The 288,358-nt window shown below is 46.1% G+C and overlaps 3 protein-coding genes across 7 annotated transcripts; 2 read left to right on the top strand and 1 right to left on the bottom strand.

Moving 5' to 3' along the window:
• Positions 1-10,665: 10,665 nt before the first annotated feature.
• On the top strand, positions 10,666-39,115 carry Mmaa (metabolism of cobalamin associated A). 5 transcript variants are annotated; one of them, XM_038312296.1, is made up of 9 exons: positions 10,888-11,110; positions 12,124-12,420; positions 25,811-26,301; positions 28,449-28,571; positions 32,658-32,828; positions 34,631-34,687; positions 36,015-36,100; positions 37,773-37,922; positions 38,807-39,115. In XM_038312296.1, the coding sequence occupies exons 3-9, from the start codon at positions 25,860-25,862 to the stop codon at positions 39,092-39,094; spliced, it is 1,317 nt and encodes a 438-aa protein (XP_038168224.1). In that variant the 5' UTR covers positions 10,888-11,110; positions 12,124-12,420; positions 25,811-25,859; the 3' UTR covers positions 39,095-39,115. The 5 variants fall into 5 exon arrangements, with proteins under 5 accessions (XP_038168223.1, XP_038168226.1, XP_038168224.1 ...); XM_038312295.1 differs by lacking the exons at positions 10,888-11,110; positions 12,124-12,420 and adding an exon at positions 10,666-10,737; XM_038312298.1 differs by lacking the exons at positions 10,888-11,110; positions 12,124-12,420 and adding an exon at positions 10,762-10,781.
• A 17,372-nt stretch (positions 39,116-56,487) lies between these two features.
• Positions 56,488-79,517, top strand: C15H4orf51 (chromosome 15 C4orf51 homolog). Its single transcript, XM_038312322.1, has 7 exons — positions 56,488-56,720; positions 61,597-61,673; positions 71,084-71,145; positions 74,656-74,722; positions 75,685-75,758; positions 78,678-78,759; positions 79,237-79,517. The coding sequence occupies exons 1-7, from the start codon at positions 56,488-56,490 to the stop codon at positions 79,515-79,517; spliced, it is 876 nt and encodes a 291-aa protein (XP_038168250.1).
• An 18,816-nt stretch (positions 79,518-98,333) lies between these two features.
• Znf827 (zinc finger protein 827) lies at positions 98,334-268,118 on the bottom strand. Its single transcript, XM_038313142.1, has 15 exons — positions 268,024-268,118; positions 232,915-233,943; positions 224,681-224,853; positions 218,556-219,036; positions 204,141-204,374; positions 177,737-177,976; positions 175,618-175,675; positions 157,366-157,466; positions 112,466-112,603; positions 109,236-109,407; positions 108,077-108,243; positions 102,470-102,661; positions 101,945-102,122; positions 100,098-100,130; positions 98,334-98,671 (listed from the first exon to the last, which is right to left on the bottom strand). Exons 1-14 carry the CDS (start codon positions 268,064-268,066, stop codon positions 100,115-100,117), a joined length of 3,222 nt encoding a protein of 1,073 aa, XP_038169070.1. The 5' UTR covers positions 268,067-268,118; the 3' UTR covers positions 98,334-98,671; positions 100,098-100,114.
• Between the last annotated feature and the right edge of the window lie 20,240 nt (positions 268,119-288,358).

The raw sequence follows: 288,358 nt of genomic DNA, 5'->3' as shown, positions 1-288,358 counted from the left end.
GCTGCACAAACACAATACCTTAACCAAGAGCAGATATATGTGTGTGTGTGTGTGTGTGTGTGTATAACAAAATTGATCTTAAATTTGTATCAATAGATCAAGATTTATACCAATGCAAAGTATTCATCTCTATATCATATCCCCCTTTAAACAAACATTTATAAACAATATTTAGGAATTTGGGCATAGTTATCTCCTAACTGCCTCCAGCTTTTGTTGGGTGAAGTAATTTTGGGGGATGTTTATGGTGACCTTTCCAGGGTTCTTGGTCCATCAAACCACATTAGTCTGAAAGGAACCCACAGGTTCTCATCTTCTGTAGAAACAAAAGAAGAACCTCTTTTCCAAAGCAACAAATTTTTGGACACAAATTTTAGAGCCAAGATAATATATATATATATATATATATATATATATATATATATATATATATATATATATGTGTGTGTGTGTGTGTGTGTGTGTGTGTGTGTGTGTGTGTGTGTATGTATATGTACACATACATATATGTATGTATGTATGTATGTATGTATATATATATCTGCTGGTTTAGCTTAGCAGCCCATTGAATGAATTTTCTCTGTGTACTTAGCTTATTCAGTCAAAAAATTTAAAGAATACACAATAGTATACATAATCCAGACTCTCTGTTATATTCCATCTTTACATGGTTATTTTTCTTACTCTATTACTTTTTCTACAAGTTTAATATTCATTTATCATCTTTATTCCTCTAATCTACCATCTGTGCTCTTTTATATTAAAACTGTCTGTACTCTTTTTCCTTTCTTGTTCAAGCTTATGTATATTTACCTAACACTGTGACCCATTCAGAGGTCTTTTTCATCTGAATCTGTCTGTATTGCACAGCTGTAATCCTTTTCTGAGCAGGACCACTTTTTAAAATGCTAAGTAGCTAGGCTAGGACTATGGCTGCCTTGTCTTTTGGCTCTACCCAGTTCAACATGGTGGAGGTCTGTTCAGTGCCAGTTCTGTGAGCCATGCCCACAGCCCCATTTTCAGGCACACAGCGGGACTATGTTGCCATTAAGCAAGTTGTAGCACTCTGCTCACAAACCCCATTTAAATGTTCTGTTGCCGTACCACCTGAAAGAGTCGGAGCCCTTCACTGGCAAATCAGGAATCTGCTGTTTTTACTTCTAAAGCTGAGTCAGGAAACCTCTTAAAAGAGCCATGTCTCTGCTTTCCACCAGCAAACAGAGCAAGAAGAGGCATTAAACTCTGTGTGTATGTGTGTGTGTGTGTGTGTGTGTGTGTGTGTCTAGTGTTTCTTTTCAAGTTCTCTTCAGTTTTAAGTGGATTTAGTTGGCAACATTGGCGCCAATTTGTTAGGGGAGGCTACTTGTTCATTTCCCAGATGCCCAGGCTCCCAAAATAATCGCACAGAAATTTGTATTAATTGCAATACTGTTTAGCCAATAGCTTAAGAATATTTCTGGCTAACTCTTATATCTTAAATTAATGCATTTCTATTAATCTATTAATTCAATTAATAATTGCCACATGACTGTGGTTTATCTGCAAGGTTCTGGTGCATCCATCTCCTGTGGGTAGCTACATGGTTTCTCATTGACTTTGCCTACTCTCTTCTCCCCTATCTGCTTAGAACTCCCCACCTGGCCCTATTCTGCTAAGCCACTGGCCAAAACAGCTTTATTCATTAACCAATAAAAGCAACACAAGGCAGAAGTACTTCCCACACCACATTTGCATTTGACAAACTCAGAGAAAATACTCCATTATCTATCCTATCTTAGTGAGCCCAAAGTCTTGTACCTAGTTTACTTTCTATCATAACTTGCTTTCTGCATCTGATGAACAGGAAATACTATGGCTATCTAGTCTTCAACTTCCTCAGAGACCCAAGATGGAAATAATATGGAAATAATATTAACTGAGTAAGCAGGAAATGCAAGCAAGCAATGTCCAAAAAATGTGAGTAATGAGAGAAACAGCTGAGTGTTTGTACAGTCACCTAGGGTTCCTCAGAAATGTTGGATCATCCATCTTTAGCCTATGGGCTTAGCATATCCAATAGACTTTTCAGTGATGCAGAATATTCTGGAGTTAGATGTGTTACCATTGTGCCACAAGGTCTTGATGCAGGATATTTTTGAAGGACCATCCTACCTGTCTTAACAATGTTTGACAGTCACTGTCTTTTGTGTCCTGGTGTAGGAGGTCCTTCTGTCTATGTGTTGCTTTCATTGGTTTAATAAAGAAACTGTCTTGGCCTTTTGATAGGGCAGAACTTAGATAGGTGGAATAGATCGAACTGAATGCTGGGAAGAAGGGCAGTGTAGCAGACACAATGAATCTCCTGCCTGAGACAAACAGGTTAGAATCTTGCCGGTAGGCCACAATCACGTGGTGATACACAGATTTAATAGAAATGGGTTAATCAAGATGTGAGAGTTAGCCAATAAGAGGCTAGAGCTAATGGGCCAGGCAGTGATTTAACTAATACAGTTTCTGTGTGATTATTTTGGGTGTAAGCTGGTGGGCAGTCAAGACAGAACAAAAGAACCCACTCCTCCTGTTACAGTGTCCTGCTTATCCAATTAAGACAGCATATTGTCAGCAGTTGAGACAAGGGCATTTTCTTACCCAGTGGCTAACTTTTGCCACAAAGAAGGTAAAATCCATTGTGGAATTTCTTCAATGCCCATTATCTTCTCTGCAGTAGATGGGTGCTGCCGGGAATAGACATGTCTTATTGTCATAAAAAAAGAAACTTTGTTATTAAAACATCTTAAATGCCATATTCTGACAATCTCTGAAGTGGTTGAAGAAGGTCATCACCTGTCTATCGAAAATATATCTTTGGTTGACCTTAAAAATATACCTAATGTGGCTACAAGTTCAATTATAATAGGTGATTAACTATTAGCCTGCATTTCCTTATTATGTTAAAAAGTTGGTAATAATAATTTTCAAGGACTAGAAATTTGTGTTACATTGTTAAATGAATTTTTAAGGGACAATACCTTGAAAAAGAGTAGAATTGTATGTACAGTATGTCTTAACAAAATCTCAAATTTTTATCAATATGCAAAATTTGTACACATTATACAAAAGTCCAATCTAATGTAAAAAATTTAAAACTAGTAATTGCTTTTTAAAAGTAGATTCAAAAATTTATCTCTTTATCTTATCATATCTATATCATCCCTTATTTCCAGAGTAGATTCAATAATCTACCCTTTTATTCTATAATATCTATATTGCCTTAATTTTTTCAAAACAAGAACTCTGAATCTAATCTCCTTTGTTCAACTTTCCTTCTGGCCATAACAAACAACAACTGGTAAGTGTTTTATTTTCTTAGAGACATATGCTGGAGCATTGTCTGTTTTTATTTGTACAAGTATACCAATGATGGCCATAAATTCTAGCAAGTGTGTAATTACTGAATCAGCCTTTTCCAAATTTAAAGCAGTTGCCCATTGAAAATCTAAATAGGTATCAATGGTATGGTGTACATATTTTAGTTTCCCAAATTCTAAAAAAAAAAAAAAAATGAAACACATCCATCTGCCAGATTTCATTCCTTTGAATATCCTTTGGATTAATTCCTGCAGGTAATGGTGTTTGGTTGTATAAAGAACAAGTAGGACATTTCCTTATGGTTTCCTTGTCTTGTTTCCATGTGATGTAAATGTCTTTTCTTAAACCTTTGCTATTGCTGTGGTGTTTTTAAATAAAATTCTGAAGCCTTCAGCACATTTCTAATCAGTAATTTCTGCATTACCTTGTGCTAGAGGATCTGGCAGACCAATATGGGACTGCATGTGTGTTATATATATGGGATGATTCCTATTCTTAATTGTATCCTGTAACCGAGTAAATAACGTCACTTTTATATCAAATGGTATAAATGTAGCAGTTTCAATATGCAAAACAACTCTTTATGAATATTGCAAATCAGTAAATATGTTGAGAGGTTCTTTAAAATCTCTTAGAGCCGGGCGGTGGTGGCGCACGCCTTTAATCCCAGCACTCGGGAGGCAGAGGCAGGCGGATCTCTGAGTTCGAGGCCAGCCTGGTCTACAAGAGCTAGTTCCAGGTCAGGCTCTAGAAACTACAGGGAAACCCTGTCTCGAAAAACCAAAAAAAAAAAAAATCCCTTAGAACTATGAGAATAGCATATAATTCTGACTTTTGGACAGAATCATAAGGTCTTTGATGCATTTTACTGAAATTTTGTAACCTGCCTTTCCTGATTTATTTATATCAGTATAGAATGCAGGGGCCTCAATTATTGGTGTGTCCTGTACAATGTGAGGAAGAATCCAATTAGTTCTATTTGTAAGTTGAATTCTCTTGCTTTTGGGATAGTTGTTGTTAATCTATCCCAAAGAATTACTACAAACTCTTTGCCAGGGTTCACTTTCTTCTTATAATTTGTCAACTGCATCATTATTAAAAGGTACTATAATTCTACTGGATCTATTACCGCTAATTGATAAAGTCTCATTTTCCTTTTAGAGTTAGCTTGGAGACTTTTTCCACGTAAGTTTTAAATTTTTTACTCAGTTTATATGGTTAAAAGATCCATTCTAAAACAATATCTTCCCTCTGCATTAAAATTCATGTAGAAGAATGTTTGAAGGATAATATGACCAGAATGCAGTTAAGATTCAGATTTCAATTTTTCTTCAAATCTCTGGAAATCAGCTCTCCTATCCAAGTATCATCATGGTCATGAGATTCAATATTAATTGTATCTTGAATCCATTCATCTAAAGATGCTGACCTTGCCTTTAATGGCCTAAGTATCCTTTTGCATTGAGAATTAGCATTTTCAAAATCCAGAGATTTAATTATTTGTCTAGTTTCTGAATTCGGAATTATTCTATTTACTGCTGATGCCAATCTTTGTAAGAAATCCATGAAGGTTTCTTTTGGGCCCTGTATGACTTTAGTAAATGGTTCAATCTTCTTTCTTACCTCTTCAATTCTGTTCCAAGCATTCAATGCTACTGCATGGTATAAAGCCAGGATGTGGCCATCAAATAAGGATTGCCTTTCTATAAAATAGTAGCATAATTTCCTTCTATGAGAGTTTGATCTTGGGAGATTTCCCTACCTCTAGCTTTACTCCATCGTTCAGTAGTCCTTAGCCTCTTCTCTGAACCAGGTCCTCCACTGTAATTGTGGACCAGGCTCTTAAGCACCTTTAACCAAGTCTATCCAGTCTTTAGGGGAAATTCTATTACAAACTGACCATGAGTTTAACATTTGCTTCACAAAATGTGAATGCATGCCCCCATGAGACTATTGCTTCCCTGGATCTCCTTAAATCTAACATTGGCACAGGAGTGCATTATGATCTTATTCTATCTTTTGGCAACTCCCTTAAGGTTACTGGAGACACTAAGCTTGGTTGTTTGAAAACCTTAGACTGTTCCTCTTTATTCTTACAATGAAGTGCTGAACCTGGCTCTCTATTAAATTCCTCTGTCTGGATTTGAATATCTCTATGATGTTTTATTAAGTTTTTCCAAGGCCTGCATCTTAGATTAACCAGCTTTTTAATAGTGATAAGACAAAGATGATAATGCTGATAATGTTTATAACTGACATTACATAAATCTCACCTAAATTAATTATCCTCTCATTTAATCACTTCATTTTCAAACTGTTCAGCATATTAACATACAGAGACACAAATCCCTCCAGATGTAATGGTGTTTCCCATATTTTAAATGTCAGAAAAACTTTCTCCTTTAAATAATTCCTCCCTTTAAAAATTTCTAATTGTCTTACCAAATCTGCTGCTGATGTTGATGAAGATGTGAGGCTTATTGTTACTGCGTAGAACAGTAAAAAACTTGGTTGGGTTTCAAGGCAGCTACCTAGTTTAGCAGCAGCTAGAGGAAGAGGTTCAGTGAGCGCCCTCCAGGAGAGAAAAAGGAAAACCTAGCAAGTAAGGCAGTGACTCTGGCTGCGTGTAGCTCCAGCTTATCCTGGAGGCGGAAAAGCCACAGGCAAATGGCTTTTTGGTGAATTCGTATCCCAAAAGTTGGGTGCCAAATGTAACATGAGTAATAACAACTTAGGGACAGATATTGGGGTTCAACCTGAAGATCAGAAAAGTAAAGCAGCCAGCCACTGTCTCTCACCTCTACAAAGGCTTAGACAGACAAAGATCCTGCAATGCTCTCCACCAACCTCAGACTCCCCACTCCACTGAGCTTCTGTTTCTTCCCCTTTATAATCCTCTCTCTGCCTAGCCATATTGTTCCTGTCTCCAACTCCCTAGGGTTGGGATTAAAGGTGTGTGATTCCAAGGGCTGGGATCGCCTTTATGCGAGCTCTGTTTCTCTTTTAGACAGATTCAATCTTGGGTATCCCAGGGTAGCCTTGATCTATCTGCCTCTGTTCCTGAGTCTTGGGATTTAAGGTGTCACCACTCCCCAGCCTGTATGGCTGACTAGTATGGCTACTTTGCTCTCTGATCTTCAGGTAAGCTTTATTTATTAAAACACAAATAACATTCCACTGTAGTTTTTAATGAATTTATTCATCATCTGGTTTTATTGATCTAAATTACTTTGTAATATTCTTCTCTTACAGTTGTAACTAGGACTTTTCAAGCATCGGAGGTCAGCAAAGTTGAGGGAGACAGCTGAGTGCACAGCAGGATGCTTAGCTGCTGCCCTGGCTTCACCCAGTCCTTTAATAACAGTGCCCTGACTGTGACGACCAAATATGGCCCCAGGCATTGCCAGCATGCTCTGGCACTGAGTTAGCTGAAGGGTCTTGTCTCATGTCTGTAGACAAGTGTTCAGTTCCTCAAGATATGGCTAATTTGTCTCTTTATCCTTAATCTTCTGTTAGTTTCACTAGAATTTTGCAGTGTATAGAAACAGGATGTACACTATCATGTCCCATGCCCCACAGTTATCCGGCCATGTCTTGGATACTTTTCTTTTTTTCTCCATGCTTTAAAAAAAAAAAAAACAATATATCTGTCTAAAAGAATACTTCGGCTAAACTGCATAAATTCTGAGAAAAAGATGGATACTAGTTATGGACAATGTGTTTATCCTTGGCCATAGAATGGGAACATGAGTGTTCTTCCAGCAGGGTGGCCTGCATAGGATAACCCATGTCAATCTCATATGAGCTTAGACAAGAAACATAATGACAATATTAGTCTCACCCATAAATACAGATGCAAAAGTCCCACACAAAATGCCATAATAAAGTTGAAAGAAAAAGAATAAATTGGGAAAGAATACTAACATAACTGCGCAATAAAATTCCGTTGTATAATTTAAATACATCCCCCTCCCCCAAGCAGTTAGTGAGCAGATACAGATTCCCAGGTGGGCAGCATAAGTATTCTTTTTGCTCTTCTTACTAAGAATGGTCAGCCTGCCACAGCCAAGATCTTAACCAGGACAGAAAAACCAGGGAGAAGTTCCTACACCTCCCTGAGTACTCATCTGCTGCCACCTGCTGGGAGGCAGAAATGAGCTCCGGGCCTCCTTAAGAGGTCACAAGGATGACCTTGGATATAAAGTTTTGTCTACTCCATAAACCTGAACATAAAAATATGCCTTTGGGCCTGAAAGAAATGAATAATTTTAGGATAAATTAATTACATATAAGACGAGACGTGAATATAAAATGAAGACTACATTCTTTTCCACACACAGAAACTAGATGGCATATTTGCACTTCTCATAAGTGGTTATAATGCAGTTCCTTAAAATGCTGAACTTCAAAAGTATTGATCGAGTGCTTACTGAACGATAAGCACTGGTATCTCACCATTTGACTTGGGTAGGGGAGAAATGAACAACAGATAAGTACAGCCAAACCAGTTCATCTAAAGATGTAGTAATGATTGTCATAGTCAGAAGAGAAACCATTCTCTGTGGCTTACAGAACAGACTAAGTTTCCCTGTCGTGTTCTTTAAACATGCCAAAGGTGGAAGTAGGCTATATACAAACACAATGCCAGCCCAAAAAACGGCATGAGCATGTTTGCGTTTTGCTATCCCAAGTTCCATTTTGTACCTTGTACAGTATCTGAAACATGGCAGCTACTCAAATAAAAATATGTTGGAATGAGTATTTAAAAAGCCATACTGACCAATTATAAAAATTTACAAGTCTTGCTGGGTGGTGGTGGTGGACACCTCTAATCCCAGCACTCAGGAGGCAGAGGCAGGCGGATCTCTTAAGAGTTGGAAGCCAGCCTGGTCTACAGAGCTAGTCCCAGGACAGCCAGGGCTGTTACACAGAGAAACTGTCTTGCAAAAACCAAACCAAATCAAACAAAAAGAACAGGTCTTATTATACTTATTATAGCACTGACCATGCCCATCAGACAATGTACATTACTTTGAATTCCCATGCCTTCGTATATGGAGTTAAATATGATACCTGTAATAACGAGGTCATTTCTAAGCTTTTCCCACAGCTCTTAGACCTGGCACAGCATTTCTTAAGGTCAGATGATAAGAAAACTACTATATTATACATTTTGTTTCTTATATGTGAATATTTAATTAAATAATGGTTAGATAGGATGTTTCCCCGACTTTTAACTTTCCAAAATATTTATTTTTATGTTGTCTGTAAGCATGTATGGGCTATACATATGTGGCTGATGTCCAGAGGTCAGACGGGGGCACTGATATTTTGGGACTGGAGTTACAGACAGTTGTGAAGTGTCTGTGGGTGCTGGGAATCCATTCAGCTTCTCTGCAAAAGCAGCAAATATATTCTTAATCACTGAGCCGCTGCTCCAGCCCCAACACTTTATTTTTAAACACTTCAAACTTATGGCGAAAGAGTGAACATGTACAGCTGCCACTTAAGTGACCTGTTTTTAACACAATGCCCTACTTTTTCTGTCTTCGCACACTCATTCTCGATTAACTTGTAGATCTCATGACCTCAGACCTACTTGATTGCACATGGATAAAAGACAAAATGATTCTTTTAAAAAAGATAATTTCTGAGAAATCCAAGTCAATAATGTGTCTTGGTGTTTAAAATTTTAAAATCCTTTCTGCTACCCAAGATTGCTCAGTTGCCTTAGATATAATCATTTTTTTTCAGTTGTTACTTTTTACGATACTGACATTTTTGAAGTCCAAATAAAATCAGTTTTGAATTTTTCTGTCTGGCTTTTAACAACGGGATCCAAGCTAAACCATTTCAGAAGAGTGCTGTATGTAGGTGGAAATCTCACAGTCTCAAAGGCAGGTTCCAGTTTCCCTGCGCACTGGTCACACCAGCACTTCTGCTTCCTGAACCAGCTATTCATATTTTCCAAAGGAGTAATATTCCTGAACAGCTGGGGAATACTCGATCTTTAAAAAGCAACATGCACACAAGTATTTTAGAGTATGCAAAATAAAAAAACAGGTAAAGGCTAAGGATCAGTTTTTAAGTTAGCAATCTTCCTCACAAACTTGTCCTTCATCAAAACAGAAAAAAAATATTATGTAGATCACCTTGATTACAGTATGAGAGAAACTTTCCCCTAAAAATCCTGGACTAGTATACAACTGCTTCACCATCTGTTACATAGTGTTGTATGTTTTAATTTTTTTTTTAATTAGTTACAACAGGGAGCCATAGGGCACACCTTTTATCCCAGCATTTGGGAGGCAGAGGCAAGTGGATCTCTGTGAGTTCGAGGCCAGCCTGGTCTACAGACAGAGCAAGTTTTAAGGACAGTCAGAGGCCCTGTCTTAAAAACAAAATTACCATTCCGCCCCACGCAAGGTAGAAATAGGTGAGGTCCTTTCCAGGGAGAGCCTGCCCGACCCAGGGGAATTCCTGGGGCATTGCTGAGGCAGTGAGTGCAGGCCCCTCCATGAGAGGCCTGTTAAGAAATATTACTACGAATGAATCAGTTTAAAAAGGAAAACTGTGGGTCCTTCAGCCACGTAACCCCCGCCATTGTTCAGACTTGCACTTCGGCTGGGTGCGGAGCGGTTATTCCAACAGGTGGTAACACGCTCCGGAAACTGTCTGCATCGTCCTCGGTGGCCCATCCTAAGCTTCCCGGGACGGGAGGAGGGGGCTTGGGCGGCTGGCAGGTCCCCGGGCAGCCGACGCCAGGTCGCGCTCGAGAAGGGAAGAGTCGAGCGGGCAGCCGCACCAGCGCCGCCGTCCCCGCCCGCGCCCCGCCCGCGCCCCGCCCGCGCCCCGCCGTCCCCGCCCGCGCCCGCCGTCCCCGCCCGCGCCCCGCCGTCCCCGCCCGCGCCCCGCCGTCCCCCGCCCGCCGCCCCCGCCGTCCCGCCCGCGCCCCGCCGTCCCCGCCCGCGCCCCGCCGTCCCCGCCCGCGCCCCGCCGTCCCCGCCCGCGCCCCGCCGTCCCCGCCCGCCGCCCCGCCGTCCCCGCCCGCGCCCCGCCGTCCCCGCCCGCGCCCCGCCGTCCCCGCCCGCGCCCCGCCCGCGCCCCGCCCGCGCCCCGCCCGCCGCCCGCCCGCGCCCCGCCCCGCGCCCGCCGCGCCCCGCCCGCGCCCCGCCCGCGCCCCGCCCGCGCCCCGCCCGCGCCCCGCCCAGGCGGACCACCCATCCCGCGCATGCCTCCACCGCCACGAGACAGAACGCCCACCCGCGTGTCTGCGCCTGCGCGGGGGTCACGTTGCGCCTGCGTGCGGCGTGCGGCGGAAGGGGCGGGCAGAACGGGAGCAGGGGGCGGAAGGGGCGGTGCGGCACAGCGCGGTGAGGCCTCGGGAGGGTGAGTGTGGGACCCCGTGCGCGCTGAGGCCGGGAGTGGGGCCGGTGCGTCCTGCGCCCGGGGTCAGCCCCGCTGTCGGGGGCGCCCCCTGGAGGCTCGCGGGGGGCAGCAGAGGAGGATGTGGCTGAATCGGGGCGGGGTGTGTGCGGAGGAAGGGCTCGAGGCAAGGCGCACTTCTCCTTACATAAGAAAGGCGTCGCAGCGCTGCGGGCCGCTTCTGCCGTGCGGGTTTCTGCACTCGGCTCGGGCCGCGCGGAGGGAGACGGGGCCGGCGGCTGCTCCGTGTCCACCAGCCCCGCCTGTGGAAGGGAGTAGCAGACACTCGGGAGTGGCGTGAACACTCATTTTGAGGAGATTCACATCAGGATATGAAGTAGGGTTCAGAGTACGAGTCACGAAGCAGTGTGTGGACAGCGCCTGTAGCTCTCTTTCTCAGAGGACCCGCCAAATGCACATACGCGTTTCGTATTTGAACCGTGAAATACAGCCTAGGCCATAATAACGTGAATAGAATTTCTTACTGCCTGCTGCCCTTCTTAAGAGTTGGGGCCCATGCATATATTTTAGAGAACAAAGAAACAATAAAGGTGTCTAGGCTGGTAGAAAATCAATTTCCAGGAGAAACGAAACATTTGGGGGTCATCTATAAAGTCCAGAATGTTCTTTGACAAAGTAAATATATTCTGGGAAACAATACGTTTAAAAGATGGTTTTTTTTTTTTAAAGGGTTTGTTACCTATTAGGAGAAAATATGAACGAGAAGTTACATAATCATGAATAGCATAAATCGGTATTTAACAAATTTTGAAGGTGTCACAAGAATCTATTTGGAATGGATAGACCTAGGAAATGATTGAAAATTGTCCCAGGTGATTGGTGTCATGTAGTAAAAACAAAACACTTGATCTTCCTGTATGTAAGAAAGGTGTAAACATTGCTTTAAAATCTTCCTTGGCGTGGGTCGTTTACAGAGATCTGGTTTTCTCAACACAGAACCTATCACTGTATTTTTATGTGATTTCCCCCTTAATTTTAATGTAATTGCCGTTTAACTGAGCTAACATGTCCCGTGTGTCAGGTACACCTTACTTGTGATCTGTGCAGGTTGTCACCTAAGTTAGTGTGCAGAATAGTTGGAATTAGAGAACGGAAAAAAAAAAATCCCCCAAAGCCGGGATCATCAGAAGAGAATTTAAGAAAACAGCAATTTAAGCAGAGGAGGAGAAATGTCATAGAAGAGGAAAAACAAGACCTGCGGGTCAAATCTGGGAGTTGGGAAAGCAGGTGGCGGGTTTGGAAAACAGTCTCCTTGGAGGACGTTTGAAAGGAGATTGTCAGGAAAGGGTGCAGCAGAATTGTGATGCCAGACACGGTTGTTGCCCGCAGCAGACGTCAGGACACATGCTGTTGGTCCCTGCTCTCACAGTTTCTGATTCACAAAGTCTGGAGTTGGGGCCCGAGAATTTCCCTTCTCATCAGGTGCTCCTGGCCTGGGTTCTAAGGCAAACCTGTGGATACAGCCACCCATACTTGCTGTTCCTCTTGCTTGCTGGCCTATTTAGGTCTTGCACTGGAGGAACCCAAGACTGTCAGAGAGTGTGCAGTGATTAGAGCTAGTCTCCAAGCTCTTCACACTGCAGATTTGAACCAGGGCTGGAGCAGAATGAATGAAGACATTTAAAGGTAAGAGACTCCCACCACAAACTGACCTCAGAGTAGAAATTTGGACGTGTCAGTCTTTCTGGAAACAGGAAAGGGTGAAGTGTATAAGAGAACTTCAGAGAGACCCTCCATGTGTTCAGTGAGTTCTGTGTTACTTTCACATATCAGTGACCTGCTTAAACCTTGCTTAATAGTTGCTTATGTAAGAGAGTTGGTCCACTCTGCAAAAACACCCTAAAATCATTGAAAAAGAGGTGAAGCTTTGCCAAGGGGTAGAGATGATGATTCATGGCATCTCACAGCTTAGCTCCCAGTTCAAGGCACTTGTGGAGTAACTGCATGGCCTATGTGTATCGTGCCACGTAATAGACACTGACGTAATGTATTGAGTTTGTAATACCTTTTCTTGCCTTGGTAGTTAGTGAAATTAAGAGTATTCACTTGATCAGTTCCAAGGCAAATGTCTTGTCATACCCTGCTGCTGAGAAAACTCCTAATGAAAAGGGGGGAAAAAAGCAAACCAGGCTTTAAACACAAGTATTCTGTTTTCAGAATATAAGTTAGCAGTCAGTGTAATAGAGTCATGGACTCATGCAAAATTATTGCGTGTATTCTTTGATTCTGTGAACAGTAAGCTATGGGTACAAAGAAAACCATGGTCTACAGAAGACTGTAGTGGCTGTTTGAATAGGAATGGCCCTCTGAGGCTCACTGAATGCTTGGCCTATAGGGAGTGGCATTATAGGAGGTGTGGCTTTGTTAGGTATGACCTTGTTGGAGGAAATGTGTTACTGTGGGTGTGGGCTTTGAGGTCTCAGAGCTCAAGCTATTCCTAGCGTGGCACAGTCTTCTGCTGCTGCCTGTGGATCAAGACACAGAACTCTTAGCTCCTTATCCAGCACCGTGTCTGCCTGCAAACCACCATGCTTCCCACCATGATGATACTGGGCTAAACCTCTGAACTGTAAGCCAGCCCCAGTTAAATGTTTTCCTTTATCAGAGTTGCTGTGGTCATGGTGTCTCTTCATAGCACTAAAAACCCCAAGACAACTGCCATCTTAAAAGTGACCACAGCCGGGCGGTGGTGGCGCACGCCTTTAATCCCAGCACTCGGGAGGCAGAGGCAGGCGGATCTCTGTGAGTTCGAGGCCAGCCTGGTCTACAAGAGCTAGTTCCAGGACAGGCTCTAAAAAAGCTGCAGAGAAACCCTGTCTCGAAAAACCAAAAAAAAAAAAAAAGAAAAAAAAAGTGACCACAGTGCATTGTGATGAGGGCTGTCAGGAGTGCGGTCAGTGTGCGATGGCGAGAGGCAGGAGGGGCAAGCTAAAAGTGTCAAGAAATCAATCTGTTGGAGCTCTTTAGAGGACACACTTAATCTGATTCTTGGAAGCTGAAAGAATATGTGAGATTTTGAAGAAGAGAAAGATGTGGATGACAGCCACTCTGTATAAAAGAGTGTAACCTTCTCTGGGAGTTTTGTGCAGATCAGAATGGTTATAGCAGGGGAGTAAAAGTTGAGGCGAGGAACGGAGGAAGTTGGGAGAATGATAAAGGAGTTCCCAAAGGAGTATAAAGATGCTTATGTAATGACTGTAAACTCTGGCGTCAGGAGTCGTGCCTGACCATATGTCAGCACGTCCCAAGATCCAGCACAGTGTCCCATAGCTTCACCATAAGTATTTATTGAATGAATGGCATATTGATAGAAAAAAGCCAATTTGTTTCTGTTTCTTCAGGTCAGGCAAGGGGAGCCTTTGGATGTTGTAGGGAGAGAAATGTGAACATGAGCTGCATAGCAGTGTGGAGGGTGAATAGATCACGGTAAGGTGGCTGTAGCAGACCGCGCTCTTCAGCTTCACCTCTCACCTGTGTTCAGAGGACAGTACTAGAGTGTATCACATGGGAAAGGGCTAAGTGTTACTGGGCAACATTTGTGTTCTGTGCATGTGTGTGTGAGAGCCTGTGTGTTTTAAATATACCTTCTTATGACATACATTCCTTATTGTATTAGAGAGATATGAAGGATGGAGAAGAAATAATAAATCGTATTTTTGAGGCAAGTAGATGTGAACTCATTGTTACTATCCATATGAACCTCTCTGAGGGCATGTGTGTTCAATTGTTTACTTTGGTTCAGTTTTGTCCCTGTTGGCCCTGTGCTGGCACAGTGTATTATGGTGGAAGCCTGTGGCAGAAGAGCTGAGTGCCTGGTGGAGCCAGGAATGGAAGAGAGAGAGGGCTGGGATTCACTATCCCTTTGAAGTTACCCCCACAGCACAGCTTCCCTGAGGCCCCACTTTCTCAAGGCTTTGGTGCCCCTAAAAGCACCGAGAGCTTAGAACCAAGCCTCTCAGACATAGACCTTTAGTATATTTTAGATCCAAGCCATAGAAGGAAGTGATGATTTAACCTATTTCAATATGTGCCTACTTAGTATTTTTCAGTGTATATTAAAACACTGGCATCCTGACTTACTAGGTATGACAGTACTTCGAAATGTCGTAAATGGTACAGAATTCTGTGTTTTGGTAGTGCTTAGCCTACAAATTACAGAGTAAAGCCTTACTGTCAGAAATCCTGACAATTAATTGAACAGTTTGATATGATTATTGTCCACATTCTTTGACCTTTTTTCTTCAGAAAGCAGGCCAAACTGTTTAGTTACATGAACAAGTGGGAAGCCCCTCTTTGTTTACATCATTTTGCCAGTATAGTGGACAGAGTCTGCTAGAACGTCAACAAAGTTACAGGCTTCTCAGTATGCCTGTGACATGTATATTAGAGATAGAAACTTGTTGATTAGGCCAAGTTATATTTGCTTTTAAGAAATATTCAATTAGGAAATTGGGCCTTTTAAAATCAGTTTAATTAAATAATGGGTTATATAAATTACGGATTTACTGGGTGTGACTTTTCTGTGAAATAAAAGAATGTTTTAAAATGTTTAAAATTTAGTCTGTTTTATACCTAACACATTATTGGGAAGTCATACTGCCTTTCTAATTTTGACAAAATTGATTTTAAAAAAGCCAATAAACAGCCAGATGTAACCATTCCACATCCAGATGTAAAGGCTCTTTTACTTCTCTTGAGGGCCTACCATCCAGATCTGTGTTATGAAATCCCAGCACTTGTGAGGCCTTGTCAACCCACCTCATGGCGCTGAGCCTCCTCACCTGTGCGACAGGATCTCCTTTGTTGTAGGATTATTGCATGGATTAGTTAGGAAAGGACACACAAAACCTCAGATATACTACCATGACGTGGGGCAGAGGTGTTGGGGTCTGCTATCCACATAGAGGCGGGGTGCAAAGAAAAGCACCCTTGGAAATAGTCCAGTGTTAGTTTATTGGTGGTGTGTAAAAATGATACCATTCTTTTCTTAGTTCTTGTGTTTCACTTAAAGGACTTTTAAGATCTGTGTGGGTCTCAAAGAATTGCCTGCAGAACAAACCATAAGCTTATCAGATAGTCAGGTAGGCTTTCTGAGAATGCCACGAAATTGTCAGAAGACATTGCATGCATGATATACTCAGTTAATAAAACATTATCTTAAAATTGTTTCAGGAAACTACGTTTTTATGTTAAAGGAAGCTATACTCTTTTATTAGACAGTTTTTATTAATCTTTTTAGAGAATGTGCTTGTGCTATTATAAATGGACATATTTCCATCTGGTCAAATCCTTGTAGTGGGTTTGGTTCCTTCCAATTTAATTTCTTCTTTGGAGATTTGGTTAGATACCAAGGCTGTCTTAAATGAAAGCAGGGCACTTGGAAGAGCAAAGTGTGTTTTGTATGGGTTCTCTGATCACAGTTTTATTGTTGGTCAGACTCTTGCCCAGCCTGAGGAGTAAAGACTAGATGCTCTCCTTTCTGTGGGGGGATCTTGAGCTGTCATGAGTGATGAGAATCGGTTAATAGATTTCAAGACAAGGCAACAAGTACTGTATCGCAGATGTAAACTAAAGGTCGTGGAGCACTGACTAGCATGACTAACTGTCTGGGAAGGGTGGGGGGAATATGTCTTCAGGGGGTGCTATTTCAACTCGAGACATTTGTCAGTCAAAAAAATTTTTATGGCAGAATAGACATAGAAAGTGGCCTATGGATAGAATGTTTCAGAGTGGTTGCACTTCTAATCTCTGTATGATTCTGATGAAAATCTGTGTGTAGAAGCATAGCTAAAACACTAACTGCCCTTTCCACCTTGCATGTAATTCTTTTAGTTTCTTTTTTAGAAGATATGCTAATTTCATGTCTAATTTGGAAGTTGACATGCACATGTATTGAATGTAACACTGAAGGTTACAATAAATAGTAAAAGGCTCATCAAGTTGATTCCTGGGTTAGGAAGAGACCTAAATGAGGAATGGAGAGGTCACAGGTTATGGCAAAGATAATTAAATCATGAGTGGTTATTAGACATTTCTCATTTAGAAATCTAAATTCTAATCTTTGAAAAAGATTTTGTGGTTGCTATAGCAACTGTATTAGTTTTCTGTTGGTGTTGTTACTGTGGCAATCATCACACACTTAGTGCTTTAAGACAATATAGATTTATTTTCTTAATAATTAATTTGTGAGGGAGGGTGCACATGCCTAGTTCAGCATGTGGAGGTCAGAGAGCTACTTAGTTTAGTTGGTTCTCTCCATCTACCTTTACTTCAGTTCTGAGGCTCAAACTCAGGTGGTCAGGCTTGCATGGCAAACACCTTTACCTGCTGAACTCTTGCTGGTCCAACAAATTCGTTGTCTTAGAGTTTGGTTGGTCACGCCTGGCATGGGTCAAAGTAGGCTGAGATTAAGGTGCCATTGATACTTTATTCCATCCTCATCTCAGTGGAATCTGCCTCTTTGATTTTTCCAGTCAGCATTTTTTGGTTGGTCCTTTTACTCCAGCCTCAAAGTCAGCAAGTGTAGATTGAATCCTCATGCCATCAGGCTGTTCTTTTTTCCTGCCTCCTTCCTCATCTTAAAGGGCCCTGGTGATTCCACCAACTTGGATTAAGTAGACTAATCCTTTTTATCTTTAATTTAGCTGACTAGCACCCTGAATTCTATTAGCATATTTCAATTCCCTTTGTAAAGTAAAATAATATAGTCACAGAGTTGACAAAATTAGAGACAGGGACACTGTCAGAGATGCCATTACTGTACACTATAATAACATGCTGCTTTTTAAAAATCATAAAAATATAGTCTGCTAGACAACATAGAAGCACCATTATAATCATAATGTATATGAAGTTTTATTTTTAAAATCGCTATCTATCTCCTTTCTCTCTAATCAGTTTTAAAATAAGTTTATATCAGATGGATTTTAACAACATCTAAACATTGGTGATACCCAAACTGAGCCTCAGCTCTGATTTCTGTACTGAACCTGAGACTGAAAGGCAACTGTCTGCTCACTTGATATCCAAATGGGTTTTCTTAAACATTAAATCTGGGACCGGGCAGTGATAGTGCACACTTTTCATCCCAGCACCAGGGAGGCAGAGGCAGGTGGATCTCTATGAATTTGAGGCCAGCCTGGTCTGCAAAGGGAATTCCAAAGACGGCCAGAGTGACACAGAGAAACCCTGTCTTAGGAAAAAAAAATTAATGTGGGACTGGGGAGATGGGTTAATGGATAAAGCACTTGTCGTGCGAGTGTGAGGACTGATTAGGTCCTCAGCCTCCACTAAATGCCTGTAATCTCAGCACTCAGCATGCAGACAGAGGCCGCAAAGCAAGCTAACTAACCAGCCTAGCCAAATCAGTGAACAGTTCAAGTGAGAGACTCCACCTCAGTATACAAGGTGGAGAGCAATTAAGAAAAACATCTGGCAGCATTCCTAGCCTCCATACACTTGTGACAATGCCTGACCATACCTATACACACAAGCGTGTGTCCCCAACACACAAAAATAATAAAAATTTAGTTTATTTTTGTTGGATACATCTCCTCTCAACTCCTGGTTAGACCTCAGACCTCCTCTCCTAGTCTTCAGCTTTCTGTGGCTCAGGAAGACCTTTTACCTAGGTCTTAACTGCTCCATTTCCCATCCTGCATCTTGTATAAAACAAATGCTTCAGAATTCATATGGAATTTGACTCAGCCTCGTCTTCACTTGGTCCAAGCCTTCATCTCCCATCAGTACAATTACAATAATTTCCCGACTTGTTTTCTCATCTCTGTTCTTGTATCTCACTCCCCACTATCTACTTTGGAATTTTACATGAAATGGCCAGAGATCCTTTTAAAAATTGTGCGATGAGTTCTTTGTGCTGGCGTCACGCCTCACTCAAAGTCAGTTAGTCATCTGTCTGTAAAGCCTTGTGTTTAACTTGTCTTTGACTGACTGCTTTCCCTGGCTTATTCAGACCTAGCCGTAGTGACTGACTGACAGACAGACCATAAATGGACTTCCCCCTGAGAACATAAGCAGCAGCCTTTTCTTGTGGCCACAATCCCAATGCTCAGATTAGTGCATGGCATATAGTAAATGCTCACCTGACTAGAAACTGTGTGATCTGCTTGGCTTGGGGTTGCTCGGGGCTTGTTTGGTAACAAGAAGTAGACATGGTAAGGCCTGTTAATAAAAAGGGATATATTTTAAATAGTTCTAATTTGTGTTTAGACTGAATGTGACAACATCTTTTATAGGATGGTAGGACTAGATTTGATAGTACAAATGTTCCATGGCATGAGGGTGTTTTCTTCTGTTCTCCAGCCTCTCTTCATTGGAACTAAAATTCATCTTACTCAGTTTCAAAGACAGGCAGTTATGAATATCTGTTTCCTTTTCCCCATAGGACATCTCTTTTGTACTAACATACTTCATTAAGAAAAAAGTGTAAGAAAGAGCCCAAAGTCCTGGATTTCAGTCCTAGGCCTATGAGTACAGACATCTTCCAGGGCATCTGTCTCCTTAGGTGGCTACATGGCATCTCCCTAAGTCTGTCTTCTTTTCTCCTCTATCCCTGCATGGAATTCCCGCCTTGCTCTATTCCATGCTGCCTGCTTCTTTATTAGCCAGTGGTAATAAAACATATTTACAGCATAGAGAGGGGAATCCCACATCAGCAGGATCTTTGTGGTAGTTTTGTTTTTAAGTAATTGCAGCATGCCAGATGTGTCAGCTTTGAGGATTCTAACAGGGACAGGAAACTCTCTAATCTGGCTTCTGTTTTCTATCCCTTAATGCCCCACCCAGGTCTGTGTCCTCCTCTTCCTTTGTTTCCTTGCTAGGGAGCCTTGCTCAGTTTCTTACGCTGGGCTCTGTTACCAGAGTCTCGTCACTCTTGAACTCTCACACTGCTTCAAGATGTATATACCACCAGTACCACTATTACCACCACCACCACTACTATCACCACCACCACCATACCACCACCACTATTACCACCACCACCACTATTACCACCACCACCACCACCACCATACCACCACCACTATTACCATACCACCACTACCACCACTACTACCACCACCACTACCACTACCACTATTACCACCACCACCACACCACCACCACCACTACTACCACCACCACTACCACCACCACCACTACTACCACCACCACTACCACTACTACTACCACTACCACCACCTCCACTACCACCACACCACCACCACCACTACTACTACCACCACCACCACCACCACTGCCACCACCACCACCGCCACCACCACCACTACCACCACCACTGCCACTGTCACCACCACCACCACTATCACCACCACTGCCGCCACCACCACCACCACCACTACTACCACCACCACTACCATACAACCACTGCCACCACCACCACCACTGCCACCACTGCCACCACCACCGCCACCACCACCACCACTGCCACCACCACCGCCACCACCACCACCACTACTACTACCACCACCACCACCACTAATAATAATAATAAGGTTGATTGTGTTGCCTCTGTAAAAACCTTTTATTTTTCCATGACAACAGACAAACGGTAGTTCTTTCGCTTCAGTTTTTGTTCTGGTTCAAACCTCATCTCCCAACACTAGTTCTGTATACCCAGGCCTTCTGCTTTCATTGACTTTCCTCATCTTCTCTAATATAGCAAGGACTAGACCAAGTACCTACTCTGAATTTACACATTTAAGGCTTCAGCCTGGAAAAACTGCCTCATTCTTTAGCTTTTTCATTCTTTTAGACTTAGTTGTGGCATTGACTGCTTGAAGACTTGAACTCCTCAGAGACAGCTAGCTCCTGTAATATTGATTACTCACTTTCTGGATCAGCTTGTTTGTTGTTTTGTTTTCTTTGGGTGTGATGTGTCTTATTCTGCAAGCTCTTGAAGTGCTAGGGCAACATCATTGAAGATAATGAAGCATCCTTCCTATGAAGGAGCAATAGGTTGAATAGAAACCTCCATAAGGTATGTCCACATCCTAATTTCCAAACCTGGAAATGTGACCCTACTTAGAAAAACAATCTTTTTATTGGACTTTTGCAGTTAATTTTATTATAGTAATTTTTTTTTTAGGACTGCTGTGAGGAACTACATAGAAGGTTAAAGCTGATAGCTGTGTATCAGCTACTGTTCTCACCACTGACTAAATGTAGCTGAAGGAAGTGATGTGAAGGAGAGGAAAGCCCTACTTTGGCTCTTGGTCTCAGGATTTCAGGCCATTATGGTGAGGAAGACATGGTAGCTAGAACAGATGGCTGGGCTCCTCATGTCACCCAGACATACAGAAAGCCAAGAGCTTGGGACAGATGCAAATAGAACTGTCATAGGGATTACCCCATAGGGAATCACTTGTGTCAGCCAGGTCCTGCCTCTTTAAGGTTCTACAACTTCCTTAAACTGGGGGACCAGGTCAGATTAAGGCTGGAACACCTAACACCATTTCTGTAACCATCCATGCTTCATTATTATTCTGATCACCTCTCCTGGGCTTGGGGAGTATTCTGTGCTCAGAAAGGAATGGCTGAATAAAAACGCAGTTCTTGCCCATGAATTCCCAGTCTAGTGGTGCTGATAGCAGTGCTCATAAGAATTGTGCTTAAAGGTATGCTGATAAAGGCCTCCCAGGATAGAGTCCCTCTTAATTTTTTAAAAAAGATTATTTATTAAAAAATACTTTATTAGTGTGGGTGTATTACTAGCCTGTATGTCTGTGCTGTGTGTTGCCATGGGATAATGCTCCTGTACACTGTAAAGACTTGTTGCTAGTATTGGTTTAATAAAGTGCTGATTGGCAGGAAGTATAGGCAGGGTGACTAGATTAGGAGAACTCTGAGAAGAGGAAAGGCAGAGATGCAGTTGCAAGTCAGATGCAGAGGAAACAAGATACGAATGTTTTACTGAGAAAAAGTACCAAGCCACATGGCTAAACATAGATAAGAATTATAGATTAATTTAATACACTTAAATTAAAGCTCTAGTTAGTAATAAGCCTGAGCAATAAGCCAAACCATTTATAATTAACATAAGCCTCTGTGTGTTTATTTGGAACTGAATGGCTGTGGGACCAGGCAGAACGGAAACTTCGTCAATCACTTGCTTGCAGTGCTCTCAGAGACCAGAAGAGTATGTTAAGTCCCTGAAACAGGAGTTGCAGCCCTTGTGAGCTGCCATGTGGGTGCTGGGAATTGAACCCAAATCCTCAGGACATGCAGCTAGTTCTCTTAATTGCTGAGCCATCGCTCCAGCCCCCAAAAATTTACTTAATTTTTAAGCTGGTTTTCTTTTTTTAAAATTTTTATTTTATGTGCATTGATGTTTTGCCTGAATGTATTTCTGTGTGAGGGAGTTGGGTCCTCTGGAACTGGAGTTACAGACAGTTGTGAGCTGCCATGTGGGTGCTGGGGATTGAACCTGGATCCTCTGGAAGAGTAGACAGTGCTCTTAACCACTAAGCCATCTCTCCAGACCCCAAATAATTATTTTTAATTGCACGTTGTATGGGTATGTGCAAGTGAGTGCAGGTGCCCATGGAGGCCAGAAGAGGGTGTCAGATTCCCTATAGTGAGCTACCTGATAGGGGTGTTAGGAACTAACCCTTGAGTCCTTTGTGTGAGCAGTATGTGTTCTTAATCACTGAGTCATCTTTCTAACTCCTACAGTTTTTGTTATTTTAGGTGTGTGAAGGGTAGTGATGGATATTTAATATTTTTTACAAATTTAATATTTATCATGCCAGGCTGTGATGGTGCACACCTTTAATCCTTGTACTCAGGAGGCAGAGGCAGGTGAATCTCTGTGATTTCGAGGCCAGCCTGGTCTACAGAGTAAGTTCCAGGACCTTTATGGCTGTTACACAGAGAAATCCTGTCTTGAAAAAACAATTTAAAAAGAAAGAAATTAATTGTCAGGGTATTTTGCTATAAGACTGTGTCTCCTAGAAGAGTCAGGAGTTACACACCTGAAGTCTCACCAGCTTGACTGCCTAAACACAAGGTGAACAAGGACAACAGTAGACATGCTGAAATGGACAGGGGAAAGTCCACAAGGCAAGGCCTTAGCTCATACAAAGAACTACAGGCCACTAAGGAATGCTGAGAGTGGGCGAAATAGGCTTCTCCAGGGAAGAGCCCACCAAATGGCCAGCCCTGAAAACATACATATAAGTAACTATATAGACTGAGCAGGTTATGTGTAGGAATGTGTGTGTGTGTGTGTGTGTGTGTGTGTGTTTAGGCACACATGCATATGTATGTGTATCTGTACATGTCTGTGCATGTGCCATGGATTTGAAAAGCAAGGAGTGGAATATGGGAGGGTTTGGTGTGAGGAAAGGGAGGAAGGGGAAAATAATGTAATTATAATCTCAAAAATAAATTGTCCTTTTAGAATAAGACTAATTTTATTTAAAGAGAAGCTATAATACCTTTGTATTTGTCATGATTCTGTAGAGTAATAGAACTTCATAGAATAATATATAAAATATATAAATATAATCTATAAATATATAGATGATACCATATATACATACATGCTTATCTATACACACACATATGCACGTGTGTGTGTGTGTGTGTGTGATTTATTAAAATGTCTTACAAACTAGCCCAGCTAGTTCAACAATGTTTGCCTATGAACAGAAGGTCCAAGAATCTAGATGTCTCAGCTGGTCTTCAGGGTTCACTGGAATCCTGAAGAAGTAGGCTGTAATGCCAGTGAAGGAATGGACTTGCTAGGGAGGTGAGAACAAGCCAGCAAAGAGAGAGAGCTTCCATCTTCCATATCTTTTATACAGGCTTCCAGCAGAATGTGTGGCTAAGATTAGAGGTGGGCCTTACCACTTCAAAAGATCTGGATTAGATGTTCATCTTCCCACTTCAAAGATCTGGATTAGAAATTGGTCTTTCCACTTCAAAGAATTTTAGAAAAAATCCCTCCCAGGTGTGCTTAGTCCTTTGGATTTTAGTTAATTCCAGATGTAGTCAAGTTGACACCCAAGAATAGCTATCACAGGCTTCCTCAAAGTAGAGAACAATGTTGCTGCCTTGGAAAGTCAGAGCAGCTCTAATTCTGCCAATTAAGAACCTTAACCCAGTTCTTCTTTGTGCCTAGTAGAGTGTTGATTATTAACCGAAATAAATTTCAGGTTTATGGGCCTTGAAGTACCGTTTAGAGAGAGTACCTTGGAGCAATAAAGTAACTTAATGTGCCACAAGGTGTATAGGGCAACCAACATTTGCAAACAACCATAAACTTCAAATTGGGCAGGTTATGGCTATCTACAAATTCTAGCTTATCCCAGAAGGTGGGTATGTGACCTGGTATTACAGTGTTTACAAATTGATATAATGACAACAAAGGCTGATGCTGAATGCCTCAGGCTTCCCACAGGAATTGAGTCATTTAATCCTTCCGACTACCCTGCTCCTACCTATTTTCACACCAGAGGGAACTGAAGTACAGAATGGTTGTGACTTGCCCAGAGTCAGGACTGCAAAAGTGAGTGTCCCTGGCTCATATCTTACCCCATTCTGACTCACACTCGTCAGCTTTCTTTAATGTAGTGGGTAGTTGTGTTGAGCGTTTCAGTAAAGCTGGAAATGTTCTTTGCCTGGTTCTGTGCTTGTTCAGGCCTTAGCCTGCTCAACCTTCAGAGGCTGCTGTGAGGCTGGGAAGAGGCATTCTGAAGAGGCACCAGGTGCTTCTGACCATCTCGAGATGCACTGGTCTGGTCACTCACTACACGGCCTCCGCGGTTTACTTCACATTAAGGCTTATTGTTGTTGATTGTGCGCTTATACCAGATTATTCAGGAGTCTCCTTGAGTATGTACGTGTGTCTAAACTTGTGCCTCAAGTGCTTCACTCCTAATCACATTCCTTATGTAGAGAATGAATAGGAGGCCAGCAGCAGAGGGAATCATTTGAATGAATCTTTTGTGTACACCTCAGAGTCGGGTATGTTGACCTGAAGAAATCATTAAGATGAATGCAAGGGAAAAAATGGCAGAAAATATCTAGTCTAATAAGATTTTGTAATTTTTTTACATTTATTATTATTATTATTATTACTATTATTATGTGTGTGCACACACTTGTGTGCATGCCATAGCACGTATTTAGAAGTTGGGACTTTTGGAAGTCAGTTCTTTCTATTGTGGGTCCTGGGAATGGATCACAGGATGCTAGGCTTATGTAGTATATTTACAGGGCCTTGTGTTGGTTTGTTTACAGAGTAATTTTAATGTAAATACAATAAAGTAGTTTCATGTCTTGGGTTATTCTGAATTATTCTGGGTTATTCTAACTATGACAAAGGAAGGAGGCCGCCTAAATTTTAATTTCCCAGCTAGGTTTCTGCTACTGTGATGAAATACTATGACCAAAAGCAACTTGGGGAGGAAAAGGTTTATTTGGCTCACAGGTTAGAGTCCATCATGAAGGAAAGTCAGGTAGAACTCCAGCCAATAGCCTGCAGTGGAGGAGTACGCTTTCTGCCCTTCTCGGTTCTCCAGCCTGAATGGCTCACTGTCCCAGTCTGGAGCTGCAGTCCTGCAGAATTCCCGGAGAACTGCTCTTCAGTCTGCGTAAACCCTGAAGAAGCTGGCGCTAATCCTGGCAGAAGCATTAATTAATACTGCTCAGCAGCAGGGCGGTGAGAGTGAGGGCAAGCAGGCAAAAAGCAAGGTTTTCTTTTCCACGTCTGTGTGGGCTGCCACCAGGAAGTGTGGCCCAAATTCAGGGTGGGTCTTCCTGCTTCATTCCTGATTTCCTGATTAAGAAAATCTCTCACAGGTACTCCCAGTAGCCTGGATTTTAGCTGATTCCAGATGTAGTCAAGCTGACACCCAAAATTAGTTATCACATATATTATCAAGAATCCTGATCATTCATATCTTAGAATGTAGGAAAAACAGTCTCAGTTTTACTACTTCAGTGTTTTAATTGTCTGTTGGGCTCAAAAATATCTTTTTCTTCCTTCTAGGGAGTTCATAAATCATACTTAAGTCAGAAAGTATCCAGTTACAAGCAAAATGAGCATCCCCACACTGCTACTGCATCCTTACCAGCATTTACTAAACAGCCTTAGGGTGCCTTCCCCACGTCTCCACTGCATCCTTCACTCAGGTAGGAATCCTGCATCTGGAGCCCCAAGTGCTGTGCTGCTGAAGCCCTCAGGACACCATTGTACCCAGTGGACACTGCTGTCTGGTGGCCCAAGGAGAGCGTTATGTGCCCAGGCAACCTTGAAGGACCACACAGAAGGACTTTCTGATAAAGAACAAAGATTTGTGGATAAACTTTATACGGGTTTAGTTGGCAGGCAAAGAGCTTGCTTAGCGGAGGCTATAACTCTTGTGGAATCGACTCATGCGAGGAAGAAGGAGCTGGCTCAGGCGCTTCTTCAGAGAGTCCTCACCCACCACCGAGAGCAGGAGCGGCTCAACCAGGGAAAGCCCCTCACGTTTCGAGTAGGTCGGTTTTCTTTTTCTATTGTCAGCAAATGGCTTTCTGAATTCATCCACATAGTGCAAGGTTGGATGAAGACTTCTTTCCTTGAACATTTGAAATAAATTAAATGATATTTTTTACAAGTAGTAATCTTCATAATTTGTAGAATTCCCGTGGCCATTTGAAACAAGCCTGTGTCCTCAGTAATCATTCTGTTGTAAGACTCTGGCAGTGGATTCCAGAGCAGAGGTATACACAAGAGTTGTTAGCACAGTGCTGCTCCTTCTGGCAGTCCTCAGATGGCTGGTCCAGACTGAGTTCTCTTTTCCTGCCTGATCCAGGTTAGCCTAGTCACATTTTTGAAATTCTGTTTCTTTGGTGTTTTGTTTTCTTCTTATACACAAGTCTCACTTTTTCTTCTTATTTATTTATTTATTTATTTATTTATTTATTTATTTGTTTGTTTGTTTGTTTATTGTCTTGCTAACACAGGCTGACTTCGAATTATCCTCCTGCCTCAAGTTCTTGAATGCTGGGATTCCAGGCATGTCCTATGTATGACTCTAGCCTCTCCCTTCACCCAGATACTTTCATAGAGCTTCTAGGGGTGGCTCTAACCCCAGCCATCTCCATGCTGTGGTTACCATCTGAATTTAAATGTTCATTTGAGCTTTCTGGATTATTTGGCTTTGTCCTAGACTGTGAGTAAGCTGTTATATTTCTGGATAATTTAGGTATATTTTGAGTAGCAGGAGTTAAGCCAGGCAGTTTGGTGGACGGAGGGCATCCCATGGCAGTGAAGCAGGTACTCTGAGGCAGCTTGTTCTCTAAAGACAGCCTGAGATGTGATGATAGTGCTGGGACTTTTCGGGTGATGAGTGGATACAGAGAAACACTGACGTCATCCTAGACTCACATCCTTGTGTATTGGTTACACAGGAATCAAATGTCCTCTTGTTCCAGGTGTGGAGATGAATGCTTCAAAGCCGCGTTCACACACAGGTCTCTCACCAACCTTTGTACCCATCCCTACATTTCACATTCCTTCCCCTACCCTCAAGGAGGGACTCTCATTTTGAGGAACTACACTGGGTCTGGATAGATACTGGATTGTAGACAGACTAGCACACCCCCAAGAAGAAACCCCAGCATGACTTATAGTAGGCCTTAGAGAGCCCTTGAAGAGAGAGAAGTCCCAGTGTTTGCTTAGCAAGTCACACACACCTTCTCTGGGCCTTCTGGGTAGTCTACTCTGATCTTAGTTCTAATAAACTCAAGTCTTCAGTCATTTTATCATCATCATCAATAAAAGCAGCATGAGTTTATTCAGCACCTGTTAAGGTGCTTAAGATGGAAATATACCATGAGCTATAGTAAGGACCTAAGCCTGCCATACACTGTATGCACTCTTGAAGATTATTGGATGCCCGTGTCTAATGTTCTGCAGGCCATGCAGTATATGTGACACCATATTAAACACTATCTCATTTAACCCTTAAACCACCTGCAAAGGCCCCGACTGTTGCAGCAGCTACTGTCCTGAGGAGGGTTCTGAGGCAGAACCATACAGACTACAGAGCTGGTCAGAAGCAGCACTAGGGTGAGCCCCACAAACAGTTCAAGGCTTGACCCTTACCTGTCATGCTTGACTGGCTCTCCATGTAGGGGCCTTCCTGCCTTTCTGAACATCAGGATTTTTTTTTTTGTTTGTTTTAAGATTTTCTTTTACTGGATTTTCTTTCTTGAAGTTATGAGTAAGACAAAGGAAAAATCTTTGTAGAGAAAATTACTTTCTCAATTCCTAGCAGTTTCTGGAGTAATGGATTATTTTTCCAGTGGGCAGCAGGACAGTTGCCCACTGTGAGGAGAGGAGGGCAGGTGCACAAGTTCTGCACATTGAAATATAAGCAGTGCAGCGTGTCTCAGACCTGCAGTACAGGAGAAGGGCGGGGTTTGCAAAAGTGAACTTTATAAACATGGATCTTAGAATTGTGCCTGTGTGTCTCACTGTTACTCGGGAATTAGATAAAGAGATGGATTTTCCACTGACTGCTTTAAGGCGTGTTGAAATATGTCAATGATGATTTTCATAAATTAGAGGAAGCAGAAGGTAAGCTAATGTTTTATTCATCAAAACTAGTCATGGTGCTGATTTCATTATCTCACTCCAGGATTATCTGGGCCCCCTGGTGCAGGAAAATCAACCTTCATAGAATATTTTGGGAAGATGCTGACTGAGAGAGGGCACAGGCTGTCTGTGCTAGCCGTGGACCCATCTTCCTGCACCAGTGGTGGTGAGTACGGCTGCCATTACAGGTCAGCGGGGTCGGCAGTTAGGGGACCCCTGCCAGCTGAGTTTGACCTTATGAGAGGAACCATTCCTGTTCTGCAGAGTGAGGTGGTGTTCACTATTTATGCCAACTCAGGGATGTCTTTCTCTGTAAAAGAGAAAAACGGCCCCACCTCTGGAGACCTCCCGATTGCTAGGCTCCACCCCTAGACTGCTCTGGTAGTCTAGCCAGGCCTGACCCCTCCCCAGCCTCAGGAACTTCAGTGGCTAGGTCCCAGTGGCCAGGCCCTGCCCTACAGAAAAATAAAATCCCACCAATCCTTGATCTTACCTCAAGATCAGGCCATAATCCCTGCAGTCCCAGGCCACCCTGGAAAACTCCCCCGCCCTTGAAACCCTATATAAACCCTGTCCTCTGCTCAATTCTCTGCTGCTTCTTGCTGGAGCAGGGACAGCCACCCTCCTGGGTTTTTCACTCCTCATAAAGCTCGAGTGTGAGGTTTGTTGTGCAGTGTGACTTTGTGGTGTTTCTTGGCTCTCGACTGCCAGGATGTCTTTCCCATCTCAGCTATAACACAGGTGGAAACTCTGGGAGTTAGTTAGGAAGTACTGAATTCTACACAGGAGGTCAGTTTGTGGGTATCTCAGTGGATACTCAAGTAGGGTTAGAGGGACACACATCCCAGCCCTTTGATCATGCTTAGGGCCAGCCCCTTCTCATAGTCTGTTTCTCTAGTGGGCCTAACTTCTCAGTTTTATCTTCAAGGTGGTGTAGCATCTCTTCAGTAAAGATTAGTGGGGGCGGGGGGGGAAGGGGAGACGACATACAATTGTTTATAGCTTGTCACCCGTCTGTTAGTGTCCAGTGAAACAGAAGGCGCTTGAAGGACCATGTAATGTGCGCTGATTCCCTGCAGCACTCTGCAGGGCACACTGCGCTGCACCGTGCTCAGAGTTACATGCTAATGTGAGGTCATGCAATCACTCAACATTTAATTTGCAGCTCATCAGAGATAAAATGAATATAAACTTAAATCCCCAAGGACCATTTAAAGAAAACATATAAAGTCTTTCCCGTAAATACTTAGGAAACATTTTCCCCTTTCTCCCTTTGTGAGTTAAGCTGCTCAGATGGCAGTTGTTCACTTAATGGGTATGGGTACCCTCTGTAGGTGAGACACCAGCAGTGCAGGGACATGCTTCAGGGTGTTTATGTCTTAGGGGGAGACAGGCAGCACAAGCAGTCACTCTGTAATGTGTGCTCTGAGGGATAAATCCTAGGTACTCAGTGAAAGTGCTTGGTTTGTATGCTGTAGTATTCTGCAGGAAGTAATTTTTGAAAGACCTTAGGTTAGAGAAGTTGATAACAATTTTTGTTATTTTTTTTATTGAGAAATGTGACTCAACATTCAAAAGATTTGGTTCACTGTAATAGAACATTTAACTGTAAATGAAATTATATTCAAGTTCCTAGATTAAATAAATCCATGTCAATTTGTTGTCTAGTTTATTTACTGTTTAAGAACTTTGCACTGTGAAAATCTATGAACTGTGCTAGTGAAGGACTTTCATAAATAATCCTAACATCATTCAGCTAAGAAGGCCATTTCCGCTCTACCTTCATGGTCTAGAGTATTTGTTCCAGAAAGAAAACAATAGCTTGAAGTAGTAATTAATAGCAGAACTGATGTTATAGCCTGTGATTAAAGCACATAGCTATGTGGCTGCTAACCTTCATTTTCTATGTATATGTGTGTGCAGGTATGTGTGGGAGGACAGCCTTGGGTGTTGCCTGTCTTGTTTCCTTAGACAGAATGGCTCACCCTCTTGGAGCCTTCCAAGTAGGCTCTGTTGACTGGTCAATAAGCTCCGGTAATCTACCGTGTCTGCTTCTCGGTGCTGGGATAATAAGCATGTGCCACCAGGCCTGATTTTCTTACAGAGTTCTAAGGGTCAGACTCATTTCCTCATACAAGACAAGCACTTTACCGACTAAGCTGTGGCTCTTAACCTTTCTCAAACTGAAAGTGAAGAGTCCTGTTGTTAGGGTTTTAAAACTGTGCTATTCAAAAAAATACATGCAGGTAAATAGAATATTATAAATATGGATTCCTGGTCTTATAAATATAATTGGAAATAACACTAAATTAGAGTTTAAGCAGCATTAGTTCCTTTGTCTGCCCTTGTGCTTAGATTTATAAACCTTCCTGTGATAGCCTTGAGATCACCCCCAGGTTCTACAGCAAACAGTTTGGATGGTTCAAACTTCATAATGTTGCGTTCAATGTGATGGGGTCTATAGGGTAATATGATGTAGCTATGATAGATTGTATGCTTCCACATGGATGATTTCAGGCAGAAAAGTACTTTAGGAAAAGTTTATGTGGGGTAAATAAGGTAGTTGAGGTGTATGGGAAGCAAGTGCTGTAGAGTCAGTACCCATGAGAAGCCCTGACATGGGGCAGTGAAGGGAAGGGGCGCACCGTTAAGGAGCTTCTCAGTCTTTACTAGCTTGTAAATATAATTTACTATATAATTATATGGCAAAAAGAAATTTGTAGGCTGGAGAGATGACTCAGTGGTTAAGAGCACTGACTGCTCTTGCAGAGGACCCGAGTTCGTTCCCAGCACCCACCTTGGGTAGCTCCCAACCACATGTAACTCTAGTTCTGGGGGATATGAGGCCGGCACCTACACTCATGCACACATACTCACACATAGATATGCATACACACACACACATAATTTAAAATGATAAAAATAAATATATTTTTAATAAAAAGGTAGAAAGAGGTAATAGTGGTTCCAGGGTCTTAATTCTTTCAGAATTTTCAAATATTGATGTTTGCTCAAATACCTCAATTAGTTCAAAAATATAATCAATCCCTTCTCTGGGTATTGAGTACCTACTCTAACCATTTTGCTTAACATTCAGTGTACAGCATCCTTAGGATGAGGTTCATAGGCAGGGGACTTTTTGCAACCTTGGCACTGGTAACATTTGGTGACTTTGGTGGCAATTGTTTGTTGTTGGTGGCAGTTCATTGTAAGTAGTGGCTGAGCCATAAATTGAGGTTTGCTTAGCAAAATCCCATCCTTTATCCAGGTGGTGCCAGTAGTATCCCGCCCCCATTTGTGACAAGTGAATGTCTCTAGATCTGGCAGATTTCCTGTAGCTGTGAGACCCCAAGGTGGGTTGTAGGGATCTTTTCTATCTCTTCACTGTGCTTTCCACTCACTGTCCAGCGGCAGGTAAGGGTAGACTGGGGTTAAAGGTAGTGTCCATACACGTTTGTACAGTATTTGCATAAGGCTGAGAAAATGTCATTTGTGCACATAAGAGGATGGGGAGTGGAGGCTGCTCTTGGTAATAAAAGAAAAGAGAGGGTCACCGAAGTTTTCTTATGTCTTCCAGGGTGCTAGCAGATTACAGAGCGGTTACTATGTACTATTGAGATTTACACCAAAGGGCACATCATGAAAATGTTCTAGAAAGACTTGAAGGAAACAGGTCATCAGTGAGTGTGAGATGGACAGTCTGTTTTTGTTAACGGGTTCTGAAACACGCTTTCCATTCCTGCCTAATCTCTTTTGATCCTTACCATGACTTAATTGTCCCATTTATGAGGAGACAAAGGATTCAGGAAGATAAAAATAACACCCCAAAATGAAGTGGCCAGGGACAGTAGAGCCAGGTCCCTGATTTGACCACTTGTAAATTAGTGAAAGAGGACATACTAGATGCCCTTGTAGGACAGCAGCAAAGAGGCAGACACGCCAATGTGGAGATGGCTCTTTAGAGACTACACTACTCGGCCAGAGGGGGAGCTTGGTCCTGGGAGACTGGCATTGGTCAAAGAAGGTAAGGAAGGATTGGTGCCTGGGGAGCTTGAGGGCTTATGTGTGAACCTCTAGTCAGTTTGGGACGGCCTTGTTGGTTTTCAGGAATGATTGACTAGTTCCTCCACTGTGAGGATAGACAGTGAGGGGAGGAGAACATTGGGAAGAACTGTTGTAACTAAGGTCCCCTTGCAGTTTGCTGATTGGTGTAATTAGTCCTTCATGATTGTAAAATGTAGCTGTGTTTTAGGATCCCTCTTAGGTGATAAAACCCGGATGATAGAGCTATCAAGAGATATGAATGCATACATCAGGCCATCTCCCACCAGTGGAACTCTAGGAGGTGTGACAAGGACCACAAATGAAGCTATTCTGTTATGTGAAGGAGGGGGATATGACATCATTCTTATTGAAACTGTAGGTGAGTGTGATATTCTATTTCATAAAAATGATGTACCATTATAATGAATACTATTTGAAGATGAGTAACAACTGATTTCACTTAGTTCATTCAACAGATATGAAGTGGAATTAAATACAAGCTATTGTCCCACAGGCAATATGAGTATATGGGCTGTGCTCCTCACCCACAAGAGCCTTCCATATAAAAGGCAACAGTGGCCCACATGTCCGCATAGCTGATATGTAAATGAGCATGTTCTGTGTGCAGGGGCTAGGAAATACTACATAGGCACACCTGATGTCCACAGTATTCAGCTGGGAACTTGGGGTTCTGAGGCCGTTTCATCCTTAGCACATAATTACATGCAGTGAAGACACTGAAAGGAAAGCTCCAGCTGTTCACATTCTTGGGGAGAAGTGATCTTTTGGGTTGCTTTGTGGTGAATTTGTTTGACACAACCCAAACCAGTGTTTGGAGGAATCAATGAAGACTTCTTAGAGGAGGGAAAGTGGGTGTTAATAGTGGGGGTAAAAGGCACGGACAGACACAGAGAAAGCATGGCTCATCCCGAGAAGTGCAGCTTGCTTAGGCCACTTATAACACTGAGGGCAAAGAGAGGAGCTCAAACAGTGACCAAGGCCAAGTTTTATTTGTGTGCCCTGCCAAAGTGTTTTCTCTAAAGAGAATGGGAAGCCTGAACAAGGGCCGTCCCACATGTGTTTGGAGGGAACCCTACAGCAGAATGGGGAATGGTTAAAAGGTTTAGGATGGATGTGGGAAATGGAGCATGGTGCCAATCAAAGAAAGGAAATGCAGATTCTACTTCAGGTAAGCAGGGCTAGAGAAGAGGAGACAGATCAAAAGTATTGGCAGTCAGTTGGCAAGACTTTTCTGTTGAATGTAAGAGTGAAGAAGGAAGGAGAACTGGAGCAATAGAGAACACCATGCAGAGGACGATTGGCAGGCAGAATAACATGAATTATCAGTACATTACTGGGACGTGCTTACTAGGTGTCCAAGTGATTCTGTTTTAGGAAGACTGGGCAGTAAGTACAGATCTAACAGTAATTAATATGGCTTGTAGTTTTGTACTGTTATAAATTAGGTTTAGGTTAGATGAAGGAAATAGGGATAAAATGGAGACCAGCTGCCACATTGATTTGCTAGGATTCAGATCTACCTAGGTTCCAGATGGAAAGAAGGAGAAGGAATAGGAAACAGAAAGATGAACATGAAGAGGAACTACCAGCTGACCAACCTTCAGAGATCTCATCTGGAGGCCCCTTTGTTTCCAGGTGACCTTTACCTGCCTGAAAGGGGACCTTGAGATATGGGCCGTGACCTGGTCCACTGCCGCTCTGGGGGAGGAAAGGAGATGACTAGTAGAGATACAGAGAGAGAGTTTGCAGTGTTCAAGCTGCGGTGTAGGTCAGAACGTGGACAGTGAGCACCAGTTAGGTCGCTCAGAAATGGGCCTGTGAAGAGAAAGCGGGAAGTACGGTGATGGTTGAGGAAGCTGTGGGATGTTTGTTCCTGGTTTTGGTTTCATGGAGGAGTGAGGGTTCACGAAGGCGGTTGGGATTGAGGCCTCTCCAGCAGTGCTGTCCACACCAGAACTGCAGCGTGGGTGGCCCGGCTGAGACTGCTGGGAGGAGCTGGGAAGTGCTTCCCTTGTTTCCTCTGTGGTGTAGGACACAGTGAACACAAAAGAAGGAAACTGGCTGAATAGATTTAGGAGATGACTTTCCGTTTTTAATGTGTGTAATAAGTTTTGCCTGCATGTATGTCTGTGCCACCACATGTGTTCCTGGTGCCCACAGAGGCCAGAAGAGGGTGTTGGATCCTTTGGAACTGCAGTTGTGAACCATTAGATGGTGGTAAGAACCAAGTCAGGTCCTCTGGAAAATATCAAGTGCTTTTGATGTAGGAGGGCTTCTATCTATGTATTGCTTTCATTGGTCAAATAAACTGCCTAGGCCTTTTGATAGGGCAAAACTTAGATAGGTGGGGAGGGCAGGACTGGATGCTGGGAGGAAGAAGGCAGTGTGGCAGACGCCATGGCTCTCTTCTCCGAGGCGGATGCTAGTTAGACTCATGCTGGTAAGCCACAGTCAAGTGGCAATACACATTAATAGAAATGGGTTAATTAAGATGTGAGAGTTAGCCAATATGAGGCTAGAAATAATGGGCCAGGTAGTGATTAAATGAATATAATTTGTCTGTTGTTATTTCGGGGTATAAGCTAGCCAGGGAGAATGCAGCCCACTCCTCCTACTACTACACCTTTAACCACTGAGCTCTCTCTCCAGCCCCGCAATGGGGTATGGCTTTTATGAGACCCCTCAGTGGTATGTGGCTGCAATTGAGAGGACTCTTCAAGCATATTTAAAGAGGAGAGAATTGGGGGTTTGCAGAATGGGAGTAAGGACAAAAAGGCAAAAAGAGATGAAAATATTGGCAGACATGGTTTAAGGTTAGAGTCACAGTGTTTAAGCCACTTACTGATGAAACAGAAGCCAAAAGAAAGCTGAAGAGTAGGAGAGAAGGGAAGTCTTAAGGCGGGGTTCTCAGTCTTCCTAATGCTGTGACCTTGGAGTACAGTTACTCATTGTGGTGACCCCCCCAACATAAAATAATTTAGTTGCAATTTTATAACTAATTTTGGAATGTAAATATCTTTGTTTTCCAAATGGTCTTAGGAGGCTCTTTGTGAAAGGGTCATTTGGTCGCTAAAGGGGTCATGACCCACAGGTTGAGAACATCTTCTAGAAGGCTGTCATCTAAAACATTGGTCTAGTGAGAAAAGAAAGGGTGTGTTGGCAGATTAACCCAAATTTATGGTAATAGCATTTGGAGGTGGGACCTTTGGGAAGTAGTTAAGGTGGCAAGCATGAAGCCCTGTGATGGCATCTGTGACTTCACAAGAAGGGCAGAGACACCTGCATCAGCATGCTTGCTGTCTTCCCATGTGACGCTCTCTGAGTAGATGCCTACTCTATGCCGGCCTACATAACTCTGAGCAAATAAACTTCTCTCTTTATCAAGTCTTGGGTGTTTAGTTATAGCAACAGGACTTTAAAGGGTTTATGTATGGCCCATGAAGATGAGGAATTAAATGAAATAGAATAGAAATGATTCAGTAAATTTGACGACAGAAATGTTACGGCTGAATATTTTAAATAAAACTGTGATTTGAAATTCCAGGTGTGGGGCAGTCGGAGTTTGCTGTTGCTGATATGGTTGATATGTTTGTTTTATTGCTGCCACCAGCAGGAGGGGATGAACTGCAGGTAATGATTTTGGTGCCCCAGCCCTCCTGGGTACGTCTCTGAAAGTACAAATGTAAGCATAGTATTGTTGTAAATTAAATTGAAGGTAGTGTAGGCAAAGACATTGTTCCAGTTGGCTGAGGTACATGAGCCACAGGCAGATTCTCTGTATGTGTGTATGTGTATTTTTGTTTCTCAACTAATGTTAAACGGTGTGAGTTTGAGCTACTCACACAACTTAAACTTTTCCCTGTACAGCATGGAAGTGACTGGAAAGTGGAGGGCTTCAGCCCAAAGAGACCACAGCATCACGGTTATTGTAGACCTCTTGGCTCTAAAGTAATTTATGTGATATCACTGTGTAGCTTGCATGCTGTCCAACAGTACAGCACTCTCCTTTGTCATCCGTCATTAGCCAGCTAGACTTGTTGTGGATTTCAGACATGGTCTTCCATAGTGTCCCTTCACTTCAGACATCAGCTGTACCAGGTCACCTGTACCACTGAGCAACTGGCCACAAAGCTGAAGGCTCCACTTTATCCCAGGTTTGATAATTCATTAGAATAATTCCCAAAACTCAGGAGAGTTTTATAATTGTAGCTCTATGCCAAAGGCTGTCCTAGTGAAGAAGGGTCATACAGATGGTCTCTCTCTCTCTCTCTCTCTCTCTCTCTCTCTCTCTCTCTCTCTCTCTCTCTCTCTCTCTCTCTCTGTGTGTGTGTGTGTGTGTGTGGTGGGAGGTACTGGGATACACCCACACATAGGTCTCTGTGTGCAAGGGGTGGGACTTCATGTGGGTGGGAGGAGGCAGACTCACCCATGGTCATGTGGAAGATTTTTTCTGGTGGGCTTAAGCAGGGGACTAAGGTATTAGGTGATCAGCAGTCACCAGAATGACCCCAACCCGGTGACTGTGGGGTTAATTGTCTCATGTTGACGAAGAGTAAGGATCTGAAGAAAGATAAACAAGTCAAGTTGATTTTATCAAGGAAAAAGTAAAACCTCCGAAGTGGGTGGGGTGGTCCCAACAGGGAGCACTTTGCTGTTGACTGGTCTGTGGGACTTGCATTGGGAATGGGTAGAGCCTGAAGCACTCCTTTCTGAGATTCATCAAGATCCAAACCAGTGAGAGGCCCCATGCTCTGGTGTGTCTGCTGCTCGACTGGGGACAGTCATGCTTCTCTCACCCTGTCTAGGCAGTGGCCACACGTCATGGTCACCCTTGGTTACTCTCTCCACTTGCCTTATGTATTGTGTATGATACTAGTCAAATAACTTCCCTTCCTTGTACTCGGGCTGCATGATTAGCTTATAATTTACTATAGGTTCTCACCGTTACTTCCTGCAGTGAGCTGGGGGGGGCTGACCTTGTCTCAGTGAGATGACGTGAGCTACATCCTGCCACTCCATGAAGTTTTGTCTTGATCGTCTATTTACTCGAAGTCTGTATATATTTTACCAAGTTCGTCTCTAAGTTTGGAAGGGATATTAGAGATGACTTCAGTAATTCCAGGAGCTGGTGCGTTTAGGTAGTTTTTGTGTTAACCTGGCACGTGGATCTTAGGAAGATACAGAGAGAATGACAGTAGAGTACGTGACTCTGAAATCACGGCATCTACTGATTGTCCTTTTTCATTCTAGTTGAGAGGAACTGGAAGGTTTCTGACTAATGTGGTTCTTCTCTTCTCTTTAGGGCATCAAAAGGGGTATAATTGAGATGGCAGATCTGGTAGTTATAACTAAATCTGATGGAGACTTGGTTGTGCCAGCCCGCAGAATCCAAGCAGAGTACGTGAGCGCATTGAAGCTGCTCCGCAGGCGCTCAGAAGTCTGGAGACCAAAGGTTTGCTGTGTTCCTCTCCGTCTCTCACTTAGTAGACTGTGCACCTTAGGGCAGAGGATATAGGTCTCAGACTGGACGTATAATCAGTCTTTGCTGGAATGTAAAAACTGCACTTTGAAAACTATGACAGAGCCAGATCTTAAATGTAATCTTTCAACCACAGGATGTCAAAAACTAGAGTGAGGTAATAGACGAGACTGCTCGTTACTTGATGTAAACCATTGGGAATGATAGCTGCCCTTAAGATTATAGAGCACTCCATGGTTAGGTTAGCTGTGCTGGAATTTGGGTGGCAGAGCAAAGGCTTGTGATTTGATGCTTCCATTCCCGTTATTGTCTACACGTTGAGAAAATGAAGAGCAATACTGCAGGAAGCAGAGCAGTCGCGTCAGCTGCAGCTCATCTGCAGGAGGACGTCCTGTTAGTAAAGGGTAAACCGCAATCATCGTGAAAGCATCAGGCTGTTCTTACTGCTGGCTTCTCTGGGCACCTCTGTTTGGGGCGGTGCCATCTTGTCCATAGAGGTGCTGGGTACCCAGTCTTGCACTGACTGACATGGGAATATAGCTCTTCCTCAGCTTGGCTTCATGTCTGGCACTCAGACCTCTGGAAGCCCTTCCTACCGTTATCTCTGCTCACCCTGTGATGCTCACAGGTCCTCTGGGATTCCCCTGACCATCTATCTATCTGAGCCATCCTAAGGTAAAATACATTTCTGGGCTAAAGAATTGGGCCTTAAGTCGACATCTTATTTCTGCTGTGCTGTTATTAATCTGAGGCGCGTGCCGCAGTGTATGCTAGCGTGTTTCCGTAAACTGTAAGGATTCATTGACAGCTCTCAGACTTCCCATGAACTAACAGTTCTGCTCCCGCCTTCTCAATAGGTAATTCGCATTTCTGCCAGAAGTGGAGAGGGCATCAGTGAGATGTGGGACACAATGAGAGAATTTCAGCACGTAATGCTGGCCAGCGGGGAGCTCACCACCAAGAGACAGAAGCAGCAGAAAGTCTGGATGTGGAATCTCATTCAGGAAAACATCTTAGAACATTTCAAGACCCATCCGAGCATCCGGGAACAGATTCCTCTGATGGAGAGAAAGGTTCTCAGCGGGGCCCTCTCCCCAGGACTAGCAGCAGACTTATTGTTGAAAGCTTTTAAAAGCAAACCCTAATAAACTTACCCTATACAATCATTTTGTAGCGTTTCCTTGAGTACTTCATATCCAAATGTCACCTGTGTCTTTATACTGTGATCCGTCTGTCACCCAGCTGACTTGTGTGAACTGTGGGAGGTGCGGTTAGACATGGCAGTAACTGTGAGCCTGCTGTGTGGACTGGTCCCACTCCCCATTTCTTATGCCCTGGCATGCTGGCCAGCACAGTATGTGGTAGTATGGTGTTATGCTCTTTGGACTCTTTGGGGGAGGGGTCCACTACCCAGCTCCCAAATAAATCACACATGGAACCTTATTCTTAATTATAAATGTCTGGCCTTAGCTTGGCTTGTTTCTTGTCTGCTTTTCTTAACTTATATTATCCCCTCTACCTTTTGGCCTTGTGTTTCTTCCGTTCTCTTCTTTAAATCTTACTCTTACTCCAATCTACATGCTCCAGCTGTGTAGCTGGGTGGCTGACCCCTAATGCCCTCCTCTCGGGCTACTTCTATGAACCCTTTCTTCCAGTTTTTCCTTCTGTACATTCTCTTTGCCTGCCAGCCCTGCCTGTTCTTGCTCCTGCTTCACTATTAGACCATCAGGTGTTCGAGGCAGCGAGGTATCACAGCTTCACAGAGTTGACAGAATGCAACATAAACAAAAGTAACACACCTTAACATAATATTCCCCGCAAGAGTAGCTTTTTCTTAAGAGTCAAAAGTGGAGGAAGCTGCGGAGAAGCAAAGAGCACACATTTTGAAACGTTATCACTTCTCTGTTCTCTGACTGACCGGAGGAAACATAAGCCAATGACCACATTTCTGAACACTTGAGGCCAGAACAACTCTCACCAGACTTCTGAGAATCAAAAGGCATGATTGGCAGTTAGTGTACCAGAGTAGTCTAAAGATTTCTAATGTGGTCATGTATACTTTAATAAAACAGCGGGAATGATGTTGGGGACTCCCAACATTTAAAGTCCACATGGCTGGCCTTGGAAGGCTTCTTCTCCATGACAGGCAGAAAGGAAAAGCAGCTACAGGTGTGGCCCACAGTTCCCAAGAGACTCAGGTAGAGTTAGGAGAGTTCAGGATTACTCATTTTGAAGATTACAAAATGTTTCTACTAGTTTTTCCTTGGTCAGTTTATTTCATTGGCCTACTGTGTGTGTGTGTGTGTGTGTGTGTGTGTGTGTGTGTGTGTGTGAAAGAGAGAGCGAGAACACCCTTTATATCTTGCATGTGGTGGCAACAGGTTGTCTTTGAGTATGTTTGAATGTGTTCTATTGCTGTACACTTTTTTTGTTTTTGAGACAGGGTCTTACTGTGTAGCCCTGGTAGTTCTGGAACTCATTATGTAGTCCAAGCTGGCCTTGAACAGAGATCCACCTGCCTCTGGCTCCCAAGTGCTGAGATTAAAGATGTATACCACCATGCCTGGTTTATCTACTTTTTGTTTTCTTGAGAAAATGCCTCTGATTCAGCAATTCAGTTAGGTTGGCCAGCAAGCCCTAGGCGTCTCCTCATCTGAAGTTTTCCACCCATGGGATTATGGGAACATGACACGGTGTCTAGCCTCTGTGTGGGTCCTGAGGGTCACTCTTGGGTCTTTATTCCTCCACAGCAAGCACTTGGCCGTCTAAACCATCTTCCTAGCTGCTTGATGTATGTTTTTCTTGATGCTGAAGGACACAACAGGTTCAAGGGAGAAAATACACCACAGGAACCAAGAACTTAGACTCTAGAGTTAGACTGTGTGTTTAACCTTGAACCAGACCAGCCTCTAAGCCTGCACACCAACTGACTTACAGGCTTCGGTTTCCTTTCTGGAAAAGTGGGGCTGGCGTATAACTGTACAGAATTGGTGAGGACTACATTTTTCAGGAAAATCATTTCAGCATCATGATGGCATATAGGAAATATTGCTTGCTGTTTTTACTATGCTAAAGTGTGGGTCCCTAAAGCTACATAAACCTTATTTATAATTTGAATTTCTCCACGGTCTTATTACTACCATCATGCTCATATGATTATTTATGATTGTCTTTAAACCCCGGCGCTGCTTAATTCTTTGAATGTCTTAAACTATTTGATAGTAGTTACAGCTATATACATTTGGGCACAATTACTTTTAGTTATGAAATTTCTCCCAAATAAAACACCCTTCTCCACACTGCATTCCGGACTATGGAATGTTTTACACAGTGTGTCAACTTTACTCTTTCCTACGATACTGGTTCCCAACTGAAATCAAATTTCTTGAGTGTTATTTTAACAAATACTCCTTGATGTTTGTGTATGATCTGTGGGATTGACATCCTCTGTAGGTTATGAGAAGCTGGAAGAGGTCAGCCAGAAGAATTTCTTGATGAGAAAGGACCACCATCAAAGGATGTTTAGAAACAGGCCATCTCATGATTCCCCTTAATAAGCTGTTGCAGGACTAACAGGCCTGGCACTTGTGGCACAGTGTCTGTAACAATGGGTGCCTGCTGCTCTTAAAGGAGGTCAAAGGGGGAGGGGGCTGAGCAATGTGTTTGTTCTCCATTTGAACTCCTTTTAAATGGCATATATGTAGTTATAAAAATATGAGAAAAGCCCCATCCTCCTCCTAAGGCTATTGTGCCGTGGGATATGATAGAGAAACTGATTTTCTAAAATATCTTTTACCTTTATTACTTTGGTTTGCTATACTACAGAGTAATATTTGCAGGGTTTTTTTTCCTTCAAAACTGTGCTCCATTTTCCTATGCTCAATAATCCTTTCACCTTGCCCCCAACAGTGGTTCTACAATGCTGAACCTCTGGCCTGGTCAAAATCAGAGATTTTTTTTTATTTTATTTTTCTTTCTTTCTTTTTTTATTAAAAATTTCCGCCTCTTCCCCGCCTCCCATTTGCTCCCCTCCCCTCTCCTCTCCCCCTCCCTCTCCTATCCAGAGAGCAGTAAGGATTCCCTGCCCTGTGGGAAGTCCAAGTTCCTCCCCCCTCCATCCAGGTCCAGGAAGGTGAGCATCCACCGGACTGAGCGCTCAAAAGCAGAGGTTTTGACTTAGCTATGTGTTGATATAACCGTCAGCTCTCATTATGAACTGAACATATGAGTTAGAAAAGTTGTTTTTCCATGTTTACCAGCTCCCTTGTCTGTAAAGGTACAGTGATGGTAGCTACCCTACAATATAGGAGAGAACTGAGAAACCGCAGTGGCTGGCTCCCAGTGGCAGGCAGTGATCTACATATCACATTGGTCATAGTTATTTTCCCTGCTGACCATTATTGCCTTTCAGATGGACCAGACTACTTGATCTCTTTGCTCCTCAGTTTTCCCACTGGTAAATGGAAACGCAATAGTGTGATGCTTATATTCATTGTAAATTTGATGACTTTTTAATCACCTAGGAGACACATCTCCAGGCATGCTTTTAGAACATTTCCAGAGAATTTTCACAGAAGAGCACACTAAATGTGAATGGTACTGTCTCATTGGCTGGATCTGAAACTGAATGAAGAAGAAGGTGGCCAGCTGTTTGACCAGTCACTTGTGCTCTGGCCACAGCCACTCCAGCAACTCTCACTGATGTGAGTCACAGTAAGCCCCTTTCCCTTGAGTTACTTCTTGTCTGTCATTTTCATCATAGCAACGAGACAGTAACTGACACAGTGCTATCAGCCCAGAGCTGTGTACGCAGTACCTGGACTTAGTAAATGCTAAATATTGGAGAATGAATGGTAGTTGTTCTTAGGATAGTTTAAGGGTTGGATGAGTATAGATTCCCTCTATCTTAAAATAATAGTTATCTTCTGGAAAAAATATTATGGGTTAAGTTGCAGTAGTTGAAAATATAGCTATCTGGGCTGCAGAGATGGCTCAGTGGTTAAGAATACTTGTTGCTCTTCCAGAGGACCCAAGTTCAGCTCCCAGTACCCACATGGTGGTTTACAGACATCCATCGGTTGGGATCTGATGTTTTCTTCTGACCTACTTGGGCAACAGGCTTGTACATAGTGTATATATATTTGCAAGAAAAACACACATGTACATTTTTAAAACAAGCAAAAGGGGAAAATCTGGTCAGTGTGCCTCTCACTTTCAATTGTAGGACCTGGGAAGCAGAAGCAGGGGACGATAAAGCAGACTAGAACATTCAAGAACCTTGTGAAAATGTCAAGCTATGCCACATAAAAGTTATGGATTCCAAGGGGTGGGGGAGGAGAAGAGGCAATCCATTTCTAAAATCTGTATTTAAATTAAATTATTTCATTTTAGGACACAAGGTCTCTGTAGCCTGGCCTGGACTCAAGCCTGCAAAATTCTTGTCCTAGCTTGTGGAATGCTGCCACCATACCTGACTTTCAAGTTGCCTTCTTGTACCTCACTGACTATCTTCAGGTGCCACAGAGTCAATTGGCCATGGACAGTCCTCAGCAACCATGCGCTAAAGTAAGTCTTCCCTTCATTTAAGTTAATTTCTCAGACATACTGCTTATTTCATTTCCTATTACCCATAAATATGTTTAGATTTCAGCCCCTAATCATAAAAATCCTGAAAAGCAAGAGGAAATCAGTACGAGCAGACACAGTCTGAACAGACAAAGCAACCATCAGAACCAGATTCAGACATGGCAAGAATCAGAATGATCAAATGGAATTTCAAATAGTTGTGACTATTATGCTAAAGGAGCTAGTGGAGAAAAAGAAATCAGATATAAGCAAAGAAATAGAACTCCATGAAGCACTCAAGAGGAAATTATAGAGGTATATTTGTATTTGCCTGAAGATCAGAGGGCAAAGCAGCCATACTAGTCAGCCATATAGGCCAGGGAGTGGTGGCACACACCTTTAATCCCAGGACTCAGAAGACAGAGACAGACAGATCTCTGTGAGTTCAAGGCAAACCTGGGCTACACAAGATTGAATCTGTCTAAAAGAGAAACAGAGCACACACAAAAGTGATCCTAGCACTTGGGATCACACACCTTTAATGCCAGCACTAGGGAGGTGGAGACAGGAGCGATATGGCTGGGCAGAGAGAGGACTATAAAGGGGAAGAGATAGGAACTCAGTGGAGTTTGAGGATTTGTGGAGACAGGATGTCACCTTTTGGTAGAGGTCAAAGGTGGCTGACTGCTTTGCTTTTCTGATCTTCAGGTTGAACCCCAATATTTGTCTCTGGCTTTTATTATTCATGCTACAGAAAATGCTACAAATAGGACAGTAGCAAAAAGTGAAGAGTGCCGTATATGGGTCCATCCACAGACTCTGGGGTCCAGGAGTTTCGAAGACCAGCTTCGACACAACTTGTACGTTCCAGGGTAGGAGCATGAGGATTAGAATTATTAAGCAAAAGGAACACAGATATAAGAGACAGAAACACAGAACAGCATTCGGAGGGACATCCAGTGAATACTGAATCCGCCTCGTTTATTTTCCACACGCTTCTATACTTCACGCATAGAAAAGGGGAGGGAGAGGCAACAGACTTCATTACCATGATATAAGGAATAGACTTGAATTCTCTGACCTTTGGTCCAGATGGAGCAGATTCACCTCTACACCCAAAATACTAATTAGCCACACTCTAGGTCAGAATCTCTCATTTGTAGCCACACCTGTTGTCAACAACTTTGCGAGAACAAAAATAAACTCAAACTCTCTGACCTCCAGTCAGGGTGGAACTGGCTCACATCTGTGGGCCCCCACACAGGAGTTTGAAAGTCAGTCAGTTGGCTACTTTGTAAGTTAAAATGAAACCTAAAAAAGATTATAAGGCAGAATAGAATAGTCAAGGAACATGGGAAAATAACAAAATATGCTACAGCAAGTTGTGGGCTCCTAGAAGAAAGAAAAGAATAAAAAATATTGAAATAATAATGCTTTGGAATGAGCCAAGATTAATGACACAAAACCACAGATCCGGGAGCAGCATAGAACATAAACAAGATACAAACCAAACTGCACATGCAGCCATACCACATCCAAACTGCAGACACCCACACCTGAAAGAATGGAGTCCATGTTCCCATGAGAACCATCCCTGCCTCTGTCATAGTTCCTCTCCCTCTTCTTTTTTTCTGTACAATTTTAGACTTGGCTCAGTCATAATTTTCATATGGACCACTATAAAGACCCAGCTAACTGCAATTTAATACTTTAGATTTCTGGGTCCAGATGTTATTAAATACTCAATAAAAATCTGACCAGCTTGCTCAAATTTGGGAGGCAATAGAGGCCACTGAGGAAGAGACTAAACAGAAGTTGTTCAGAATCACGAGCCCACCTTGGTCTGTGAGGTGTGGAGGAGGTGTGAAGGACGTATGAACGTGGCTCCCACTTACTCAGCAGCAACAGTCTGCAAGGCTTTCTCCTGAGGTCAGCCAATAGACCAGGCAGTGATGTTTGCTCCCACCCTGAATCACCTGGAAGATGAAGGAGAGATTTGTTTAAGTAACATTCTTCTACTTTCTTTCAGTGACCTTTCCTTTGGATAGTGTTGTTTGAATGTGAAAGTGTCCCCCATGGACTCATGTGTGTGAATACTTGGTCCCCAGCTAATGGCATTGTCTGGAAAGGTTGTGGAACCTTTAGGAGCTGGAGTCTTGGTAGAGGAAGTCCTTTACTGGGGTCAGGCTTTGAGGTTTATAGCTGGTTCCACTGGCTAAGCTCTCTCTGCTCTTTGCGTGGGGATGCAATGTGACAGGCTAGCTTCCTGCACCTGCCTGTTTCCATGTCTTCACCAGGATGTGTTGCTGGCCTGGTGACCTGAGTTCCATCCCCAGGACCTACATAAAGGAGGAAGAAGAGAAGTGACTTCACAAAGTTGCTTTTAAATGTCCATACACACTCTTGTGGGGTGTACATCCTACACAGATACATAAACACATGCACAAAATAATTTAAATAAAATTTTGAAAATTGAACAAATCCTTTGTTTTTGTAATCAGACTGCAGTGAGCTGTAATTTTCTATCACAGTATGTTAAACATAACCAAAAATAATCAAGATCCCTGGAACTTGAGCATGAGTTATTGTTAAAGGGTGAAAACACCTTCTATAGTGCCCATGCCACGTTAGCCAGCAAAGGGGCGTGCTAAGTTCTGATGAGGGAGCCTTGGAAGGTGGGCTTTTACCAAGATCCTCTGAACAGACTGGACAGTTTAAAAATGTGTGAATAGGCATCAGTCTATAAGGGTCCACAGTAAAGAAAGTTTAAAACAAATTGGGTGAATTAATGTTCTTAGCTGTAGAATTTTCTAGAACTTTTGATACTTCAGTGTACATTGTGCATCTTTGAAATATGTTGACGGAAGTTATTAGTTCATTCCCAGCTGCTCAGAACCAAAATAATCACACAGAAACTATATTATTTGCAATACTGTTTGGCCAATAGCTTAAGCATATTTCTAGCTAGCTCTTACATCTTAAATTAACCCATCTCCATTAATCTGTGCATCACCACATTAATCTGTGGCTTACTAGCAGAGTTCCAGCTGGTGACTAGCGTCTTTCTTCTCTGATGGCTACATGGCATCTCCTTGACTCCACCTACTCTCTTTCCCAGCATTCAGTTTAGTTTTCCTGCCTAGCTCTTTACTGCTAAGCCACTGGCCAAAACAGCTTACCAATAAAAGCAACACATATATAGAAGGACTTCCCATACCATTTCCCCTTCTCTGTCTAAATGAAAAGGAAGGTTTTAACTTTAACATAGCAAAATTACATATAACAAAACAGGTATTAAGCATGAATTACAGTTACAATGTTTATATCTACTTTATCTTTTATCATAATTAAGGAAAATTGTAACTATCTATTCTTCAACTCTAACAAAGACTCCAGAAGGATATAATATTACCTAAGTTAACAGGAAGTGCATTGTAAGCAACTTCCAAAACTTGAGAAATGACAGAGACATCTTGCTGCCTGGATAGTCACCCAAAATTTTTCTGTCAGGTTGGGGTATCCATCTTCAGCCTGCAGGCCCATAGTATCCAGTAGACTTTTCTATGAAGTGGGAAATTTCAAAGACAGTTCCACCTAGATTGGCAATTTGTCAGTCACTTTCTTCTGTGTCCTGCAGAATGTCTGTCAGACTCTCATGAAGCAGAAATCCTGAAGGAGGCTTTCACCTTTAGGCAAGTTCAGCAGTCATTTTTCTGTGGGTCCTGCATGTCCAGGTTATACAGCATAACATCAAGCAGTTCAGGCAAGAACAGTTTCTTGTCCAAAGGGCTAGCCAATTTTATAAGGAGGCTCTTTGATGCCCATCATCCTCTTGAAGTAGATTGGTGCCGCCAGGAACAGATGTGTCTCATTGTTATGAAAAGTCTCAGGTTCTTAAAACATTTTAAATGCCATATTCCATAGATATTTGAAAGGTTTGAAGATTATCTATCTAACTGAAATATATCTCTGTATATCTAGAAAACCTAATTAACATGACTACAAGCTTGACTTTTATAGATGGCTATTTATTAACCTGTATTTCTTAATTATACATTATGCTTTTAAATGAGCTGCACAATACTTTAATCAAGAGCAGTAATACATATATATGGTGTAACAAATTGATCTTAAATTTGTATCAATAGACCAAGATCTAGATCAGTACAAAGTATTCATCTCTATAGCATATCCTCCTTTAAATGTAAACAAACATTTATAAATGATCATTTAGAGAATTTGGGTATTGTTGTCTAGACTACTTCCTGCTGATTTGGGGGCACTGTTAATCAGGTCTGTCATAGGGTATCCTGTGTAGTAGGTCCATCTCAACCAGCAGTCCTGACGCTGTGATAAATGTTGGATAATCTAGGCCATTGTTTCAGGGGATCTTGTTTGATCAAACCACATTAATCTGGAAGGAATTCATAGGTTCTCATCCTCTGTGGAAAGAAAAATAGAACCTCTTATCCAAAGCAACATATCCTTAGACCCAAATTTTGAAGTCAACATACCTTTCAAGTATATATACTGGTTCAGCTTACCAGCTTATACAATGAAATGTTTCTCTGTTCTTAGCTCATTCACAGTCAGAAAATTCAAAGAAAACATACATAATCTAGACTTTCTGTGTCTATTCTATCTTCTCTTTTTCTTCTCTCTTTCAAGCCCATGTGCATTTATCCAAGACTGTGACCCATTTAGGGGTCTTTCCCATCTGAATATGCCTTTCTTGCATATCTGTAATTATTTTTGGACCAGGAGCCCTCTTTTATTAATGCTAAGCGGGCATGGCTAGGACCAACTCTATGACCCTGCCTATTGGCTCCACTCAGCCCAACATGGAGAAGGCATGTTCATTGCCCTATTTCCAGACACACAGTGAGTCTATCTTGCCATTAAACAAGATTTAGCACTCTGCTCACAAGCCCCATTTAAATGCTCCATTTCTGGACCTCTCAAAAGAGTCAGAGCCATTTGTGCTAGCAAACCAGGAAGCTGCCATTTTTAAAACCATGCAGTTTTTACTACACCTCTCTTAAAGGTGCCACGGGCACCCCTGCTTGCCACAAACATCCAGAAAAAAATGTGGCTAAATTTTTCTTTTTTGTGTTTATAATTCCTTTCCAAGCTCTCTCAGGTTTTGTGTGGATTTATTTGGTACAATTTCATGCGCCAATCTGTAGTCAGAGGCTTTTTGTTCATTCCCACCTGCTCAGATCTGAAAAAGTCACACAGAAACTATATTATTTGTAACACTGTTTGGCCAATACCTTAAGTGTATTCTAGCTAGCTCTTACATCTTAAATTAACCCATCTCCATAATCTGTGCATTACCACAAGGTCACAGCCTACTGGCAACTGGCATCTTTCTCTTCTGGCAGCTACACGGCATCTCCTTGACTCTGCCTACTCTCTCTCCCAGCATTCAGTTTAGTTTTCCCACCTAGCTCTTTTCTGCTAAATCACTGGCTGAATTAGCTTTATTCATTAACAAATAAAAACAACACATATACAGAAGGACTTTTCACACCAGAAATAGAACTAGATTATGTAGTCTTTCATAAGCTGACTTGATTGTAAGCATCCTTTCCTGGAAAGACATTCCCTGGACCAACTGTGTCTGGAATAGTTAGGAACTGAAAAGACTTGAGGAGACAATGAATAACTTCAGAGAGCAGAACACTACCCCAAACCTGGCATGAGGATGGGGCAAGGAGCAGAATAATAATAATAATAATAATAATAATAATAATAATAATAATAATGGAAAAATATATTAAGCAGTAAAGCACCCATATATACTTACCCACCTATGGGTCTGTGCCCAAACCCAGTATTCTGGAAGGCCCTTTCCCCAAAACAAGGCATGCACTGCTCACTATATTACCAGATGATCACTAGTTGGATCTATCACCAGACTGGCTATGTCCAGCTGTGTTCTCTGAAGGCAGAAACTCACTGATGTTGGAAGATGAGATCAGGACAAGCACACAGGCAAGGAAGACCAGGATGATTAAATTCCCCTGTGGGTGGGGGAATCTTACATGAAGATAGGGCTTCCATGTTAGCCCCAACCTGTCTCTTCCCCATGAAGAGCCTGGATCTTATGTATGTCTGAGTGTGTCTCATATCTGAATCAGCACACACATTGTCATAGTAACTGAGTCTTTCAGTCATAATAATGTGACTCTTAAATTTTAGACTAATGTTTTTGTGCCTACCAACTGTGTGCCTTGGAGGTAGCTGGTCGTGGGAGACACAGAGCCATGAGCTACAGAGTAGATGGAAATAAAGGAGGGTGAACTACAAAGGAACAGAAAAAGAAAGAAAAAAAAGCAAACTGAGAAAGTTGGTAAGAAACAGGGAGACCCTTTCTTTCTTTTTTGATTTGCTTTACTGAACCTTATTTTTAGTTATGTTTATTGCTTGAAAACCAAAACTGATTATACATAGCACATAAACTATGGTTCCATTGTTAAAGTAAAAAGTGTATGTTTAGGAGGAAAAGGAAGAAGGCTAGATATAAGGTCAATACTTATTCATTGTTGAGTGAGGACACATGATTTTTATATTTTGTTCTTTTCTTTAAGGGTCGAGAGCCAAGAACTGGTTTTGTTGATAGAGTGGTTGTAGTTTAGATCCCAGGAGCCACATCAAAAGTTGTATGTGGCAGTCCATGCCTGCAACCCCAGCATGGGATTGAGACAGGAAAATCCGGAGGCTTGCTGGCCAGCAGTCCAGCCAAACTGAGCACCCCAGGTTCAGGCAGAGATAGTTTCAGAGGTGGAGAACAATTGAAGAAGATACCTGATGTCAGTATCTGGCCTCCAGGTGGGTGCCACCATGTGTGTGTTTGTGTGTGTTCATGTGTGTGTGTGTGTGTGTGTGTGTGTGATGTGTGCATGCATGTGGAGGCCTATGGAGCCAGGAAAGGTATTAGGACCTCCTGAAGCTGGAATGATAGGAGGTTACAAGCCTCTCAAATTGGGTGTGGGTGCTGAATGCAGGTCCTCTGCAAGAGCAGCAGGTATTTTTAGCCACATCTCTCCAGCCCCAATAAATCTTTCTTTAAAAAGGATAGTGTGATTTCTCAGATTCTTGCTGCAAAATAAAGATGTCATATGTTTGGCATATCTCTAGCCACAGTGTCATTTCTAGAGTGAAAGAGACTGACAACTTTATGAAGAAGACCATCAACAATATGCAAGTTCCTGTGCTAACCGTCTATCAATAGGGCTAGTGTCTGGGGTAAAGAAAGAGCATGCATCACCCTATGGTTAGGGTTTGAATGGACACATCTCAAAAGATACTTAGATGGCAGTTAGCATGTGAGAATATGCTTACTTACTAATTATCAGGAAAATGTCAATCAAAACTGTAGTGAGTCTGGTGTGGTAGCTCAGGGTCTTTAAACTTAGCACTTGAGAGGCTGAGGCAGGTTGATCTCTGTGAGTTCAAGGGCAGCCTTGTCTCTACAGTGAATTCTAGGACAGCCTGGGCTATGTAGAGCCTGGGCTATGTCTGAAAAAAACAAACAAACAGAAATACACACAAAACAAATAGCCTGTAGTTAGGTAGCACCTTCCACCTCCTAGAATAGCTATCCCGCAAACAGAAGGTCTTTGGATGCTTGCAATGTGGATATTGGAGTCTAAGGGTTCTATTAGTGAGGGTGAAAATTGTGTGTTTGCTTCATAATACAGTGTGGTGAGGCATTTGTACACTGTGTGAAGATGCTATGAGGTGATTGGAGGAATAAAAAGCTGAACAGCCAAGAGCTAGGCAGGAAGCATAGGCGCGACTTCTGGGTAGAGAAAGGAAGAGGAGGAGTGGAGGTGGATGGTACATGACAGAGCATAGATTGACAGAAATAGGTTAGTTTAAGTTGTAACATCTAGATAAAAACAAGCCTCAGCTAAGGACAAGATTTCATAATTAATAAGAAGGCTCCATGTTATTATTTGGGAGCTGGCTGGTGGGACAGAAAAAGACTCATTACAATACAGCATAGAGATTTCTCAAAAAAGATTAATCTACCACAATAATCCAGCAATACTAATTCTGGGAATATAGCCAAAATAACTGAAAATAGGATTTCACAGAAGTATTTATTTGTATATCCCACAGTAACTCACAATTACATTATCATTCATAACAGCCAAGAGATGGAAGCCACTTAAATATCCATTGACAGATGTACAGAAAGTCTACCCAACCCATCAAAGAGGGGAAACTCTGTTGTGTACACAGCATGGTGGGACCTCGGAGCCAGTAGCCTTTTTTAAATTTTTCTTATTTATATATATATATATATATATATATTGAGACAGGGTTTCTCTGTAGCTTTACAGCCTGTCCTAGAACTAGTTCTGTAGACCAGGCTGGTTTTAAAACTAACAGAGATCCGTCTGCCTCTGCCTCCTGAGTGTTGGTATTAAGGGTGTGTGCCACCACTGCCCAGTGAAGATAGTTATCTTAAATGAGACACACTGGCCCAGAAGAAAACTGTTGCCTTTGATTTCGCTTTCGTGAGGGGAGATATTTGAGCAGTGGTTGCCAGGGGCTAGGAGGAGAAGGGAGTTGGTTAGTGGGTAACTTAGTCTGCTTTAGCTGTTGTAATAGGAAACCTTAGGCCTGATAACTTATAATTAGCAGAAATTTATTGGCTTGCAATTTTGGAGGCCAGGGTGTCAAAGATCATAAGAGTCAGCATGATACACTTCTAGTATATCATTTCATGACAAAGAATACACAAATGAGGGAGGAGGGAAGGGGGAGGCGAAGGGGGAGAATCGCATAAGAGTCAAACTGACCCTTTTCCACGTGATAAGCCAGAGCCCTCACAGACTGCTACCTTAAAGCATTGCACCCTCCTTGCGGATGATGCAGAATGGTTTGCCTTAGAAGCTTCCAGCTTTAGGATGGTGCAGAGTTCCCACACCACCGTACTGCTCCTCAGTTTTAGTATTCAACAAATCGTGGGATTCTAACATACTTAGAAAGTGGGCTTTGTGTTAAATGGGTTCTGGGCATGGAACTCAGGTCGCCAGGCCAGCACCGCAAGCACCTTGCCTGCTGAGCCGCATCACCAGCCCCAAAGGGAAGGCTTTAGTGAGGGCTCCAGTACTAAAGTCAGCCCATGCAAAGCAAAGCTAGATGCCAGTGCCTGGGAATATGGATAAAAGGAATGAGCATGGAGCGTGTCTTTACGGTTCTTACAGATTAAACGAGCATGGAGCGGGTCTTTACGGTTCTTACAGATTAAATGCTCGGATTAAAATATTCAGCTCTACTCATTCATTTCTCTGTGAAACTTTGCAGGGCTGGGATCAACCCTCAGTGCCCTGTGTGAGGAAAGTGATCTCACCGGAGCTGCGATCACGGGGAGTTCACTTTAGCAGAGCCTTGAGCATCTAGCAGCAGGTGCGCGGACCCACATCCACCCAAGTCAGAGCTGACACATGGATTCACAGTCACTGCTACTGCTTCCAACTTTCATTTCCATGTATTAACTGTGGAGAGTAATGGGCTGGTTATAACAACTTCATATGTGCATGTAACACACTTTGGCCATCGTCACCACACCCACTACCTTCTGATCTCCCACACCAGCTCTTTCCCCTTCTCTGTCTCTAAGAACCCCTCCTTGTGTTGTTTTAACTTCCGGCACAGTGACTGCTCCTTAATCTACTGTTTCTTCAGCTACCAATCGGGACTCCATAGTTGCCAGCCTGTTTCTCTGGCAGTGGCCTGGCCACTCAGGCCACAGTCTGGAGGGAATTCTGTCCCCAATTCACTGGCTCTGCTGCTACAGCTACCGGTAGCTTTAACTAAATCTCTGTCATTCTATTTATAAGTGAAACTCGAGATTCAAAGGCTGGGGTGAAAACCTGCTAGCTCAGAAAGGTTGATTAAAACCTAGCTAAACAAGAAAAGCCACTCAGCTCAAAACCCCTCCCTACTCCTTCTGGTGCATCTCCCTGTCTCTCCCAGATTCCCAATGAGGATCTATGATCACGTTCTATTAACTAGTTGCTAACGCAGCCTCCTGACCCAAGGTTAATTTTATTTAATTAATGCAAATGTAAACTTGGGGTTTACATTTTTACTTTATCTTTTTACACTTTTACTTTATCTTTTTTCACCCCTAAATCCCACAAATGAGAGAAGATGTGTGGGCTTGTGTTTCTGAGACTGGCTCAACATGAAGATATATATAAGTCCATCAATCCATTTTCCTGAAAAAAATAAATTATGGCTCAATAAAATCCCAGTTTGTGCACACCACCTGTGCTGGTTGTGTGCCTCGGCTAATGTAAGCAGGGTATGGATGCACAGGTAGTAAGAGTCCTTTGGGTATAGAGTTGGATCTATTGATACTAGGTCTAACCTAGTATTTTGAGGAGCCTCCATACTGATTTCCATACAGCTTGTGCAAACTTACACTTCCTCCAACGACGTGTAAGACTTCTCCTTTCCTCTTCCTTGCCAACATTATTTATTTACTTATTTTCTCGGTAGAAGCCAACTAAAGACAGAATTCCAATTTTGCTTAACCCGCATTTCCCTAATGTCTAAAAATGCTGAACATAATTTATTTACTGGCTATTTATATTTCTTCATTTGAAAGGGGTCTATTCAGTTTGTACATTAATTGACTGGGTTATTTTGCTCCTCTAAGGTTCTAATTTTCTGAGTTTTCCACATGCCCTGGATATTAATCCTCTCTGGATGAGTAGCCGGCACAGACTTCCTCCTCTTTTGTGGGCTCGTCACTCTGCTAGCTGCTTCTTTTGCTGCGGTGGGGTTCTTAGTCTAATGCAATCCCATTGTGCAGTCTTTACTATTATTTCCTCAGTTACTGGAATCCTATTCAAAAGGCCTGGACTCGGCCTGTATCTTGAATGTTTCCAGCATGTTCTCTTGGTTTCGCACTTTTAGGTTTTACATGATCCATCTTGATCCATCTTGATTTGATTTTTGCACAAGGTGGGATTTTTACACAGATGCCTAGTCTCACTCATCGGCACGCCGACACCCAGGTTCCCAGCATCGCTTAGGAGAGGTGGTCCTTTCTCCAGTGTGCTTCCTCTTCTTGTTGAAAACCAGATGGCTGGAGCTGCAAGAGTTTATTTCTGAGTCTCTTGAGCCACATCTCCAGCCCAAATGTCACCACTCTGGGTGGTTATAATTGTTAGAATAAAAGGATTATAGAGAGCAAATAGTGACCGAGCGACTTCCAGGGCGGTTTATTTGGAAAGGTTCTGGTTTATTCCATATTTGTTTATAGACTGCCACGTAACGAGAGGGAAATCTGCAGGCATTTTCTACAAACACTCTCACAATCTACAAACGCTCTCTCTCACAATTTGTCTGTCCGCTGTCCTGTTTGAGAACAATGCATATTTCTGCAGAATTTCCCAACAAAACCACCATTTTATTTCAACAAGCCAAGGCTCAAGGGCACACACAGCTGCTCCTGACCTCATACGGGTTGACAGGAGCTGGGCAAGCCTCTCTTCCTTGTCCTCCGCTCCTTTCTCCATCTGACTGTCTCATCTGGATTTCTCCACGAGAAGCAGCGGCAGGGCTGCAGTCTACCGACCTTTCTGAAGCAAAGGTTCTGATGTTCCGGACTTCAACATTTTAAGAACACCCTTCAAAGCCACATTTATGTAGTATTTGCCAGTGCTTTCCGAGACACACACAGGCAGGGTGGCAGCCTCGGTTCCAAAGTTCTAAAGTCCTGTGCCCAGAACGCCATCCCAGTAGTCAAAGAGGGATCCCATCCCCATCAGCGACAGCGCTAGAACTCACAGGCGCTGGAGACGGCTATCGCTTGACTGCAGACTGCTCTTGGAGAGGACCTGAGTTCCAGGCCCAGCACCCGTGTCAGGTGGCTCATAGTTGCATATGCCTCCAGCTCCAGGGCCTCCACTGCCCTCTCCTGGCCTCTACAGGCAACTGCATACATGTGGTTTACATACATAAGCGTACACTCAATTTGGAAAAATACAAAATCTGTATTTTTTAATGCAGATTTCTGGGTTTGCCTGGGACTCCGCTTTTCTTCTGGAATGTGCTTCTCAGCAGCATTGCAGTCACCGGAGGCAGCATCAGGGTTATGAGGACCTGCACGGGTGACTTGGACAAATGCCAAGAGAGGAACAGGGCTGCTCTGGGAGTGGCTCAAACAAGGGACACTTCAATTTCATTTTGATTTGCCAAAGAGTTGGTGGATCTGGAGAAGCGTGGCTAGGCAAATAGTAACCATGTAGAGAACAGTTATTCAGGATGGAATGCCGAGTCAATGAGCCCCAGAGGTCACCATCACATAGCCATTTCCTTGATTCTTAACCCTGGCGATTCTTTACAATGATTTTTAACAGTGACCCTCTGGGCTGACTATATCACACCCTGAGGTTGTATCTGGGGTTCCTTGTCATTTTAACAGCCTAGAATGACGTCCCGTCACCCAACCATCAGGTATACCCCTTCTCTGTGACACTCCAAATCCGCTGAGAACTTGTTGTTGTTGACATCAGAAACAGCTACATTGTTGTCTGTACTCTGTGAGGCTAGGTCCTCGGGGGCCCATTCCCTCAGCTCCAGCTCCCATCTCCCAAACCACCATCCTGAAGATTTACCACATTATTTATGACAGTATCAATAGGCAGATAATTTTGCCTAGTGCTTTCTTGCCGTAATTATGAAGCAGTATTTTTCTTAGATTAATGGTTAGAAGTTTTATAACTTACAAGTTAGTGAAAATCCGTGTGTTTGGAATGGAGGTAGTATTTGTGGAATCTTGTGTCCTGTTGCCTGGTAACTGTACCTAAGACCTCTAAGATTCCCTCTGTGAGCTGCCAGGTTCCCGAGCAGCCATTGGCGTCCTGCTACCGGAAGGAAATGGTGCTTCACTATGCCTAGGACTTGAAAAGCTGAAAGCCACAGCAGCCCACCCACAACCATGTCCCACTACTTCTACTTGGCTCCAGAAATCCTGCTTCCCTTTAGCCCTCTCACTTCTAAAGAGTTCGAGTTGATCAGACGCAAGGCCAGGGAGCTCTGGCAGGATGAGACGCGCTGGTCCGCTTCTTCGGTGACAACCTACGCTGGCAGCTACCGCGGAAAGCAACCCGATGAAGCCGCTTGCCAACGACTGGCCCAAAGAGCAGGCCAACCGCAGTTTCAATACAAACCGTAAGATTCCTTTGTAATGTGTGCCAGGATATATCACTACCAAGAGGCAGGTGCCATTAGAAAGTGGTACTGGAGAGCTGGGGAGACTTCAGTGACGCTAACCAGCCAGCTTCCCGAATACATGTCACTTACCAGTATGGCTCCAACCCAAAACGGTATATAACACCTTACTCCTGGAGATATGAATATGATGGTTTGACTAAGCAGGTATTTTTATTTTATGGACTTGTCCAATATTACATTTCTTTATTGTCTGCTTATGTGTGTGGTCACATGGGAAGGTCTGAGGACAGCCGACAGGATCAGTTCTCTCCTTCTGTCTGGTGAGCTCCTGGAATCAAGCTCTCGTCTTGGGCTTGTTATACGAGGAGTCATCTTGCTCCCCCATCCCACCCCCCACTTTTAGACAGGGTCTCCTCTGTCCCAGACCGGCCTCAAACTCACTCTGTAGCACAGGGCAACTCTAAACAGGACCCCCCACTTCTTTAGTACAGGAAACACAGGCATGAACCACTACACCCAGCTTATGCCTGTGGCACTGGGCATCAAACCCAGGGTTTCCTTGGTGCTAAGCAAGCACCTACCAACCAAGCCTCATCCTTGGGCCTAAAACGTAGCTTCTGAGAATGTCTTTAGTTTCCTGTAGTCATTCCCTTTGTGGAAAGAGAGCAAACCCACCAGCAGTGCACACCAGAGTTTAGGGTTGCCTGCAAGAGCTGAGGGTTTATTGGGAAGCCAGGCTCTGTAGTAGGCCCACAGTCAAACATGAATACCAGTTCAATTTCACAATTACAGCTATAAACACTCAGCTCAAGGGAAGGAGGCTTCATCAGCAGGTCCTGAAGAAGACTCGGTGTGGGGAGAACAAGCTTCCCCAGAGTGGGAAATTGAAAAACACACCACCATTCCAGGTAAAGGGTGCGCACCTGGGCAAAGACATCTGGAACCGCCCGCATGACAGAAGGCTACCAGTACGCAAGAGCAGAAAGTGTAAACCAGGACTCTGGGAAGCTCCAAAGCTAATTATGAAATCTGTCTCTTTGGGTGTTATTTAGTAAATATTCAAATTCTGGAAACTCTTTGAAAATGCATTGGATTATTTGGCTCTAATTCTTGACGTAGGAATAACCCATGTATGGCTCTAATACAGTAGTTATGTGGCTGAAGAGAGGGGTTAGCAGTTAGAGGCCCTGGCTTGCTCCTGCAGAGAACCAGCATTCAAGTCTCAGAGTGCATGTTGGGTAGCTCTGAAGTATCCAACTTTAAAAGATATGACACCTTCTGGCCTTTGAAGCCACCCACTGGCATGTGGGCATCTCTCTCTCTCTCTCTCTCTCTCTCTCTCTCTCTCTCTCTCTCTCTCTCTCTCTGTGTGCGTGTGTGTGTGTGAAAATAATTTTTTATTGATTTTAATGAGCTCTACATTTTTCTCTGCTCCCCTCCCTGCCTCTCCCCTCCCTTCAATCCTCTCCCATGGTCCCCATGCTCCCAATTTACTCAGGAGATCTTGTCTTTTACTACTTCCCATGTAGATTAAATCCATGTATGTCTCTCTCTCTCTTAGGGCCCTCATTATTGTCTAGGTTCTCTTGGATTGTGATTTGTAGGCTGGTTTTCTTGCTTTATGTTGAAAAACCACTTATGAGTGAGTACATGTGATAATTGTCTTTCTGTGTCTGGGTTACCTCACTCAATATGATGTTTTCTAGCTCCATCCATTTGTCTACAAATTTCAAGATGCCATTGTTTTTTTCTGCTGTATAGTACTCCATTCTGTAAATGCACCACATTTCCCTTATCCATTTTTTGGTTGAGGGGCATTTAGGTTGTTTCCAGGTTCTGGCTATGACAAACAATGCTGCTATGAACATAGTTGAGCACATGTCCTTGTGGTCAAAATAAAATCTTAAACACATGCATTAGTTACCTTGCCTTCCAGAGCTTTCCAAACCATGAAAATCAAGTGAATCATCTCATTTTTCCCCAACTCTCTTTGTAATAGCTCTCAAGCTTTCTCCCTTCTAGTCAGCTTTGGAGGTTCCTTTGCTAAGTCTAAGGCTGTTGTGGAGCCTCTTGGTAGGGATCTTTATACATTACTGAGGTTTGCTCTGGACACACATGGATCCACACAGACCCGTCCAGCAACCTTGTTGTTTACCGTGTTTAATGCAGACATGTGACATGTGGTGAAATGCACATAACTTTGAATTTTTTTTCTCATTGTGTGATTCATCCCAGCCAGAGAGCCCAGGACATTGGAAACCACAAAAGGGAACGTGCTTGTGATGTTTGTCTGGGTGCTTGGGGAAATCTCAGATACTTTAATATATCTGTTGTACAACTGCTCTCCTCTCAGAGGCTAAGAAGCAGCAGCAAAAGTGAGGGGTAGATTGAGCTTGGTTGCGCGGTACTGATTATACGCTCTATTGTTTTTTAAAAATCTTTTTCTTTACTAATTTAGTGCAGAAGAGAAATATCTTCTAAAATTCCAAGCAAAGGCTGTTTGATGACAAATGTTGTGAAGCCATAGGGAACACTCTTGATGGTGCCGTAAGGGCTTCTGTGTAACAATTCTACAGGTGTGGATTGTAGGCGGAGTTTCTCTGCGTCTTGGCAGCCGCTCCCAAATAACCACTCAGAGACTAATTATTAATTAGAAATACTCGGCCAATAACTCGGGCTTGTTACTAGCTAACTGTTGCATTTTAAATAAACCCATATTTCTTATCTACCCTCAGCCAGTGTGCTACCTTCTTTCAACACAGCACATTCATCTTGCTTCTCTGCCCTCCTTCTCCCTGGCATTCTCTCTGACCCCAAACTCCTACCTAGCCACTGGCCAATTAGCTTTTTGTTAACAATGAGAGCAACACACCTTTACAGAAAAACTATTCCTTAGCAGTGCATGCCCAGTGTGGCCACAGGACTGGGTAATGGTGCAGCAAGGGTATTGGGATCTGAAAATAGGAATGTCCATTTCCAATGCATTAAGCCAGGAGAATCTTACACACATGGAGCACAGTACTTTCTGTTCATACTATTTATCCCATGCTTGCCGTGGCATCCTGAACCATACCGTTTGTTCTTAGCCTGAATTATCAGCTTGCCATAGTTGACTGTCATCTGGCGGGAAAGTCTCAATTGAAGACATACCTAGGTCGGATTGTGGGCATGTGTGTGAGGAATTGTCTTGATTATTAATTGATGTGGGAAGGCTCAGCCCACTGTGAACATTACCATTGCTGGGCAGGTGGTCCTGGGCTGCATAGGAAAGCACGAGTCTGTGAGCTAGCCACACCAGGAGCCCGCGGGTGACATTCCTCCAAGGTTACCCTGTTTCGAGTTCTGGCCCTGTTTCCCTGAATGACAGATTGACTGTGACCTGGAAGCAGGTGTCAAGGGAATAAGCCCCTTCCTCCTGGGAGCTGGTTTTGGTCAGAATGTCTTGTCACAACAGGATGCCACTAGAATACCGCATGAGAAGTAGAAACTTGGGGGTGGGGCTCGATCATTTTATTCTAAAGTGGCTTTAATTCATAAAATTCATAGTTTACCCCCAAACTCCACATGTGCTAGGTGGGTAGGGGATGCACGGTACAAATTTAGTATCTTTCCTGGCTCAGTTTGGTCCTTTTCATTATAGATCTGCAGAATAAAAACCATGTCATATAATTCCAATGACAGAATTTAAGACATTTATGTGTATGGATGTTTGTGCATATAACTGTGTGGTTACCTGTGTGTCTAGTGGATACAGAGTCCAGAAGAGGGTACTGAATCACATGGGACAGGATTTACGGATGGTTTTGAGCAACCATGTTTGTACTAGGAATTAAACCTGAGTTCCCTGGAAGAATGGCCAATGCTCTCAACTGCTAAGCCATCTTCAACCTCCCCACCCCCATATAACCTTTTAAAAACTAATCAAAACCACAAATATATATATATATATACATATATATATATGTATATATATATATATATATTAGTGTAATATAAAAAGAAAAGCAAAGGAGTGATTCCTACAGAGGTCAGGACGCTGGTTCCGTCTGTCTTTGTCAGAACTGTCTACCCCAAATCTACTGAGAGTTAATCAGTGGGTGCTTTGTGATGATTCTGTTGCTGTCATGGGGTAGATTTCCAGTCCCTGTCTGCGGGACGAGTGGGACTTGTCTGTGTTCTGGATACACAGTCAGGAGGAGCATTTCAGGACTCTCTAGGTCGACTTCAGCTCCACTCCACCCCTTCCTCTTCTCACAGTTCCAGGTGCCTAGGATTTAGAGACCCTCCCTCCTTAATCAAAGGACCTACAGTTAGTTTCCATGAAATTGAGCAGGTTGGCAATCAATTCGCCCATTCCCGGCAGAAAGCCTCGACTCTTCCAATAAGCAGAGCTTTCTGGTAGGGAATGTCATATCTGACTTCAGGGAAACTGAGATACAGATGTGTTTCAAAGGATACACAACATCTGTGAGTCCCCACATCACCCCACTGCCATTAAATTTTATTTGGAAACCAATGTAATTACTGTAATCTTTCTTATTCCATGCATAGCACTTATCTTATTTTGAAAGCAACTCCCTGGAGAAACACTCATAAACCCTGCTGAAGTAATTATGAACTTAATGTTTGAGCTTTGCATGCAGAGATGAAAATGTTATCCTTTTATGACAAATCAGAGCACAAACAAATCCCTAAAGACTGTGCAAAATTTCAGCTCGGGTTGATTTAATGGGAATATGGGGTGAGGGTGGGGTATGGGAAGAGAAAAAAGGAACAGAACCTTAAGAAACCAAATGAAAATTAAATCTGTAGGCTCTGCATGATTGCTGAGCCTACACGCGTGTAACTTGTTTCTCCCCCGGGCTTTCTTTAGGACACCATTGCCAAGCCACTCTGCCTACGGCACGCTACCTGGCCAGGCTGGTGCCCAAGAGCCTGCAGACGACAAAGGTTAGTTCATGATCGGTTCCCCGAAGCACAACCCTTTCAGGCCTTTCTCCCTGCTTAGCTGAGGTAGACTGGGGAGTGCAGGCTGTGTGAACACCAGGATCCTTTGGTAAGTGTTCATATTGTGATAAGATTGCTGGACAAGCCTAATCAACCATCTCTCCTAGCTGTATGTGTGTGTGAGACAGGCAGACAGAGACACAGAGATAGAGAGACAGAGGCAGTGTGTGTATGTGTTGGGTGTGTGTGCACTGGCTATGTGTGCATGTGTGGTATGTATGTGCATATGTTTGTGTGTATCTGTGAATTTGTGTATGGTGTACCCTTATGGGAGGTATGTGAGTGCATATGTGTGTGCATGTTTTGGTGTGCACACGTTGTATTTTGCGTCTGTGGGGCAGACAGATGCTGGCTCTGAGGATGGTGAGCATGAGGAATCCTGAAGTACGTGCCAGTCAGTTGAGATGACTCACAGACGACAAGCCCGAGCGGGCCTACTCCTGAAGTAGGAGGCGGGATCCAGGATTCTTTGCCGCACCCAGGCTCTGGCTGGTTTGGGTTCTTACCTCTGCTCCTTGGCTCTGATCTTCCTCAGCACCCAGCACTCTGACCACCCTAGGATTCTAGTGGAGTCAGGAAGAAGTAAGACTCTTGGTGATGTCTGGCATGGTGGGAGGAGCTGGAGGCTCACTCACTGCCTCTACTTCCCCATGGGGAAGCACCGGGCTGAGCTTTCTCTTGACTTGGAGCTCTGCTGCCTTGGCTGCGACACAGGGCAAGTGAAACGGAGCTTTCTGGCCTTCCAGTGCATCTGCTGTGGAGTCTTTCCCTTCAGTGTTGTGGTGGATCCCACAAAGGTCTTCACATCTGTGGCTGGAATCCATGCTTTAACGTCACGCTTTGGTAGAACGTGATGGCAGAAGTCCCGCCCCCTCCCACCATCTTCTTGCAGTTTTCTTTTCTACTCCCGGGTTCTTGATTGTGGCCCATATAGCTTCCACTTGCTCAAGAAGGTCAGATCCCTCACACAAGGAAATAAAAGGGACAGTTACTCTGGGGTATCTCCCCCTCCGTCCGGCAGAGCCCGGCCTCATTGATAAAGTGCTAATACTCTAAGCTATGCTAGGCGTGCTGGCCTCAGAGGAGACACCAAGGCTGCTCACACTGTTTGCTAGTCTCAGTTAACACTAGCTGCTATAATAATAATCCCCAACTCCAGTTTTTTTTTCTTTATTCAACCAAAGAACGCCAAAATGTTGTTCTGTGGGCTAGTTGTCCACATGGTGTTTCAGAGGTACAGACTCTCTTCCTCTTCAGTGCTGTTAACCCTCAGCACCCAGACACTTTTGTCTCTACCTCTGGTGAGGAGTGAGGGGAAAGGAAGGCACACCAATCCTTTCCCTGCGGCCTGAGAATGGTTTTCCTTCCTCATGTGAGGTCAGCGAGCTCAGACAGCTCAAACAGCTGGAGGGATCAGCTCCATCCTACCAACAGCAGCACCCTGGAAAAGGGGGCAGCTGAGCATCTTGTCACCAAGTCTGACTTTGAGACGCAAACAGAGAGAGGGTCCAGCATAATAGCCATCTCTCAGAGTTGAGTCTCTGCAGCATTAATAAGACTGATTGGTAGAATCACAAGTGATAGTTGATAACATACTCTGGTACTCTGCCCATTTGGGGAGCAGATGAAAGTTGCAATGCACTAATGGGGCAAGCTGGGTGGTGGAGGGAGTTACTCGGAAGCCTGGTGGGTGGGTATACAAAGGTTTCCAGCGTTGCCGTTGGGTGGTTCTGCTGTTCTGCTATTTGGAGAAGAGACTGAGAAGGAGTTTCAGTGTTCCTCCATGGCTCGCGGATGACAGGAAATGTAGCCATTCACCTGGTGGTTAATCAAGCAAGACTTTATTCCCTTTACTTTAGAAGAGCAAGGCAGTTGAAGCCCACAGCTGAGAGACAGGCCAAACTCACACAGGCGACAGTAAACATCTGCTCACATCGTTTATAGCTCTCAATATGTGGGTCACGACCCCTGGAAGGGGGGATCGAACAGTCCTTTTACAGGGGTCTCATAGCAGATAGCCTTCACATCAACTATTTGCATTATGATCCATAACAGTAGCAAAATTACAGTTATGAAGTAGCAACCAAAATGATTGTGTGGCTGGGGGTCGCCACCACATGGGGAACTGGGCTCAAGGGTTGACGCTTTAGGAGGGCAGAGAACCACTGGTATATGGGAAGACAAGCTGGCGGTGCCTCACCACACCCTTCCACTCACATGGCTGCTGGCGTCGTTTGAACAACATCTGAGCATGATAAGCTAAGGTCTGGAGGCTGCTGTGCAGGTCCACAGCTGGGCAGGTGCAGGTCCACAGCTGGGCGGGTGCAGGTCCGAGAGGAGATGCCGTGAGCAGCGGCATTGATTAGTATACCATGTGCGGCTGTTGTGTCTCATCTCCCCCATCTCTCTTCCAAGGCCTTATGTAGACCAAGTTGACCTCAAAGTGCGTAACTAAAATTCTCCTATTCCTACCTCACAAGTGCTGAGGCATGCACCGTTCTACCAATGTCATGCCGTATTGGTGATCCAACCCAATCTGCGCATGCTAGGCATGCAATCCACCAAAGGAGCCACACCACCAGCCCAGATGAACTGTGTTTGTATGTATTTGGGTATGTGGGGGCGTGTGCGTGTGTATCTAGATAGCATGTATGTGTGTACATGTATACAGTTGAATGTGCACGAGTGCATACACATGTGAAATCCAGAGGCTGATGTAAGGTACCCTTCTCAGTCACTCTGTACCTTATTTTTGGGGACAAGGTCTCCCACTGAACCTAGATCTCGCCGATTCAGCAAGGTTGATTGGCTATTCCCACTATCTCCACCTTCTCAGTGACAGGATTACAGGCTTGCACTACTATGCCAAACTTATTTTTCAGATTTCATGTTTATTTCACATATATGAATTTTTGCATGCATGTATATCTGTGCAACACGTGTATGCAGTGCCTGCTGAGGCCATAAAAGGGTCCAGGATCCCCTGGGACTGGAGTCTCTGATGCTTGTGAGCTATCATACGGGTGCTGGGAATTGAACCCAGAATCCTCTGCAAGAGCAGCCTGTGCTTTTAGCCACTGAGCCATCTCTTCAGCCCACTGTGCCCAACTTTTGTGTGGATTGGGGGAGCTAAATTTTTATTCTTGTGCTTCCTCAGCAGGCACTTTATCAGATGACTCATCTCGCCAGCCCCCAGGATGGAGTGCTCTGAAGTGTGACTCAGGGTCATCATAGGACGAAGGTCCCCAGGCTCCTTCGTGACATCCTGTCAGAGTTCAGTCCTGTTTGTCTGTCCACGCTGACATGGCTCTTCTTTCACACTGACTTTCTTCCCAAGTGTCAGATTCAGTCGTGGCTTTTGGACTTGAGTCCCTAGACGCATCATAGACTTAGCAGCTTCCAGATTCAATGAACAGAGCAGTAGCCAATAAAAACCAAGTTTCCTGAAACCCAGTAAACAAACGTTTCTGCTTAGTCTTTGCTATAGGGATTAGTCTATGTTGTGTCTTATCAGACAGCTTCTGCCCAGCTCTCTGTCTGCCCCCAGACAACTCTGTGACAGGACATATATCATATATCCACAGTAGACTCGTCTCTCCCTCTTTTGCTGTTTTAGGAGGTACAATTTGCACCGGGAGGATTTACTATGTATGAACGCATCACAACCTGGATGTTGTGCTGTGGATAAAATGTCCTTGGGATAGTCGCTATCACAGAACATAATCCCGAGTCTCTGAAGCAGTCACCCTGACTCCTCCCACAGTACACAGTCGTTCACAAGGATGAGAATGTTTAGGAGAATATCAACACACATCAAGTAATAGAAGGGAGAGATGGCTCAGCATGTAAGAGGACTAGCTGGTCTTCTAGAAAACCTGAGTTTGAAGTCCCAGCAACTACACAATTGCTCACAACTGCCTGCAACTCCAGTTCCAGGGGATCCAAACCCAATTCTAGTCTCTCTGGGCACTAGGTATGCAAGTGTTACACATATATATAACAAAACACCTATATTAGAGAATTTAAAAATAAACAAAAAATAATAATGTTTGAAGGGGAGAGAGGTGTGATCTGCCGTGTGATTTCGACAGTGTGCATGACCACTTATAGCGCCCTTCATTTCCTTCTCCTTCGATCCCATTTGAATTCTTCTAGGGCACAGTCTCCCTGCTGAAACCCCAGAAAGCCGCAAGAGCTAACAAGAATGTCTTGTGAGTCATCTTTCGCCAACCGAGTCCATTTTCAACACAAGGGAGACTAACGCATGAAGAAGATGATATTGCTTTTCTGTTTCCTGTCAGACTTGGGTTAAGTCCCGCTTCCTTAGCAAAGCCTACGGGTCCGTGTTGGCTATGACTTCTGTGTCCTCCCTCAAATCTCCTCTTCATTTCATTCACTGTCTTCCAGCTGCATCGTCTTCACTTAAAAATGTGCAAACACCGAGCCAGTTTCTGCCTCAGGGCCTTTGCACATTGGTCTGCAGGAACACAGTTAACCGAACTCTGCTTCCTCCGTGTTTGTCTGTCTGTCTGTCTTTATCTGTCTAAAGCGTAAGCTTCCTGCAGACAACTCCTGTTTGAGTCTTCAGTATCTTGCACAGATACTCCCTGTGATGTTGGTATTGATTGTTGGTTCGATTGGATTGACAGGTGCCTAGGGGATTAGACAAGAACCCTGCTGGGTTGGCCTAGGACATGGTAGTGTGTAACATGAAGGGCCGGCTTGTTGTATCCCACAGCCGGCAAGCCTCAAAGAAAATCACACAGAGATCTCCATAAGTTATAAAACTGACTGGCCCATTAGCTCAGGCTACTTATTAGCTCTTGTAGCTTATATAAACCCATTATTCTGATCTATGTTAGCCGCATGGCTCAGTACCTTTCTCAGCCGGACAGCTTACATCTTGCCTCTTCAGTGGTCTGGGCAGAACTGGGAGGAATGGGCCTCCTCTTTCCCAGCATTCTCTTGTTCTCATCACCCCACCTCTACTTCCTGTCTGGTTGAGCCGCCTATACTTTCTGCCTAGCCAATCAGTCTTTTATTAAAATACATGATTGACAGAGTACAGACAATTCTCCCGCACCTGTAGTGAATGTTTTTAATTTTGGCACTCAATGGGCAGAGGCAGGTAGGTCTCTGTAACAGGCTGTCCTGGACTGCCAGAGACTTGGCCTTATCTTATGCTTGTCCCACTAGCTCTTATAACTTAATTTCATCAGTTTCTCTTCATCTATGTTTTGTCTTGGGGCTTTTTACTGTTCTTTTATTCTGTATGTTCTACTCCATATCTGTCTGTCTGGCCTAGGGCATCTCCCTCTCTTTCCACCTGGTTCTCTCATCCCTTACTCCCCCAAGCCTAGATTCTTCCTCCTACTTATTCTCTCTGCTCAGCAGCCCCACCTATCCATCTACTGCCTAGCTATTGGCCCGTTAGATTTTTATTAGGCCAATCAGGTGCCTTAGGCAGGCAAAATAACACATCCTTACATCATTAAACAAATGTAGCATAAATAAATATAACACTTTCACATAATTAAAGTAATATTCCACAACATAAACAAACATAACACATCTTTGCACAGTTAAAGTAATATTCTACAACACATCTCTAAGTTTAAGGCCAGCATGGCCAACAGATGATTGGGCTTCAGGGCAGCCAGGGCTACACAGAGAAACTTTGCATCACAAAACCAAACCAAAACAAAACAAAACAGAGTCTTCACAAACTCCCCACTTCCCACTTGCTGACTCTGTTTCCTGTGCATCTGTGGAAAATGTGACCAGTCAATTTCCTGCCTGCATGCCATACTTCCCTGGCCATTAGGGACTGTCCCTCTGGAACCAAGCCAAAACAAACTTTCTTCCTTAAGTTGCTTTTGGATAGAGTATTTTTATTACAGTAATAGAAAAGTAACTAACGTACCAGACAAACCCTGAATATGAAGCATCGTATTTATATAGTTTGAAAAAGTGGAGGGAGAGGGGAGGGAGCTGGTAGATTCCTGATTCTGTGAGGGCAGCTGGGGCCCCGGATGCAGGAAAGATTTTCTTTCTTACTAAGGTGGATGTCCTATGGCTTCCAAGCTCTGTTACTTTTATTTGTATTAAGCCTTGGGAATCTTTTCCCTTGGGCTGTTACTGGGCCACCTCCAATGGTTTCTCTCCTAAGGTTGGGGCACCAACCTGAAGATTGTAGCAGATGATTTAGGGCTTGCCTGAAGAAAGGGGCTTTGGGCACAAGGGTTCCTGTGACACAGAGATACCCCTTACTTCTCTCTAAGACCCCTTTTTGCTCTTACATCTAGAAATGGGCCAACGGGAAGGTTTTCACAACCCTCAGCTCTACAGAGAGACCACAGCTGATGACATCTGCCCACCAATCCTACACGAGACCTAGCTCCTCTTCTCTGTGATTGCACACAGTATCCCATCCGTCAACCTTCACCGTGCTGTTTCTGCCCACTAGTCACAGGTCACTCACTGGATGTCGCCTGGAGGGGGCCTGTTGCTCCTCCAACCATCTTCCCTGCACTGTTGCCAGGCAGGGTCAGAGCCCACCATCCCCCTTCTGATAGAAGCATTTACAGTCTTGGGAGGGGAGAAGGGGGTCCCACAAAGCCTTGCAGGGGAGCCTGCATTGCTTCTCCTGGGGCCATCCTGGTTCACCTGCCATTACTAACAAGCAAGCTGTTCTGTGAGATCTGGAAACAGGCAGCGAGCATGTAGGGCGCTCCTTTAACACTGCTCTCACCCCCATGTCTATCGCACCATGACCTTGACAGCCACCGCTGCCCCAGAATGTGCAGGGCAGAAAACAGAGTGGCTTGAACTCACCTCAGGGCTTCCACGTAGACTTGGAGTGTGAGCTGGTGTGAGCTGGCATATCAGGAGGGAGTGTGTCTAACACTAGGAATTCATCACTTTCTGAATAATTTGCATGTTTTGGTATGAGAAAAGCCTATATTTCTTTTAAACTACAGAGAGAGGGGAAAAAAGATAATATTGGCCACCAATAAATCTGGGCAGTGATATGCTCATGGCCTGGAATTGAGATCCCACCATGCTTATGATGACAGCTATGGCAGACTTTTGCCAGCAGGGCCAAGGAATCCCAGGATGGGCCTCCTGACTCAGAAACAACAGCCTCCCTTCCAGGTGTTGGGAATTCTGTTCAGCTGTTTCAGTTTCCCTGGTCTAAATTGGGAAACTGACTAATAAATAGTTAAATGTGTTTGCCAGAAAATATTCAAGTGTAAGGGCTACAGTTTCCAAATTCCCTGCAGAGCCTGGACACAGGGAACCTTGGCAGCCAAGCCTGTTGTTAAGAAGGTCACAAGATGCCATCTGTGACTGTGTGCACTTCCCTGTTGGAGGATGACACAGGCTGGGGTTGCTGCAGTTCATTTTGCCCATGAGTGTAAGGTTGGCACTTCCCTGTGGGCACAGCAGTGACTTGGGTAGGCTATGTGAGTAGACCAGGGGTCTGCCCCCAACAGGACTGAGCTACATGACTGAAGACAGGAAATGACGAAGCATTGTTCTTGGGTCTGTCTCTCTACAGCTCAAACATATTTTGAGAATGTTCACGCATGGCTTTTCTAACTTTTCCTGATGTTAGCCACCTTTAAAATATGGCAATAGCTCTCTTGTAATTGTTAAGGCAGATACATGAATATTTTACTCAAAACTTAGAATTTGCTCTTGGACTTTATAACTGTTTGCATTTTTCTGATTTATTTTTCATAACATTTTATTTATGGGGAGGAGCATTGCCATGGTGCGTGTGCTCTGGTTAGAGGAATGCTTTCAGGAGTTCATTCTCTCCTGCTCTGTGGGTCTTGGAATCCAACTCTGCCTTCAGGCTTATCAGAAAGCACCATGGCCAGTTGAACCATCTCATCTCCTGAATGGCTATTCGCTTATAAGTGCATGTGACTCTTTGCTGAACTCTTAGGGGTTAATTAAAGTATTTTTATATGTATGTTTGCACGAGGTCAGAATGCTTCCAAGTCTAAAGATCCTGTTATCATACCCCCAAACTTTACCAACCACAGAATAATGTATATCTCACACACAGACTGCTGAATGCTCAATTCTTAGAAATCTGCCATCTGCCCCAATGGCTGACAGCTGTCTAAGACAGTGAAGCCTGGTGCTTTTGAGACACTTTGAAAAACCCCATGAAAGCCCTGGTCTTTAGAAAAGAATTTCCAGACAGACTTTAATGCCCTGATAGCAGCCATCTTGAATCCTTAGAGGTTTTTGTGGACATCAGGTTAAGTGTTGGTCCATTGTTGAGGCTCCATGTAAGCTCCCCTTCTCTGGGTGTACACATACACCGTGCACAGAACTCCAGGATGACAGGCACTGCTTTGTCACCATCTCCCCCCATCATTTTGTGCTTCTGAGCCTTCATTTGAAGGAACTTAAAAGTTCCTTAAGTTTCCTTGAAACAGGTAAGAGCTGGATGCCAGCCTATGGAGTGAGAACGGAACCACCAGCATCTCGGGCAGGTCTACCATGACAGACACCTGCGTTGCTGGGCTAAATGATTAGGACAGATGATGCCAAGACCCCTTCCAAACGGGAGCGTCTCCCACACAGCCACAGCAGGCTCCTTCCAGCCTACGCTTGCCTTCTCGACAATCTAAGTTAAAACTAAGTGCGTGTGGTGTTCAGAGATAGCCACTTTCTGAAGGTAAAATTTGTTGGCATTTCCTGAGATAGCCTCATCAACAAAAACTTCCCATTTGGTTGTGGCTCTACATTTAGGAAGCGGGGAGGTGGACAGAGGCTAATAAATTAGAGTAATGGTAAACATCCTTAATTAAAAAGAGGAGGTCAAGTTTCACTATTTTGTCAAGTGTGAACGTGCAAGGAAAACTGACTAGCCAAGCATATTCCCAAAGATGAGCTCCCACTGGTCTCCTCATAAAGTCTGCAGAAACAAAGCACGGATTACGGCAATGGTTGTGAGACTCAGTAAATTCAATTAAAACCTGCTCAGATGTATTGGAAAACGTGGGCCAGAGTGGAGTGTGGAAGCTATAAGACACCCCGGAACATCCCAGAAAGTCAGGGAGAGTGCAGTTTGAGATTTCTCCACAGCCGCAGTTGCCTGGGATTCCAAGAGTGCAGTGATCACAGCATTCCAGACATGAACAGGCATGTCCCTCCCCAAAGCTTCTGAAGGTTTTTACTGTGAATTTAAATGCCAGTCACCGTTTTCCCTCGTAACTACTCTGTGGGTTGAGGGCTAACAGGAAACAAAGGTAGCTTGTGTAGTGTGGGAGTAGTTGTCTAACTTGAGAGCTAAGAAGTTTCATCTTGACTCCTTCTGCATCTGCACACAGGAGGACTCCCTGGTATACCGAGACCCTTTCAGAACACCACGCTCCACGTCAAGCACAAAGTGGTACGTTGTGACTCTTTCTAAAGCTCTTTTAATAGTGCATGCAAGGGATTGAATCCTGCGTATTAGTCATAAAAAAAACAAACTCAAGTGGGATGAGTTATAAAAATGAATATTCATTTATCAAGCAGTTATTTCTACGTATTATTGTGTAGCTTCCTATTAGGTGATAAATGGGTAACCAAGGTTACCAATGTAAACAACCTGACAGGCTGAGGTGGTTACCACATTCCCCATGTTGTCTCTGCATGTGGCAATAACCACACATAAGCTTGTAAGTCTCTGACTGTAAACTCCCAAACAATGACGAGACTAGAAATAGAAACAACAGTGAAAAACAAGATTTGGGTGCAGGTCAGAGGCAAAGCAATCCCTTGGCACCCCAGAAGGCCCTGGCTTCAAGTCACAGCATTGCAAAAGAAAGAAAACCTTTCTCTTCCTCTGGGATAATAATAATTTACATTTTAGTTACACTTCTTACAAAAATCAATATGCGTGTATGTACATCATATGTCTGCTTGTTCACAAGTGTCTAATAAGTTGACCAGAACCTACTGGTTCTTGTCCTCTGTAATCTACTTTTATATATCAATATTGTTATGAACACCTTTCCTTGCTAATAAGCATCACCGTTTGCTATCACAGTTAATGGACGCATACATCCCTCTGATGGGATACATCACAATTTAAAAATGTCCCGTGTCTGCAAGCATTTAGCATTATTTTTCTTTTTCTATCCTTTTCTTTTTTCCTAGTTTCTATTTGCTAGGCATTTAGGGGTATTGTAGTTATAATTATTATAAACAGTGTTAGGAAAATGAAAAGTTGTCATAAACACATTAATGCAATGATAAATTCATCTCAGTGCATTCCCAGGAGTGAAATTCTTGGGCTGGAAAGTAAACTTGTTTTATTCATAGATAAGTTGCCTTCCGGTATTAGCCACAGTGCTTTCCTATATTCTCACACCTGCTTTAATCTGAGCCTAGGGGCAGGTGATTCCAGCAGGCAAGAGAGCCCAAGGCAGGAGGGTCACAAGTTCAAGGTCAACCTGGGCTGCATAATGAGAGTGTTTTTTTTTCCTCAGAAGGCTGATGAAGATAATTATAACCCTAATGTTTCCCAATTTGATAGATGAAGATAGTTGCATTTTCTTTAACGTTCTTGCATAGATTAAGTATCTTCCCTCGTGTTTCCTAATTTCACGAGTGTTTCTGTTAACAGTAGTTGCTTCTCATCACTTATAAAGTTCAACCACACACTGCAGTAAGGACAGAACCATTGCTCCCGGCGGGTGGAAAGTCTGCTTTCTGCCAACCTCCAGGCACAATGCTTTTGCCAATTTATCGTCATAACTCTGCTTTAATGTATTTTTAAAAATAAACTTAATTATAAAACACTTGAAAATAAAAAATTCAACATACTAATTTTTATATGTATGTTTCTGCTCAAAGACTTTTTTTTTTTTTTTTATTGGTTTTTCGAGACAGTGTTTCCCTGTAGTTTCTAGAGCCTGTCCTGGAACTAGCTCTTGTAGACCATCAAAGACTTTTTAATGTATGCCAATGTATTAGCCTGGAACTTGAGCCAACGGTGCGAAGGTGGAGCTTTCTTAGAGAAGTTCTTCCCCTGAGAGGCAGGCGCACCGCACCGTCTTTGCTGAAGGACCGTACACCCGCACTTCAGTGTGATGGTCGGGACCATTTTAAACAGCAAAGTCCCCAGCGGAGAAACGCAGAGAAGCAGAAGATGGAGTTCTAAAGTGACCCCGAGAGGACACTTCATTACCTAGGAGGGCGCAGCCAACGCCGCCTGGCTGCGCGTGACCTCGGCACGCTGCGCGTGACCTCGGCATGGGCGTACATGACGGGATTCCATTCTTTCCCACTCTGGGCATGCTTTTCAGTGACCCCCAAAGTGCGGCATTAACCTCAGGATTACACATAGATTTTAGCAAACAGGTGAATTCACAAACATGGAATCCATGAATAATGAAGTACGTGTTTCCTTTGCCCATGCTTCTGTTGAGATAGCTGGGTTTTCTCTTATTGATTTTATTAAACTGTTTGCGTGTAAGGACTGGACAATTTTGCCCAGCCTCACTTATAAGTACTTCATCCAGTTTTGTCTTTTCATCTTACTGGTTAGAATGGATCTTGATAGTGTACCAAAATGCCATTTGAATGAGGGTGGGAAAACAACTGAAAGAGGGCTTTTCTTTTGTTAGATGTTTATTATTGTGAAAATTGGTTTGTTGCAGTTGCCTGCATGTGTGTATGGTATATGTGTATGTACAGGTACATATGTGTGTACGGTATATGTGTATTGCAGGTGCATATGTGTATATGTATACATGTATGTGCAGGTGCATATGTGTGTATGATATATGTGCATGTACAGGTACATGTGTGTATGGTATATGTGTATGTGCAGGTGCATATGTGTGTGTGGTATATGTGTATGCACAGGAACATGTGTGTATGGTATATGTGTATGTGCAGGTGCATATGTGTGTGTGGTATATGTGTATGTACAGGTACATATGTGTGTATGTTATATGTGCATTGCAGGTGCCTATGTGTGTATAGTATACGTGTATTACAGGTGCATACGTATGTATGGTACATATGTGTGTATGGTATATGTGTATTGCAGGTGCATATCTGTGTATAGTATATGTGTATTACAGGTGCATACGTATGTATGGTACATATGTGTGTATGGTATATGTGTATTGCAGGTGCATATCTGTGTATAGTATATGTGTATTACAGGTGCATACGTATGTATGGTACATATGTGTGTATGGTATATGTGTATTGCAGGTGCATATCTGTGTATAGTATATGTGTATTACAGGTGCATACGTATGTATGGTACATATGTGTGTATGGTATATGTGTATTGCAGGTGCATATCTGTGTATAGTATATGTGTATTACAGGTGCATACGTATGTATGGTACATATGTGTGTATGGTATATGTGTATTGCAGGTGCATATCTGTGTATAGTATATGTGTATTACAGGTGCATACGTATGTATGGTACATATGTGTGTATGGTATATGTGTGTGGAGAGGCCAGAGATTGACATTGGGCATCTCTCTCTATTATTCTTCACTTTATTGCTGCTCACCAAACTTGGAGCTCACTAATTGGCTAGACTGGCTGGCTAGTGCCCTATGGTGGCCTGTCTGCTCCCCTCCCAATCCTCCCTCTGCCCCATTGCCAGTGCTATAGTTAGTCAGCACCTCTCTGGTTTTTGGTTTTTACAGTTTTACTGTGGGTGTCGTGGGGCTGAGCTCAGAGCTCTCCACCCACAGAGCCATCTTCTCAGCCAGCCTGGCTCTCTTGCTCGCTGTGTGGGGTCTGGAGACATAGTCTTACCATGTAGCTTAGGCTGGCATCAATCTCAGTATCTCCCTGTCTCTGCCGTCCCAGTTTTGGGATCTCAGGTATGTCCTCCATGTCTGCCTTGGCTGGTATTAATTCCCAACTCTCTGTTCTCCAGGCGCACCAGATTTGGGGTTCTGAAGCTCCTTGTTTAACTCTTCCAGATTGCAGAACTTTACGTAAGTGTTCCTCCCCCAGCCCCGTGCCCCACCCTGCACCCAGTAAGCTGCCATTTTCCTACCCACTTGTGGTTTATGTTTTGACTGTGACCTTGGCTGTTTTCGTGAATTCTGGGATCAGAGGCCGTTTAATAAAGCTCTCTGCACTTCTGCCTCCGCTCCACTGACCTACCTAGCCACTTCATTTTATGAGACCTAACAGCGAAGGAAGGAAGTAGGATTAGCTATGACAGGGGAGGGGACACATCCAGCAGACATTTGATTTTCAGCTGCTCTGGGAACAATCATTGTGGGGAGCTGCTGCTGAGGCTGGGGAGGCTGCGAGCGAGGGTCTGGGCCTTCTGATTTAGAAAGTGCTTCAGAATGTCAGCGCATTTCAAGCCGAGCCTTGGAGCATACATAGCATGTAATCCTAGCTCTTCAGGAGGCCGAGGCAGGAGGATTGTAATTTGAGGAGTGGCCGGGGAGCTTAGTGAGATGCTGTCTCAAACTGAAAAGCATGAAGAGCCTGAGTGGAGGGCTCACCTTTAGTCTCAGCACTCAGGAGGCAGAAGCAGGCCCCGCTCTGTGAGCTCAAGGCTAGCCAGGTCTATGTAATGAGGTCCAGGCCAGCCACAGCAGTAAGAACCTGTCTGGGGGGTAGGCGGGGAAAGAGACATAGTAGGATGACTAATGACTATAACCCTAGCACTTAGGAGGCTGAGGCAGGAGGATGAAGACAGGAGCACAGGGCTAACGAAGGCGACATGAAACCCTGCGTCAAAAGAATAAAAGAAACAACACCACCGCTCAAACTAGAAGGAAAGCCAGCAGAAAGACGGCTAAGTAACTGAGTGATTTGCTTAGTGTGTGCAAGACTGTGTTCAGCCCTCAGCAGGGGAAGCAAGAGGCCAGTCAGCTTCCCTCCTTATTCAGGGTACACTTTGCTCTACCTAAAGCACTTAGGTACTGTGTGTGTCTCCCTTTAGGTGTGAAGCCGCCAAAGCCAGGCTTTGAGCTCCTCATGAATTACAGGACTAGAGGGAAAAACCTCTTGAAACAAGTAAGAGCCGTACCTCGTCATTCTGCTCTGGGCCCTGGGCCCTGGGCATGTCTACAGAGTGCAGGAATGGAGGTGTGGGCGTGCTTAGCACTGGTGAGAAAACAGCCTTCCTTTATGCTCTGCTGAAAGGTGGGCTGTTCTAAGAGAGGCCTCCACACGTGTCCTGTGCAGACCTGTCGCTTGTTCAGGAAACAGGCTTCAGAGAGGATCTGGGGATGCAATTCCCATCGCAGGCTCGGAGAGCTGGAGGACTCTGCCTCTTGTGACAGATGCAAGGTGATCTGCCTTGCCGGGGACCCATCGTGGGTGCTGAGTGTCTCAGTCTCTCCATTTTCACCTGCCTACCCTGTGCCGCAGGATCTGTTGTCCCTGCTCTCTTTGACATGGCCTCCCCTCACCAGCACTCTGACTGGACTGATCAGACCTCCTCAAATCCCAGTGCTCTGAAACCAGATGTTAAAATGAGGTCCTTTTATGCCTTAGGATTCTGGCAGAAGGGGCTGGCGGGGGTGACGACAGCCCAGCCATTAAGCGCTTGCCTTAGAAGCACAGCAACCTTAGTTTAACCCCTAGAACTCACGTCGAAGCTGGGTGTGGTGCTGTGGGCTTGAAATTCCTGGTGCGGAGGAAGCAGAGGCAGTTGGATGGAGCCCCAAGGCTCATCGGCCAGCCAGCCAAGTCTACTGGGCAAACAGCAGCCCAGTGAGAGACTTTGGCTCAAGAAACAAGGTAGATGCATCTGAGAATCAAGCACTGAAGTTGTTTTCTGGCATATGCAAGCACACGCATGCATATTCACACACATTACACACAGAGAGACACACAAATACACACACATGAATAACATACATATGAACATGCACACACAGATACACATACATACAAATGTCACACACATATGTACACGCACACACATGAACATGCATACGTACACACACAAACATACATGCCACATATACACAGGCATGCATACACAGAAACATACACACATACACACAGGCACATACACACACAAACACCTGACATACACAGTATGTCACAGACATACACGTGTATGAACAAACACACACACACACACACACACACACGCTCACACTCATATACGCGATTCTCTGGCAGGGATTCCTGATGAATAGGTTAAAAAGCAAAGAAAAAGTTTTTTTTCTATGTGCCTCTGACTTCGTTTATTATAAAATAAAACAATAATATTAGCTATCCCACAATTTTTATTATAACCTTTCTTTAAGTTGAATTTAAACAACTCAGCTTCATGCTAAGTAATTATATTTCTGATGTCATGAGTTTGGTATGGTAGCTATGTGTATTAGGGAGAAAGAATAACTTGACCACTAACATTTTAAAACGTTATTCAAGTTGCATAAGAATACCAATTATACATTATACACACATGTCAATTTGAGAAGGCTGGTCTAGGGCACCAAGGGAAGCTGGCAAATTTGGGTAACAGGACAAGGGTGGATGGCTCACCTTGGGTCCCACAGCTAAGCCTATTCTCTTGGTAGCCTTCAAGAATGAAGCTTCTACTGGAGATCTAGGGAATGCATAAGCACTGGTAGGCAATGCTGTGGGGGAGATACGTGGGACCCCCAGGAGCTATGGATCCATTGAAAGTTCCTTGTGCATTCAGTCAAGGGTCTGCTTCTCTGGCGGACTGGGGCTCACTTCTGGGAAGGGAAGATGATTTCTTGAAAGCATATTACTCTCAGCTTCCTCCTGGGAGCTGTCTGAGAGGATGATTAACTACTATTAAATAATTCCCTCTTGCTGCACAGAGTTGCTCTGAGGTCAGGCAATTCCACCGCCGGTCAGTGTCCCAGCTGTGCTGAAGGATACTTCTCCTCTGACAGATATTTCCCTGGCCACTCCCCTAAATACATCTTCATACGTTTTTGTGATGTACTAACAGTCCAAAAGCATTCTTTCTCCCTCTGTGGCCCTCCCTGTCTCTCCCCGTCCCTCCCTCTTTTTTTCTTTCCCTTTCCCTCTCTGTCACATGCAAGAAATATGGGGGACTTATCTGAGAGATGTTGACTCTAGAATCCTGACCAAAATCAACCATGACTTTTGTGAGTAAAGTAATATATCCCAATTTTAATTATTTTCTTTATGTGTGCGAATGGTTGGCGTGGACCATGTGTGTACCTGATGCCCTCAGAGATCTCCAGGTCAAATGGATGTGACCCATCATGTGGGTGCTGGGACTAGAACCAGGGTCCCCTGGAAGAGCAGTCAGGCTCTTAAGCACTGAGCCACCCCTCTGACACCCATAAAATAGTCTTCAACAGGTACTGATGTTTTGAGGGGAGAAGTGCCAGGCGAGCTGCCAGGTCACTAACACTCTTACTTGTAAACATTTGCTTGGTGACTAGCGTCTTTGGTAAGCGTCCTCGAATGATTTATATTCTTGGAACTTAACTTGAAGAAGTTATTATGTAGGACTGAAATGCAGAGAATTCACATCCAAGATTGTCTGACTAGGGAAGTGGGGAAAGGTGGGGTGGGGTGGGGAGACAGATCTAATCAGGTCCTTAGTGATCCTAAGAGTTCTCGCCTTTCTAAACTCTTGTCTATTGATCTGTCCTTCGTGACCAAGGCGCACTATGCCAAACAGGAAGGGTTTTCTTTCTTTCTTTCTTCCTTTCTTCCTTCCTTCCCTTCCCTCCCTCCCTCCCTCCCTCCCTCCCTCCCTCCCTCCCTCCCTCCCTTCCTTCCTTCCTTCCTTCCTTCCTTCCTTCCTTCCTTCCTTCCTTTCTTTTTAAGAAAATGCAGAAGTGATGCCTGCCCGGGCTCATGAATGATGTCTGGTTTAAAAGAGGCAATTTATTTCCCAATTTTGTGGGAACTGTGACCTTTGCGGATGAGCAAGTGTTGACAATCGGACCATTTTTTCCCCTCCAGCTTCAGCAGCAACAATGGGATTACGAAAGCAAGTTTGGCTCCTCGGAGGACTCAGGGATGGATCGATATTCCTCTGATTACAGTGAAGGCTCATCGCTGATACTCAACTGACTTGAAGAACGAAGCCTCGGACCCGGGGCCCTAGTTTCTGCCTTAATCATTTAAGACAGGAGGTCCGAGGAGGTCTTGGTTTGGTTGGGTGTGCACCTAGGGAAGACCGTCGAGAAACGTCCCTGGGTTTCATCCCTTGTTCTTTTTCGTGTGTGTGTGTGTGTGTGTGTGTGTGTGTGTGTGTGTGTGTGTGTTTACGTACGTGTGTGTACGTACGTGTGTACGTACGTGTGTTTGTGTGTGTGTGTGTGTGTGTGCGCGCGCGTGCACACGCGTGCTGATAGAAAGGGGGGTTGTCATAATCGTAATTAAATGTTCCTTTAAAGTAAACGCCAGATTCACATTCTGCTGCAAGAACCTCACAAATGATGGTGTGACCGCCACCATGGTGGGCCCCAGAGCCACCCCGTCTGTCCTCTACATCTGAGAAAGACTTCTCTGTTTCCAGAGCCATCAGTCAGAAGAGAAGGCCAGGTTTCCCTCCAGACAAGGAAATCTGACTCGGCTGCCTGCTCCGCCTTCGGCTCCGCCCGCAGGCCTGTGCCTCCCTCTCCCCGTACGTCCCCACGCGGACCTGCGGTCGCCGCGCAGCACAAGGCGCCCAAGGAGCAAGGCCCCCCGGAACAGATCCCCACTGGCAGCCGGCGCTTCTGCGCTCCTGATCCAGCCCGTCCCCCAACTCAGGGCTCCTGTTGCACAGAAAACCCAAAGTCGCACCCTAACCCTTAGCCGCGCCCCACACGACCCAGCCATCATCATCATCATTATTTTTCCTTTAGCCCCAGGTTGGGTTAAATACATTCGCTGGGAGCCATCTGGTCTGCTTCCCGGGAACCCTTCATGTGGTTTCCATTAAGCTCGCCAGAACCCTGCATTGAAAATGCTGCCGGGGCCGCTCAGGAGCGCCCCGCCCCCAACCCCCAGTCTGCCCTGCACGTGCAGAGCGAGGAGACCTCTGGGTAGGTGCCCAGGCTGGCACCCGAGGACCATGCCCTAGTGACTGCACGTCGCCACCCCTAGAAATACACTTATCCATGGCAAGGCTTTTTCACTGACCCAGTGTTCCGTTTTGGCCGCATGCAAGCCAGAGTTTGTTAGAATTCTGTTTCGATTCTAAAAATCAATGTCAACAGCTTTACAGACGAGCTTACAGAAATAACCTGGGCACAGAAACTCAGTGTGACCAGCCACATTGGTAGGGCTGAGTCTGCCTTCTACGCCTGTCCCTCACTGCCCCTACCCCCATAAAGGAAAAACAGAACAGAAAACAAAAAAGATGTTAGCTTATGGAAAAATACTGTCTCACACAACGAGTCAGGGTTTATAGTACAAGATAAAGGAGGCAGACCCGATTTACCGAATCATAGTGCGCTGTATCTGGAAAGTTCCTTCGGGTTCATTAAAGATTAGTCAGTTTACTGAGGAGACTGGAAAATGGAGGGCCTTGGAAGGGTCACATGACCTGTGAGGAAAGTACTGGCAGTACTGTGGCCTAACGTTAGGAGTGAGTGGGAGGAGTCCTGGTCGCCAGGTACTTTCAGGCTAAAAGGACTCTGGTCAAAAGGGATTAATTTGTGGCGGTCCTGTTCCTCCCCTGAACTTCCCACTAAGTGGGGCTTCAGCCCTTTCCTCTGTCCCCACCACCAGCCCAGGGCCCTCCCTCTCTTGCTTTCCTTGCTTTTCTTCTGTTCTCTTCCCACCCCCACCCTAGCAGGGTGCTTTTATTTGGGATTTTAAAATGAAACCAGGTGCTGCGTAAAACAAAGGCAAAGTAATAACAAGGAAAGACGATCCAACGCCTAAGGAATGTGCTGAGCTGTATGACTCAGGCTGTCCTGGCGAGGAACACCGAGTGACTCGGAGAGGTGGCTGGCACCGAGCAAAGACCATACATGGCAGCCCTGGCTTCCCCAGATAGGGTGGTCAAGGCAGCCTGTGAGTCACTTTGTAAAACCATTGTGGAACAAGGCTTCCCAGGCTACCCGGGCTAGAGCCAAAAGAGTGTCATCTTTCCCCTGAGGGGCCAGATCCACGCGATGGGGCCCGGGCTACCCTGAGGTTTGGAGAACACATCCTAGGCGAGATGCCACCCTCTCCCTCAGGAAGAGGCAGGCTTAGCAGGACTGAGCCAAGGGCACTGGTGTCTTCAGGAGATGAATAATTTCTAGGCTTTAAAGGGACAACGAAATTAGCAAGCATTGTGGTAGGGACAATGGCTTGGGAGTGCTAGGTCTCAGGACTGCTGGAGAGCCTTGGGTGGAGGAGGGGGCTAAGGCTTCTCCTGGGAGCAAAGAGCGGAAAAACTTATAGATGATGAAGGGGATTCTGGGTGTCATTCCTAACATAGCCAAGAATAACTACCTCAAGGGGTGGGCTGTTCATAAACACTCAGGGAGACACCCAGGCAGACATCCACACATTCTGAGAATTCCTTTCAAATGAGCACAGTAATGGAGTGAGGTGTACGTTTCTTTTCTGTTACTAAGAGACAGGCTCAGAGAGCAAGGAGAAGGGGTCACCCAGCAGGGTGGTGGGAGGGAGGGGCCTGAAATTGGGTGACAAGGGTCTGCCAGTCTCTCTTCATCACCTTGCCCCAGTAGAACCAACTGGCCTATCTTCCTTCCCGTGTTCCTCACTCCAGAGAATGCTGTCAGTTTGAATGAGAACTCTGACATAAATGAGCTTCCCCCTCGTACAAGCCTCACAGAATGGAGGCTTGCTTCCCCTTCTCCACTCTGTGGACCGCTGACCGCCAAGCTATGCTAGCTGTTCTGTAACTTCAGGGAAGTCTTTGCTTAAGGTTGTCACCAAAGGCTACTCACCTGGAAAAATAGTCTACGAGCTGTAGCTCCATAAATATTTACAGTGTGAGCAGGCGTCACCCCAGTCCTGCTGGAGAATGGGCCCATTCAGTTTTGTTTATGATGTGACATTAGGGTGAGTGACATCCGTCATGTGGGTCGGCCCAGCGCTCTGAAGCATGTTTATGGAGTGATTATGCCTGTGACTACTTGCTATATTTAGGTCTTCTCCGCTTAGCCCTCCTAAGTCCCCAAACAAGCAAAAAGCCAAGTGGCTGGTGTAGAGACGACTTGAGCCCTAATGGCAAGGCTCAGGCGCTTGAGCACGCACCACAGGGGCGTCTGAAAAATCGAGAGAGGTTATTAAAATGGGAAAGTTAGTTACTAGTACAGTATTCCCAGTTACGGTGGTTTGTTGGGCCTGCGTCTCCCAGACGAGGGCACTCAGTCTAGGAGGCGTTGACCGGTGAGCAGCAAGCACAGGTAGATGCTTATGGAATTCTCTCCTTTCCGTAGCTTCCTCTCCCTCACGACAGTCAGGCAGGCCTACACTCTGTGTCCCACGGCTCTGAAGGCAGGATTTGGTGGGGCTCTGTGACCCATTGAGGCAAAGATTCTAGTGTAATTGGAGGCCTTCTGTCTTGGCTACAGCTGGCCCTGTGTTGGGGTAACAGCTGTTCACCATCCACTGTGGAGGAATGGGCCCCCTAGTCTTCGGCTCCAAATGCTCTGGCCTGAACACTTCCTGACAGACACAGGCCTACTTTAGGGCCGGTATTTGCCTCCCGTCCATTTGGTCATCTATTGTTTATCCTGGGTAGGGCCAGGTCTTGGCACAGAGGGCATGAAGCCTTGCCAGCGTTTTATTTTTAGAGACAGGAAAATGCTTTCTGGCAGCTGTTCTTTTTCTGGCACGCACGAGGGATGGTGTAAAAAAGTTCAAGTGAGAGATTCCAAGCCTTAAATTCATGGCATATGACATAGACAGAAACCTTGTGCAGCCTAACATTGTCTCTAGACAGCCCCCTGGGCAGAGCGGAGGCCCTGCGGCTACCCGGGGATGAAAGTCTTTAAGGCCACAAGCCAGTCTGGACACCCCCACTGTCTCTTTAGAACATATCAGATGGTCTGAAATATTATTTTTTGTTTCTCATTTTCACCCTTGTCAATCAGTGCAGAATCTAGTCCACGTTGTTGGGAGAGAACAGGAGGTAGGCATCTCCAGCCGGCCTTCCTCAGACCCACTGACTTTGTTGTGATGGCTGGAGAAGGCAGCCAGTCTCCACCAAGAAGCACACGGTCAGGATCAGGCACCGCATGTCAAAGTCTTCATGGGAATAATATTTTCCCAAATATGGCTCCCCCTTAAAACACACATCTTTGTGGGTTCTGTCATTCCAGCTACGGATAATCTATCTGAAAGCTTTTCATAAGTAGCAATGATGTGCAAAGCAAAAACAGAAAACAGAAAGAAAAGCAGAAAATTAAATTGTGTTTTCTTACCTTCTTTTCTTCCCAGCCTTTGGGAAAAGATTGTTTCTAATTATAAAAGTAAAATAAATGTTTGATTCTTTCCTGCTCTTATAGCCCATGACTACTTTGAGGTTCGCTTTTCTTCTTGAGAGTGGATTCTCTTTCATTCTCGCTCGCTTCTGCATTGGAGAGTAGCGAGACAACAATTTCCCTGGGACTTGACTTGTGTGGCAATTCCCCCTTCCCGTGTGTGTGTGTGTGTGTGTGTGTGTGTGTGTGTGTGTTAGGGGGAGTTTGGTTAGAAGTTTGAATTTATTTTTCCCGAGTATTTTTACCCCATGTCTGGTTGTTTTCTAGAAACTGCTGTGGTTAATATAATATAATATAATATAATCTTGCTGATTTTAATCTCACCCGTTTGCAAGGAATCTCTGAATCCTGAGTCCTGGCACACCTTGAAGGATTGTTGCTGTCCCTTGGTGTTCTGGAGTTTCGTGAGGGTTATGAGGACCTGTTGATTTTGGCAGTTTGTTTCCCTTGGGCCTAGCTGAGGGCTTGTCTTTAGCATGGATGTTGGGTGAGGAGGGGGCAACCGGAAAGTTACTTGACCTGTGTATGAAGGATTCGGGAGAGCAGAGGAGCTGTGGAGCTGGGTACAGGGAAGAAATTTAAACAGTCTAGGGAAGGGTTTCTGTTGGCTCAATAAGAAAAAATGGCTAAGGAAGATTTTTCATTTTTATGTGCATAAGTGAATGTCTACATGCCTGTGTACAGTATGCATGAGAGGTCAGAAGAAGGTTTCAGATCTCTTGGAACTGGAGTTACAAGCCCTGTATGCCACCCCGCCCCGTGTGGGTGCTGGAAACAGAACTCCAGCCATCAGCAAGAACATCGAGAGCCCTTCACCACCGAGCTGTTCCCAGCCCACCGGAAGAAGGTGTTTTAAACCCTGACCGGACATTAAAATTTCCTCTTCCTTCTGGTGTTTCATGGAAGACTAAGGCCTGCATTGGTCATGTGATGGTTCATTAAATCTGTAGTGCATGTGCTATGCACTGTATATGTGAGGCTGTTCTTCCGTGATTTAACATTGAGACTGATCTCCAAGACTGTCTTGGATTAACGGGAGCTGTACAAATAATTGTCACTGGTTAATTGTTACTGGTTTTACTAATTAGGCAAATTCATACTTTTTCTTCCCACCTCTAGATCCAGGCTACTTTTTTTTTTTTTGAGACAGAGTCTCATTGTGTAACCCAGCTGTGCTGGAGCTCTCGACCCTACGGCCACTGCCGTCCAAGTACTGGGGTTAGAGGTGTGCACGGCTGTCCTTTAGTGCAATGAAAAAGATGTGGTCAGGTGCTCTAAGGTCCTACTCCAGCTTATTTAGTTTATTTAGTGCTGTTTAGTGTGATCCTTTCTGGAGTGTGTGTGCATGTGTGTTGTGTGCGCGTGCATGTGTGTGTGTTCTAGTCTTCATGGGACTGAAAAAGGCTATCAATCAGGGTCAAATCCTCCCAACCTCTCTGGATGCCTACTTCTCTAGACTGAAGAATTTGTTCAAAAGATCTTCTAGGTCCTTCCATTGCAAAGGATGTATGAGTGTGATGTAAAGGAGGGGGTCTTTGGAAATGAGATTTGGACCCACAGCAGTATCTTCGGGCCAATGAAATCAGAGACTTCACGGGAAGTCAATGGTCCACTGATGATGAGGGGGGCATTAGGTAAATACAGTCCCTTTGGATCCTAGGGGGCTGAGCTCACCAGATCAAACTTCCCTCAGCACCTCTTCCCTTCTGGAATGTAAGGATTCCCCCTCCCCCAGCTTCTCTTCCTTTCTGGAATGTAAGGATTCCCCCCCCATTATCTCTTTTTTTTCTGGAATGTAAGGATTCCCCCTCCTCCAGCATCTCTTCCTTTCTGGGATGTAAGGATCCCCTCCCAGTATCTCTTTTTTTCTGGAATGTAAGGATTTTCCCCTTAGACACAGAAAAATGAACATTTCTGACACAAATGTGACAATGTGAGAGTTTAATATTTTTGAGATTTTTAATTATTTTTGTGTGACGGTCAGAGGACAACTTGTGGGGGTTGATTCTGCTCTTCCACCATGTGACTTTCTGGACTTGAACTGAAGTGGTCATGTGGACACCGAGGGCTTTCACTCTCGCTGAGCCATCTTGCTGGCCCAGTTATGAGTTTTTTAAAGTCATATTTTGCAGATAAGAACCACATATTTCCTTTATAATCTCAGAATGTTATTTTCTATTTTTCAATTAAAAATTATTTATCTTTATGTATATGAATGTTCTGTCTACATGTGTGTCTGTATACCATTTGCATGCCTGGTGCCTGTGGAAGCCAAAAGAGGGTATCAGATTCCCTGGCCCTGGAGTTATAGAAGGTTGTAAGCTGCCATGTTGGTGCTGAGAATTGAACCTCTGGAAGAGTTGCAAGTGTTCTTAACCACTAAGCCATTCCTCCAGTTCCATGTTAATCTTTTATTAATTGCAACTGATCAGGCTTCAGATTCTGACACGCCCTTTCTTTTTTAGAGACAAGGTTGTGGCCAAGGATAACCATGAGCTACTTGTGTTCTGCTTCTACCTTCCTACTGCTGAGATTATAGGCCGGCTCCACAATATCCATTTTGTGCTGTGTTGGAGATTGAGTCGAAGGCTCTGTGCATGTTATGGAAGCACTCTACTGGCTGAGCTGTATCCCCAGCCCCCATTCTTTTTGTGAAATATCTCGTCCTCCATACACTGCATGTGAACAGAATGCGGGAGTTAGGTCCCCAAAGGAAGAATTACCATTTTTTAAGAGAGTAAGAGATTCTAAAACAATAATCACCCTTGTATTGAAATTTTGTCTTCATAAAATGGCATTTAGAAATGTAGATCCCTCTCTAGGATGCTTATGACAAATATCTAGCAGATATAATTACTGCACGGTACTTCCTTCAAGCCCTGAAAGTGTGGCTTGCTCTGAATTCGCTACTTTAAGGTGACACACATATGCTCAGTGCGCAGAGTGGTCTTCACGGCTCTGCCAGATGGTCCCTTCAGAGTAAATGCTTTCCACATGATAATGTTTATATTTGTGTTTCTGGCACGAATGAATACTCTTCTCATGATATTTAATAAAAACCAGATTATTCCATTTCTGTCTCACGAAACTCAGTACCTTCTTATTCTGTCTGGTGAAGGTTATTTTCCCCCTGTTGGTGAGGTGGCAGCCAGTTGTGGGCTCTGGAGAATGGATCCCTTTCTCTCCAGCCAGAGTGGCATGCAGCCGAGAATGATATGATATTCATCTCTCTCTATGAAGGCTGGGTTAGTCGCAGAAAGAGTGGCAAGAGGCCAGGGAGCCAGCATGGACATCCTCTTAACTCCTAGACTTTCCTTCTAGCTGATATTCTGGACCTGGAGACTGAGTCTGAACTCTCTGGCTATATTCATCCTGTTCGCCGAAAACTAACACATCCCTTGTGAAGACTCCATTTTTCCAGCCTGGAATTCTTACAGTTGTGGCCATGGCAGGAGTCAACTTCCTCTCCTTTGAATTATGCTTTGTCTCCCTCTGGACCTTTGCATGCAGGAGGAATGGTACCGAGCCCTTGTCATGTGGTCTGTTGTCTCTTGAGATGTCTTTGGCTTAGAGACACTGATTCTGGTGAACGGTAAGTGCAGGGTGGCTCAGAACAGGCTTCCTGCCCTTCAAAGATGAGTTTAGTCCAAAGAGATGTGGAAAACTGGTGTGGAGTGTGGCTGGAGATTCTAAAGCCAGCAGCTGGCTTTCTCCTATTGAAAGGAATTCAATGGAGGGAACAGGAAAGGTGTAGAAGGGAAGGGAAAGGATGAGATATGATACGTATGAGGTTGGGTTCTCTCCTCCAATCACCCTTTAGCTGACCAGAACCTGGCTTCTGTGGGTGATCTACCACTGAGATGAAGCCCTTGAAGGGCACCACGTACATCATTGTGGTGAAGACCATGTGATTTAACTTCCCTCTGCAAAGTGTCTTGGAATTCTCTTTATCCTCAGTTTCTGTGCTTGAATGAGATTTCCCTGGTGGTTTCTTCACCTTCTCCAGAGTGGCTACCCACCTCTCCACCAAATTGGGAATTTTCCAAGGTTCTGCCTTAGGACCCTTTGTTGTCTCAACAGTTGAGTGTCTACCATACTGTTATCAACTGTCCTGTCTTCAAATATCATCTTTGAATCTACAGGCCTGATTGTGAACTCATTTTTAAACTCTGGAATAATTTTTTTTCTAGAATGTCCTAAGCAGAGAAGACTCTCTTGTGATATACCTGGTGAGGACCTCTAGGATGTTAAGAGTGGAAAAGACTAGGCTGGAGGAATAAATGGTTCAAGTGGTTAAAAACTGGCTGCTTCTGCAGAGGACCAGGTTCGATTCCCAGCACCCACAGCAGATCACAACCACCCATAACTCCAGTTCCAGGCATCCAACACTTTCTGACCTTCATAGGCACCAGGCACACATGTGGTATACACACATACATGCAGACGAAACACTCATACACATAAAATAAAATGTATCTTAGAAAACAATTTAAAAAGGAGTGGGAATGACTTGGATAAAGTTATTAAGTAGCTGGAAACTAAGGTGAACCGGGTTCTGTGGTGGTGTGTGAACCGGGTTCTGTGGTAGATTTTCTGTCAACAGAGAGCGAGGAGGAAAGGGGAGAGGAGAGACAGGAGGGGACAAAGCGGATCAGTTTTGTGCCTTGAATACCTTGGAGAGTGGGTGCACCCTTGTCGGAGCCCAGGAGTTTGTGCTTGGTCACACTCCATTCTCAGGACTGTTTGTTACCGCCTAGAGAATTCTCGGTAGAAAGGGAGTAGAGTTCATGACCTTAACAAGGGAGCCGAAGTCCTTCACAAGCTGGCTCTGTTGGGTCTCCTTGTAGTTTCCCCAGTACAACAGACTCCACAGGGCAGTTTTCACCTTGTCTTTGCTCAAGCTGTTCTTTCAGTCTGGAGAATTCTTCCCACGTTTCCTTCCTAGGAACGTCCTACTTATTCTTCGGTTTGCCCCCCACTTCCTGGTCCTCAGAGAGCCGCCTCCTTCCTATGAACATGCGTGTTTCTGGGCCATAGGGATTTGATAGCTTGATGAGCCCAGCACTACCCACAATCCACTTCCTTCTTCATCATTATTACTCACTCCTGCTCTTCACAACCCCAAAATTTCTGTCCCTGCACACAGCAATGTATAACACAGCCCATATGTGCATAGGTGAGAATTAATCGCGACCTATTCACTATCTTCTCAACATTTTTGTGTCTTTCTCTTGGTTTAGAATGCAGGTTTTCAAATATGTCCTCTTTTGTTGGTTGGAATTTTTTTTTCTAGACAGGGTTTCTCTGTGTAGCCCTGGCTGTCCTAGAACTTGCTCTGTAGACCAGGCTGGCCTTGTATTCACAGAGATCTGGCAGTTCTGTAAGACAGGGATCTATCTCATCAACCTTCATCTTTTTCTGGATTTCTAGCACACAACTTTACCCATAGTTGTGGTTCTCATGAACTAACGAAGAGTTGAGGAAGGAATAGGAGAGAAGTGGCTGTTGGAACAGACGGGGCCTGCTGCGGCGTACGGTCAGCTCGCGTGGAGACTGCACTCTATACATAGACTCCTCTAGCAGAAAGTCATGCATGCGCGCGTTTAGCCACTTACGTGCAGGCAGACAAGCCAAACTGTTCAGTCCTTCATCAGCAGGACATTATCATTCCACTCCTTGAAAAAGATACATGGCCTCTTTGTGTAACGGAAACTCCTGCATAGTTAGCTGTGCCGCTGTATGCCCGTGTCTAGTGCCATAAAGAGACAGGGGCCTTGACTGATGGCCCGATGATGGATCCATAGCTGTTCTCATTTGTTTCACAGCAGGGAGGATGGGAAAGTGGGCGATTTTTGATTAATGAGATCTCTTTGACCCGTAATTATTCTTTTCATATGTTAGCCTCCTTCCTCAACCTGCTTTGATTTTAGGCAACACGAGGGAAAAATGAAAAGCTATTGTCTTCTAAAAAGAGGCCTGGAATAGCAGAATGGATGGCCTTCCTTCTGGATGCTCACACATTTATTCAGATCTAACACTATGCATGCCCTCTATGCATTCTTTACATATATGTTCCATGTTATCTATGTGATCACCCATCAGTCCATGCTTCTTTGATCCTCCTTTGGTAAGAGGATTTTATCTGGGGTATTTTAATTTTTGATCAGCTGTTTTCCATCAGAGAAAAGAGTTTCTGTTCAACCCAGATTTTCTGAGGAATTACATATACAGAGAAAAATGATTGGTGAGCGTAATAGTTTCATTCCACATTGCGGCTCCCAAACCCCCTTCACAGTATGCTGGGACCTGTGAGAGCCACCTGGGTGCCTTTGCTTGGCCTTGATGCTAGTCCTACGTGACTGTGGGAGCGGCTTCCTCTGGGCCCTTGTCTGGGCTCCCTGGATTCACAGGGCCACCCAAGCGGGAAGCAGCTTACACCCTTGACAAATAGTTCCTTCCAAAGGAACCCTGGGAAATCCTCACACATGGGACAAATAAAGATCGACCCCAAAAATAAGAGTCCTAGATCAGTGGTAAAACACTTGTTTGCTCATGAGAGGCCCTGAATTCCTCCATAAGCACTGCAGGACAGACAGACAGACAGACAGACAGACAGACAGACCGACCGACCAAAAAAAACCAAGCAAACAAGCAAGCAAAATAGAGACCCTGAATTCCAGTGTAATCACTGCAAGACAGACAGACAGACAAAAAAAACCAATCAAGCAAGCAAGTAAACAAACAAAGAAAACTCAAATGAAAGAGGATCTAGAGACGTTCCCGTAGAGGGCTTAGGTCTGTTTTCCTCCCTTAGCCTCATGTTCCCACGCTGCCCTTGACTCTGACAGAGCCATCCATTTTTCTCATGAGTGGGAGAAAGAGAGAAGAACTTTGACCAAACACATCACGTTGGGTGAGGGAGCCAACATTTGTCTAGAGTGTAAAGTACTGGCACCATGGGGACAGGAATAAGAGTTCTGTTGGCCATCTCTTGTTGACTCTACAGATTCACTTTGCTGAAGCAACTGGCAGTAGCTGCGTGTAACTGATTGTATCTCAACCTGACTTTACTGAGTGTTTTTTGTGCTCCTTCCAGGCCTGCTCTGCCACTATTGTGGCTGCCCCCAGGGCCTATTCTGCCATCCCTAGTCATAGGCAAACCAGTCACTTATGGGTGATGGGGTGAGTACTCTATCTTGTTACTAGACATCCATCCATTTTCTATCCCGTGGGCTGGCAATGCTCATGAACCTTATGAGGGTCATCAGAGGACTTGTATTTTAGATGTCCACGGGAACGATTGGCTTGTCAGCACACATTGAAATTTGCTCCTTCTTCTTCCTTCCTTCCTTCCTTCCTTCCTTCCTTCCTTCCTTCCTTCCTTCCTCCCTCCCTCCCTCCCTCTCTCTCTCTCTCTCTCTCTCTCTCTCTCTCTCTCTCTCTCTCTCTTTCTTTTTAAATCTGTTTCACACCTTCTAGTTTCCCATGTGTGTTCCTGGAATTCCTTCCAAAATAAATTTATTGCACAGGATTTTTTTCTCAGGCCTTTATTTTTCATTGGAACCCAGAAAATTTAGTTGTGTAAAGTTAGATTGCATATAGGTTAACAGAGACAGAAAAACAGGTGGGTAGAGCTAGAGAAAAGATAATAGAGAGAGCTAGGTCAGTGGGTAGCAGATAAGTATATGGGTGGATAGATACAGAGAGAAGACAGCTAGCTAGTGGGGTAATAAGGCGGCAAACAGATAGTGATGGCAATATTTGCTACACCTGCATTCTGGACAGACTCACTGCATGGAGAGCATTCTAGCCGGCATTCTGCTCCAGAGTGAGGTGGACGAAGATGAGGGGCATCCTGATCTATGTAGCCCACACTGCAATAGCTGTGGACGGTTAGCTGAGAACTGCAGCTGGAAGAAGTTCAAGATGGACGCCAGACGATGGCTGCTCTTTTCCTAGACTTCCTCTGGATCTGGAGAAACTCATCTTTCTGGGACGGTTTGGAAAGAGCCTTACGGATGTGGCCCTAGCTAGGGGTGTGGACATGCACTCTGATGTGTCTCCCCTGTAAACACATGGGGTGTGTCTACCAACTAGTTTTCCTAATGTGCCTACAGTTCACGGAGTGAGAGTCTTGAGCAAGTGGGCAGATCATAATATTTAGCAATTCATTTTGCTAAAATTAAAATGACTTTCTTGACACCTGCTAAGACATTTATTCTCTTACAGAAAACCCACGAACTACTCTTGGCAGAGAGCTCAGCTATCCCATTAGTCCTCAGAAGAGGGGATGGAAGCAGGGCTGTGGGAAGTGGGGGAGGGCAGAGTTAAGGGAGGAAAGTGGGGGAGGGCAAGGTCTTGACATCCCCAAGTATCTTTCTTCTAAAGCATTTAGGCAAATGAAGTAACCACAGGCTGGTAAAACATGTCCAAGCCACCCTCGTGGTGACTCAGGCAGTCAAAGCATGGTGATTTTGCTTTAAACCGAAGAGAACAATGTCAGACATCTCACACTCTGGAGTGGGCAGAAACATATTTTTAGTCATTTTTTTTCATTCTCGAGCCCACTGTGGCTTGAAAGCAGGTGCTGATTTTTTTTAATGATTTGCCTTGTAAGAATTCTGTCTTGCAATGACTTTCTCTTGTTTAGAAAGAGCCAAAGAACCATGACTTCTTATTTGTAATCTATTAGGGTGGGAAAGGGTCTTAGCAGTCAGTGCAACCTCTTGTGTGTGTGCGGGGGGGGGGGGGGGGAGGGGAGGAGCGGTCAGAGGACAGCCTGGGCATTGGTTTTTGTTTTTGGGACAAGGTCTCCTGTTCTCCACTGCACAAACCAATCTAGCTGGCCAGAGCTTCTGGAGAGTTTTGTATCCATCTCCCGTGGGAGGATTGAGATCACAGGCGTGTATTCTTGCACCCACTTTAAGTTCAGGGAATCCAAACCTAGGTCCTCATATTTGCCCGGCAAAAAAATTTACCCACAGAACCATCTTTCTAGCCCTCGACCTCTTTTTCTGAGATGCTTAGCATTATGTAATCATTGCATTGTTTTTAGCAGTATTTCTCCTGGTTGGAAGTCATTTATAGCCAGGTCGTTCTTGCTAAATGGGGTAGAAACCCATCTCACAGAGGGAGATTCATTTTGAAATGTGAATTAAAAGAGACTCTCTGCTCTTGGTTTATTGAAACCTGAGGACTAATTAATGCTCATTTCAAAAAGGAATTCCAAGGGTGTGTGGCCATTGGCTGTCTTCCTCTGTTCACACTCTCTACCAACGTGAGTGCCTGGTGTGCTGTCCAGTTTGCAGATCCAGCTTTAAGAGTTATGAATGACAGATCTATAACTTCATAAAGAAGTAGCTGTCTTGATGGATAAATTGAGATCATTCAGGCTGTAAACAGGGGCTTTCTTGGGTAGCTGGGGTTCCCACATTGTCACCGCACCCAGAACATGTCTGCTTGACTAACTGTGAGGCATCACAGTGCAGCTGTTGAGAATGTTGGCAGAAGAGTGACTTAAATGTTTGTAATCAATGCTCCTTCGCAATGAGGCCTGGCCCTCTCACGGGACTTCACTCAGTGGCTCTAAGGTGCACATTCTATCTGCTGGAAGCTTAGCCTAAGTCGCTTGGTGGCCAATGTGTGCCTTCCTATGTATGCCCTGAGCTCCTATGGGCCCTCCTTCCTCACCACAGACTGAGAGCACTGGGGGCCGAATGAGGTGTGCCTTTCCCTTCAAACCAATCAGGCTATCCACCAGCGCTCAGAACTGTGGCAGGATTCTAGCATGATACTCATGTTTGTGAAGCCTTCGTGTCTCCCTGTTCCTCAGTAACCAGCACTTCTGATTAGTGGTCAGGTGTACTTTGGTGGTAGGCATGAAGTAAGCCATCAGCCGGAGATACAGAATGTATGGCCACGAGTCCAGCCTTTAAAGATACTTATTGCATGACATATCTATGCATCTATAATTAAATGTCAGAGGGTGGGTGGCTTGGAGATGGCCAGTCTGTAAATGCAGATGTCTTCTGTCTTGAAAAACTCCATTCTAGCCGGGCGGCGGTGGTGCATGCCTTTAATCCCAGCACTTGGGAGGCAGAGGTAGGTGGATCTCTGTGAGTTCGAGGCCAGCCTGGTCTACAGTGTGAGTTCCAGGACAGCTAGGCCTGTCACACAGAGAAACCCTGACCCGGGGGGGGGGGGGGGGGGGAGAAAAAAGAAAATAAAAAGAAAATTCCGTTCTCAGACCATTCCTTAAATTCAATGGAAGGCCATTTTGGGGGAATGATTTCCAAACTGACGAGTATTCTCTGTACGTTGCTGACTGTTCTCAATCACAGGGAATAGATATGGCTACTATGTCTATGAAAAAACAAAACAAGCAGAAAATGTGTGCAGCAAATGGGAATCCATTTGTGCTAGGAGTGCTAGCAAGGGAATCTGTTTATTTTAATATTCTCAGAAAGGCCTTGGCACCCTAAACAAAACTGTGGGCCACATAAAAGAATATGCCTTCACTTATAAGTACTTATTAAATAAAAATGCAGATAAAAATAATGATTATTAACAGATTCATTTACCAATGGCTTATTCTATAGTATCACATTTAATATATTGGATCACTTTAAATGTTAGGTTAAAGTGGCTCACAATTTTCTGAAATAAGCAAAGGATATATAAGCATGCAAGCTGTGAGCCAGGCCAAATATTCTGATCTGTTTTATATATTTTTATCAATTGCCATGGATTCACATGAGAGTCTCATAGATGGAGCTTTAAAATGAATTTTAAAAATTATTTTCAGTAGTCATTATGATTTTCATCTCCCTTTTTTGGTCTTAGGTAATTTCTCTGGAACCTTCCCTTCATTGAGAAGCCATGACTCTTTGCTCTTGTATAGACTACGTATAGCTTGAAGAATGTACCATCCCCCCTCACTAAAATCTAGTAGCTGAACTTCACTAAGACAAATGGATTCATCTGTCTGTTTACTCCCTTTGGCTATGAGGTCAATAAGATGATGGCAGGCAGGAAAGGGGAAGGAAGGATGCGGAACACTTCAGAACACTCCTAAGTAACATTCAGGAAGAGCCAGCTGCTGTGGTCCTGCAGGGCATGTCATGCTCTCGGCCTGAAGAGTCATTAGTGACTTGCATGGTAGCCGAGTGTATAAATTTGGCGCACCTTGCAACAGTTCTAGGGAGGGTAGGCAATTTCAGAGAACCTGGAGCACCATGAAAAGAAAACAACAGGACAAAGAACGATAACATAACGCTGAGGCTTCACAAGTAGTCAAGGATGGTAACCAAGAAAGCAAAAGAAGCCAGAGTATAGCCAACCCTTTTTTAATTAGAGTATATTATACTTCCAAACTCGATACACTAGAAATTGGCAATGCAACGTAAGATGCAAAGGAAAATACCAGTTACTGTCAAAATGACCCTGTACAGCCTTGTAATGCAAAAGCTTTATACAATACAAATTTTCAGTAATGTACACAAACCTTGACAGTATGACCATCTGAACATAATATGAAGAGTTAAAAAAAAAGAGAGAGGAGAGGAGAGGAGAAGAAAGGCAAGGAGAAAGAAAGTGCCGAGGGCCCTAACTGCATTACTACATGGAAAACCAAGCCAGCTTCATGGGAGAACGCAGAGTGAAGAGAGAACAAAGTTAGCTGCTAGGCGAGTGTCTCAAAGATGTTAGTGTTCTTCCTGGAAGGATCTATGGAGTGATCCTTCCCCGAGTATCAAACTGCAAACCAGATTCAGGGGCACATTTTATCTAGGTGGATTCTGAAAAATGCTGTAGATTTTCTTCTTTATTAATAACAACAATAATATAAAAAGTCAAACAAACTGCAAACACACGTCTTCTCACTCAGAAAACTTTTTATAATTTACCAGAAAGATTGATGACTCTTTCCAAAGTGCTAAAAAAGTTGCCCAATTACATTAAGCATTACTAAGTCATTCAATCACAGGCTCATGACAAGCAGTGAAATGCACGGCATTTGAGCAGTAAACATCTCCACCCACCTCCCCCTTCCCTCTCTCAAGTTCCCACCCGAAGACCTCTTATTGCACAAGTGGCATGCTGTAAAACCAGGGTCCTCGTTGTCAGGGTCACCCATTCAGGTTCTTAACCTGTGGGTGCTTCAGTGGGAGTCACCTTTCTGCCAACCTCTGGGGGACCACTGTGGCCCCTCAACTGTTGTCACTGAACCTGTCAGGTTTGAAAACACGTTATTAGCCAAGTGGCATATTCTCCATTAAATGGGGATAAGAACATGACTTTAAAACAAAAACAAAAGCAAATAAAAAAACAACGAACCCACCCATAAACCCAGAGTGACCTTGGGAGCATACTGTCCAGAAAGTAGAGAGTGTCTTTTACTGAGATATTGACATGGCGAGCTGAGCAACATTTTACACAAGGCCAAGAGTGAAGAAGGTCTCTGCAGGAGAATGGCCGAGGCTTTGGGGCCTTCCTGTGCTAGCTGGGTGGTCTCCCTGCCTTGTGGACATCTCTGTAGTGTAAACTTGTTTGCCAGGGCCCTAATTAGGCTCCTCACCCATGGCTGGGTGGCAGGTGTGGGGAGGGGAGTAGAGACCTGCTAGGTTTTCGAGAGAGAGAGGCTGAGGGGGATGGGGAGCCTGTGGGGTGGAGATGTACAGTCTTCTTCTGGCTTTCCATCCAACTGCACTAATTTCAGTGAAGCAATCCTGACTAGAGGAAGAAAATCAGGGATGCTTTTATTTCCCCCTGGTTAAAGTACTGAAAGAGAAAGGTGGGTATGAGCCCAGCTCGAGGACGCTACCGTGAGGGCGAACAGCAATGGTCAGAAAAGCATTCCTCATGGACACGGGTTCTTCCACTGATAAATACTATAGAAACTTTCAGATTCCAATGTCTCATTTTCATACAGAGCGCATTTCTTCCCGCTCTCTCAGCCTGCCGCACACTGGAAATCCTGCTGTGGTACAAGTATTCAGCCAGAGACTTTCTTTTCCTTTTGCAACCATCCATCACTTGTTAAGACGAGCAGAGGGCTCTGCGACCGACCCACGCCTGCTTCTCGCTGCGATAAAGTGCTGCAATAAGTTGCCATTTTAATGACCATAAAAATAAGAGCTTTAAATAAGTATAAAGTCAGCCTCCTAGCAGGCTACATCTACTAGGCGTTAACAAAACGGAATATGGGGTCACTAATCCATGGAGGGTACACTATACCAGAGGCTCTGAGAGCAGCGGGGGCTCCTGGGGCATCAGCTGAGACATAGGACTAACAGCACCTTTTTGTTGGGTCCTTCCTTATACGTCAAAGAGGTCGTGGCTAAAATTTCAGACACACAGTCTACTCATTCCATAAAAAAAGGTACAGTTCCTTCCTTTTACTTATTCCTTTCCCCCAATGAGAAACAAAACTAGTGCAAGACCAACGCGCTGTGCAAAGCTGCTATTTGTTTTTAGTCTGGGCGTTTCCACCCAGAATCGATCCAAACCCTTAATCTCCTTGGCTGGATTTATCAACCATAACAACTGCCACTCATACAAGTTTTTTTCCTGCAAACAACTGAATCAATATCACACACACATATATATTCTGCCCTTAAGAAAGAATGCACTCGTGTGTGTGTGTGTGTGTGTGTGTGTGTGTGTGCATTCACAGAACACCTTGCCTCCATCTGGGCACACACAGAACACCCAAGTTTGTGATGTCAGCTGCCAACTGTGGAGCTGGGGGATGGTGGGACATTTCTTAACAGACCAGTCACCTGATTCTTTGCATCTCCCTAAGTGCAGATGTGAACTCCGGACTGAGCACTCCACTGGAAACACCCTGGCACCCTGCAGGTCTTGATCCACTAAGCACCAAGCCCTACCACTCTATAGCCATAAAATAGGGAGAGAAAGGCCGTGAAGGAGGTGAGGAGACTGTGGTAGATGAACAATCCAGAATCCAGGAGAGAAAGAATGTTCACCACTACCAGAAAGGCCAGTACAAAAAGAATGTGCAATAGAAATGTCATGGCACAAACCACACACACACACACACACACACACACACACACACACACACACATTATACAAACATCACATACATACATACCACACACATACATTACACACACCACACACACGCATCACATACACACATACATACCACACACATCACATACATACACATCACACACACATACATACACATCACATCACATACATACACACCACACACACACACACCATACATTTTCTCTTTCCCAATCCACAAATGTCCACAATAGCCCAGCCACCCAAGAGAAAACCCAATGTACCAGTAGAGAAGCTTCCAAGTGCTGATTGCTATTAAGGACATTCTCTTTAGGGTTTAACACGACAAAATTCCTTTGAGAGAGAAGTACTCAGGAGGCTGAGAGTGGGAGTGATGGCTGGGGAGGCATGCCTCTGAAGGGAGGAGTAGGCAGCAACACCTCTCTGAAGATTGGCTAAAGCAGCTTTCAGGTCAATGCAATTGGTATACATACAGAGCCAATTTTCTACTCCTTACTAAAGATATACAGTACACATGGTCCAGACCCCTGGGGCCTGTAGGTTTTGCAGCAACATACACCTGCTGGGGTTGTGTTTAAGTTTTGTGGGTTTTTTGTCTTTTCCTGTCTCTGTCTCTTGGTTTTTGGTACAGAACGTGGCTGTCCTCAGACAGTCTCTGCTCTTTCTCTTAGTCCAAGATAGGCAAGGAAGGAGTGTTTGGGTGAGGGGATGCTGGGAGGCGCAGTCTGAGGTCGGGGAGGGTGGAATGTGAGATCCAGGTGGTTCTTGGGGTACAACATTGTTAAGGGAATGAGATGGGCAAAATCCGAGTTCCGGTATTTGTCAAGACGCAGTGGGGAGCCGTTGAAGGCCAAGGCCTTGAGCGCCAGGTTGGGCTCCGAGCTGCTGCCGTGGGCTGCTGACAAGGCCACGGTCTGCAGAGCCTGCGAAGCAGACATGACTGACAGTGGGGACAAGAGACTCCGGCCACCCCCCACAACCAGGAGTGGGGCTCCAGGGCCAGATGGCTCTCTGGAGGCTGGACTCAGGCCTTTCTTGTCCTCCTCGGGGCCGTCTCCACTCTGGTGCTTCTTCACGTGACGGCTGAAGACGAAAGGGTGTGTGGTCTTGAACAGGCACTCTCCGCAGCTGAAGGTCTGGCGGGGGGCATGCTTCAGCTTCTTGTGCAGATTGAGATTGTCCTTGCGCTTGCAGCTGTAGCTGCACTGGTCACAGTGGAAGGGCCGCTCCCCGGTGTGCACGCGCACATGCTCGATGAGCTTGTTGGCCGTCTTAGATAGGTAGCCGCACTGGTCACACTTGTAGTGGTTGCCCAGGCGATGCTCGCGGGTGTGCGTCTCCAGCTCCAGCTGGTTGGCCTTCACCGTCTGGCAGATCCGGCACTTGTACTCCATCTTGTAGTGGGTCTTGAGGTGGCACTCCATGGCAGCAGGGCGGTTGGTGGAATAAATGCAGAATGGGCACCTGCCAGGGGAAGCAAGGCAAAGGAGGTTTAGCGAGGCGGGCCCAATGGCAACCCTCCATCTCCCCTCCTCACCAGCCTGCCCTGGGTCAGCCCTTGGGTCCCCAAGGCCTGGCCTGATCAACCCTGCCACCTCTCAGATGGCCTTGCTTGGCTTCACTGTTGACAGACAGTGCAGTCCAGGTTAACAGGGAGCTTTGGGTAGTCCACTGAGCTGGTCTGGGGGCTCAAGGCTGCAATAGCCGAGGCCAGCCCTCACAAAGGAGCAGAGAATTTGGGGAGCAAATAAAGCTGGTACTCCCCTCCTGCCACCTCCCAGTCCCTGGGGCCCTCTCCACCCCCACCCCACCACTGGGCACGGCAGAAGTCGGGGCTTCCTGACCTCCCCTCTAGATGGGAGCAACACAGAGAATGGACTTTTCATGCACCACACCAAGCACACGCAGAAAGGCTAAGAGGTTTTAAGGAACAGCTTACAGGGGAGAGCCACCTCCAGCAAACAGAAAGTCACAGGAGCCAGAGTCGTGCTTACAAGGGGTGTTAGGATGAAAAGGCCTGTTCGTGTTCCTGCGTGCCAGTGTGGTGTGTGTGTGTGTGCACCAACATGTGGACTCTCAATATGTCATTTCCTGAAGTACCAGCTCTTCGTCAGGAATGGGAGGTGAGGACCGTGATGGGGCCTGGGAGAAGGAAGTCCACACAAACGGCCCCTCTGCTCGTGAGGAATGAGAAGGAAGGGGACTGCTCTTCAGAGCTTGAAGACATTCTTAGGACATGATCATGCCATAGCAATACCAGTGATCCAACGGGAACGTGGATCCTCCTAGGGCAGGGCTTTTCTCAGGTTCTTTTGCATTCTCTATGGTGCTCAGAAGAGTACTCAGGAATGCTGACTCGTGATCTGAGTATCTTTACAGGGGACAGAGGTGGGCTGAGTCCCAGCTCTGGCACCTGACTGGGACCTAGGTGTCTCCTCTAGCATGAGGCCTGGGTATCTCTGGCTTAGACTCTCCATCTTTCTGTCATGGGTCACACTACCACCAGCCCCGTCAGAGGGGCTATGAGGCGTGAGGTGGGTATGTTTACAAAAGCTGCTGGGCTTCACGACTGGAAGCTGCCAGGTTCGAGTCTGTGGCTTAGAGGATAACTGTAGCATGTGTGTGCTCTTTCCAAAAAGAATGCAGATGCCTGAGTGGTTGCCTCAGCTTGGACTCAGCTCCTGCAAGGCAGGGCTCGGAAGGGGACTGTCCTCAGAGGGTTGGAGAGGTGTTCAGCAGAGCCCGACAGTCAGGTGCACCGTGCACTGCCTCCTCAGCACCAAGCTCACTGTTAGCCCTTGGCCCTCAGCTCACAGAAGAGTGCACAGAAATATAAAGCCCATTCCCAGGTCAAGTGCACACACAACCCCTACGCCAAGCTGGGCCTTACCTAGAGGAGTCTGAAACTCACCACTGTCCTGAGCTACGGCAAAAGAAAAATAATAGTATAATCTTATTCGATCTGCATTATGAACAGGATATAGAGTACAAGCAGCCCCATCACAGAAAAGCATTTAGACATCGGCGGTCTGTCTCATGTTAAGGACGTTTCTGTGACCCTCAGCTCTGTCTGTAGCTCACTGCTCAGGCAAAGCACTCGGGCTTTTCCATGATCCCATTATTTATCTTAAAGACACTTTCTCAGGCAAATTAATTCTCTGATACGGCAAAAGAAACAAACAAAACAAAACTCACTGTATAGCCAGAAGGCATTATCAATTTTTTTTCAAAGTGTTCTTCTACTTGGTTGTCCTAGAACATAAACTATCATACGGGGATGGTTAGCGCCAACAGGAAGTGTCTGACCCAGTAAAGCATTGAGATCCTCGTGCAAGCGTCCCCAGTGCACCAGCGGCTCAGGCCTGCTCAGGGTCTCAAAAGATGAGAGGCAAGGCCGCAAGTGGTGTGGGTGTGACTGAGCTACCAGAAGGCAATGATGCTACTCCATCCACAGAAGGCAGATTTCTTCTTTTTAATGAAGGGTATACAAATCTTGATAAAGGGACAGTGGGATTAAACCAAATCAAATTCTCAGCTAAGTTTCTGCCAGGCATTTCCCATCTTAGCTGAATAGGTGATAGAACCAACCCTTCTCCATGACCCTCCCACCCACAGACCCCTAGGGCAGATCAGGATGGATGGCATCAGCAGCAGGTGCTATGCCCCAAACTCTTCTGTTTTGTTGCTGAGGGTGTCCTGAGCAGCCAGCCCCACTCTGCCCCCAACACTCTGCTCCAGGTCCCCCTGGGCTCTCCAGCTCTTACCCGTTCAGGAGGCGTGCCACCTCTCTGAGGTTGTTTCAAGGATAAAACTGTTTTAAAATGAGAGATCCCTCCCCCACCCACTTATATCAAGAAAATAAAAGGAAAAGTCCTTCCCCATTCTTTCATCTACACGGTGGTTTTAGATGAAAATGCCCTGATAACCGCCTCTTTCTGTACCCAACTATTTTATGCTCCTCTCCCTTTAGCTCAACCAAAATGCCTTGTGATTTGGGATTCTGCTTCCAGAATCACTGGACGACTAAATTCTGGTAGCGCTGGGACATATGTTTCCTAAGGTGGGAATGATATTTTATTCTTCCTGTGTCCTTTAGCATCTGTGGTCAGGCTAGTCCCATAGCATGCTTGCTAAGAGCTGATGGGTCTCTCTTGAGGCCAAGGTCCTTGTTGCGAATACTGCTGAAGGAGGATGCTCCCTGTCTAGATTTTTGGGGAAGGTGTCAGCATGTCTGCAGGAAGACACAAGGCACTGGGTGTCTGCATGAACACCGTTGCCTCTTGTTTGATCAGACCCTCAAGATTCTACTTTGGGGGCTGGGGTGCCTACAGGACTGACTTAAAAAGCTAAATATATGTCAGGCTATCTAAAGAATGAACACAGTAACTTGCAGCAACAACCCGTGAAATGGTCACTACCTGGGGACACTGGCCTGGAGTCTATTAAATTCAAGTCTGAACACAACCCAGCACTGTGGTCTGAGTCTAGGCTCTCATGGTGGTCTGATGCTTTGCACTGGTCTACACCATGAGCCTGGGGGACTTGTGGCTTCTCCTACTGATGTGGGTTGCCTCTCTTGGGGACAGCTGGACCACCATCTAGCCAGAGGCAGCAGATCTTTCTAACTCCCCCCAACACCAAGCTCCCCCACTCTGTGACCCCCAAAAACCTTCATGGGAGGATGGGGTAGGGCAAGGGTAACAACTCAATAAAAGATTCTGTACTTGCTTTCCTTACTTGAGCCCACCGGTGGGGACAGTGTGGCATTTCTTATGCTCCAGCAGCTGTTCAGGGGTCTTCATGAACTTGTGGCACACGTCACACTCAAACATCCGGGTGATGAGGTGGATTTGCAGGTGGCGCTCGAACATATTTTTCGTCTTGCAGACAAAGTTGCAAAAAACGCATTCGAACCCTGAAAGGACCGAAGCTGGGTGTAGGAGTGTGTGGGGAAGGACAGGCAGGCAGTTGTGGGCAAATGCCCCTTCCTCCTGACCCTACATCTTGTAACACATATAGCTTTCTGGGTACTACCCCCCCATATCTCTGCACTAAAAACGGTTGAACGTTCAGCTTTGGTGTTCATACCCCCTTCCCCATCTTCCCATCCCATATTTGAGCACAAATCAAGCCAAAGCAAAGGGCTCCATTTTAGCAGTGAGCACCACACTGCAGTTTGTTTTCCTCTCTAAGGTTTGTTCTTAAGGCCAGGTCACCCTAGAGTGGACAGGGTGAGCAGGCCATGTCCACCTCCTCCCTCACCTTTCTCTGGCTTCTCTTCGCTGTTCGGTGAGGGCTGGCTCCCGGGTACCACAGAGATGACCAGCAAGTTGTCCCCACCCTTGTTTTTCTGGGAGCTGTCTGAGTCATCTTTGCCATTGGCTGAATCACTCAGAGTTGACAGCGAGGATGAGGAGGGGCTGTTTGATTCACTGGGGGTCTTCCTGTCGTCCCCTGGAAAATGAAACAAGCCAGGTCTGTTATGAAGGAGCCGAAACCCCTCAGAATGACGGCAGGTGAGGAAAGGGTGATACCGGCATCTGGGAGCTCATTATTTCCAGTGTCCCCAGGGCGCCCATTGGGAACCAGATTCTAGTGCAGCCCTTGTTGAGGGCATGTGCGGAATGTTGGGCCCAGGTATGTGTGTGGGCGTTTATGCAGGTCTTACAACAATTAAAAAATGACAATAGTAGTTAAGATCACACAGAGTTCCAGGATCTGTGTTGCATTTTTAGCATTAGAGAGAGGACAGCATGTGCGGGGTCCTGCCAGCCCAGTGTGTACATGTCGCTCCTCTCATGGGTACTGTACCATGCCCACTCCATAGAGCGCACACGTGAGCACTGTAGCATGTGCAGAAGTGTGACTCAGCTGACTGCTGTACTCACACTCAGCAGCACACACCGGGCGCTGCTTCAAAGCCAGGCATAAGGAGGTCAGCAAGCCATTAAAACCTAGGGCCACAGGACTTTAGCATCCAAAGCCAGAGCTTCTGGGGTCAGATCTAATATTGCTACCAAAACAGCTAAAACCGATATATATCAAACATCAGTTTTTACAACGCTGGACCTGAGGCAAGGAAGAGGTTGGTCTCTGAGAGGCAGGGCAAAGGAGGCCAGCCCACAATTGCTTGGCTTCCTGCCCTAAGCTATGTCTTAGGTTGCAGGGCAGTAAGAGGGACACAGGAGGAGTTTGATGGACTCCCCTGGAGAAGAGACACAGTCAGGGGTCTGGCGAGGTCAAAATGGACAAATCCTGCAGAACACAGTATCAACCAAGAGCAAGAACACAGAGAAAAATGCCCAGAGACTGCAGAGGTCAGTAGGACGTGGGTCAGAGCGGGGATTGGGGGTGGGGTGAGCAACTACCCATGCCTGGTGCGGGGGAAGTCACCTGAGAACAGTGAGGGCAGTGCCTGGCACTCACACAGGGCTGGTCCCTGTTTCCGGAAGCAAGATCAGAGCAACACACAACTCTGGGCATTAGATGGGACACTGAGGAAGGACTTTTAAAAAGAGGGCAATAATTAGTCCCAAGTAGATGAATCCCTACCTCATGATCCACACCTGCCCAACAAATCATATGGGAAAGATGCCGAAACAGCAAGGCTTCCAAGTACCTATGTCCTAAATAAAGGTCAGCAGTGCTAACAGGAACACAAGATACATAACTGAACAGCCAGTACGGTGAAGTATGTGTTTGGTTTCTAAACAAAGATTATCAGATATGCAAAGAAACAAGAAAAACCAGCTCAAAATGGGGAGGAAAGTCAACCAATGAAAGCTAACCCGGAGCAGCCAGAGTTTTAGAGTTCTTAGTAGACGACATTATAATTATGTTTCAAATTACATTCCAAAAGTCAGGCAGACACACAAGATATGGAAAGGTCAAATCATATTCCTACTGACGGAGACATACAATGAGGGGATGGCTAGAGGGTCACACAGAAGAAGAAAGATCAGCCTGCTGAAAAGTTTTATATCAACTTGACACAAGGTAAAGTCGTCTGAGAGGAGTGAACATCAACTGAGAAAATGCCTTCATAAGATGGGGCTGTAGGCAGGCCTGTAAGGTATTTTCATAATTAATAACTGATGGAGAGGGCCCAGCCCCACTGTGGGTGGTTCCACCCCTAGGCTGTCGGTCCTGACACTATAAGAAAGTAGGCTGAGCAAGCCATGGGCAGCACCCCTCCATGGTCTCTGGGTTAGCTCCTGCCTCCAGGTTCCCGCCCTGCGCGAGTTCCTGTTCTTACTTCCTCCAGTGATGAACAGCGATATAGAAGTGTAAACTAAATCAGCCCCTTCCTCCCCAACTTGCTTTTTGGTCATGGTGTTTCATCACAGCAATAGAATCCTAACTAAGATAATCAGTAAACCTCAAGTAATAGCTACCAGAAAGATCTGAAACGGAGCAGAACAAAGACCCCTCCCACATGAAAAGAACATTGTCGAGCCGGGAGGTGATCGAGACAATATCATATAGACTGAAGTCCTGATTCACTGGCTACGGCATAACTTACCTGCTTGTTTCTTGGAGACACACACAGTCTCTCTATGTAACCCTGGCTGCCTTGGACCTCACTATGTCCTCAGACTGGCCTCCAACTCACAGAGCTCTGCCTGCTTCTGCTAGGATTAAACATGGGCGCCACCATGCCCAGCTGATCTCAATCTGCTGTTGTTGTTTTGAGATGGGGTTTCCCTGTGTAACAGCCCTGGCTGTCCTGGAGCTCAGAGATCCACCTGCCTCTGCCTCCCGAGTGCTGGGATTTAAGGCGTGCACCCAGCTGACAATTTTTTGAGATAATAAAATGTTTCTCACTTGTGGGAAACCAGAAAGCTCAGCATCCAAGAAGCTCAGTGAACGGCAAGCACGAGGAGCATGAGGAGCCAAGAACGCACACCTACCACCCACCACTCAGGCTCTGAGGTGGGATTCTGAGTTCAGGGCCAGTTTGAGCCAGATAGGGAGACCCTATCTAAAAGAAGAAGGCATCCATATCAAGAGACACAGACATCATCATTAAAGTGCTCAAAAGCAAGCAAAGGAAAAAAATTCTAGAGCCTTGTGTGGTGTCATCCCAGCACAGGGGGCTGAGTCAGGACGGGGGACAGAGGCCAGCTTGGGCTCCAGAGTGAGATGCTCTCTAAAATAAAGTAAAAGAGAAGAAAAGAAAGAAAAAATAAGAGGAAAAAAGAAGAGAAGAGAAAATTCCCAGGAACAGCCATAAGCAAAAGGTCGAATTACGTGGAGCAGACGTGAGAAAGACAGCGGGTTTTCCCACAGGAGCCATCCCGTGACAAGGCACCAAGCGACATCTTCAAAGAAACGAAAGACTGTCCACCTCCAACTTCAGACCCGGTAAAAACATATCATAAAAACGAAGGACAAACAAAGTTGACATTTAAGAAGATGAAAGAACTCATCACCTGGAGACTTGAATTTAAGAAAAATTAAAGTAAGTCTTGTAAATAGAGGGAAAGGGCAGCAGGAGCAGCCGAGGCGCCGGCACCCAGGAGGGGTGTGGGGATGGATGGGGAGTGGCTGTGCAGATTCGTTTCTTCTCTAAGCATCTTTGGAAGGGAAGGAAAGTATTGGCATGCAACCCCAAATGACAGGGCTAGAGCCCACCCGGGAGGAGAAGCCTAAAAATGCCAAGGAAGCTAGGAGGGGAAGGCGGAAGCTAGGAGGGGAAGGCGGAAGCTAGGAGGGGAAGGCGGAAGCTAGGAGGGGAAGGCGGAAGCTAGGAGGGGAAGGCGGAAGCTAGGAGGGGAAGGCGGAAGCTAGGAGGGGAAGGCGGAAGCTAGGAGGGGAAGGCGGAAGCTAGGAGGGGAAGGCGGAAGCTAGGAGGGGAAGGCAGAAGCATACCATTTTGGGGTTCTGATGCGAAGCAGCAAAAGCATGGGGCTACACAGCGGACTGCACATCATGTAGCATGAATACTGGTTTATATAATTTCATAGTAAGCTAGATTATTAATGCACAGGTTCAGATGTACTCATTTGGGCCAAAGTCAAACCTCTCGAAGCATTAGAAACAGATTCTCACTGTAAAACTATCAGCTTCTAATAGGGGTCTGAAATCGTGGCCCGGGGACTAGCATCCTGCTCTTGTTGTCAGTGTTACTGGAACATGACAGTTCCCTTGTGCATTATCTACCAGGACTTTCAAGTTCTGATGGGTGGCAGGGAACAAGGACACAAAAGCAGGTGGGAGGAGGGGGAAAGTAGACTTGGAAGGACTTGGGAGGGGGAGTACCTTTGACAAGGTATCAAAATACCTTGTATGAAGCTCTCCTAGAATTCATAAAATAAAAACGGAAGGTCTGAGAGCCTGGAATGTTCATCATGGGTGCATGGGAACTCTGGCTTGAAGCACCTAAACTCACAAGCAACGTTATCATCCCATTCCAACAGTGAGAGGTGGCTACCAGCTGAGAGGCTGCACACATCAGACAAAACTTCTTTGGAGCGTTTCACCCGTGGCTTCTGTCCTAACAAGTGAGACCATTGCTCCCAGGTTGTCTGTCAGCTCAGAGGGAACAACGTCTCCCTGTGCAGCCTGTGGCACTTAGGAGGTGTGTTGGCACTGCTCAGTCGTGAACCTTAAGTTTCTACTGTGGACAAGTTAACTTCTTCCTGAGCTGAGTGTTGGAGAGGGCTGCGGCGGGGTGGAGGGACTTTCAGGGACACACTGGAGCAGAAAGGGTGACAGTCAGGGTTTGCAGAAAAGACAAAAAAGGAGGGCGAATGCAAAGCCAGTGGAGCTGGAGAGAAGCTGGCCTTTCCCTCCAAAATGCCAAGTTGAATTTGCCTTCCCTGTGGGTCTCCCAGCTCACCGACAGCCCACGGTGCTAATGTGGTTACACTCAGACAGCTAACTGTAAAAGCAGCACCTTCTCACTCAGCAGAATGCCTCTCTGTGGACCCCAAGTCAGAGCCGCTCAACTTACTGACAAAAACGCAATTATTTTTTGCTATTGGCACCACTGAGCCAATGGTCAGGGAAACAGAGCCTTCTTGGCCACGCACATCGTCAGCACAACTGCTGGGTAGATTCCCCTTCCTGGATCCTTTGAGAGCCAGCGATGTGATGGGCTGACCCCATGCCCAGGACTGGCAGTTAGCAACACTAGCTCTCAACATGTAAGCACCACAAAGGGAGGTGGGAGTAGAGGGCAGTCCCTCACGATCCTGCTTAATGACTTCATGCTAGCGTCATTGGTAACATCGCTTCTGACGGTGTAATTGTGCGGTGAAGGCATAGGCTAACATTAAATGGAAGAGGCTAACCAGCATGGCAAGAGGCTTTAAATGAAAGGTGGGCACTGGCCAGGCCTCGTTAGGTTGGTTTCAGAAGACGGTAGTCTGAACAGACATATGTGTCATTGTGGAGCACGTAAGAAAGAGCCTACAGAACTGTGGGTAGAGTGCCCCGGTGCAACAAAACAGAAGGTTCAAGGCCCTGCCGAGTGTCCTGTATGGTAGTCCAGAATCCACATACTCCTCACTGACCTTGTGTGGAACCCCCACCCCTCAATCTCTATGCTGTGATCGTCAGGAGAGTTCACATTAGAGGGCTACGCTGGCTGAGATAAGCAGGCAACGCACAAGCCTGGGGCATAAGAGCTTAGACACCTAGGTGACAGCCAGGACCAGGTGAGGACCAAGCACACAGCTCATGGGTCTCAGCAGTAGCTACTCCTGCAGCCAAGTCCAGGTCTACTTAGGGCACGACACTATGACCAAGGGAGTGATGTGGCCCTGGTGCTCAGGGAGGGCCCTTGCTCCGATGAAGGAGGCCACATTAAGGTCTCACACATATACCCGTTAGGTGCAGGGGATGGAAAAGAACAGGGATGGTCACCTGTGTGCTTGGTGCCAATGTGGTTCTTTATCTCTGCTTCCTCCATGGTGACAAAGTCACAGGCTGTGCAGCAAATGGAAAACATCCACTGCTCCTTGTCCACGTGGAGCGACATGTGGCTTACAAACTGGACATTGAGCTCTGTCTCAAATCCACACACGTGGCAACTAAAACAAGGAAGGAAAAGGGGAAGAGTGAGACAGGGTCCTAAACACGGGCTGCTCAGTCACACACAGGGCACGCGAGACGCTGCTCAGTCACTCACAGGGCAAGTGAGCGGCTGCTCACTCACATAGGGCACGTGGCGCTCAGTCACACAGTACACGTGGTTACTCAGTCACACAGTGCACATGGCTGCTCAGTCACACAGGGCACGTGGCAGAATAATATAACAACCTCATACAAGCTATAATGATGATAAATCATCATAAAGGTAATTAAAAACTACAGATTCCAGATGCCACATATGGCCTAATGGACTCCTTTGGGCACAGAGACATGGGGCGGTGTTGCCAAGGTATTTTGTGGGGGTCCACTGGCAGATCGGTCTCCCTCTGGCTCTAGAAACCCTCAGGTGCAGTGAGGAGAGCACGCAGATCGTTCTGTGGCACTCTGAGCAAGAGGCAGTCACGTGACACCTCCCTAGATGCCTTGCAAGGGTGACTCTCCACCAATATCACTACGGCAAGGTTTGGTAGACTTGGGAGTTCTATGCTGAGTCAAGGCTGAACACAAGAGTGTAGCGAATCATAATGGGCAGCCAAGGGACAGCATGCTGGGCCATCGGAGCAATTGCATGGGAGTGCTCAGACACCCCCACCCTCCCCATGATTCCTAGGCCATAGCAAGGTATTCAGTCACCAAGTGGGGAACTGCACCACAGCTAATAGCCAATCACCCAGAGAGTCTTGTTCTCTTTCTGGAGCCCCGTCCTGAAGAATCACCTCCCAGACCATTTCTCTTTCAATTAATTCTATTAGGGCCACCCGAGCTAGATAGGAATCTGTGCAAACGCAGGGTTCAGCCTAAGCAAAGAACACGTTAAAATGAAGTTAGCCAAAGGCTGAGGAAAGGGGCTCTGAGCCCAGTGCTCTGGGCAGGCAGAGAGGGAGTGTCCAGCAAGGGGTCTCAGAAATGTGGTAAACCGCCCCTCACTCACCTGTAATAATACGGGTGTTTCTTCCCGTCACCGCCTTCAGAAGTGACGGCGCTGACGATGTCCTCAGCATCGGTGCTCACCAGCTTCACAGAGTGCACGGTCAAGTGCTGGTTCAGATTTGCACGGCACTTGGCAGCGTAGGGGCACAAATGGCATTTGTATTTTCTTTCCTCTGGGGGAGAAACCAAAACTGCTCTCAAAAAAGAAAACAATTCAAGAGCTCACTTAGAGGAGCCGATGAAGGTCAGCCCAAGTCTCCCTTCACCTGGGAACGAAGGGCACGCCTTAAAGCTGCTCCTAAGGTATCCCTAGCAGTTCGCTCCCGTATCAATACTCGACTCAAAGATTAAAAAGGCTCTCTCTAGGCAGCAGGGACAACATTTTGAGGCCGAAGCGTGGGTTTTATGGTGTGTAAACCAAATCTGATTCAAGGTAGGTTATGGAAGCCAAGAGCAACATTGCAGCAGCCCAGCCCAGAGCAGTGTGCTATGCTCTGAGCTGTTTCCTCGGAGCTCTCGGATTTATTTTTCTTGGACATCTCATCCTTTATCCCTCATCATGACAAGGTGAGCTCCACAGGGACTAGAAGGACACTCTGTGTGTGTGTGTGTATGTGTGTGTTGTATGAGTGTGCACACGAGTGTGGCCCATGTGTCATCCCGCATCCCTCTTTATGACAAGGTGTGCTTGCTCTATGAGTGTGCAAATGAGTGTGCCCCATGTGCCATCCCGCATCCCTCTTTATGACAGGGTGTGCTTGCTCTATGAGTGTGCACATGAGTGTGGCCTATGTGTCACTCTTGGGCAGGCACTGAGATGAAGAAAGATAAGGAAATAAACATTGATAAAACTGGAGCCTAAGAGGTCCATCCTTTTCTCTCAGCTCCAGGCCTGGGCCAGCCAAGGAAGGGAAAAAAAATTAATGAAATTAAAGGGGAAAAATGACTTGGATAAAATAATTTAATTGGAAATTTTCATTATATAAATAAAATTTAAAAATCTCAATTAATTTGTTAATGGAAATTGGCTCTTAAAGCTAACTAAGGCTTTGGGCGCGCTTCCAGAGTGGTGTGCTGAATACATTTGATTAATCACATGGAGTGTGAGGCCGAGGAGCAGCCTTCTTGCCTGTGTACGATGTTACACAGCAAGAACAACCTCACTTTCGATCCAGATGTGGGGGCTTGGCTTGAAGATACTTGTCTCATTTTCTTCACCAGGAAAAATGTGGGGTAAGAAGTGTTCCCACTACAGTAGAATACGAGATACCAGGACATGTCACGGTGTCCTTCCACCCCTATCTGACAGTGGCAGGCTCAAGGCTGGGCCTGAGTCTCCATCTTGGTGTTGAGAGATAGAGACCTGGGTTTCAGCACTAAGGTTCACTTCCTTTGTAAAATGAATGAGGAGTGGTCCTGCTTTCTGTCACCCTCGAAGGTCCAATAACACTGGGATTTCCTCTTCTCAGGAGTAAGAAAAACCTGTCAAATAGGCCTAATATCTTTATTAAGAGTATTTCCTCATCAGCTTTCCAAATTTCCCTTTTTAACGGATTTACTCAAGTTCTTGTCTTTGCTATTTTGGTAATTTTGCTTAATTATCTATCAGTTAACTTTTATGCTGAAGAAAAAAAAATCACGAGATGCTTTATTCTCCAATAATTCTCTCTTTGAAGCAGGGTTTCCCTATATAGACCAGGCTGTCTGCATGCCCAGGGATCCACCTGCCTCTGCCTCCCAAGTGTGGGGACAGGCGCTGCCACTCCTGCCTCCAAAACTCCCCAGTGTCCCCGCTGATTAGCTGTCCCTTTCGTCCCCAGCTCAGAGTGTCCTGCTTCCCTTTCTTAACCGGGCATCAGGGAGGCTGTGGGGCTGGAGTGCTTTACTGACTCCTCAGATGGGAGATAAGGTCTTTTCTTTTTCTGTGCCTTTTGTGCTGACTTGAGCTGTAGCTTTCTTAGTTGTAGGTGTTTAGTGTTCTCATTCTTCTTAGATATCTGACACTTGCATTTTCTCGTTCTTCCCTTTTTAAATTGATCCTAGTTAATCAGGGAACTTTATTCATCCTCAGTTACTTGGTTACTTGAGATTTCATTTACGATGCTTAAAGAACAAAGCCTTAAAATCCCACTTCTTAAAACACATTATCGTTTTCTGTCTAACATATGATGAAAATTTGAACTTGGTGGATTTAAAAAGATAAACAGGTCAAAATTAATCCTGTCCTATTAATAGGCTCTGCTTTTATTTTTATGTTTTTATTTTTCCTTTTTTTTTGGATCAGGGTCTGTACCTCATGTTGAACTCAAAACTAGAGATGCTCCTGCCTCAGTCTCCGAAATGCTGACATTACAGCATGCTTAGGCATGCTTGGTTATATCATATTGATAGCTCTGATACTACAGGCATGCCTGGCTATATCATACTGGTATATCATCTGAACATCTTTAAAGTCTGACTTAATGCCAGGCTTGCTAAACATCTGACTGTCTTTCCTTCGGTGCTGGGGACTGAATGCTGGTCTCCCATGTGCTCTACGGCTGGCCATACTCCAGCCCTGTCATGTGCACCTTCTAAATGCTGACTGACGAGGGCACCTCACCTTTCCTGCCTTCACTTGTGTTTGTTGATTATGCTACTGTTTGTTCTTTCTTTACTTCTTGTTAATATGCTTGCCCTCCTCATCCTGACCCTTAGAACCAACCATTGGCTGTCCACTGCCACAGGTAAGCAAAGACAGAAACTACCTCTCCACCGCGATCGTGCTCCCCAGCTCCACCGTGCCTGCCACCCTGAGATGAACCGGAGGAGTGTCTCTTAAGATCTCGCACACTCGGACTGTTAACAGTCGTTCTTTACAGAGTCTGTCTCACACTTAGCACTCACGCTTAAATCTAAGTTAATGTTTTCTCTTAACAAAAAGAAGTTGAAACTAGGTAGGTGGGGTTCATCCCCAGCCTCTGAGCCTTTATTTGGATATGACTCCATTCTTCACAGAGTTCAAGAGTTGACCTGGAGGTACTTACATGCATGTCTTTTCTCGTTAGTTCCTCTGGGAATTCAACGCAGCTTTTCAGTATAGAAAAGCTTTTCCAGGGTCTCTTTTACATGTGCCAGGCAGCTAACGTTCCCCCACTTCCCATAGTAATTCTCTTAGAGAAACTCAGTCTCTTGCTTGCAAAGAGGTCTGGGAGGGCCAGTGTAGGCTCTGGAGCTGTGGTCCCCACTCACCTGTGTGCAGAGAGAGGTGTCGCGACAATGTCTGCTGTCGGCCAAACACCTTCCCACACACATCGCAGGGAAAGAGCTGGTCACTGAACTTCCAGGATGGTAATCCATTTCCTGCCTCGAGGACGAGCTTCTCTGTCTCTGGGCCAAGAGAAAAGACACTGTGAGGAATACAGGGCACTGAAAATGCACAGCATCTTAGCCAGCCCTGAAGACTTCCTCAGAGGCTCCCCCTAAATTGGGGCTGGGATCCACTAAGAAGACCCAGCGGCCACCCTCATCCCCATCAATAAAGGGTACCAGTGGGGCCACAATGGTAAAGGGGTCCACAGCCCAACAGCAGCTGGGTCTTCCATTGATCCCCTTTCTGGTAAAGCCAGTACACACAGACACACAGACACACACATATGCTGGCTTGACAGGACTCTATTCACTCTATAGAAGGTACTCAATAAACACTTGAGTGGGTGAGAACGGCACGCTAGCTTTCTAGAAATGTAGACACCTGCCACAAAGCAGTAAACAAAACATTTGAAATCCCAGGTTCCAAAATGAAAATAAACGGGTCCATGTCTGGAGAGAAAATATTCCGCCGCGCTTTAAAAAGAAAAGTTTTGCTGCCAAGTTTTGGGCTGTGAAAATCTTTAACCAGGAGCTCACACAAAGCTAACTTAGGGATGACTGCCACACACTGCTCCTGGCACAAGAGCTTCGACGGTGCCATCCGACATCTCTTGTTGCAGCTGGGAAATGGGTGCTCCACCAGCAATCCATACGCAGTCTTGGATGGAGTAAGCACACTTCAATACATTCGCTTTGTAGTTTAGAGGACGTGCATTTCTCATAACTGTCAATAGAATTTCCTTTTCTTTCCTGACCCGTGCCTCTTCTCAATGAACCACAATGGACTACACAAACATCTCATCTGCAGCTGTGTAAGAAGACAGGCGACAGATGGGGGTGCCCAGAAGAGGAAAATGGGGACTTCCAAGAGACCGCTTGTCCGTCCGTCAGTCTGTCCTTGACCTGACCGAGTTTCTGTGGGCCTTCCTGAAGCACAGCGCTACATTCCAGGATGGAGTATATGTGGGGAAAATTAAATGTCCCCAGGAGCTTCTCCCAAGATCCAAGCAAAGGAAAGTGTCCTGAGTGCTGCTCGGAGGACACCGCGGAGCGAAGTGCTTGATTTCACACAATTAGGCTAAAACCATTTTCCAGATACAGGTTTCCACCTATATTTGGACAAGTCAATTGGATCAATGCACATTTGAATGAGGTTTTGCCCAGAAGTGTAATCTGAGGACAGAAGAAACAAATAACGCAGATTTGGAAGGGAGTGCAGGGAGAAGCCATGGGGAAATTGTGATAATGTTTGCTGTGCAGTATCTGCCAGCAATCCCACCACTGATAAACACATTTACTGATTAATCTGTGTTTGTTAAAACGCAGTTCTTGAGGCCTCAGGGAGAAGAAACTAGTTTGTGTCAAGCAGTAATGCCTAAGTCGGGGTGGAAGGGGACGGGGAGGATGGGGAGGTAAAGACAGAGGCCAGCTGTACATCTTAAGGCAAGGACCACTCCTGGGTGCCTGTCCTCAAGCCACATAGAGATAAGAGATGGTATTTCAAGCACTTCTTTCTAAGTGTGCAATCAAACAGCGCTCTCAGGAGGGCGATAATTCTAATGATAGGTGGAGGTCAAGACAGTGCAGTGTCTTCTAATGCACCCACAATAAATGAATTAATTGTGCCACAGACCCAGCGCATACGTAATTAAAAGTGAAGACATCTCTTAATAATTTTTTGAGTATTAGTCGTGAACTTGAGAAGCTTAAGCATCATACAGAATTCAGCTTCTTCCAGTCTTGGAAAGCCATGGCAACTTTGAGGACTGGGACACATGAACAGGGAAAGCACCACATTGGGCCGTGAGGCACCCAACATGCCCCAGCCTCAACCCCAGCCCCATCTCGGCATGGATCCTAACTCCTTGGTGTTTGTATCTATGTAGAGGGGCTAAATATTATTCTTATTCTACAGTCAGAATGAATGGGGATTTCTTAGCATTAACATATTGATTAGCACGATTAATTTAATAGCATTAAACTATTAAGGTCAACTGACAATTCAGAGCAAAAAGTAAAGAGATATGCCTGGTATGGATACGTGTCTGTAAGGCTAATCTTGGATGTCAATTTGACACTCTCGGAAAGAGGTAGCCTCAGTGGGCGAGCTGGCTCCATCAGATTGGCCTGTGGCCATGTCTGTGGCCATTTTCTTGATTACTAATTGACACAGGAGGGTTCGGCCCACCCTGAGAAGCACGATACCCAGGCAGATGGGACTGGCTATACAAGAAGGCTAGCTGGACACTGAAAGCTAGCCAAGTACGCAGTGTTTGTCCATGGTTTCTGCTTCAAGCTCCTTCCTTGGTTCCCCTTGATGACGACTTGCAACCTGTAAGTTAAGTAAGCCCCCTGTTCCCCAAGCTGCTTTGGTCATAGTGTTTATCACAGCAATAGAAAGCAAATCAGAACGGTGTTTCAAATAAACTTAAGAGATGTGATCTTACGATTCTTTTAGTAGAAATGCTTACAGTCGCAAGTCAAACTGCAAAGACTTTATAGCCTCCCGAGTCCACCACACCCCAGGTTTACTCTGGTTGAGGCACGATTACTGTTAACACAACAGTCACAGCCGACAACAGTCTTTCCTTTCCTGCTGCCCTCTCCCACAGCTGGAGGCAATGACTCTTAGTCCTGAGTTAAAAGCGCTGGCCAATGAAAAAGATTTTTGCTTTCCTGGTGAAAAGAAGGCTAAGAGTGGGTGTTGGTTTTCTCTCTTTCTCATGCCTTGATGACAGAGGGGACACCTGGGATGGTGGCTGCTATTGTGTGAGTATGAAGCATGAAGATGCAAGCCAACTCATGCCATTCTTAACCGAAACTCTCTCCCATGCTCAGCCCCATCTACAGCATCCCTGAAGGGCGCTCCATCTTCGCTCCTGACAGTGGCAACTGGGAAGCTGGGTGAGCACATCCCATCCTAATTATCTTTGGTTCTGCTTTAAAAACCCTACAACCCCCTTTTTTTTTTAGATTAGTAAGGGAATTTGCTTTAATTTTTTTTCTAACGAAGCATAACATATACCACGAATGGAAAAGTACACATACCAGCATCTCAATTAGTCTCAAAGTCTCCAGACCGTTCAAACTATGAATATTATTTTAAAACTTCTGACTTCCTTCTTTATTCCCACACCCCCTGGTGTTTGTCATTATTTTAAGTAGCTGCGTAGTTACAATCTTTTTCCTTTCTTTTAGAGCAAAACTCTAATCTAATGACAAATTCTTTCTTGCCCAGTCTCATAGGTTTTTTTTTTTTTTTATCTCTGGCAAAACATTTTATTTCTTTTCAGTCATTTTGACTCTGATTTCTAGAATATCCTCAATTGCTCCGTGACTCCTGGCTACTCGGCACAATGCAGTCTGAGGCTTTTCTCTCTAACGGCTCACCTATAGTTTTGGCTTTAAACATCACTTAGGGTTTTCCATGTCCTTAATTAAGGCCTCGATTCCATTTTGTGTGGTGGATGGGCCGCAGGCTGTCAGCATACCAAGCTCATGTTATAGCCCGAGCTACACCCCCATCTAGGTCTGTGTTTTCAGTGATGCAAACAGATCCAGAAGCACAAGCACTTTCGTCTCTCAGTGCAGCTGTGTCTGCGCAGCGTCAGTGAGATGTCCCCAGCTATTCCTACACAGTGACGTGAGGGCTTCTGTTCACGACAACGAGGCCTCAGTATGCAAGATGCGGTATGGTAAACTGTGCTTCTTAAGACCTACTGACACAAAGGGATGTGTCTTACTCATAGGCATAGATGATCAAACCCAACAACTATGTCCCCAAAACTGAACATGAGATAAACCCATTCAGTAGACTGGTACAGGATATGGATCACGCTGAGAACCTACAGAGCCTTCATACAAGAGAGCCAAATGAATTATTACTTCCAAGACCTCTCCCAACTCAAGGTGTACTCTAAATTGCACATGGTCAAGAAGAGTTTCCATGGTAACCATGTCTCCACCCTACCTCAAAACTTCATTCAGGAAGGAGCCTGAATTTTCATCTTGTTTAAGTCTCTTTTCTTAGATGGAAGCAAAGCAAGGGCCAGAGAAGTGAAACGACTTCCCTAGAATGTCTTGTTAGTGGCTGAGCACACTAGACTCCCCCATATCTCATGTGAGCTCCTCTAAGCCACAGGAAACTGACTCAAAATTCTACATCACACAAAGGGATTTTTCTCCTCCCTCTGCTCCTTGGCTGTGCACTTAATATTCTTAGTTACAAGCTGGCAACGATTCAGACACTAGCATTTCTTCTACCTCCTTTTTGGCAAGGGTCAGCCTAGGATGTCCCAGGCACAGAGGCTGAGAGGCTACAGTAAGCCATAAATCAGCACCAAGGAGGGTCAACGCAACAGTCAGATGGGTGCACCCTAAAAGTCAAGCCTTTCCTTTGACGCCAACTAAGTCATATTGAAGAATCCCTTGGGCGTTTGGTTGCTATGCAGAGAGACTGTGGTAATAAACATATTTATGGCATCGCTCTCAAAACAAGGGGGATAAAGAGGAGGATTCGAGTTTGCCTCATTAAGGTCTTTGGCTTTTGGTCTGGAGCATGACACGGTTTTGCTGGTGTGCCTCCCTGGGGGAGAAAAACTACGTTCCCCGATGGAATGATCCTCCCCAGCAACCACCACTCCACCTGATTTAGGCGAGAGAAACGCTGTGAGTAGGGGCTGTATCTGGGTAAAATTAGACAGCATGAGCTCAATCCATAAATAACCGTTCACTTTAGCCAGAGCCTGGCTGATTCATCCCCGGAGACCAGGGTCTGGGGCCACCTGCGTTTTCCATCCCAACATATGGAGTCTCGATTAGTTCAGCTGAAAAGTTCTGAGACATAACTCAAAAGTGGAATTCTGGGTTTCTCTGGACTCCTGGGTAGATGGAAACCAATGAGTCAGATTGTATTCCAGGAAGGCCATGACACTTTCTGGTTAGGCCTGATCTGCCTGGCTCTCTCCTCTACCCTCTGCTTAAATCTGGCTCCCTCGTGCTGCCAAGGAAGTTGCCAGTCTGCAGCGTTTATGCCTCTTGGGGCTGATTATCGTCAGACAAGTGCTTGAAGGTCTTCTATAAACTGGAAGTAATCTGTAAAGGTCCTTTCATTTTAGGATAACCATTCCTGCCCCTTTAGCTCAGAGGACCGAGCTTGGCGCCTTGGAACTGTACTAGGACAGTGGGCACAATGCAAGTCTAGCTGGCATTCATAGCTGAGCTGCTATGCCATGAACCACTAGTGTCTCTGAGCAAGACCCCACAGCTGTTGCTCCTTGCTGCCCATATCAGCCTTACTAGACTCCTTCTGACTGACTCCCTGTGGGTCTCCACGTGATCAATCTTTCCTGTAAGACCATTTCAAATACTCTTCCAAAGTAGTATTTATCTATCTGATCTATGTGCTGGTCAAAACACCCATTCAACAAACTGTTAGGTTGCCAGAATTTAGTAAAGGCCTGTCAGCCTGTAACCAATGACAAGCATTGGGTGTGGATTCTAAGGCATGGCACCATTCACTGCCTTGGTCTTCCCTGGGCTTTTGGAGGACATAAATGCTGAACAAGCTTTACAAAACAAAGCTTTGTTTCCATACTGCTGAAGGATAAATGTATGAAAGGTTGAGATCCAGCAAGCAAACCTCCAAAGCTGCCTGGGACATTTAATCATGTCGGGAAGGAGCGCTATTAAACAGAAAGTAGAGGACCCGCCCACCTTCAAATCTGGCTCCTTCATCTGCTATGACTCTATAGGCAATATTGAGCATTGATTCTAAGACATCTCACACCCAAGTGTATCCAGAACACTATATGTGATTAAGAAGGGTCCCACAGGCCTAACCATCTTGCCTCAAACCTCGGTTCAAGCAGGAATCTTACCCCTTGATTCGGTATTCAGTTCATATACACACAGGTTGGGAGAGCCCAAATGATTGATGACTGTCGATTGACAAATTGGGGTGCAGAGGCCTCCTTGAACTATGGTCTCATTCAAGCTCCTGCATGCTATAAGAAGCCAATGTCAAAGTCCCCTAGGAAGGAGGGCTTGACCACTTGAGTCTCAGCAAACTGATGCTTTGAACAATCAACCCAGAAAAGTGGGGTGCTGCGGTGTTTCTCTTTTCTTTTCTTTTCTTTTCTTTTCTTTTCTTTTCTTTTCTTTTCTTTTCTTTTCTTTTCTTTTCCTTTTGAGGTTGGGTCTCATCTGTAGCTCAGGTTTGCTGGAACTGACTATGTAGCCCAGACTGACCGCAAATGTCTGTCAATACCCCAGCCTCAGTTTCCTAAATGCTGGGATTATGGACATGAGCCACCATACCTAGTTTGGATGGGACTGGTTACTTAGCGCTGAGCCAGTAGTTAGCTTCATAAATGTTGATTGACTACCAGCTGTTAAATTGGGGAAGAAGTGTGTGTTCTCTAGACCTGTCCTCTACACAGTTACCTCAGAGATGGGAGAAGACCCAAGTTCTGAACCCTTTGCTAACAGACAGCGCCTGGGACCAGGAGCTCCGATATCCAAGAAAGCTGAGTCACGTGGGGCTTGACCGCCACATGGGAAACTTTTCTAGATGTCTAGACAGAGTCACTGCCAGAAGCTAGGCCAACTGATGCCCGCTGCTTCTATATAACTTAACTTTGAAAAAAAATCCATGAAAGAAAATGTTGATAGTGATTCTTTATTTTCTTCTACTTGACAGTCCTCTATAAATGTTCAATGAATAAACAAGCCAGCACATCACCACATTCTTGTCTGTTGTGTTAGGCAGAAACCTAATTGTACACTGCAGCATAGAGGCTAACGAACTATTGTAACGAACTATTGGGTCAGCTCTCACGCTGACAGGACTTAAAGGGAGTTTGGGATGGGAGTGGGAGGTCTGGCAGACACTAATAATTTTTTAGTACTTAGCAGAATCTATCCCCCCCCTTTTCAAAGAGTGGCAGTTTCCCAGCTAGAGACATACCCTTTCTGACCAACTCTGCCTGCTCTCAGAGGCTAGTGTAGACCCCAGTTCTGCCCGAGGACGGTGGAAGTTATTGAGGGAGTGTCTTTAACACCCACACTACCCATAATCCTCCAAGACAATCAAATAAAAAGGCTTTGCTTTTGACCCTGGCCATCTCCCTTGGGTGCCAGCAGGTGGAGCAGTGTCCTTCAGCCGTGAAGATGAAAACTCCTGATAAAGGGGGAAGAATATAACACCAGAAGACGGACGGCTCAATGTCCACCATCTGTCTGACTTCATCAGACAGAACAGATCCATGTCCAGTGAGCCTCTGGAGCTAAGCTGAACACAGTTCTAACAACGGCTCCAGTTGGCAGCTGATTTTCATGATGACAATCAACACCAGGGTTTGTTACCAGTGCACCAAGGAGACAATGCACGGCCGAAACAATGACTTCCTTTTATGGAGGAGTCATTGCTGTTCCATGCCCCATGCGATATGTTTTCCACATTGCACTGAACCTCACAAAGCACTGTGCCCAAGACATTAGTGTTAGACCTACCATTTGAAAGGAAAAGTGTCAGCTGGCTCGGAGTGACGGAGTTGAAGGTTACCTAGCTAGGGAGTGGCTGCCTCTCTCACTCAGAAGCCCATTCACTGCATTATACTATAAGGCCAAAGAGGACTCTAGCAATTTCAATTTATTGCACCAGAGAACTCTGCTACAGCAATCTAATTTAGTTCCACTTTAAAGTTTCCTGTGAGCAATAACCAAGGCTTCTAACCAGATGCCTCCTGCCTGCAATGCCAGTACTAGCGAGACTAAGGCAGAAGGCATGCCATGAGTTCAAGACCAGCCTGGGCTACAGAGGCGACCCTGTCTGGAAAAAGAAGATAAAGAAGAAGAAGAAGAAAAGAAAGAAAGAAAGAAAGAAAGAAAGAAAGAAAGAAAGAAAGAAAGAAAGAAAGAAAGGAAGGAAGGAAGGAAGAAAAGAAGGAGGAGGAGGAGGAGGAGGAGGAGGAGGAGGAGGAGGAGGAGGAGAAGGAGAAGAAGAAGAAGAAGACGAAGACGAAGACGAAGAAGAAGAAGAAGAAGAAGAAGAAGAAGAAGAAGAAGAAGAAGAAGAAAAAGAAAAGGAAGAGAAGAAGGGTTGGGGAGGAAGAGCCATTGTCAAGGCCTCTGTGTCAGTTTGGTTGCTCACCTTCCTGGACTTAGGGGGAGCTGGGAGGACCCTGGACTTAACATAGTGAAGGGAACCCTGATGGCTCTTTGTCTTGGAGAGGGGTGGAGTGGGGGTATGGGTGGAAGGGAGGGGAGGGAAGGGGGAGGAGGAGGGAAGGAGATGGAAATCTTTAAAAAATGAGGAAAAAAAAGAAGGTATTACTGGAGCCACACGAACACTTCCCTTAGGACCTGCTAGGAGAGAGTGAAGAACTCCATCCCTATCTGTTCTCTGTCTGACCTTGTGCTGTTTGCAGCCTCTCCAGCCATGTCCTACATCTCACATCAGATGTGTGTTATATGCTATAGTTTGGATTCATAAATGGCCCCCTGGGTTAAGGGCCTGGTTCCCAGCTTGCCCTTATGGGGAGGTGATGAAATGGTTGAGGTGGGGCCCACTGGGAAGTCTTCAAGTCACTGGAGGTGTGCCCCGAAAGGGACAGATAGTCTCTCTGGTTTCCGGGCCCTGTGGTCTGTGGCTTTGTACTGCCCTCACCTCCAAGTGTGAGGTACCTTCCCCTCACTAAAGGTGTAAATAAGGATCTGTTCAGTCACAGAATAGCTCAGCGAGTAAAGGCACTTGCTGCCAGGCTTGATCACACAAGTTCAACCCTAACCCTAACGCTAACCCTACATGGAAGGAGAGAACAACTCCCACAAGCTGCTCACTGACCACCACACACGCACCATGGCACATGTGTGAATTCGCAAGCATGAATAAGTAAATGATGCAAAAAAATTAAAACAAAAAATTCTGACCTAAGCTCTTGGAATACCGAGGCAGGAGGATAGCTGTGAGGTCTGGACCAGTTCAATGGGCGAAATGACGTCTAGGTCATCTCAGGCTACAGTGACAGCTTGCCTTAACACTCGTCCCACACCCTGCCCCAAATTCTGAGCACCGATTATGCAGATTTTAGTGAAATCTGGTCCACTTGTATCTGCCCGAGAGTGAGACACGACACTGGCTATTTTTTTAAAACTCTTTCCAGAGAGGGAAAGTAAGACATAGCCAAACAAACTCGAGCCTGCCGCAACTGCAGTGAGTATCGGAAAACCTTTAACTCCGAATATCTAAACATTTATCAAAACATTTGGGAAGATAGAAGAATATTATCATCATCTAAACCACCAGGGGAATTTCTCCTCCCTTCCTCACTGATTGTGGAACTATATGCAAAATATAGATTAAATGAATAAATGGAGGAATAAATTAAAAGTAAAACAACCACTGTTAAAAATAACGAAGGTTTTTGGGCTAGGAATGTAGTCAGGGGTGGAGCCCTTCGCTAGCAAATGCAAGGCCTTGGGTTTGAGCTCCAGCACAGCAAAATACAAGCACATTAACAAGGTATTATACAATCTGAAAATTATGACTTCATAAAATATCTCATATATTAGTAAGATTTTAATGCTATTTGCTCTCAGAGTTATATGCCCTGCTAAGCACACCACCTACATTCAAACCTGTTCTGTGATTCATGTCACAGTCATTTAAAATATTACTGAAGTGAGCCTGCAGGGGTCAAGTAGGTCTCCTCACTGAGGTTAGAATCCACTGGAATTCTCAATTATTTTTGTCTTCTTTTCTTAGTGACAACCCTTGATCCTACCAACGGCTCCTTCAAAGGCTTCCAAATACCACCAAGGCCTTACCGGCTCCGGACGCTGGAATTCCTGTGTGGTCTAACCTGCCGCCTTCACTTCTGAAGTGATAGAAACTACAATCATCTGATTGTTTTCACCTAACCTTGGGTTTTGGCACCTGCAACACTCCTCCTAGCTTATGGGAGATTTGACATTCAAAGGCAGACTGCGCACAATGGGTGGAGAGCGTCTGGGAATAACCTCTAAAGACCCACGGGCAAATCTCTCTGCATCACTGCGAAGCTCTCTCCCAGTTGGGAAGGCTGTTGTAAAAAGCGAGCTCAGAGGACTGACATCCTCCGAGCCTCAAGATGGGGCTTCTCTCATAGCCCTGGAACTTGATCTGTAGACCAGGCTGACTGCAGACTCAGAGATCAGCCTGCCTCTGCCTCCTGAGTGCTGGGACTGAAGCCTTGAACCAACTCCCCACCCCTGCCTGAGCCTTCTCTTTACCCAAGGAATATTTACTGTGCTTTTTATTCTAAAATTAGTCTTTTTTTTTTATTTGGAAAAATAGTATACAACAAAGATCAGCCCTTTTAAACCAACATTTTAAAATCTTGACTCTGAGATCTTGCTTATTTAATTAAACAGATAGTTTTCACATGGTGGGAATTTCTGTTGCTGGCTTATTTAACTACTCTCAGGTGGGGAGTCACAGACACAGGGCTGGGGGACTGTGATTGTCATTGTTCCTTTGGCCAGAGACTGATGAGGTAACAAAGGGATGCTCCAGCTCAGGAGGCGGGAAGCACCAGATGAAGGCAGAGGCAGAGTCTGGCCAGGACCTGCTTCTCAGCTGGGTTCAGGGCAGAAGTGAAGGGCCTTAACTGAGCACCTTCTGTGAGGAAGGCATCCCATTCACACATGGCCCATCCCACTACCTGACTGCTCCCAAAACCCTCCTTTAACCCTCAACGTGGGAGGCAGATTTCAGCACAGGAAAGGGGAGGGCACACCGTGTACAGTAAGTAGTACAGTGCACTGCTAGGCAGGAGGTGAGGAAAGACCCCTGCTGGCAGTTTCTTAAGAAAGCTGACCTGATGAGGGGCCACACTAATAACCTCTTACCAGAACAGTAATCTGTACAATTTATGTCTGTTATCTGTTTATCTGCTTTGTTACACTTTTACACTTTGGTTTATTTTGTGGTCGAGTGTGGGATCGTGAGTGGCACACTATGCTTGTGGAAGTCGGGTGGCTTCTCCTCCCATCATGTGGTTCCCGGGGTCTGAGCTCAGTCGCCAGGCTTGGTGGCAGGCACCTTTACCTACACTCAGGCATCTCGTTGCCTCCTGGTATGTTTTCTGGTGTAGATGGAGGTGAAACAGGACAAACTGTAAAGACTTATTTTTTTCTGGACCCACACTAAAGCAAAGTTTTAGCTAATCTTCATAACAGCCCAGAAAGACTGGGTTGTCATTGCCACAGCTCAGGATGATGAAGAAGTTGGCTTGTTCCCCTTTCCTGGGGAAGACAGAGAGGAGGGGTTTGAAACTGGGATGCTCCGCGAGGGAAAATGCGCATGCGCATTTTGCAGCTTCTGTACCTGGGTGCTGCTCCTCTAGGAAAGACCTCCACTGCCTCTGTCAAGTAGAAACTCCTGCTGGCTGCTGGCCTGGAGACTCTTACTTGGACCTGGCGCTAAAAAGGTCGGTACCCCATGCTGACTTTCTTTCCTAAGGTGGCAAGCGGCGCTTTCCAAGACCTTGACTGAAGAAACAACCACAGGAGGCGTGGTCGTTCTGGAACAGGAGCCCTGTTGAGGAGTGGCGCGCACTTGGAACAGCTCTGGTGTAGATGCAACTGTACTCTAAACGCATACCCTATGAGCAAGGAGTTTTCAAGGAGCTTAGAAATGACTCTTAGGGCTCTAACACGATCGATACAAACGAATAGAAAGGCAGAGCCATTTCTTAGTCATTTTGGGATTGGCAAGAGTGACAAGTAGATTTTCCGTACATGTAACAGAAATGTAAACACCCTAGGACTTTTATTTAAAGAACTTGTAATTTTCATCTTAAAATGAATAAAATAATTATTTTCTACTTTTAGTTTTAGGCTATGATATGGTAAATAATAAAACGTATTACATAAATAAAACTTCTTAGGATTTCTTAATATTTCTTTTTTTATTGAGCTATACATTTTTCTTCATTCCCCTTCTTTTGCCCCCTCCCCTTCTACCCTCTCCCATGATCCCCAAGCTCAGAAGATCTTGTCTTTTTCTCCTTCCTATGTAGAACCATGTATGTTTCTCTTAGGGTCCTTTTTGTTGTCTAGGTTGTCTGGGGTTGTGGACTGTAGGCTGATTTTTTCCTTTGCTTTATAGCTAGAAGCCACTTATATTTGTCCATTTATATTTGTCTTTCTGAGTCTGGGTATCTCACTCAATATGGTTTTTTCTAGATGCCTAAGACATTTTTAATTAAACAGATAATCTATGTTTCAAGTCCACATCAACTAAGCAAAAGGAGAAGCATGTATCTTTTTTTGAAAAGCTTCATCTTCCAATTTCAATTCTCAAATTGAAAAGGAAACCAAATAAAATGACAAAAAAAAATTTAATGTAGTTGAGTGTGATAGCTAATGCCTGTAACCAGAGCATGTAGGAGGTGGGGCTGGAGGACTGTGAGTTCAAGGCCAGCCTCCACTACTCTACGAAAAATTCAGTGAAATCAGTAGTTTGTCTACCAAGCAAGATATCAGAAATATCAAATAATAAATTGGAAGTATGAAAGGACTTCTCTCTATGAGGGAAATGCAACGTATTACTTTTTGACAGAGCCTCATGTAGCCTGTCATGCTCTTGAACTTGTCATGTATCAGATGAGGACACCTGTTGTAGAATATTACTTTATGTAGAGGTGTGTTATATTTGTTTATGCTGCATTTGTTTAATTATGTTGCTGTTTCACCTTGCCTGTCTAAGGCACCTGATTGGTCTAATAGAAAGCTGAATGACCAATAGCTAGGCAGAGGAGGAATAGGTGGGGCTGGCAGGCAGGGAGAAGGGGGAGGAGGAGGAATCTAGGATGGAGGACAATGTGGGAGAAAGAGAAGAAGATGCCAGGGGCTAGCCAGGTAGCTGAAAGCCAGTGAGCCAGAGAGGAAGCAGGAAAGCAGCTTTTGAAAAGCTTTCCTGCTTTTGAGAAAAAGGTAAAAAGTCCCGAGGCAAAACTCAGACGAGGAGAAACAGGTCAATTTAAGAAAAAAAAAAAAAAGATCTAACTGTGGTGATTTGAAGGATAATGGCCACCAAAGGGAGTGGCACTATTAGGAAGTATGGCCTTGCTGGAGGAAGTGCGTCACTGTGGGGGCGGGCTTTGAGGTCTCTTTTCTCAAGCTTCACTCAGTATGACAGTCAGTTGACTTCCCGCTGCCTCCTGGTGAAGATGTGGCCAGCACCACATCTGCCTGCACGTTGCCATGCTCCCCACCATCACAATAATGGACTGAGCCTCTGAAACGGTAAGTGAGCCACATCAATTAAATGCTGACTTTTTAAGTTCCTGTAGTCATGGTATCTCTTCACAGCCATAAGATACTAGCCAAAAAAAAAAAAAAGCCTAAACTAAGCCTGAGCATTCATAACCAACAAGTCTCTGTGTCATGATTTGGGGGCTGGCAGTCTGAGAAAGCCTGCTACAGACACCTTTGAATTTCTGATCCTCCTGCCTCCCCCTCCGGAGTACTGGATTTAAACCAGTACCAGTACTGGTGTGTGGTGCCCCTGGGGACTGAGATCAGGACTGACTGCATCCTAGGCAAGAGCTCTGTCAACCGAGCTGTGTCCCCAGCCCATCAATGCAATACATTCTTGTAGTGAAGAGGTGCGGGCGGCTTCCCGCCACCCGGCTCCCAGCCACTGGCTAGCTTATGCCCCGAAATAACAACACACAAATTGTATTCTTTTAAATACTGCCTGGCCCATTATTTTCAGCCTCTTATTCACATCTTTACTAACCCATATCTAATAATATATGTAACACCATGAGCGGTGTCTTACCGGGAAGTTTCTAGCTTACGTCCACCTTGGGCTGGAGCTTCATCTCGTCTGGCTTCTCTCTCTGAGGAGAGGCATGGCAGTCTGTCTAACTTAAGAGAGGCGTGGCATCTGACTGAGCCATCTACCTCACTTCCTTCTTCCTGTTCTGTCTACTCCACCCACCTAAGGGCCGGTCTATCAGATGGGCCCGGCAGTTTCTTTATTAATTATCCAATGAAATCATCAGATAGATAGAAGACACACCTACACATTCTAGTTATGTGCTCTGTTTATAATCCTTTTCTTACATATTTTAACTGCTTGTCTTTGAAAATTTCTTCTCCTATCCTCTCCTTTTATGTTCATCATAGAAAACAAGAAAGACTTGTGATTTAATTAAAATTTCTCTAGTTATAGGCAAGAGAGAAAAGAAGCATTGATGTGTGATATGTAAATTAATGTAAATAATTTTTCCACAGATGAGTCTGAGGGGTGGCTAGCTCTCAAAGGTGAGTGAGGGATTCCTCTCTGTATGCTGTGAATACCATTGGTTAATAAAAAAGCTGCTTTGGGCCTATTGCAGCACAGAATAAGGCAAGGCAGAAATTCCAAGCAGATAGAGGAAAAGCCACCACAGGAGACAGATGCCAGATGTACCTGTAGGCTACAACCACGATGCGATACACAGATTAAAAGAATGGTTTAATTTAAGATATAAGAGCTAGTCAATAAGAAGCGTGAGCTAATAGGCAAGCAGTATTGTAATAATACAGTTTCTGTGTGATTATTCGGGTCTGGGCAACTGGGAAATGAATGAGTGGTCTCCAACTACAGGTGAAAACTCTCTACCTTTGAGAGCAAAGGCCAGCATCCTTTGGAGACTATCCCAATGGAACCTCTACCTCATCCTCTATTGACTAGGGAGCACTAGGGAAAAAGCACATTATTCTCTAGTTTGTAGACAATTTATGGGGTGTAAAAGCTGACTGCCTAAGCCAAGTTGCATGGTGAAATCTGGACTGGGATGGAGCACCCCATCCCCCATGCCCTGCTTCCCCAGATGCTGAGTTCAGATTAATCACACTACATACCAAGAGCTTTGCATAACAAATCTGTCTTAAAATTGTTCCCAGTACTATGAGCATCACAATAACAGGGGAACAGATATCACTATCAGAATGGTTTCCAGTTTGGGCATGTGCACACTTGTAATCTTCATGGTGCACAAAGATTTTTGCATTTAATATTAATATAGGAACTCACAAGTACTTCTGGAGTTGGATCACTGTCATATTCTCATTTCAACAGTGTATGGCTCCTTTTTGCAGATTAATTTGCTTCGAGGTACTGTTGGTGTCTCCTGGGTTGAAAATGTGGCCACATCCTGATCTTAAAGGAGACAATGTCAAGTAAAACTCCTAGAGATATCCCATCTATGCTTCATATAATCAACACCAATCAGGCCAGTGGAAAGGATTTGACTCTTCAATATCCAGAGGTGCATGTGTGTGTGCATGTGGGTGTGTGTGCATGTATGGGTGTTTGTGTGTGTGTGTGTGTGCACGTAAGGGTGTAGAACAGAGGACAAAGTCATATGTCTTCCTTAATCACACTGCAACCTATTTTAAACACTATTCTTACTAATTATTTGAGTCTTTCATTCTATGTATTTTGGCTCTGTGCACCCCTCCCCCATCTTATGTGTTGAGACAACAGACTGACCGGACTGGATTGGCTCGCAAACTCTGGATCTCTCCTGTCTGCTCTGGGGATGGGAATCTAGATCCCCACACTGGCACAGAAGCCACTTTCCACCTGAGCTATCTGCCCAGTCCCAATCCAGAGAGCTGCTGAAGCAACATCCATAGCCAGACAGAACAGGGAATAATTGAGATCCCAAACACTGGCCTCTCTCTCTCTCTCTCTCTCTCTCTCTCTCTCTCTCTCCTCTCTCCTCCTCTCTCTCTCTCTCTCCTCTCTCTCTCCAATCGTTTTTCGAGACAGGGTTTCTCTGTGTGTACGGGGAATCCAAGTTCAAGTTCTGCCTGGGCCACACAGAGAGTTCAAGGTCATGGGGAATATGCAGTGACCTAGTCTCAAAGCAAAAGGTTAAAAGCGGGCTGCAGAAATAACTCAGTATAGAGTTTGCCTAGCATGCATTAGACTGAAGAGTTAAACAAAACGACGGATCATTGATTCTGACTCATACAGTAAATGCTCATGTCTGCACTGGAGATCAAATGGCCCATCAGATGCGACATTTAGCTCCAAAGTGAATGCACAGATCACTCTGCTGGTTCTCAGCACTGTTCCTGTTGAAAGACTACAAGTGTCCCCAAATTCTTTAAGCTGGGAAGGGACACACCATTAATTCCACATGGCCCAGGTTAGTATTTTTGTTAATTTAAATTGGAATTGCCAATTTGTCAATCTGGGAAGAGGAATGTCAACTGAAGAGCTGGCCTGTTGGCAAGTCTGTGGGACATTTTCTAGATGTGAGAGGGTCCAGCCACTGTGGGTGGTGGCACCCCTAGGAGGTGGTCCTGGGTAGTGAGAGGAAGGAAGCTGGCGGCAGCACGTGAGCAGCACTCTTTCCACGGTCTTTTCTTCAGTTCCGGCTGCTAGGCCCTACACCGACTTGCTCCAGCCATAACTGTGAAGATTTGCCACTCAAATTGGTTTAATAAAAAGCTGACTGGCCAGTAGCCAGGCAGGAATTACAGGTGGGACAACCAAACTAGGAGAATGCTGGAGTTAGCCAGCCAGCCACCAGGAAAGCAGGACATGTAGAAAATTAGGTAACAAGTCATGAGTCATGTGACAAAGCATAGATAAGAAATATAGGTGATTTAAATGTAAGAATTAGGCAGTGACAATCCTGAACTATTGGCCGAGCATTTATAATTTATATTAAGTCTCTGAGTCAGTTATTTGGAAACAGGCGGCGGGGACAGGAAAACTCCACCTGTAATAATTGTGACCTGGGAGTTGTAATATGGCATTAGCCCTTTCCTCCCCAAAGTTTGTTTTGGCCAGTGTTTTATCACAGACACAGAGAAGCAAAGGAGGACACACAGGTATTAATTATCACTTGCTGCTTGGGAAGAGAATGACTTCATTTCTCTATTCCATTATAAACTTGAAAGGAGGCTCTACACTTTCAAGTGGAAGCTGACTTTAGAAGTGTCCCCACACAGACTAGGGCTAATGCAGATATGTTCTCACTAGTGCATGCACGGACCTCTCTGATAGGGGTCCAGGAAGTGGGGATGCATGCACAGACATCTCTGATAGGTGCACAAGAAGCTGGGATGCAAGAGGCAGACATGAAGACATAAAGCTAAGAAGCAAAGCTCAGTCAACAACTCCCGCTGGAGGAAGAACCTTGTCTGGTAATTCCCCAACTCAATTTCTCACTAACTTTGAAAATTTGTTGGCCCCGTTTACCTTAACACACAGGCAGAAAACAGGACAACAGCAAAACACACTGAGCTATGACGTACCAAGCACTGCAAAACATGTGTCATAGGCCCTCCTAAAGGCCTGGTGGTGGGAGGGCATGATGTCCATCTCATACATACTGAGCCCCACAATGGACAACAGGGGTCTCTTCCCTGGGGTCCTGTCAGTCAGAGGCAAAGCTGGGGCACTGGTTTCAAGACTGTGGTTCTGAGCTGCCTAATTCCTAGAACCACAACTGCTAACAAGGTGGGGATTTAATACCACAAAGCAAATACTAGGGGTCCTCAAGGGCTCTTATGAACAAATTGTATCACAGTCAAAGCAGGATCTAAGCCACATTGCACTGGAGAAAGTCTGCAGACCAAGAAAGGGTGCAAGCATGAACCTTGCTCTTAAATGTGGTGCCTTTAGGTAGAATTCTGTTGGGAAGACTCTGCTGATCTTGCTGTGGGCTCTTCCTGTCGCTCTTATAAAACAGGCAGAGGACTGACTCCCTATGAGCGACAGCTGTCATTTTCTGTTGAAAAATAATGTTGGCAGAGGCAGCCAGATCTCTGAGATTGAGGCCAGCCTGGTCTACAGAGCAATTTCCAGGACAGCCAGGGCTACACAGAAAAGCCCTGTCCTGAAAAAAACCAACCAATCAAACAAACGAATAATAAAAGCAAAAAGAAAAACCCCAGGAACCATTACAATAGGTCACCGTGGCTCTTCCTCATAGGTTTTGAGGCTAAATGGCTGCAAACTCATCTCACCGAATTTCGTGTCCTGAATACCAAAAAGGCATTGAGAAATTGTAGGGAAGCTGGGGGGTGAGATTTTAAGACCTAACCCTGACTAGGGGAAGTTCTGACAACCTCTCTCAAGTTGTTAGAGGACACTGTGTTAATTTTGGACCTGCTTTGAGAAACGTTTTGAGAAGAAATCCAAGACAAGGTTGTGGGACTGAGGCCTGGCTACCCCATGAAGCTCATAACCACACCGAGCACGCTGATACATCTGTAGAAAATAGCCTGCCCCGGTTATCCAGTGTGCTTACAGATTCACAGTGGTGGAAATAAAGAAGACAGTTCGGGAGTAAAACCATCTCATCTTGTCAGTGAGTGTCTCCTCTGCATGGGGTGTATGTGGATTTTCCACTTTAAAGATTGTCTAAACCTAGTCAGGCTGCTCCTTAGAGAGGAGGGGGCAGAATTTTTGGCAAGGGAGGGGTCTGCTACATGGCGCTAAAGTCTTAAATACCGAATGCTAGTTTTCTGTTGCTGTAAACAACAACAACAACAAAACCACCATGACCAAGTAAACTTACACAGGAAGAGACTGTTTGGGCTTATGGCAGTGGGGACAGGGTGCTGAGAGCATATACTCTTTATTAGAAGCCCAAGACAGAGAGAAAACTGGAAGGGGCTTGACTGTGAGGCCTGAGGTCTCAACACTCATCTCCAGCGACACATTCCTTCTGGCAAGGCTGCACCTCCTCAACCTCCCCAAACATTGCCACCAACTGGAGACCAAGTGTTATATCTGAGCCTGTGAGGGACATTCTCATCCAAGCCACAACACACCATAGGAGCTAAAGACTGTGACTACCATTTGTAATCTCCAAAATTGCATTTTTATCCCTGAGGAATTTTTAAATGTCCTTACTAAGGAGTAAAGGGAGTACGAATCTTGGCTGGAGGGAGTGGGGCAGTGGGGTAATGGTGCTTGCTGTCAAGCCTGACAACCTACCACTGGGCCAGAAATTCCTGGCACTTTGGTCAGAAACAGACAAATATGAGGCCAGTCACTTGAAGCTGTTAAAGCAGCTGTTGGGTCACCATTTGCCTTGTGTTCCTTTTGTCCACCTATGTTGGTTCTGAGGCAGGGAACAGTCAAAAGCTTGGGAGCCAGCACAAATCCCTACCCAGTGCAATTCAGCATAAGCTTCAATTCAAATCAGATCTAGTAGCCTTGGTGCTGACTGGGGATTGGGATAGGCAATAGCAGCTTACCACACAAAATGAATTCAAAGCAACAACAATAACTTGAGATTTGAAAATCCAAATGAAATCAATAGGCATCCATTTGCCTAATAAGTTGATGCTCAGCTGAGCTGATATGAAACACACTAGCTGGGGGCCTACATCCCCCCACAATGTATCGATGGTGCTTGGTACAGCTCACTATGGCAGGCACTGCTGGTGTACATCCTGAGCTATCTCACTGAGCAGCACAATCCCACAGCAGCGGTATCCTCAGTAGCAACGTATGCACTTGGTGTCCTAGGCAGATTCTTGCTGCTCAGGTTAACCTAACAGTGAAGTAACAGACCAGTGCAGAGCCATGTCGCAGCCCTGAACTCTACCCTGGCCTAAGGCCAGCTGGATCTGCTAATCAGGCTTTGAGTTCCTGACCTTGAATTAACCCAAACAAGCTATTTCCACCTGAGGCAGAGCTAGAGGCCCTCGGACACCCAGGCATTTCTTTTTTAGTAAAGGAGCCCTTGAGTGTCCACTGAGCCCACGGCTGTGACACGCTTGTTAGCATCTTTAAGAGCCAGTAGTGGCCAAGTGACCATGTTCTGGGCAACTGAATTGCCGGAAGTGTTATGTCTATGTCCAACGTTCTTAAAGTGGGTGGTGACCTGCTGTAGGGTTTCAGGACACACAGAAAAACAAAAGTTCATTTAAATTCAAGCCCACACTGAATGACGAGTCTGAGGTGTTCTTATAGCGAACCCCTCCGCGCTGCACTGTGTGACATCACTGCAGCCTTGGTCTGAAAGGACACCATTCACACTTCCCGCTGTAAGTGATGTCACACCATGAAACGCCAAGGAACGCTGCCTGCAGCACCGCAACTACCCTATGTACAAACTTCCCTGTTCTTACAGAAACACTGGTTTAAGCCCACAAAAAAAGCTTTGTAGTATTTCCTCAGTATGTAAATATGAAATTAGTGTACCACGGTACTGCGTAGTCTTAAACAAGCAAGCACACCCACCCTGTTAGAATGCATGTTGCTTCATCCTTAAATGGTAAAATTAGATCTGTACCAGTGAGTTGTCTTAAGATAATTTTTTCATGATTATTAATCAGTGAACACTTGATTTATTTGTACTCATATACTAGAGGTCAAGTAAAAATTCCTCAGGCGAAAGGTACTCAGAGTGGAAAAGTTTAAGATGTCCCTGCTCAGAGCCATGCCCTTAAAAGGAAGGTATGCCCTCACTGCTTTCCTCTTTGATGTTACTTGGTGTCCGGAGCGGGGGCAGCCACAGCACACTGGTGAAGAGAAGCGGTAGATCACAGACTGCGGAGCAATAGGAGGTTTCTGAGTAACCCCGGAGCCTCTGCCTCGGCCTGGGACTCTATGCTCTGGCTGCTAAATCAAAGAGAAATTATTTACACCTTACTTAAGCCATTATTTTGGTGTTTTTAATAGACACGGAGTCCTCACTGTGACTGACTTGTTACGCACTTTAACCCTGTGAAATGTGTTTCAGTTAGGTGGGCACGCTGTGCTGAGGCAACCCGTTTTCTGTTTCCTGAGATTTTACTGTGAGTTCAAGGCAGACGCTGTCCTATGTAGCTAGTCACTGTTACAACCAAGCAGTATCACAATTCCTGATTAATTATTTGGCTATCTGTCCATCCATCCATCTACCCATCCGTCCATCCGAGAGAGTCTTTTGCAGACCAGGCTGGTCTTGAACACCCAACATTTTGACTTTCATCTCACAACTGCCCCAGCACAGATTATAGACATGTGCTGACATACCTGGTTTATGCCATGCTGGAAATTAAACATATGGCTTCCTACATGCTAGGCAATGGCTCTACCACCTAAGCTGCCTAGCCCAGCTGTTTTAAATGAAGCAGACATGCATAAGCAGAGCTATCACGTGACCGACCCATAGCTTAGAAACCTAAGAATTTTCCAGAAGCACATGTTTATACACAATTAAAACAGTGCCACCTAATTAGTACTTACTGCATCTATCTTGCTATGAGGTTTGGTTTTCAGTATGCCCTGTATGTACATTTACCAATGTTTAATGCATGGTCTCTCCACTACTGCGATTTAGATCATATCTGAGCTCCTAAGATCTGCCTGTCTGTCCCTAATACTGAAGTTACAAGCACACATGGCCATGCCTGACTTTTGCATGGGCGCTGGGGACTTGGACTCCTGTACTCTTGCTTTCACGAACATTCTTATCCACTGAACCGCCTCTCCACCTCCCTCCCCACTTTGGCAATACTGGGGATTGCATCTACAACCTCACATAGGCTCTGAGCTACATTCTCGGCCCTTTGAGATTTTGTTTTGAGACAGTCCCTTGCTGTAGTAGTCCAGGCTAACCATGAACTTTCCATCTGCTGCCTCACTTGGAGAAGCTCGTATTGTATGTGCCCCATGCCTCGATATTAGATGCTTGGTGTCATTCCCAACTTGCACCTACAAGATACCAGTAATGCCTGCTCTTAAGATGACCAAAAAATTACCCCAGACCCAAACATTCCATGGGAGGTGAATCCTCCTGGAATGTGAGATAGGCTGCAGGTTTGAGAAAGCTGGCACTACGACCATGTTTAAATGCCAGGAGGGAGGCGAACAGCTGGGTCTGCAATGTACTTTCTAGGACAGCGGTGCCCGGTGGCCAGGGGCAAGGAGCATAGGCGGGTTCACGTTTCTTTAAGTTCACTGAGCTTTTCCTAAGGAGATTCACGAGCCGGTAAAGAGTGGCAGGTGTAATTCCAAGCACTATCAGCCACGAGTCCCACTTCCTCTAGCCAAGGTTAAGATGGAGATAATCGCGTGGAATAAGAAAGGACCAACAGTACTTTAGCATTTGAACAGGGTTCTTCTATAGAAACCGAACTGACGGTGGAGAATTTGGACCTTTCAGAGTTGAGACCTTTTCCTTCCCCAATGCCCGTTCGCATTGATGGGTTTGTTATTAAACAGCAACTGTATGTACCCCGCGGGTGTTTAATATTACAAATGGATTCTAACCTCATCTGCAGATATTCACACAGGCAAGCTTTTAAAGCCACCGGTCAGGCTCTTCTACACTGACAATCCTGTAGGACTTAGTCTTGAATCTGTTTTAATGAATGGGAGCCTGTCCACATTCCAGGAGAGAGCTCACTCAAAACAAATGGTATCCTGAAAGCCAGGTTCCTGTTAGCAGAGGAGAAGCATACTGTAAAAAAGACCCTGTCACCTGTCCTGAGATGGAACTACAGAGAACTGGGTGGGATGCCACTGTCAACCTGTATGCCTTTCAAGTGACTGCCCTTATCCCCAACACTCCCGGCATAACCAATGACTGCCAGAACATGGGAAGCCAATCAGTTTGATGTCACTTTTCATCAACAGACCAGGAACAATGCTCCCCAGGACAGGGTGGAAATCACACCGTTCTAATTGAGAAAACTGCTGATTTCTGGATTAGGGGAAACTGAGTCCCATGTTGCTTCCCTTTCACTTCCTGTGCTTTTAAAAGCTCTACTAATTGCTAGGACTCTTCATCTTCAGCCACTTCCTACTTGGTTATTTTAATCCAAGCATCCTAACTGTTCAGGTGGGGAGAGGGGAGAGTACAGACAGCGCACCTGCTGTTCATAGAAAGAGGTCATCTTGAAAAAATGGAAGTCACAGGCAGCACACCGGAACACCTATAACCTATCTAATACTGAGTAAGGATGGAGGCCGCATCTCATCACAGCCCCAAGTCCACGAGGTGCTCAGCCACAGACAAACCAGATCCTGAGGGATCTGAGAGCCCCATTGGTAATAAAATAAAACACACCCTGCTGCGGAATATTTGTTTAACTATGCGAAGATGTGTTGCATTTGTTTAACTGGGTAAAGATGTACTGCGTCACCTCGGCTGGGCAACACTACAGAGACAACCCTGTTGGCAGAGGTGTGGGTGAGCCAGCCCTGAAGCTGTGAGCATGGGAGACCTGCCCCCACTGCTCAGCAGTCAAGTGAGAGATGCTCCCCCGCACCCACACCCAGCAACACCTGAGGCAGGTGGGGGAGCTGGCCCTGAGGTTATAAGAGCTGGAGAGCTAGCCCTACCTCTCTTCTGATGACAGCGATCCCTAGGTCCTCAGGTTCTGATGACCTGAGCAATACAGTAGAGCTGGCTGTAATTATTCAGCCACAGATAAGGCTGCACTTCCGGGTTCTAAAGGCAGGCACATGCAGACGGGCCCTCGGGCACAAAGGACCCACGTGCGCGCATGTGTATTACATCCACGTATGACTCAGCTAAACTCTGCGTGCATTCGTGAGTCGCCCTTCATCTGCGTCATCAGTGTGCGTACTCACGCCAACCCCCTGTGCGCATGTGCTAGGCAGTTTTTAAAAGCTGGAGGCGCCATCTCCCTATCTCTCTCTGCACACGGGTCCCCAGGCCTGTATGCACCCCCTCTAATAAACTCCTAAGGGGGTGTGTTGCGTGTTCCGTGTTTCCTTCTCACTCATGCCAGGTAATTTCACTGACCCTGAAGGTGCAGGAGTGGGAGGTCTGGCCCTGAGGACAAGAAAGCAGGAAAACTGTCCCTGCCCCTTGTTCATTTATGCAAGGGTTGAACTCGTCAGGACAATGCAGGAGAGCTCACCCTGCTGGTGAGAACAAGAGAGAGCTGGCAGGCTGACCAACCCTGCAACTACTCTGGCCCAGAACCAGGGTTATGGGTTGGTCCACCCCAATATCTACCCCATCTGGGATCTGCTGGAGCACATGAAGGAACCAATTTTGCAGACCCAAAGCTGCAGAATCTCCACGACATAGGGCAACAACAGGATGCCCAAGAGGAGCTCAAGTGAGGGCTGAGCACTGATAGTGTAGAAAAACCAAAGGCCTAGAACCAGACCCATGACTCCTGGCAATGATCACTTGCAAGTACAGATATTTATGAACTACAGGGCTTTCTACACGACTCACTGTGCCAGTCACTATAGCGTCCATGATGAAATTCCCACCTTTTTTTTTTGTCTCTTAAATATTACCGGGTGGGGGGAGGAGGGGGCTGCAAGGGCAGAGGGAAGATAATTTAAGGGCGGGAAATGAATGGATCAAGATGCATGATGTAAAAGACACAAAGAATACATAAAAAGAAAGTGTAAAGGTATGTTGTATTTGTTTATGCTGCAGAATATTTGTTTACCTATGTAGAGTTGTGTTGCTGTTTTACCTTGTCTGTCTATGGCACCTGACTGCTCTCATAAAAAGCTGAATGGCCAATAGCAAGGGAAGAGGTACAGGTGGGGTTTCTGGCAGGGAGGAGGAATTGAGACTTCAAGGGAGAAAGAAAAGAGACACCAGAGGCCATACAGACAAACTGACAAGGAGGAAATAGGAAGATAGGACATACAGAATGAAAGAAAGGTAAAAAAGCCCCGAGGCAATATGTAGATGAAACAGAAATAGGTTAAATTAAAAGAACCAGTGGGGAAGCATAAGCTAAAGTCAAGTGGTCAGAGTTAATAGTAAGTCTCTGTGTCTTTATTTGGGAGCTGGTTGAGGGTCCGAAGGAAATGCCAACTATAACACTCCACACACAAAACAAGGAACATTACCCCCCCCCCCCACACACACACAGTAAGTTCATGCTACTGTTACTTAAGGTTTGAAAAGCAATTTCAAGACACTGACTGCTCTTTGGCGAAATCCCTTAAGATGTGAAACACCATTATTTCCCAACAGTATCACGGGGCTGCACTGAGGAAAGATTTGGTTCCTTTGATTGATTTAGTTGTGTTTGGTACAGTCGTGGATGACAATGGCCAGTTCAGGAGCCACTCAAACATGTCAGTGGGATGGGAGTTGTAAACCAGAGTGTGCCAGACCAGCTCCCTCAGACCGGCTGGACCAGTGAGACCGACAGGCGCTGGCATAGAGCAAGAGCTAGGCTCCAGGGCTGTTCTGACTCCTGGCTTCCTGAATGGCCATCCCAGTGGTGCCCGGTTATCGAGAGCTGACCTGCTGGCAGATCAGGAGTTGAAAGTACTGGGTCTTAACTGTGAAAAGGAAACTAACAGCAAGCCAGTGACTCAGTGTCGTGCTAAGCCTGCCAGCTGCATGACAACCATGCAACACCATGCAGGAACCGCCGTCCACAGAGGGGCTCAGTCGGAGAGGCACAGGGCTGAAGCCATCATTTCAGGAACCTCAGCCGCTTACTCCACCAGGCAACACCTTCTCTGCCTCCTTTCTAAGCAGACAGTTTCGCTTCTGCTTGATTAGGGGACTCCTGAGTTGGTGTGTCCGATACCCAGAACTCGGAGAACTGGACAGAGCTAGCAGTGAGGTCATCTGACTTGGGCTAGTGATGACGTCCCAGTCTAATGGCAATCTTATCTGATTCCCAATCAAACAAAATGACTTAAAGGCATTCGGTGTGTAGCACACACCCAACATCTGGGTTGTCATTAACCCAGAAAAACAATAGGTTTGTCAAAGTGAATGCCCTCCCCTCCCCTTCATTTCTCTTCATTTCCAGTTCTAGCATATGCGTGGGCATCCCTGAAGATGGTTTACTATCCCTCGGTAGAATCTGCTCATTTTAGTCAAGAACTTTTTATTTTCTTTTCCTTTTTTCATATTCAAAGTATCTTTGATAGGAAATTCTATTTAATGCATTTTGTCTTCTATTATTACTATTATTATTATTATTATTATTATTATTATTTGTGTTTGTGTGATGCACATGTGTGGGTGTACATGCCACTGTTTGTGTGTGGTGGTCAAAGGCCAAATTGTGGACTTAGTTCTCTCCTTCCAACATTATGCAGGTTCCTTGAGGTAGATTTCAAGGCTCAGACTCCGATTGCCAGGCACATACACAGCAAGCACCTTTACCCGCTGAGTCATCTTGCTGGCCCAGAAAATTCTATTTAAAATAGCAAAGCTTTCTTCGAGATTTTGAGCAGTGTGTTATAAGGACTTGGATGCATGTGCATAGGCACACACCAGCACACACATATGAAACAGTGAAAACAGATGTGTTTCTCCTCTTACTTGGGAATTATGAATTTTGCATCATCCAAGAGGAATCTCACATTCAGACACACGGCTAAGTGCTGAGAAGTCAGCCCCAGCAGCCAGTCCTGTCTATTTCTTTGTGGAAACTGACTCTAGCTCTCCCACGTACCCCAGCAAACTGCCTTTGAGTGGTTGGCTGAAGAATGGTTCAGAGCTGGGTCTAGTCCAGCAACGTACATGCTCTGTCCTGTTGGCTGAAACACAGTTAAACCACTTAACCAAGCCATGCATTAAGCAAGTCCGGAAAAGCCTATGAAGAAGTCACATTTTCAGTTACTGTAAGCATCATAAAATGCTCGACCCAACCAGAGGGCCTCTGACAGCCTGCTGCAGGCAGATACCAGACACGCAGGAAACCCCAGTGCAGTGCCCAGATGTTGTTGTCTTCAACGTTATAATTTGGTGTAACATCTAGAAAATACACCATTAGTGGTTTGGGGGTGGTAGATCACCCCCTGTGGCAGCAGTGGCTAAACATGTGCACACAACTGCTCCAGGTTCTTTCGGAAAGTACTGGATGTTAGTATCCAGGCACACCTTGACCCTGCCCCTTGGGAACCTGGCACCCCTGTGCTATGGCAAGCAGTTCCCTGACTGGACTGTATACAGGTACAAAGGTCCCTGTTAGAGACAAGCTCCGCCTACTCCTGATCTCTCTCTCTCTCTCTCTCTCTTTCTCTCTCTCTCTCCCTCCCCACTCTATGCCCTCCCTCCCTCTCTGTCTCTCCCGTTCTCTCTTTCCTTCCTATTCCCTTTATCTCAAACTCCACATTCAAACTCTCTCTGCCTGGCATATTCTGTCACCCACGTGGTCTTCACTCACACCCCATCTTAACACTGAGTACAGAGATTTACAGTTTTATCTGCCAAGTCCGAGCTGCCCAACGGAGATAATGCAATGAATTCTGTGTGAAGGAAGACAAGTTCATTTTTTTTTTTTAAGAAGGCGTTGTCTTTTCTAAAAGAAACTCTAAACAATGGCTTCATCTTCTCCTAGAATCTAAGTCCTATGATATTCTGAGCCCTGCAATGTTAGAGGAATGATCTTGGGATAATTTTCTCCCCTAGAAGTATTCAGGTCTTTAACTGATTAAAAAGGGGAAAATACTCAAACTTCAGTCATGTTTAATAAGAGAGAAAACCCCATCTATAACTGAGAAATACGGAAAACTGAATGAGATAAATATTGGGCAGCATTCTCTATCTGTAATTAGCCAATTATTAAAGGGGTACACAGAGATCCCATCCTCTATAGGAGGGTGGCTGCCTGCTTTCCCTGCCTCACTGACCTGAGTACAGGCCTCTGTCTAGTCACTCCTTCAGGAAAATGGACTTGGGCTTAAATATTAAACAAGGAGAGGAAGGAAGGAAGGAAGGAAGGAAGGAAGGAAGGAAGGAAGGAAGGAAGGAAGGAAGGAGAGATCAAGCCATTAGTTGCTAGAACATTCCAAAGGGCTCTGCACACCTGCAGAGAAAGTGGTCTCCCATTCCTCCTCTCCAGTTCACCTCCCAGTGCCCCAGTGCCTGACAGGCTTCTTCACTATAATAACCCCCCCCCCCCCCCCCCCCCCCCACCCCCCCCCCACCCGGCCCTGCCCCTGTGCACAGCAGGGCAGGGTTTCAGCTAGCTGCTGGAACTCCCCCTGCTGGGGGAACACCTACCCCTTTGGTCTGGGTTCCTTGTTTTGTTTTTCAAGACCTTGCCAGAATTAGGGCACCCCCCCCCCAATTCAGGTGTTAATGGGTTTGGAGTCGGGTGAGGCCCTGAAGAGGGGCAGTCCCTAAGAGGAAGTGTCAACCCTACATTCCATTCCACTTTTTAGTCCAAGAAGGTGCTCTGCAGACTACAGAAAGAGAAGCCTGGGCACCAGCCCAGCCACAGAGCCCCCACCTACAGTCTGTGCTGCATGCAAGCTGGGCAATGGTGGCAAGGAACTTGTGGGAGCGGCCAACCAATGCTTGGTTTAACTCAATAAGGAGTCCATTCCCTACAGTGCCTGGATGGTCAGGAGGAACCGAAGACTGGGTAGCCCGGAGGCCTAGGGTAGAACCAAGCATGACAGGCAAGAGGAAAAATGTCAGTGAAATGACTCCTAATGATATTCTGCTCTGCACACAGATTAATGCCTTGTCCAGGCATCATCAGAGAGGCTTCCTCTGGCAGCAGGTGGGCGCAGGTGCAGAGACTCACAGACAGCGAGAATCTACATCGGAGGTCTCCATCAGGTCCCTCCCCTCAGGGATAAGGGAACCCCACGGACGAGGGGAAGGAAAGGTTGTTGGAATCAGATGGGACAGAGGACACCAGGAGACATGGCCCCTCTGAACCAACTAAGCAGGGCTCATACGGGTTCATGTGAAGCTTGCCCATGAAAGCGGCAAGCATGGGGTCTACATGGCTCTGCACCAGGTCCCCTGTGTACATGTTAGAGCTACGAGCCTGGTGTTTCTGTGGGACTCCCGGCTGTAAGAATGAGTGTGTCTCTCCTCTGGCCGTTCTTAGAACTCCTTTCCTTCTGCTGCGTTGCCTGGTCCAGCCTCCACGAGGGGTTTCGCCTTGTCTTATTGTATGCTGTTCTGTCCTGTTTTGTTGCTGTCTCTTGGAGACCTGCTCCTTTCTGAAGGGAAATGGAGGGGGCGTGGATGTGGGGGACACAGGAGGTTGGGGGAGGCCGGGAGGAGTGGAGGGAGGGGAAACCGTGGTTAAGATGGACTGTATAAGAGAGGAACTGGAAGAGACCCACTGCTGCCCCAGTATGAGAAGCCCTTTGCCATGTCCAGAGGGAACAAGAAGCCCTCACCAGATGTCCTGCAGATGCTGCTACCAGGCTTTGAAATTCCCAGACTCCAGAATCATGAGTCAAGTAAATCGTATTCTTTATAAATTACTCATGTTCAAGTATTCGGCTATAGTGACGGGAAATGAAGGATGTCAACTTTAGTGTGCCATAGATGGATACTTATGATGTTCTTATTTTCTATGTTCCCTTCTGAAACATAAACCTATGAAGACAGGGGTTGAGGTTCCCTGTTTACCTAACAGTACATATATGTAGATATATGTAGATATATGTAGAATGAGTGAATGAACTTTCTTTTCATGCCAGTGGCACACACACCTCAAAAGCTTCTCACAGTGCTTGTTAAATATTCATATTCAGATCCTTTTATATCCGATTCACTTTAGAGCATCATGACCTTCGACCCCTAATGGAGGAGGGTGCAGACAGTCTAAAGAACAAGTCAGTGGGCCTGGTCTGCAGTCACCGAGATGGCTTTTGTAAGTGACTTCTTGAGGGAGAAGATGAAACAGATGCAACAGAAATTTGAGTGCCCCCCGTGCCTTTTTCGGGGGCTACTGGAACACGCTCCATCTGCAGTCAGCCTCCAATTAAACCCGAGTCAATGGGAGCATCGGGACCAGCAGGGCAAGAGCACCACAGATGGAGCCACTGAACACGCTATTTCTGACTAGCAAGTCAGCGGAGATGGCGTGCGGGCCTTCTACGATAGCTGGTACCCTGAGGTAAATTTAATTAACCCATCTTGGAAGGTTAAACTTGCAAGGTTAAAAATAAGCAGCCAATGCCTCAAATTGGCATCTTTCCTTGGGCAAGCTTGGTACATCTCCAAACTGGTCCATGCGATTTTTGTCATATTTGTGCTTCGTGAGTATTTCACAGCTCTTTTTAACTAACTTATGAGACGTGGAGTCTGTGATGTCTGAAAAGCTTTATCAGAACTTGTTCACTGCTACACAAGGGGCTTAGGGACCTCCAGGAAAGACCTACACTGTCTGACCGGAATCACGGTTATAGCCGTGGCCTAGAATTCAGTCGAGTGAATCTTAACTTTCTTCTTCAACCTGTTATTCCCAGTACTGTGTTTACTTTTTCTTCATAAAAATCATTCTGTAATCATTTTAGAAAGCTCCAAGAATTTAAGGAGCAAGTGCAGTGGGGTGAAGGGGACACAAAAGCCCACACCATCCACAGACAACGGCCACAAACATTCTGGTGCACTTCATGCCCAAATGCCTTCTCTCTCCGTCTTTCTCCGAAGCTGTAATTACTACGAAGGGATGGAGCCCGAGGCGAGCTAACTCACAGGGGTGGTATTTTTAAAATACCACACTTCCCAGTGACAGAGAAGTAACAGTTGGGAGATGGACTGGCGTGCTTTAAAAATTAACATGTTTCAGAAAAATGAAAAACAATTTGACCAAAAATAGTGTCAAAAATAACCTTCCCGTGCTGAAAGCATGCCTATATGTTAAAAGCATTCATAGGAGTATAGATTTCTTCTCTTTAAAAAGTAAATTTCTCTACTTTTCTCTTGGCAACTGCCCACATAGTAGATGCAAAATTAGTGAGCAAAAATAATAATTGGTGTGAGTCATCTTGAGTCTTGAAGTCATCTTCCTACAAAATGGTCACTTAAACCACAATTGGTTCCTGCCCGTAAGCTCTAGTGGGGACTGGCAGTCAGGAGCCAAACTTAGGTGTTCATTCAAACTTGTCGTCAGGTTGATGCCACCTGCTAATCACACTGCTTTTCGGCTTCCTTCTGTTTCTCTAATGCCACAGTCTTCCTGATGACTGCATGAGGTACCCATTCACCGATCCTTCAGCTGCGTGTCCCTGAGTTTGGCTCTCCGTGACTCATTCCTGGATACTGAAGGAGGAAACTGCTCTGAGGTAGAGTGAGTCACTTGGACTGGAAAGCCCCACACGGCAAGGATGGGAACGGTACCCAGAGACCAAGGGAGCTCTGGGGGGATGTGGGACCAACCAACAGAGAACAGACTACAGCATTCCTTAGTCTGAATTATTTAAGTGGATTCTGTGTTCTTAGTATCCCCTATGCAAGTATTTTTTCAAAACCTAATATTTTCATCCTGTCTAGCTCAGATAGTTCTGTTACATTGTGTTATTGCTGGGCCTATTGCTTTTCTGGGGTCATATTTAAGTGTGGGCTTGAGAAAATTGATCTTGTCTAAGGCTCCAGGAATGATCTCATGGCAGAGACTTCCAGATTCGGTGTCAAGCATTCAGTAGGAGAACATGTAAGACAATCATCCCTTTGTTCAAAATGAAAATAATTTATTGATGTTTTCTGATTAGAAGACTAATACATGTTGATTATGAAAATTTAAGTCCGGACGACATGTAAAAAGTTCTTGCAAGCTCACCTACACTGAGGTAAAGTCAGCATTGCCATAGTTTGGTCTCTTGCACATGGTATGTGTTTCCACAAACAATGGTCAGGTCACCCCTATGGACCTGTAACCTGCTCCAGGATCTCTGTGAGTGTGTCACACGTGAGCATGGTTGCACTGCCCCTGTGTCCACCTGTGGAGGCCAGGGGCTGACTCTGGATATCTTTCTGCATTGTTCTCTGCCTTTGCATTTTGTTTTGTTTATTTATTTTAATCCTGGCTACAGTTTACCCTCCCTTGTCTCCTCCCTGTCCCTTCCCCAGTCCCCAGCCCACTCCTCCTCAGGTTTTGGAAGGGGCGGATCTCCCATGAGCATCAGCAGAACATCTCTGCCTTAGTTTTTGAGATAGGGTCTCTCATGGAACCCAGAATTCCTCTCCTGGCTTTGGCTAGACTGGCTGTCCAGGGAAACCCCAGGATCCACATCCTCTCGCGCTGCCCGCTGGGGTCAGTGACATCACACCAAGTGGTGTCCTAGGGACACTCAAGTTGTCGTTAAGAACAGCAGGCACTTTACCCAGCTCCTCAGCTCTGCTTTATGTTCTTAATCGACTGAGGAAAAGCTCATTGGAGCTGGTGGGGCTCACTGAGGAAAAATCTGCCCAGAATTACTGTTTTAGTAATTCCCTTAATCTTGAGATTGCTCACTACCACATATGTCAAAGCTAATTCTCAAACACACACGGCAAGGAGACTAGGAACGGCGGCCACACAGTAGACGAAAACACTCTCAACGGCCTCATCTCTGTGACCTCCGTTTAGTTTACCTGTCTGTAGACACATCACCTACGAACACCAAACAGATGCGCGCGCACAGGGTATTGTCTCTTTAAACAACAACAGGCTGGTGACACATGCTGCCTGCAGCCAGCTTTTTGTTTTCTTTTAAATTCAACAATATGTCTTTTTGAGATAAATTCTCATAGCTGTTCATTCTCTTTAAATGGCTCGGCGTTTTCTGCTCAGCTCCCTCGCTTGAGTTCCCAGCTTGCGGACACCCAGGCTGTTCCTTGTCTTTATTCTGCAAGCATTTTGCAGTCTCCTACATCAGAGTTACTTGCTCAAGCCTATGTGCATCCTAAAGTCTCAAGGTGCGACACAGGCTGCCAAGTTCATGGCATCGTGTGGAACACTGTAGAGCAGATCCGTACTGCGCAATCAAAGTCTTATTGAGATCGCTCCTTAAAATATTTGAAACTACTGTAGATGTACAAATAATGAAGTTTTTCTTTCCTTTCTTTTCCTAGGGTGGCAGCGCTGGAGACAGAATGCAGACTCCCACATACACGAGGCAAGCGCTCCTGCACTGAGCTGTGTCACCCAGCCATGGTTTCGCATAGAGTCTTGCTACGTTGGCCTGAACTAGAGTAGCCTCCTGCTACCTCGGGCTCCTGAGATCTTGAATCACCACACCCAACAGCATTATTTCACCCAGCATTGTCTTGTCATCCGTGAACAGCCATAATGGCTACTAGTGTCTGGTGTGACAGGGTTGCTAGACCAGCGCAAGCTTGCCAAGCCTCCTGAAGAGCCAGGGGGCTGAGAACTAGAATCCAAGTGTGCTGTCAGAGCTTCGCAATCCCTATGCTTCCCCTCAGCCTTCCAGCTGACTTCTCGGCCCAGCCCCTCCATATATCTATCTCCCAAAGCCTCTCTGAGCTCACTGAAGTTTGCTCACCTACTTCCGTGTAGCCCAGGGTGTGGGGAAATCACATTCTGAGATCGCTTTGCCCACATGAAGACCCAGCTTACATCTGCTGGTAAAAGACTCTCAAGTGTGGGTGACCACGTGGCTTCCTGGTTTCTCAGTCTACTTTCTATCACTGAGACAAAATACCCAAGAAAGTCAGCTTACAGGGAAAAGTTTATTCTGACATCAGAAGTTCTGTCCATGGTCCCCTGGCCACCGAATCTGTGCAAAGCAGCTCACCACAGTGAGTGCACAGAGCAGAGTGAGCCGCTCACCTAAAGGTGGGGTTTCCTGGAAGTCAATATCCCCGACGAGGTCACTTCCCCAGTGACTGCCTTCTCCCACACAGTCCCTCCTAATAGCATCAGAGGTCAAGGACCAAGCCTTCACCACACAGATACTTGGGGATGCATTCAAGAGACATGCTATAGTAACGGGGACGTTAATCTCTAGTTGTCTACACTGCTAACCTGTCTCATAAACCTAGGGTTACTGCCTGGCCCCCTCCACCCTGGGCTGGGGTTCCCACCCCCTAATAGAGATTCCTGGTTTTACTTCTAAAATATGAAAAAAAAATGTACTCAAATCTTTATCCAAAATCTGTTTCTGAGGGAAGTCACACTAATGGTTTCTAAACATAGGGTGCGTTTTGTGAGTAGCGGCGGCGTGGCGGCTTAGCATCAGCTACAGAAACAGAAGGTCCCTCCACCCCTCTCTGGAAATGAGGTATGTAGAAAGTATAGGGTGGGGGAAATTATGTGCCTAGCACAGGAACCCTTTTCTGGGTGCCTCAACAGATAACCTAGGGATGGTGTGATGAACCCGAGGTCAAACAAAAGCAAAGGAGGGCCACCCTTTTGCACTCTGAGCTAACACCTTTCTTTTCTCAATGATGAGCCGAGAACAGGGATGCTAACTTGATAAGTGAAACAGGAAATGAGAGAGACTCAGTGTGTGGAAAGAGGAAGCCCCTGGACTACCATTCCATTGATGACTATATCTGAAAGCAGGCTGTGCTGTGCTGGGGGCTGTCCTTCAACAGTGAGGCAGTCATTTGTCCTCCAAATGGAAAACAGAATGGATTTGTTTAAGTAGAAATAAATGGTCTAGTTTTTGAGTAGGATGCCTTTCCTCTCTCTCTCTCTTTTCAGCCCTGGGTACTGGAGGGCAGTACTACCCTGAAAAGAAATAAACACAGAGAAGAAATTGTGTGACAGGAGAAGATTGTATTTTTGATAGCACAGGAATTGGAAGGACACAGTGTATATATAAAAAAACGCCTTGTAGATTGAATTAGCCAGTCCCAAACCCAAGCCAGGGTCACTACACTGCAATTTTCAAACAAATCCTCTCCATCATCTATTACACAGATTCCAGAATTTGGCTTTTATAGCTCTATTCATTCTCAAGGCATCTAAATAGTCTTTGCAAAAGTAGGAACATAGCCAAAGGCCCTGCTGAAGCTGTAGAAACCGTGTTCCGAGTACTGTGTCAACACATATGTATGTGATCTGCCCAGAGCACACTGTGCTGGGTCAAGACCACAGTGGCCACAATCCTAAGAGGCTCAGGTGGGCCCGACAGGTCAAGTCTCCAGACTGAGGCACCGAGAAGTTCTGGATGGCATCATTCTGTACGAGGTGCACACGTGAACATGCCAATGATTGATTCTGACACCAAATGACCCAAGTCACATGCCCATGCCATACTGGAGGAGACACACGAGTTTTGCCAAAGTTTTATCCACTTTGTGGCTTTCAAGTTATATATACCTTAGGTGAGGTATATAAACTGTACATGAATTTCTTTTTTAGAGAATTTACTACCACTCCCCCATAACAACCCTGTACATTAGTGCATGGAAGTACAATTGTTCTCTTATGGAGACCAATGATTCAGCTAGTTTAACTACTTCCATGTCAGAGAAGGGCTCACTCAGACACTAGCCTGACAGGACTACTGAGAAACTTGCCTCTACAAACAGCACTGAATTGAGTCGACAGGTCTCTAAAGGCACCTACACTTCGACCAGCTGCCAAGGGACAGTCAGGGCTAGTTATGAGCACCCAGTTTTTACCCTTAAGAAGCATACGATTAAAACAATCCACGGCTATAAAACTTTCTTCCTTTGGTAAACAGCATCCCAGTCAGTAACTTATCTATCAAGCACCTAAAGAAATGCTTCATGTGGTATGGAAGTTTCCAGACTTGCAGTATAACGAAAAGAGGATGTATTGACCTACCTGTGCTCCAGTCAGAGCCCCCAGCTCATGCTTCAAACAGGAATCGTCTGAAAACCATTAGGTTCTGTCTTAGTTACCTTTCTACTGCTATAATAACGACCATGGCTGAAAGCAACGCCTGGAAGAGAGGGCTCTCTCACCCCACAGCTCATGGTCCATCACTGAGGGACGGCAGGCAGCAACTAAGCAGAAATCACAGAGGAGCACTGCTCATCGGCTTGTTATCCATGATGACTCAACTTACTTTCTTATGCTACTCTGGACCACATGCCCAGGGAGGGAAGCATCCACCATGAGCTGGGCACTCCCGTATCAATCACCAATCAAGAAAATGCCCCACAGACTCACCTCCAGGCAAACCTGGTGGAAGCATTTTCTCAGGTGAGGTTCTTCCCACAGGGTTCTAGTTTGTGCCACATGACAAGACCCTACCAGGGAAAGGCCATGAAGCTCAAATCTACCGTTACTGTCCTTCCCTGATGTCAGATCTGAAGCACTCCCACTGATGTCTTGTAGGCGTGCACATGGCACCTACACCCACCTATTTATGAGTAGGCCAAGTGGCCTACAGATTAGAAATGATGTCATCAGCTCCCAGCCCCATGAACTCCCACGGAACTCCATACACATGTAGTCAGCCCAATCAGGAGCACCCCAGTTTCCCAGTTTCCCCAGGAGCCCTTCTCTGACGTCACTACACAGCCTTTGAGGAGTGCTGGGGCTAGCACCTCTCCTCTCCAGCCACCAGTGAGGGAAGACAGCCCAGGAGAAAGCCCCCACAGTCGACTGATTTCCCTGCATTAGCACCATTTGAGCCTTCTAAAGAATACAAAGAAATCAGGCTAGCTAGTGTCACAGTACCACTGACTGTGGCAGAACTCTGAACTGCACAGGATCTAGAACGATCCTGGAAACCTTTAACCTCCTCCTACTGGAATCTGGGCTGGGAATAACCCTAGCTTTCCAGAATCCTGGCTTAGAACGATTCCTTCTGCCTTGCCGAGCAGACTGCCAGAGTTCTGTACAGCATGCAGCAGTCAGGGACGTAGGGCACAGCTTCAGAACGCCAAGTCCAGGACCAGGAGATGCATTCAGGGTTGTGGAAGTGAGACTGTAGAGTGCTTGCCTGGCAAGCGTGAGACTCGAGGCGCAATCCCTGGCACTGTGTGATAGTAATGGTGTCATGATAATGGAGGAATTACTTAAATCCCAAAGAAAAGACACATCTCAATTGACTACGACATTACTGGGCACTAAAAAAGGAGAGAGGATAGAGATGAAAGCGGTAAAACTAGAAATCTATTGAAAACAATGAGACCTTATATCAAGGTAGCTTATGAAGGATTATATTTCATTCTAACTGAGAGCATGCCTTCCTTATCAAGTATAATGCTGACATTTGGGATGTGTGCAGGGGTGTCAGGGGCTGAGGTCTTCCATTCACTAGCTTGCTGTACCACACACTTGTCTTTGAATTCTTTTTTTTTTTTGGTTTTTCGAGACAGGGTTTCCCTGTAGTTTCTAGAGCCTGTCCTGGAACTAGCTCTTGTAGACCAGGCTGGCCTCGAACTCAGAGATCCGCCTGCCTCTGCCTCCCGAGTGCTGGGATTAAAGGTGTGCGCCACCACGGCCCGGCTTGGGCTGATGTTCAGCAGCTGCAGCACTGGAGTGAGTTTGAGTGCTCCAAGCCTCCGTTTGGTCATCTGTATGGTGGGGATAATCCCCCGATCTCAGAGAGTTAGGTGAGAGGAGACATGTCCCACCCTGGCCAAGGAGACCTGGATATCGTTTGTTTCCTTCCCTATATAAAGAGAATGTTTCATTTAAAAGATATTTAACTTAAAGAAAAAAAGAAAACATTCACGCCAACACCCCATGCTCTATTATTTGTCTATGACTTGGTTGAACGTAAAAAGAATCTGCCGTGTTAGAGAAGACTGAGGGAGATACTTTGCTAGAACCCAGGAAAGCTTTGTATTTCTGTGTCCTCTGTCTATCTGTCTGTTTCCCTTTCTCTTGGAACCAGATAAGGTCTGGAAACAAAGATAAAGGACACATACCGCTTAAGATGTATCTTTTCCAACTGTCTCAAAGGAATCATTGGGATCTAACCGGTAGCAGGGCAGGCAAGGGCCAGCTTGTTCTGTCACACAATGTATCATTCATTTAGAGTTCAGAAAGTGTTCATCAGCTGACAGTGACAACATATGCAAGAGACACATTTTATAGAGAAGAAAGATTTATTTTGTCTCCCAGATCAGCCACACAGTCCATGGTTTGTTGGTGCTGCCATTTTGGTTCTGTGGTGAGAGAGAGAGAGAGAGAGAGAGAGAGAGAGAGAGAGAGAGAGAGAGAGAGAGAGAGAGAGAGAGAGAGAGAGCGCGCCCATCATAGGGAGACAGAGCTGTTCTCCTCACAGGAGCAGGAAATGTTCGGCTGGGTATATTCCAACAGCCTTTTTAAAGGCTCACCTACAGTGACGTCACTCATTTCCTAACGTTCTTACTATCTCCCAAGAATGCCATCAACTGGAAACTAAATCTTCAACACATGGTACTTTGGGGGTATGTAAGAGCCAAACCACTGAGATGTATGTCTTGGCACCACTTAAATTAGACTGATTGGCAGGGCAGAGAGCAGAGAATAGATCCAGAATTGAACTGGGGACAGGGAATCACTCAATAGTTCTCTCATCTCTTGCTCCCTCCTTTTTTCCCTGCGTGTCTATGTATCCCTATGTGTAGCATAGCTTGTTTGTGTGTGTGCCATGGTGCCATGTGATGTGGGCATGGAGGCACATGTATTCGAGTGTATGTGGAGGCCAGAATTTAGCATCTTGTATCTTCTTCTATTGTTCTCTGCCTTCTTCATTTATTTGGAGATGGTGGCGGTGGTCCTCACTGACTGGTTAGCAAGCTCTGGCAATCTGCTCACTGCACCAGAGTTAGGTTTACAGCTATGTGCCACCACACCCAACTTTATGTGGCTGTTTGCTGGGGAATATTATTTTAAGGTGTGTTATTTTTGCTTATGTTGTGCAACTTTTGTTTAATGATGTAAAGATGTGTTGCTTTTGTTTATGCTGCATTTGCTTAACTCTGTAAAACTGTGATTCTTTGCCTGTCTGAAACACCTGATGGTCTGATAAAGAGCCAAACAGCCAATAGCGAGGCAGGAGCAAAGCTAGCTGGGGCTGGCAGGCAGAGAGTATAATAGAAGGAGAAATGAAGGGAGGGAGAGGAGCGAGAGGGAACAAGAGACGAGGACATCAGGGCAGCCACCCAGCTACACAGCAAGTTGTGGAGAAAGAAGTAAAGAAACGTACACAGGGAAAGAGAGAGGTAAAAGTCCAGAGGCAAAAAGTAGTTGGGATAATTTAAGAAAAGCTGGCAAGAAGCAAGCCAAGCTAAGGCCGGACATTCATAACTAAGAATAGGCCACCATGTGTGATTTATTTGTGAGCTGGGTGACGGATCCCTCAAAGAGCCAAAAGAGTGAAACCTCACAATACAGATGCTGAAGATCTGAACTCAGACCCACGCTCACATGTAGGTACACCAGTGACAGCCTTTTCCCCAAAGTCAGCAGACAATTTCTAAAACAATCTTTTCACTGAACACCCAGTCTGACTGTCAAATCAAGTCCTTGAGGAAACTATACTCCCCCACTTCCGACTTGGAGAAGTCTCCTTTTGGAGGGGGCGCTAACTAACACTCTCTACTCTTGCTCTCCTTATTGATTTATTGTAACAACAAAACACTTTTTATGGTGAGAAAGAATGGGGGTAGGAGTTTACAAATGTTTACATCATCTAATTCTGGGCTCCATCTGAAATAACAAACAGAAGCACAGGGACTCCCAACACTGGGAAGAATCCCATGGAGACCCACATTTTCCTTCACACCCACTCTGGTTGTGTTTCTGGTTTTTGGCTTGATACAGAGCAAACCCTGCTGTGATTCAAAATTATAATAATTGAGAACTAAGGCACTACATTGTTTCCAAGCAGAATCGACGCTTTCCCTGAACGGCTCCTGCTCACTGCAAGACGAGAAAGGGAACCCAGAGGAAGGTACGACTGTGACCGGTCTTCCCTGAAGAGCATCTGGCGTCCGAGTCTTCCTTCTGTAACGTACATGCTTCACGAGTGAGGCCATTATAAACCAAAGTACACACACCTGTGATTTCTCTCTCATGCCCCACGGCAAAGCTCCTTTACCCCTTCTGTCCAGTCACACTCAGGGGCACACTCAGGACCCACATGTGGCTTTAGGGGGTCCCCTGTCCCTATACCACTCTGGACGAAAGGGACGATGATTTTTATCTTGTGATTAAGGATTCCCAGTGTTACCTCCTCCTAAGACGTGCACAATAGGCGAGGGTCTGGTTCTCAGGGATGTCCGTCTAGAAATACTGGCACAACCAAGGCCGAGGCGCTGGGAGGCTCTGTGCTTATTCTGTGTCTCTAAGATGGTGGCAGCTGCGAGCTGCAGACACCATCTGCTGAAGGCAAATGCCTAGTTAACTGTGCTATTCTTGATTCCTTCACAGTCCGTAGTTTCGAACAATCTCACCCTACTCGGCTACCCCCACTCACTGTCCCCAATGCAGCCACACACATAAAATTGACCACGGGTCCCCTTGGTGTAGCTTTTCTACCTTAACTGGTATTCTCACCTAGTGTGGCTGTACTCCCTCGCACTGTGTGGCTTTCCATGGGAAGCATGTGGAAAATGATTTGATCCCACCAGTAAACTCATGTGTGTTAGACATCTTGCACAGTTAAACAATGCCTGAGAAAATCAACTTCATGGGGCAAAAGGTTCGCTGTGACTCACCTTATTAGAGTTCTATGTTTGCTTGAGCCTAGAACTCTGGGCCAGTAGCAGCACAGAACATGATGGTGGGAGCTTGGGTTTAGCAAATCTATCTCGCCTCACAGTGGTCAAGAAGCAAGGTGAAAGCAGGTGAAGCCAGGGCTCTAGTATCTCCTGCAGGGGCATATCTCCATTGACCTAACATTGGGCCCTTTCTGCTAAGGGGCTGCCTCCTCCCAAGACCATAAAGCTGAGAACGGAGCCGTCTACACAAGCATGTCACTGAGGGCATTTCAAGTCTAAACCACAGCAGTTTAGGACAATATACCAAAGTCTGCTGTTGAGATATTGCTGTGCCTGCTCCATGTACCAGGAATTTTGTAGACTGTCACTGGTCCCATTGAACCTCATTCACCACTGGGAATCAGAGAAAATCTACTGGGCTGACACTGATCTTACATTTCCTGAGGAAATAAATTTGCTAAGGAAATAAAGAGTAGAAATAATATTTTTATGGTGGCCTTTAAATGACCTAGAAAAGGGTTTCTAAGAACACTGGAGCTTTGACTGATACACTGACAAGTTATTTTGTACCTATGCACTAAAAAGACAGACTAAAAAGACAGCCATCCTCATCCCTAATTCTCCATCAGCAACCCCTTCCCTGCTTCTCCATCAGCATCTCCTTCCCTGCCTCCCCATCAGCATCTCCTTCCATACCTCCCCATCAGCAACCTCTTCCCTGCCTCACCATCAGTATCCCCTTCCCTGCCTCCCCATCAGTATCCCCTTCCCTGCCTCCCCATCAGTATCCCCTTCCCTGCCTCCCCATGAGCATCCCCTTCCCTACCTCCCCATCAGCGTCCCCTTCCCTACCTCCCCATCAGCGTCCCCTTCCCTGCCTCCCCATCAGCAACCTCTTCCCTGCCTCCCCATCAGTATCCCCTTCCCTGCCTCCCCATCAGTATCGCCTTCCCTGCTTCTCCATCAGCATCCCCTTCCCTGCCTCCCCATCAGCATCCTCTTCCCTGCTTCTCCATCAGCATCCCCTTCCCTGCCTCCCCAAAAGCATCCCTTTCCCTGCCTCCCTATCAGCATCCCCTTCCCTGCCTCCCTATCAGCATCCCCTTTCTGGCCCCCATTTCTGCACAGCTACCTGCAGCCTCCATACCAACCAGTTGATTTCAAAGTGGATCACTCTCCCATATCAGTCAACTTTTGGTCCCTCCTCCTTTTTTTCTATCCAGGCTTTCTATAGTAATGCCATCCTGGGACTACAAGACCACTGTATAGCTTCATTTTAAATCCCACATTCCCCAATAATTCAGCAATCTGCTGCCCAAATGTCATTCAGTGTTTTCCAGAAGCATCCCCAACGCATTCCAGATCTTTTAAGATCTTCAACTGGAGCGCCATCTCTTTGATTTTAGCACTGAGCCAGTGAGCAGGAGTATGAACTGAACATGTCTATGTGATACCCTAGAGTCCAAATGTATTTTGAGATTCACAGTTCCCGGCTTTCTGGATGGTGGTGCAAACCACTGTGTGGTGTCCCAGAGCAGCAAGAGACTTCACTACCTGGCATTTCAGTAACAAAACACAGGAACTCCTGTTTTGTCATATGCAAATAGACTCTCTCTAAACCCAGGGGAGAAGACTTAAAAGTAGTTCATTCAGGGGGCTGGAGAGAAGGTTCAGTGGTTAAGAGCACGGGCTGCTCTTCCAGAGGACCCGTGTTCAATTCCCAGCACCCACATGGCAGCTCACAACTGTCTATAACTTCTGTCCCAGGGGTTCTGACACCCTCACACAGACATAAATGCAGGCAAGATACCAAAACACCAATGAACATAAAACAAAAATAAGTAAATCATTTAAAAAATAGTTCATTCAAAAACTCTGGTTGGTGGATATGATTGTTATCTCCTATTTTCAGCTTGACTGGGCTAAAATCCTTCAGAGGCAGTAAGACTCTTTATGGGGAAAAGTACCTGCTCCCAAGCTTGGTGACCTGAGTTTGATCCCTGTGACCCACACAGTTGCCTTCTGTCCCCTACGTGTGTGGGGGGGCATTAGTGAGGTGTGGGCATGAGAGAGGCAAACTATCAGGGCTGGAGCAGAGAAGGTTAGCCGAGGAGTTGATGCCCACCTTGAACCTTAGTCACCAGTCTCTGTCTGGGAGTTAAACTGAGTAAAAAGGGAAAAAAAGAGAAAGCTGAGCATGGAGTTCCAGTCCCTATTTCCAGCCAGCACTAGGGACCACGCTGCTCCTAGAACCCAGCCCTCCCTCTGCTCCATGATGGCTGTGTCCTCTGGACCATGAGTCAAACAAGCCTCCTCCATGGAGGCTTCTGTGTCTCTCCGAGCGGCACGGCGGGCCCAGGGAGCTGGCCCAAGGATACAGTGGCCATTTGTGTAGACTGAAGGAAGCATGTTTCCCTTCAGTGTCTCCGCACTGCAAACTTATTCACGTTGGTCTTCCCAAGTCAGTGGGCCACTGGGGCTCTTTCCAGTACTTGTCTTTAGTGAGGAGAACTTCAGATTGCTTGTCCCTGGCAATTTAAATCTTTCCATTTTTAACTCTGTCTCTGAAGTATTTTCTCCTTCCATACCAAAAGCCAAATTCCGCACTGACTTAGGCATAATGTTTACACACGGGGATCACTTGGCTTCTGGGTGCCTACAGAAGGGCTCTGTTCAACAGCAGGTTGGTTATTCCTTGTGAGGGTTGGTTTGCATGTTTAAAATCCCAGTGACATTCACCCCATCTCCCCCCAATTAAGAGCTAGCTTTAAAAGAGTGAGTTTATCTAACATATAATGTAAATCTATCACCACAAAACACCCCCACATCTATAACACAGTTAAACAGCCTCTGGTTTGTCTCCTCCAAACCCCTCCAATTAAAAATGTCTTAAACACAGTAAACCGGTTGTGACGCCAGCAACATTCATGGGATATTAGCTTTATGGATCACAGCACTCTGATATGTAATTCCTGGGCAGTTATTCTGACATTGGAAAATCACAATCCATCAACTTAACAGTAGGGCAATAATTTGGGGGACCTGGGTGATAGCTTTTCAAACAATCGTAGAAAGCAATCAGTAGCTCCAAGACACCCTGTCTGAGAAGGAAGATAGAAAACTAAGCAAATGTCCTTCCATCCCTAGAACCAACCATGACATCATGTCTTCCTGCATGAGCATGTTCCCTCCGGAGACGGAGCAGAAATGCTCCGCCTACAGAGCCAGAGAAAATGCTGGGGAGTAGGTTCTGCTTGGTAGTGTGGAGGTAAGAGGAGGATCTGCCATTTCCAGATTAAGAAGGACGGACTTGACTGCCCTCTCGCATGGCACACACTGTGACACTCATATAAGCACTTCAGAAGAAGTCATGAGACTCTTTCCTAAATTACTCAACTCTCAACATTCTACGAAGCAGGGCTCCTGGGGTGTGGACGTCCTTGGATTTGATTCTGGAAAAGGTTACAGGACCACTAGCCCTGTTTGAAGCCCTTCCTGTACACACACACACACACACACACACACACACACACACCACGAGCCCTGAAGGACATCTGTGTCCCCATAAAAGGACAACACACTTTCTCTTTTACTCTAGAAAAGGGGAGTGAAGGATAGGTGGGAAATGGCATGTTGGTGGCTGAGATTACCAGGAGGGTCAGACACATGGCTGTAATAGGTGCTTGACTAAGAGAGATGGAATTCCGGGAGGCTGGAGGCCAGGCCCCCGGCAAACTGAGTCCCTTCTATGGGCAACAGTGTTTGTACAGTGCCTAGTTCCCACCCTAGCTTCTCCCAGCTTTCACTGCCTTCCTGAAATACTGACAACATATATGACAGAATTTCGTTCAGGTTAAACACTTCCCGTGTGTGTGTGTGTGTGTGTGTGTGTGTGTGTCTGTCTGTCTGTCTGTCTGTCTGTGTGTATACACGCACATGTGTGGAAGGCAGAGCTCAACACTGAGTATCTATCCTCTTCACCTGATCTCCACCTTATTTTTGACACAGTGTCTTTCATGAACTTGAAGCTTGGGTTTGGCTAGGGTGGCTGCCCAGCAGGCCCCAGGCCTGTTGTATTGTTTCTGCCATCCTGGGATTTCAGGTGAGCAGTGTGGCTCAGGATAGGTGTGAGCTTGGATGGATCCAGGTCCACACAATGGTGCATCGAGCATTTCAGCGACCGAACCATCTCCCCGCCCTGATAGTTCTCTATTTTAAAGAAAAAGAAATTCACTACATGGACAAAGTAACAGCAAGGAAGGGACGATGGGATCTTAAAACAGAGCTAAAGGAGTTACCATAGCATGCACTTATTTTAGTAAACCCTGTTGCAGGCCCAAAGGCATTTCCCCTCTTTTCTAAGACCCGTCTGCACAGGAACAGCTGTGACGCCTAAGCCACGAGCATCTGGAAACACTGCTGAAAAGCCTTTCACAAGCACCGGAGGAAGGAAGCACGACAACGCGTCCTTACCTGGAGCTGGTATTCCGTGCGGCGTAGCTTCTCCGGGCAGCAGATCTTTTGAATTGGAGGTGAATGGTGATTGTCTAAATGTGTCTTCTGAAAAGAAAGGGCTGGGATAGGAGAGGAGCAAGGTTTAGTAAATTAAAGTTATTTAGGGCACCCAGTGCATCGCTCCAAACACACACACACAATACTGGAAAGACCAGAGCTTTCTCAATGACTTTTAAGAAATAGAAATAAGACTATGCTTGTGACTGAGGAAGAGAGGGCAAGTTTTCTCACATGAACATCACACGGGCATTACTTTTATACCAAAGGTCCACAAATAAAACATCACCTTTACAAAAAAGATTCATTTTTATTTTTTATTTATTGTTGTGTGTGTATGTATGCACATATGTGTGTGCGTGCGCGCATGCATGCATATAGAGGCCAAAAGAGAGTGTGGGATGCAGTAGAGCTGAAGTCAGGTAACCCACATGACGTCATGTCAGTGAGCTATCTGGCATGGGTGTTGGGACCAAACCGGAGTCCTCTGCAAAAGCAGCAAGCATTCGTAAGCACTGAGCCTCAGTCCAGCCCCTAAAACATCACCCTGAAAACATAGAGGAACTCAAGCCCATGGCCAGCTCAGTGGTTGCATGTATTTTTCCTTGCTAACGAGCTTTCTGGGCACAAATTAAGATCACTACTGGCTCCGAATCAGAAAAAAAAAAAAAAAACTTCTCTGTTTTTTCCAGTGGAGGAGATAGACACTGCTTGTTCCATAACCTGTCACCTGACCCCCTCGGAGACCAACAGCACACATGGGAGGCACACAAGACTGAAGCCTGGGGCCACTACACTGCAGACAACTGGCTGGGCCCAAAGAAACTGCAGCTCAGGCCGGAACTGAGAAGGTTCTGTAGGAACCCCCGTGCTGAGCCTGATACAAGCTGAGGGCCAGATAAGCCTGAAGCTACAGCAGAAGCCTGTACCCAGAAGCACTCTCTCCCGGCTCTACCCCTGCCTCCCAGGAGGGCCTGGGATTGGCCAGGCCTTCCCAGAAAGCAAGGTGACTGCAGCCTGAAGGCACAGGACACAGAACAGACCCCGGGGCACGAGAACCCCACACCTGGTGCTGCCATTCTAGGTATGGCCGTAGACTACAGTTACAACAATTAAATAAATGTCAAGGAGATGGCGTTAGGATACGAGGGGGAGGGAGCATTTTCTTAAAGGGAAGCACACATCAGTGGGCAGTGAGGTTCCACCAACACTGTGAGGCTCCATGGACCATGGCTCTGCCTGGCACACTTGGAATTTAAGTGTAAATAAGCAGTGAGCACTCTAAACGGGTTTGAAAAGCGTGCAAGCCGTGGCTCACTCTACGGACACAGGAAAGGCAGTCTTACACCAACAGCCACACAGGCTGCAAGTGACAGAAACACTTGTTGGCTGGGTGCCTATACTCCAGAACTGAAACTCTGGTCACACCAGTACAGTGGTGTGACCTCGCACACATTCCTTAACTTCCCGGGCCTCCATTTCTCCTCTATAAACAGGATCATAGTGCCCACACATCAACAGGAGGTGTGAGGATCGAACAGACGTCCATGGGCTGTGTTTTGCATGGTGCCAGTGTATACAGCAAGCGCTCAATAAGTGAGAACTTTAAAAAAAAATGTGTAGCCCAAAGCAGAACAAATTAAACAACTTTTCCATTCAAGTTAACAAACAGGGAAGTCCCCTTTGCATAGAAGTCATTACACCAAAGAAAGGCAAAGCCATTGTGACTTGGAAGTCTTAGCTGTGGGGATCAGGATAGTATCCAGCTCTCGCACGAGGAAGACTGCTAAGGGTCAAAGGACGTTTAAGGAGTGAGGGATACTGCTGGTCAGACATGGGACATGAGGGTTCTTGATGCCAGGGCTGGGCTGAAGTCCATCAGGAGAGTGCTTGTTGACCATGGATGAGACTCTGGGCTCCATCCCCATTCACACACACACACACACACACACACACACACGATTCCCATGTCATTAACTCTGAAGCTCACACACAGAGTGACACTGCCTCAGGAAAGGTGAGCAGGCCATCGGCCATCATGTTATGGCTCTGTCTGCAGAAACTACCTTTATTTGTTCATTCATTCATTCATTCATTCATTCGGGTTTTTTTTTTTCAAGACAGGGTTTCTCTGTGTAGCCCTGGCTGTCCTGGAACTCACTCTGTAGACCAGACTGGTCTTGAACTCACAGAGACCTGTCTGCCTCTGCCTCCTGAGTGCTGGGATTAAAGGAGTGCACCACCACCTCCCAGCTTATTTACTTATCTTTGAGACAGGCTCTCCCGGCTGACCATGAACTTGCTCCATGGTTAAGGATGATCTTCCTGCCTCTACCCCCCAGGTGTTGACATTGCAAACATGTGGCACCACAGCTGGCTGAGCCACCTTGACATATGAGGACTCAGAGGACCTAGGAGAGACTTCCTTTTGGGGACCCTGAAATCCCAGGAGCAGCCCTTGAAAGTGTGTTTAGAAATATCCACACCACTGAGAACTGTGCCCTGCCCCCTCTCTTATGGATAGCTATTACAGAGATGGCCAGAGTTTGCCCTCAGTTCTCTAGCAGCTACTTAGTGAGTGCCTGTGGTGGGTGGGCCCGGGAACATGAGAGTCACACCCACCATGGTGTGAGAGATCAGGATGTCAGCACATCTGGATGAGAGGCATGTCCCAGCCATGAAGGACGAGCTAGGGAGTGGGACAAGTGGCTGAGTCGATGCAGGAGAAAGGCACCGTATGATGGGGGAGGTTGGCCTGGTCTAGGAGGCCTCAGATGATCTGAAGGAGGGTAGTGTTGCCGGGTTCCAAGAAGCCTGAGGAACACGGCCTAGGGACAGGCAGAAGGTGGAGCTGCAGGAAAGCCACAGGGAGAGAGGTGAGTGGGGTGGCAGTGCTGGGAGCACGGCTTTGACCTCGCAACAGATGCACTGCAATGTCTTCAGCAAGTGGGGAGGCAGGGAAGGACTTTGGTTTCAATTACTGACGTAGACAGCCTGGCATGTGGCCACACCATGGTACATGCAGGAAGTGGCGATGGTGGGGGGCAGTGCTGCAAGCCAGCAAAGGGCCATGCAGATGGGAGAAGGCTTTAAGAAGGAGCAAGGAAGACCACAGGGCTGTTTACACCAACCCTGGGACACCTGGGAGAAGTGGGCACGGGCTGCCACGCTCCCCAACGGGAAACAGCCACCTGGGTTTTGCAGCTGGCTGTGTGGGGCACTGCTGCATCTTGTCACCCTCTTTCATAGCACAGGTCCCCACCAGTGAACAGTGCAGCCCTCCGAGGAAACCGAGTCAAAAAAAAAAAAAAGTGATCTTGGGTCAAAGCCACTTCCAAGTAAGTTTTCTAGTCTTTATGCCAGCTTTATCCTGCATAGAAAGAAAGATTTCTTTAGAGGCAAGAGAACGTGAGGAGGGTCATGCCAAGCACAAAAATGCACCAAAAAGGAGCATCCATGTATTATGGAGTCAGAGGATCAATGCAGAAATGCCTAGAAGTCAAGAAAGTCAAGTTCTCCACGAAGAGGAGCTAGGTTAACAGAGCACTAGTCCTAGGCTAGACCACTGCATTAACAGTATGAGGTTAAAGGAATGGGTAGTCTGACATCCATATTGGCCACTTAATTAAGCAACTTGTGTCAAATAATCCCTCCAGTCCAAGTTTCATCACTGTGAACGTGGTTCAGAAAGCATCTTCCAGGGCTACCGTCAGGGCTTACTGAGGCTTATGTAGTGCAGGCAAGCCCCAGAGGATCCTGGGAGGACAGCCACCATTATGACATCCCTAGCATACAGATGATAGACTTCTTAGGGAAGGGGTGAGTGTCCATGCTCGAGCTGAAGCGAAGTCTGAACCCAGGCAGGCTGCCTTCATTGTCTGCCTTCTATCCTGAACAACAGGGTCTTTCTCAGAATCCGTGTAAGGAGGGAACAAACGAGCAAGCGGTAGAGAGAGGCCGTCTCAGTATGCAGGTTCGTAGAGAGCAGGCGTAAGCTCTGATGTTTTTATAAGCTGAGAAGTACAGGGAAGTGAAATTGACCTTAGTCAGTTTCTCTCTAAAACCTAAGCTGTGTCCCAGTTTTCTAAAACTTCCACAGCCCCCGAGCCACGCCCTCCTATTGCCTCTGCAGGCAAGCTGGTCTCAGTTGGGCCTCGGTGAAGAGGGAAGGGTAAGCAGGGCAGGGTGGCTCATGCCTGTGATCTCAACAACAGAAGATGACCTCAAGTTCCAGCCCAGCTTAAACTACATAGATCCAGGCTAGCCCGCACTATAGAATGAGACTCTCTCACACATATGAAAAAGGGAAAGATTAGGTTTCCAGGGCACTATGGCTATGAGCACCATCTTTATATCCTCACCATGCTGGAGGAAAACACCCTTGGAGAGCACCAGCCTCGAGGGCTTGGGGCTCTAAGCAGAGGGAATCTACTTTTGGCCATGTGTCGAGAGCCAGACCCTACATCTGTAGCTTCCAGCTGCACAGGGCAGAGGCTTGTGACGTGCAGAATCCCAACGGCTCTCAATGGTGCTGGACTCTGGTGCTCAAAGCATCATGGTTAAGAGATGGTGAGGACGCAGTTACTGCTTGATGGGGGAAAGTCCCAAAGGTACCTGGGATCCCCTGCCCCCACAGGGAGAAAAACAGAAGGGAAACAAGCCAGACTTTAGGAAGGATGAGGAAGGAAGTTTGTACTAGAAATGCAAGTTGGCTACAAATCATTCTAGAAAATGAGCCAGTCTGTGACTGTCACATGGCCCTTGAGCCCGCTCTATAGCTACCCAATCTTTGTCATTTTTACTATAAAGAACTGTAGTGGCCCCCATAGGGTCACAGGGAGAGGCACTATTAGGACATGTGGCTTTGGTGGAATAGGTATGGTCTTGTTGGAGGAAGTGTGTCACTGTGGGGGTGGGCTCTGAGGTCTCATATATGCTCAAGCCATGCCCAGTGTCAACTTCCTATTGCTAGCGGGTCAAGATGTAGGACTCTCATCTCCTTCTGCAGCACGTGTCTGCCTGCACACCATGTCACACATGGACTGAACCTCTGAAGACAGAAGCCACCCCAATTAAGTGTTTTTCCTTTATAAGAGTTACAGCGGTCGTGGCGTCTCTCTCTTCATAGCAACAGAAGCCTAATTCAGACAGAGGCCACTATCAGAAGGCAAGAAGAATGGGACTGCAGATGTGGTTCAGCTGGTAGAGCAAGAGCCCAAAGCACACGGAGCCCTGAGTTCAACCTAAGCACCAAGTGAGCAGGCGTGGCGGACCACCTCTCAGTAACTTAGCACATGGGATACAGAGGCCCGAGGACCAGGACGAAGATGGAGATCACCCTTAGCTACCTACTGAATTCAAGGCAACATGAGATCCCACCCTCCCCACACCCTGTGAAGGGTAAGTTTGAGGAAGTAAAAATGAATGGATGAATGAAAGAATGAAAGAAAAATTTGGGGGAATAAAAGAAAAACAAGAAAGAAAAAAATACATTTTGGTTGCATTGATGGGAACGTGGCAGGCAGGAGTAACTAATACCCAGTGGGATGGGGTCGTCAGTTACCTTCATTTAACAACATCAGTGTCTATTGTCGTGTGTTCTCTTTGGCCTAGATGGAGGCAGGCTACCTGGTCAACTGTCTAAACAGTCCATACAATAAGCACCCACATTTAGGAGCTAGGTGAACTTCCAACAGACCCAAATCACCTGCTTCCTTTCCTGTTGGTTACTTAGGAAAGACACCTAATCTATTATCTATATGAGTTTCTTATCTAGAGAGAAGTGAAACAGTTTTTGATGTGTGTGATCATGTTTTTCCCTGTAGCAAAGAATCTAAGAGCTAAGATAAGAAGTGGCAGTCCTGTCACCCGGAGAGGCCAATGCCAGGCCTCACATAGCACGGGCTATGGGGTCAACAACGCAGGGCTGCACACAGAAAGATTTACAATAAATAATAAAGCCGTCCATAAAAGATTATGGCTCTAAACAGTGATACATTTCACTAAGTGCTGGGTTGTGGCACAAATATCTCCACCTTTAACATCTGAGGGCCAGCAGGATTTGTCTCCATGTGAGCAGAAAGCTCATGGGCCCACAGTCAATCCCGGAACCAGCTTTGCAGGAGTTCCCACGGGACTGCTAGGACAGAACAAAACACTGAAGGAAGGGACGGAAGGTGAACATAGCCTGGAAGAGAAGCCTTGAGGGCGGGGAGGCGACCCTGCCAGTCCAGCACCTGCCTGAGCAAGTGTGAGAATCTCAGTCCAGCGACAGTGCATAGAGCCAGTGTGGCGGCGGGCTCTGAAATCTCAGCACTGCAAGGCAGAGACAGGCGGAACACTGAAACTTGTGGCCAGTGAGCCTCACCAAATAAGTGAGCCACACACACAAGCGCATGCACACACACACACACACACACACACACACACACACACACACACACACACACACACGAGAGGGGGGAAGGGAGGGAGGAAGAAAAAAGCCAATAACTTCACCTGGAGTAAGGACAATGTCTTCAAAGTAGCCAAGTGTGCTGGAAGGATTGCTCAATGGTTAGAGCACTGCCTACTCTTCCTGGGGTTTGGTTTTAGAACCCATATCAGGTGGCTCACAGTCATTTGTAACTCCAGCTCCTAGGTCTCTGATATCCGATTCTGGCCTCTGTGGACATCTGTGTGGTGCGTGCACACACTCGCCAATAAATAAAAATAAATAAACAAAATAAACCTTTTTGAGGAAGCAGCTGCTGTTGCTCTTCACAATGAGGGAAGCAGTCTCGGAGCTCTGAGCCAGGAATGGCACCAAGACAGAAAGACAGCGGAGAGAGCAACCGCTCTGCAATGCTTCTTCCTGGGGACGCGGAGCTACACATCAAGGTGGAGTGGAGCCGCATCAGACACAAAAGTAGATTATCCTGACTTGTTACACACAGACAAATTTCTATAGTAAATGAAGGAAAGTATATTTTCAAGACAAAAGTTTCTTAATTATCTGTTAATCTATGTACCTGAATTTTCTGTCCCCAAATTCTGGGTGGAAAATACATCTAGAAGGTTTGAGCTCATTCTGAAGCGATCAGGAAGCTGTAGCTGAGAGAACAATCTTCCATGTATGTCTCCAAAAGCCACAAGAGACAGTTGACAAAACAGCTACCCCAAGGATTCATCTAACGCCAGTTAAAGACTCTCTGCCCACACACAATGCGCCATGACCAAAGGCGAGCGGCTACAGGGAGCTCCTGTATGGAATCTCCATGTCTAGATAAGGAAACCGGAGGAAATAACAGACTGGGAAGGTCTACACAAAGGCTACGGCTTGCTACAGTAACAGACTACAAGCTTGGCTAAAGAACACAACCGTTTTTCTTCCGAAAGCTTCCTGAATATATCATATTTAGAGGATGAGATTTTTCCAAGATGAGGACTAGGGAAGTGCTGGATTCTTTACAGTGCTCCTCAAGGAACTGAAGTGCAGGAGGAAGTCTGTGGTACGAGAACAGCTATGCTTAAATGTCAGTACCAAACCGCTGAGACACCTGTGTACCTTCCCATTAAAAAAGAAAGAAAGAAAAGAACCAAGTAACACTGCAGGCTGAGTGTTCCTGGAACGCCCGAGACAAGGCGCGCTTTGGAGTATCTTCGTGTAAAGAAAGGTGCCTTGCGGACAGAACCCGGATCTAAACAGGAAATCCATTTTGGGTCCTATACGTCCTACATGGGAAGGTAATCATACACAATAATTTTAGTGCATCTGTGTTTTGACGGTGACCTATCACATGAAGACAGACGTGGAATTTTCCATATGTGGTGCTACGTTGGAGAACAAAACTTTGAGCTTTGAAACATTTCAGATTTCTGAGTCAGGACTACCTAATTTGTATTTCGTTTCAATTTAACACCCCACCACCGCTTAAAATTCCTCTGCCTCTCATAGATCCCAGGCTGCAGGAAACCTGCTGTGTGTTCAGGGGTGGCCCTGACCTGGTCCTCCTGCCCCCAACTCAGGAGTACTGGGATGGCAGGTGATCACGGCACGCCAGCTATGCTGGGGCTGGACCGGGGCTTCACGCCTGCTAGGCAAGCCTTCTACCCTTGAGCGAGCACATTGCTGGTCCTCAACTTCATTTTCATGATTACTCCAATTTTCTTCTTTCTAAGGGAGTGCCTATTTTGTTAATTATTTAATTATCCTTAACTATCACATTCTTTGATTAATTTATTTGTTAACAATTTAGAATAAGAGATTTATTAGCGTATGTAAATACATGCAAGCACATGAGCACGTCATTGTATGTTTGTTTTGTAACACGGTTCTAAGTAATGGACGGTAACGAAAAAGGACACTGGCTTAGTGGAGCTGGGGAATGACCCCGTCTCTTCTCAGGACTTCAGAAAGGAGGACCCATCTCCTGAGAGATCTCACCTTCTATCGCTAGTCCTGGACGGCAGCCAAGAGCAATTTGGGAGAAAAATCATCCCAGGCAGCGTCATGAGTTCCCACCCTGACTCTCTGAGACTGGAAATTCTTTATCCAAGCCTAAAAGGCACATAATAAACAGAGACCTCTCGAGAGCTCAGAACAGGGTTTCGGAGCCTGACGATCCACTGTGTTGGATACATTTTCAGAACTAGAGACTGAGGAGAGCAAACTGTGGGTTAGTCTCTGGACACCGGCAAAGGTTAGCAGGCATGTGCCCTAAAAACAGACTGGTACTGCAGCTCAGTGAGAGGGGGCTCCTGAGCGGGGCTGCGGGCCAAAGGTGCCCAGGCACACTGACCCCGCCCCTGCTGCTGCTCTGGGAGGGTGCTCTGGGTGGGTGAGCTTTCGGTGTGTGAGCTCTGAGTGGGTGCTCTGGGTGGGTGAGCTCTGGAAGGATGCTCTGGGTGGGTGCTCTGGGTGGGTGCTCTGGGTGTGTGAGCTCTGGGTGTGTGAGCTCTCGGTATGTGAGCTCTCGGTGTGTGAGCTCTGTGAGGGTGCTCTGGGTGGGTGAGCTCTGTGAGGGTGCTCTGGGTGTGTGAGCTCTGTGAGGGTGCTCTGGGTGGGTGAGCTCTGGGTGGGTGAGCTCTGGGTGGGTGAGCTCTGTGAGGGTGCTCTGGGTGGGTGAGCTCTGGGTGGGTGAGCTCTGGGTGGGTGAGCTCTGTGAGGGTGCTCTGGGTGGGTGCTCTGGGTGGGTGCTCTGGGAGGGTGAGCTCTGGGTGGGTGAGCTCTGGGAGGATGCTCTGGGTGGGTGCTCTGGGAGGGTGAGCTCTGATAGGGCCCTCATCTGACAGCAGAAGTTCTCAACAATGAAGAACTGGTGGTGTTGCTCACTCTGTAAGGTGTGAAGTGGCATGCTGGGAGCATCCTTACAGAGACATATGTTCAGAGAATCAGGAAGCGGAGCTAGTGAGATAGCTCAGTGGGGAAAGGCACTTGATTCCAAGGATCTGAGCTCAACCCTCGGACCCCACAGGGTACAAGGTGAGAACTGGCTTCCGAAAGCTGTCCTTTGACCTCCACATGTGTGCACGGTGGTGTGAACATTCACACAGACAGGCAGGCACGCACGCATGCACACACACGGACTCTCTCTTGTAATAAAACTTAAACAGTCCTGTGGCACAGCGCTGTGGCGCGGCTCTCTGGCACGGCTCCGCGGTAGAACATTAGCCTAAAGCACATGATGCCTCTGTCAGAAACAAACACAAGCATCAGAACGGTGGGAAAGGACTGGAGACTGAATCTTCAGGGGGTTGATTAAGTAAAGTATGACATATGGCAATGCTGAATAATACTAGCAAATCTTAAAAGGAAAATACTGAGTTACACTGACTAACGCAAACATACTGCATAACATAGTCCTAGGTAAACTAAGATTATAAACTGTATATATGGCAAGGTCCTGTTTTGGGTAATTTTTGAGTACATAAAAATAAATTCCACAAATACACCCATTGCCAATACAACCATCACAATTTAGCAATGGGCTCTCCCAGTAGAAGTAACATCAATGGTGATTACTTAAGTGTATATTCTATATACTCCGAAAGTCAGTTATCTTGAAAACCTCACAGAAAAACTATGCCATTTGATGATTTTTAGATCTTACTTTTTTTTAAAAAAAAAGGCCTTTCGAAGCATGACTGTGGAGTGACAGTTGTAAAAAGCCAAACCACAGAAACAGAAACAACCTAGCAACACTGTAACCTTCAGCGCAGGTCTCCCGAGTGCAGACATTAGGCAAGGCAGGGAGGCTTCAGGAGACAAACAGGCAAACCAACTCCCAAACAGAACACAGCACCAGCAACAACAAAACACGGCGGGAGAAAAACTGTGTGCTTCAGGGAAAATAGCTCAGACACACACGTGCGATGGTTCTTGTTGTCTTTGAAATGTACAGCGACATCTATTCTGGTCTTTCTAAAGGTGGACCAATACACAGAACCTAACACCAAGGTTCAGGGCCCAGGTTCCTGTGGCCCTGCTTCAGCATTCATCCAAAAGGGGCCAGGGAACTTCCCAGAGCAGGGTGCACAATGCAGGCCTTGTCAGGGCCGCTGAAGTGAAGAGGCCAGATCAGGGCATCCCAAGCCACCGGCTGACCAACGAAGGGAACCCGGCACACCCGGGAACGTGAAATGTCAACTCCTAGACGACCAGGTCTCCAGGGAGAATGTGACTTCTCACAGAAACTAGGATGGGGCTTTCCGTGAGAAGCCACCAGGGGGGCTCCGCCCTCCCTGCAGTGGTGCAGGGACCACTTCCACACAACACAGACACCCTGTGGCCTGCTGTCACTCGAGAGCTGTTCCACGGGGACAAGTCAGCTGCTGCCTATTTGCTGGATTTCTAGTAACAGCTTTGGGCAAGTTCCAGAGAAAACCCCAGATAAGAGCAGGGTTGAGGTCAGCACCCAAACTACATCTATCTGCCTTCGGTTCTATTGCCACTGGCTGCTGTGCCTGTCACGGACGATGGCTATTTCCTCACTGAGACTTCAGCATTTACCTTCATCCCAGACTCTCCAGAGTTAGACAAAAGACTAGTGTCAGCCAGTAGGAGGAACACACCAGTGCACAGTTTGAAGGGAAGGCACCAGCGGCCTCTTCAGACCCTGCCCCTTCAGAGTCACACCGCCTGGGCAGCTCCCTGAGAGCCTTATCTCAACTCTAATATCCCTGCCACAGATGAGAGAGACCAGGCCAGAGGTCACATGCACAAGCCGAGGGAGGAGACAGCTTAGTGAGAGAGGAGGGCAGGTACAATGGGCAATAATGCACCAAGTATTTCAAGGCGTTCACGTGTCTATAATAAACTGTTTGCAAGAATCAGTTTCAGTTTCTTTGAAAAATGAAAATTTAAAGATAACCTGAAGATGTATTTCCATGAAAAGACTCTCCGTTCAATGTGCATGCCAAGGCGGCTAGCTGCAGGCCCTGCGTCCTGCTACACCATGCACAAAAGCATCATGGTTAGCGGGTGACGGCATCAGAGACATCAAAACATCTAAATATTCCTTGAGACAATCTTCCGAAAGATGGCAGCATGTAGAGAAAGGATATCTTAAAATTTCATGCAGATAACCATGTGGCCCTGAAACAACCCTGGCTTCATTAAAAAAACAAAATAAATTATAGTCTCTTAATTCAAAAATTAATAGTGGTGTAATATTAAATGCACTGATGTTCTCTATGTATTCAGTTATAAAGTCACAAAACATGAGTGGTAAATAGAATATAAAAAGAGAGATTAAAAGATCACAAATTTCATTTGCTGTTTCCTATTTCTTTTCTTAATTGCTTCCGTCTCACTCGGTATTCCAAAAGTGATTTTTCAACTTTTAAAGTAATAACACCATTATTCTCTTAGGTTTGCCAGAGAAGTGAGAAGGGAAAATTGCATGAATGGAGGGAGGCAGCATGTGACACATTTTATCAATCTGTGCAATTTCTGTTACTGAATCATAAATATTTAAGGACATACATCCAAGCCACCACGCAGGAAAATTCTATATTGGACACTATCAAGTGAATATGTCTTTTTGGTAAACAATGTTTTCTGCTATTATCTAGATCACAGAAAAATAGCCTGCATTTCAGATTTGGAAAATTGGGCAAATTAAGTGTTGGTCTGAACGGTACAATACAGGTCTGTGTCTGATTTTTTTTTTTTCACTTCTTGTGTAGTAGTAATGGGTAAGAGGAGGATCCATGCAAACACGTGGCTCTTTATGGAATAAAGTGTGCATGCTGTCTTCTAGGCCTGCAATCTGACTCCCCCCCCCCATGGACACTGGATTATTAATGGGAATAGGTAATAAATGATAAGAGAGGCCTCTTGGCAGCCACTGTCCAAAGTTCATGGTGTTACACAACATTGGATCTGTTCCTTCACCTGCCGGGAGCTATCTGATGCTCGCTCCGGTGCTCGCTCTGGGAATCCATCTCCCTACTTCCATCCCGCCCGGCATCTGGCTGGGTGATGAGCCATGGCAGAGGACTCGGGCCTCCTTTCCATTACTAAACTTTGGAATCTGGTTATAGAATTATGCCTCATGTATTTTCATCTGCCAAATGACCATAATGGCTGGTTATCTACTCCCTATAGAAACGAGGCATGTGCTGGGAAAGCAAATTTATAAAAATTAGGGTTTTATTAGACTCATCCATGGTCTGTCCTACTCTCCTGATCCTGGCAAGAACTCTCTCTCTCCGCTGTGTGTCAGGCAGATGGCATTAGGCACACCCAGGACACGCTCTCAAAGAAGACCTCCGGGCCTCCTTACACTTGAATTTTCTAGACTCTTAAAGGTTAAATGTGTGAAAGGATGGCGGCTTGAGAATTTACAGGCTGCATTCAGTGCAGGTGCCCTTATAAGGGTCCAGACAAGGGCAGCGGGGCAGGGTCAAGGCAGAATCGCATGATCCAATCATTCCAGCTGCTAAGTAAATTGATTTTTGTGCCTGGCTATCTGGTACAGTCTGGTGGGTTATTTTCTGCCTTTTCTTTTGGGAAAGTTGTTCTAATTTACACAGCTGATTCTAAGGTCTTAGGGATTTGAAAATAAGAAAGGGCACTCTCAAACCGGTTCCTGCTGGGGATGTGGCTCACTCGTACAGTTGCCGGAGGCCCCGGCTCCAAGAGCAGCACCATAACAAAAAAAAGCAAAAACAAAAGCAGTCAAATCATTTCTTAAAATGAAAATCTAAAGGTGGCTGGGAGGTGGCTCAGTGGATAAAGTGCTTTCTGCACAAGGAGTCTGAATTCCCAGGACTGACGTAAAACGTGGGAGCAGTCAGCCAAGCAGTTAGTAAAGGTGTAGTGGCGCATGCCTTTGATCCCAGCACTCTGGAGGCAGCGACAGGGGGATCTCTGGGAGTTTAAGGCCTGGTCTACAGAGTAAGTTCCAGGACAGCCAGAGCTATACAGTAAGACTCCACCTTTATAAAAATAAGACAAAGAGCCGGGAACAGAAGCTGACGCTAGTGTTTCAGAAGCTTAAAGTGGAGAGCAATAGATGAAGAAACATGGTGCCATACATACACAGGTGATCAAGCTTATACACATGCACACATATATACACACGCATATGTACATCACACACACGTACACACGCATGCGTACAACATACATGCATTCTCATGCCTAGAACTTGTTTCAGAGTAATCTATGGGAAGAGGTGACAAGGGAAAAACAGATAAAGTGACACAGGTGGGAACTGACAAGAGTCTAAACGGTGACTGGCCCCTCTCTCCATCCCCGTGCATCTGTGAAATTCTCCTTTACAGAGGTATTAAAAAACAGACAAATGAACCCAGGAATGTGCTAGTGGCTAGCCTCAGCCTTTAGCTTCCTCTAAGTCTCCTTTTACAAACTGCCAAGAAATGCTGTCTCTTGTCATTTTCTGTTCTCCATATCGGATGTTTTCTAACAGAGGTATGGGCGAGGGGCACTGCGGTAGCTGGACTGGAAACTCCGTGGGTTAAGAGTGCAGGGCATGCAGCCCGAGGGCTTCTTGAGCATCCGATGTCAGGCACAGCATCTGGCCCTGGCCTCCCAGCAGAGCCGGTGGGAATGGCAAGCCGCAGTGCCTTTCACTGGGGACTACTGTGCTTTCCCACAGGCCCTGTGGGTGTAATGAACATAGAAATCAATAGCGATAGACAAATGGAGGGGTGCTATGGCCTTATGTAAGATAGGGAGGCAGCCAGCAACTTTCTTCAAGTTGCGTCTTTTTGCCCCCCATGCCCTGTAACTCCCCAAACTTCAGGAGCAGGAGAGAACCCAAGTGCAGGAGCTTGTGGATTCATCCAGATGAAAGAGGCAGGGAAAGGCCATGTGGCTATACTGAACAGGCAGGCTGGCCCCCAGGGCTCCTCCATAATAAACTACATAGTAACTCCTGAAGGTGGAAACTTCTAGAGTCCTGTGGTAAGCCACTGTTCTAAACAGTTAGCTTCTTCCAGGAAATAAACACTAGAGGTGGGATAACTGAGCCAAGTGGGGTACTGCACCCCTACAATCCCAGTACCTTGGACGTTGAGGCAGGAAGGCTCAAAGTTCCAGGTCAAACCAAGCTACATGGTGAGACTCTGACCCAGTAAGTACTAAAACACAGATACATGAGAAAGGAGAGTTTGTACAAATCTATTTGAGAGCTACCACAAAACATACCCTAAAATATAACCCCACCCTGACCTTGGGCATACAAAATAAGGGCCTTTGAAAGCGGGAAAGAATCAGAAACCGGAGAGCTGTCATCTCCTCTGTCCTTGGTGAGGGACAATTAGTTGGGCTACCTTGAATCCAATTCAAGCCATGAGGTAAGGGGTGAAAAAAAATCAATTTGTAGATTTGGCCAAGGTGTGTATAAGAATAAATAAAAACACACCCAGGGTTTTGTGGAATTATAAACCCTGGATCTAATCCTAGCTTCTGAACACGTCTGGTTGGGGCTCCTAGGAAGCAACTTTTCCATTGCTTCAGGCGGATCTGACTTAGGTTTTTCTTCCTTATAATAATCTCCCAGCAAGAGAAGAAATTACGATTGATTCCTTTTTGCTGAATGCTTAAAAATAAAAATCTCTTCTAACTATAATTATGCTTTAGTTCCAGCCAACACAGTTTATACCGGAGGTATATTTCAGTCCTCTTCCCTCCTCCCCGAGCATGGGAAAAAGCACAAAACAACATGGTCTCACACACCTCTCTGTAATGTATTCTGTAAGAATTTAGCATATACTCTTCAGGGTCTAGCAGCCTCCCTGGAATGCTGCTGGGGGCCTGCCTTGCTCCTTTCTTCTGTATAATTAGTGACAACCCCTCCCAGTGGGAGCCTCCATCAGGAAACAGCTTTTAGGGTACAAGGATCTGGCGCCAACACTAGAGGTTGTGTGGACTCTGTAGCACCTCCTACTCCAGGGACCCCCAGGGGACTGAGCTGAAGGAGGCTCCAGCCAAAGCCACAACCTCCATAGACTCTTCCCTGCTCCCACCCCTCCCATCCAAAAGCAGTTCCCCATTAAAGCCCCTCAAGAGAGCCCAGACTCACACTCCACTTTAGGGAGCCGATCTATGACCTTCAAGGGTCCCGTGGAAGCAAAGTGAAATGAGCATGTGTCATTAGTTTGCTGTCCTTGGGTGACTATGGATCAAGGCAACTCCATTTGAGGTTATGACTCTGGAACACAGCAGACAGACTTAGGATGCCATGGAGGTAGCAAGCGAGCATTTGTATAAACTCAGATCTCCTGCGGGGGCATCCAAGGCCAGAGACAAAACAGGCTTTCCACCCAGACAATCTGCGGACCATCTTCACAGGACCAGTTGTCCAGCCCTGTCCCTTCAGAGACGGGCGGTCCATCTTCCATTCTAGGACAAGGGTTCTTTCCCTAGTACTATGTAGCCCAGGATGAGGCAAACTGACTTTGTGTTCATTTCTCATTGATATCCAATATTCTGAATTCTACTGAACTGAGTAGAAGAGAAAATCTTGGGGTAAAATCCCAGAGAATTCTGTCTATACTTGATGGTGCAATGAGGTCGTTACAGCCTAAAAGAAAATCGGTCATTTATCTATCATTTGTTTCAAGGATTGAAAGAACAGGACTCGGGAGATGGCTCAGCTTGTAAAATACTTGCATTGAGGACCTGAGTTCAATCTTCCAGAACCCAACTTAAAAAAAAAAAAATGCAGGTGGGTCCTGGGGCACACTTGACAGCCAGCCTAGCCTACTTGCTGAGATCCAAGCCATTGAGAGACCTTGTCTTAAAAGGCAAAGTGAGGAAGCACTTGAAGAACTCCTCCAAGGTTGTCCTGTGGCCTCACATATGTAAACCCACGTAAACCCACACATACACAGACACATACACACACACACACACACACACACACACACACACACAAAGAATTAAAAATATAAAACCAGTCAACTGGTCAGTCAGAAAAAAACAACTCTGCTTGCCCAGGAAAGCAAACTCCTGATTGAACCAGTTTCCTGGATGTCTGTCCTATAAACTCATCTGGCCCTGGTTTCCCATGTGGCTCCTGTCTTGGGCTGAGCTGGAAGCAAGCTAAGGGTGGGGAATGGTCCCGCACAGGGAAGAGCTGCTCTCTGCAGATGTGCTTGCTGCCCCTGATCTACCTCACTTTTCCTTTTTAAAAGATTTATTATGTATACAGTGTTCTGTCTGCATGTGTGCCTACAGACCAGAAGAGGGTGCCAGATCTCGTTACAGGTGGTTGTGAGCCACCATGTGGCTGCTGGGAATTGAACTCAGGACCTCTGGAAGAGCAGTCATCTCTCCAGCCCCCACCTCACTCTTTATGGAGGGCGGTTCTCCAGGGCCCTGTGAGAGCACCCAGGTGCTCTCAGAAGGTGGGCCATCCACATGGCTGAGCAGAACCTCTGCCAATGGGAACTGTCCTTGCCTACAGTGTAATTCAGATCCACTTGGTCTCACTTTGCTGTCTAAGCTGCCTTAACTCCGAGGCTCAAGCAATTCTCCTGCCTTAGCTCCCAGCAGTGGGGACTACAAGATACAACATGGTGCCCAGCTCTTGCAACTTAAAAAAATTCATTTGACTGCTTGTTTGTGGGGCAGGCATGTCATGCGTGCGGAAGTCAGAGGACAATTCTCTCCTACCATGTGGGTTCCAGGGACGGAACTCCGTGGGGTGGTGGGGCTTGGCAGCCTCTGCCCGCGGAGCCTTCTCACTCACCCTCCTGCAACTATAAGAAGGCACTGTCTTCCGTCTGCTCTAAAATCCTTTCCCCCTGGAAAGCGCTTCAAGTCAATACGATGGGATAGCAGCGAGCTCACGGTTGCAGAGCCAGGGCGACGCATAACCACCAGAAGAACCTTGGTCCTGCCCTAGACTAAGCCTCCAAACTGCACCTCCCATTTCAACCCTCAGGTTCAGACGCTTCTACCAGTTGCTCACCATGGAAGAGGCTTTAGGTTCAGAACCAAGTACCAAAAAGTAAGAAAATAAGTAAGCTCCTGCAAAGGTGATAAGAGCATCTACTTCATAAACGTATCGTAAGGAATAAAAAACAATGACGTATGGAAAATTCCCCAGCCAGCCGACCCGTCCCTTGTACATATCTAATAAACAGTAAGGTTTGTCTCTCTGTTTATCCTAGGAGCTTGTCTTGTTGCAACAACTGAGCATTCTGGGAGAAAATTTTGAGAAAGCTCTAACTCCTCTGAATCCGCAGGGTTTGGAGAAGAGCATCCCATGCATGAGTGAAACAGGCCTGAGCACATGGGGCACAGGGGTGACCCGGCACACGGGGCGTGGGGGTGACACCGTACACGGGCACAGGGGTGACACGGGCACAGGGGTGACACGACACACGGGCACTGGGGTGACACGGCACATTGGGGCACAGGGGTGACACGGCACACGGGGCACAGGGGTGACACGGAACACAGGGCACAGGGGTGACACGGAACACGGGGCACAGGGGTGACACGGGGCGCGGGGGTGATCCGGCATACGGGGTGCGGGGGTGACCCGGCACACGGGGCGTGGGGGTGACCCGGAACACAGGCACAGAAGTGACACGGGCACTGGGGTGACACGACACATTGGGGCACAGGGGTGCCACGGAACACGGGATACAGGGGTGACATGGCACATGGGGTACAAGGGTGACACAGCACACAGGCACAGGGGTGACACAGCATACGGGGCACAGGGGTGACCTGGCACAGCAGTCACCTACCTGGTGGTCGTCCGAATGGTGTTTTCCTTCGTGTGATTGTGTTCTTTGCTCACTTTTTCTGTAAGGAGACAGAATGAAACACACGCCTTGGGTTACGCTCAGTTTACTTCCATCTTTTAGACAGAAACACCCAGTTTCTCTCTCATCTTATTGGGGAAATCAAACGCATCTAGATGCATCCACAAAACTACTAAACACTGATCAAACAGAACTAGAGAGTTAGGTGTGGGTGCTGCCGGTTGTAACTCGGCTTCAGTAAGCACGAGTACACACCACACACCCAAACACGCACGCATGTTTTCTACCCATCCTTCCCTAGTTGGTTACTCCTGTTTTCCTCAGGGAATCCCTCCAACTGCAGTTGTGGCAACTGTTCTGTCCCTAGCTCTGGCGACAGTCTGTCTTGTTCGGCTCTTTCCGAGGATGGCCAGAGAGCTCTTGGTGCTGTCATGGACTGCTTATTCTAATAAATGTCAGCAGGAACAGAACGATGTCATTAGACAAGAGGTAAGCCTGCTCCTCGCGCATCCTGGGGTCTGTATCCAGCAGCTGTCAGAAATTATTTAATTAGCTTTCAAGAACACCAAGTTGAACCATAGCCTCGCTGACCCCCGCACAAATGTGAGGACTCTCCCCTGACCATCACAGCTCTCGATGGCTTCTCTGAAGCATTTGCAGAAAACCTGGCCAACCTACACGGCTTTCAGATCTTATGACCAGGTAGGTTTAAAAAATAAAATCTCATCTTGGGGACTTTTTGCAAAATGTAAACAAGGCAGTCATGTGTGTTTACACGCACACCTCCTTCCCCTCCTTCCAACAGTGACAGCAAGGGAGGATCTGGATGGCCTGTCAGCATCCACAGATGCTAGCTAGCATGCAGTCTGGGCAGGATGACTTGTCTGGGGTCACCTAGGCTGTGACTGTGCCAGGGTGGGTCCTCTCAGAGCCACACAGTCCTGCCTTCAGCTGGTCACTATCTATGGAGCCTTGCTTTGAGATGTGCCTAGGCCTTTAGAAAAGGGACAGCATGAGCAAGGCCCTTTAAAGCTTACTGAGTTTGTGATCGCCACCACTGTAGAGAATCTCAGTGTCACTGAGAGCCACTCAGCTGTGGCGGTGTCACCAGGCCACGGAGAAGCTGACCTGTCAGGGTGGCACGGACTTCAGCTTGCTTCCTGCCTGTTTCTAAGGGGTATAACAGTGCCATATGTAACAGGGATGTGAAGGCTGTCTGCTCTATCAAACTTCAGTGAGAAATGACTGATGGGAAAACTCCATGAAGACCCAGATGAGGGGTGGTGTGTGTGTCTGCCAGAATACCAGTCTTGTAAACACACAAAACCAGTCTTCACGGTCTAGGGGGAGCAGGACAGCAGATTCCCTGGGGACAAATGGTAGAAGCTTGGAAAAGCAGACAGAAAGCACAGCTCAGGTACCAGGCCCCTCACAGGGCTACATTCCCGCACCTCTGGATTCCAAGCATTTGAAGGAAAAAAGGTTAATCTACAAAAACACCTCTTAGACTACAGCTGGAGATGGCCTTCGTGCTTCCACTTTTTACTCTCTCTCTCTCTCTCTCTCTTTTTAATTTTTTTTTCAGCAAGATATAATAAAAATTTTACTAATTCAGACAACATGATTTTTCCCAGCAATACAGGCTCTCTTGGAGCTGTGGAAGTTTCTCTTTTGCCATTAGAAAGAAATGGTCGTGAATAAGATCAACACCTTCCCAGAGGTACATGTTTGAGCCTGGCCAAAGGGATCACCAGGGAACTGCACACAGCTCTAATTTCCAGCCATGTTAAAGCCAGCTGGGGCAGGTGAGAGGGCTCAGCAGGTAGAGGGATTGCTGCCAAATGTGAGGGTCTGAGCTCTACCTCTGGGCTCCGATGTGCTGGGAGGAGGGAAGCAGCTCCCAAAAGCTGTCATCTGACCGCCACAAAAATAAAATCCTAACATTTTCTAAAAGTGAGTTAGGAATCCGATTTGGCAATACCTCATTAACCATTACTGCTGTATACACAAAACAGATCCTTCCAAACCCCCTATGGTGTGGGTTACCTCCCCCTCCCAAGAAGGGCTTTCCAGCCAGTGACATGTCCCACAGTTCACCTACCCGAGAGCTGAAAAAGAAGCTCAGAAGCCATCTTCACGGAGATGTCCTGGCTGAAGAGATTCCTCTCCGGGGGAACTCTACCTTCTGGAAGCTTCTGTAAGGGTTCAGTTTTCTCTCGCCCCATTAAAGTGCTGTAGCCAACGGTCCGGCTGGGAGATATGGGGACTGGGGAGTCCTGGATGTCCACCTCCATGGGCTCCTCTTTAACTTTCACTGCCTGTGTCTCCTTGTAGCTTTCCGCTGCAAGCAGGTGGGTGAGAGAAACCAGAGCCGTCCTTCATTCGGAAGCAAACCCAGTTTCTGCCGTCTTTTTGTCTGTTGTGCTGGGACTTGAACCCAGGGCCCAGCGCATGCAAGGGGCGCACATGCTCCACCCTGAGGTGTATCCCCAGCCAACTCAATCGCTAATTACAAAGAAAGCCATGAGGTTTGTGTTAGAAAAGAGTCTAGGAGAGTGGGTGCCACAGGACGCTAGGACACAGTGTGAAACCATTAGCTCCACCCACCTGGCTGCCAGAAAAAACACTGGAAACAGGATAGATAGCCTGAGAAACTGAGTGGTCGGCCCAAGGTCACAGAGTTAACAGCCTGGCTGCCTAGAACATCAGGTTTCTTGGTGAGGGATTCCCTGACCAACCCTAAGTCCAGGGCTGACTGTAAACAGAGAAAGCAGCCAGCGACTGTTCTGGCTTTATAGCTCAGCCAGTTTCAGCGACTCAGATAAGAGCGAGCTTACTAAAATGACTTCTTCCCTGTCTCTAAAGCCCGCATCAAGGGTTTTCTCTCTAAGAAGGCATCTAAATGACAAAGGTCAAACTGGGTGGATTCTTTGGAGGCATTTCTGCCTTGCTGGGGGCTACTAAAGCTTGAGACCACTTCTCAAGTTAACTGAAGCCCAGATGTACACCTAGAAGCAGTCTCAGAGCCCAGAAGGAGGGGCAGATCACAACCGCTCTTCCTTCCTCCAAGTTTCTAGATGACCCAACGTTAGTGTGAAACACTCATTTGCTTTGCGAGCCCGGGTGTCTCTGGTCATGCACTCCTGGAGTGAAGCGCAGGACATGCCTGGACCAAGGTAGGTTGCTTCATCCAGGCATGAATTTAGACCATTTCAAAACAAAGTCACATTTCCAAACCAGTAAACATGTATTAGTGTACTACTGAGTACACAGCACCCTGGAAGACAAAAATCAGAGATGATTGGGACACTTAGCTAAAGGACAGACAGGCAGTGGGTTGAGCAGTATCCCAGCATCCTACCATGAGACCCTGTGAACACGGTCCAGCTTGGGGAAAAGCATTCACAGACGTGACTATGGACCCAAGATGAAGTTTTAGTGGATAACCCAGAAAAACCCTAGAGCCAGTGACAAGGGTCCTTCTTAGAGACAGGAAAGGACAGAGTCAAGGAAGACTCTGAGTTGCCGTGCAACCGGCCAAAGAGCTGCACAGAGTAAGACAAGGCAAGGCAAGGTCCTCCCACTTCAGCGTGGTGGGCATGAAACCCCTGAACCAGGCTATGACGGCAACCACCACCACCACAACAACCGCACGAAGAAGCTACCGAGTTTCTCGGTATGCCACACAGCTGCATAGCAGAGGCGGAGAATGCACAGAACAGAACAGTCTTCTGACAACTGACAGAACAGTCTTCCCGGGCACTGACTCCTGAGTCAGTCCAACAATGGGGAGGGAGCCATAGGTGCCGCAAACTGCTGAGCGGAGCTGGGAGGGAAGTCAAATAAGTGCCGTGTGGAGCAGTTAGAAACAAACAAGCGAACACAAGAGCACTTCAAATTAAACTCCATTAAAATTAATCTGTGGTTACCAATGCGAGCTTATCACTAGAGTGCTAATTTTTTGTTTCTCTTCCTAATGTATTACACACGATTCTTGTGAAAAACCTGCTAATTCTCTGGCCAACAGTTGACCTTTGGGCACTAGGATATTTCATCTAGATTGTCCCCCCTCCCCCTCTTACCGACAAACTGTTTTCCCCTCTGTAGATCTAAATAGCGCATAAAATTTGAGTTCGCGGATTCAGTCAGGCATGAAAAAGAGAAAGTGAGGGAAGAAAAGGAGGAGGGAGAGAGGGGAATGGAGGGGGTGGGAGGAAAGAGAGAGAAACTAGGAGGAGGAAGGGAGTGGAGGAGTAGAGCAGAAAACCTTGTCAGTTACAGATCAGCAATTTTCCGGGGTGCTGGCTCCCTGCCCTAGGGATGTGATGACCCCACAGACATCCTAGCCTTCAGCTGGATCATCTGCCCACATTTCCTTCTTCATTTTCCCACAAAGTATTCAGTATGTGGAAACTAAACAGTGGGGTCAGGGTCACAGGTACACCACGGTGGCTCTGACCTTCACACTACCAAGTCTCTCTGGAGCCCGAGGACACACACAGAGGAATGCCAGGACCAATACAATGAGACTGGCTGACTTAAAGAGTCTCCGCACCAGAGAGAGTGAAGTTGGGAAGAGGATCCACCGTGTATCCATCTCCTCCTCCACCCGCAGGTCCCCGTCTGTGACCCCAGATTAAAAGCCACGTGACTGCTTGCACCCAGACTTGATCGGAACAATTCGTTTTTCAGGCCAACTTGGGGTGGCTTCCGGTATGATCTGCATGGAAGTGCTTTCTGTCCTCACATCAACCTTTTCAAAGTGCCCGAAGCGCTGACCTCTGATCAAAACCTTTAGCATCCTTAATCTCCCTGATGGACCCCAGATGTGCGGGGAGCAGTACAAGCTGACGAGTGAGTGGGCAAGCCTGGCATCACCAGTCAGCACCGCCCGGTCCTTTGTTTCCCATGCAGCCTCACCAAGCATTTCCTCGCCCTTTTTGTTTCCTACATATAAGTGTGTCCACTGTGTGTGCCCGGTGTGTCCACTGTGTGTGCCCGGTGTGTCCACTGTGTGTGCCCGGTGTGTCCACTGTGTGTGCCCGGTGTGTCCACTGTGTGTGCCCGGCACCGATGAGGCCAGAGAGCGTGTCGGGGTCCCCAGAACTGGTATTGCAGGGTTACAACTGCCATGTGCTGCTGGGTCCCCTTCAAGAGCAGTGAACGCTCCCACCTGCTACGGCACCCTCAGCCCACCCCACTCCTCCTTGGCCAGGGTAGCAGTGTGAGCTCTGTGAGCTCTGCTGGCCCCACTGTGCTGTGATCTGTGAGGAGGCTTAAGTACCAAGCAGCACCGCACTCGACCTTCAACAACCAAACATGACTCCTGGGCTGAGAAGACAGCTCAGTTGGCAAAACGTCTGCTGTGGAGGGCATGAGAACAGGAGTTCAGATCCCCAGCACCCATGTAAAAGTCAGGCATGGTGTCATATGTCTGTAACCAACAGAGGGAGGGAGCAGAGACAGCTGAACTAACGACGCATTCTAAATTAACAGTGGTAGACCCCGGCTCAAAAAACTAAGGCGGAACCTGGCGTGAAGGTGCACACCTTTAATCCCAGTACTTGGGAGGCAGAGACTGGCAGATCTCTGTTAGTTCAAGGACAGCCTGGTCTACATAGTGAGATCCAGGATAGCCAGGGTGACATAGTGAGGCCCTGTCTCAAAAATACCAAGATATGAAAGGGGAACCCACCCCTGACACTGCCTGGAGTGTCAGGACCCAGAGGCTGGAGGGCCCAGAGACCTAGGATAGAGGCTAACATGACTGAAAAAAGTCAATGAAATGATCCCTAATGATATTCTGCTATACTCATGGATTGATAGATTGATGCCTGGCCCAATCGTCATTAGAGAGGTTCATCTAGCAACTGATGGGAGCAGATGCGGAGACCCACAGCCAAACATTGGCGGAGTTGGGAGGAGCCTGCAGAAGAGTGGGGGGAAGGGCTACAGGAGTCAGAGGGGTCAAGGACACCATGGACACACAGCCCGCAGAGTCAACTAAGCAGGGCCCGTAGGGGCTCACAGAGACTGAAGTAACAACCAGGGAGTCTGTGTGTCTCAGCTAGGTCCTCTGCATGTATGTTACAGACGCACAGCGTGGTGTTCCAGTGAGACTCTTCACAGTGGGAGTGGGAGAACCCTTTCCTCCTGCTGGCGTCTCATGCAGCCCTGAAATGTGGTTATGTGCCCAGCCTTGGCGTAACTCGTTAAGTCATTGTGCTGGGCTCAGCTGATATACCGGGGAGGGCTGCTCTTTCCTGAAGGGAAATGGAAGGAGTGGACGTGGGGGAGAGGGGCAGTGGGGGGAGGGGCTGTGAAGACTGGAGGGAGGGGAACCTGCAGTTGGACAGAGAAAGAAAAATAAAAATACTTTATGACTATGAGAAAACAAAATATCATAGATAGATAGATAGATAGATAGATAGATAGATGATAGATAGACAGATAAAGGGAGTGTCAGACCGAAGATCAATTTCTGGCCTCCACACACGCACACACAGAGTGACTGACGGATAGTCAGACATACAGTCAGACAGACAGACACACACACACACACACACACACACACACACAAGACATTGTCCACTTTTCTTGGGGAGGGACAAACAATCAATCTAGTAGAAAGTCATTCTTCTGAAATTTCTACCACATTCAATTTTCACTCAACAACAACAACAAATTGAAAACTTCAGCCAGGCTTGATGATGCAGGCCTTTAGTCCCAGCACTCAGTCAGGCTTGATGATGCAGGCCTTTAGTCCCAGCACTCAGAGGTGGGGGCACTTGAACTTGAACTTGAACTCTGAGTTCAAGGCCACTCTGATCTACTCTACGGGGCTATTTTCAGGACACCCAGGGCTACCCAGAGAAAACTATGTCTAAAAAAAAAATAAAAATATATAAATAAATAAATACGTGCAAAAATAAATAAAAACCTTCATCCAGAGCAAGAAAGGAAAAGTTCCTTTTATGTTCCAATGGGGACCCACCCCATGCTAATCACAAGCCCAGCCAGGTTGCCTGAACAAGTCTGGCCTAGGACCAGAGGTCGGTCTGACCTGGGAACACAGGTGTCTGCTCCAAATACCACTGTCCCCTGCTCAGCTCCTGTTTGCCTGGCAACATTCTCACACGACAATGGTTGAATTAATCATTCCTACTGGTTCTTACCATCCACTCGCACCAAGGCTAAGTGTTCACTTCTAGGACCTATGCACGCACACAATAGAAAAGGTTTGAGGGTCTCTTAATAGGACAAGCACTAATTTCTGTCCCAAGGAATCTATAAGACTAAAAGGGGGTAGGGCCACACTTGTCAGGAAAGAACTTGCCTTGAATTTGACCCCTAACACCCATGTACAAAGGTCAGGCATGGCAGTCAGTGAGTTCTCAAAGTAAGCTCAATACTGGGGAGGTGGAGACAGGTGGATTCTTGGGGCTTGCCTACTGGGTGAACCTCAAACCGAAGAGAAGCCCTGGCTCAAAATCAAGGCAGACAAATCCTGAGGAACAACACCTAAGGTTGATGTTTAACCTTCACACACGTGCCCTACACATACACACAAACATGCATACACACACAGATGCACACACACACGCACACACATGCATACACACTCCCACACACACACACACACACACACACACACACACACACACACCAGCCTTAACCAATTATGATGCAGGAGAAGCAGGTTCTGCGTGACCATACACAGAAATGCTCCATTCTCTAATTTTCCTTTGATAAGTGTAATAAAGTGACACACACCTATTTTTTTTTTTTTTTCGAGACAGGGTTTCCCTGTAGTTTCTAGAGCCTGTCCTGGAGCTAGCTCTTGTAGACCAGGCTGGCCTCGAACTCAAGAGATCCGCCTGCCTCTGCCTCCCGAGTGCTGGGATTAAAGGCGTGCGCCACCACCGCCCGGCCTACCTATTTTTTTTTAAGGAGACAATGCCCATAAACAGATGCGGGTGTCCAGCTTGTGACTGGGACGGTGCAGTGACATGTCCTCTGACCCCTAGCAGCGTGGGGAGGGGAACTGGATAAATCCCACTCAAACCCAGCTTGGTTGCAGAAGGGGTACAGGGGAAGCCCTGTCCCACTAGCCCTCACACTCTCTTCTCTCATTGGTCAGTGAATCTGCCACTCTACAATCGGTTTAATCTTGGTCTTGTACTTGCCCTCAGGCAGTGCAAATCTGGATGATTCCTGAGAAGACAAATGTTCCTTTAATACAAAAGGTGAAATTAAAATATAGTTTGTAAGGACACCCAGGAACCCAGGCCAAAGGTGGTAATGGACTCTTCCTGGGGTGTTGGGGGGTATCATGTAGTCTGACTTCAGGGATGCCAAGGTGAAGCGGGAGACCTGGTGTCCTGAATTAAGTGCATTTGTAGAGCGGAACAAAAGCAGCTTTCACTTCTGACTCCCACTCTCTGAATCTGCTCCGTCCCGTCTGCTGGGTGAAAAGTCTGGTAAGGCCTATAACCTGATCATTCTCAGCTAATTACAAGAACTACAACCCATTAAACAGCAAAGCACTCCGGATTCAGAAACCGGAAGCCTTAATGCCATGCGCTGGGCCACTGAGAGCTCATCCTCAGAAGGCGAGTCGTGTCTCGGCCCAGGAAAGTCTTCCGTGGTCCACTGCAGGGCAGGAGAGAGGAGCTGCCTTTCCCATTCTCACAGTTTTCTTCTTTCAGACCAGAGAAGCATGGGGAGGGACACGTGAAGCCACGAGAAAGATCCCTTGCTGTCCTGCTGCACAGCAGTGTTCACCTTTGGGTCAGCAGGTGTTCCTCAGCAGAGACTTAGCCAAGATCTCTCTCTTCCCCGCAGTTGCCTTCACACAGGTGAGCTCCTGAAAGCCTGGGGCCACTCAGTCCCTCCACTGTCCTGCTCCTACCCATGGCCACCCATCCCCCTTTGTGCTGAAGTCCCATCCATTTACACTGGACAACATTTAAGGTAAACTCACTCAGGCCTCTAGTGGGAACTGGTCGAGGTGTGGGCCAAGGGAAACCGTCATTTCTTTACAGGATTGAAAGGACAAAGTGTAGTCAATGCGTCCCTACCAGGGCCATGTCACAAGAGCAGCATGCAGCCCATTCTCCCCTCTGGATGTCAGGGACAAACGTCACACACCAGGATAAGGGAAATGCAGGGCACACTTCACAGTAGTGTCTCTTAAGTCATTCTCTTCCTTCTGAACCCCTTCTGCATGTGTCTGTTAGGACAGAGGCTGTGAAGTTCCCTTTAACGAAACCGTCAAAATCCCCTCTGGGTGCAGTAGTGAGATGGAGCATGCCTGAAACCCAGCATTTGGGATGCTGAGGCAAGAAGATCCTGAGTTGAAGGCAGCCTAGGTTACATGGAGTCAACGGCCAACTAACCCTCTTTCTCTTCCTTCGAGACTGAACTTGTGTGCGCTCCGCAAGAATTCTGTCCTGAGCTGTACCCCCAGTCCTTCTTCACAATGCCGATTTCATTGCTACCACTATGCATTCATCTAAAAATGTTTAAGAAAGGATCTCATTAAGATAAGTTTGGACTTGTTCTGTAGTTCAGGAAAGCCTTGATATTGTGAGCCTCCTGCCCCAGTCTCTGGTACAGCGGGGTCACAGGCCTGCAGTCTCCCATGCAGCAGGGTTACAGGCCTGTAGTCTCCCATGCAGTGGGGTTACAGTCCTGCGGTCTTCCATGTAGCAGGGTTACAGGCCTGCAGTCTCCAATGCAGTGGGGTTACAGTCCTGCAGTCTCTCATGCAGCTGGGTCACAGGTCTGTAGTCTCCCATGCAGCGGGGTCACAGGTCTGTAGTCTCCCATGCAATGGGGTCACAGGTCTGCAGTCTCCCATGCAGCAAAGTTACAGGCCTGCAGTCTCCCATGCAGCTGGGTCACAGGTCTGCAGTCTCCCACGCAGAGGGGTTACAGGCTTGCAGTCTCCCATGCAGCAGGGTTACAAGCCTGCAGTCTCTCATGCAGCAGGGTTACAGGCCTGCAGTCTCCCATGCAGCGGGGTTACAGACCTGCATCACCTGACCTATCTCTCACTTTCATAGTTTACTCTTGTTGAGATGACTGAGCCTTCCTTAAAAATTACCATTTTGACCATATGTTTTTCTTTATGTTTGGATGTGTGTAGTGTGTGCATGCTTATGTTCATGTGTGTGTGCATGTGGAGGTCAGAGGACAAATCTAGTATCATCCTCGGAAATGCCATCTGCCTCCTTTTGAGGCAGAGTCTCTGACTGGCCTGGAGCTCCCTAACCAGACTAGAAGAGCTGGTTGCGCACTAGGGATCCGTCTGCCTCTCGTACCTCTATGTTGCGACCGCAAGTCCAGCTCTTTGTGGGTGCTGAGGACATAACTAAGGTCCGAAGAACCTTTCAAACTTGTGCAATCTCTCCATCCCTCCCCTGAGTTAGCCATTTTAAATGTACACACGGGTGTCATTCACTCTACCATCACCAACATCCATCTCTACGCTTGGCGACCTTCCCCAGGAGCAACCGCACCACTAGGCATGAGCCCCATCCGCTCTCCAGCTCGGACTTTCCGTCACATGCCAGGTTGACTAGGTCATCCGTAAAGCAAAGATTCTTCAGCTAGTCTCTTGGTGGTGAAGTCAAACTTAAATATCTGAGAAAGAAAATGAATTCAGATGGCAAACCCCTTTTAGAAGCCCCCATGTCTTCCCGACCGGCATTCTCTCTCCGCTGTCCCAGATATACACCTGGTATTTGACACCACCACCATGAATTCTCACAGGCCTGCTCCGCTCTGGACTGAGGTCTCAGGAGGGCATGGCTCTTCCCACACCTTTGATCCTCTTTCATCAGCACAGGGCCAGTGTAGCTGGCATGTCTGGTGTATGTGTATCACAAGCGTTACCTGAGGCCAGGTAGAGCAGAGGGGAACTGCTACTCTCCCTTCCTGAGGCCAATGTCTGGAAGGAAGGCATGTGCACCGCACACTTAGCACATGAAGAACGGATGGAAGGGCGCTGGTCAGAAGGATCAACCGCCCTCCTTTCTCTAGGAGCCACAGCAGCTGCTTCCGAGGAGGAAACAAGCTGGGAGGTGGCCACGCTGGTGAGGTACTGGCTTTTCAGGCCCCAGGACTGGAGTTTGATCCCAGAACTCTCGTAAAAGACCTGAGTGTGGTGTGTGCACTTGCACTCCTAGAACTGGTGGAGTCAATCCCTGGGACCTGAACGGAGTTCCAGGTCAATGAGAGACCCTTTCTCAGAAAACACAGTGAATAGCACCTGAGAATCAACACACACACACACACACACACACACACACAGGCTGGAAGTACTGCCAACAGTGCCACACTGAAACCATTCTCTTCCACATGGGAAATTTGACTCCTGCTATTGGGATTATCGTAAACTTAATGTTTTCATTAATTACCATGCAACCAAAAGCACCAAGTGGGTGAAACAAATGACCAGGGACCTGGATTGAAATCACAAGGTAACATCTCCACACGGGGCCTGGCACAGGCTGGCACAGGATACAGATCAACTGCCCTGGCTTTGCCCTCCTGCCCATGCCAAAATCTAAATGGAATAAGGAGTTAGGCTGAGCAGAGGACAGTTAAGGCCAGATCTACTGACCCAGAGGCCGAAAGGATGGAGGCATAAATGGAACTTCACAGCCTTCTGATGCTATGTGCCTGTTGTTTTGTTTTTGCTTTTCTGTTTGTTTGTTTTTCCTTCTTGGAAGGAAGCAATAGAGGGGCAAGGCAGGCAGAGCCCTGTGGCCCTGACTCTCTCACCCTGTAACTTCAGAGAGGGGCTGCGAGAACCTCCTGTCTGGGCTGGAGACCTTGAGGGCTGGGCGCTCAATCCTGTTCCATTTTATTTTCTTCACTGACCCAGTGTCTCTGCCTTGGAAAAGGCTGCATGCAGCATGTGTGGGTTGAGACATTTGCTCTCTAAAGGAGTGGGCTGGCACGCCCTTCTTCACTGTGGGGATTATATGCTGCTTTGCTTCCTCTGTGCTCTGCCCTTGGGTTTATGGCCACAGTGGCCAGTACACAGGGGCTCTTAGCAGGGTAAAGCTGAGAATGTAAAGTCTGAAGAATGACATTGGGACAGGGGCTTGTCCATGGCTGCTGCCATCCCCAGAGAAACTCTGCAGCTCTGACCAGAGCCCTCCTTCCCCCAGTGGACATACTGGCCTGGTGGACATACTGGTCACCTTTTCTGGGGTGGAAAGGAGGAAACTATCTCCATAGAGGGAAGCAGGGGTAGAAAATATTCTCTCCAGTTCTTATAGATTCAGGAGAAACTTCTAGAACGATGACTTCTTATATATAATGACCTTTAGCACGCACACACACACACACACATACACACACACACAAACCACTCAAAACTATTCAAGAGTAACCAATCCAAACAATGAGACAAACCAGTATCTTTGAGGAAAGTAACTAAAATCTGTGTCAAATTAAATTATTCATTAATTAAATTACTCTTTTCTAGATTGAGACACCATTCTTCATTAGAATTTTGTTAAAATGATAGCTGTTGTCTGATTATAGCCTTTTCTCGCCCCACCCCTACATGTACATTTTGATTCCTAAAACCATTTCAATATTGTATCAAAGCTTACTCTTAAATATAATCATAAAAGTTATGAATTGAATTAACTAGCATGTCCCGTCCACATCAGTAAGTATTCCTGGAGACAGTGGGACACAGTAACACACATTTGAGGAATTAGCTGTGCACGGTAATTCACAACTAAATAGAGTAGTGTGGAGGAGAAGCTTGGAACTGATCTTTCTAAGCACATGACAATAGGTGCTCTATTTTGTTAATTACTCCAAACTTGCAAGAAACAACTACACCCTAGGAAAGTGTGATTCAGAAGCTGGAGTGGTGGCTCAGGCTGCTCCTCCAGAGGACCCGGGTTCAACTCCCAGCACCCACATGGCAGCTTACAACCATCTGTAGCTCTAGTTCCAGGGGATCCAATGGACTCTTCTGAATCCTGTGAGCACCAGGCACACACATGTCACACAAACATACATGCAGACAAAACATTCACATGTGTAACAAAAATAAATAAATCTCAGAATAATAATAAAAAGTTGACTCCAAACCTTAAAAGTAGGAAGGAGTTAGCCCCAGGGCTCCCCTGCGGCAAGGAGCAGACTATTGGGTCAGCCCAAAGAACCGTGGCTTTACTTCTGTGGACAGTGGTGGTCTTCAGTGGCATCACCACCGCAGCCACCCAGCACTGTCCCAGGCCCCTGCCTAAGGAGATGCAACTGGGGACTAAAACTGCTCCAAACAGCACCCAGTACTACAGTGCAAGGTTATGACTTGGTTCTGGTGACCACAGGACTGGCTATATCTATCCATCTAGCCTTGCAAATTCTGCACCAGTTTTCATTTCTGTTCCCCCCCAAAAATAAAGAATTAAAATCCTACCTGGGCAGTGGCTGGTGCATCCCTTTAATCCCAGCGCTCAGGAGGCAGAGGCAGGTGGATCTCTGTGAGTTGGAGGCCAGCCTGGTCTACAGAGAGAGAGGTCCAGGACAGCCAGGGCTACACAGAGAAACCCTGTCTCAAAAAACCAAACCAAACAAAAAAGAACGGAGGGAGGGAGGGAGAAAGAAAAGAAAAGAGAGACCCTTCAGTTACTGGGGGCTCAAGGAGTGAGCTTTGCCAACCCAGAGGGAGACACGGAGTGACCCTGACATCATATATTGAACTCTGAGCATCTGGGTATTAATGCAAAATTCTCCCCCAATCACCTTGTTTTCATCTCATTTAATAATTTCACAAGAAATTAGCTAAAGAGGTGCATTTATACCATACATATGCCATTTGGTAACACTCCAAATGATCTCATTTAAAAAATATTAACCTACTTTTCATCAATGTCCAGAATGTACTTTTTCTTGTCTCACATTAAAAAGGCAAAAGAAAAAAAGCAGCAGAGGTGTATGTGTCACCAAAAGCATGTAGCTCAACCTTAAAGCTATTAAAAATAATTATCCTTTGCCATTTAATAAGTCTCTGAACTGCCTATCTCTCGGCTGGTGTTAAGAGAGCTTTGTATATCAGAATGTTAGTGTGCTTGTGTATGTATAACCATGCTTTGTTTATCAGAATGTTGGTGTGTTTGTGTATGTATAACCATGCTTTGTTTATCAGAATGTTGGTGTGCTTGTGTATGTATAACCATGCTTTGTATATCAGAATATTGGTGTGCTTGTGTATGTATAATCATGCTTTTTATATCAGAATGTTGGTGTGCTTGTGTATGTATGACTGTGCCTTGTCTATCAGAATGTTGGTGTGCTTGTGTATGAACAACCATGTTCGAACATGAATGCTGATTTTTAACAGTTCCTGAAGACTCAAAAGAATTCTGAATGAAAAAAATAAACAAACAAACTGAAAAACAGGGCCACCACCGTGATGAGCGGCCACTGGTTTAGGCAAAAATTGTCAAGAGTATAGAATTTCTTAGTGCCCACAGAGATAAAGGAGCAAGTGAAGTTTTATTTCAATAACTAGGGTTTCATCCAGTTCCTTCGTTGTATTTGCATGTGTGCATGCGGACGTGTGTGAAGGAATGTGTGTGTTCACTTGTGCACCTGGGTGTGGCGGCCAGAAGTCAACCCCAGCTCTTGCTCCTAAAGTGACACCCCATTTTTTTTAAACAAAGAGAAAGGAAAAGAAAAGCACTAACCTACCTGCAGAAGCTTAGACTAAAAAGTTGGCAGGTGGGGATCCCAGGGGTCTGTTAGTCTCCGCCTCTCCCAAGCTGGGATTACAAGCTTGTGCCACCACACCAGGGTTTGCTGTTGTCTTGAGATAGGGCCTTTACTATGTAGCCCTGGTTGGCCTATGGAGACCAGGCTGGGCTTTTATCTCACGCAGACCTGCCTGCCTCTGCCTCCTGAGTGCTGAGACTAAAGGCAGCAACCACCAGGTACAGCCACATTTAACTTTTCTCAAGCATGGGTTCTGGGGAGGCAAACTCGGGTCTGAATGATTGACAGGCAAGTCCTTTACTGGCGGAGCTACTTTCCAGTCCACGAAGCTTACTTTCTATTGGAAGGTTTTTAGTAAACTTCAGAATGTGAAAATCAGCTTAAAATTCTTTTTTTAGACTGTGTTAAAAAAAACTACTAATTCATGCAGGCATAATTATATACACTAGCATATAACAGTATGCTAATATTGTTAATATAAAAACAGCGGTGCCAGACACGTGCACCCCCGCTGAGAGGCCTCACCACCCCAACAGCATTGGTCAGCTGGGGGCTGCTACCCATGCTCCTGAGGGCAGCTCCTAGCGCATCCTGTGACAACAGAGACTGGACTAGTGTGGGGAGGGGGTAAGACAAACCGTAGAGGAGATCCGAACGGAATTCCAGCGAGGGAGTCATCCTGCTCAGCTGTGTCTTTAGTGCTCAGAATTAGACTCGGAAAAAAGAAGGAACTCAATAAATAGTTGGGCTGAATGAATGAGTGAGTGAATGAATGCATGCATGAAATACAGATTCTGCTTTCTGGGTTCACTTTCCAAAGTTTAAGTTTACCTGTGGTCAGCAGGAAGGTTGCTACCATGCACATGGTTACATTCGTGTAACCTTGATAACATGTTGCCTTACTGGTTCTTGTCATTAATCTCTCTGTGCCTAATTTGTAATTTAAAATTTTGATCACAGATATATGCATATCCATAACATACAATAGCGCTTGCTGCTATCTGTGGCTTCACGAGGAGCCCCTGGGACCTGAAACACAGGCTCCACTGGGCAGATCAAGGGCAGTACTGTAAAAGAAGAGCCATACCAAAATGGGAACACAACAGCGGCAGAGGCACCGAAGAGCAGGGCTCACTGAGCCCTAAGAAACCTTTATCTGCTCCGCCAAAATCAGAGCCTTCACAACCAAAACCAAGCACGGGGCTCCAGACATCCCCCCCCTCCCTAGGACTTGGTTTCCCATGGGGTTGAGATGTGGAATGTGTGGGTATCCTCCTAATGAACCCTGGCTGGGCTTCAACAACCTTCACAAATGTCTTATGAATCAAACCTTCTTACAAGTGACGCAAGAGATTCATTTCATTTCCTTTTTTCTCTGGTTTCTGTGTCCCGTTCTCTCCAGTGCTGAGGCTCAAGGGAAGGGAGGAATAGCTATCCAGATCTGGAGGTGGGGAGTATATGTTATCTAGGCCTAAAATCAAACAACCACTGTTAAACAGAGAATCTGCACCAGCTCTGGGGATGCCCAGAAAACACAGTCAGAGAGGAAGAGCTTTCTAGAAGGAACAATGCTGATAGGAAACAGCAAACAACGTCTGCATGAAAGGCAACCCCTGGGCCCAACACGCAACTGCACACTGCAGTAGCAGGAGGCGTTTAAAGACTAAATGGCCCCACCCTGCAGGCCAAGTGAAGGTTCCTAGCCCTGTCTGAATGTTCAGACCAAAGCAAGGCCTCTACTTCACTCTCCATCCTCAGTCCTTTTGCTGGTCCTTTTCCCTCCTGACTTAAAGGGGCTGTTCATTACCTTCAGCCTCCTCTGTGTGGCTCACACAGAGAAGCTTCTGTAAGGCCTTCCCATGAACGTCCTCTACCCCAAGAGCAAAAGAGTTTCTGGAAGCCAAACCATTTAGGCCAACAGTGAGTTTACAGAGCTCTGACAGCAGGGGTAGAAAGTAAGGAAATAGCTCATAACTCAGGCTTTAAACACTGGCCACCTGACTTGCAGCCTGAAGTAAACTGCCCGGGTTGTGCACGCGTGTATTCCGAGGCCGTCTCACTTCTCCAGCTGCGGAGATAAGCCACACAAGCACGGGGCGAACCACAGGAAACCAGGAAATGTGCGGATTCCAGCTGTTAGAAACAGGGACGTAAATCAACCCGCAGCACAAACGCAATCTGATTTATACAGGGAAACATACACAGGGGTGGAGTTAAGAAGAGAATTATTAGGAAGGAAGACAAAGATCTCTTCCAAAGGAACAACATCGTCCCCGCACTTTGACCAGGAGAAAACACCACTGTTAAATCATGTGCTGTCATAAAGAGTAACAGAAGCCACGGCCAGAATCATCTTTTTCCAACCTCGGAGTACATGGACGGACTCCTGTCCAATGGAAATGAGTCTCCCTGGCTCTGTCTGTACTGGCTTCTGAAGTGAGCATGCTCAGAAGCCCAGCACAGACTCCAGAAGGGCTCCTGCTGGGGGTGACTCAGCCACTTGGAAAGCACCTGCTACTCCACAGTGAGGATTCCCTTCTCCAGGTAGGGCCCTGATGCCAGCACCACCCTGATGAGCACGGGATTCTCGGGATTTAATTACATATGCGCATCTTCCCCTTCTTTGACATGAATCAGCTAAGGGGAAGGCAGGGAGAAGAAAAACTGATGCACAATAAGAATATTCTAGTCTCATTGAGAAAAATAAAGATTTTTTTTCCTGCTCTCCCTCACTGGATTATGTCTGGAGTAACATGCAGGGGGAAAGGCTGGGGAGCCAGGTGTGTGTGTGTGTGTGTGTGTGTGTGTGTGTATGTGTGTGTGTGTGTGTAGTGTGTTAAGAGACACAACCACACACACACACAATACAACAAGGACTGAACCAATGTCCCACCTGCACTTGGCAGGGTGTCTTCTGGAGAAGATTGCCAGCAGTGGTATAACGTGTCCATACTGCAGAGACCTCAGGTAACTAAGCTCTGCTTAGCACTGTCCATAGGAAAGCAGTTGCCAGTGGCTTGTTTGTAAGCTGCTGATGTCGTATGATGATGTCAGTAGTCATCTATCCCAGGTACATACAGAAAATACCATGCAAGCAGGGACACTCGCCTACAAGCACACTTCCGAAATGTTCTGTGACTATCCTACCACAGGACCAGCTGAGGGCCCCACCCATCAGCCCCTACTCCTACTGAGCAGCCCTATCCAGTCTCTCAGTATGGAGACTCCACTGCGCCTCAGTTCAGAGACAGTCAAACAGAAAAGGCAGCCGATGTGAAGGCGTAGCCCATGAAATTCCTTGCAGAGGGCTTGCCCGGTTTCTGGGAACACCAGCCAATACAAATTTCCGTGGCTCTATTAACATATGCAGCTATGCAAGAAGGAAATGATAATAAAACATAGAGCCCTTTGAGTCTGGACTTTCCGAGTCCAGGCTTCAGTGTGGGAGGCAGGAGGAAGCTGGTTAAGAAAGCACAAAGGGTGGCCAGAGGGGCCAGGGCTAAAAGGGGGAAAGGAGGTGCTGAGTGCAGGCCCTGGAGACCCGAGCTTGACGGGGGTGGGGGTGGGGGAGGATAGAGAAGGCGGCAACAGCCATTCACGTACAGAAGCCTAAGAATTTGTTAGGAGTGTGCAAAATTATAAAATAACAGAAGGCTCTTCTGGCCAGAGATGGAGTGAGATGGATCGGCTGTACAAGCAGGGCTCTCCCTCCTCCCTCTTAGCTGAGAGGGGGACAGCCTTGCAGGGTGCAATGACTTCTCATTCAGTCCTGCTCAGACGGTCAGAATAATAATATCACTGTGTTCCCTCTGAGTTCAACAGGATCTCTAAGCCCTCAAGAAATATCTCTGCATACAGAAACACGTCAAGTTTTCATCTCGTTAAAGTGATCTGCCCCTTATTTATATAAAATACATATGTGATATTCCATGTTGCTCCATTTCTCTGAGTTTACAGGTGATCTTAAAAGTGCAATTATTTATTTAGATTTAGTTCCCAGCTTATAGACTGTGTACATAATACATACAAACATACATGCACACATACACATATGGAGGTGGGGTCAAGAAGTGAGCGAGGCAGCAAGAAGAGAGTTCTGGGCGTTCATTACAAGTCCACTGCTCATTGCATCCATTGAAAATGACTTATAAAGTTAACATGCAAAAATACTCGGTCATCACCCTGAGGACGCTAATACACAAATCAAAAATTAGAGAGGTCACCTCAACTGGATAGACATAATTCAATAAATTAGGTTTCATAGGCTTAATATCCCTGCAAATTAAATGACACTCTGCTAATATAACTGAAGATGAGTTTTCCTTTTAGTATTAAACAACTCTGCATTTAGTTAATTTTTAGAATTACAGAAAACAGAATGGCATTCATAGGCAACAAAAGGGACAAAAACCCGAACTGGGCTCCATCAAATGCAAACACTTCTGTGTTGTAAGTAAAGCTATCGTGAAAACACACAAAAATGAGAGGAGAAAAAAAAAGGTCTGCCACTCATCTCTCTGATAAGACTTATGTCCAGAATATGAGAAATTTCAATGAGCCCAAACCAAACAAACAGACAAATCCAAAAGTAACCCAAGCAAAAGGCGAACAAAGAATACAAAACCATGTTTCTTCAGAGAAGACGTTCAAGTACTAAGTAACGTGTGAAGCTGTATCAAACTCATCGTACGCTAGACAAATCTAAACCGTAGTGAAATTGCTAGGTTGTGCCATTATGGTGGTTCCAATAAAAAAAAATGGTAATAAGTTTTCATAAGGCCATGCAGAAGTTGAAACCTTATACAACCTACAAGGGATAATGAATACTGTTGTTGCCTTGGAGAAAACATCTGGCAGTTCTCTAAACTGTTAAGGGGAGTTCCCAGGTAACCCAATTACACAGCACAGGATATACCCAAGAAGATTAAAACCGTTAAGTCCACATGGAAACCTGTCCAAGAACATCCATAACGGCAAAGACTGGGACACAATCCACTAAAGGGCAAGGAAAATACAATGTATCCATACAACTCTCAATATTCAGCCATAAAAAGGAAAACAGAATCGATATGGAGAAGCCAGTGAGACAGTCAACAGAGAGATGCCTGCCACCAAGCAGCGGCTTGAGTCCAGTCCCTCGACTCACTTGTTTGAGAGAGCCAACTCCAGCAAGTTGTTTTCTGACCTCCACATCAGTGGTCCCCACTCCCAAAATAAATAACATGCTATTTGAAAAATGGAATTGGCAGACCATGGCAACATGCTGAAAAGTCAGACAGAAAAAGACCACATAGTGCATGAGTTCATTCGGAGAATGTGTCCCGAGTAAGCAAATCGTATCAAATGCTGAGCCACTGAAGGGGGAATGCTGCTATCTTCGAGTCTCCTCCAGGGACAGAGGAGTATTCTGGAGCTAGATACGCTACTGGACACACAGTTTCCACAGAATATCACCAGAGTCACAGGCTTCAGATGACTAAATGTTACCTTGTGTACATGAATCACAAAGATGGGGGGGTGTGGGGGGTGTATTGAGGTCAGAGGACATGCTCTACCACCCCTCCCCTTTTTTTTTAAAAAGACGGGGTCTCTTACTGATACATTTCAGGCAATGCTGGCTGGTCGTAGAGTCCCAGGCATCTACTTGTCTCCAGCTCCCCAGTGTTTGGATGCCAAATGCACACCAAAACACCTGTGCTTATACGGGCTGTAGGGTCAAAATCATGTCCTCACTTCACCGAAAGAGCCATGTGTGTCCCTAGCCTTCAGGGAAGTTCGGGCTGGCTGAAAACTTGGGATCCTTCTGCACCTTGTCTCTGCCTCCAGAGATCTATGCTTATAGGCCCAGACAGCCACACCTGGCTCAGTAAAAATCTGTTTTTATTGAGATAACATTTAAAATGAAACATCAATGATCAACAACCTGGAACCCTCTCTAAAGCACAACCTGAACTATGCCTACCTCCAGGACAAATGCCATACTCAATGAGGCTCTCCATGTGTGCGGACAGGTGCAAATCCAAAAGCAGGTTTCCATCGTGAGTCTGATCAGACTGCGCTGCTGCTACTGTCAAATATCTCAGCAGCGTGACTTGACAAGTGGAAGGATTCATAAAACAAGGAGAGAAAATACCTTCCCATTGATAGTGTGTGTGAGTCGGGGGGGGGGGGGTGCCTGTGCCACGGTGCATGTGCATGGGTCAGAGGTCAGTCCGCGGGAGTTGGTGTTTTCCTTCCATCCTGCAGCTCCGGGGCACAGAGCACAGGTGCATGTTCCTTCTCGGCAGTAGAGCCCCTCCACATCTCCCCAGCCCAACCCTTTAACACTTTATACAGATCTGCTAGCATCTCCTCAGCCACAGGTGGCTTTTGCAGGCATGTAGAAGCATAGGCACCATGTAAAATTAAGTTTAAAAAATGTGTTAGGGTTAGGTGAGGTGGTGCACACTTTTAATCCCAGGACTCAGGAAGCAGAGGCAGGCGGATCTCTGTGAGTTGAAAACCAGCCTGGTCTACAGAGTGTACCCCGGGACTATGTAGAGAAACCCTGTCTCAAATAGACAAAAATGTTTGAAAAGGTCTCTCTCTTCTCCACTATTCAGTTAAGCAACTCGTAAGTTTGAGGAAGGCAAACCTTGTGATGATAAAACAGAACACAATTTCCATCCCTCAGATTGTTACTGATGTCACGGTAGGCTCTAGCTTGTGTCTTGCATGTGTCCAGCACCCACGTGTTCCAAGCTGACCCCCCAAGTGGCACTCCTGGTGGGGGGCTTAAGAAGGTGGGAACTTAGAGAAAGTCTTCGGGTCACTGGGGGTGTGCCCTCCCAAGTGGACCTCCCAGGTCCTCTCTTTTACTTCCTGACTATACTTGGTTGAAACACTTGCCCCAGGAAATGGAGCTGATTACTCAGAGACTGGAACCTCCAACCCCACACCGAAGTTAACTGTTCCCCTTTGTAAGGAGTCATGTCATGCGTTTGTTACAGTGAAGGACAGCTAGCTGACTAAAGAAAGACACGCTGCTTAGCATGTGCTCCGTGTAAACACAGGGTACTCATGCGTGAAAAACCCCAAAAGACAAACGAATAAGAAAGTTTACAAGAAAGTAGTGCCACTTCCCAAAGGAAACAGTGAACTGTTTTCAGCCCCAAAATTAATTTCGCTAAAATTCTCATTTTTCTCAAGGAATTCTTCAGAGTGGAAACGTCTACAGCACGGTGTTCGATGTCCGCAGTGACGGAGGGAGACTTTCTCCAAAAACCACACCAACATGCCCAGGAAAAATTCAGAAATTTAATTGCAATAAACATGTAGAAAGTGGCTTTATCCCAGGCTCATGGGGAACATGTTCTTGATTTATCAGGTATGCATGTCCTTCTTCAAAAGTCCTGGATGCCACCATTTCATAATAAATTAAAAGGCCTCGGCACAGAAGAATTGTTTTTTTTTTTTTTTTTTCTAAAGGAAATGGGGACATTTAATGGAGCTTTGTTCCCCATCAGCTTGAGCCTGAAACACTGTTCAGATGGCCAAACTCGGCATACTAGGCCAACGTTCTCCAGTCAGGGTCACTTGGAAAGCTGGTCAAACAGAACACAGGCTGCCAGGCCCTCACTCCCAGAACTGGAAGGACTTCACCAGCTAAGTCTGGAGCAGACCTTAGGAAAGAGTCTCTGACACCCCAGTGACTCTGAGAGCCGGGGCTGGCCAGGCCACAGCCCGGGTGGGCAGGCTTCCCCTGAGTTGCTCGCGGAAAGGAAAGAAACGAGGTTCAAAGGCTGAAGCACATCCCCATGCAGAGCTGAAATAACAGCGGCTGTAGACTGTTCCTCCAAGGCTGCGGTGTCCTGCATGCGCTGTCCACCCACAGACACCAGTCTTATAGGGTGACAGGACAGACATCAGACATGTCTGCCAAAAAGCCTTACCTCTAGACACAGGAGTGTCCACTGATGGGCCCTCATCGGAGCTAAGGAGTCTTCTGGAATTTGGAACTGGGATTAAGAAGGTTATCTAACTGTTCTTCTGAAACAGGGGTAACCTGAAAAGCTATTGACAACGACTGCTTCCCACCTCTGGACTGAACAGCAAAACCCACCTGTAAGCCTAGAGAGGCACCGGGAGGGGCTTCCTGGGTTCTGAGGGCCTGCTGCATCCTGCCTGGGACCCGTTAGCCAGGGCCAGGCCTGCACATTCTGTTGCCTTCTTTCCTTGCTGACCCTCTGAAGGGGACTTCTAGCACTTACAAGCAAAAGGCCCCACCAAAACCGTAGCAGAAGTCAGTCTGCCTGTCCTTCTCGGGTTCACTTGCACCCACCTCGGAGATTACGTTACTTTAAAACTTCGCCTTTCTCAGGTTTACCTAGTATCGGTTTATTTCCTATTGTTCAAATAAAGAAAATCAGAGACTGTACTGCTTATAAAGAAAAGAGACCAAGGCTGGAGAAAGAGCCCAGTGGCTTAGAGTGCCAGATTAGCATTCAGTTCCCCAAACCCACTTACAACCATCAGCTCCAGGCGATCTGGTGGCCTTCTGGCTTCCAAAGACATCCATACACACACATACATGCCAATAAAAACAAGTCTACACAAGCAAGTGTGAAAGGCAGACTGTCACTTGATGCCTTCCACCCCAGTTTAGGGGACAGGGCACTCACCAAACCCGAAACTCAATGATTGGCTAGACCGACCGGCCCCAGGGATGCTCCTGTCTCTGCCTCCCAGTGCTGGGATTAGAGAGGTGTTGCAATGCCTGGCTTTTACATAGGAACAGGAGACCTGAATTCAGGTCCTCAAGCTTGCATAGCAAGGACATTACCCAATAAACCATTTCCACAGCCCGAAATACTTCTTTTCTTTTTAAAGACATACATTTAACTGTGTGTACAGGAGAAAGAAAATGGGTATATGGAGGAAAGTGGAGGCCAGGGATGCCGGGTTCCCCTGGGTCTAGAGCTACAGGTGATTGTGAGCTGCCCAACAAGGTGACGGGGCCAAACTCTTGTCCTCAGTACATGCTCTTAACCAATGGGACATCTCTCCAGACCCAGAATTCTCCATTTTAAATGTCATTCTTGTTTGTTTGTTTTGTTGTTGTTGTTTTTGTTTTCCTCAAGACAGGTTTCTCTGTGTGGCCCTGGCTGTCCTCAAAACAGCTCTACAAAGCAGGCTGACTTTGAACTCACAGAGATCCACCTGCCTCTGCCTCCTGAGTGCTGGCATTAAAGATGTGCACCACCACTGCCCAGCTTAAATGTCATTCTTAACTGTGCATGGTACATTCTGCACATGCATTCCCATTCGACGTGCAGTTCCATAAAGAGAGGCAGCTCTGCTTATCTCTGGCACCTACCCTCTTCCTTCAAAGCACAGCACCAGGTAAACATCCCATCACTCCCAGCACTATGTCACTTCTGTGACCACATTTATGACCTAGGTTTACCAGGTCACCAGACATTACCAAATCAGTCGAAGGTAGCTTGACTATACTGCTCCCAACGTCACATATCCTCAGCACTAAACTTTGAAATGCTGGCTTCCCCAGGTGAAGGCTTTGGGGAATTTTCTTTGGCAAGCACAGGCTTAGCAAGGGAGTTTGATGGTCTAGGCTGCTGTGTGTCACATAACAGCAGGTAGCCACAGACATCAGTCATTTCCTCAGTGGGCTGTTTTCTTTACGGTGTCAGCTCACTGCCACGCACTCAGCTTCACAGTGAACAGCTGGGAAGGGAATCTGGACCACGGCAAGAAGGAACATCTCCCAGCACACAGGCCATGGGAGTTTCGCCTGGTTCTAAATCATGTGTGCTTCCCTAGAGAACATGTGTCCTACACCCGTTTCTCCACATATCCAAGCCTCATGTGATGTGTGTCTGGGCCATGTGTGGATCATTCTTCCTTATGGAATGAACATGAGCTATTTAAACATGGAAACAGGAGAGAGCCCAAATCATTGACTAGTTTCTTCTTGCTAATTCACTGAAAATCTATTAGGAAAATCAGTAAGAAAAGAGAGAAGAAAAACCCTTTTCCTTGGCTGTTCTTTGGGTCAAACAGAAACAAAGAAAAGCATCTCCCACACACTAGTGTTGCTCTAATACTGTCATCTCCCTCCCTGCCTTATCTGAGGTTTCATTCGCCATGTTGTTGGTTACTTCAGTCAACTGTGTTCCCAAAATAATAAATGATAATTCCAAACTATTTATAGATTTGGACAATTTATATTATAATACTGTTGTAGCCAGGCAGGACAGTGGTGGCCTTTAATCCTAGCTCCGGGGAGGCAGAAGCAGGCAGACCTCTGTGAATTCTAGGCCAGCCTGGGCTACATAATGAGGCCTGTTCTCAAAAAGCAAACAAAAGACATTGCTGTATTTGCTAATAACTTAACTGTGCCTGACCATAAATTATTATCATCGCTAGACTGTATGGGGGGCTTTAGAGTGTCCAGGCATCCACTAGCGTCCCTGAATACATACCCCACTGGCTGAGAAGGGACCGGACCCCTAGAGCTGTTTCACACAGGTGTTTTCTGATCAAAGGCCTTTGCAGAAAACGAAAGAGACTGTGAATGAGACCGCGCAGGCTGGGAAGACGTGAGGACAGCTGTCCTCAGAATGCCTAGAACAAGACTCTGGAGGCAGCCGCCGCCTGGCTCTGCACTGGCTTCGGGAAGTTGGATGCTTCCCTATCTACAAGGGAATCAGAAGGTGCTGATAGTCCCTTACTTGGGTGTCTTTCAGGGCATGGTTGCTCAAACTGTTGAAATGGTATCTCGAAGACGGAGGGCTTCAGACATGGTCCTTGTACCCTCCTTTTGCGAGAGCCTTCATCTACGCGTGAAGGGAAACACTGACGTGGACGTTTCTGTTTTGTGTTGTGGCAGGGGCCTCACTGCAGAGCCCAGGCTGTCCTCAAACTCACTGTCCTATCTCAGTCTCCTCATCCTGGAATCACAGGCGTGGCTCTCTCCACAGAGCCAAGCATCCACTTCACTCCTAAGAAAGGAACCTCTTACCTCGTGGCTTTGGGATGAAAGGACACTGTTTTTAACCCACTCACCTCACTTAGGACTTAAGGAAATAATGGTGACCTGGCCATGGCACGCCAGAGCACCGCGATGCTGTGGCTCCCTGGACAGATTCCCATGCGGACTGCTCCTGCACCGCACACGTAGAGGCTATGTTTAGATGACAGTAAAGAACGACAGCCATCTTAAGGGCATGTGACTTACTGCAATATTCCACGAGGAATAACAGGAAACTCTTTATCCTTAAAAGTCTCTTACTAAATTTATATCAATAAATTTATATCAAATTTATAAAAGTCTCTTACTGCTGATAATTATTTTAATGGCCACCTGACCTGCTCGCGAAATTAAGAAAAACGCTACTAATGCCCTCAAAGAATTCAGCCTCAAGCAGTACTGATGAGAGAGCACAGAAATGTGGGGATGTGGACGCATGTATCCTTGACCCAAGTCTTGGCTACGCAGGATTTTCTTTTCAGGAAAGCAGTTATCAGTCTTCGCGAGAGTTTGTTTCTACATTATGAAGGGTGGCTGCCCTTCAGAAACAGGACCATTCATTCAGCTTCCGTTAAACCCCGCCCCCCCCCCCCCCACCCACACACTCAATGAAAATCAATGAATACACTTAGAGCCTTCATTGCCCACGAAAACCATTAAATGTTCATGGCAGCATTTCTCTTTGGGTGGGGGGGGGAGGGTCTCATTATTGTCTAGAAAAGAGTTTCCTACTTCAGTCTCTCAAATGACATCATCTACAAGGATTGAGATGCAGCTGGGTAGTGTTGGTGCACGCCTTTAATCCCAACACTCTGTCGCAGAGACAGGTGGATCTCTGCGAGTTCAAGGCCAGCCTGGTCTACAGAGTGAGTTCCCCAGGACAGGTTCCAAAACTACTGAGAAACCCCACCTCAAAAAAACAAACAAAAAAAGATTAAGATAAAATATTTTCCTCATGGGCTGGAGAGATGGCTCAGTGGTTAAGAGCATTGCCTGCTCTTCCAAAGGTCCTGAGTTCAATTCCCAGCAACCACAGGGTGGCTCACAACCATCTGTAATGAGGTCTGGTGCCCTCTTCTGGCCTGCAGGCATACAAGTAGACAGAATACTGTATACATAATAAATAAATATTTAAAAAAAAATATTTTCCTCATAAACATCTGCCCTGAAGTCTCATTCAGCACTTTTATTATCTCCTTCATTGTAGTACCAGCCTCCTCCACTCTCCATGGCAGTACATTCTGGAATGGCATTATTAGCTGGCAGAATCTACCGTCGAGGAGGACACAGGCATGAGTGGGGAGAGAGAGCTTAAGCCACTGTAATGGGAGAGCTACCTCTGGGAGAACAATGGAGGTGGGTGACCTCTGCGGACTGACTGAACCTAACAAGAGCAGAGGGCTGATGGCATCGCTGAGGTATTTGGCACAGGAGGGAGACACACAGCCACTAGCTGATACGGGCTCTAACATGGCCGCTTTGCCTTCCCAGATTCCATCTTTCCAGAGCTCCGTCAGTGTAAGCATCACTTGCGAAGCCCGGGGAAAGGGAGTTCCATAAGACCACAGTGACTTATCACGTTCCCCTCACAGTCCAGGGCGTTTTGAACTTATATCAAAGACAAGAATTCTTAACCCCACCAACTGGCAGATGCAGGAATTTCAACGGCTCTGACATGCTGATTCTAGGTAAATCACTATTAATTTCTTACTTTCCAGCCTTCTAGTGGACCAGAAACACTGTCAGAATTGCCACTGAAATCACAGCTCATAGAGAAGTACCACGAAGGCAGCTCTTGCTTTCAGCCTCCAAGCACAGCAAGTTCCCAACGAAAAACAGCTTTTGATTCATATTAGCATTTCAAACACAGTTCCTAAAAATTACCCTCAGGAGGCAGCAAACTGAGTACAGCTACCACTTGACAGGTAGGATTACCAATACAGCTTTTTCTTCCATGTTCTGAAAGTCATACCCTGCTACCAAAAAGATGCTAAATTTTCTACCTGTTGCAGAGAACGAGGTAGACATTGCTACCCAAAATTCATTAGCTTCAACTTATAGCCTGTTTTTTCTTATATCCAACAAGTCAAGACTACATTTAAATATTAGTGGAGTCATCTATTCATCGTTAAGGACAGGTTAATTAACGTAACCCCTTCCCCTAGGAAGTTCTCTATTCTTAAAACTGCCTGCTGCTACTCTGTTGATAATTACTTTGAGTGCCACCTCAACTGCTCACCAAGCCAAGGGAAATATTTTAATGGTCCTTAAAGAATGTAATATAAATCTATAAAAGACACAGGGTCTTCTCTGAAGAAAGGGCATTTTGATCAAGTAGAAGAAATCCTGTGAATGTTGTTAGAATCCATTTAAAGTCGTGGCTGATATCATCTCCAATTCTGGTGATGTTCATTTCTAATAATATCCAGAAAGAAAAAGCTGTATCTAGATAAATAGATGCAGCACGGAGAGAAACGAACAAACTCAACATGTCCTACCCAAAAACTGAAGCCAATGTCTAGAAAGGTGCAGCACAGAGAGACAGAAACGGACAGACTCATGCATGTAACGCGGGAACTGAAGCCAAGCTAACTGATCATTCCTTAAAGTCGCTGTTTCCAAACTATCATTGCCATCGGGTTAATTATAAGCCGTGCAGGAAACGGTCCAGTTGGCTTGCATGTGAAATGACCAGAATGGAAATATTTTAGAATCTATCGGGTACCTGAGAGCTTCATGAGAAGTTCTGAGGCAGCCTTGGCAGACAGGTCCCGCCTTGGCACACTCCCCTTGCTTTCCTGGGGTGTCAGTCGGTCCTCGGAGAGGTTAGCAGCGGCCACTTCCGGTTCCGGGCTGAACACGTAGCTGGACCGGGGCAAGGGCGTGCTTAGGGCCTCCTCTTCCTTGGGTTCCTCCTTCACTTTAAAGTTAAGATTCATAGGCTCCTTCTGGTTTGCAGCTGTCAAAAAATAAGAAGAAAGAAGAGAGAAACGGAAAGGGATATATATGTATATATGTATGTATCTCCCCACTCCCCCTCTAAGTTACCCACACTTCACCTTTTGCTTAACAGCTGGAGGGGCCACAAAGTGACAAAAGGCTAGGCCCTGGGCACATCACCTTTATAGAGTGAACCCCATGAGCCTTGGTCTCAGCTGGGTGTACACTTCAGCATATATGAAACCCGGGGTGTTTTCAAAAGTGCTGTCTTCACAAAGCATGTGAGCATTTATTTCCTCCTTGGTTTCTTTAAACATCTTCCCTGGATATGCTGTTGCCTCCCCGGCCTCTTAGAACATTCTCCAGCTAATTCTATCATTAAACAATGGCTCGCGAAATTATTCTGTTGTCAAATATTGAAATAAAGTCAGGAGTCAGCAGCAGTATCTAAAACTGATCCCCTGAGGTGGGTGGAAAAGGTGAGAATGTCGAATCTGCCAAAAAGAAAAGCAAGACTGGAGATCCACTATTCTCAATAAGGTAATAACAAATGGGCACTACTGACCCATGCACAGGGTCCATAGACTTTGTGCTGTCACTGCGAGTAACCCTATGCCTGCAGGGCCTAGGTCACCTCCGCATGCAAAATGGGCTTTTGGTTTTTGGTTCTGTTTTGTTTTGATTTCTTTTTTTAAGAAAAAATATTTCAGAAGAGTTTTGGATTTATAGAACAGCTGCAAGGATGGTGGTAAGGGCTTCCGCACAGACGTCCCTAAGAGTGGCATCCTCTTCACCACACATTTGTCAGAACTACGAAATCCATGTGGCTATGACCCAAACCCTGGATTTGTTCACTAGTGCCCATTTTCTCATTATTTTGAAATCATGAAGAGCGTAGTCAGAGCTAAGCAGCCTGTCATAGGATGGGTGATTTCTACGGGCAGGCCACTCTATGCACACCACACAGAAGAGGCCTCAGGAAACAGGCAGTGCCCCATCACACCATCCCACCCACTCCGTCAAAGACCCATGCAGTGCCAGTCATCACTGTGCCACACAGGACGTGTCTGTCTTGATTTTATCCTCATCTGTGTTCTTAGAAGCTCTTCTTAGAAAGAGCCTGTCCTGTCCCATCCTAACAAACAAGACCGAGAAAATCGGCTCCCAGCTACCACAGTCCTGGTCCAGGGCCTTTTGCTGTTTCTAAGAATGCTTGATTTAGATCATCAGGTTGAGGGGCTTGGTATACTAGGCCTGAGAGCTAGAGGAACATCTCCAGGTCTCACAATTACAACTCCGTAGAGCTGGGATTAGAACCTGGGTCCCTATGTCCCTGCACCTCTACCTGGAGTGTTTTATTAACAAAACCAAGCTCTGAAGCCCTGGTTAAAATACCCTGTTCTCAGTGAGGTGACCCTCGCCAGACTGTACTCCCAATCTCTCTTACTTGCTCTAATCTTTTTATTGTCCCAGATATGAACACTTACCATTTAATATCCCACTGTTAGGGACAGAATTGTGCCTCCCACCCGGTCCCTATGGAAGCTGAAGTTCCGCCTTCCTGGTGTGAGTGTATTTGCATTTGGACTTTAAGGGGACACCGATGTTAGTTCAATAAAACACGAAGGTCGGGTCAGCATCCAATGCCAGTGGTTCTGAGAACCAGTTTGTCTCTCTCTTCTTATGATGAGAAACACCAGAGATGTCTCTACATGGGGGAAGGTCAAGTGAGGACACAGAGAAGAAACCATCTACAAGCTGAGCAGAGAGGCCTCAGGAGAAATCAAACCTCTGACAACTTGATGTCGGGCTTCCAGCCTCCAGAAATATAAGAGGCAGATATCTGTTTGTTTAAGACACCCAGAGTGTAGTGTTTTGTTGTGGCTGTCTTAGCACATGAGCTAAGTATTCTAGAAGCCCTGACTAATCTGTTGTCTCGACTCCAGGGTCAGCATCACGAAGACACTGACCTCTGATTTTAAAGCTCATGTGTGTCAAGAGCACAGAACAGAGCCTGGCCCACGGCAGAGGCCCCGTCTGTACTCATGAATGATAAAACGTGCTTGCTCGAAAGCAGTGACATTGATGGCCTTCTAATAGCACCACAGTCCGCAAAAATGGAGAACTCTGACATTCCCACAAGCAGCAGTCAGAAGCGCTTCCCCTGGACGTATCATCACGGTAAGGCAAGGATGGCTGAGGTGAAGTTCAAAGCTTTGCTTCCTGCCTAGACCATGGGTATGCTGGTATGCCTTTGAAGAAGCTTCACTAATGGACAACCTAGCCCTTGGTGGATACTGCTACCCAACCTAAAGCAAAGGGAACGATGACATTCTTTGGAGCAAAGCTCAAATGGGTGCTCCCTACCTCATTCCAGGATGCCTTCCTGAGATGCTGCTGGTGGCATGCTAACGCCTGTCCGTTCCCCAACACTCTCCTCCCAGAACGGTCATAAATCCTTCCCCAGAGCATCCTGCGCAGCCACGGCACAGTAATCAGTGTGTGTTTATTACATGATTATGTGTGTGCTTTTTTATCCTTTCAGAAGGAACCATTCAGAGTGAATAGAAATTGCCTCCATGCTCTTCCCTTTATTTGCGAACTTGTTTCTTCTAAGATGAGACTGGGAAAGGTAAAAAATATCGAGGCAAGTCCCAACTTCAGAGAGGGTGACCGCATGGAGCGGATGCTCATGGAACCTGCTAGCACCTACTAGGAAGATTAGTCAGAAGACTTAAGAAAAAGAGGAAATTCAGCATTGCGGGTGAAACCTGGACTTCATGGGGCTGAGAAAAGACACCTGCAGAGCGACAGGCCAGCTTTGTGCTGCAGTGACATCAGCCTGCCCAGGGCTACCAACCTGGTTTTCATTCTGGCTGTACCAAGAACATCATAGCGATGTGTATCGGGACGTATAACTGTAACTAGCAACGCAAGAGGAACGCATGTTGAAAACACTGATCTGCTCGAGTTTTGTTTCCCAGGCACTTGGTCTAAGAGAAGACAGGAAAACAGAAGTACACAGGCTGGGCTCCTTTCTATCGATTCTCAGAAATAAGTTCACTGAGACTAGTACATGAAGCCTGGATTTTATAATTAATTTGGCCGAATACTTGTCATCTTTTAAGTGATGCTGCTTTTCAAAGACCCACATAGGTAAAATTAAAGATGTTTTCCTTTGAGAGGGGATCACTAGGAGAAAAGCAATGATCTGTAACTTACTGTGACGTCTACATCATTCCTTTGCACACAGAGAAAGATCCACGCGCACATGGAACTCAGCCCATATGGGCTTTCACAGCACCTGCCCTGACATTCGTGTATCATACAGTCGGCCAAGGCTCCACACCTAAAACCATGAGGAAGCCACGCTAATCAAGAAGTCCTGTCTCTCTTTCACTATTTGCTACAAACATTTTAGGAGCTGAGCCATTCTGGTTCTAAATGTTCTTCATGGAGTGAGCTGTCATTTCAAGGGATCAGATCCGCTTCTAAGCATATGTACAACAAATTAAAGATAACCATGAATGCAGAAAAGAAATGGGCATGGCAAAATAATTCCAAAACTTCAATCCTCAGTGGTGGGCATTGACGAGGTGCAAACAAATCATCCACAGGGAGATTCTAAGAGTTGGTCTCCAAAGAGATGCTCCATACAATGTATTTAAACAAATCATCCACAGGGAGATTCTAAGAGTTGGTCTCCAAAGAGATGCTCCATACAATGTATTTAAACAAATCATCCACAGGGAGATTCTAAGAGTTGGTCTCCAAAGAGATGCTCCATACAATGTATTTAAAGACCATTCTTGCGCAGGTGAAATGGTTTAGTGAGTAGACGTGATGGTTACCATGCCTGATGACCTCAGCTCACTCCTTGGGACCCACACGGTGGAAGGAGAGAACCAACTTTCACAAGTTCTAGCTGTTCTCTGACCTACACACACAAGACACCACACACACGCACACATGCACATGCACACACAGGTACACACATCTATGTACGTGTGTGCAAATGATGCAAATAAAGACCATTCTTTTGTTTAATAATGAGCACAAAAAACATTTAAGTAATTGCGGGGATTAAGTCATCTTCAAGCACATGGGAGGACACGCCATGACTATCTGTCTGCAGGCGAGGAAACTCTAGAGGACAGCAAAGTGACTGCCCCCAACCACGGAGCTCAAGAACAGAGGCACTAGGCTCCAGAGCATCCGCTGAAGATGCACAGCTCTTTCCTTCCTCCCCAAGACACTCAGTTTCCTTTAAGAAAAACACTAAGCTGTGCAGTGTGGGCTTTGGAAAAATGAGTAATGGACGGGACTGAGCCGAGGAGCACCAATGGCAAAGGGAAAAGTGAGTGTCATTTTCTGACAGCATAGGCTCCTAGGGCCATTTGACTGAGTGGACAGAGGGTGGGAAGAGACTAGAACACACGTGCTTTGGTCCTGCGCTGTTGGTCCCCCCGAGGAAGGAAAGGGACAGATGTAAGTCGACAATGGAGCTCCGGTTTCCAGTCTGATGCAGAAGTGTGGCTGAGCTGCCAGCTATGGATCACAGCCCAGGCAACACTGAGTTTCCCCTGGACCTTAATACCGCCTCCATGTTGTATATGAAGAACCTAAGATCCAAGGTGAGTGAAACCTTTTCCTAAATAATGGGTCACTAGTTATCAAGTGGCTGATTCAGAATCACGGGCGGCTCTGGTGTGGTTGTCAGCCTGGGATGCTCCTTGTGTGTCACTTAATAAATAAGGGACAAGGGCAGGTGCCAAACAAACGCTCAGCTTCTGAAGGAGGAACTTTGTCGCTACAGTTATCCTTACAAGCATCCGAAACATTAATAGGAGAAGTTGTTAAACATCCCTTCCCACTTCCCACGACGTCCCTGCAGGAAGCAGGATCTCTTTTGTTGATTTCATTTTGTTTTTGAGATAAGGCCTCCAGACACAGCCCAGGCTGACCTTGAACTGGGATTCTCCTGCCTTAGTCACCCAAATGCTGGGGCAAAGTATGTGCCTTCCTACGTAACAAGGCTTCAGTTAGTAAAATAAAACTAGAAATTTAACAGACGATAATATTGCTATAAAGACTATATTCCATTAACACCATGTTTAAATCCATTTGCTTAGATTTTTAAATAAATAAATAAATGTACTAACTATAAATTTGTAAAATAGCTCCTTTTTTAAATACCACTTTTATGTGTTTTACATAGTGGCTACATTTACCAATTTTTTTCAGAAAAAAGTAAATTAATTGAACATTTAAAATGCAACAAAGTGAAAGCCAACAAGGTTTCCACTGCCTTCTTTTACAACAAGGAAACATGGGCTCAAATAATGATATAGGTTTTTTAAAGTCACAGTTGTCAATGACTGGATTGGAATCAGAGCTTAGTTCTGGGGACTGTACCCCAACTTCAAATCTATCAAGCTGTCCTGTGGGGCACGTGGGCACACATGGACAGGCTGGAGACCTGAAACTTTTCAACAATTTGATACGCTTTAGATGATAAAAAGCAATCATCTTCTGCAAACATAAGAACATGATTTAATTAAATAGCAACAGCTGAATCCTTCTTTCAAATGCACGCTATATGCATGTGGAACTCTTAAAATGTTAACTTGAAAGTTTTAAACCTTGCCCTTTAGTTTTAAATCATTTTATAACTAGTGTTTAGAGAAAGTTTTAAGGTCTCATGTTTCTCATCAGTCCCTGCACGGATTAAACCTGGGCCAGGATTCCGGATCCGCATACCCAAACCAAGTCTTCAGAGGTCCCGAGTGACAGTTACAATTATGGACATGGAGCCAATGGGATACAGAGAACGGTCAAGGGTAACAATAGTGAGCAGAGCCACGGGATGAATAATGAGCGTTTTTCTCCATGGGCTAAACTACGTTTAAAGCCAGCATGTGAGACTGGGCATGGTGGTGCTCGCTGTCACCCAGCACTCAGGAAGTACAGACCAGACAACCTGGAGGTCAAGGTCGTCTTCAGCCACATAGAGAACTGGAGGCCAATCTGGGCTACATGCGACCCCCCCCAAAATAAAACAAAGCAAACCGCACATATAATGAGCAAGGGTGGCCATCTGCAGTAATCGTCTTAGCAGACAGGATGTCTCTCTTGTCAACAGCAGGAAGGACTGGGCCTGGAAAATCACTCAAGCCTCGAGAAAACGTGAAAGAAAGCTGTTTTCAAAACTCATGCTGTTAACACGTTCAGAAATGAAATGCCTTAACGGCACTGCCATCATCTGCATAGAGACTGGAAGAAAGGAACCCCACAGGGTGGACCACAGCCTTCCTATGGCCTTTTGGACTGATGGCCCACTCCAGAGACATCACCTCCTGACCGCTACACCTGCCACCTTAAATTAAATTAACACGGAGATATGCTGGCTCCTGCCTCCATTTGTAAATGATCTCGGTCACTGTGGATCACCAAGAGAATCTAAAGCACTAGGGTTCGTGCTGGGCTGTGAAATGGTCAGTCACTCCTGCCCCCGAAAGCCTAGATCCTCCTGAGAGGAGGAAGGGGATCTTTGGAACTTTGTGCTTCGCATATACATGTTCTGGGTGGCCAGACCCCAGAACAAAGGTGAGAAGGCAGGAGCCCTCATTTTTCCTTGGTGTGGAGAGCTAGTGACTCAACAGAAAGAGAACTAGCCAGAGGGTGTAACCCGGCTGTCGGTAGAGTGCCCGGCTAGCAAACACAAAGCTCTAGGTTGGATGTCTCCGACCACTGGGCACAGTGGCTCATGCCTGTGATCCCTGTGATGAGGCAAGAAGATCAAGAGTTCAGGAGCATCTTTGGATATGTAAGACGGTACCTCAAAGAGGGAGAGGAAGAGAGAGAGAGAGAGAGAGAGAGAGAGAGAGAGAGAGAGAGAGAGAGAGAGAGAGAGAGAGAAGAGGAGGGAGGGAGGGAGGGAGGGAGGGAGGAAGGAAGGAAGGAAGGAAGGAAGGAAGGAAGGAAGGCAGACAGACAGACAGACAGACAGGAAGAGTTAGATAGCCAGGCCTCACTCGTGAAGAAGTACTGGAATGGAATCATCAGTACTTTCTGAAGGGCTTGGGGTGGGGCAGGGGGATGGAAGCTGGAGGGGCGAGGTATCCTGGGATGATATGAAGGCTACCCAGAAAGAAGGGTCTATATAGATTTATTTTGAAGGTGCATGGGGGAAAGAGTAACTGGATTAGTGACTAAAAGCACATGCATTAGAAATGATGCCATGATTTGAAGCCAAGGAAAATAAACAGTGGAGCAGACGGAGGTCAAAAGACAGTTCGCCTAACTGAGAAATAAAAATTAGGTAATAGCTAATTAAGTGGTCACAAGCCAAGCCTTTGTAGTCAGCCAGGGCTGAATCTGTGCTCGGGTTTCTTACAGCCGAACCCCTTTCAGTCTCAGCTTTCTGGTCTCTAGAACAGGTCTGGTGTTAACCCTCTGGTGCTGCAGGGGGTTAAATGAGAAGCTGCAAGAGGCTGTTGGCACAGTGCCTGGTTCCCAGAAAACACGCCTGGTTAGTGATGCTCTTACACCAGCAGTAGAAGTAACAATGATAACAATGGGACAGAAGGAAAGGAATGGCTGGGGTTCCGTGTTAAGGAGACAATCGTCTATGGTAACTTTTCCCAAAGGTCTACCAAGGTAAACATTATTCTGGGGCCAGCCAGATGGCTCATCGGGTAAAGACCTGCCAATGACCTGGCAACCTGAGCTCAATCCCTGGAGCCTCCACGGCAGAGGGGAAGAAACAATTGGCTCCCGTAAGTTGTCCCCTGACCTCCACATTCATGCTGTGTCCCCAGCTCCACACATTCAAAACAAATAAAGAAAATGTAGTAAGTTTTTAAAAAGTATTCTGGTGACTACCATAGAGCTAGCTGTCCATACGAAGCACAGGGAGGGAAGAAATGTCTAAATGCCAGCACTCACCTGTCCACTGTTACGATGTAACGATGTAACGTGTTTGGGGACTGACAAGGGACGGTCTGGGTTGTAGGCTGGCTTGTTACCACTCTATCTGTAGAAGCCTAAAATAGTAATGCAACTTCCATGGCTGGAGCATGACTTGGTGCTGGGGAGGCTGCCTAGCATGCATAAGGCCCCTGGTTCCATGCCCAGTACGGCACAAAAAATTAATGCAATTTCCAAAGGTGCCTGCCATACACGAGTCACAGAAAGGCACTCTGTTGGAGAGGCTGGCCAAGGGCAGAGAACATAATCAACTTCCTGGATGGTGATGTCTTTACTTTGCAGTCCGGGGCATGGACACGTTTAGCCCAGGAACACTGGAAGTACATAGCCTGGATTTCAACCCCCGTCTGTGTAGTAATTAGCTGTGGAAATATGAACAAGATCTTGCAGCCTTTCTTTTCAGTTTCCTATCTGTAAAATGGAGTAATAACAATAATCACGCAGTTATGAGACTCCGAGAAGCTCAACACAGCAAAGTCAGCACCACAGACACAGATACAGCAGCAGCGAGTAAAAGCCTCCCGGTCTCCATCCACACAAACTTCAGCTCCAGGCTCTGCTTGCGTACAAGTCTGTCTGCCCCCAGCACTAGCAAGTCATTAAAAGGAAAACATAGCCTCTCTCTCTGGGCCTTCCCCCTACCCCTCAGAGGAATCACCAAGTTCAATAAAGTCCAGAGTTTCAAAAGGGCATTCAGGCTGTCTACTCATACACTACCCTCCTGCAGCTGCTCACATGAGGAATTTAGTCACGTGGCCTGAGAGTGCCTAGGCAGGACTGAACAGAATGGCTAAACCAAATCTGAAAAGCGACTATCAAACAGTCCAGTCAGGGAACCATGCCCCCATGGTGATGTGTGAGTCCCTGGCTACCAGCACCGACGTCTCAGGGCGTGAATGGCACAAGACTGGCATTTACATGGAAGAAGGCCCACTTGTTAAGATGCGGCTGAGAGGGCCATCAGAGCCGCCAGGCGATGGGGGTGGCTTGGTTCGCTGGTTATCTCCAGCAAGAGTGCTAACATTTATACATAAGCCTAATTGTTACTCCCAAATGCATCAAAATAGTAAGCAATAGATAGAGGTTTCAGAACAAAGGCCTCTGGGAAACAACAAGGATGGCACAGGAACGTCTGTGGGCATCTGTCATTTCTTCTTGAAAACTCACACTGTTTTACGGCCGAGGCCCTTAAGCCAGAAACTCTTGAGCAAGCGCCTGTTCACCCACAGCTGCCTGTGAGGCTGAGTCGGTGTTTCACAAGGCCCATCTTTCCAACCTAAAAGTATTCTGGTGTCGACTTTATAGAGCTAATAGGATGCGGGAGACAGCACAAAACTTTTTTTTGTCAGTTTCTACATTAAAAATAGTTGAAATGACTTATATCTTTTATTTTGGAAAGCCAGGGACAAAAAGATATCCCTTGCCAACGAGTGAGGTGCCAAGTTTCTGTCAACTAGCTGCTTGGTTATAATCTGGGGAGTTAGAATTAAATTTCTATCTTGAAAAATGGCATCTTGAAGAAAAAAGATGGTGTAAGACGATTGCAGGAGTTTGTAATTTGGTCCTCTGATGAGGATGCGCTCAGCTTTTGTGTGGACACATGTTCCTGTGCACATGTGTTGGTGTGGGGTGCAGAGGTACATGCACAGGTCAGAGGTTAACCTTTAGGAGTCATCCATATTGTTGTCTGAGGACAAGGGCTCTCATTGTACTTAGGACTTGACACTTAGGACAGGCCGGCCAGTGAACCTCGCCATCTACCTGTCTCTATCCCTCCTTAGGGGAATTGCAGATTTGTGACATTCAACCAGCTTCCTACATGGGTGCTGGGGAATTAAACCCATGTCCTCAGGCTTGCTCGGATAAACACTTTACTGAAATCCCCAGAATTTGGAAGCTCCCAGTCTACTCTGGGGATTCTCAGACTGGACAACGCTCTTGCCATGAGCCCTCTGGAAGAAAACCACAGGGTTCATGAACACAACTCATGCAGGCCTCCCCTTCTTATCAGCCTTGGTGTATAATGAGGTGGCATCTCAGACTCACTTTACAGCAGCATGGCTTTTCATGGGCTCAGATAAAATGAAAGTTGAGCTATACTCAGAGATTCTGATCTATACTGAAAAACACTGTACCGAGTACCAAGTCAGGGTTGTCTGTTTGCTTGTTTGGGGGATTGTTTGGCTCGTCTGAAATAGTCCTCTTGTAGTCCAGGTTGGCTTCTAATTCTCTACACAGCTGTGGAGTAACCTGAGCCTCTGGCCTCCACCTCCCTAGTGTTAGAATATGACAGGCCTGCATCACTAGCTCCGGTTTATGTGGTTCTGGAGATCCAACCTGGGACTTAATGCATGCATGCGAGGCAAGCCATCTCCAGACTGTGCTGGGTCTCCAGCCCACGGTGCCCACTGTCTATCACCTATCAGCTGACCTTTGTCCCGGTTGCTTGTTAGAATCGCCAGAGGAATGCAAAGAAAATACCAATGTCTGGGCCTACCCCAGACCAATTAATTAAAACATCATTTTTGGGCTCTGGTATTTTACAGAAACTTCCTAGGTAGGGCTAGCTAGCCGTGGAGCTTACAGACTGCTGCTGGCCACAGGAGACAGGCCCAGGGTCAACAGGAGCGGTAGCTTCCTGGGTAAGCACCTCTCTGAGGAACACTCCCAGTCATGTGACCAGGGGTAGGTCACCCTGTTATCCAATGATTTGCATACGTCTTCTGGCTTCCAGGAAAGAGCTGTGTAAACAGCAAAACTACCTACCGCCCTAAAGGCCTGCCTCCCAGGCCCAAACCCCCGAGAAAAGTCTACAAAATTATTTTTTCCCTCAACAATGCAGAAAGCCAGCAGTTGGGCTGAATCAACCTTGATGGTGAGCTGGATCTAGGGAGCAACCCTGACCTCAAGGACTGAGGGATGCTGTCAGGCTTCACTGGGGAAAACAGCTGCAGGTCCAGAGAAGGGATTTTATTTCACAAGCCTAAAACCAGCGAACCTCCAAATTGAGGGAGGATTGCCCATGGTCCTCAACCCTCCTAACCCTTTAAGTCAGGTCCTCGTGTTATGGTGACCCCCAACCATATAATTGTTTCGTTGCTACTTCATAACTGAAATTTTGTTACTGTTATGAATCATAACATAAATATCTGATATACAGGATATCTGTTATGTGACCCTTGGAGGGGTCATGACCCACAGGTTGAGAACCACTGGGTTAGCGTGTATTTAAAACTTCAACGCATCCTACCCAGTGACTGTGAACCCCAGTGGGCTCCATTCAGTCAGTTTTCTGCTTGATTTTAATCAAAGGAGCAAAAAGCATTAGGGGTTTTCTTTCTCTCCTTTGGAAACAAGTAAGTGTCTGCACGCTTGAACTGTGCTCCGTTTTCTTGTAGACCATGAACGGACACAGAGACTCCCAGAATGGGTGCCCGGGAACAGCTGCGCCCGATCGTACCAGCAGGTGCAAGGACAGAGCCCCAGGGGGAACCGTGCAGGAACAAAGGTGCCATTATGAGAGCCACGGACAGGGCCTGGAGCTGACCACTAGGCCACACCATTTGAGGGCAAGGAGAGCTAGAAACTCAGCCACAGCTCCCTGGGACTTTGTCCCTGAATGGCAGCCACTAAGAGAGCCAGGTAGAGCACACAGCAAGCCCAGCAGTCAGCAGCAGGCCAGACCAACCACACAGTCAGTGTGTGTGGTGGGGGAATCTGCAGAAAAACACATTCCTTTCCTTTTAACATAACTTCTCCTCCCATGGGCAGCACTGCCACAGTCACCAAGTTTACATTTACATCCAAATATGCACACACAAAAAAATTACCGATGCATCTCGCTCCCTGGTGACTTTATAACAGGTTGCTAGGTAACAGTGCATACAAGTCAGGTTTCAGGACCTCTACTAAGCCACCATAAAATAGCTGCATGGGCCTTTTGCATAAACAGTGTGCCTTTGCTATCTGTTTTCTTATGCCAATTGATCAGTCGGGAAATTCTCCCATGGCCAAACTGTAAGCAACCCCCCATCAGCAACTGAAAACAACAGACCACTATATATACGCGGCTTTGGCACACGATGCTTCACCCCAAGCTACAAACTGCTTCTCCCTCTCCCTCTGCTGTTCCAAGCTCTGGCTGTAAGCAGCTGAAGCCTTTTCTCATGCTCACTGAGACGCGCTGGAGCTAATAATCACAGCCCAGTGTCTGGTGGGACGGGAAGGGCTACCTCTCGGAGAAACCCAGCAGGAGCCCCTGTATCAGACATCAGTGTCCTAGCCCAAGATCAAGCCTGCCAGGTAGCCTGGTAAGGATCTGGGTCCTGACAAAAGGGATCCCACCTTTCTACATGCTATGCACCCCCTGCTCAGTTCGTTCTTGTCTGTTAAGTAAGGAAACATCTACCATGCTGAGCTATGCTAAATGAATGTGGCTTCCTTCTCCTGGGATTGCACCGTAAGAGCCCAGAAAAGTGGCAACCCACGGGTAACATCCTGGTTTGTTCATTGCTGTCACGGTTTGGGGAGACAGGGTCTCATGCAACCTAGTCTGGCCTTCTTCCAAGTTGTGGGATTGTAGGCAATCATCACCATGCCTGGGTCCCTACAGGTGGCATCCTAAAGGATCCGGAAGGCCCAAGGGAAACGCCCGTTTCCCTCATATTTTGGTGAAGTTTTAAAATATAAAACTCTGAGTAGGTAGCATCCTGCTTTCCCTGAGGCTGAGATGAAAAAGGAGAGACAAGAAGGCAAGGACCGGGACCCTGGGCCAGATGAAACAGATGCCTGAGACCGGTCCAGGCGGTGGATCTTCTTCGCAGTCTCACAGCGTATCCTTCAGCCTCCCCTGCTCCCTCCCATCTTGGATCATTTCCTGGATGCCTCATTTTTCATCGCTTCCCTCTTCTGTCGCCCCTACCCATGTCTCCCCTGGCTGAGGGGCAAAGATCAGGGTGAGGAAGTACATTCCAAAAGACCCGACTGAAGTGTCACGGAGCAAAGGGACTTCAGAGTGAAGCTGTGCCTCTCATTCACCTGGCAATGACATTTAGTGAAATACGACGCATGGTCCATTTAAAGGAAGGCGGTGACCAATTATTCTCCATTTAAAGGGTATTGTCAATCTCCAGAGAGCTGAAATGGCATTTGGAAATCATCCTGGGGACTGCCACCTTCACTGACAGACAGAACCCATTCTCAACCGACCTTTCTCCACCCTCTACAATGCCTTTAAAATTTAAAATCGCATTTTCAAAACCAGCATAGGCCTACGTGTGCTGTTGCTCCAGGAGGGTAAGACAAACATCCAGCAATGCTCCACCCGAGAGCAGCATCGCTAGCTCATCAAAGTCGCTGAGGAGAAAACACACACAATGTGCTGGCGACGACAAACAATGTCTACTAGCAAGACTCATTTTTATAACCTATACATCAGCCTCTGTCCAAAGGGCAGGAGGGCAGCTGGGAAGGATGTTTGAAATTTTTTCTTAGCTGGGGGAACTTACACCAGTCAAATTCATAAAGGCAGAAGGTAAAATAGTGGTTTAGTGGAGGCTGAGCAGCGGGTTGGCAGGAACTCTGTCCTTTAATGATACAGTTTGAGAGCGTGACATATTTCCAGAGATTACACAACAAGGTAAATGTGAATGCCACTAAAATGCACAGCACAAACATGTCTGACCAGGATATCCTAGGGATGTTTTACCCTAATACAAAGATCCCGAGAAACTCATGGTAACCTTTAACCCTTGTCTAAGAAAAGTCTGTAATTCCTCATGGTAAACTTTTGTATATGTGCTTCTCAACGCTTTGCGATTAAAACAGTACAGACCCTGAGTATCAAAAAGGGAGACGCACACTTCAGAGACAGCGGCACAAAGCAAGCAAGCCAAGGAAAGACCCAAGGTTGCAGGAAGCAAAGGACACACACATAGATTACCCCCCACCAAGTGCCCCTATGTAAGAGCTCAAATCCGGGCAGGAGTAGGGGCAATCCCTATTGTTTCCAGAAGTAAGCCTGTTTTCAAAGAATCATCAAAACAAAATATAAAAAAGGAAGGGGTGGGATAAAGGGAAAGAGGAAAGGAAAAAGAAAATATATCAGTGTATGAAGTATTCGAGCTCAAGGAACCTTGAAATGGTCTAGCCCTGTAGTCTTGTAGTCTTATCGTACAGAGGAGCAAAGAGAGAACAACCCTAGGGCAAGTACCTGACAGCTTCATGAGAAAATCGGAGGCCATCTTAACCGAGATGTCCTGGCTGAACAATGCTGCTGCACTGTTGGACACAAACTCGGAGGGGTCTTTCAGCTTTGTGTGGTTGGCGGGCCTGTCGGCAGCATTCAGGGTAAAGGAGGCGGGCAGGCCGTTATCTTCCTTGGGTTCCTCCTTCACCAGCAAAGGTGCCATGCCAGCCCCACCCTGGCCAGTCCTCTCTGGAGTATTAGACGTCATCACGGTCCCCACTAGCTCTGTCCCTCCTCCTTCCCTCTGCTGCCCCAGGCAGCCACTGTCACTGAGGTGGGGAGATCCCTTGACATCTGGGTCTGGGATCTCCTCCTTCACCTTGGCCTCTGTCCTCAGGAAGTGCTGATGGCAACGCATGTGCAGTTTCAGGCTGAAGTGGCGTGAGGAGGTAAAAGGGCACAGCTGGCACTGAAAGGTCTCTCCCCGGTCCTGGTGCTGATGAACCTGCCGGAGAAGAAGGAGAGTTGAACTGGTTGCCAGGATCTTATGGAAAAATGCCCGTCTGTTGCCTTGTGCTCACCAGTGAGTCCTGCACCCCGGCAGGCCAGGGAAGAGATGCACCAGAGAGGCTGTTCATGACGGTGCACTGGATAAAGTAAAGTCACTCCTGAAACATACAGTGGGCCTGTGGAGGTTAGGACTCCATTCTGACAGTCTCGATGCAGGCTTGGGTAGCTTTCTAATAAGCTAGTCACATGATCGCACTTGATATACCTTGCAAACTGACATAAGCAGAAGTCAGGGATCAAAAAGACACAACCTTTCACGAAATTCTTGGGACACCAATCCAGAGACTGCTGCTTTGCCAACACAATGGAGAAAAAAATATGTCTCCAGGGTATTTTGGCTTCACAGAAGGGGACATGGAACTCCCCCAGCCCCCAAGAAGTATGTAGAACCCAGTTCCATATGAAGAAAGGAAAACAGAGGAAAACCCCTCTGGGTAGGAGGACGCCCAGCTCAAATGTCACCACAGGGTCTGGAAGGATGTCTGCAGGGCAGACCTGGGACAGGTCTTGCATGCGCAGATCCAAACCTGCCTACACCCAGGACCTGTAAAAACGGAGAGTAACTTTTCTGTCTTCCTGTCACCACCAAATTTAGCGCCTGAAAAAGTGAGGAAATCGTTGCGTTGGCCCGAGCCAGGCTTCGAGCTGGCAGGTGTTCATAAACTTGTGACTTCCCCATTCATCCCGCCAACATGCTTCAGCACTGACCTGCTACAACCTGCTATTTCAGGACCAGCCCTCCCGCGAGGAGGCGCTGCCAAACGATTTGGGGGAGTCCAGATGAGAACATAAGCAATTGGCACTCAAAACAAGACTGACGCTCCATAGGTCAGGGGTGACCTGAGTGGGATTTGAACCTGGGTCTCAGCGAAGCTAAAGGCTCATTTGTTCAATGTCTGCATCACCTGGCCACTCTGCTTGGGTCTCGTTTCCAAGAGAGCAAGTTTTACTACAGCTGTTTATGCCTTCTGAATGAAATCCAAAAGCATTCTTCACCAGCCAAAACACACTTTAAATAATGTTAAGTGACCAACAAAAGCAAAGAAATTAAAAGTTAATCGTGAGATCCCGCTGCCACAGCACCCCACTGTGGCTTTCTGCAAAAAACAACAAAAGATATTCTGGGCCCCTGAATCCTATGTTTCTCAACAGAAACAACCATAAAAGCTTAAATGCAATTGTGACAGAGTCCTGCCCATTGAAAGGCGTCTCCCGTGCCCCAGCAGAGGGCAGAGGTGAGGAACCCACTTATCCTTCCTGCAGTAGGGCCCGTTCCCCTTCTTCATGGGCACTGAGCCTTCCAGTCCCATTCTCAGGATCCAGAAACTCCCCAATCAGCTCCTCAGCCCAGGTCACTTAGGAAGAGGCCCCTAGGAGGTCTCAGGTCACAGTCTCAAGGGCTCCTGCAGGTAACAACACAGGCATGCCCAGAGCCAGGTGGTAAAGGTCACCAGGCAGGAAGCTTCCACGTCCCTGAGCCTGGCACCACTGGGCAGATTCCATTTCAGAAGTGTGCTCACATCTACTGGCCCCAGAGAGGAGCTAATCCAAGAACAGACGCTCCAAAAGCCATGGAAGAAGAAACGGCGCAGATGAGAGCCCGGGTTCCGAAATCAAGGGAAGAGGGGAATGCTGAGAAGAGGCGTTGTAGGGAAGATTTCTTGAGGTTCCTTTTCCACCTCAACAAGGCCTTGGCGTACTTAGCTTTAGGGAAATCCGTGTGAAATGAGAGGGAAAACAGGATTGGCTTCCTGTTGGCACTTGATAATTTATTTGAGACACTCCTTCCCACCTAAAATTTGGTTTACATGTGGCCTTTGAGGGAAGCATTGTCTCTACCACCGGTGGCAGCAAACCCTCTTCTTCTGACCGAAGAGGGCTTTTCTGTTATCATTCTGATTCCCTTTAACCGAACGCGTGCTCTGAAGTCCCTCTTGGACCTCTGGCCCATAGCACAATATTCTCACTGGACCAGGTGAGGTGATATCAAGGCCACCTCCTGGGTAAATAGATGTAGGACACTTGGGTTAAAGGATTTCAAGACTTTGGAGAAATTCCGGAGAGTATCTATACCCAGGCTCTTAGAGGACCAGGCTCGGCAGGTGACCTCGGACTCGGAAGGGCAGACCTCGAGGGTGACCGCTGGTCCAGGTCCCTCCCGTTACTTCACTGCTGCTCCCCGTCTTTACTGCTCTTTGCCTTTTCCATGCAGTCTTAGCTCGTGACCCTCAACACGACTCCTGCACGCTCGCTCATCGGGCAAAGCTGCAGCAGACCTCATGAGATCTAAGACACCCTGAGGAAGCTGGAGGCATTTTCAAATTCCTCGTGCAGCTGGTCATAAAGACATTTGCACAATAAATTGTAGGGGGAAAAAAACGCAGGCTTGCAATTTTATATATGTGTATAGTTCCTAGGCCTGTGTAGGAACACAATAAGTACTGAGTTTGTGGAACAAATAAAGTGGAGTCTCTGTTTTTCTGACATAAACCAATATAATCAATATAGGAGATTATATATCCTGAAGATAATGGCTACTTCTGCGGGATGAGATAAATGGCCAATTTCATATTCTTTGTATCAGTTTTTGTAAATTCTCAGTACTAAAGAGAGATCATAAAAAGAAGAAAGCCGTAAAACTTATTTTGGAGTAATTTCATTTTCCCTAACTGTAAACGTTAATGTATTTTCAGACGGCTTTTGGGTAACTCTAACCACGTTGGCTATATTTACTGACAGTTGCCCTCCACACCGGGCTCTCTATCAAGGCTCTACATGAACAATCTCATTTAACTCCTATCCAGTGGGAAAGACCCTGTCTGTTCTCTCTGTCCGTGGCAACAGAGATTTAGGGGGTCTCAACCATACTACTAAATGGTTACAAGTCTTAAGTCATGGACTCTCACTAAGCTAAAGTCAGATCTTAACCTTTGGCTAGACTTCCCTACTTCTCAGATAAAATTCATTTTAGAAAAATTCCCCATGTCTGCAGCCCCGGTTTAAAAAAAAAAAAAAAAAAAAAAAACAAAACACCAGAATATGTGTGTGCATAAGACCACACCACAACATTCCTATGGGGAAAATACTCACCAAATTTTGCAAAGTTAAATTATATTATATTAAAAAAAATGTTTTAAGGCAACAGGAGGAGGAGAGAAGGGAGAAGAAATATGCCTGATAAAATTAAACTTGCATAAACGCTTCTCACAGTTCCTATCAAAGGGAGTCGTAGCTCAACAGGTTAGGACACCATGAGTTTGTATAAAGTAGCGATTTCACACGACCGCTTTATTGCAGTGGTTATTGATTTGTTCTGAAAGCACTCAGGACCCCACGACCCGCCGAGCCCGGGCAGCTCTCATCTGCGGCACTGCCATGACTGTCTGCCTCTGTCATCCAGGCTCAGCTCATCTCCCTGTGGCATCGGGGTCAGCGGTGCCTGCTATTGAAACCCAGCCTTTTTCCACGGGTTTATAAATAGGTTGTTTTAAGTGACCCTGAGCTGAAACCAAGTTTACAAGGTGTCAGGGTAGATGCAAGTTTTCTGCTCGCTGAAGCTTGAAATTCACCAGACCTGATTTCTAAACACAGCTTAGGATCCAGTCACTAATGCAGGTCCTGGGTTTAAAAGGGCTTCCTTTTGAAGTCTCGATGCTACAGGTTTAAAGTGTGAGGCTTTACCTAGGAAGGAGGAGAGCGAGGAAGAGGAGGGCTGTGATAATAACTAAGTAGCCTCCGTAAAATTCAGTCAACCAGAACTACTTCAATGGATTCTGAAGATACAGGGCTAGCTGCTGTCCCCAGGAGAAAAAGGCAAATGATAGAAAACAAATTACATCATGGATTTACTTTTTAAAAAATCTGCTAAGCTATTTGCCACAGCGAATAGAAATTTTGTGTGCCTGCTCTTCCCAGACTTCAGTTCTGAGCAATGGTTGATGCATGCAGAAAGATTCAAATGCAAGGCTTAGACATGAGCAAAAACACCCATTAGACTTACCCAGAGAAGAGACACCTTACACATGACAGCATGTCTCAGTCACACTGGGAGTTATCCGTACAGTAGTAAGATGCCAGGTGATGATTCCAAACACCTTAGGCCAGGGACTTTGCTACAGCTGTCTCCTTGAACTAAGAACAGCCGCTGTATCTGCTCCTCCCATTTTATAGAAGGGAAAACTGAGAGCCTGGGGGTGACTTGCCCACACCTATTTGGCTAGCACAGTGCTGGGAGGATTTCAATTCAGGTCTTTGTCAAGTTAAAGGCTTCAAGCTCTTGTGACCTCATGAGTGCCCTCCCCATCCCCGAAGCGGTAAGAAAACCTCGGTATAAAAGAGCTATTTCTATATTGCCAACTTCCCCTCATTTCTGAGCATGGATTCTAGCCAGTTCTCTACAAGAATATGGCAGGTATGAGCTTCCCAATGAGTTCTGTTGTTTTCTGTGTTTCATGTATGTGATGTTCATGTGTGTGTTTGCATGTGTATGGGTGCACATGCGCATGTTTATACACACATATGCATGTGTGTACACTTGCATGTGGAAGCCCTAGACTGAGGTCAGGATCCTTGATCACCATCTACCTTATTCACTGAAGCAAGGTTCATCAATCAAACCAGAGAACTGATATGGCTGGTCTTATCTAGCCAGCTTGCTCTGGAAAATTCGGTCTTCGTCTTTTGTGGGTAGAATTGCAAGGAATAAGCTACCCTCTACCCACCACTTCCAGTGGTTTCTGAGGACTGGAACTTGGTCTCATGCTAACCTGTCAAGTGATCAACTGCTGCGCCCTCCCCAGACCTCACAACTGTTTCTAACAGGACACTGAAAATGATGAAAGCCGGGCCGTAGGGGCGCACGTCTTTAATCCCAGCATTTGGGAGGCAGAGACAGGCAGATCTCTGAGTTCGAGGCCAGCCTGATCTACAGAGTGAGTTCCAGGACAGACAGGGCTACACATAAAAACCTTGTCTTGAAAAAAAAAAACAAAAACAAACCAAAAAAAAAAAAAAGGAAAAAATGTCCTTGGAAGTTCGGTGTCACCCCAAGATATGCTTGTTCAAACACTGATGGTCTCAAGAACCTGATCCTAAGACCAAGGGTCCTCCTTGAGGAAGAACCTCTCTGTGGTGGCACTTCATTTGTATTTTAATAAATAAAGCTTGCCTGAAGATCAGAAAAGTAAAACAGCCACACTGGCCAGCCTTACAGACCAGGCAGCAACGACACACACCTTTAGTCCCAGTAGCCACACTAGCTTGCCACAGAAACCAGACGGTAGGGGTGCAGGCCATTAATCCCAGAACTAGAGAGGATTATAAAATGGGAGGAGACAGTCTCAGACACATTCTCATTCTGAGGTTTCCTGGAGGCAGGCTCCCCATTTTCGGACTGAGATCAAGGTAAGAGCCAGCGGCTGGCTGTTCTCTTTTCTGCCCTTCAGGTTGAACCCCAGTTTCTGTCTCTGAGTTTTCATTATTTGTGTTACATCTCTCCATTCTCCTCACAACCCAGTGCTAGCGTTGGACCTGCCCCACCACAGAAAGTGGCCCGCCATCCCCATCCACAAATGCCTTACCTTCATGTGGGATTTGAGATTGTCCTTGCGAGCACAGCGGAATGGACAGAGCGGACACTGGTGGCTTTTTAAACCTGTGTGTATCACCATATGCCGCTTCCAGTAACTCTTCCTTTTTATAACCAAGCCACATATTGGACACTGGAAAGGCTTCCCGCTCTCTTCTTCTGGGACTTGGAAGAGGGAGGAAAGAAAGCGAAATTAAGGAAAACAAAAAAGGCACATTGCATCTGACAGTAACGGGCATGTACCACTATATTAAAAAGCACTAAAAATGACTCTGGCATTACCCCGTTTGGTGATTCTATGATTAGAAGCATGGGGAAAGTTTTAAGGCCACTTTTCTTTAGGGAGAAACCCATATTCAGCTCATCACTTCCATAGGATTCCATCTGGTCACCGCTGTTCATCTTGCCTGTGACATCCTTACTCCGAAAGGCTGCGATATACGGACAGGACATCTGCAGAGAAGCTGGCTCTGGCCCCCAACACACCCAGAGCCAGAGAAGTCTGAGTCTAGATCTGAATTCCCTCTTGGAAATGAGTGAGAAATAGAGCAAGCGTATGGGACAGAGAATAATACACGTTCACACAGCAAACCAAACAACTGGCAGAAACCTCACACGCTGGCCTCCAGTGGAGACAAATCTCAGCTCCCCACTGCTGACTTGTTTAGCTGTGGCTCATGCAGACAGAGGCGGTTGCCAATTTAGCTGTCAGGGGGTCCTCAGGTCAGGGTTTTTTTTTTTCTTTTTTTTATCCTCTTATGCCTGTCCCTCTGCCTGCCTCCAACAATGTGTACTGACATTCTCTGATGTGCATGGGTCCTGGCTCCCTTCTGTAGACGGGGACACACCAAGCCAGGACAAACACTTTCAACTGTCAGGGAAGCAAACAAACCAACTGCTTTCTGGAAGTGCAGCTCGGCTCTGTCTCCTGCACCATCCCCACAAGGAAGTGTCTCTGTGGAGACACTACTACTGAATTTCTGATCCATCACCTAACGTCTACAATTGAAGGTTGTGGGGAGTAAAAACTGATGCAGTTGAGAGAGAGAGAGAGAGAGAGAGAGAGAGAGAGAGAGAGAGAGAGAGAGAGAGTCCCTGGGGTTGAAACTAGGCCTCCTTTCTCATTGAGATACACCCCCAATTTCTTTGTACTTTTTACTTCTTTGAAACTCGCTGTCCTGACGGACTAGTCAGTGAGCTCCAGGGATCCTCCTGTCTCTGCTCTCCCAGCAATGGGATAATAGGTGTGCACTGCCAAGCCTGGCTTTCACATAACTTGGGTCCTCATGCTTAAGAGGCAAGCATTTTACAGAGTGAAGCCCCTGACTTCACTGACATTTATGCTGGAAAAAAAAAAATAACTGGGTCACTTGTCCTAAGGAATCCCCCATGCTCTATGGCTGATTGTATCCCCATAGCATGTTTGGCTTTTTAAAATTATTATTATTACTTCTATTTCTGACAAACTGCTTGTTTGAGGCTTGGTTACATTTGATGACAATAATTCATAGATGGCATATCAGAAGACATGCAGCAGAGCCCTCTGGCCTTGGTATGCTCCCACAGCTTTTCATGAACATACACACACAAATGGGAAGGGATTACGGTTAAAAAGCAAACAAAAAGGGATGTACAAAAACAAACGCAAGGCGTGACACTTCTTTGGATCCTGTGTAAACTAGACTCCGGTAAGAACCGTTTCTGAGATCAGAAAGGGAATCGGAGAGGTGGCACTCGCTAGCGCTCTGCAGCAATGGTCGCTTCTGTTGGATGGGACGGTGGAGAGGTGTTGGTTTCTCACTGCTGTAGCTACTCTGCGAGTATTTACAAGCAAACAGATACAATGTTTCATCTGCTTTGAAATACTAGAGCAAAATGGAAAATGGGGAAACTAGAAGAAAAGCATGATCACAGGAAGCTGACGACGACGACAACAAACAGCTATCTTTTTACCGCGTGAGAAAGTTGTTGACTCACCACCCAGACACCTCTAAACAGCAACAACAGTAGAACAGCGGCCAGGGGAAAGGAGTCGGGGTGCATGTGGGGGCGCCTGTGTCCCGTCCCATCTCTCTGCACTATTTGAATCTAAATGCAAACATCACTTCTGTGATTTTTAAAGGAAACATCCCCAAGTGCATGCTTTACGATAATCTCATTATTTATTCATTGAGTCAACTCTGTTTCTACATGCCGAGAGCCACTTAAAAGGGATGGCTTTCAGAAAGGCTCTGAAATAAGGCTAGGAGATCTTAAAAAAAAAATGCAGCTTTGCTAATACAAGTAAAAGTGACACTGGTTGGTTAACCAAGCAACTAGCAATGGCATCTGACTCGGCTCTGGAAAGTCAGCTTCTGCTGCTGATTGGTGTGGATGCTGGGTGCTGTCCCTACCCTGAGAAAAACACCTCGGACAGGCATATATGTGTCACTCATGAAAGCCCAAAGCTTCCCTCTGTCTGTGATTACTATCTGGACTGATCTCATCCCGTCCCCAATTTTGAATCACCTTCTCTCTATGCCATTGTTTCCTCCATACTGGTATCTTGGTCCCCAAAGCCTGTACATTGAACAGATTGTTGAGAAAGACCTGGACCAGGCCTCTAGGTGAGACTGTTGTCATACAGCGAAAAGAGAAAATGATAACGACGTCTACTCTGGGTCAGAAGAACATTGGAGTAATATGCAGGACACGCACAAACAGACCGCGACAGCTCCCTATCTTACGGGAGTGCTTCCCATGACTGCAACTAGAAACTAATCTCACAGAATGAGCACAGGAAGGGAAAGAAAAGCTGAGACCTCCTCCACAGGCCAGCAACTTCATGGCACACAAGAGGAAGGCACCGAGAACCCCGCCAGATCGCAGAGTCCCCAGCACCTTGTCTCGCTCCATGATCAGCAGCTCCTCTGGTCTCAGTTACATCCCCCAGCATCATCTTAATTCTGTAGCTTCAAGTGTATTGCATGCAAGATATTTCCTTACTCCGGAATCTTTCTGGTACCATCCATTTAGTAGCCTTGGCATGTAGAAAGTCAGTTGATTCCATAAATAAATAATGCATAAATATAATAAACCCTGCATATTAGTACTTCGTATAAATCCACTTATTTCGTCTTGAAACTGTGCTGCTTTAGTTTTAATTAGTACCAAAATACACACGAATTGTGTATAAATTAGGGTGTCCTTGGACAGACTAGAGGAAAGTATGATAATGAGAAGACACCAACTGAAATATAACTATACTCATAACAATATGGGATTTTGTGTGTCTATATGTGTGTGTGCAGTCGTGTGTGAACATGCTTGTGGAGGCCACATATCAATGTCAGGTGTTTGCCTCAGTCAGTCTCCACCTTATTTTCTTGAGACGAGGTCTCTCCCTGAACCTGGAGCTAGCCCAGTTGATAGAGCAGCTGACCATGACTCTCAGGATCTGCCTGTCTCAGCCACCCCGACACGGGGCATACTTTCGTATGGGTTCTTGGAGACCAAACTAGGGACCTCACACTTGTGCAGCCGGCTCTATAACTGACCCATCTCCCCAGCTCTCTGCTTGGGATTTTAAGCTACCACAGAAGGAAAGGAAGATAGAGCCAAATGAAAAAATGCACCAGAATGAACTGAGAGATTTTCAGACTGTGCCAGCAATCAGCTCCTGGTGACATTTGCGTTTTTCATTTATGCAAGGAAGAAGTTTCACATGTTAGGAGCCATCCCATGTGTACACGATGCTGGTAATGACAAGAGATGGGAGGAAGAATGCAGTTTCTCTCATATGGCAAACAATTTGCTGCAGCTTTTGCTCAGATTTAAAGAAAGCCTGGGAAATACAAGCACTTCCCGGGATGAACCCCCTGTTTTGGAAGCACCAAGACTGCAACGGTCATGATCTTACCTAGTTTGTAGTGAACATGTCCCCTCAAATACATCACCACAAACAAAATTCCATGCCACCTGATGCTAACAGACCAGTGGTACAGAGAGCTGCTACTGTGCTCAGCTGGAGAAAACATGCTTGCTTTACAGACAATAGCAGTGACGGAAAAAACACCTCAGTCAATGGAAGAACTTAGTACTGGGAGGCTGTACTGTGGGGATGACGGTGGGAATACCCTCCCGGCAGAAAACCCACCCTTGGAGCAGATGCACATAACAGCTGGGAATCTGCAGCTTGGAACCTGGCTTAACATGGGACCAGGAGCCTACTGTGCAGCTCAACCTAGACAAGCTTTAGATGATCAAATACGGCTTTATAGGGAAGAAGGATGGAAAAGAGAGAGGAGTAGGAGGAAGAGGAGAGGGAAGAGGGAACGTGGCCTGGGCATCCTACCTGTATGTCGCCAAAGCTCCAGACAGGGCCAGCTTCAGCACATGACTCAGTAATCGTGCTGGCCTGTAATGAAGCTAAGCGAAAAGGACTGGGCTGAGACCATGGTGAAAACTGACTAAATGAGCGTTGGAACTAGAAGGGAGATGAGACAGTCTGCAGGTAAGCTCTGATGGGGCCAGCACGGAGCCACAAGGGCATGACTCCCACATGGTGCGACCAGAAGTGGTCCTGGATGAATGGATGGATGGGTAAGCAGATACGTGTGCACGCATTTACACCTCAGCTACTTCCGAAAGCAAATTCAGGGCAGCTTATATGAAGCCTACATCACTGGTAAAGTCGAGTGAGGCACTCGAAACTATCATAATGAAAGCAGAGGCTATCCTACTGGAGATCTGACAGAAAGCTCTGAAGGAAAGAAGACATGTATTTAATTCAGAATAAGAGGAAGAGGAAGAAGACAATAATGACTTGTTAGAGAGTTAGTGGAGAGAGCTAGGAAATTAGCAGTAAGCGAACACAAGGGTGTTACAGCAGCAAGGGATCCCAGGACAATGCTAAACAATGCTAAACATCTTGGTTTGCAGATAATGAAATAGAACTGGGCGGGGACTTGAAGAACAGCTATGTAGAGACAGGGCTGAGATCAGAACCCACCTCTTAATTTCCAGTTTGGTGTTCTAACCCATTGTCTACATATCAATCCACAAGGCAATAAAAGCAGAACTGCACAGAGCTAAATAATAATAACAATAATAAATCATGGAAGGTTTTATTATTTCAAGTATTAGTAAAACAAATTCAAGGTTTTTTTTTTTTAAATAGGTTTGAAATCAAACACTTCTGGTTAGATCCTATGCTAGAATTGTGTTGGCCATCAAGATAATTTGCAATTGAGTAGATGTGCACATAGCCCTGACCATGCCTATAAACGGTGCTCGCAGATGCCAGGGCACCCTTAATGCACACAATCCGTGCACATTTTCTTGTCACCAACACTTCAGACCTATGACTTTGACTGGTGCGTACATATATATGATGAATCTACCTTTCTAACAATAGGTAGATTTTTTTTAATCTTTTTTTCTATTGCTTGAGGTTGATTTGTTTTGTGAGACAGAGTCTCCTGTAGCTCCAGCTGCCTGCAGACTTGTTATACAGCTGAAGGAGACTGAACTTCTGACCCTCCTGCCTCTACCACTACGGTGCTGGCTTTACGGTTCCCCACCACCGCACCCAGTTAGGGTGGTGCCTGGCTTCATGCATGGAGTCCAGCACTCTACCAACCTCACTACACTCCTGAGCCCAGACTTTAATTCTTGTAATGAAATTTCTTGGGCATGTCTCTCAACTGCCATTTCAGCAGACAAGCGGTGGGGGTGGAAATAGCAATAGCTAGCAAGACTGTTACGGATGTGACATTATCAATTCATGTTTTAACAAGCACTGAACACAACTAAGAGAGAAGTCTGATAGCTATAGCCATGTTACATTTAAATCTCTCTGAAAACATCTGAAATCAGCAACAGATTTGATTCTTGTTAAGCATCGAGTTTCCTCAGCAAGTCTGTGTATGTAATCGTTCTGGATTTGGACTGAAACAGTTGTGGATCTGATGGGAGGGTAGGGAGAGGACATCTCTTCTCTTGGACTTTGTAAGCATCTGCAATAATTTTAATAACGTCCCAATAAAGACAAAAGGAAACAGCAGTCCAGAAAATCGTCATGGATTGATCCTGTGAAGAGCCTTAGCTGTCAGCTTCTTGGGGAGAGGTGGCTTTGAAGTCTATGTAAATTTTAGTCAGGACAAGATGATGCTTTGGAGACGCTCTCTCTGAAACACTATCTGTTATTCCTTTAAGCAGGAGCCTGGCATCCTGGGACTCCTATTGGCTTTCTACAAGAAATTTGGTCTTGGAAATCAAAACCATTTATTTTATTCTGAGCTGCAAGAGAACAGTGGCTTCAAAGAGAATTGAGTCAATGTGTGACATTTATCTTTAGAGCAAGCGGACATCATCTTCCCTCTAGCGTGGCCCCTTTCAGAGGAGCCGTGTAGCATATGCCGGGGGCGCAGGTCACATGAAAGAAGCCTCCCACTCGAGTGTCACATCTCTCTGGAGGGGCGGAAAGGCTACTGAGTGCTGGACTCTCAGGAAATTCAACACATCACGACCTGGCAACAACAGAATCCTGCTCAAAAAAAAAAAAAAAAAGGAAGAAGAAAGAAGAAAGCCAGACCTAAAAGACACTATTTTTTCATGACCTGGACTCCATGACCTAAAGAAGGTCAAAGCAATGTCTGGTGTCTAAATTACTTGAGCCAGGATCAGCTTCCCTAGCACACAGTTCTTTGGAACTCTCTGGAACAGAGACAACTTTCTATGCCCTTTTTATAACATTTTGAGAAACAGCTTTAAAAAAAAATCCTTCTTGAAATCAGGGTGGTATGTGATTTTGTGATCTCTCTGCAGAGCTTGGGGGTGGGGTGGTAGTTGTTTGTTTTGGGTAGCTTTTCTTTTGTTCCCCCTGATATAGAGTCTCACATAGTCCAGGCTAATCTCAAACTCATTACGTAGCCAAGGATGACCTTGGACTTCTGACCCTTCTGCCTCTACCTCTCCCAAGTAACATCTGAACCTTCACTGACTGAAACAGTAAATGTCTCTTACAAGTCTCCCTCATTAAATTCTAGTAAAGAGTCCATAGAAATGTTGGCAAAGCTAAGCACATTTAAACCAAGGGGGAGCGCACCTTCTCTCCTTGGAGGAGCATCCTACAGCAAAGCAAACAAAGCCGACTTTGCACCAGATACTCACAACTTCTTTCTCATTTCTAAATCCATCTATTATTTGAGTAAAAAAAAAAAAAGTTTTCTTTCACAATTCTTGACTTTTATAGCCAAGACCAGTTTAAAATAATGAAGGTGTGCCTTCAGGAGACTGGCTTTGTCAGTCAATTAACTAAGTAACTGATGCCCAGACATCACTCAGAATCCCACTGCCTCGACAGAAAGGAGCCTAGTAACATAACGTGCAGTCTTATAGCCCTAAGCTAAATGACTCTGAATCAGAAGTGATTTATCCTATCAGAAAATTAATTACCCAGCCCCCCCATGAAGCTTCATTTTGACCCTTTCCCCATTGCATCTCAAGGACAGCCTTGAGAAAGACCTGAAACTACGCCATCCCAGGAACCAGCATTAATCACAAATGCAGTTTTGAGGCAAAGCGGTGCATGAAATGGCATCGTGATGGTGGCGCGGTAGTGACTCAACCTCCCGCTCCGAGAACAGACCATCCTACGCTGCCACACACACAGCCTTTCATATCTGAATGGATTTGACCAAAGTGAAGCACGTGCAAGAAATTCTAGCATTCCGTTTGACAAGAAATTACAGGTGAACAGGATAGGTGAACAAACCTTAAGTTCCACAGAAACGTAATAAAAATACTAAGGTAAGGGTGTGTGCTGTGGTCAATTAGAGCAGGGTGGTCACTGATTATGCAAAAGTCCCATTTGTGACAGAGGCAGCAGGGCCTTCCCTTGGCCAGTATTTCAAAAGCAGCGTTTTCCCCTGTGTTCACTGACGCCCTGCACTCTGACAGGGCGCTTTGAGCTTCCCCCATTAAATGTATGTGGTAGGGACCTCGTCTGCACTTGGTGAGGAGTGGGAAAGGTACAGGAAAGGGAGGGAGTCCTGCACAACGCTGAGATTATTCATTACCTTTCAAACCCACAGCTGTTTCTGCAGCACACATATGAAAGACTATTACACTGCCCATTTTAAGTGTTTTGCTTTGCTGTGTTCCTGGTTTTTGATTATATCTCATCTTGGACAGGGAGTCCCACAGTCAAAGCGACCCGCGCCCTGGCTGAACAAGATTCCATACCTGAATTGGAGGGCTTGGAGACTCTTCCCTTGGAAACCGGAAGTAACAATAATTCCAAGGATTGAGGCTGTGCGGGCGGAGGAGGTGGTGGAGGGGTGACTTTTTCTGGCTTCTTCTCAGAAGGCGGCAGTGGTAGAGGGTCGTCAGGCAACAAGGATGACTTCTCGGCCAGGAGGCTCCCCGCGGCCCTGGCGGCCACCTCTTTCAGAAGGGCCGCAGAGGATGTCATGGAAGCCAATGACAGGAAAGGGCTGGCTGGAGGTGGGTGCTCCTGACCAGGGGTCAGACTTCTTTCACTCACTTTCTTAGACAAAGCTGCCAAGGTGGAGCTGGCAGACTGGGAGCTGAAGGGGGAGGAAAAGGACTCAAACCTCAGGCTCTCCTCTGTCCGGGACAGGGACTTGTCCTGCAGAACAGCATTGGCTGCTGCTTTCAGTTTGAGGATGGCCGAATCTGGGGACAGGCCACAGGTGGTGGTTGAGTTGGACAACCACTTACCTTGATTCCATATGAAACGGTTACTGGGGGTGTACTGGTCACTCTGATCCTGCTTCTCTGCCAACTTCCTGGCCAGGACACTGAGTTGCTGGGCATGGTGGGAAGGCGGGGAAAACGACAGACTGGGGCCAACATTCACGGGGGACTCCACCCTGCCATTGGCTGTGGCATCGAGTTTAAGGGACCCGGCCTCCAGCAGCCGCCTCAAGTTGCTGCTCAGAGGTTTATTCGAACTAGGTGGGTCATCGTCACACACGGAAGACACTCCAGGCGAAAGGTGGTCTTGACACTGCAGCGAGTCTCGAAGGACCTCACCATCAAGTGCCAGTTCCAGCGTGTGGCTGCTGGGGGTGGCACTGCCCAGGGAGGTGTCGGGGGATGTGGACTGCTCTTGGATCCGGTCCTCCAGGGATAGCGCATAGTTCTCCTGGACTTCCCCATAGGATGCTTCCGATGGAGTCTCAGAGGAGTTCCCATACCAGTGTTCTCCTTCGCTGAACTCGCCCTCCGCCTCGTCCTGCCTACTAACATCTGGGGGATTCAAGAAGACCAGGTTATGAGACAGTCACAGGGGGGTGGCGACATGCACTCTCTTCCCTTCTACCCAAGAACCACACAAAAGCCAGCATCGCCAAGAGCTGATTCATGGCAAGCACACTCAACAGGCAAAGACAGAAAACACCAGCGTTTCTTTCCGGCAGTGATTTGGTACGAGCTGAACCCGACAAAGAGAGAAAAACACAACCAGCAAAGAAGTGGCTCAGAGCAAGCAACCACTGCTCTTCACGAATGGGAAAACAAAATCAGCCCAAAGGCTTGCAAACACCAAGCAATTACCCTTCAGATAGTGTCAGCACCAGGGAGCAGCCTGTCCCGTCCCACCCTGTCCCATCCTCCCCACCCTCCCCATCCCTGTGATCTCAGGCAGATCACCTAGGTGGTTTGAGGCTCCATTGCCTCCAGTGTGAGATGCAATCCAGTTTTTAGTAAAGCGCCCCTGAACATGTAAACGCTACCTGCCACACTCTCTCGGTCAGTTGTGAAAAAGCTTAAGTTCCAATAAGCACATGGCCATGTTGTGAAAACAGAGAGTGCTCCATAAAATCAGATCTCATTAGCAAACACTGCTTGCATTAGTGCCTTCCTGAGTGAGGTGTGTATCCAGGATATGCATGCCACTTGTGTGCCAGCGTTCCCATTTCCATCATGAACCTCAGGGCAGTGAGTAGGAACCTGTTTCTTTATGCCTCCAAGAGTTCTTAGGAGCTATTTTCTAGCCATTAATATACTGATCCACCACCACTGTGGTCCTGCCCCCACACCAGTCAGGTGGAACTCCACACCCCACGGGTGTTAGTGAGTGACACCACATTCTCACCTCTGTGACATTCATCAGGAAGGCCCTTTTCCCAGAAAAGTTGGTGGTCAAAGTCTAACCCATCATCCTTCACGCCGAGCTCCAAAGGTTCTTTCCTTACAGAATTAGTCTCTCCTTCTTACTCACCCATTCAATAAATAATTACGCTGTGCTTAGTGTGTGCCAGACATTATTCTAGACTATTCGAAACTGAACAACATTTTACAAAATAACAGCCCTGCCTTATCGGAGCTTTCTCGTCAGCGGAGGAAGACTGAAGCTGGACTACACTTAGCAGACAGTGCTGTGGGCAGGAGGGCGGTTAGTGCAATGGGAAAAACTTAGACTGTCACAAAGAGGATCACGGGCCATAGACAGGAGGCAGGTTGCAATTTTAGACGAGGTGGCAGGGTCCCTCACTGAGATGGTGACTTTTGAGCAAAGACATAAAAGAGTTGGGGAGGCTAGGAGAGCCGTCCAGGCATGCAGAGGAAGAACCACTGCGATTCTGCAGCGTCCAAAGAAGCTGGTTTCTAAGGGGCCGGCATGTAAGATGCACCGAGTGCTGGCGTGTGCAGTCTGAGGGGCAGGGTCTGCTTACAAGGACGAGGACGATTTGAGTGAGTTCGGATGTCACACGCAGATCAGTGACATGCTGTGGCCTGGAAGCTGCAGGAGGACACGGGCACAGGCCTTGTGGCTTGTGATGCCAGGGAGGGTCGCTCCAGCTGCATCACGGGAAACAGCTGCAGTTGTAAGAGTGAGACAGACAATCTCAGGGACTGAAGTACAGGGTGGGATGGCAGTGGTTCCTTCAGGTGACAGCTGGTGGCCAGATTCCAGGGCGTTTTAGAGCTTTGCTGAGACTATCACCAGCTTCCCTTTAGAGGGGTGCTCCTTCAGGGAAGGACTGTGTTCCCTCACCTACATACCCCACTTTGAGTCTAGCAGGGAGTCTGGTCCCCAGCAGACCTCCACCAGTGTTTGGAGAGGGCACCAAATTCCTCCTGGCGCTTAGCTACGACACCAGCGCACACTGTTTGCTTTCAGAACTGTAACTACACAAGGAGCTACAGGTGAACCCCCTGATCTTCCCTTGCCCTTCAGAGATGAGCTGCCACAAATGACAAGTTCTCTCACTGGTTGAAAGTTCTGCAACTCCTTCCCCAGGTCCTTCATTAACTTATCAAGAAAATGTAAAACACCAAATGGAATTGCTTTTTTTTTTTTTTAAAGAAAACTGCTAAAACTATTTCCTCAGTTGAAGCCAGTCTGGCTCCCCGCCATTTGCCATCATTTCCCTTTTCTCGGTTGATTTCTATATTTTCTGTTTATCCTGAAATCCTCATTTCCCCGATGGCTTCTAGAGTGGGGGTGCTTTTTACCAAACCTCAAGTGGTCACCATCAACCCCAACAATAAGGATAACTTAATGTGTCTCCTGAAAACCACCTGCCTTGGTTTCAGATTAAATACCGCATGCTTCAAACCAACAACGAGCCACATGGACCTCTACTATAAACAGTAAGAAAGGTCAAAGGTCATTAGAATCACTACAGTAAGAACTGGCTGGCTCTTCTCTGGTCTTTATACATGTTATATGAGCGAACAGAAAAATACATGACCCAAGTGCTTTTGGGTTCTGCTTTCACACTGATGGAACAATAGATAGTCAAGACCGGTCCTGAGCCAACGTGTTAAGAGTTGACTAAAATCAATGAAATGCGGGTTTTAAGAACCTAATAAGTTACAGACAGGTGTCCAATCTTGTCATTTTATTGAGATGAGGAAATACACTAGCGGCAACCAATTAACTCGACACCATATGGTTCCTACTGTTGACATAAGAACCCAGGACCCAAATGTCTGGACACCTGGCTTCTCTGCTAACCACGGAGCATGCCAAGGGGCCTCCAGGATGTCTCTGCAGGGAGGTCTCAGAGGCTTATTGCCCTCCCTGGCAGCCACGGCTACCTTTTCATTGCTTGAGTCAGAAATCAGAAAGGGGACATCCTACATAGAGACACAGTCAGTCCCTGTGGGGAGGTGACCTCCTGAGGGGAGGACCCTTGACGACTAACCAACTCTCTCCACTCCCTTTTGTTGTCCTAGCAGGAAAAGTTGACCCGACCGCCTCAGGGCTTCAGCCCATCTAACAAAGGGGCAAAGCACGGCTCCATTTCTTACCTGTCCGCACCCTCGGGGGCGCATATATACCCCTCCCGCAGCAGGTGAGTGGGCCAGAGGCTAAGGGAGCTATCCAATCAGGGTCACCCTACCAAGCGTGAACATGACATCAAAGATCCTCAAATGAGGCAAGCAGCTAATATACCTCCACATAGGGCCATCCTCCCAATTTTGCCAAAACGTGACCCCTAAACAACGGTTACACGTGAAGGAAGAACTTCACAGAGTAGCGTATGCCCCCTAAATGCCCTGTGCTCCTCAAGCCCCCCACCTTCCATCCTCAGCAGATGCAATGATGGAGATCCGTGTTCCCCTGAACTATTCAAAAACTGGGGTACATAGACCATATTATATTAATCGCTGTGGTGGTTAATCTTTGTCAGTAACTTGACTGGATCTGGAATTAACTAGGAGATACACCTCTGTGGGGGTTCTCTGGGGGTATTTCCTGAAAGAACTGACTGATGGGGCAAACACAAAGAGGTCTGAGGAAAAAGAGAGGGTGATTTTGCCTGCCTGCCTTCACCCTTGCTGATGAATGAATCAACCTTACTTCTGCTACTGCTGCTGCTGTCCTTGACAGGTGATGCACCTTAGCTGCTTCAGCCTTTTAGTACAGACCCATGATGCTCCACGCTCCCAGCATCCCCCAGGACTTCAGGGCCAGACTGAGACGGCAGAAGTGTCCAGCTTCATGCATTGATCAGCTACTGGATTCTCAGCTTCTTTGGTGTGACGACCGTCATTGCTGAACTACACAGAAGTATCATGTAAGCCAACCTAACAAGCTGCCTTTGTGATATACAATCGTTCAGTTGGTTTTGTTCCCCCAGAGAACTCTTAGCAATTACCACATAATCACTTCCTTGATGGTGACATTTCTGAAGTCTGAGCTATTCAAACAACCAGAGAATTTGAACACATTCCCTCAAAAGAGAAAGCGCAGACAGTTGAGAAGAAACACAGCTACAATTATTCTGACATCCTCGAGGTCAAAATCAAAAGTACAGGAGGCCTTTATAAAACTGTTTAGATAAAGTAAGGATGTAAAGAGGTTGAGGAAAATCAAAATGCCCTCTCTGTTTATAAGACTACAGGGGTTTTCCCACAAATGTGAATTACTCATTAGTATTTATTATTTTGTCTGCAGTCTCGCCTCTATTTTCACATTGCGAACTGTGAAGCAAGGGTTCAGGGAGACGGTGCTGGTCCAGCTGCAGGGAGTTCCTGCCCCTGTGCCTCCTGAGGAAAGACTCCCACGGGCAGGCATGTCACACAGTGCCACTGTGCAGTTTAGAAGAGGGACTTGCTGGATGCCGCAAAGTGCAGGGCACGTAATTCCCGACTTTCACTTCTCGGAATCCGAGAGTCCCCAGCAGCAAGACACCCCCATCTTCTTGTCCGTCAAGCAGCAGGAAATCAGCCTAGGAAATCGCAGAGCTGCACAAGGTCCTGGCAAGGCTTCCTGCGGCTTTCACAGCTTTCTTAACCAAGGCATCCTGGGGAAGCCTCGGAATGGCCAATGCAAATAACTCCAGTAAACACATTATTTTTAACCTCTAAGAAAAAAAAAAGGAGTTGTTCCCATTGTCATTCCTCCAACAATCTCTGTCCAGACTGTCAGGTTTCCATGGCTTCTTGTTGGTTTTACCCAGCAGTGTGTAGGTGCACATGAATGTGTGTGTGTGTGCATGTGTGCGTGTGTTAAAGAATTTATTATTTTGTCTGTGGGCTCCTATCCATTTTCACACTGAGTGCTGTGAGAAATCAGAAAGTCAAAGAATTAAGAACAAAAATAATGCAATTACCAAGTGAAAATATGCCAAATACATTTCTGTTTCTACGTTGAGAATATTTCTTCTTTGAGTAACACAAAACAAGCTTCCACCACCCAACACATTTATTTATAATTTAGGTCTCAAGCAGCTACCTGGTAAGCTGATATCCAGACTGTGCACTCAGAAGAGAATGTCTCTGCACCTCACCTTCTCCAAGTTGCAAAGTTTTTATTAGATGCATTTAATTGGGCTGACATTCAACTTGGGACATCCTCATTTAGAGAGATGGGGAGCAAATGGACCAACAATATATACAAAATACCTATTAATTTCCAGACCTGTGTGCCTAGCTTATCAATCTATCTACATGCCATCCTACCAGTGGTCCACACACACACACACACGGATCCACCAGCCTCTTAGGACTATTAAAGGTTGGTTTAGGTCAACAGTGAATGTATTTTACCCTCCCACAGGTATATTTGCCTGCTACCTACCAACTAGCTCATTTCCCTATAAAGATCATCCAAGTCCCTCTCTACCTACTATACATCTGAGGTAACTATCTAGACCTATAAAGATCATCCAAGTCCCTACCTACCTACTATACATCTAAGGTAAATGTCCAAACCTATAAAGATCATCCAAGTCCCTCCCTCCCTACTATACATCTGAGGTAAATATCTAGACCTGCCTTTAAAGGTTACACATCTCCATCAGCTTTATCAACTGTACCGGTAATACTTGCTACAAATAAACCCACCAGTTTTTACATGAAATCGAACATACAAAAGTGTGAAGGCGTAAATCACAAACAATCCCACACCAGTTTGGAATTATGATTAATAGAATGGTTATTTATTTAAAAGAGAAAAACTTACAGATCACCGTCCCAGACAACAGCCCTCTGTGCAATCAGGAAGGGAGCCTAGTCACCGGAAGCGGAGCCGGAAGCCAGAGAGGGAGAGGAAGGCAGTTGCTGCTTTTTTAAAGAAGGAGAGACCACGCCTCAATGGGCTGGTATCTCAGCAGCTATTGGCTGAAGGAGCAGAAGAAGCTCCCGCAACAAAAGTGATGTGTAAAACTGAAGGCGCTGTACTACAAAAGCTATTGGCAAAACCGATGCTGAATACTGATTGTTAGGGGTGTTTATTTGGCGTTTGTTTGAGACAGGCTGTCAGGTATCCGGGCTGATCTCAAATTCACTGTGATTAGATTTACTGGTCAACTAGACACAACCTAAAATCACCTGTGAAGAGGGTCTCGGTAAGAGTTTGTCTCCATGTGGGCATGCCTATGGGAAGTTGTTTTAATCAAGTTAATTGATATGGGAGAACCAGCCCAGAGTGGGCAGCACCATTCCCTAGGCAGGGTGATCTAGAACTGTGTGTGAGTCATGCTGAAAGCAAGTCAGCGCCAGCTTGACTGTGAGAGTGACTGACAGGCGCTTCGAGCTCGTGCACTGTGAGGTCCCTGCAGTGATGGCTTTGGTCAGGATATTACCACAGAAGTGAAAGCAGAGCCCTTGCTGTGTGGCCCGAGAATGACCTCCTCCTGCCTCCAGTTTGGATGCTAAGATCACAGAGGGTTGTCATACCAGTTTGTGGTGCTAAGGATGTAACCAGGGCTTCATACAGGCTAAGAGTCGGGGTACTCTACAAGCCACCAAACCTTTACTAATAGCGACTTAACCCAACAAAGATATTAGATATTAGGGGATGTTCCCAGAATTCACATGCCCCAAAGCCGAGCCTTACAGTTCATAGGCCCCAGCAGAGCAAAGGCTGCACAGGGATTCATTGTGGTGGGAGCCCTCAAACGGTGGTGTGTGGCCTGGTAAGAGGGAGCAACTAGCTTCAACGGCCTAGCAGCTTTGGAAATTTGTACTAGATGTTGGAAAATCATCCACACACAGGCTTGTACCTCTGCAAACAACCAAACTAGAAATATCTCTTTTGTGAGTACGGCTAACCCGCGGATGGTTGTATTAAGCAGAAGGGGAGAAAATGTCTAGATTCTGCATTCTTCCCATTGGAAGACCGTACTACCTACTGATCCACCAAAGGTGTCACCTCTGTTCGTTAAGACACCTCACCACTAGACGACGAATAGAGGAAGTTAGCGGCTCTGGAGACCCTGTGCCGTGCTCCTAGTGAGCAAACTCCGGCTGCTCTGGGGGCGGGGAGCCACAGCCAGGTAGCAGGACTCCGCAGCAAGGGCCCTTTTCACATGGAGGACTGTACCGCGCACGACAAGGGCCACAATAGAACTGGGATCTGGGAGGTTTTTGCCAGCACCATCAGGAGGCATTCTCATTAGCGTTCATACATGCTTCTCCCGCCACTTTTCCCAAGAGGCTGTAAACCTGGCTGCAGGCGTTTGGATTTTCACTCTCTGAAGGATCCACTAGTAAAAGGTCTTTCCCCCTCTGATTGGCCTGCTGGCGATCATTTCCCCTCCCTAGGCCTATCACTGAAGCCAGAGGGCGGGATCTGGTGGGCTCAATGTGGGTCACCGAAGAAAGGCCAGGGAAGAGGTGCCAGGAAGACAAAAGCCACCCAGCCACTCCGTGCCGGTTAATAAGTTTCTTCTGCGGCATCCAGAGCTGCTCTCCACCAGTTTTATAAAATGAGCACAAAACACATCTGCAGTTGGGCTGGCTTTGTCTGCCAAAGTCTGAACTATCCCTCTGGGGCCCGAAAGGCTCAGGATGCTCCCCACACCAAGCGGCCTGAAAGGAGGAGCCCTTGGAGGTTTTCCGGGCTTGGAGTTCTCTGTGATAAAGCCCCCACCGGTTTCAAGAACAAAGGCTCAGGAATTACAGGTGCCAAGACCATCCGACAGCTGTCAGCCAGACCAAGAAAAAAACTTAAAAAACTGCCAAGGTGGAGAGACAACCGAATTCCTGTCACCAGTCCAGCTGAGAGCCAGCCTGGAAGAAGGACCCACACCTAAGACTGCAGAGGGGTTCCTGGACCAGACTGCTAAGTACCCACAGCACTGCCTGCAAACTATGATGTAAATTCCCTTGGTGGAAAGAGGTAACAACAATGAACACATCACGCCTTGTCTTTGAAATGAATTCCAACCCAGTTGGTAAGCCAGGTTCAACATTCTCCAATAAAGGGCCTGGGCACGTCTTTCAATAGTTAAGGGACCAGACAGTGCCTCCATCCAAATGCCCATCTCAATATAAATGGTCGCCTCTCCATCTCTCCGACACAATGGCTGAGAACCCCCACCAGACCTTCCTGCCACCTTTCAGGGTTCACACCACACACCTCTTCATTCACAGGTTGTTGGTTCTGCCTTCCACACACAGCCACGTCTTTGGCAGTCTTCCCCACCTCTGCCAAGCCACCCAAGTGCATACCCTGCCATTCCTTGCCGGGGCCACAGAGCAGCTTTGTTCTAGTTGCGAGCCTCAGCCAGCAGGCAGACTAAAGTTTTCAAGAACGTGTTATCTCTCAGCATTGCCACCCTCAGAGTCTCCACAGGCTTCTTGAGCTCCTCAGGGTGCGTTCCCAGACCATGGAGCCCTGTGTGACTGCACATTTGTGAGATCCAACTACTCTCTCAGATGACAGATGTAAGCTCTGCCAAGGGACCGCTGACCTGCTTTCTCTCCCAAATACCCATGTGGCTAATGCTCTCATGTTCTTCAGGTAACCCGTCAAACAGCAATGGGGAAAGCAGATCTTTGGTCCATTTGTCGCTGTTGCTCTTGGAATAGTGTCAAATACAAAGTAGACCCTTAATTATTACTTCTCTAAGGCACGGTCTTAAGATTAGAGAGGTGGTACTTATTAATAACAGAAATCAAAACCATTTTCAAAAGTAGACTCCCAAACATGGAGCAAAAGAAAGAAAGTCTTTTCCAAACCTTTCCTCCTAAGTGCTTCCTTCTCAGGGAAGAGAAGGCAGCAGCCCCACCCCAACCCCAGGGGTGGGGTGACTCAGAAGTCCCCCCTAGAAGCTCCAAATGTCTTTATGTCTTCTGTTAGCAGTTCTATGAATTCTGCCTCTTAAGACAGAGCTCTCTCTCTTTACTTAATAACACTGCGTGTCTCCTACAAATGACCAAAGAAAACGTTCTCAAGATGCCGCACGTGCACGTGCCTGGTGGTGGTGGCGCACGCCTTTTATCCCAGCACTCAGAAGGCAGAGGCAGGCGGATCTCTGTGAGTTCAAGGCCAGCCTGAGCTACAGATTTATACCAGGACAGGCTCCAAAGCTACACAGAGAAACCCAGTCTTGAAACCCCCCCCCAAAAAAATGCCATATATGTCTGTGGACACCCACCTGCTTAGAGAAACAAGAATACAGGAAATGCAGGGCATGGTGGTGTATGTATGTATGTGTACACACACACACGCACACACACACGCACGCACACACACAATTGTGATCCCAGCATCTAGGAGTTGGAAATAAGACATCGGGACATCTGGAGATCCAGGCCAGTCTGCTGCATGAAACACTGTCTCAAAAACAAAACGTGGCAACAGAGCACATAAGAAAACACCCACCTGGGGCTGGAGCGATGGCTCAGAGGTTAAGAGCATTGCCTGCTCTTCCAAAGGTCCTGAGTTCGATTCCCAGCAACCACATGGTGGCTCACAACCATCTCTAATGGGGTCTGGTGCCCTCTTCTGGCGTGCAGGCATACACACAGACAGAATATTGTATACATAATAAATAAATAAATAAATAAATAAATAAATATTTTTTAAAAAACACCCACCAGAGTCTGTGGGTTCCGTAAAGGTAAATTCATTGCTCCTGTTGCTCTCAGCCAGAAAGCAGAACCCGCCAGGCCCGTGAGCACTGCCTTCAAAGACCAGAGCTAAAGCAGAGAAGCTTCTAGCCCAGTCCAGGAGAACTGCAGAGCAACTCGTAGATTCAAATTTTGTTTTATAATTTTTGGTCCTAATGGCATGACCGAGGGACAGCCAGTGGCGTGCCCAAGATCCCATAGTTGATAAACAAAAGCAAGACAGGATCCAGCAACCCCTCCAAACTCAACTCACACACAATATCACGGTACTTCTGCACGACTCGTGAGTGAGCGAATGAATTCTAGAACCAGCCCTGGCACACTGCAGGCTCCCAATAAAGATCTACCAGATGAGTCAATAGAGCCCTGAAGATATGCCTGCTACCATGGTAAACATTTGATGTTAGCAAATTTCATGGGCAGCCAAGGTTCCAAAAACGTAATGGCTCACACATTCACTCTTATTGAGTGACGAAACCAAGCTGAAAAACAAAAACCCCAGGAGCATGTGACAAAAGTACATTTTTTCAGGTGATGAAAAATTACCAAAAGATCAAAAAAAAAAAAAAAATTACCAGAACTTACCAAAAGACTGAAGGTCATCAAAGCCACAATATCTTTTTACAGTTCATTCCGGTAGGATTTTAGAATGTGTACACGACAAAGAAAAACCTAAACAGCTGGAGATCATCACTGTGTTTCTAAATACACAGATGCAACCCAGAAGCTACTTAGATACTGAGATTGCCAGTATCTCGCACCCATATTAATTAATCATCTTCAAGCACCTGGGGACTTGTGGAGGTTGGAGGTGGATGTATGTGCGTGCCTGCTCACACACCCACGCATGCAGGTGTGGAAGCCAGGGCGTGGCAAGGAGCATCTTCCCTTCCTCGCTCGCAGTCCAGCTCCCATTTGAGGCAGGGTGTCTCTTACTAGATCTGGGGCTCAGTGCTTTAGCATTCTAGAGATCCTCCTGTACCCACCCCACCCCCACCACCACGGCTCCACGCCACCACGGCTCTCATGGTCCTCAGTCTGTGCAGCAAGTTTGTTCCCTTGAGCTGTCTCCCCAGTCCCCACCCGAAATTTCTTACTTTAATAGCCCCTTTGACCACGTAGGGTCTGCACTGCACCCAAAGCTGAGGCCCTCTCTTCTGAATTCGCAGTCATTTTATTTTGCTAAGCAGGTGGCAGTCACTAGATGCAATGAAACTGTGTGCAGGGCTAACTAGCATGACAACACAGCAGGTAGCTGGCCCCCAAGCCCGCTCGCTGCCTTGAGTTTTGATCCTTGAGACCCACATGGTAGAAGAAAAGAACAGACTCTCAAAAGCTGTCCTCTGACTTCTACAAACATGCCAAAGAACACGTATCCACCACCACACATACACACAACATATACACAATAAATAAATTCATCGTTACTGGGCTCACGCCTTTAATACCAGCACTGGGGGGAGAGGGGCAGGGACAGGTGGATTTTTGAGTTTGAGGCCAGCCTGGTCCACAGAGCAAGTTCCAGGACAGCCAAGGCTATGAAGAGAAACCATGTCTCGAAAAACTAGTAACTAACTAAATAAGTTCATTGCAGTTTTAAAAAAAAATTAAAGTGTGTGCAAACTAGGAATAAATACCTGATGTCACAGGCTGAACTGTGTTCAAAAGATGTTAAGGCGCTAAGCAAGCCCAGTGCACATGAATGTGACCTTCGGTGAAAAAAAGGCTTTTCACATGACCAAGTTAAGGTGAAATCGTTAGGGTGGCACTCAGATCCACAAAGACTGAGGTCCCTATAAACAGGAAGTATGGGCACTGAGGGAGACACCACGAAAGGCTGTAAACATGCTCACACAAGTCAGAGCTTCCAGAAGCTAGAAGAGGCTCCCAAGGCAGTCTTGCAATGGGCTTCAGAAGGCACACAGCCCTACTGACTCCCTGACCTTGGCTGTCCAACGTCCAGAACTAGAAGACAACCAGTCTCCTTTTGCTGTTGAAAACACGAGTCTGGGCTGATAAGATGGCTCAGCAGGTAAAGGAGCTTTCCGCCAAGCCTGGCAGTCTGAGTTTGATCCCTCAGACCCACAGGGTAGAAGGAGAGGGTGATGTACTGAAAGCTGTCCTGACCTCTGCACACATACGATGACATACTTATGTTCATGAATATACATACAAACACACACAAGTCGTCCTGACCTCTACACACATACGATGACATACATATGCTCATGAATATACATATACACACACAAGTTGTCCTGACCTCTGCACACATATGATGACATACGTATGCTCATGAACATACATATACACACATAAGTTGTCCTGACCTCTGCACACATACGATGACATGTGTATGCTCATGAATATACATACACACACATGTATGTGTGCTCACAAATACACATACCAGCAAACATAAATAAATATATATTTTCAAAAGTCTATAAAGTTGAGCCACAGTTTATGAAACCATTAAGGCAGCCCAGGAAACTGGCGTACTCAGGGTGTTCCTTTGGGTTCTGGAGGGACGGCTCAGCAGGGAAGACCACTTACTTCTCTTCCAGAAGATCGGAGCTCAGTTCCCAGCATCTATGTGGCAGCTCGCAACCATCTGTAAATTCACCTCCAGATACAATGTGAAAGCACCAGGCACATATATGGTGTACATTCATACATACAAACAAGCAAGACTCATATGCATCAAAATAAATAAATCTTTTTAAAAAAAAATGGATGCTATGGACTTTTTCACATCTGAAGTCTAATCTGTGGCCTCAGTTCCTCAGTTTTGCTTTCTATTGTTATAAAAAAAAAAAACAAAACCCTGAGAAAAGCAACTCATGGAAGAAAATGTTTATTTGACTCAATTCTAGGCGACAGTCTGTCACTGTGGGGAGGTCACGATGGCAGAACAGCTGTCACAGGGACCCCCACAGCCACGGCCACGGCACCCATAATGCATGCCTGCCACTGCTCAGCACCCTCTGTCTTTCCTTCAGCCCAGAGACCAGCTCATGCAAGGGGGCTACCCACCATCAGGTGGGGTCTCCACCTTAATTAACCCAAGGAAGAAAATCCTTCGGGGCAAGGCCACAGACCAACCGAATCTAGACATTTCCTCTGAGACTCCTTTCCAAGTGATCATGGATTGTGTCCAGTTGACAACTGAAACTAACTCTCATGCTTAGTAATGTCATCTCTGCTAAGGTGGCCACTTTTGCCCAGAACTGCTGGAAAGTCCATGATATGAAGACTATCAGAATTTTTTTTCAGTCCGCCTCCAAACATTATACAAGTGAGGGATGTAGAGAAAGACACTCCCTGTGAGGCCTAGTTCCCCAGTAAACGCCACCTAGCAACAACAGAAAGGAAACCCAGGCTTGCATGAACTATAGCCAACATCTGCTTGAGGGACGGTTTACAACCCCATGTGAACGCACCCACGAAAGGCCAGTCCAGAAACCCAGTTGTCCCGGTTAGTTCACGGATAGATGGCTTACTCCTTTACCCTCTCGCGCACCTTGATGGTACAAAAAGCATATATAATCTGTCCCCTCAAGCAATCAGAAATAAATTTACCATGGCTACCATGTCGTTATCAGAAACATTGTCTGCTAAGGCTGATAAATCGGTCAATTACCTGCTCCCTTGCCTTTTATTTCCTCTTGTATAAATGTTTTCATCCTAATATCACCAATACCTGTATAAGATGAGCAATAAATTACAAAATGACTGAAATCACCAGGAAATCCCTAATAGATCAAACAAGAACTTAGTTAGAAAAAGAAGACCCTAATAACACAACCATGAACTCCATAGTCTAAGAAATAGCATCCCATAGGTAAATGGCTAAGTACTGAAGTCTTAGTTTATACATAAAATGATCAAGTTATTTGTGGGAGGTGTCCCAACAGCAAGGGCCTGACACACTTTACAAGGGAGCACACTCAAAGTCCTTCAGCCTGAGAAGGGAAACAGCATACTATACACCTTTATTTCTTAAAAATATACATGCATTCAAAAGGGAAAGAGCCCTGAGAGATAAGGGGAGAGAGAGAGAGAGAGAGAGAGAGAGAGAGAGAGAGAGAGAGAGAGGAGGGAGGGAGGGAGGGAGGGAGGGAGGGAGGGAGGGAGGGAGGGAGGGAGGGAGGAGGGAGGGAGAGACAGAGATGGAGAGACCAGAGAGAGGAGAGGAGACTGCTCTCTACATTTAAAAACATGACATAAAACGTAGACAAAAGATTCATGGGAAGAAAGTCCTTCACCCACACCAGCCCAAAAGATACGAGTACCATTGATTGTGGAAAAATATCTTCACTTGTTGGGCACAAAAATCCATGACACCAGACAACAGATCACAAGGACGCCTAATGCAAACTTAACTCGAAGCTATTAGGTAGACCAACAATTTTAACCTTTACTCCAGCCAGGCTCAGAGCCAGGGCTGCTATCAAGCAATCAAATGCATTCTTAGCTCTGCTCTTACTTTCTCCACTCACCTCCTGGCACACACATACAGAATCAAGGATGAAAGGCCAAAAGCCCACGAAAGTCAACAAAAACTATGACCAGACACGCTAAGGTGATTCCAAGGGCCAGGATGACCTCCAGCTGTGTGAACACGTCCAGGTCCAACTGCTTCATTCTACCCTCGCCCTCTAAGAATGCTGGGGGCATTGGGTATGGTGGTCCACATCCTGAACCAGATGGATCTCTGTGAGTTCGAGGCCAGCTAGTCTACATATGAACTCCAGGCCAGCTGGAGCTACGTAGTGAGATTTTGTTTCAAAACAAAGAGACAAACAAGCAAAAACAAAAGATTCCTGGGTGTGACTCCTGTCTTCTCTGGTCTCCCTTAGGGTTGCCACTTGGGCCAAGTTTTCACTGAGACAGCTCTGATGTATTCACTGGCCCTGCTCTTAAGTTCACGGACATGAGCAATGATGCTCCAGGGGAACATTTATTCTGTTTCCCAGCAAAGCCCAGTGCTTCTGGAACTGCACCCAGGCAGTCCCAAGATGGGGGGGGGGGGGGGGGGAGATCTCTATTTTTGCCATAGGTAAGCTTCAGCCAAACGCAGATGTTCCAGAAACAACTAGGACTTTTCTCTGGTGTGTATGTGCACAGCCACATGGTGACCACTCATGTCATTCCTCTGGTGTGTGTGTGTGTGTGTGTGTGTACAGCCATGTAGTGACCCATTTACATCATTCCTCTGGGGGGTGTGTGCACAGCCACATGGTGACCACTCATGTCATTCCTCTGGTGCATGCGTTCACAGCCATGTGGTGACATTCACGTCATTCCTCTGGTGTGTGTGTGTGTATGTGTGTGTGTGTGTGTGTGTGTGTGTGTGAACAGCCAGGTAGTGACCCATTTACTTCATTCCTCTGGTGTGTGTGTGCACAGCCACGTGGTGACCATTTGCATCAATCTCCTCTTCATCACCTTTGGAGAATCTATAAAACACCTCTGTCTTCTATGTGGATAAACATTCTCTCATCTCTTTTTTTTTTTTTTTGACTCGCAGAACTCAGAACTGCGTGCAGTCCTCCAGCTGCACCGGCCAGGTATTGTGCCTGATTCTGGTTGGCCAGCTTATCCTCCATGAATAACTGCTATTTGAAAAGGAGGCTGGAAATACACTGGGCAACGGGAAGGCACTCTTTGGAGAGATGTGAACTGAAAAGGTCTTCTGACATGAATATATTCGCCTGATCAGGCCTGGCTTTAAATACGTATTAAATATGTGTGTTTTGAAGTTACTGAGAGGAACCCTTGTTCTGCTCTGATTGTTTTCTGTTTTCAGTGTTTACACATTAAGATCGACAGAAGCCTACGACAGGCTCTCAGGAGTAGACATTCTTCCCATAGTTGCTGTTGCTATGAGTGATGATTATAACCCCACACTCCCGAGACAGTCTCACAGAGACCAAACTGGCATCAAGGTGTAGCCAAGGATGACCTTGAACTTCTGTATCTCCTGCCTCTACCTCCTGAGTGCTGGAGAAGCAAGCTGTTTGATGTTTTGGGACACGCATCCAAGTGTTCCACGTAGTAAGCTACATTCCCAACCCTAAATAAACTTTTAAAACTACAAACACCAGGCCAGAGCGATGGCTCAGAGGATGAAGATGACCTGAGACCCCTCCCCATCCACAGTGGTCCTATAGTTAAGAACAAGAAAATGCCAAAGCAGAATGAATAGCATTCAACAGAACAACTGTAGATTCTCAATAAATAAGTAAGCAATAAATAGAATAAAACATACAACTTCAAGAGATGATCAAGTGGTAAAAACAAGACCATAAGATGTTTATTTAGCTTTAAAAAACATCCGCAGAGAATGAAAAAGAGTGCCTGAACAGAACTTACGCAGTTCTGAGCCCAGAGACTCTCCATGGAATCTCAGCTTGCTATGCCTCAGACCCACTTGACCCATGCACACTCCTCCTCCATCTGTAGGATAACTAATCAATACCTGAAATTTGCTGGTCACTGTGAAGATGGACCAGGATGACCCAGGAAAGCACCTGGCATCAACCTAGCTCTTGTGTGGTTTCCCTTCTCCTCTCCTCCCAGCAGCCAGGCATCCGGCCTGAGTGTCTACTATGTCAGATTGGGCACTCGGCAGCTGACACTGCTCCCCGCACTGTATCATGGTCTTCTCAACCAGAGGAGACAGGAAATGGCTAGCTTTTAGCAACCATAGAATCCAGATGCCAAATGTGTCCAGTCATCAGGAAAATCTTACAATTCTGGCACAGTTTGAGGGCAGAAAGGCAGAAACTTCCAATAATGGAGGGGGAATCTTCATCTCAAGCCATGCCAGAGGCTTCCAACCACAGGCACTCCCTCCTGCATGGAGGCTGTGGTGGCCCTGGTTGTGTGGGCCATGGCCTCTGCTCCTCTGGCCCGGTTTTCTCCTGACGCATATGACTTTCTCCAGGCCTCTCCAGGTCACGTTCGTGAGCATGGACATGGCATTGGTCATCACCTGCTTCCCAGCCGAGTTATAACAACTTCTTCAAAAACCATCACAAATACTTCCTACCTTTGCTTGCGAATCTTTACGCTCCCTTTCCCTTCTTCCCTCCCTCCCTCTCTCTTCATTCCTTTCTCTCGTCTCCCTCCCTCCCACTCTTGCCCTTCTTTTCCTTTTTCTTTTTCAGCAATTCCATGCATTATTTTCTATCTCTTTGACTTTGTAACTGGTTTTTAACCCCTCCTTTTATTAATTCATTTATCACCCACCTGCTATAGAGTGGGCACTATTACATGTATAAAAACATGTATAAAAATGAGCACTTAATCCATGTTCATAAGTCCATCCACTAAAGACAATAATAAGCACACAACAGTAAGTGAACCAGGAAAAAGTTGCCTAATTCTGCCCAGTAGCTGTAACCATGGAGGAGAAAAACAAGAAAGGCCTCTCTGCTCTCTGAAGGCAAAGGAGGACATTATCAAGCCAGGCAGTCACCCAGCCACTCGCTAAGTGGAGAAAAGAATACGAACATAAAAAGGTGAATGGGGCATGAAGTAGGGATTGCAGAAGCAATCGTTCCGTGTGCATGAAACAAGGGTACACAAGAAGGAAGAGCTACAGGGGCTCAGACAATGTGTCTTCAGGGTCTAGAAGGTCAAACTTCATTTTCATGCAGAGGCCTGAAGAGCTCAGGGCCGACCTGAGACGGCAGCATGAAGGGTGGATTATAAACCCTGAGATAGGGGAAGGGAAGATGGAGGTTAAATAAAAATATAGGGGGGGATGGATTATAAACCCTGAGATAGGGGAAGGGAAGATGGAGCCTAAACAAAAACATATGGGGGAAAGCCACTCAATTATCTGGGAGAAAAGTAAGAGCATACACCACAGCAGTGCCGGAGGTGGATGCACGACGGCGTGAAGAGATGTTACGTTAGTAGAGTCGATATGACTGACTGGTAACCAGTGTGACGAGATGGGGACAAGACAGGGAGGTGGGAGGTGTGTCTGAACTATGAGGACAGCATCCCAGGAAGAAAGAGAAGGAAGGAAAACCCGCTGCGTTCTATCTCGTCTATGTAACTGTGAAACCTCTGAGGCAGATGAGCTGCACAGACAGTGTCTTACTTGGGGTTTCTGACTAAAACCAACTTGGGGAGGAAAGGGATTATTTGGCTTCCATATCCTGAGTCAGATTTCACTGAGGGAAGTCGAGGCAGGAATCTGAAGGCAGGAACTGAAGCAGAAGCCACGGAGGAACACGGTTTGCTTAACTGTTTCTCTGGCTTGCTCAGCCAGCTTTTATATCACTCAGGACCGTCTTCCCAGAGTCAACACAACCCTCCATGGGCTGGGATCTCCCACGGTTGATGAATCGGGAAAACGTCCCACAGGTCAATCTACAGGGGCCACTTTCTCAGTCAAGTTTCCCTGTCTCAAATGACTCTAGCTTTCTTCAAGTTGACAAAAGACTAAGCAGGACAGGTGGTAATCGGTGGCATTCACCTACAACAGAGGAGCCAGGAAGCCATCGGATCACACAGCGCATCTTTACAGACCAACAATACTACATTTGTATTGATAGAAGAAAGGTATGTTCATTTAGTGAGACCCTGTCAAAAAACAAACAAACAAACAAACAAAAACCTGTGCTGGATTCACTTAAGAATGTCCAACAAAGCAGTAAAAACTATTCATTTTACTGAAAACTGATCATGGACTATCTTTTTGATGTTATAGGTGATGTAATATTGTACGCAATCACGGTTCTTTCTGCCAGTGCTGCGGTTTGAGGCTCCGCTAAGGAAAAGAACATGTATGACTGTTTGCCTAGGAGCCCAGCAAGGCACTGTTTTCATGGCATATTACTTTTAATTGCAAGGATAACTGACAAATCACAGTCAGTCAAATGTGGGCCACTGGCAGATTATTTCTTGGAAATGAATGAAGTCAAGCTACTACTTCAAGGAAAGGCTGACAGCATTCTCAGCCAGGGGCAAGATTCATGCTTTCAAGCAACAGTAAAACTTTGGAAAACTTGTTTGCTACACTATGAACTTGACAGATTCCCAATACCATACTTAAAGACTTTTTCAGATAACATTCTTGCAGATATAAATAATTTCTACATTTATAATAGGACATACTAAAATTTCATAGATCTAGATAATGCAGGGAGTCGATACTTCCCAAATGTCCAATACTGACATTACGTACACGATGATTCAGTTAAAACACAAGACAGCTCGGTAGATTTGAATGTAGCAGACACGAAAAGTTCGTTGCAATGTTTGGACTCAACGCTGCAAATAACCTTCAAGATCTCAGTGTGGTTCAAAGAAGACCCACAGTTACCTGCACAGGTGACAACGCAACTGTGTGATGGCTGACTTTCCTCCCTAACCGGTGCAACAGATTAAACACACGGCCAGATACGAGTAGTCCATTTGCCGCCAGGGAGCCAGCTACTAGAGATTTGCAGAAACATACAAACATCGCTTACTTTACTCATGCACTTTAGGAAAAAAATACATGCTTTCATTAAAAATAAACTGCTTATAATTAACACATGCTGGGTTAAATTTATTATTTTTAGCAATAGAAACATTTAACTTTCTGTTTCAATCTCTAATACATGGCAATACACAAAAGGTCTCTGGGGGCCTTCATGAACTTCCAGGGGGCTTAGAAAGGATATGAAAAAAAAACTTGTCAATAAATGAAAAGAGAGAGAGAGAGATGAGAGTAGAGAGAAGCTAGGGGAGGAGAGAGAGAGAGAAGGACGAGATAGGGAAAGCCTGATTCCCAAAGCTTGAGAGCCAGTGTTCGCGCACCTGGGACACGATGAGACCGCACGTCAGGTCTATGGAGGGTCCTTAACAGCAGAAAACAGAAACAAAGCCATCACCCCTGCAGAGTTTCTCCAGTGTCCTATTAGAGCCTTGAGAATAAGACGGCCCAGCTCCATCCACCTACATGGTCTTAGCAAGGCAGTCAAGGAACGAGAATACCGAGCACAGGAGGCAAGCGTCCTAACACTACCACCTTAATAAATTTCGAAGAGAGGAAGAATGCAAGGAAAACAATTTTACTGAAATTGGGGTAAAATGAAGAGTTGTGGGGGGTAACAGGTAAGGATACACCCGGACAGTCTCACCTGTACTGACTCATTACACTGCTTTACCGGCAGCCTTTCTTCATTGTGTTTCATTACAGATGTGTAACTTAGACGAGTCTTCTCTTGTAAAAGGCAATGGAACGCCCTAGACCTTCCTCTCCCCACATGTGCAGCACACATGCACAGGTACATGCGTGCATGCGCACATGGAAGCCAGAAGTTGAAAACGTCGTCTATTGCCTTTCCCTGTGTTTCCTGAGGCAGGGTCTCTCACTGAAGCTGGACATTCAGTACGGCTGGTGTAGCTAACCAGCTTGCCCAGAGGTCCCATCTCCACCTCCCGAGGGCTGGCATTGTAGGCAGGTCCCCACACCTCCCCATCTTCTACCATGGGTGCTGGGGATCTGAACTCCGTATCCTCATGCTTGAATAGAAGCACGTTATCTACCCAGTCGTCCTCACAGCCCCCGAACTAGAACTTTCTGACCAATTATGCTAGAGGTGAAAGGGGGGCAAGAAGGGAATCCCCAAGAAGCCCTCCTAGGGCAGGGTTCTCTTCTTAGATATCATAATGGTGGCATCTACAGCCATTCATCCTAATTGCTTTTTCAACTGAGACCTCTCTGCTTTGAAAGGTGACCTCCTTCATGAACCCACATCCTCTACCCTATTTTACCACAGGGAAGACCACACTCCATGGCTGATTTCTGATCTACATGAAGCCTCCTCCTATCCAGCTTGCCCGGCCTTCCATCTTCCATCTGGCCCCACTGGTTTAGGAACACTGTTCCTTTCAGTGGCTTCTTATTGTTCTGGGTTCCTCTCAACCTCTCTTGGCTGCTGTCACTTCTTCTACTTGGAATGTTTCTCTCTCCTCAGCAATCCAAATCCACCATCTCCTTGTGGACGCTCCAGATGCCACGAGCAGGAATCTTCTACCCATCCCTCTTAGGCTGCGTCCCCACAAATTTCTGCACGAACATCCACAGAATGTTGTTCGATAACAAAGTCACAGAAAACTGTCCCATGCTTGTTAGAATGTCTTTTTGTATGTGTCTGCCTGACTGTATCCTACTAACATACAAAGAAACTATGGTGGGGTGTGCATTTCAGAGTTCTGTGTGTAGGCGCATGTAAGGAGTCAACTGAACATGGGAATGCAGCTCCCACGGGATCTCCAGCGCCTGGCTACACCGTGATAACCTTGTGTCAGCCACAGTACTTTGGAACTCCGAAAAGCTAACAGTTCAGCTATTGAAAGAGGTGTCCCCAAGGTGAGAACGGGATCCAGTTTTACATTGATAATACGGAAAGTCAGAGAGCAACGCTTCCTTTATAAAATTCTTTCTCGCAAAACAAGGTTGTTTTAGAGTTCCAATCCTTCTTACCACTGTGCCCCCCAAACTTAATAACAGAAGTCCCTAGAAATCCATCCTGACAGACAGTTAAGTGAACTTCTCCATACACACAGGATTTATCTCAGTGTTGGAGAGTTGCTGGCGCTTTGGGGCAGGAAGCAGGCTTTTGTTTTGTCTGCATATTGATTGACTGATGGACTAACTTGAACTTATAGTCCTCTTGCCTCAACCTCTCAAGCCCTGGATTACAGGTATATGTCATCCACATCCATTGCAACGGGGGTCCTGTTGTTTGTTTTGTTTTTAGTATTCCATATACCTCCCTCCACTTCCATCCCTCCCCCCCCCTCTATCTCTGCCTCTCCCCCTCATCTTCCCTGCCCTCTGGTTTTGTTTTTTGAGACAGGGTTCCTCTGTGGAGCCCTGGCTGTCCTGGACTCTCTTTGTAGACCAGGCTTGGCCTCGAACTCAGATATCTGCTTGCCTCTGTCTCTCCAGTGCTAGGATTAAAGGCGAGTGCCACCACCGCCTAGCTTCAATAACACTTTTCGTTTAATCGAAAAGAAATTATCCTCCTCCGTAACTTCCATTAAATTTGTCGTAGGACATTTTCTGCTTAGCGACTCCTTTGCTTAAGAAAACAATTTTCAGGCTGAATTAGAGCAATCTGCCCCCCCCGTCTCCACTAGGCTCTTAGATGGGTTACACCCCCAAAGTACTTGCTAAACTCCACACATCCCCCAGTCCCTGATGCGAACACCTCCATTCTGCTGGGGGACTAAAGAAGGAATGTACAAGAAAGGCATCAGTTGCCGTCTGAATGGACAATGGAACATGGATGACAACCCGAGAACGTCACTCCCTTTATCACCAACAGAACTCCATGCCTTTAGCTGTAGATAGCAAAATTGATTTTGATCCACTCCCCCTTTCAGATAAAGCACTCCCAATTGCCTCGATAATTAATTCTTCGGATGATGGCTTCAAGAGTTTACAATCTTTCTGCCCCCCTTCTGGTGAATAGTTTACCAGTTTCTCTTTTACATCAGAACATTCAATCTGGGTTCAATACTGGAGATATGAGTCCATCCATTTACAGGGGTAATGGAGCACCTTTGTTTTGAGTGTGGCCCTGAAATTCCATGAGGCAACCATATGCAAATGCATCCATATTTTAAACAGATGCTGAATTTTAAATACTATTTTTTGATTACAGCGGGGATGGAACTTGAAAGAGGGGGGACTTAATGCATTTTAAAAATATTTGTATCCAGTGTTAATTAGTTATATTAAGCATATGCTACTTTTCATTAAAAGCCAATATAAGAGGCTAGAGACGTGAGCTCCGTGGTTCAGAACACTAGCTGCTTTGCAGAGGACTGCGTTCAACTCCCAGCACCCACATGGTGGCTCACAAGCCGGTAGGTAATTCCCAGTGCAGTGGATCGAGGCCTTCTTTCGACCTCTGTGCACTCACATGGTGCACATACATATATGAGGGCAAAACATTCGTATGTATTACATAGATCTTTAAAATCATGACTTGAAAGGGATGGGTGGGTGGCAGAACACATGCCTCAGGTGCATAAGACCCGAGCTCTCCCCTCAAAGTTAATAACTAGTTATAATAAGACGTCCACACTTCTTCCTGTCCTACTCCAAATGACTGGCCATCCTTAGACAACCCCTCCAGAGGGGGCTGAAGCAGCTTCTCACCACATTCGAGACCTAGATTCAGAGCTGGATTGCTTTTCATTGGCTTGATTTCGTCACTCAATAGGTCCTCATCTTGTCAAAGATTTCTCTGGTTCCAGCTTTAGCGAGGACCATGGGATTCCTTCTTAACCACCCTTCAGTTGACATGGTGGGCGACAGGCATGATCCCAGCACTGGGAAGCTGAAGCCGGGATGTCATGAGTCAAGGCCAGGAGAGCATGGTGAGTTCAATCCAGACCACACAGCCAGAGTCTCAAAACAGAGACAGGCAAACTCACAGACCCGCACCACGTCTGTGATGAGGGCCGTCTAACCAAACCCAAGCACTACTGTGGATTGTGAAATTTTCTCCTCCCAAATCAATCAGAAACCAGTAACTATAACTTGATCTCTCCCTTTCTAAGGTCATATTCAAATCAACAAGCTCTTAGTTGAAGTTCCCTGTCTGCCAGAGGAGGCTTTTCTGGAGCATAGAGTCTCCAGAACAGTCCTTCCGGTCATACAGTTAGCTCCTGCTCTAAAGAGACCTGCTGGGGCCAAACAAGGGCAGAGGAGAGGCCTAAATGTAACCCTCCCAGAGGCCACACATGCACTCACTGAGCATCCAATCAGGCCCCTGACGCGCACTGCATGCCACGTTTGACTAAGGTCAAAAGCCCAGATCTAGAAGATCTTCAAAGAAAGAAATACTATTAGTGACAGTTTTCATGGATCATTGTAGATCCAAGTGTTCTGAAGACCACACAGGACACGATATCTCTAGCTATTGTGAAGGTACGGAGAACCAGGGAGGACCTGGAGGCCCTCAGCTGCTCTGGACCTATCGCAGGCCCTGCCTCTGGCAGCCCTGATGCAGCTGGCCTTGAGCTGCTTTTCTCTCTCTGACTCAGTTTCTTCCCTTTCTGCCAATAACTGTGGGAAGCTGTTCCCCTCCACCTGCTTCACAGGCAGACTGATACCAGCGAGAACAGCTTTGGGAACCAAAGCCACGAAAACAAGATGTTAGGGTAAAGCAGTGTTAGCCATTCACAAGCAAGACACAGAGGTTAAATACTTTTCCAAGGTCACAGAGCACAGAAGTGGAAAGAGAGAGAGAGAGAAGGCTGTGCTCTTGTTGTGGGGTGGACATACGTGAGGGACGACACAAACTCTGTTCTTCTGACCAGCGCAGGTTCTCCCTTGGCCTTTGTTTACCAGCCTGGACAAGCTGGAGCCAGTTGATCAAGTTCCGGTTTTAAGATCTAACGAAGTATGGTCACTTACTTGCCTGGACTCAAAGCCTCATATCTTGGTGGCTGAGATGACATCATCCCAGAGTGGGATAGTCCTGGCTAATTCAAGAATCCTCAGCTCTGGCTGTTCATTTAGATGTCTGGGGAATTTAATTTTAAAAAGGTTGCCTCCAAGCCAAGTGAATTAAGTCTGGGGGTGTCTGTGTCTCCTAGACTCCCAAGTCTCACGTACAACCACAGATTTGAGCTGCCTAACAGTGATCAGAAACTGAAAGGCAGTAAGATTATCCAAGCACAACGTGAGAAATCCCAGGACTCCTCAGCTGGAATGCGGCCACCTCTCAGGTGTACTAGTGCCACCAGCAACTACGGAATACAATACACACTACATGCTGGGCGTGCATATAAAAATTTATGTACATGAACTCACGCAGCCCCCTCTCAGAACCTTCTTTCAACCATTTTGCAAGTGAGAAAACCAGGCAGAGGCACTTGCAACTGTCCCAGCTAAAGTGCGGCATAGCCAGGACCTGAACCCCTACCTTGTGGTGCTTCTTGGAATCCGCCCTACAATAGGGTTTGCAGTACCATTGACACGGTGCTAAATTAAAAGATCAGAAAAGGCTTCCGAATGCAGAACAGCTCCTAATCCAATTGCCTTCAGGGATGGCCAGGGAAGAGACAGGGGAGGTGCACAGGTGTACCTACATATGGGGACACGGTGGCCGAGTGGCAGGAATTGTGGCAGACTGACGAGCACATGCCCTGGGAAGGAGACAGCCGCCACTAACTACAACAGATTGCTGCCATGTGGGGAGGTGGGCTGGCGCTGCCTGCTCTTCCAAGTGTTCAGAAGAAGCTGGAAATACCTCTCTCTCTCTCTCTCTCTCTCTCTCTCTCTCTCTTTGTGTGTGTGTGTATGTGTGTAAAATCTCCAATTTTCAAAATGCTGTCTCAAGTTTTAGGCATATTGCGTGGGTCAGAACACACTAGCGTGGCGTCTGTCTGTGGCCTGTCACATGAACGATCATGCAACAGACACACACCCCTCAAGATTTTCAGATCCGTGGGATATGCTCTCTTGGACTGGTCCCTGCGATTAGAGACAGCAAACTCACTGTCTCTGATTCATGCCAACTCTGAACTGTGACCCATACAACACATGTAAAACCCAGTGTCGATTTCCTCTCGGTCATTTTAATCCGCAGACGGCCTGTTGACCGAATGACTAACAAACCTTCATGAAACGCCTATCCGCCCTCCGGTTTCACTGGAGGTCACTGTAAGAGGATTCGTTGTCCTTACCTTCGAGTAAAATCCTGTCATAATTCATATGGCTATTGCACAACTTAGATATGATTCTGGCCAAATCACATACACAAAGGAACTCATTCCTTCAGCAACAGCCCTATTGTAATATTGTTGGCCTGCAGAATAAGTGTTAGTTCAGCCTCACCATAATAGCCTCATAAATGAACTTTACCATATTATATTGTTATTACTCACTCCACTAATGAGAGCCATGTAAAAAACAGGACAAAAATTAAAAACACAGAAACTGCCACATAAACTTCGAGATTGGAATTTTGGCTAATCACAATCTACACATACAAACATGTTTCATAGGCTTCTGTATGTATTCACTCTTCCTATGTAGCAGGCACTAATTAGGCATGGCTATATATATATATATATATATATATATATATACATATATATATACATATATATATAATATTTATATGTATTTAGACAACCCTAATGATGACTCTAAAGATACGGGAACTGTTATCGCTAAAGCTGAAAAAACTGGATGACAGAGAAGTTAAGTCATTTGTCCAAGGTCACACAGCTAGCCAGTAGCAGAGCTGGGATCTGAACAGCCCAGCACGAGAGCCTGTGCACTTGACCGCTACCCCGTGAACTTCAAAAGCACATGAGCCTTTTGTTTTCACCCTCCTCATACGGTGTGCAGCGAAGGGAAAAAGAGGCCAAAGTCACAGAGGATATTTTCTCTCTCTCATTACAAAACAAGAGCCTTTTAAAACCCACCACCAGACTCCTTAACTTGAGAAAACTCTATCACCCTCCATAAGCACAGCAGCTTGTTTCAAAGGCTCAGAGAAGTTGAGTACTGCCGATCCACCATGGAATAGATCGTTTTCTCCTGGTCTTCCTCAGTCCCCTTTGAAGGCCAACTTCTCCAGATCACTCAAAACAATTCACCCTGAGAGCCACACCTCTCGCGCTCACCTTTCTTGTGTTCCCTCACACCATGCTTCTAAGGGGGTCTAGCTACTTTTCTGACCTGCATAGAAATTAGAAGGAGAAGGCAGGCGTTACTGGGGATTGGTTTCACAAGCTCAGAGGCCTCTAAACCTATTCCTTTACTGACAGAGAAATGAACTGGGCCTGCTCTTCCCACCCCAGTACTGGTAACTGAACCCAGGTCCTCACACATCCTAGACGAGCACTCTATGACTGAGCTACATCTTTCAATGCCTTGATTTTTCTTTAAAATAGAGGCAGAGCCGGGCGGTGGTGGCGCAAGCCTTTAATCCTAGCACTCGGGAGGCAGAGGCAGGCGGACCTCTGTGAGTTCGAGACCAGCCTGGTCTACAAGAGCTAGTTCCAGGACAGGCTCCAAAGCCACAGAGAAACCCTGTCTCGAAAAATTAAAAAAAAATTAAAAATAAAATAAAATAAAATAAAATAGAGGCAGAGTACCTGACCATGTAAGAACCACAGAGGCAGAACTTTGGTGGCAAAGGCTGTCTTTATTATCAGAAGGCACTGAACAGTTGAAGAAAATATCCTTTTTAGATATGCAGTATCAAGCCACTTGCATCCTCGATTTACTATAACCTTAGGTCACTATTTGGAAAAGCAGAATCTCTAACATTCTGACCTCTGACCTCAGACTATGGAAAGGTATCACTGTGCACTTCATAAATTAGCCACACTACAGTGTGATAGTGTGTGTGTGTGGGGGGTGTACAATTAGGTTGACGTTTAGAAAATAAACAGCAATATGCACCCATGTGGCTTAAGATGAGTATCAAGGTAAAGTCTGATTGCAATCTCTGAAGTTCCCTTGTATCTGCATCAGGTCTACCCAAATGGGTGACAAGAGCCATCAGACAGGCCCCACTCCTGCACCTACTCATACACTGTTCTCCAGTATCATAAACACAGCATCTACAGAGGGTAGAAATACCAAACTCACCAACAGAAGGGAGACAGCGGCTAGGAACTTAGCCCATCAAACACTCTCAGTTGTTCCCAGGGCCTGTGCTTTGTGCATTATTTTCTTATAAAATATGACAGAAGACATCTCGGCTACCTTGAACCATAAAGCGCTCTGTACACTTAGCCCTAGATGGTATGAATTACTAAGCTAAACCTTCCAAAGGAGGAGGCAGGAAAGAGTGGGTGGGAGGGCAGCAGCATTCACAAGGCTGAACCCCAAAAATGGAACTTTAATGGGTATATTGCCAGGGCCAAAATAAGTAATGAAGTCAAAGAACCACACACACACACACATACACACACGCACGCACACACCTCTTACCATAAGTAGACCCTGTCTGAATTTCTTTCCAATAAGTAAAAACCCAAGTTCTATTCCTTTCCAACAGAGCCCTCAGCAGCGTAAACTCTCATGCTAGAACCCTTTAACATATCCCAAAGTCCCATTTTGTAGGTCACACTCTCATTACCTTGGTCTGCCACCAGTCTGATTAAATTATAGAAAATTACTGATATACCACTCGGAATAGGAAGATCAGCACCAGGATGTTCGGTTTGTTGTTGACTCTCGGATCCTAATACTCCACCAGAGATTTAAAGATGAAGAGGACAGGGCAACTTCAAATGAGGACTAAAGGATATTTTAACTTCTTCAGAGTAAGATGGCATCATTCAGCCCCTGCTGATGGCCTTGGTCACCAGTCATAGCACTAAGCAAGCCTCACACACAATGCAGCAATGTGGGCACCTCCATCCTTTCCTTCAGACTGTGGGCTATACATAGGCTGACTCTGCATCCTACTCTCCAAACAATTCCTATATTGAAACTTCACCCCAGTACGATAGTGTCAGAAGGACGGTCTTTGCAGGGCGGCTACATCATAGGGGCAGAACCGCAAGAGGCCCCCAGCCACTTAGTCACCCTTTCAGCACTGAGCACACCAGAAGCACCACTGCTGAAGAAGAGATGGGAGTCTTTACCAAATAACACCAGATCTGTGGTCACCCTGATTTTGAACTTTTCAATCAAAACAACCATGAAAAGACTGTGTTGTTTAATAAAGTATCCGATCAAAGGCACTGTGTGTGTTACAGTAGTCCCAGTCACGGGAGGACACCAGCTCTTCCGATTTACACGAGTGGCCAGAATTAGGGGCATGGGATGACAGAACTTTTTCCCTTTTGTAAACTTCATGCCTAGGCACGATCTGAACCCAAACTACTGGGATTATTAGATAAACTGGTCTGCCAACCCCAACCAGCACCACAGACTTCTAATCTAGCTTTATCTACAAATCCATGTTGATATTAATTGATAAGCAACATTTAAACCCAGGATCCTGCCTGGGTACCCCAGCGCATACTCTCCTTTGAGCACACAGCTATGTATGTCTCATTCTACACATCCCTCCAAGCGGAGATTGTCCACACCTCCCTGAGAAGCCCCTACCAGAGGCCATCCAAAGAGTCTCAACTACAAAGTGTGCAGCGGCACTCAGGCGAGCAGAAAGCTGTCCAATTTAGACTTCTCCAGCGTGATACACTAACGCCTTATGAGAGAGACTTGTCAACTCACACCAGCTGTGCCATCTCGAGAGCGAGATAGCAGCACAGATAAATTAAAAATCAATTTTTTTATTAGAAACTATTTTGAAGCATTTGAGGGAATGTGATTTTTTTTTGAGCCACCTTCTGTATTTTAATGGGAAACCCCGTGATTGCCTCCCTACTGTGTTAGGGATGCATGGGTGCTCCTTTGGGGAACAGATAGCAGTGATCCCCAGAATCATTAGATTCCTCAGAGTCATTAGACCTGTCTGACAAGAGCTGTAAAATACTCTGCTACTTCGGACTGAAAGAGTTCCCAATGGGTTAGTCAGGTCATAGTGCCTGGTCACTGCAAAAATTAGTAAGAAATAAAAGCAGAGTTAAGTTCCTTCCCTTTGCGCTCTCTCTCTCTCTCTCGCTCTCTCTCTCTCTCTCTCTCTCTCTCTGACACACACACACAGAGACAGAGACAGACAGAGAGACAGAGAGAAACTGACTCATAAAGGCATAAAAACAAAGGATCTGGTTACTTTCCAGTCATTCTGCTTCCCAGTTTTACTAGAGAGCAGCGTTTGTTAAAGAAGAACACAGTAACCTGTACTGATCTTGACCCACAACTGAGTAAACAGTGAAAATGCTGGGATAATAAAACAGCTGTTTCGTTAACTTTTCCTTCGTGCTCCCCCTGGGGAATAGGAATCAGGCAAATCCCCGTGATAAATATGACAGAGTCTAACCTCATCTGTGTGTATGGGTAAACTGAGGCTGATGGGGAAATTTTAAAGTGCCGGTTGCCACCAGTAAGGGGCTACAGATGCAAAAAAAAAAAAAAAAAAAAAAAAAAAAAAAAAAAAATGCACTAGCGTGACCTTCCTGATCCCTCCCTCTTAGCTTCAGGATCCCACACATAAAGCTTGAAAAGTCCCAGTCTGCTACACAGCTTCCCTCCCATCCTTTCTTAATGGAGCTTCTTAAGTTACACTGTTTGGGATTCTGATGGAAGTGAGCGCCTGGCTCAGCTCGAAGGCCCTCTGGGCCATCCTTTGGAGCTGGCACTGAACTCTATTAATGAAAGAACTTCTGTGAACAAACCATCAGCAGCAATGGAGTCACACTGTAGATCCCAAAATGAAAACTACTGCATTAAACCAAGAAACAGAGGCCTTTATTTTGAATAATAATCTTTAAACCTAACCCTCAAATATAATGTAGACTTAACATCTTGGCTGGGTGGTACCTCCAAAAGTTAGTACAGCCCTTCTCTGTGACATGTAGACACTTCATCTCCATAGGATATATACCACTTTTTCTGTGTATGCATGAGGAGACCCATGTAACATAAACAAATACACACACACACACACACACACACACACACACACACACACACGGCCCAGAAGGAAATGACTACAGAATTTTAAACCAGAAACTCAAGGCTAAGGTTAGGAGTGTCAGGTTAAAGGCTCGCCCATCTCCAAAGCTAATTCGGTTCTGAACAGTCCCAGGGGTGTCTAGCTGAACAGAAGGAACTAGGAAACCTTAGCAGGCCAGAGCCCAGCCTGGGGAATTGCTAGTACTCCGTGCCAGGAGCCGAGGCTCACCCCAGACTTGGTATCAGATAATACCAAGTGCTCGCCTGGATTTCCAGGACTAATCCACTCTATGATGGACCGTCCAGGTTCCCCAGTGTCTGCGCTGTCCAGTGGGAAGGCAGTGGGCTTTGCAGGGCCAGAGTGTTCCTGGACAGTGTTGTTCCAACGTGAAAGAACTCCACGCACAGAAAACATCTGTATGTGGCAACGGTGGGCGCTCAAAAACTCTGCAGCCATATTGTGAGGGTGCAAAGGCAAAGAGCGCTGGCAGAAATGAAAAGCACTGAACAGCACAAGTCTGTGTATGAGAGCGCGCGCACGTGCGCATGTGTGTGTCTCTCACACACACGTGCTACATTTCCTAAACGCTTACAGGTGCCTTCAGTTTTAAAACCAACACACCAATAGTGGCTTTAGTAACTTCTGCCTTTATTCAAGTGTTCTTTTGGCTTTAGAAGCAATTTAAATTTCTCCAGCTCATTCATTTAGTCACCTTGTCTCAACTACAAGACACATACATCACTTTTTTTTTTAGGGCCAACTTTTAGATCTGTCTCTATATAACTTCTTAAAACTCCAAGATGACTTCTACCAGGCACCTTGAATCTCCAGACTCAACTGCATTTTAACCTTGATACAGCGTAGTTCTCCCAGGGAAGGGGTGCTTTTCTCACACAGAAGTCACAGTTCAGTACTGAAAACCAGGCCAGAGACAGACAGCTACCTTCTGTACTAGATGGAGTCTAACATTCACTTTTACCCGAGTTGGTATGCCTTACGTCTATATATCATTTTCAAGTTTCTGGGATCCTCACCGGGCTCTTAGCAAGACCTGGGTTACTGTGCCTGACTTGCAAAAGACATCATTTGCCCAGAAATTGCTCTTAGTCAAAATGTAAATTGCTTATAAAACACGTGTAACACACACCACACCACAGCATACCCCCCTTAGAAAAGTCAGCACATATTCACCAAAAAAAGCCATTCAATGCAAAAAGAATTGGAAATGCTTTACAAATTAAGGCTTCCCAGAAAAAAAAAAAGGGGGGGGGGGACGTTTGCTGTGCTTCCAAAAGTAAAATGTTTCTGACTTAGGTAAAAGTAGCTTAGCATGACTGCTAGAGAGAGAGGTGATTTTTTTTAAAGTGAGAAGATAATAGTATTCAATAAGAGAACGGGGAAGGAACCCACTCTCAAAAGACAACTTCATCAACAGGCAGCAACCCGCAGGAGAGGCCCACCAGACACCCGAGCTAAAATGGAGCCTGAATTTCCTCTCAGACTGAGGGTAGTCGCAGGAGGTCAGGGTCAAGGTCACCGGCAGGGCAGGCTGCAGCTGCCCGGCTGCTCTGCTCACCACGGGAGGGGCAGCGTTCTAGCAGCCTCAGCCTAAACTGATAAATCCCTTCTCCTCTCCCACCCTCCCTCTAACTCAGCCAAGATTTTTTTTTTTTTTTTTAAAGCAGGGGGAGAAGAAAAGAAAGGAAAATGACCAAGTAACCTAACCGCCCCGGTTTCGCTCACAAGCTCATCAGCTCCCAAAGTTGCCATCTAAGGGCAAGTTCGCAGAGAACACTGAAGCCCATTTTGTGCGAGCAGGGCAAGCCTCCCGCGGTGGCGCCCGCCCGGGACACCGGCCTCCCCTCCCTGCCCACGCGCGTCCGAGGAGAGGGGCGCCCGGACCGGCCATGTGCACGCACACTTCCACCAACTGCTGCGAGTTTTCTGTGAATCGCAGCGCGGAGCCTCCCGCCTGCCCGCCCCGACTGCGCCGCCTTCTCCTCCTCGCACAAAATTTTCCTACACACACAACCGCCTGCGAGTGATTTTATGTGCATATATATTACATATGTGATATTATCCTCAGAACCTCTAGCGGGCAGGCGAAGAAAGGACTGCACGGGGGCATTTTTTTTTTCCTAAAGGAAGGGGAAAAAAAAGCTCAACCCGAGCCCAGTGCGTCGACTCCTTGCGTACCGGGAAGGGGGAAGAAAAGAGGAATGTTTGCGGAGCGGAATGCCCGCGCGTGCCCTTGCTCGTCACTCCAGCCACGGCCCGGGTGCCTCCGTGCCCACCCGGGCCACGGCAGCCCCGCGGCCCCCTCGCGTGGGCACCGCCGCGGAGATTTCGCGAGGGGGAAATCGATCGCGCTCGCCCGTCTGCGGCGGAAACACACACGCTCACACACAACCCGAGACACCATAACCTTAACCCTTCCCCCACCCTCCGTGAACTTCAGGTGACCGACCACGTCGGCCTGACACTCGCGCGGGCGGGCGGGCGGGCGCTCCAGCTCCACTCCCGCCCCCAGCCCGGGTTTTGCAGGATCGGGCTCTGAGCAGAGCCAAGCCGCCCAAGAGAGGGGAGCAGCGCGGGGGGGTTGGGGGGAAAGAGGAGAAACTGACCCTCCGTCTCCCCCGACCCCTCCCTCCGGCGCCTCCCGCGTCCCCTCCTCCCGCCACCCCGCCCCACGCCTTCTCCCCTGCCCCCTCTCCCCTGCATTCAAGGAGCCGGGCGGCCCCGGGGGGATATTTTTAGTTGCTTCTTTCTCCTTCACTTTTAGCTTCAGCAGCATCTCGGAACACTCCGAGCGGAGAGAGCTTGGGGGGACGAGGGGGGAGCCCGAGAGGGAGTGGGGGAAAAGTTAAGAGTCTCGCAAAGAAAAGCGGGAGGGCGGCGCAGAGGGACCCGAGGCGCGGGTGGAGGAGGGGACTGGGACCCGGCCGCGCTGCCCGGCGCGAGTCTCCAGTTGGCGTGTGTGGCTACGGCCAGGAGGGCTGGGATGCACTTTAGTCGCGGACTCTGCTCGGGCTGGCCAGGGAGGGGGGTCTGCGAGCCCGCGTCGCCCCGGCTCCGTCTGCTCCGCCTGACCCCGCATTTTATTGCGGCCGGGAGCCCTGCTCCGCCCTCCCCTCGGCTCTGCAGGGACCTCGCGCGCCGCGCGCCGCCCTGGCTGCCTCGCCTCAGCCTCGGCGCGGTTCCCGCACCCCACATCCGCTCTGCTGCCCGGCCTCGCCCCCCGATCGGCCGCCCGCGCCCCCCGGCGCCCCCACACCCTCCTCGGCCGCCCCCGGCTCCCCCTCCGCCGCCGCCTCCACCTCCGCCTCCAGCTCCAGCCGCCCGCGGCTCCGCGGCCGACCCACCCCGGCGCAACCTTTAGCCGGAGACCGACCTCTCCGGTCCCCAGCCCGGCTGGCGGCCGCGCGCCCTCGCCCCAACACCCCCAATCGCCATGTCACGGCCCCTGCCCGGCGCGCGCCCCGACCCCGCACCCTCGGGCACCGGGATCCACACAGAATTTCTTTTTTCAAGATTGCAACCTCTCCCACCTCCCCCCACCCGCGACAAAAACCCGGCATCCACACTACTCCCCTCCTCCCTCCTCTCGCCCCCTCCCCCGCAACCCGGAGTGAGGAGGGGGAGGGAGAGGGAAAGGGGTAAAAAAGCCCGATCTCAAGGAAAAAAAGAGGGGGGCGAGAGAAAGAAAGAAAAAGAGAGAGAGAGAATAGAAAGGGCACGGGGCTGATCATCACCAACATGGCTGCCTCGGCATAGACCTAAACGAGGAGTAACCCGGGCTGTGTCTTTGTCAGTTTCACCTCTGTAACCCTAAACTAATGCAGAAAACAACGGCGGAGGCTGCGGAGGGGAAAGAGGAGAGGGAGGGCGAGAAAATGGCACGAGAGGAGGTGGAGAAGGGATGACTTACGTGAGGGAAGGCGCTTGGGCTGCTCCTGCTTCCTCCTGGGCATTTTCCCCCTTTTCTCACATTCTCCTCCTCGGTTAATGTGAGATCAAATAAACCCCCGTGGGGGCAGACAGGCAGACACTGGCAGGAGCGGGGAGGTAGTTGGGGGGCGGGCAGGGGGAAACCCCTTCTCTCCGGTGTGTGCAATGGGTTGAAGCTTGTTTCCTGGAGCCAGAAGAGGGGTTTTCTTCTTTCCTTTCCTTTCTTTCTTTCTTTCTTTTTTTTTTCTTTTTCTTTTTTTTTTAATTTTTTGGTCGTGCACCTGGCTTGTCCCCGAGCGTAATATTCTTCAATGGAAACGGATCTAATAGGTGTGAGTGTGTGTGTGTCCTGTGCTCGCGTGTGATGGGAGGTATAAATAAATGAGCGCCGGTGCGGCGGTGTCTATGGCCGCGCGCTGTGTCTCCGAGCCCCTAACACTAATGTCGGGATCAAAGGGCAGCGGCGGCGGCAGCACAGCTCGCAGCTCGCTCTCTCGCTCTCCTCTCGCGCTCTCTCTCTCTCTCCCTGTCACACACACACACTCACACACACACATACAGAGGCACAGACTGAGGGAAAGAGAGAGCTAGACACGCGCGCGCGCACACACACACACACACACACACACACACACACACACACACACACACACACACAGAGAGAGAGCAAAGAGGAAGGTGCCCTAAGGCTCTCGGGGCGGACTCAGCCTCGCATTTACAACTGCTCTGTCTGAAAAGAATGGGGGGCGCGCGTGCGGGGGTGGGATGGACTTCTTCAAATCTATCCCGCTAGTCGCCCAATCAAGGGGGGGGTGAAAAAGTTTTCCCCCCGCTATTGAAACATTATTTTACAGATTTATTTTTAAGGAAATAGGTTGCACTAAGCATTTCTTTTGTGTATTAAACTACATTTGGTTCTGTATAAAATTCCTCAGGCTTTTGACACTGGAAGATTCACGCTCACCCCATCACCTTGAGTCTGGAGGTTACAGACTCATTCACTCTCTTAAAACAGTGCAATGGAAATAAATATTTTTTTAATTAAAAGATAGCATATGGTGAGATCAGTAGGTGGATGGAATGAATGCCCTATTTTGGAGGGTCCGGTTGAGTTTAACACTTGAAAACTCAGCCTAAAAGAAAATTACAGGTCCTTGGTCAAGAAAGAGGGAAAATAAGATTAGGTCACTCCTGAGGGTTGACTTAACTGCAGCGTGATATTCCTACTGTGCACACACAGCTATCTTAACGTCTGAAATTACTGCCCCCCCCCCAAGAACACAGGTAGCTGAAGTTCACCCTGAAGCAATCCCAGTGTGCACTATGAGCACACTGCAATCCCAGTGTGCACTCTGAGCATACTGCAATCCCAGTGTGCACTTTGAGCACACAGCAACAGTTTTTATTAAAGCGATACACTTTCATTTCTTTACAAATCACACATCCTGCTTCAAAGAGACACGCCAAGAGGGAAAGCAGAAAAGAACGGGTCTCCTCACAAAAGGTGCTCGGTGAAAAGAACAGGTCTTCCTCTGACTGTAAGCCATTTGGATAAAAGTTCACTGGGAGGTTGTTAATGATTTAGAACTCCAAAATCTGCTACTATAATTGAAGTAAAAAATTGGTCTGAAGAAGAGTTGTTTCATAAAACTCTTTGTAAAGGGAAACTTTGAACTCAGTGGAATATATTCTATGTCATGAGTCAGAGCTAAAAAATAAAAAGGTGCATTACTGAAACGACATCTTCCCTTTTCGGGCTTAAAGAAAGCCTCTTGACTCATCATCGTATTATGTTAAACATTTTCCTACCAATTTTTAAATAGATGTTTTCATTGAAGAGGGTGGAGTCATAGTGAAGAAGACAGAACATTAAAATGGCATGCTCTAAGTTGGTATGAGTAACTACTGGGACTCAGAAGTCTCCAGTGATATTAAAGAGAGCCATGGTGGTTCGGTTTAGGTACAACCTCTTTAAAAGTGGCAATAGAAACCATAAAGGGGACTGTGATGGCTTTCATTAATAATGAACTCTCAGGATGAACCCTTCCTTGCCGATGCCGACCAACATATCAAGCACCCCAATGTGAAGTGATGTTTTCTAAAGCAAGGTTTAAATGTCTGCTAAAATGAATGCAACATAAAATAATTGAGTTTAAACTAGAGCATCAACCTTAAACCAATTCAAAACTGATTCTTAAAGAAATGGTAGTTAAAATCAGACATGGTGTCCAACGCCTTTGATCCCAACACTAGGGAGGCAGAGGCAGGCCAATCTCTGTGTACTTGAGGCCAGTTTGGTCTTCATAGCAAGCTCTGGACTAGCCAGGGCTACACAGTGAGACTCTGTCTCAAAATAAGAAAAATAAACAAACAAAAAAAAGAGGCATTTAAATTTCCCTGTGCTAGGATTTGAAATAGACTGTCGTTCAACTCAGATCAAATCCAATTGGCCGTGACTTGGACTGTGCATCAGGTTTGACGTTGACATATGAACGATCAACTGGACTTGGTCCATTCCGGGCAGACTGCATGGGGGCTCTTCACACCTAATGACCACAGCTCCCCCGGCGCCTTTCCCTAAGGTGTCAGGATCACAGCTGCAAATGGGTACAGCACCACCTTTGCCTGCAACGGCAGTGACCCCTCCCTCGCAGTGCTTACTACACTGTAATTGGAAACACTCTTTGGGCCTTCCTCCCTCCACGCTGAGTACATTTCCTGCGACCTTTTAAAGGCAAGCAGGCAAATGCTTTCGACTTTTAATTATATAGGTGTTTCATCAGCAGCCAAAAGCATTTTAAATGGAATTCATTCATACCTCTATCTTTCCCAAAAATTATTCGAAGTACTACATAACAATAGGAAATAGAAATAAACAGAGGGTGCTCTGTTGAAGCCTCAGTTTGGTGTCTGAACGAAGGACAGCACTCTTCACTCAAGGTCATTTGTGTCCACCCTTAACTGCTATATATTCAACCAATGTTACTGTTGGACCAATCCGAGACATCAGGAAGATAAATATTAGAGATTACCACAACAAAATTCAAAATCAAAATTTACTATGTTTGGATGCTCATACCCATGAGTTACCAGTTTGGATTCTTATTCACCATAACATTAAACTCAAATATTGTTTCGTTTCACGAGGCTTTTAAGACCATATATTTCTTAGAAACCATAGTACACTTTCTACCGCATCTCCATCATCCATCAAATGTAAGATTTATTTAGTTTCTGTTTTTTTTTTTAAATTGTGCATTCTAAGATGGTTCATGAGTGCTCGCTCACAGGTGTAATTCTATTTAAGACCAAGCCTTGCTAAAGGTGGGTAGACACTGGGATCACAGCCTTAGAATAGTAGACAGTCTGCAGAGGGTCCCCGGGTCACAGGATTTTTATGATGAGAATGTCTCGGCAGGTGATGAGCCTGCTGTCTAGACTGGTGCCCTAGGTTCTGTCCCTGACACCTACTTGGTAGACCAAGGCAAAGCCACGTTCATCAAGTTCTTCCCTGGCCTGTACTCGTGTGCCGTGGCATTGCTACAGCCCCAATGATATCAACTCACTAATGCTCTGAAACTTTTTAATATTAAGATGCTGTTTGCTCTTTTCTCCATGTTGGCCTTTGTAGTAATGAGGTCAAGGCAGTGATAGGTAAATTGCTCGCACCTTGGCACAAATCAAGGCAGGGGCCCTAGAGTTTTGATTATTCTTTCTATCCTTCACCCCATGTACTCAGAAAAAAAAAGCAAAAAGGAAGGCTCATTTAAGGATGTCCTTGATGGAGCAATAAAAAAATTATGAATTTTCCTAAATCGGAAGCCTTGAGACAAGACTCTTCCTTGTGACGCAGTAATGGGTCCAGAAAGCACTCGGCTGCTGCTGAAGTATGTTAGTGTCCAGGGGAAAATCGCTCCTGAGATTGTTGGAAATAGTCTTGGTTTTTTTTTTTGTTGTTTTTTTTGTTTTTGTTTTTTTTTTGTGGGACATTATCTTTACTTGAAAGAATGATTGGCAGACAAACTTGGGTTTTTCTCAAAAAGGAAAAAATGATATTTTCTTGTGACTTCAAAGGAAGCAGGGCACAGTATTTCTCTAGAAATGACAGTATTTGTAACTACAGTAAAAATTTGCATGGCTTGCGATGGTTACCGTGAACTGTGCGGCTTTCTAACACGTTGTTTTATGAGATCTATGGCAACATCAGTAACTGTGACTTTTTAAAAGTGGTGTCAAGATTTTGAAAGATCCACCTAGCTTAGTTTAACCATCATACTGCAGATATTCGGTGCATAATGTTGCTCAGCCAGGGCATTGTAGAAAACCCACTCAGAAATGGATCAGTGGATTTTAGTGCAAAAGAGACTAGGCAGCTCATTGATATCGCTTCAGAATCCATGCTCTTCACTTTAAGAAACCACTGTTCGTTGAACTTAGAGTAGTATCAAAGAAAGATGTTCACAATCACTTAACAAGGTTATTATTAATTTCTCACTTTTTAAGCTACATATCTGTGTGAGGCTAGGTCTTCTTCATGAAAATCTTTCGTTCCTTTTCTTTAGATTTATCTCTACTTTTATCTGTTTGTTTTTAAAGGTTTTATTTTTATTTCTAATTATGTATGTATGTGTTTCTAGGTATATGTGCATTGTGAGTGTAGTGCCTGTGGAGGCCAGAAGAGGGCCCTAGATCCCCTGGATCTGGGGTTATAAATGGTTGCAAGTAGCCTGATGTGGGTGCTGGGAACCAAACTTGGGTCTTCTGCTAGAGCAGTACAAGCTCTTAACTCCTGGACCCTCTTTATATAATTCTTTGCCTCTTTTACATCATGTGTATGTCTGTGTCTATGCGTGGACATGTGTCTAGGAAGTCCAAAAGAGACTCCTGAAGCCACTGGAACCGAAGTTATAGGTGGTTATGAGCCATCCAACGTGTATACTGGGAACCAAACTTGGGTCTTTGGATCCCTTAACCACAGGTATAATAAACATAGAAATTGAAGCTGGGTGGTTAGTATACACCTGTAATTCCAGCATTCAGAAGACAACAGTCCAATCTCTGTGGGTCTAAGGCCACCCTGCTATACATAGAAAGTTCCAGGCCAGCCAGAGCTACACAGTGAGACTCTGCCCCCCACAAAATGCACAGAAATAAATAAAAATAATCAATATATAAACAAACTGGGGGAAGACGTCATGTGGAGTCTCATGCCTGATATAGGAGTACTCTACCAATGACTCCTAGCCTTAGCCTTTTTCCATGGACATCTACCCTCCTCCTTCCCACCCCCAAGACAGAGTTTCTCTGTGTAGCCCTGGCTGCCTTGGAACTTGCTCTGTAGACCATGCTGGCCTCCTTGAATTCACAAGATCTGCCTACCTCTGCCGCATGAGTGCTGGAATTAAAGACATGTGCCACCACAGCCCAGCTCCAAGAACAGCTGTAGCCAAAACAACATATGATAAGAGACAGAATTGCAGAAGCATATAGATGAATAAAACTGTGCTGCATTGAGCCTGACATTACAGAGGTTTACTGAGATAAATTATATTAATTAAGGTAGATTGATGACCCGCTCATCCAAAAATGTTTTAAAAATCGTAATTTCATAAAGCTGGGCCATGGCAGTGCACCCCTTTAATCCCAGCACTCGGGAGACAGAGGCAGGCGGATCTCTGTGAGTTTGAGGCTAGCCTGGTCTACAAGAGCTAGTTCCAGGGGAGTTAGGACTGTTACACTGAGAAATCCTGTCTTGAAAAAAATTTTTTATAAAATGTATAATGTACTGATTTTGGTAATCATAAATGAATAAAATATTTTTTTTTCCTAAGTACTGGGGATAGAAGAGTACAAGTAGGCATGGTGAACAAGGGGGGGGGGGCTGATAGCAGGAGACCGATCAAAACCATACATCAACGTCACACCTCTCCCATTGCATGCTCATCTTAAAAACGGGAGGAAAGAAAAAGAACAGGTCAACTGTGACGTATTTTCCTCAAGAAGGTGAGAATGAGGATTATACGACATATCAGAACACTTGTACAATGAACGGTCATTTGAAACAAACTTCCAGTTTTCCAGAGAAAGTAAATAAGCAAATCATAGCATAACTCTCCATTGAATCAAGTTTTCCTGTTTGGTCGGTTGAGCAGCCATTTGCAAGCTTCTTCATCTCCTCCTCCTCCTCCTCCTCCTTCCTCCTCTTCTTTCTTGGTTTTTCGAGACAGGGTTTCTCTGCAGCTTTGGAGCCTGTCCTGGAACTAGCTCCTGTAGACCAGGCTGGCCTCGAGCTCACAGAGATCCACCTGCCTCTGTCTCCCAAGTGCTCGGATTAAAGGTGTGCGCCACCACTGCCCGGCTCATTTGCAAGCTTCTTAAAGATTACTGACCAAGGGCTGGAGAGACAAGATGGCATGGCTGTTGTGAAGAACACCTGATACTCTTGCAGATGAACTGGGTAGAGTTCCCAGAACCCACAGAGTTGTTGATAACCGGCTGTAGCTACAGCTGCAGAGGATTTGATGCCCTCTTTTGACCTCAGAAACACACGCAGGCAGAACACTAATACTAAATAAAATAAGTAAATCTGAAAACAAAACAAAACAAGAAAATTAAAAAAAAAAACTATTGACCAAAACTATTGAAAATTATTGACCAAATGTGATACCTGTAATTCCACGTACAAGTTTATAAAAGTAGAGAAAAGAAAGTTTCAACATTTAAAACACAGTATGGTTGTTAGAACAGCAAATGTCAGCAGACAATGCCTATAAACAAAAACTCAGACTTCTGGGGGATTAGGACATCTTAATATCAAAGAGTTTAATAACCCATTCCCTGGAAATTAAGGTGCAATTGAAGAAAAAAAAATGCTTGTATAGGGGTGTGCTGGATGTCGTATATCTCACCACACACACGCTGACCTGGTTAGCCCATGGAGTGGGGACACAGTCTGTGAACCCCACAAATGGTTTCTCCGATGTCTCCCTTAGGAGATGCAGAGAGCAGACAAGTGTTCCACGAACCTCATGGAAACAGGTTTTCAGGCCATGTGGAGGGGATCCTGACTCGGAGCAGAGGGCTCCAGCCTCTTCTGGCCTCGGAGCTTTGCAAGAAGTCTCATGGCTTCGGTCTCTCCAGGGCCTCAGCCATAGCTGCTCTAGTGGAGACAGAGCACTCTTTACCCTAGAAGTATAACGAGTCAGACATTTTAAATAATGAACGACTCTCAAAGAAGAGCTCAGAGTTTGGCGTCTCTCCTGGTCTGGATCTCACGTGTTGTAAATCAGTATTTGGTGACAGTGACCAGCCTTTCTTGAAAGTTGAGGGAGCTTTTTGCTCTAATCTGTGTTTAGGAAGCAGCGTCCAGGTAGGACTAGCAAATTTTGTTAGGATTTGAAAAAACTGTGTTTTTTTTCTTTTTCTTTTTTTATTTATGAGCATGTGTGCGTTTTTATTTCTTTTAAAGATTTATTCATTTATTATGTATACAGTGTTTTGCCTGCATACCTACACACCAGAAGAGGGCACCAGATCTCATTGTAGATGGTTGTGGGCTGGGAATTGAACTCAGGACCTCTGGGAGAGCAACCTTTGCTCTTAACCTCTGAACCACCTCTCCAGCCTCTTAAATTGTGTTTTCAAAAGTAATGGAAAGGGTCAGGGTGGGTGTCTACCTCAGTGTAGAGACTGCCTTGTGTGTACAAGGCCTTGGATTCAATCTCTATACCAAAAATAAAATGAAATAGCAACAACAACAACAACAATAATAAGCTGTTGTGAGTGTGGGCTGTACAATTCCATGACCAAACAGAGGCAAACATCTCCAGGTATCGGAATGTTTCCATCTAAACACACAGGCTGGGGAGCCTTTGCCTGAACATCTTCCCAATGGTCCATCAATGCAGCATCCTACGTGAACATATCCAAGAGTGCAGTCATAGTCACCTTAGGCAGATTTCAGGCTTCTGTGCTCTTTTCTCCTCACCAAGTCCACCCTTCCCTCTCTGAAGCTTGGAACTCTTAGGCCCCTGTGTTTCTTCCTAACCTGAACACCAATTTTAGATAGAACTTTTAAGTTCTTAAGGGCTCTTGGGGTCTCTATCAATTTAGCTTCTTTTAGGCCCCTATGATCAGGATGGGTGAAAATACCTCCCAGACAGAGGCTCCCCATTTTCAGACATTTTAAACTGATTTGTCTGATTCTCCACAAAACCACTCCATACCCCTATTACTGAGGATTGAACCAATAGTCTTCAGGATGCCGGGTAAGAGCTCTAACCACTGAACTGTATTCAGGCCCTGTCTAATTTGAGTCAGATGCAGGCGTTTGGTTAGTGTCATTGTCGAAAACAAGAAACAAAACAGTATCCCTTGTACGCTGTCTTCCCTGATGCTCCGTCTACCACTGGTCAGTCTCCTACGTTAATATTTTACTAAAGGAGAGAAAACTGATGCTCTAAGTTAGAACCATGGAGCTTCGTGGGCCGAAGGGGCCTTGCGGATCATTTGGTGTGGAGCTGGTATTTAGTGGGTGAAGAAATTGAGAGAGTAAAACATTGGGCGATGATGCTGGCTGAGTTCAGGCTAGTGAGTGAGTGCTGCAATGTGCCGGAAAAGGAGACGGTGTGGAGATAGCTGTTTCTGTGCATCCCGCCACAACAATATACAAACGTAAGCAATGAAGTGTTTTTCAACAAGCATGGTGGGAGGCGGGGAGTGAAGGGCAAACATTGCATTCTCTGAGCAGAAACCTGTTTTTCCAAATAAAATGTTGGTACCTTGAGCTGGGTGAGGTGGCAATGACTTGAGGTCTAGCACTGGGGAGGCAGAGGCAGGCAGATCTCCCTGAGTTCAAAACCAGGCTGGTTTACAAAGTGAGTTTCAGGACAGCCAGGGCTACACAGAGAAACCCTGTCTCAAAAACCAAAACCAAAACCAACCAACCAAACAAAAAAGAACAAAAAAAAAAAAGCAAAAGAAGTCTCTACCTTTGTAAATTGTGTTTAAGAAGTCCATACTCATCAGGAGTCAGAGGCAGGTGGATCTCTATGAGCTCAAGGCCAGCCTGGTCTACGTGGTAAATTCTAGGACAACAAGGGTTATGCAGAGAGACTCTTGTCTCAAAAATAAGATGGAAAAAACAAAAAGAAAACCCACAGCAACAAGGAAGCCCACATTCAAACTCCAAGTTAACATCAGCCAGAAGCACACTTATGTCTTGGAAAAGCTTTCAGGCCGGGTCACAGGCTCACTCCACTGGGGCAAGTTCATTACCTTGAAAGCAGGAACCATGAGTTACCCAACTCAGCTGGCCCCTCCTGGCAGTTCCTCCAGCCGTTTTCACTTGGGAGGTATGAATGAATGCTCTAGCAATGACAGCTTTAGTCTGCCTCCTCCACGGGGCATTGAGGAGTCCCTAGCTGAGGGCCAGCAGAGCAAATGGAATTTCACAAAAGAGCCAGCACAATAAAAGACTCCTGTGAATTGCTTAAAACAACAGGAAGGAGCAGGATGGATAAACTACAATACACATCCTTGTCCTGGGTCTCAAGCACAACTGGTTTAGCCAGTGTCCTTTCAGGAAGCAGCCAGTGGGACTGTGGTGGAGATGCAGGCTCACAGCCCTGAGTGCCAGCCTGCGGGAGGTTCCGCTGCTGTGAAAAGGCTCCTCTGGCCAAGCAGGGGCTGCCATGTAGATCTTACTAAAGACGTTCTGAGAAACAGACAATGGGCATAGCAGGAATGACTTAGCTTCCAAAGGTCATGCTTCTAGAAGTTTGTGCCCCACGAGATCCAAGCTCCATTTTTGCCGCATTGTTTGTAGCTTCAGAGAAAAGGTTAATTTGCTAACTTTTTTATTTTCTTTGAAAGACTAACAAGCCAGGCAGTGGTGGCTCACGCGTTTAATCCCAGCACCCGGGAGACAGAGGCAGGCAGATTTCTGGGAGTTCGAGGCCAGCCTGGTCTACAAGAACTAGTTCCGGGACGGACTCCAAAGCTACAGAGAAACCCTGTATTGAAAAACAAAAAGACAAAACAAACAAAAGACTAACAAACCTATTCCAACTCCTTGGAGAGTTGGCTGCCTACAGAGACAGCAGGGACGCAATGTCTGTCTGAGGGTGGACAGGCACAGTTACCCACAGAAAAAGAAACAATAACAACAAAACTGTATAATCACCTGGGCTGTTTTTTTGTTCACTGTGTGGCTGGGGAAACTGAGGCATGGCTTAGGCAAGGCCAGACAATTAGATCACTTAGGGTATGGCATGTCTTCATCGCGGGGCAGACATCTCCTGTGGTCCCAGTCATTCTCTTAAACCAATCAGGCAGAAGCCAGAGAAACAGAAGGATCAGCTGTATGCCCTAAAGGTCAAGTGACTCCATCTTTTGGCTCATAAGAGAGGGATAACCTGGATCCTGGGGTGCTTTCCCCTAGGAAATCCAGGAGTAACCTGGATGTAAACATGCCAAAACGGACAGCCAAGTCCCTGTAAACGCCTGAGGTACCCTCACACTGGTTTTCCACATTTCTCCCCTACTAATTGCTTCTCTCCTTTGCCCCCTTCCGTGCTCCAGAATCCGACCTCTTAGACACGAGCCACCCACACTCCCCAGTGCCTGGACACACACTTGGGTCTAGGCAGCAGGCAGAGGTAAAAGGAAGCCAGTGGCTCTGGGGGCAGGGATATTTCAGCCTGTGCCTCCCAGCTTTGGTACCTGGTGGCTGCAGTGTTGTTCCTGTGCTAATGCAGCCTCTGAGTGCTCCATCTTCAGATTCCATTTGCGGAGTTTCTTCCCTGATCCTTCAGCGCTGCAGTGGCTATGGCCTGCCTTTGTCACTTGCTCCCTATTACCTGCCTGCTCCCCTAGCTCTGTTGCTCCTTCCACCTCGCTCACCCTGTCCTACCTCACATACACCAGCACCTGATCTAGGGTTCCTGATCCCGCTGCCTCTACCTCTCAAGAACTGGGATTACAGGTGTGTACCACAACTCCCAGCTTCGTTAATTCATTAAAGATTTCCCCTGTGTGGGTTAGAAAAAGGCTCAGCGTGTGAAATGGTTCTCATGCAAGCGTGAGGACCTGAGTTTGGATCCCTAGAGCTCATGTAAGAAGTTGACTGTACTAGAACAAGCGGTGGAGAGGCAGGCAGATCCCTGGAGCTCCGTGGTGGGTCAACCTAGCCAAATGACTATGTGACTTCCAGGTACAGGGAGACTCTTTCTCAAAAAGCCAAGCTGGGGAGTGACAGAAGGAAGCATGTGTGTCACCCTCTGAGCACACACACACTGCCCCAGACACAAAGCAAAGATTCTCATTTGAGCAATGAGATGGATCTGTCTCGCTACCTCACTCCACATGGATGAGAGGACTTTCTGTTCAACCACAGAAGACTCATTGGAAGCCTACTATGTGCCAGGCACTGCCTGCGCCCCTGGAAGCAAGCAGAGACCTCGTATCTGACCCTGTAGCATTTACAAACCTTCGTGGCTCTTTCTAGGTTAGTTGACTTTTCTTTGTTACTTCCCATAAAACTGAGGTGACATTAAAAAAAAAAAAACTTTAAATACAGAAGTTCTCTGGGTGAACAGGACCCCTGAGAACAGGGCAGGCGGCTCTGAGCGAGGTAATATTGGGCACTAGCCAAGTACTAAGCCTGTCATTAGTAGATGACCGAAATGGCAGGTAAACCAGTTGCTCTAAGGAAAGCTGGGGTGCCAGGGTCTGAGACCATCCTGGCTCTGTGGAATCCAAGGTACCCTTATGGAACTGCTATGGGGGTCACACTGACCTCCAGGCCTGGTTCTGATTTTGTTCCCTTGGCCCTCCTGTCACACCCCCTGTAGCTTACTCAGTACCATTTTTGTTCTGGGCCTTGACGTCCTGGATCTTGTGAATTTTTATGACAGTTATTTATTTGTATCTGTGTGTATTTGTACATCTACCATTGTGCACTAGAGGAGGTCAGAGGACAGCTTGTGGGAGGTGGTTTTCTCTTTCACCACATTAGTCCCTGGGATTAAACTCGGGCTAGCAGGCTTGACTGTAGCCACCGTTACCTACTAAGCCAACTTGCCAGCCCAGTCCTCTTCCTCTTAGCACCCAGAAATACTCATATGCTCTCCCTCCCAAACATCCTTTCTGCTGATGGATGATGAACTATATAATATCATTTAGTTCAATATTTGTGTCCTTCTATTTCCTAAACTCTCCTCATTCTTTTATCCTCCTAAAATAATAGCAACAGGATGAGAAGTTTTCATTTTTCCTCCTTTATTTTTCAAGTTCTGAACATGAAATATTTTTTCTTTTTCTTTTTGAACATAAAACTTATGTGATTACTATAATCTAATTAAAAGACAGTAATAAGCGAATTAACTAGCCAATGCCACTGTATTTGGTAGTACAAATAGCTGGTTTTTATATTGTTCCAAGAAGAATAATATGAGGTAATGAGAACACTCGGGCAAACATGATTACCTTTCTGGGAATGTTCCTTTTGTTCATGCAGTTGCTGAGGAAAAATTAAGCAATTTAACTTTCCAGAGAGAGAGAGAGAGAGAGAGAGAGAGAGAGAGAGAGAGAGAGAGAGAGAGAGAGAGAGAGAGAGAGAGAGAGAGAGAGAGAGAGAGAGAAAGAGAGATACCACACACTCTTGGCTTTTCTCATCAAGGGTAAGGATAATGGCAGAATTATGCTTATCCTTTCTGCATATGTATAATATGTATATATGGCAATTAATCAGCTTCCCACCACTATAACAAAATACCTGTGATATCTTTTTTTAAATATTTATTTATTATGTATACAATATTCTGTCTACATGTGTGCTAAAGCAATGCTCTTAACTGCTGAGCCATCTCTCCAGCCCATGTGATATCTTATAAAGAAGGATGGTTTGTATTTGATCACAATTCTGAACTTTCCAGATTTCAGTTAGCTGCTGCTTGGGACCTACAAAACTTGTGGCAGAAAAAACAAACCTTTGCACCACAACCAAGGGAGCAAAGATACAAGAAGGGGGGAAAGAGGCTGCTTATAGAGTTTATTAGCCATTTGGGCAAGAAACTGCTCTTGCCTGAACTGTTTGGCTGGACTTGTAGGATCCACAGAGAAATGACTGCTGAAGTTGCCTAAAGGTGAGATGGTCCTTTGGGGTTCCCGCTTCATGAAAGAGTCTGCCAGACATTCTGCAGGACACAGAGGAAAGTGACTGATGAACTTTGCCAATACAAGGCAGAACAGATCTTCAAATATCCTGCTTCACAAAGAAGTCTTCTGGACGCTATGGGCCTGTAGGCTGAAGATAGATACTTCAACAATACAGAAGAACTTTGGGTGACTGTCCAGACAGTGAGATGTCTCTGTCATTTTCTAGACTTTTGGAAGTTGCTTACAATGCACTTCCAGTTTACTTCGGTAATATTATATCCTTCTGGAGTCTTTAATGGAGTTGAAGAATAGATAGTTATAGCTTTCCTTAGTTGTGATCAAAGTTAAGTAGATATTAATGTTGTAACTGTAATTCTTGCTTGATACCTGTTTTGTTATATGTAATTTTTCTATGTTAAAGTTAAAGCCTTCCTTTTTATCTAAACAGAAAAGGGAAAATGGTGTGGGAAGTCCTTCTGTGTATGTGTTGCTTTTATTGTTTAGTTAATAAAGAAGCTGCTTTTGGTCAATAGCTTAACAGAATATAGCTTGGCTGGAAAAGATGCAGAGAGAGTAGATAAAGTCAGGGAGAAGCCATGTAGCCACCCACCGGAGACAGACGCCTCCACTGGAGCTTGCTGAAACTTCGCCAGTAGTTCAGGACCTTGTGGTGATGCACAGATTAATGGAGATGGGTTAATTTAGAAAATAAGAGCTGGCTAGCAGTACACCTAAGCTATTAGCCAAACAGTATTGCAAATAATATAGTTTCTGAGAGTCTAAGAGATCAGGAATGACCGAGCAACCTCCCCCAATAGTACATGGTCTTACAGCCTCCATTGGTGTCATGCCCTTAATAATCTACAGCTGTCTCACTTCCAAGAGCACCAACATGGGGCATAAGCCCTTAACTATGAGCCTCTGAGAGGAACAGCTGAGATACAATGACAGCAGGTAGCTTAGCTGGATCCCTAACCATGGTTCCCAGGACACCACTCCTGCTCCTGGTGGCTGGAATGTACCATGCAGGCAAGTTCTCTGTGAACTTCTGGTCAAAGGGCAAGGTTCAAAGACACTCTTCCTGGGAACTGCTCCTAGCTCTAACCCCAGACTCCCAAGGGATGGTTTCTCATCTGCTTTCAGTGCTTGAGGAAAAGTTGGAAAACACTGGCTCTTCTTTCTGGACCCTCATGCTGTGACCATGGCTTGTGACATCTGCAGCAGGAATTTTAGGCATTGTGACATTTATTCTGCTAAGATCTTCAGTTAGAAAGCATTTGTTGAGGTTCTTATGGTTTCTTCCTCCCCATCCCCTATTGTTGTGCCTGAAATAAAACGATTGACCTAGAATTATTCAGCACTTGACTGTCATAAATCATAATTCACAACGGATTGCTTCTGAGTCTGTTTAGTCTTACGAAAAAGCATCATTCTGAATGTGGAATGCTCCTTCTTCTGAGATGTTGGTCTTCCTCCAACGGGAGCATAGAGAGAGAGAGAGAGAGAGAGAGAGAGAGAGAGAGAGAGAGAGAGAGAGAGAGAGAGAGAGAGAGAGAACAGATTATAAACTATGACTTTCCACATTCAGAAAGTTGGGTTTTTTTCATGTACAAACAAAATAACACACAGTTCATATAAACAAACTTGAATAGTATTTAACCAACACCAGAGTTGGGTTCCTGCACTTGGGAAGACTGAAGCTGTGGAACAGATCTGGTTGTCTTACATTGCTTTGAATGAATGGCTTTAATCATGCTGTTTTAAGCACCTGACTGGTACTTGCTGATGTGGACGGCAGCTCGATGCCTCACCTGGGAGCACCTTCAGGAGCAGCAAGCAGCAGTAGTAACAGTGTCACATGCATTCACACCCTGAATTCGCCACCCCACTTTTATTCGGGAAAATGGTGTGAACAAAGAATCTCAGTCTCCGTTCTCTTGGAAAGAAGGATCTAGCCCCAAGTCTTGGTCATTTTTGGAAAACCTCATGGTAGCAAATACCTTAGACTTCGATAGTGACTCATTTAAAAATTATTAAGAAAAGAGTTTGGTAATTGAACATATGAACACAGCAAATAATAAAATAATAGCTTCCTCTTTTGGATGTTTTGGTCAGAGCTTCTATCTTACTGAAAGGTTTGTCTGTTTCTAAGCAAATTGCTTGATTTTATTCTTGGTTTACAGTTTGATCACTTGTCTAAGTAGACACCTTGGGCTGGGTGGAAGGGATCTCACGCTGTTGAGCAAGTCACGTGGTGACCAGGATCCCTTCATTTGTCTTGTCTTCCCATCTTTCAAGAGAAACAAGAAGTCTTAATTTAATTAAGAAGTTGTCAGGTTTGGGGAACATACATAATATACAAAAACATATCTGTATGTTGATCTGTGGCTGTTTGCCCACCATTCCTCCCCTAGAGATACACGCAAGTCATCGCCACTTATACATCATTTTTGCCTGGTGTACACAAGAGCAACGGTCAAGCAAGGTCCTCACATGCCGTGCTGTGCATTCACAGACTCTTTTATGTTTTAGAATGAATTAGCAGCAGTCTAGAAACGCTCCAACATTATCATCCCTAGTGGTAAGCCTTACTGGAGAGATCTTACTGTGAGATCATGCTTTCTTAGAGTCCTTCAAACTCTAGTATCTCCCTTCACCCTGTTAGGTGTGCTATTACGTTTTAGAAGTACAGTGAGGGAACGGAGATGGCAGGATTCCTGTGGACTGCCAGTGCGGATGTAAAATAGCACTGCCGATATGAGCCCTCAAAAAATCAAATTACATCAAATTCAGTAATTCCAGGTTTGAGTATAGATCCAAAAGAATTGAAAGCAGACAATCAGATATGTGTACTCCCACACACATAAGAGTACTAGTCACAGTTACCAAAAGGTAGAAACGGGGTCGACAAGATGGCTCAGCAGAAGGGCATTTGCTGCCAAACTTAACCATCTGAGTTTGGTACCCAGAACCCACACGGTGGAAGGAGAGAACTGACTTTGCAAGCTGTCCTCTGACCTTTCCACTCACTGTGGTGCTCTCTGTCTCTCTGTCTCTGTCTGCTCCACCCCCACCCCTGTAAGTGTAATGGTCAAACAAAACTCCAGACAGTTGCACTTAGGAATATCAGCTGTGACAGTGTGCGCAAGATCTGTACAAGCTGAAGCCAGATGAATTCCAGCATGGAGAGGGGAGTTGGGCTTGCAGCTCCACCCCTAGCCTAGGAGCTGTTGGCAAATCTTAGCTGCTGTGTAGACCCCTGGTAAGTGAATGGGCTCCAGTGGAAAGCCATACATCCAAGAATATGTGGGCAGCACAAACTGACCTTGATTGGGGGGGATGGGGGGATAAACAGAAAGTCGCTCAGAAGAGAAGCAGGGGTGGATCTTCAAAGAGTTAGGGAAGGGAAAACGTATGTGATCAAAGTTCATTGCATGAAATTCTCAAAGAACAACAAGAAGAAGTTGGAGCTCAGTGTGATCACCCACGCCTTTAAGCCCAAAATTTAGGAGGCAGAGGCAGGAGGATCTCTTCAAGTTTGAGGCCAGCCTGGCCTACACAGTGAGACTCCAAGAAAATGGTAGTAACAGATAAAATGTGAACCTACAGACAATGTATAAACACGATAAGGAAAGGGCTGGAGGTGTAACTTAGTGGTGGAGTGTGAAGCTCAGTGTTCAATCCTCAGTACCACAAATGAATAAGCAAAAAAGGAAGGAAGGAAATCCTGTCATCATGACCTTGAAAGCACAGTGCTATGTGAAGTAAAGGATACAAGAAACAAATGTTGTCTGCTCCCAGTTATGTGAGAAACTTTGGGGAGTCAAGATAGTTGACAGAGTTAGAAAAGAGATAGAAAAACATCTTTCCTGAGAAAGATGGAGAATTAATAGTTCTTTAATGGAGGAGTTTCCATTTGGGGAAACCAAGCAGCCTCAACCTATATGCTCCGAAGCTCTTGAGCACAGGTCAACTGTTACATGCCCATCCTCCAGACACTGCCAGAGCAGTACCAGGATTTCCCAGCCTCCTCTCCTTCATCTCAGCTGCTCTCCTGCTAGAGTGCATCCGCTCTCACGATGAGTGCACTCTGGGCCAGACTCAGTGCCGGAAGCCAAAGGCCAGGAATAAGAGCTATCTGCTCTGAATATTAGGACTCTGGGAGACACCTTCAGCTGCTCAGCTCCCGTGTTCCCGTTTTCCTCACATCTCCATGTGGGGCTCCCCGGGCTGTAGGTAGTTCTAACATCTTCAGTCTGTCTCAGTGTCACTTAGCTTTTTGTTGTTTCTCAAACACCTGAAATAACTATGTCATAAAGAGACAAGGTTTATTCGGGTTCCGAGTTTTGGAGGTGCCGCACCCCATTGCCCTGGGTCTGTGACAAAACAGAACATCATGGTAGAAGCACGTGGTAGGGGAAAACTATTTACCTCACAGTCGCGATAACAGTAAAGAAAAAAGGAGACCAGGGACCCAGAGATCGCCAAGGGCCCACCCCTAATGGGCTAACTTTTCCCCATTGGGTCCACTGCACCCAGAGAACTATACTGGGGTAAAGGCCTTAGCATAAGAGGCTTTGAGGGACAATCCAGACCCCAGCTACACTTATTTGGAAGCAATGGTGAACTTCAAAGGAAAGCAGCGGAGAAAAGGCAATCCCCAAGACTGCTCGACCATGATCAGCCTTCAAAGTGGACCTATTAGCAATACCGCAGTTTCTTGCTGTTTGGATTTGAGTTCCACAGAAAACAGTTTATAGCTGGAAAAAAAGAAACAACTAAATATCACTCTCTGGGTCCCCCTCATGATTTTTCCCATCTGGAAGCTATATCCATTAGAAACCGAGCAAGACCCCAAAATGGAGCTACTGAGAGAGGCTGCGCTTTTATATCAACTTGATATAAGATAAAGTCATTTGAGAGAAGGGAACCTTGATTAAGAAAATGCCTCCCTAAGATCAGGCTGTACACAAGCCTGGGGACCATGTTAATTAGTGCTTGATGAGGAAAGGCTCAGTCTATTGTTGGTGGAGCCATCCCTGGGCTGGTGTCCTGGCTTCTATAAGAAAGCAGGCTGAGCAAGCCATGAGAAGCAAGCCCAATAAGCAGCATTCCTCCATGGCCTCTGCATCAGCTCCTGCCTCCAGGTTCCTGCTTGAGTTCCTGTTCTAACTTCCTTGATGATGAACTCTTATGTGGAAATGTTAGCTAAATCAGCCCTTTCCTCCCCATGTTGAATTTGGTCATGGTGTTTCGTCACAGCAATAGAACCCCTAACTAAGACAGACACTAAAACAGAGATCAGGAGGTGTCTCAGACTAGGTACGGTGACTGCCATGCAAACATGAGGAACTGAGTTTCAATCCACAGCACCCATGTAAAAGCCAGCTGAGTGGTATATGTGCACAGCCCAAGTGCAGTGGCATTGGGTGAGTCGGAGGCAGGTAGATCTTTGGAGCGCATTGATTAGCCAGTCCATCCGAGCTGAAGCACCATGTCTTAAGAGGCCAGAGAACAATTGAAGAAGATGTCTGATGCTGGGATCTGGCTCCATACACACGCACACAGACATGTCCAGGCATTCTCACCCCCTACACACACAAACACACACACACACACACACACACACACACACGAACACATACATACTGAAAAAATTAAAGATGCTAGAACAACAGGAAGTTTCACTTCCTCACCTTCTCTGGCCTAACTATTTCAGAAAAGTAAATGGCATCTCACGGAGTTGTCTTACAGGTCTAAATTTGGGGTCCTTTGTTGTTAGCAGGACTCTCTTTTCCCTTAGGTGTCATTAAAGCTAATTGTTCTTCTTCCTCTACCCCCACCCCCCAGCCCTAAGATACATGGGCTCTTTCATATGATTTTTCATTTAGTATTTGTGCACACTGGGGAATGTAATAAAAAGTGACTTCCTAAAGTAGTTCTGGCAAAATCCTTGAGTCCTTTGACCCCACAGACTTTAGGGCATCCTCGCATTTCCTCCTGGTGGAGGGGTGTTTCCTTGCACAAACAGCTGCCTTGGTTCAGGCTCCAGTCCCACCAGGTCACGTTAAATGTAAATGTGCTCCATAGAGGATGAGAGATGACCTCATTGTCTCCCCAATGGAGGACAGTGAAGGGGCCATGCCACAGGTGGCCAGGCTCTCCCATTAGCTGCCTTCAATATCACGGATGTTAGTACACGAGCAGCCATGAGCACTGTCTTAAACGGTATGAGTTCAATGCAACAAATCCTTCCTGAAATATTGGCTGTGGCTGAGGGATTCCTGATTGTGCTGGGTATGGACACGAGGTAGGCAAGCCAGTAAGAAAGGTCATTTGCATCCAAGCCAAAGTCCATTCCCGGGCAGATGTGTTATTTCTTATCATTATTAGCCATCATGACAACAATCTGGAGTTTTATGGTGTCTGAATATTGCACTTTGCAATATTCATTCCGAGTCATTCTTTCCCACAGAGGAAAGCGGAGATGGTCAGATGGAAACAATCAAGCTCAGATGAAGCAGAAGCTGATACTGAGATTTAGGGGACAACTGGTACCCACACAAAGTCATTCATTTTAACTGCTAAAAAAACAAAAAAGTCAATGGAAGTCTCTTTCTGGAGAAGGCCAGTGATGTTCAGCCCAACTGTGTTCCTCAGAAGTGCTGGGGACTCCGAGCCACTCAGTTTTCTGTGTTGCTTCCTTTGTAGCTCCCCCTCCCTGGTCCCCCCCCCTCCCCCCCCCCGCCGTGGCTTGCCAAGCGCTGAGGTCTCCTGGCCTGCACCTTTACCCTCACTGCTTTCCGTGTTGTCTACCCTGACCCCTCTACTCAGTTTTGCTTTTCTTCCAACAAACCCAGCCTTTTCCTGCTTCAAACAGCCAGGGCTGCATTTTGACTTTGGTGGGCTTATTGTCTCATTCAAACATTTAATTTATATTTTATGGTTATATTAGTATAAAATAAATGCATAAATATTGTGCATTAAGACATTCTCTTTGGCCTAAAAATTGCTATCTTTTTCTGGTTATAGAAGAAATGGAGACATTTTGTGAGTCTCTGAAATATCACAGGCCCTGCATCATCTGTCCTGATGAGACGTTTACTCTCTCTGGAGCTTTGTAATGTTTTCTCTGTTTGGGATTCCCTAATACCAGA

The sequence above is a fragment of the Arvicola amphibius genome, chromosome 15 (genome assembly GCF_903992535.2).
Source record: "Arvicola amphibius chromosome 15, mArvAmp1.2, whole genome shotgun sequence".
Lineage (NCBI taxonomy): Eukaryota > Metazoa > Chordata > Mammalia > Rodentia > Cricetidae > Arvicola > Arvicola amphibius.
Note: the sequence above shows the minus strand (reverse complement) of the source record. Positions and strands in the feature narration are given on the sequence as shown.

Coding starts and splice junctions, on each gene's coding strand:
- Mmaa (XM_038312295.1), top strand. CDS start 25,860: ATGAGCATCCCCACACTGCTACTGCATCCTTACCAGCATTTACTAAAC. Junction 28,572..32,657: donor ATCTTCCTGCACCAGTGGTG/GTGAGTACGGCT, acceptor GCTGTGTTTTAG/GATCCCTCTTAGGTGATAAA. Junction 37,923..38,806: donor CAGAAGTCTGGAGACCAAAG/GTTTGCTGTGTT, acceptor CCTTCTCAATAG/GTAATTCGCATTTCTGCCAG.
- C15H4orf51 (XM_038312322.1), top strand. CDS start 56,488: ATGTCCCACTACTTCTACTTGGCTCCAGAAATCCTGCTTCCCTTTAGC. Junction 74,723..75,684: donor TTGCAGAACTTTACGTAAGT/GTTCCTCCCCCA, acceptor GTCTCCCTTTAG/GTGTGAAGCCGCCAAAGCCA. Junction 75,759..78,677: donor GGAAAAACCTCTTGAAACAA/GTAAGAGCCGTA, acceptor TTTCCCCTCCAG/CTTCAGCAGCAACAATGGGA.
- Znf827 (XM_038313142.1), bottom strand. CDS start 268,066: ATGCCCAGGAGGAAGCAGGAGCAGCCCAAGCGCCTTCCCTCAC. Junction 157,467..175,617: donor ACCATTCGGACGACCACCAG/GTAGGTGACTGC, acceptor CTCCTATCCCAG/CCCTTTCTTTTCAGAAGACA. Junction 109,408..112,465: donor ACACCTCTCTCTGCACACAG/GTGAGTGGGGAC, acceptor TTTCTCCCCCAG/AGGAAAGAAAATACAAATGC.